The 277,564-nt window shown below is 31.4% G+C and overlaps 37 protein-coding genes, 2 long non-coding RNA genes and 3 other non-coding genes across 58 annotated transcripts; 20 read left to right on the forward strand and 22 right to left on the reverse strand.

The window, feature by feature from the left end:
* Positions 1-218: 218 nt before the first annotated feature.
* LOC126679354 (protein C2-DOMAIN ABA-RELATED 4-like) lies at positions 219-2,032 on the forward strand. Its single transcript, XM_050374368.2, has 3 exons — positions 219-509; positions 732-827; positions 1,532-2,032. Exons 1-3 carry the CDS (start codon positions 387-389, stop codon positions 1,820-1,822), a joined length of 510 nt encoding a protein of 169 aa, XP_050230325.1. The 5' UTR covers positions 219-386; the 3' UTR covers positions 1,823-2,032.
* A 7,256-nt stretch (positions 2,033-9,288) lies between these two features.
* LOC126676312 (probable calcium-binding protein CML23) lies at positions 9,289-10,056 on the reverse strand. Its single transcript, XM_050370490.2, has one exon. The coding sequence runs from the start codon at positions 9,987-9,989 to the stop codon at positions 9,513-9,515; it is 477 nt and encodes a 158-aa protein (XP_050226447.1). The 5' UTR covers positions 9,990-10,056; the 3' UTR covers positions 9,289-9,512.
* A 2,390-nt stretch (positions 10,057-12,446) lies between these two features.
* On the forward strand, positions 12,447-19,320 carry LOC126677779 (probable fructokinase-6, chloroplastic). The gene is made up of 7 exons (XM_050372559.2): positions 12,447-12,894; positions 15,493-15,701; positions 17,189-17,401; positions 17,808-18,005; positions 18,171-18,308; positions 18,563-18,679; positions 18,996-19,320. Exons 1-7 carry the CDS (start codon positions 12,759-12,761, stop codon positions 19,128-19,130), a joined length of 1,146 nt encoding a protein of 381 aa, XP_050228516.1. The 5' UTR covers positions 12,447-12,758; the 3' UTR covers positions 19,131-19,320.
* LOC126677781 (calcium-binding protein CML24-like) lies at positions 13,986-14,848 on the reverse strand. The gene has a single exon (XM_050372560.2). It carries the CDS (start codon positions 14,646-14,648, stop codon positions 14,214-14,216), a length of 435 nt encoding a protein of 144 aa, XP_050228517.1. The 5' UTR covers positions 14,649-14,848; the 3' UTR covers positions 13,986-14,213.
* A 1,275-nt stretch (positions 19,321-20,595) lies between the features above and the next one.
* On the forward strand, positions 20,596-21,117 carry LOC126678734 (polcalcin Che a 3-like). The gene has a single exon (XM_050373633.1). It carries the CDS (start codon positions 20,644-20,646, stop codon positions 20,896-20,898), a length of 255 nt encoding a protein of 84 aa, XP_050229590.1. The 5' UTR covers positions 20,596-20,643; the 3' UTR covers positions 20,899-21,117.
* Positions 21,118-21,432: 315 nt separating this feature from the next.
* On the reverse strand, positions 21,433-25,047 carry LOC126679280 (probable serine/threonine-protein kinase PBL7). Its single transcript, XM_050374275.2, has 6 exons — positions 24,079-25,047; positions 23,717-23,974; positions 23,396-23,568; positions 23,202-23,281; positions 22,972-23,119; positions 21,433-22,072 (listed from the first exon to the last, which is right to left on the reverse strand). The coding sequence occupies exons 1-6, from the start codon at positions 24,602-24,604 to the stop codon at positions 21,725-21,727; spliced, it is 1,533 nt and encodes a 510-aa protein (XP_050230232.1). The 5' UTR covers positions 24,605-25,047; the 3' UTR covers positions 21,433-21,724.
* Positions 25,048-29,989: 4,942 nt separating this feature from the next.
* TRNAS-AGA (transfer RNA serine (anticodon AGA)) lies at positions 29,990-30,071 on the forward strand. Its single transcript has one exon. It is a non-coding gene; the product is annotated as a tRNA-Ser (tRNA).
* Positions 30,072-30,132: 61 nt separating this feature from the next.
* On the reverse strand, positions 30,133-30,206 carry TRNAN-GUU (transfer RNA asparagine (anticodon GUU)). Its single transcript has one exon. It is a non-coding gene; the product is annotated as a tRNA-Asn (tRNA).
* Positions 30,207-31,964: 1,758 nt separating this feature from the next.
* Positions 31,965-34,875, reverse strand: LOC126679202 (pentatricopeptide repeat-containing protein At1g77360, mitochondrial-like). Of its 2 annotated transcripts, none has more exons than XM_050374183.2 (2): positions 33,178-34,875; positions 31,965-32,326 (listed from the first exon to the last, which is right to left on the reverse strand). In XM_050374183.2, the coding sequence occupies exon 1, from the start codon at positions 34,690-34,692 to the stop codon at positions 33,178-33,180; it is 1,515 nt and encodes a 504-aa protein (XP_050230140.1). In that variant the 5' UTR covers positions 34,693-34,875; the 3' UTR covers positions 31,965-32,326. The 2 variants fall into 2 exon arrangements, with proteins under 2 accessions (XP_050230140.1, XP_050230139.1); XM_050374182.2 differs by having other exon boundaries at positions 31,965-32,374.
* Positions 34,876-35,566: 691 nt separating this feature from the next.
* Positions 35,567-38,018, forward strand: LOC126679553 (double-stranded RNA-binding protein 4-like). Its single transcript, XM_050374604.2, has 4 exons — positions 35,567-35,791; positions 36,585-36,847; positions 37,074-37,284; positions 37,377-38,018. The coding sequence occupies exons 1-4, from the start codon at positions 35,740-35,742 to the stop codon at positions 37,835-37,837; spliced, it is 987 nt and encodes a 328-aa protein (XP_050230561.1). The 5' UTR covers positions 35,567-35,739; the 3' UTR covers positions 37,838-38,018.
* A 6,447-nt stretch (positions 38,019-44,465) lies between these two features.
* LOC126678165 (putative transcription factor bHLH086) lies at positions 44,466-46,764 on the forward strand. Its single transcript, XM_050373057.1, has 5 exons — positions 44,466-45,159; positions 45,698-45,805; positions 45,916-45,981; positions 46,060-46,125; positions 46,433-46,764. Exons 1-5 carry the CDS (start codon positions 44,542-44,544, stop codon positions 46,559-46,561), a joined length of 987 nt encoding a protein of 328 aa, XP_050229014.1. The 5' UTR covers positions 44,466-44,541; the 3' UTR covers positions 46,562-46,764.
* Positions 46,765-57,517: 10,753 nt separating this feature from the next.
* On the reverse strand, positions 57,518-59,692 carry LOC126676753 (uncharacterized). Of its 2 annotated transcripts, none has more exons than XR_007640402.2 (2): positions 59,105-59,692; positions 57,518-58,514 (listed from the first exon to the last, which is right to left on the reverse strand). XR_007640402.2 is itself a non-coding variant. In XM_050371029.2 (2 exons), exons 1-2 carry the CDS (start codon positions 59,600-59,602, stop codon positions 58,498-58,500), a joined length of 483 nt encoding a protein of 160 aa, XP_050226986.1. In that variant the 5' UTR covers positions 59,603-59,674; the 3' UTR covers positions 57,518-58,497. The 2 variants fall into 2 exon arrangements, 1 of the variants encoding a protein (XP_050226986.1); XM_050371029.2 differs by having other exon boundaries at positions 59,137-59,674.
* A 2,214-nt stretch (positions 59,693-61,906) lies between these two features.
* On the reverse strand, positions 61,907-62,328 carry LOC126678752 (uncharacterized). Its single transcript, XM_050373650.2, has one exon. It carries the CDS (start codon positions 62,216-62,218, stop codon positions 61,994-61,996), a length of 225 nt encoding a protein of 74 aa, XP_050229607.1. The 5' UTR covers positions 62,219-62,328; the 3' UTR covers positions 61,907-61,993.
* Positions 62,329-62,557: 229 nt separating this feature from the next.
* On the forward strand, positions 62,558-66,011 carry LOC126676472 (uncharacterized). Of its 2 annotated transcripts, none has more exons than XM_050370688.2 (7): positions 62,558-62,677; positions 63,073-63,167; positions 63,255-63,374; positions 63,470-63,548; positions 64,059-64,145; positions 65,251-65,313; positions 65,670-66,011. In XM_050370688.2, exons 2-7 carry the CDS (start codon positions 63,112-63,114, stop codon positions 65,745-65,747), a joined length of 483 nt encoding a protein of 160 aa, XP_050226645.1. In that variant the 5' UTR covers positions 62,558-62,677; positions 63,073-63,111; the 3' UTR covers positions 65,748-66,011. The 2 variants fall into 2 exon arrangements, with proteins under 2 accessions (XP_050226645.1, XP_050226646.1); XM_050370689.2 differs by having other exon boundaries at positions 62,560-62,682.
* A 3,602-nt stretch (positions 66,012-69,613) lies between these two features.
* On the forward strand, positions 69,614-70,606 carry LOC126679216 (lipid transfer protein EARLI 1-like). Its single transcript, XM_050374199.2, has one exon. The coding sequence runs from the start codon at positions 69,666-69,668 to the stop codon at positions 70,422-70,424; it is 759 nt and encodes a 252-aa protein (XP_050230156.1). The 5' UTR covers positions 69,614-69,665; the 3' UTR covers positions 70,425-70,606.
* A 4,203-nt stretch (positions 70,607-74,809) lies between these two features.
* Positions 74,810-75,877, forward strand: LOC126678663 (pEARLI1-like lipid transfer protein 3). Its single transcript, XM_050373559.2, has one exon. It carries the CDS (start codon positions 74,903-74,905, stop codon positions 75,692-75,694), a length of 792 nt encoding a protein of 263 aa, XP_050229516.1. The 5' UTR covers positions 74,810-74,902; the 3' UTR covers positions 75,695-75,877.
* A 5,539-nt stretch (positions 75,878-81,416) lies between these two features.
* On the reverse strand, positions 81,417-82,703 carry LOC126678664 (uncharacterized). Its single transcript, XM_050373560.2, has 2 exons — positions 82,062-82,703; positions 81,417-81,984 (listed from the first exon to the last, which is right to left on the reverse strand). The coding sequence occupies exons 1-2, from the start codon at positions 82,647-82,649 to the stop codon at positions 81,508-81,510; spliced, it is 1,065 nt and encodes a 354-aa protein (XP_050229517.2). The 5' UTR covers positions 82,650-82,703; the 3' UTR covers positions 81,417-81,507.
* A 3,121-nt stretch (positions 82,704-85,824) lies between these two features.
* LOC126679217 (14 kDa proline-rich protein DC2.15-like) lies at positions 85,825-86,762 on the forward strand. The gene has a single exon (XM_050374200.2). The coding sequence runs from the start codon at positions 85,889-85,891 to the stop codon at positions 86,495-86,497; it is 609 nt and encodes a 202-aa protein (XP_050230157.1). The 5' UTR covers positions 85,825-85,888; the 3' UTR covers positions 86,498-86,762.
* A 481-nt stretch (positions 86,763-87,243) lies between these two features.
* Positions 87,244-88,232, reverse strand: LOC126676933 (pEARLI1-like lipid transfer protein 2). Its single transcript, XM_050371305.1, has one exon. It carries the CDS (start codon positions 88,199-88,201, stop codon positions 87,404-87,406), a length of 798 nt encoding a protein of 265 aa, XP_050227262.1. The 5' UTR covers positions 88,202-88,232; the 3' UTR covers positions 87,244-87,403.
* Positions 88,233-91,196: 2,964 nt separating this feature from the next.
* LOC126676930 (extensin-like) lies at positions 91,197-92,300 on the reverse strand. Of its 2 annotated transcripts, XM_050371272.1 has the most exons (2): positions 91,716-92,300; positions 91,197-91,679 (listed from the first exon to the last, which is right to left on the reverse strand). In XM_050371272.1, exons 1-2 carry the CDS (start codon positions 92,254-92,256, stop codon positions 91,351-91,353), a joined length of 870 nt encoding a protein of 289 aa, XP_050227229.1. In that variant the 5' UTR covers positions 92,257-92,300; the 3' UTR covers positions 91,197-91,350. The 2 variants fall into 2 exon arrangements, with proteins under 2 accessions (XP_050227229.1, XP_050227228.1); XM_050371271.2 differs by having other exon boundaries at positions 91,197-92,299.
* Positions 92,301-94,269: 1,969 nt separating this feature from the next.
* Positions 94,270-96,085, reverse strand: LOC126678665 (uncharacterized). The gene is made up of 5 exons (XM_050373561.2): positions 95,815-96,085; positions 95,597-95,729; positions 95,213-95,512; positions 95,024-95,128; positions 94,270-94,709 (listed from the first exon to the last, which is right to left on the reverse strand). Exons 1-5 carry the CDS (start codon positions 96,021-96,023, stop codon positions 94,296-94,298), a joined length of 1,161 nt encoding a protein of 386 aa, XP_050229518.1. The 5' UTR covers positions 96,024-96,085; the 3' UTR covers positions 94,270-94,295.
* A 22-nt stretch (positions 96,086-96,107) lies between these two features.
* Positions 96,108-99,825, reverse strand: LOC126676929 (uncharacterized). Its single transcript, XM_056105550.1, has 7 exons — positions 99,472-99,825; positions 99,147-99,429; positions 98,596-98,903; positions 97,554-98,506; positions 97,152-97,469; positions 96,976-97,075; positions 96,108-96,902 (listed from the first exon to the last, which is right to left on the reverse strand). Exons 1-7 carry the CDS (start codon positions 99,823-99,825, stop codon positions 96,219-96,221), a joined length of 3,000 nt encoding a protein of 999 aa, XP_055961525.1. The 3' UTR covers positions 96,108-96,218.
* A 5,303-nt stretch (positions 99,826-105,128) lies between these two features.
* On the reverse strand, positions 105,129-106,166 carry LOC126676932 (pEARLI1-like lipid transfer protein 2). 2 transcript variants are annotated; one of them, XM_050371302.1, is made up of 2 exons: positions 105,864-106,166; positions 105,129-105,833 (listed from the first exon to the last, which is right to left on the reverse strand). In XM_050371302.1, exons 1-2 carry the CDS (start codon positions 106,126-106,128, stop codon positions 105,271-105,273), a joined length of 828 nt encoding a protein of 275 aa, XP_050227259.1. In that variant the 5' UTR covers positions 106,129-106,166; the 3' UTR covers positions 105,129-105,270. The 2 variants fall into 2 exon arrangements, with proteins under 2 accessions (XP_050227259.1, XP_050227258.1); XM_050371301.1 differs by having other exon boundaries at positions 105,129-106,166.
* Positions 106,167-115,280: 9,114 nt separating this feature from the next.
* Positions 115,281-115,926, forward strand: LOC126676937 (14 kDa proline-rich protein DC2.15-like). Its single transcript, XM_050371311.1, has one exon. It carries the CDS (start codon positions 115,351-115,353, stop codon positions 115,762-115,764), a length of 414 nt encoding a protein of 137 aa, XP_050227268.1. The 5' UTR covers positions 115,281-115,350; the 3' UTR covers positions 115,765-115,926.
* A 5,929-nt stretch (positions 115,927-121,855) lies between these two features.
* Positions 121,856-122,996, forward strand: LOC126676935 (36.4 kDa proline-rich protein). Its single transcript, XM_056105427.1, has one exon. It carries the CDS (start codon positions 121,962-121,964, stop codon positions 122,757-122,759), a length of 798 nt encoding a protein of 265 aa, XP_055961402.1. The 5' UTR covers positions 121,856-121,961; the 3' UTR covers positions 122,760-122,996.
* A 3,954-nt stretch (positions 122,997-126,950) lies between these two features.
* On the reverse strand, positions 126,951-127,728 carry LOC126676936 (lipid transfer protein EARLI 1-like). The gene has a single exon (XM_050371309.2). The coding sequence runs from the start codon at positions 127,683-127,685 to the stop codon at positions 127,152-127,154; it is 534 nt and encodes a 177-aa protein (XP_050227266.1). The 5' UTR covers positions 127,686-127,728; the 3' UTR covers positions 126,951-127,151.
* Positions 127,729-132,871: 5,143 nt separating this feature from the next.
* LOC126678666 (serine/threonine-protein phosphatase 7 long form homolog) lies at positions 132,872-136,597 on the reverse strand. Its single transcript, XM_050373562.2, has 6 exons — positions 136,499-136,597; positions 135,642-136,408; positions 135,466-135,553; positions 134,975-135,370; positions 134,025-134,880; positions 132,872-133,014 (listed from the first exon to the last, which is right to left on the reverse strand). The coding sequence occupies exons 1-6, from the start codon at positions 136,595-136,597 to the stop codon at positions 132,872-132,874; spliced, it is 2,349 nt and encodes a 782-aa protein (XP_050229519.1).
* Positions 136,598-174,996: 38,399 nt separating this feature from the next.
* Positions 174,997-179,146, forward strand: LOC126678636 (protein NRT1/ PTR FAMILY 6.3). Its single transcript, XM_050373530.2, has 5 exons — positions 174,997-175,208; positions 175,307-175,484; positions 175,664-175,703; positions 176,159-176,721; positions 178,083-179,146. Exons 1-5 carry the CDS (start codon positions 175,085-175,087, stop codon positions 178,930-178,932), a joined length of 1,755 nt encoding a protein of 584 aa, XP_050229487.1. The 5' UTR covers positions 174,997-175,084; the 3' UTR covers positions 178,933-179,146.
* A 6,097-nt stretch (positions 179,147-185,243) lies between these two features.
* LOC126677559 (oxysterol-binding protein-related protein 2A) lies at positions 185,244-191,998 on the reverse strand. 2 transcript variants are annotated; one of them, XM_050372239.2, is made up of 11 exons: positions 191,157-191,984; positions 189,771-190,130; positions 188,713-188,809; positions 187,960-188,357; positions 187,445-187,600; positions 187,073-187,240; positions 186,851-186,991; positions 186,425-186,655; positions 186,198-186,311; positions 185,852-186,042; positions 185,244-185,477 (listed from the first exon to the last, which is right to left on the reverse strand). In XM_050372239.2, the coding sequence occupies exons 1-10, from the start codon at positions 191,628-191,630 to the stop codon at positions 185,863-185,865; spliced, it is 2,319 nt and encodes a 772-aa protein (XP_050228196.1). In that variant the 5' UTR covers positions 191,631-191,984; the 3' UTR covers positions 185,244-185,477; positions 185,852-185,862. The 2 variants fall into 2 exon arrangements, with proteins under 2 accessions (XP_050228196.1, XP_050228197.1); XM_050372240.2 differs by lacking the exons at positions 185,244-185,477; positions 185,852-186,042 and having other exon boundaries at positions 186,198-186,347; positions 191,157-191,998.
* An 18,059-nt stretch (positions 191,999-210,057) lies between these two features.
* LOC126678822 (probable lipid phosphate phosphatase beta) lies at positions 210,058-214,943 on the reverse strand. 6 transcript variants are annotated; one of them, XR_007640737.2, is made up of 4 exons: positions 214,195-214,943; positions 213,673-213,974; positions 212,947-213,002; positions 210,058-211,389 (listed from the first exon to the last, which is right to left on the reverse strand). XR_007640737.2 is itself a non-coding variant. In XM_050373727.2 (2 exons), exons 1-2 carry the CDS (start codon positions 214,815-214,817, stop codon positions 213,932-213,934), a joined length of 666 nt encoding a protein of 221 aa, XP_050229684.1. In that variant the 5' UTR covers positions 214,818-214,943; the 3' UTR covers positions 213,558-213,931. The 6 variants fall into 6 exon arrangements, 1 of the variants encoding a protein (XP_050229684.1); XR_007640736.2 differs by having other exon boundaries at positions 210,058-212,633; XR_007640738.2 differs by having other exon boundaries at positions 210,058-212,633; positions 212,947-213,026.
* An 11,191-nt stretch (positions 214,944-226,134) lies between these two features.
* On the forward strand, positions 226,135-227,301 carry LOC126676307 (uncharacterized). The gene has a single exon (XM_050370483.2). The coding sequence runs from the start codon at positions 226,336-226,338 to the stop codon at positions 227,251-227,253; it is 918 nt and encodes a 305-aa protein (XP_050226440.1). The 5' UTR covers positions 226,135-226,335; the 3' UTR covers positions 227,254-227,301.
* A 2,683-nt stretch (positions 227,302-229,984) lies between these two features.
* Positions 229,985-234,747, reverse strand: LOC126678852 (adenine phosphoribosyltransferase 3). Of its 2 annotated transcripts, none has more exons than XM_050373762.2 (6): positions 234,383-234,740; positions 234,084-234,194; positions 231,839-231,931; positions 231,180-231,329; positions 230,826-230,884; positions 229,985-230,257 (listed from the first exon to the last, which is right to left on the reverse strand). In XM_050373762.2, the coding sequence occupies exons 1-6, from the start codon at positions 234,462-234,464 to the stop codon at positions 230,204-230,206; spliced, it is 549 nt and encodes a 182-aa protein (XP_050229719.1). In that variant the 5' UTR covers positions 234,465-234,740; the 3' UTR covers positions 229,985-230,203. The 2 variants fall into 2 exon arrangements, 1 of the variants encoding a protein (XP_050229719.1); XR_007640748.2 differs by having other exon boundaries at positions 230,238-230,257; positions 231,147-231,329; positions 234,383-234,747.
* A 6,127-nt stretch (positions 234,748-240,874) lies between these two features.
* On the reverse strand, positions 240,875-244,645 carry LOC126679145 (uncharacterized). 2 transcript variants are annotated; one of them, XM_050374085.2, is made up of 5 exons: positions 244,302-244,645; positions 243,611-243,846; positions 242,982-243,158; positions 242,273-242,765; positions 240,875-242,152 (listed from the first exon to the last, which is right to left on the reverse strand). In XM_050374085.2, the coding sequence occupies exons 2-5, from the start codon at positions 243,716-243,718 to the stop codon at positions 240,996-240,998; spliced, it is 1,935 nt and encodes a 644-aa protein (XP_050230042.1). In that variant the 5' UTR covers positions 243,719-243,846; positions 244,302-244,645; the 3' UTR covers positions 240,875-240,995. The 2 variants fall into 2 exon arrangements, with proteins under 2 accessions (XP_050230042.1, XP_050230041.1); XM_050374084.2 differs by having other exon boundaries at positions 243,611-243,849.
* Positions 244,646-247,007: 2,362 nt separating this feature from the next.
* On the forward strand, positions 247,008-249,957 carry LOC126676297 (flavin-containing monooxygenase FMO GS-OX-like 4). The gene is made up of 7 exons (XM_050370471.2): positions 247,008-247,706; positions 247,889-247,959; positions 248,542-248,694; positions 248,805-248,887; positions 249,000-249,135; positions 249,228-249,401; positions 249,571-249,957. The coding sequence occupies exons 1-7, from the start codon at positions 247,133-247,135 to the stop codon at positions 249,757-249,759; spliced, it is 1,380 nt and encodes a 459-aa protein (XP_050226428.1). The 5' UTR covers positions 247,008-247,132; the 3' UTR covers positions 249,760-249,957.
* Positions 249,958-250,133: 176 nt separating this feature from the next.
* On the forward strand, positions 250,134-252,754 carry LOC126676296 (flavin-containing monooxygenase FMO GS-OX-like 3). Of its 4 annotated transcripts, none has more exons than XR_007640263.2 (7): positions 250,134-250,887; positions 250,976-251,046; positions 251,265-251,417; positions 251,506-251,588; positions 251,666-251,807; positions 251,895-252,097; positions 252,189-252,326. XR_007640263.2 is itself a non-coding variant. In XM_050370469.2 (7 exons), exons 1-7 carry the CDS (start codon positions 250,323-250,325, stop codon positions 252,387-252,389), a joined length of 1,389 nt encoding a protein of 462 aa, XP_050226426.1. In that variant the 5' UTR covers positions 250,158-250,322; the 3' UTR covers positions 252,390-252,754. The 4 variants fall into 4 exon arrangements, 2 of the variants coding, with proteins under 2 accessions (XP_050226427.1, XP_050226426.1); XR_007640264.2 differs by having other exon boundaries at positions 250,139-250,887; positions 251,956-252,097; XM_050370469.2 differs by having other exon boundaries at positions 250,158-250,887; positions 251,924-252,097; positions 252,189-252,754.
* Positions 252,755-253,082: 328 nt separating this feature from the next.
* LOC126676295 (flavin-containing monooxygenase FMO GS-OX-like 4) lies at positions 253,083-255,666 on the forward strand. Its single transcript, XM_050370468.2, has 7 exons — positions 253,083-253,729; positions 253,928-253,998; positions 254,275-254,427; positions 254,543-254,625; positions 254,724-254,859; positions 254,951-255,124; positions 255,276-255,666. The coding sequence occupies exons 1-7, from the start codon at positions 253,189-253,191 to the stop codon at positions 255,510-255,512; spliced, it is 1,395 nt and encodes a 464-aa protein (XP_050226425.1). The 5' UTR covers positions 253,083-253,188; the 3' UTR covers positions 255,513-255,666.
* Positions 255,667-255,892: 226 nt separating this feature from the next.
* On the reverse strand, positions 255,893-255,963 carry TRNAG-GCC (transfer RNA glycine (anticodon GCC)). The gene has a single exon. It is a non-coding gene; the product is annotated as a tRNA-Gly (tRNA).
* Positions 255,964-256,863: 900 nt separating this feature from the next.
* On the forward strand, positions 256,864-261,376 carry LOC126677206 (beta-ketoacyl-[acyl-carrier-protein] synthase III A, chloroplastic). Its single transcript, XM_050371714.2, has 9 exons — positions 256,864-257,130; positions 257,287-257,540; positions 258,732-258,880; positions 259,263-259,399; positions 259,867-259,972; positions 260,059-260,177; positions 260,477-260,541; positions 260,637-260,859; positions 260,941-261,376. The coding sequence occupies exons 2-9, from the start codon at positions 257,359-257,361 to the stop codon at positions 261,160-261,162; spliced, it is 1,203 nt and encodes a 400-aa protein (XP_050227671.1). The 5' UTR covers positions 256,864-257,130; positions 257,287-257,358; the 3' UTR covers positions 261,163-261,376.
* A 78-nt stretch (positions 261,377-261,454) lies between these two features.
* On the reverse strand, positions 261,455-263,138 carry LOC126677205 (probable xyloglucan galactosyltransferase GT19). The gene has a single exon (XM_050371713.2). The coding sequence runs from the start codon at positions 262,963-262,965 to the stop codon at positions 261,604-261,606; it is 1,362 nt and encodes a 453-aa protein (XP_050227670.1). The 5' UTR covers positions 262,966-263,138; the 3' UTR covers positions 261,455-261,603.
* A 1,242-nt stretch (positions 263,139-264,380) lies between these two features.
* Positions 264,381-265,632, forward strand: LOC126677955 (protein INAPERTURATE POLLEN1). The gene has a single exon (XM_050372777.2). The coding sequence runs from the start codon at positions 264,580-264,582 to the stop codon at positions 265,423-265,425; it is 846 nt and encodes a 281-aa protein (XP_050228734.1). The 5' UTR covers positions 264,381-264,579; the 3' UTR covers positions 265,426-265,632.
* A 285-nt stretch (positions 265,633-265,917) lies between these two features.
* Positions 265,918-267,029, forward strand: LOC126678126 (uncharacterized). Its single transcript, XR_007640677.2, has 2 exons — positions 265,918-266,363; positions 266,685-267,029. It is a non-coding gene; the product is annotated as an uncharacterized LOC126678126 (long non-coding RNA).
* Positions 267,030-268,682: 1,653 nt separating this feature from the next.
* LOC126678124 (uncharacterized) lies at positions 268,683-269,823 on the reverse strand. Its single transcript, XR_007640676.2, has 2 exons — positions 269,497-269,823; positions 268,683-269,031 (listed from the first exon to the last, which is right to left on the reverse strand). It is a non-coding gene; the product is annotated as an uncharacterized LOC126678124 (long non-coding RNA).
* Positions 269,824-277,564: the final 7,741 nt, after the last annotated feature.

Raw genomic sequence — 277,564 nt, forward strand, 5'->3', positions numbered from 1 at the left:
TAATATTACTATTCAAATGTGTAAATAAATAATAAACGAATTTACAAAATTGTCATTATTTTAATGACATGTTATTATGTTATAGGCTTAGTATGCTACGGATGACGTGGTGGACTGAGTCTACCTAAGAATCTTCATAAAAGACATTTTAATGAGTTGGTGGCTATAAATACGCCAAAAATATTGATATCTTTCATTTTCATTACATTTTAATTACAACTACATCTTTTTATTATTACAATTTACAACAAAGCTCCTCTCTCTCTCTCTCAAAGTCTTTCACTTGCAAAACAGCAAGTCAATTCTGAACTTTTGTTCTTGATTTCTTTAGCTGAGTTTTGATTTAGAATTTGAAATCAGAAAAATATAAATTAAGGATTAGAATTATGACAACTAAGGTAGAAAACTTGATGGGTCTGCTGAGAATTCATGTTCACAAAGGAGTGAATCTTGCTGTTAGAGATGTTGTCTCCAGTGACCCTTATGTTGTTTTCAAGTCTGGCAAACAGGTCAGTTTCTTTATTATTTTAGCTTCTGAGTTTTCATGGCTTTTCAGTTTCTTGATTTTTTTTACTGTAACTGTCAAAGTGGTCTTAATGTAAAGTTATCAGTTTCTTTTTTCAGTCTGAAATCAGTTTGTCAATTAATTGATTCAGTTCACTTGTGGGAATTAAAGTTTTAATCTAAAGTAACAAAAAACTGAAGAAGAATTTTTTTTGGTGTTTTTGCAGAAACTGAAGACTCGTGTGGTGAAGAATAATGTGAATCCTGAGTGGAATGAAGACTTAACTCTGTCAGTCACTAATCCAAATATTCCAGTCAAGCTTGTGAGTTTCACTTACACTTTTTTTTACCTTTTTTTGGTGCTGTACTTTTTATCTTCTTGAAATTTATGGTAATCAGATTTTGTCTTCATGTTTAAAATGGAAAAAGAAGTTATCAATTAAAGAATTCAATTCTAGTCAATAATTGAAGGTTTCTTATTTAGCGTTCTGCCTGTTTGTTTTTTGCTTGAGGCTATTTTCATGGCTTGAATTCTTGATATTTTCTGGTGTAGATCCGTCCATGTAGCTCATAGTATTGAAAGAAGACTACAAAATAGTGTCGAAAAATCGTAGCTGAAGAGCGATTTAGGTCCTTAATCTTAACTTGTTAGGTTAGTACATGATGGAGGAATGTTGCACGAAAACTTCTCGAGTCCTGTTTTTCGGTGTTTAATTCTTTTTCAGAAATGCATCTGAAACTTCAAAACTATATATTTATAACTTATTCTTGTAATAATTATCATTTCTCCGCTTTTCATTTCTTTGTTTTTCATTTTGGCGTTTCTGTTTTTGTGCTACATACTTAAACCATTAGTCTACGACTAGCAGCTTTGCTCGTTGCATACATAGAACAAAATGCATTATGTTGTTGTTGGAGTACAGCGGAAGCATACTTTTGTTAATAAATTTTGTTCGAGTCTAGGTATAATTTCCTATTCTCCAAATTCACGGTATTAAACTGCTTCTTCTTTTCCGTGATAATATAGACAGTTTACGACAGAGACACATTCAGCCTTGATGACAAAATGGGAGATGCAGAGTTCGAAATCCGTCCATTCTTGGAAGCTCTGAGGATGCAGCTCGAAAGCCTACCTAACGGGACCATCATAACAAGGATTCAACCGAGCAGAGAGAATTGCCTAGCTGAAGAGAGCCACATTGTGTGGGTGAACGGCAAGGTTGTTCAGAACTTATTTCTGAGACTGCGAAACGTGGAGTGTGGCGAAATAGAACTGCAATTACAGTGGATTGATATTCCAGGTTCCAGAGGTCTGTAGATGGTTATTACATCAATTTCTGCCTCATTATTCTGGACAATGTACATATAGCATTCAAGAGTGTTGTAAGTTAGACCTATTTCTGTTAGGGGGGCGTTTGGTTGGTTGAAAAACAATTATGAACTGCTTATTATTTCTTATTTTTCTTCAAAGTGTGACATATTTGGATTTCATTAATTAATAGTAAAAATAGATATTTGATTTTTGAAACTGCCTATTTTGTTAGTTTAACTATCACAATTTCCAGGTGCTAACTTTTACCAATACGATACCCGGTATATACAGTGGGGGATCCATGTTCATTACTGTGGGTATTGTTTTTTTTCACATTACCACTGATTGATTGAATTTGAAATATATTAAAGAGCTTTCTGAGTTTGATAATTTCTAATTTATATTGTTATTTAATTAAAATATATTAAAGAGCTTTCTGAGTTTGAATTTTTATTATATAATTCATGTTAGACATGCTTTTAAAAATAAAAAATGATACAATTGTATATCAATTTATTAGGAAATACTCTAACTGTTTTTTTACATTATCTCTAATTTAGATAAATAATATTTTCAAAAATGAAATAAATTAATGATATGTGGTAGAAAACAAAATTGCTCGATCGGTTTGGGTTTTTGGGTTATTGGTTATTACTCAGTAACTTTGGGGAGTTTTGGATGGCTTAGAGATTGCTTGGAATAGAGGCTTCAAAAACATTATTCTGAAAATGGATAGTTTGCTCGCAGTAGAAGGTTTTATGCGCAATGACACTACGATTATTGCCAATATTAACCTGTTGCTTGCCATCAAAAACCTTATGCACAGGGATTGGCATGTTTGTATCCAGCATATTGATCGAGAAAGTAACCGTTGTACCGACAAGATGGCGAGTTATGGCCTCACTCATCCTTTGGGGCTGCAAATCTATGACAACATATTAGCTAAAATTAGTAAGTATATTATCTTATCTAAGCTGTTGTCAACTTCAATTTATTTTTACCTACTTACATACCTCGGTATTTCATAGATTAGTGGACATACATTGCTAAAGAGAAAGATGGACTACTCATTGAAAGATAATGTAAAGACTAATTTTCCAATCCATTTGATTTTAGAATCTGTTGGAATAGGCTACTTTTAGTTCAACTTGCCGGCCCGATTTGATTTTTTAATAACTAAATTTGGTTTAATTTGATTAAATTTTTAGTTTCATTCAATTTTGTTAGCTAAAATTGATTAAAATTAGTATTTAAAGGAGAAAGACATGATAAAATGAGGATCATCGTGTGCTCTTATTAAATCTATCAATTTAGTGTCTACATTATATTCACTCCGTCCCACTAAAAATAGATAAATTTTGATTTTGAATGTTCCAAAATATAGACCAAATTTCTATTTTAGTTTTGTTAGTTTAGTTGAAATATCAACTTTACTTTTCATTAATTTAAACTACTTATATCATATTCTCTTAATTATCATTTATTATCACTTAATTTGACGTAAAAATTAATAATAAATTTAATTTTTCAAAATTTATTTACAATCTCAAATAGCAATTGATGTTTTCAAAGCATGTTAGGAATATTAGAAACATCAAAAATGTATTGGAAAGTTGATTAAAAATAAAAAATTTATTTTTCATTTTTAAATTCTCGTGCAAATCTAATTTGGCATATCTTTGTGAGATAGAGTAGAGTATTTTTTTTGTCACATCAACCATTAAATAATTTTTTTACATAATAATTTAAATATAATCTTAACTTATTTTAATTAATAAATTTTAATTGGCTAGAATATAACAAATCTATTAGAACAATTAATATTAGGGTTAATTATATAAAAATCACGACTTTTACATACAGTTTCATTTTAATTACGACTTTTAAAAATTGGCATTTATATACACGGCCTTTCAATTTGTTTTAAATCTATCAGCAAAATAAAATTCGGTGTATTTTTTATAACTAAAAATTCGTAATCCTACATACTATAACCAAAAGATAATAAAATTTAATGTCGATTCATAATTTGAGTCTATAATTAATGGTTTATTGAAGAATTTAGTCAACAAAATTACATTGAAATGATGAATTTGAAAAAAAAAAGTGTTCCTTTATATGCCACCTTTTAAAAATTATGATTAAAATGAAAGTACATGTAAAGGTCATTATTTTTTATATAATTAACCCTTAATATTAGTCCATAATTGTTAAATTTAAAAAGAGCATATTGAATATAACTACAAGGCAAAAGGGTCATTTTGGCCCCCTAAAATTATACATAAATAATCAATAAGATCCTGAAATCGAAGTCTGTGCAATTATCATCTGTCCAAGTTAGCTCAATTATCACCCTAAAATTGTCCGAAATGCTTTACATACACCGAACGTTAACTCCGTTTATTTTTTCTATCTATGACACACATGAAAAAAGTTTAAAAACATCCTTAATGTTTTAAATACTTACAATTTTATATCTATAATTCTTTTAACCATTTTAATCATCTTGTTCATTTAAATATCAATGATTAAATAATATTTAAAATTAAAATATTTATTAAAACAATCCAAACTCAATTAAACACTTCGAAGCCTAATTAAACTCTTCAAAATCCAATTAAACAAATCAAAATTTAATTAAATCAATCAAAATTCAAATTAAATTTAATTAATTAATATTTCAAATTATAATATTTATTAAAACAATAAAAATTCGATTAAACACTCGAAATCTAATTAAACACTTCGAAATTTAAGTAAACCAATCAAAATTCAAATAAAATCTAATTAAATCAATAGAAATTCAAATTAGATCTAATTAAATAATATTTAAAATTAAAATATTTATTAAAACAATCGAAATTCGATTAAACACTTCAAAACCTAATTAAACTCTTTGAAATTCAAGTAAACCAATCGCAATTCAAACAAAATCAAATAAAATTAAAATCAAATATTTTTAAATTATCGCCGATTTTTTTTCCGAATCTAATTTCGGTTGTCCCGTTCGTCTTCTCCAATGCCAATTTTTTAAATAAATTTAGAAGTAGATTCGAGAAAAAATTGATAGTGATTTAAGAATATTTAATTTTTAATTTTAGTTGATTTAATTAGAACTAAATTTAATTTTGATTGGTTTAATTGAAATTCAATTTGTTTAATTGGATTTTGAAGTGTTTAATTAGATTTCGAAGTGTTTAATTGAGTTTCGATTGTTTTAATAGATATTTTAATTATTAATATATATATATATAAATGAATAAAATGGTTAAAATGGTTAAACAAAGTTATAAATATAAAAGTGGTAAGTATTTTAAAGGCAAAAAATATAAAAAAAATCTTGTAGTTTTTCAAAAAATACACATAAGCCCTTTTATTTATTTTTGTTCCATTTGAGCCTGCAAGTTTTTAAACCGGTACAAATAATCCCTTTAGTAGAAATTAACGGTTAATTTGCTGAACTGTCTTCACCACCGTTGGACATTTAGTCAACGTTAATAATTTTTGCTTACGTGTAAATGATTGAGAATTTAAAAAATTATAAATTTAATAAAAAAACTACTGACATGGCATATATTTTCTTCTTCTTCTTCAACCTCGTTCTTTCTATTTCTTTCTCTTTTCACCGTCTCTGTTCTTCCTTCAACATTTTTCTGGATTAAAAGAAGCATCTTTGGACTTTCTAATTATCAAAACACGGGCTGAAATCATATCAAACTGCAGTGCGTTTCTTCTTTCTCTTTATTCTGATACTCTTGATTATGGTAATTAATACCTAGAGGAGCGGCAGCGTCGACGGCAGCCGAGAAGAGTGTTGGCGACGACGATCTTATCATATGGTTTTTTTTTTGGCTAAATCCATTTAGAGGCCCTTGTACTATATCATTTTTGTTCAACGAGCCCCTGTACTATTTTTTTGTTCTTCAAGTCCCTCTACTTACATAATTTTTGATTTTCAGGTCCTTTTTTAGTTTTTTCCAGTCCCTCTACTTACAATTTTTTTGTTCCTTCAGTCCCTTAAAAGGACCTGAAAATCGAAATTTTGTCAAGTGCAGGGACCTGAAGAACAAAAAAATAGTACAAGGGCTTTTTGAATAAAAATGATATAATATAAGGGCCTCTATATAGGTTTAGCCTTTTTTTTTATTGTAAATGGGTTATTGTTGATTTTTATGGAAGTAAATCACAATAAATATAACGATGATTGAGGTTGTTGCTGCAAGACAAATTTTTGCATATGGGTTTGCTTTTGACTTTTGTTGGCAACTGAATTTTTGGGTCCTTTTTATTTGTTTTGGTAGGTACTGGAATTTTCTGGGTCTATCTCACGTATTCTAAATGTTCTGATCTTTGTTATATCTGGTGTGTAGTTAGATTTGTTTGTCCATTACTAGTGGTTTAGGAATTAGGATAGTGTTTTATAATGATGGTTTTATAATGATGGTGTTAATGTACGCTCATGGAGTTTGTTTGGAAGGTTTTGATAAGAACTGGTGCTTTATTATCCGGAACTCTTAAGGTTTCTCGTAAGGAGCGCACCCTCACAAGGGGCAAAGTTTTCAAAAGTCAGAGGTTGGAGGTTATAGAATCTAAAGCAAAATACCCAAATGGAAAGCAACAAAGGGATGAATCGGTTGAGTTAGGACTAGAGCAAAGGAAATGCCTTAAGTATAGGTTTCATGATTCTTGCATATTGCCATGGCTGGAATTTCATTCTTCTTGCCCAGTTTGTAGGTTTCAGTTATCGGTTGAGGCAATGGTGTGATGTGAGAGGAAGAAGAATTATGCCATGTTATTGATTTTTTTCTAATTCATTACACATAAGCAAGTTAACGGTGAAAATAAGTGTGAGAGATACAGATCGGCAACTTAACCACATCAGGTGAATAAAGGGTTTATTTGTTCCAATATAGAAACTTGCAGGGCTCAAATGGACAAAAAATAAGTAAAAAGACTTATGTGTATTTATTGAAAAATTGTAAGGATTTTTTTGTACCTTTTATCCATTTTAATCATTAAAGATGTTTATAAACTTTTTTTATATATACCACATTACTATTAGACAGAAAAACTAACAGAGTCAAATTTTCGGTGTGATGCGAACCATTTCTTTTGGTATGACTTCAAAGTTTTATTAATTTTTTTGGTCTAATTTTAAGAGTCAAATGAGCCTTTTGCCTAACTATAAATATAAGGCTTAATACATCATTTGACCCCTAAACTATACACTTTTATTCTCTGAAACTCTTAAACTAATTTGATATTCTATTGGACCCCTAAGTTTATTTTTTGTTCTATTTAACCCGTCAATTGCAACATTTTTGCCGATCTGACTTTTTTCCTCCAACGTGGCAAAAGCGCGTATTTTCAAATGTTTTGAAGCGCGTGAAGGATAATAATAATGCATAAATTTTTCTATTGAACCCCCGAACTACACTATTTTATTCTATTTGACCCCTGAACTTATTTTATTTTCCTATTGCACCTTCAAACTTTTAATTTTTACCCATTTAACCTTCTCAAAAATACAATTATTTAATTTTTATCCATTTAATCTTCGTGAAAAATAAAAAAAAATTGAAATTTAGTCAAATAATTACATAATATAACTTCTTGTACATGTAAATATTTGTTTACATTTCAATAATTATAAATGATGTTTGTCTGTTTTTAACGATATTATAAAATATATAAATTTACTATACTGTGATAATATTAAAAAAAGATTAAATTTTTAAAAAATTATAATTTTTAGTGAGTTCCACGAATTTCCTATTTTAAAAATTTTAATACACTAGCTTTTAATTTTTTGCAATTTCAAACTTTTCAAATCAATTCTGAATTTTTAAAATTTGTGTAAAAATTGAAAAACACGCTAAATTTCATGATTTTTAAAGTCTTAAATGATTTTTTCAAATAATATGTAAAGTGCATCACTTTTTATTTTAAATTAAAAAAAAATATTTAGGCTTAATATATATTTTGACCCCTAAATCTTACCCTTTTATTCCCTATGACCTCTAAACTATTTTAGTGTTCCATTGGACCTCTTAATTATTATTTTTATTCTATTTAACCCCTATGTCAGCAAAACCATGTCATCAGTTTTATCCACGTCATCGCGCGTGGTGTGCACATTCCGAATGAGGGGTTAAATAGAACAATAAAAAGAGTTAAGAGGTCCAAAAAAACACGAAATTAGTTTAGAGGTCGCAGAGAATAAAATGGTATAATTTAGGGGTCAAATGATATATTAAGCCATAAATATAATGTCCTTTTTAGACAACACAAAATATAAATATTTTCTCAGCTTAATACATAGTTTGACCCCTGAACTTGTACCCTTTTACCCATCTAACCTTTAAACTTAACGTCTCACCTATCGAACCTCTGAACTTGTTAAATAATCCGATTTGACCCCTGAACTTGATAAATATGTAAATATTGAACCCTTCGTGTCCACCTGTCACTTGAAACATTCTAGAAGAAATTGTGTACGGAGGGGTTCAATATTTATGTATTTATCAAGTTCGGGGGTCAAATCGGGTTATTTAACAAGTTCAGGGGTTCGATAGGTGAGACGTTAAGTTTGAGGGTTAGATGGGTAAAAGGGTACAAGTTCAGGGGTCAAACTATGTATTAAGCCATATTTTCTCTATAAATGGACCCGGTAACGGAAGAAGTATTATTGTTGTGCTTTTGGTGGTTTAATCTCACCATAGTAACTGCAGGTAGGTTTGAGAACATAAATATTATGACTCCCATGCCACCAACTGCATTATTACAGGTGGTTACATAATCCATCCAAAAAGCAAAAGTGCACAACCATAACTAATAAAGAGAGACCAAGAAACGCGTGTTGAACGAACTTCAAGTACAAATCTGAGTAACTTATGATCATAAAGGTATATGAGGTATTCTGGACGATTCCGACTATCTAACGATACTTCAAAAATTTTATATCCCGGTTAGTTTCTATTCAAGCTGTATAAATTTCATTCTGGACGGTTCCCAACTATCTAACGATACTTCAAAACTTTTATATCTCGGTTAGTTTTCATTTGAGCCGTATAATTATTTTTTTTCAAAAGCAAAACTTTAGCATTAAAATTCAAATCGCTACATATATAAGTGCAATTCCATTACTAACTTCTAGCACAATCTAAAAAAGTTCACTTAGAATAATTTAATTGAAAGCTAAGTATGGTCTTGCATAATTATTGCGTGAAAGTAAACTCCAAAAATATTCGCCACCTAAACAAGCCAAGTAACTTGGGCCGCATATGTCGTTGGTTTGGACCACATTTCAGTCTCTTTGTTTTCCGCCACATTTCATAATCATCTTCTTTAAAAAATTGTTTTATTCCTAATGATCATATTTAATAATACTAATCACATTTCCTAAGCTCCGGCCAAATATTTTAATGCTACTATGTATTATCATATCTTTAGCAATCGTCATCATCAATCAATCAAACCAGAAATAAAATCTTGAAGTTGATTAAACCCTAACGGCGTTACCGTACATTTGCATATAGTATCAATGGTTATGGATTTCATTTTCCTACTCCTAATAATGAGTTTGCACTAATCTTTCTGCTGCACTAAAGTTCAAATAAAACGGCAGAAACAATAATGCAAAACGACACTAGAGACCATTCGATCCAAATTATTTACAAAACGGATAAAAGCGGTTCTACACTAACCCGTTAGTCATCATCTTCTTGAACTCCTCGAAATTAACATTGCCGTCACCGTCTTGATCCACTTGCCGAATCATTTTAGCGCATTCACTCAGACTACTCTTCAAACCAACCATCTTCATAACCTGGTGCAGCTCACGCGCCGAAATCAATCCATTCTTATCAATATCGTACATATCAAACGCATCCTTCAGATCCTTATTCCCTCCTCCGCGTGGAGTATCGGCGGCGCCGCTGCATTGAATAAACTCGACGAACTCGTCGAAATCAATGTAACCGTTGCCGTCTTTGTCGAAATCTTTCATCATGTACTGAACGTCGTCGATTGATAATTTCGTCCCGAGTTTTGAGAGGCTTTGGATTAGTTCGTCGCTGGAGATCTTTCCGTCGCTGTTTTTGTCCAGTTCGGTGAATACTTTTCGAATTTCGTCCATGGAACCGACTAAGCTACTAGGGTTTGGTTTTGCCATTGCAGAGAAGAATAAATGAAGAAAACAAAAAGAGAAATTTTGTTTTTGACTTGAAGTTTCTGTCAACTGTCATGCTGTGTTTGGCTAGTATTTATATAGAGAGATATTTGGAGGTTTTTTCTTTTTTTAATGATCGTGTTAAATAAAACGCGGTTTTCACGCGCTTAACCTGCCATATGTTTCCTTTTTGGTGTGAAGATTGGGTGTGATAGGGAGTGGAGTGTTCCATTACGTGGAAGAATCGCAACTGTTAGATTGGGGAAAAATATAGAAAATTGATCGTTAGATTAATCAAAGGAGTTAATAATATTATAAAGCTTTGTTCACGTGAATGTAAATCCTCAAATGTAGACGCGTGGAGTGAATAAGAGATAATGATAGTGATAGTGAGCTTTGATTTAATAGTATTAATTAACAATATTTATTAAATTAGAAGATTCATAATTCAAATTCAATCAGAACATGTTCTTGTGTTGTGAGTATTATTTTTGTGGAGAATATTGGAGCTGTTGTGTAGAGGAAGATGGACAAGGCAGTATAGTTAATGTAAGTGAAGGCCTGTCTGTGATCTCCATCTCCATGGCACAACACAGAGAGTGATCTGGTAACGCGTAAAGTGGAGTAAAGGGAGTGGACAGGGCATGTTAGATGGGCTTAAAATAAGGCACCATCGTGTCGACAACTTGCGTGCTTTTCACAGGCAAGATGCAATCCTCAAATGAAAGCCTTGCATCACACTCTTTTTTTTTAAATTTTTATTACTATTTTTTTATTTTAAAATGTATATATAAAGAGAGAGATGATCGGTAACGGAATAAACTTTTAAGATATTTACTATTACACTTGATGTCTTACAAAGTGTGGAAAATGGGTTTAGGCCAGAAGAGTCCATCAAAATCCACCTGAAACAGATGAAAGAACCGTTAGAAAGAGGCCGAAAATGGATCCTGAAACGTCATTCTAGCGATAAAAGCAATTTAAGTATGACGAAGAAGTAAGAAGAGAAAGAGCGATAAAGAGTGTGAAAAAGGAGTCACCTCGATGACGTGGTAGAGTTTGTTAGGGGTATTGACTACGTGGCAGAATTTGTTAGAATTATGATCGTGTGACCGATTCAATTATGTTTTTTGTTGTGCGTGTGATATGTCGAAGTGTTTAGGGTGTCATGTGTTTTTTGTAATTCTATTGTCAAAGAATCTCTTATCAGAAGATCATAAGAGATTTTTTCTATCTCATATCAGAATGCTACTGTTTTGGACTGGTTTTTCTCCTGATTGGATGTTTTCTCTTACCGATGTAGAGTTATCTCGGCTGTTCAAGTTTTGTATACACTGAGACTGTCATTGGCCATTGATTCAGTAATTTGGCCAGGGCTCGAGCTGAGATTGTGGTCTCGGTTTTAGGCCTTAAACATGGGTTGGGCCTTGGATCTTTGCAGCCGATCCACCTATATTGTTATCAACCTCCATCATTTTATATCTGAACAACTTTCCATCAAATTCGAAAAATTACTAACTCTCTCTTAACATTTCAATTTAGAAAGGACAATGTAGATTTAAGACTCGTAATTTTTAAAAAGTGGATAAAACTATATTGAAAGTTTATAAGATGTATAAAATTGAAAAAATTATAAATCTTTAATGAGAATGCTATAAATTATGAGATAACAAATTATACTATTTAAATTTATATTAATTTTTTTAAAATCAAATTATAAAATGAATAATAACTCACTGTATGTCTTTTTTAGGTCCGCTTCTGAAATAAAGATTTAATATATTTATTATAAAAAATTGATAAATCAAATTATTACAAAGTATTTATGAGGATAGATTTATCATTTTAATTAAAAATATAAATATATAAAATTACTTTGTACAAAGGAGCCTAATATGAGATACATCCTTCGGACTGAAACACAACAACGCCTAACAACCAAGCAATCACCGGAAATACAAAAAACCGATATATATCCCAACAAACTATAGTATAGAGTAATATCAAGAACCGAGTCATAAATGACTTTAGACACATAGAAGTCAAAATACATACTTTGTCAATTAAAACAAGTGATACCGATAAAGTTTAGATGCTCTTAAGTTTCCATTTGCAAGATTTACTTATAAATTTAATTTTTACTTACTTCTGACGGTTGTTGTGGATCTAAGAGTTTTTTATTGTAACTTTTAGATATGTAGATTTTATGTCATTTATCTATATTTATTTTAAATCTAGATTTGTGATGTTTTCTATCTGACGGCTGACACATTAAATTGTTAAATAGTCTCATTTGTTATAATATTTTAGTCCGTTTTTATGGCTAGACCTGAGACTTATGTTTAAATTTTTAATTTTGGAGAAACTATCTTTCGATAGAAAAAACTTATACAGTTTGAGCTAATGTAACAATTTTTTTATTAAAAATGATGTAAGTTTTTATCTTCTCACGATAAAAGAAAAAACACACTCTATACTCTGTCTTTGCTTTCTCCGCTAAAACAAACAGTTTTATCCAACTCTCTATGCTTTCCTAATAAAAAAATTAAAAACAAAACAAATTTGGCATTTTATTCTCTGATTCCCTGTCTGTAGTAGAATCAAATGCTGTTGTTGCTCCCTCTTCAAATTACCAATCAATTTTAAAGCCAAGAAACTGTCTTAAAATAATTTTAAAATTTATTTGTCTGATCAAATATAAGACAGAAACAATCAGAAATTCATTTCTTGATGATTTATTTCTGATATAAATTTGATTATAAAATAGAACTCATGGCTGTTCACTCGCTCACCCCATTAATTTGCTTGAGTAGTACTAACAGTGTGACGAGTGCAGCTTCTGGTTTGAGACATGGGAGTGTCAGAGCCTTCTCTTCAGGTTTCTCGTCTCCTCGATTAAGTTTACAAGGTAATCCATTTCTTTAATCTGCTTTAAATTTAGTTTTATCTTATGGGTACTTTATAATCTTGAAGAAAATAGCTTGCTGCAGTACATTTAGAACTAGAATTAGTGTGTCTCTTCTAATCTTTGTTATGGAGGTTTTAGTGAGTAATTAAATGGCTTTTTTGTTAGTCAAAATAAGGGATGTTGTTTATATACTTTTAATTAGCTGGTACAGATGCATTTAGGAGCTGTAACCCTGAAAGAGCCTTATTTATTCATATAGGTTTGGCAGCATTTGATTGCAAATGCAATAATGGGTTGAAAATTCCAGTAGAGGAAATTCGGGCTGCTTCCTGAATGAGATAGTTTCTGCACGTTATATTCTATTACGCAGTCAATTTAATACGAAATGAAGTTGCACAAGAATAGAAACTATTTCAACAATATTATTTAGGCTTAACGACTTAAAAACATCAAATCTTTGCTATTGTGCTGAATTCTAACCAAACCTTTTAGCCTTATTTGCATATTTAGCTTTGAATTATAGGCATTTTTTAAATTCTATTGAAAAGAACAATAATTTCGCACCTAAAGAGGCTTTCGGGTGGCTGAAATTCAATTCAATTTAAAAAATGGCTAAGCTAAAAATGCAAAAGTAGCTAAAACTACTGTCTTTAAAAATGTTTGATACGAATTGGCTGCACCTGTTAAGGTATGTTTTTTTTTAATCATTAAACCTTATTATTTATAGGAATAGGTTATAGATAAGCTAAAACAGTGTTTTTCGACAAGTTTCCCTACTGCCGAAGTAAGATCACATAGAAAATCTTAGGTAGACCGAGTCTAACACGTCATCCGTAGACTAACCAAGTCAATCACATTATAACACATAATTAAAATGATGGATATACTGTAATAAATGTGTTCAGATTTTAATGATGATATTATAATATTGCCATCATTTGCCATCATTTTAATGACGTGTTATAATGTGATTGGCTTAGTTAGTCTACGGATGACGTGGTAGACTCGGTCTACCTAATAATTTCTCGCCAATTCAACTAGGTCTGCAATATTGACAGTATTGTAAACAATTTTTCATCAAAAATAACAAATTAAGGTTCCTCCTTGCAAATAGCTATACAATAGCTTCAATTTGTAAGATGAAAATCACAAAATTAATGTTATCCTTTATGCAGAATAACTTTTAGAAAGTAAAAATCAGAAAAAAAACATAGGATTTACGTAATAGCTTATTATAGTTCGTAGGATCAATGCACTAAGCTTTTTAATCAAACTAACATCTTTTACACTGTCAACTACCTAACATAATTCCTATAACTTCAAGATAAATTTGACATCATAATCTTAAACTCCTCAAAATTGACATGCCCATCACCATCTTTATCAACTTTACCAATCATACGAATACAATCACTTACACTGACTTTCTCTCCAATCTTATTTAAAATTGAATGAAGTTCTGTTGCAGAAATCAATCCATTCTTGTCAATATCATACACGTCAAAAGCATCCTTGAGATCTGATTCCTGCATTCCGCCATCTAACCCACAGTTCTTGTAGAGCTCGGCGAACTCCTTAATATCAACATAGCCATCATTGTCTTTATCGTATTGTTCCATCAGGGACTGGACTGATGATACCTTGACGCCCAAGTCATTAAGGCTCTCTTTAATCTCATCGACAGAAATCTTTCCATCGCCATTTCTGTCAAACTTGTTGAAAATCTTTGTCATCTCCTCATTAGGGTCAGCCATCGCAGAGAATTGAGAAAAAGAGTCCTGCTTTTGAATTTTTGTATTTTAGGTTAAGGTTAGGTTTTGGGGGTAGTGTTTTATGGTTAGGGTTAATAGGTTATATGTATATATACTGGTTGACTAGGATACGTGACTTTATAAAATTTTATTAATTTTCCTGAACAAAATTAGATTTGGAGTCAAAATATTAGATTTTCAAGGAAATATAAATTCTTTCCGTAGTACAAAATAGGAATTTTAAACAACATATGATACTAACAATGGAATAAAATTTCAAAGAATCCGAGGTTTTATGCTATTTTTTCTATTATTGCTATGTTTCCTGTCCGGAATGGATACCTATTGGTTCGACAATAGTGAGATCTTTTGGGGTTCAAGAGTTTCTTATGCCACAGAATTTGAGTATTAGTAAAACTCAAACCATAACCTTCATTTTAGGCATGAAACCAAATTAATTGTTGCAACAAAAGCATGAAGGTAAAATCTTATAATTTTGCATTTTGAAATCTAATTAACTTTCTTTGAGAGAAAATAGTTTTAGCCTACTTAATTCAGTGATCTAACTTTGGATTACTCTATTATTTTTGTATCAATTTTGCTGTTACTATATGGTAAAATTTTCTTGCGGCTGGCCTTAAGTGAGGAATAATGCCTTTGGATGTCTATATTGTTGGAATTCTGAATGCATATACGTAGATTTGACTTATGAGGATCTCATAAATCAATTTGTATCAAAATTCATTTTAGATTTTTCTATTTTCAACGATCTATGCACTTTCTATGAACAGCTTTCTACTTGTTGCACCTGTTAATTAACTAGTCCTACATTGTCTATTTATCTTAGGTAAAGCAGTTTCAGGTGATGATCAGTCTGAAACGCAAGATTCCTCCCTGGTGGTTTGTTTTGGGGAAATGCTGATTGATTTTGTCCCAACCATCAACGGGCTTTCATTGGTCGATGCACCTGCATTTAAGAAGGCTCCAGGAGGTGCACCTGCAAATGTTGCAGTTGGTATTGCTCGTCTTGGTGGCTCCTCGGCATTTATCGGGAAGGTATTATATTCATAATTAAATTCATGACCAAAAGGATGAAGGATAGGTTTTTCTATCAAGCATGCTGTGTGATTTGATCAAGAATCATATGACAGGCATTCTAGAATTTCAAAGTGTTTAGGACTACACAGAAATTTACTGTTAGATTCCAGAGGCAAAATGCAATAAGGAGAAACGGAGAAGTGGCAGTTCGGATTCTTACTATGAGTATGCTATATGATCCAATGTGGGTTGTGGGTTTAGGATTCCCACAAAGAACATAACCTTTGAATTGAAGTATAAAGAAATGAGTTTGGTAGTGTGTTATAAACCAGAAACTATCAGATGTTAATAAAATTTAGTAAAGCGAGTGTTTTGAATAGCATGCGAAAATGAAATGAAATGAAAAATGATGTCGCTTTAATTGGGTAACGATCGATGCTTTGCTTTGTCTTTGCCGTGAATATAGATAGACTCCTGCTAGTGAAATTGGTGAATAAATTATCATGCAGATGCATATTGACCAATAAAGAACTTGCTTCGTGCTATCTATTCTCTCATTGAAGGTTTGGGTGAAGGTGTACTTTATGATGTTAAAGTGTATTATTATGTTGGATTTTGCTTGTAGTTTTGATGCTTAGAACTTGAATGTTGATCCATATATCAGTTATTGGTTCTATGATACATAGTTTTTGGCAGTTTTTCTGATCCTTATCCGTATATCGGTTATTGGTTCTATGATACATAATTTTTGGCAGTTTTTCTGATCCTTATCCATATATCGGTTATCAGTGCTATGGTTCATAGTTTTTGGCAGTTTTTCTGATAGTTTTCTCCACCTTTACATCCTTTATTTCTATTTGAACTTAGGGGTTGAGTGCTTCTGTCATTGTTTTATTGCCTTGATATTCCTCTTCTTTTCATCTTAAATGCTTTCAAGAACTGAAGCTTTTTACCCACAATAACATTTATAGGTAGAAAATCATGTGATCGATTCCATTGAATGATATTCATCCATGTGACAAATCCATGATATTCCTAGATGAAGTTGCAACAGAAAGATTCTGATAGGACGAGTTTGAAGTTTGCTGACGGCATCCCAAATAGAGTTAACCCTGTTTTTTGACAATGCTATAGAGATATATAACTTAATCATTGACTTCCAATAGTCGCTAAGTTTGCATGCATCTCAACTTTATTAAAAGGACAACTTATAGATCACCTTTTTAACAGTGAATTTCATGGTTAAAAAAGTTAAAGGAAAAATTAGTTTTAACTTTTAACTTGAAGCCTAATTATATGGATGATTGACCAACCTAAATTCAAAAGCTGGAAATGGCAAGTTTCTTTTTACTTGATCAAAAAAACCTTTGCTCTGAAGTCAATAGTACATAAGCTCTGTTTCTTGTGCACTCTGATAAAATTGATCTATTTATCTTGGGTTATGTATCCAAAATGATTTTTTTTTTCCATCATTTGGAAAATATTTTCTGATTCATGGCGCACAGGTGGGTGAGGATGAATTTGGATACATGCTTGCTGATATTTTGAAGGAGAATAATGTGAACAATGAAGGAATGCGTTTTGATCCTGGTGCACGAACTGCTTTAGCATTTGTTACACTGAGGAAGGATGGAGAACGCGAGTTCATGTTTTACCGTAATCCTAGTGCTGATATGTTGCTTGAAGAAGCTGAACTTGATTTAAATTTGATTAGGAAGGTATGTTTTATTGTTACTTTGTGCAATCAATCGAAAGAAAAACTACTAATAGTAAAATGAAGAAAATAGTAACAAATAGTCATGTTCCATACAAATCAGTTCAATAACACATGATTCATGGCATGTAGCTAGGTGACTTCCGGCATATGTGCATGTCAGACTTCATTTTACTACCAGTGCCTGAACTCTAGCTTATTGTCTTCTAAGGTTACCTTTCTAGGAAATAATTTTCAGTTTGCAACAGGACTCCACACAGCCTTCTTGTTATATGTGTAACAGTGTAAGAAAAGAAATAAATACTAAAAGTGATATTTCCTGCATGGTTCATCTTATCAGTTTTGATCACTATTTGCTCTACAGTGAACAACATTCAAGCAATTTTCTGAAGTAGTTGCTTTCTTTACAGGCTAAAATCTTTCATTATGGCTCTATAAGTCTTATAACTGATCCATGCAAGTCGGCCCACATTGCAGCAGCAAAAGCTGCAAAGGAGGCTGGTAGCCTTCTGTCATATGATCCTAACCTCAGGCTTCCGCTCTGGTCTTCTGCTGAGAGTGCTCGAGACGGCATTCTTAGCATTTGGGAACTTGCTGATATTATCAAGGTAATATCCCTTTTCTCTCAAAAAAGAAGAAGGTAGTATCCCTTTTAAAGATAGATTAAGATGCTTTCTGTCGTCACCAACCACTTTTCGTTGCCTTTTCTAGAGGCGCAGCATATTGTGTACAGAGATACTATCGACACTTAAAACTGCTAAATTATTTTTCAGATAAGTGAAGAAGAGATATCTTTTTTAACTAAAGGAGAAGATCCTTATGATGATGCTGTTGTCCAAAAACTCTTTCATCCAAATCTTAAGTTGCTTCTTGTCACCGAGGGTTCAGATGGTTGCAGGTATTATACAAAGGTGAGCATCAAAGTATTTCTTGTTATGGTGACATTTAATGACTATTTTTCTTTACTCTATCAAACTTCATGTTGCTCATTGTATTTTTTTTTATCTGAGTGATCAAAAATGCTAAAATAAATTCAGACATAAACTCTCAAATTGTTAAAATAATGCCGAAAACATCATACTATATTTCAATTTGTTGTTTAGCATGGGATAATTCCAACTCTTGACAATTGTCTATTCAACACTGAACTTTTATACATCGGCAGGAGTTCAAGGGGAGAGTGAAGGGGATAAAGGTTGACGCCATAGACACTACAGGTGCCGGCGATGCTTTTGTAGCTGGAATATTATCGCAGCTCGCTGAAGATTTTTCTTTGCTTCAGGTATTGCCATTAAGACTAAAAAGGCTACATACTGTTTGTGTTTGCAAAAACTTGAACCATGCTTAGTTACACTTACACATATTTAATTATATATACTTGTCATCTGTAGTAGCACAATCCTTTCCTTTTAAACTCTTAATAGTTTAACTTTTATACGTATGGATAAAATACTAAAGTTCAATTTTTTTAGTATGCAATTTTCTCTCTATATATTTTAATTTCCGTGATACTGCTAACCACTGACCACACATAATTTGAAATTCTGGTGGCATTTACATTTACACAATTAATATCCTGTAATATATCAATTTTGTAGAATGAAGACGGACTTAGAGACGCGCTTAAGTTTGCTAATGCTTGCGGTGCATTGACTGTAACAGAGAGAGGTGCTATTCCGGCTTTACCGACTCGAGAAGCTGTTCTGAATGCCATACTGAAATTTGTAGCATAGTTTCATCTAATTAGCTTAAACAATCCTATCAAAATTGCTAGCTAGTTCATATTGTTGTAGATTATCATTTTACCATGATTTATCGAGTGTAATTTAATCGATTATATTAACGCCTTGCATTACGCTGTAATTACCATAACACTAGTTGAGATGAGAAATTATAATCCAATACCAGGATGATGAGTTTGTATTCTGTACTTGCAAGAGAGATAATTATAGAGGTATTAATTTATGGATGCTGATGCTATAAGAGCATGCAAATACACTATCATTGCAAATTTTCTTCTTCCCTTCAGCGTCACCCGATCTCTTTTCACCAACTTAACAATTTTTATCAAATTTTTCATTTGAAGATCTAATTAATAATGTAAAATTTAAGAGGAATTTAACTGAAATTTTAAAAGTAAATTCAGAGAATCAAATTAAATATAACTAGTCTTTAAAATATTTTATTAAACATGTCAGATGCATTAAAAAAATTAGTGTGATATAAAAAGTTAATCTAATGCAAAAAGGGTCAATTTAGAGAATTTTTGCCAAATAAAAAAAAGTCAATTTTATGCTTTAGGGTACAATTGAAATGAAAAAATATAAAATAGGGTAAAATTGACAGATTTGCAACGTCAGGGTATGATTGAAAAGGGGATGAAAGGTCAGGATTTTTTTAAGACATTACGCCTAAATATAAACCCCCATTCCCAAAAAAAAAAAGTCACTCTAATAACAACACAAAAAGATGTATTTTTCAACTTTGAATTGTTATTTTTTAGATTTGATAAAATGATTTTCTGTTTGGAGAATGTTAGGTGATTTGGAATTTGAAGAAGAAAAAGAAAAAGAAGGCAAAGTTTTTAATTACAGCAAGGTCGAGCTTAACAAATGAAGCATAAAAATAGAATTCTAAAGAATCATGTATGTGTTTGAAGTTGAGAACGAACGAAACATAATCATTTTACTAAAAGATAATTTTTGTAAAAGTCTCAAAATTAAATCTAATTTGTCATATAAGATTTGAATATATATATATCATTTGATATTATGGAATTAAATATCAACTTAAATTAGTCATTAATATAATATTTTTGAAAGTTTAATTTAATTAAATTCAACTTGAATTTTATTGGATATTTAATTTAATCTATCAAACGTCGTACATATAATGAGGATTTATAACCCTACATAGCGAACTGGTTCATTATGGCCAAGCATTAGATGTCATATCATGACAAAGTATATGAATAAATAATATAATTTGTACTACTATTTTTAGCAATACTTGTCACTTCCATTTTATTCTTCAGTTCTTATACTAAAATTTCTCACAAACTATTGGTAAAATCCAACAAATGGCATAATAGAGATCAAAAACTTGGAGCATTTTCAGGAAATTCATCAATTCCTACACTATAATTCCGAATTCAAAGGCCAACCTTAAACACAACACACACTCTTAACACTTTAAAAACCAAACTCTTTTCTTATTTTCTCTTGATCATTCAAATTCATATTAAACATGGGTGATGAAGCACAGGATCAGGCTGAGCGTAACCGCATTTTCAAGCGATTCGACTTGAATGGAGATGGCAAAATCTCTTCAGCAGAGCTTGGAGATTGCTTGAAAACTCTCGGCTCCGTCACGGCCGACGAGGTTAAACGTATGATGGCGGAGATTGATACGGATGGTGATGGTTTCATTTCATTTGATGAGTTCACTGAGTTTGCTAAAGCTAACCGTGGATTGATGAAAGATGTTGCTAAGGTTTTTTAAATTTTAAATTTTGTTTTTGTTTTCATGATTGTGAAAGAAGTACCAATTGGGATTTTTGATTGTGACAGGTTTGTTTTGGTAGTTAAAATGTAACTACTTGTCTCCTAGTTGTCTCTATATTTCTTTGTATCAATGTTAAATTAAATTTCTTGAGCAATTCAATTTGATTTTGTAACCAAAGAAAGTGATCATATAGAAATAAAATGATAGTCCATATTACATGCATTCTAGCCACAGTAGAGCTGTGCAAAAACTGAACTAAACGATAATTTTGTTTTGATTTTTCGGTTTTGAAAGTAAAACTTTTTTTGGTTCACTTTTAGTGCAAACCAAACTCAAAAACCAAATCAAGATTTAAAATCTTTATAAAATTGATTTGATTCGATTTTGGAAAATATCAAAATTTCAGTTCGGTTCATTTTGAACTGAATGCACCCTAGCCACAATGCGTAAAACGGAATAGTAATATTATAATATATGCTTTATTTCCTGAGTAACTCTTACATAAACTCTGTTTCTATGCAAACGGGTTAATTAAATAATTCGAATCCATGATCTATTGATCATCAAGCAGACCCTTAAAAACACATGATCTAGTCTGTGAAATGGGAAGATCTAAAACTTTCAAACAAAAATCTAGTGGCACCTTTCTCCCCAAAGAAGGGAAGGTATATCTATTTACACAAGTTTCTCACTCGATTCCTTCTATTTACAACTTTCTAACACTCTTTTCAAATCTCATTTCTAAGACTTCCTATGCAAGGAATCAACAAAACACCAAAAAAGAAAAAGAAAAATCAGATATAGTTAAATTAATGACCTTGCTTCAACGACAATAAAGGTGATCGTCGTCTTCGAGTTCCGAAACTCCTAGCATTGCCAAAGCTAAGTGACTATTCATCTCGCTTTTCGTCTGTTGTAGTTGAGGGTAGCAATCTATAATTCCAGAAAAATTGCTCTTCTTCTTGTTGGTACATATAATTGGCTCTTCTTCACCTTTAAGTATACCGATAATTTCATTAATGTCTGGCCGCCGTGATTCTTCGTTACTTACGCAGGCGGCGGCAGCTTGAATCATTTGGGTAATTTGTCCCGTCTCTCTGAAAGTATACTTAATCCGTGGATCAAGCAACTCTTCGATGGCTCCTTTTCCCTTCTGCAGTAGAGGTTTAGCCTGCAAAAGAATGGCAGGTTATGTTTAGAACAGATGACTTATAATGCCGGCAGTGTAAATACAAGAAAACTAGATATTTATGTTTTTGTAGTTTTGGCAGAAAACTCTTTAATGTTTTAGTAATATCCACTTATCCAGTACAAATATCTAAGTTACTTCTCGAAAGACAGAAATCCTTGGATTGGTGATACTCAATGATAAGCACGTTTTTGATGGGTGTTGGCATTCGAGAAGCTAGTTATCAATTTTTACCAATTTGCTACTTTCTCATGCTGATTTTATCTGTTTTTGTTTCGAAAGCAGTAGAAGAATGAAGATGTGAGACTTTTCATTCTCAGTGCAAATCGAAGGGAAAGTAGTATGCACACTGTTATGTTATGAAAGTAAAAAAAAAACAAAACAAACTCATTCTTCATGCGTCAAACCAGATTGATCTACTTCAGCATAATGTTACTTCAGCTTAACAAACGGCATCATAATATTAATATTGAATGTTCCAAATGAAAAACAGATTTGAAAGCAAACAGAAAACCATCAAAATGCATGAATTTCCCACAAGGTAGAAAAAGGTTGTATAGAACTCATGGCCTCATGGGCAAAGTTAAAGCTATAGAATCAGGTACAGTAACACGATGTGTATGTTACACCAAAACTCACCAAGTGCTACACTTCGGCGTTCTGTTTCCAAAAGTACTTCTAAAACTCTGAAACTTTATACTGTGAACTCTAATAAAAATAGCGTTTCCGATGCATCATAGCACGACATTGCATATATTTCCACAATTTCAATGCAATAGGAGGACCTAATTCTTGATGGAAACATCTAGAGAACAATTTACTCAAGCATACAAGTAAAAGGACCAAATGAAATGTGCAAAAAAATAAGTTCAATAGCCTACCCATAGAACCAAATTCTCTTCCCCTGAAGGCCTTTTTACTTCAATCGGTTTTCTCCCTGTTATTAGTTCCAAGAGAACCACCCCAAAAGCATAAACATCAGTCTTATCAGATATTTTCCCATGCTGGAAGTATTCAGGAGCCAGATAACTGTAGATTCAAATTTTATATCAATAAATGAACGAAAAAAAAAAAAAAAATTGTTCTGAACAATTAAAGACCGAGATCTTACCCGAAAGTTCCTTTGACAGTTTTACAAAGAAAAGGCACTGAGGGAGCAGAAGTCCAAGTAGCCAATCCAAAATCACACAGCTGTAAACACCGGCACATTATAAAATCAATCACAATGATATAAATGGACTAATTAACTCTAAATTGTTTGCATTTCAAGCAATTAAATGAACAAACCCAACCAAGAAATGTCACCTTGGGTATTTTCTTGGAGGAAAGGAGTATATTTGAAGGTTTAATATCCCTATGAACAACACATCGCTCAGTTCCATTATGCAAATATGCAATTGCCTGTGCAATTCCTAATGCCACCTTATACCTAACCGACCAAGGAAGTGCTGCACTACCCTTCACTCCTCTCTTCTTCTCTGCAAAAAGGCATTCCATAACGGTTAACCAACAAGTTAACTGGTCGATTACGACAAATTTGATTGAATCTTGCAGTTTATTCTTCTACAAATCAATAAAAAACTACTGAAAATTACTAATCAAAAGAAAAAAAACAAGTTAACATACCATGTAAATGGCGCTCTAAGCTACCACCAGAGACATACTTGTATACCAAGAACAAACCCTCTTCTGGATCAATACAAAAACCAACAAGAGGCACAATATTAGGGTTATGAAGAGAGCTAGCAATCATCAATTCTCTACAAAATGCCTTTGATGATTCTTTATCATCTTTGTCTAGTCTCTTAATAGCCACAGAAGTCCTCAAAAATCCAATTCTCCCTCTAAAAACAAAGCTCAAAGCTCCTCTTCCCAAAACTCTGCCTACCAAATACAACATTAATGATTCAAAAACACAAGCAAAATATGCATATTGAAATCAAAAACTCATAACATAAAATATAAAAAAGATAGCATCTTTATGATACCTTTAGAGAAACTACAAGTAGCAGCAAGAATTTCACTATAACTAAATCTGACTAAAGAATTAGCCAATGGAGAAATACTCCTCTCAAGAGACTGAATTCTCCTCCATTTAACTTCCTTAGTTCTTCTAGACTCATTCATCGACCCATTATCCAAATTCACCATTAAAACAGTTGCAGAATTAGCTGAAGAATTCATATTCATTGACTCAAGCTCAACCTGAGAACAAAAACTAAACCTAAAAGAAGAATGTACTGACTGTGGATCACCATTTATCAACTCTGCACCACCACCAGACTCAGCTAATAACCAAGCCTTGTTATGCTCCAAATTTGCATTCTTGATTTTATTTTTGTTGTCATTTGGTGAAAAACAAGAAAACCCAAGTTGCCAAACCATTTTTGCTACAAGGGTTTTTAACTTGAGTTCATTATTGTCACAATAATGATCAGAATGAGAAGAACAAGAGCAAAGATCAGTACTTTGAGTGTCCCTTGAGTTAGTAAAGCTTTCTTGAAAGAGACCCATTTTTTATCTTTTGTTTATAGATCTCAATGAGAGAGCACAAACTCCCAAAAAAACCAGAAAATGAGAGAGAATATTAAAAAGTTAACAAAAATAAAGCTGCTTGCTTTACTTCAAGGGTGAGAAACAAATTTTATTCTCTCTATGTCTAGAGTATTTATATTTATGTACATAATGTATGCAAATGGTGATTAATGTATGTGACTAGAAGGAGAAGATGACATGTGATTGAAAGAAGATGAACAAAAAAAATAAAAGAATTGGGTTTGGTAATTGATTGTTGGTATTAGTTATTTAATTAAAGAGAGAGTTTGATTTATTGTAGAGAAAAAAAAAGAGATTCTTGATGGGAAGGTTGAACTTGAAGTGGACATATAGCATTTAATTAGTTCAATAAGATTTCATCCAAAAACAAAATTTTGTTCAATAAGATGGAACCAAACAACAAACAAGAAAAAACAAGAGTGAGAGAGTACCAACTAGAGAGAAGGTTATGGATTTATTTAACTATTTCTTTTACATATATACATATTGGGTCATATGTTAAGAATCATTACAAGATAACTAGAGAGAGAAACAATGATATAATTATTATTAGGAAAAACATTATTTAGATAGAAAGATTTATTATAATCATGAACAAAGTATATAGTTAATCCTTTTCAATAATTTATTTATTGAAACACATTTATTGAAACACACTTATTATCATTTTCTACTTTAACTTTAAAAAATTCAATCTACTTTTACTTTTATTAAAATGGAAAAAGTGGTGGTTCGGCAGTGTCATATAGTGATCCGACGACGCGAACAATGGTCGATTGCTAGAACTGGGCAGAATCTGTCAGGCCGATGGTGGTCGCTGGTGGGCCGACAATCGTCTATTGACTGTTGACTGTTGATCAGTTACTAACGGTTACTAAATATATGTCGGTTTTACGTAAAAATTACACTTAAACAGTAAATTAAACATTATTGCATTTAATCTAGACATTAACATTTATCATAATACAATAAAAATGCACTAAAAATCAACTAAAATGAATAAAATTGTAGAGTTCACATAAGATCCACTTTTTTTTAATGATATCGATGTGATAATATAAAATGCACCTAAATCTATGTAAAGTTCATCTAAATATTTTAAATAAAATTCAATATTGATACAAAATTTTCTCAAACTCCACGTCAAATCTGTTTAAAACTTAAATTATTCAACCTGACATGAATACAACAATATAAAATTTATTTAGGTCCATATAAAATACTATACATAGATCCACTTAAAATTCGCGTCACATGAATACAATAATATAAAATTCACCAAATTGCATCAAATATTAAAATTAGATCCACCATCAAAATTTTACAATCGTCAAATTTATTTAAAATTTAAATCATAATCTTTACTCTGACATGATTATAATAATATAAAATTTATCACCGGTCTCTGACTATTGGCCGTCGGAACCTGACTGAAGTCCACTAGTCGATGGTGGTGGTCGGTGGCGTTATTGTTGGTGGATTTTTCTAAAATGCACTATTTTTATATAAAAAAAATAGGTTAGTTGTAAAACTGATTGATTTTCAGGTATAATATGTTAAAAATAGTTAGAATTACGAAAATTCCTTTAATCATTTAGAAAATAAACTAAGAATATTAAATTATTTTACTATAATAATTGTAATCTTTAATAAGATATAAATTATTTTAAAATTAAAGTAAACAAAATAAATGCAATATTTTTAAAATTAAATAGCATATTAGTTTTTCAAAATCAAACACGATATATATAATAATTTAAAAATTAATTCAATTATTTATTTTTTATGATAATCTATCAAAATAATCATAAATCACATAAACTAAAAATTATAAATTAATTTTATGAGAAAAGGTTATAAATTAACTTTAAAAAATATTGACAGAGATGCCGGGGTTGTTCTTGAAGATATTCTTAGTCTAATTTTTCATTTTTCGGAAATTAGATTTTCATATGTAAACCGGAAAAACAATTGGGTAGCCTACATGGTGGCTAGAAAAGCCGTTGTCGATAACTGCTTCTGCAGTACTCATCATTCTGTTATGAATTGGCTCACTCAAATGTGTTGAGGAGTCGTTCATTTATGTATCACATTATATTTAATGAAATTCAGCCTTTGACAAAAAAAAAACAAGCAACTACTTCAAATTATGAGCGGCTATCAAACTAGTTCAATATATATTGTTGGTTCAACTTCACCCTTAAGAACTGGCTATCAAACCGGTTTAAAGAAATTGGTGAGGAGAAAAAGAAAATGATTGAGAAGACAAGAATCACACAAAGATGAGTAATGTGGTTAGATGAGCAGCCAACCCAACCCAACCCAACCCAACATCTTCCAACTTTTAACAACCAATCCCGGCAACCCAGCCAGAGAGCCGCCCTATTTTGCCGACCCCTTCCCCACTTTACATGCATTGAATCGAATAACCTCATTCACGAATATTTTATGTGCTCAATTAATTCTATAAGTCTTACATTTATTTTTTTGGTAGCATGTACATATTCTTTTTAGGCTAAACTCTATTGTGAGAACTCTAAAATTACTTATCAGGTCTCTTATTTTTTATTTTGTTTTTTCAAACCTTTAAATTTTTATTTTTTTAATTTTATTAGATCCTTAAATGAATCTCATTTGGTTCATTGGAAATTTAATTTTTATTTTTTAATTAATTGAATTTTTAAATGGTCCTTAAATAAATTTTCGTTTAAAAATCTAATGAATTAAAAAGTGAAAATTTGAGAAATTGAAACAGTCAAATAGAAAATGAAAGACCTGTTATCTTTATTCTGAGTGTTTATCCCACACAACGGATGTGCCACGTTATTTTTACAACAAGCCAGTAAGCATTTGCGATAGAAAATCTTTATTCTTAACATTTCTTAATGTATTTTTAATCATTATTGGATTTAGTCTTCTCCATTAGTTCAACTTTAAATCTTTATAAAGGAGTATCAAATAATTATCTCACGGTTAATCAATTTTACTAATATCTAGTATCATATATAAATTTCATTAAGTTTAGAAATGAGTAATTCATCTTACACTAAATAAGTTATTATAGGCTAAATAACATTAACTTTTATTTATAAATCACTTAATTTATTGTGAGATATTTAGTATTTAACGTTGTTTATGTACAAATTTATGTGTCATCTAATCTTTTTCTTAAGAATTTATAGACCACATTTTTACAATTTGGAGTAGTTTTAATTATCTTTTTTGGCTAGGAGTACAAGAGTGATTTAATGGTTGAAATGTCAACACAAATACAAATGGACATGACCATAAATTATGATAATTTATTAACTTAAATGAACTCATTGGAAGAGAGGAATACCAGATAACCTCAATATTTGGGTAATTCATTATGGCAAACCATACAATGAAGAAGCTACATTAATATGGTTGATTGGCCATCTACTATGTTAGGTAAATTAATTAAGCAAATGCGATTTGAAATTAAGAACTTGAACAAAATGGTATGGCATAAAGGTGAAAGAAGTTGAAAAAAAAATTCCTATCAATTTTAATAATATCACATCACATGACTTAAATTGTACATTTGATAATTTATGCAATGCAAAACCCTTCATCCATAATTTAAATTTAAATTGATACAAGCATCTTGAATTTATTGTAGCCCTAACATGCTTGTCATGTGACTTTGGTGCATTTATATGCTCATGGACCATAATATATTTAATTATTTGGTATAGATTAATGTGAATCGGAAGATTTCTAGTTTTTCTTTCATTTTCTCCACATGAAGAAGGTATAATGTCATATGGTATTACAAAATCAATGCTTAAGTGTTTTGTGTCAATTGCTATAAAAATAAGGCTTAATGGCAAAAAAAACCCAAACCTTTACGACTTGTTGCAATTATATCCAAACCTTTTAATTTTTGCAATAATATCCAAATTGCATTATTTTGTTGCAATAATATCCAAATTGCACTTTTTATGTGAATTTTTTTGAGTTTTTTGCCATTTTTGGGGACTTTTACTATATTATTATACATCAAAACATAATAATATCCTAATATCTTAATTGAAAACAACAAATTTAGCCATCAATTTGACTATTATTGCTACAAAAAATGCAATTTGGATATTATTGCAACAAAAAAAATGCAATTTGGATATTATTGCAAAAATTAAAAGGTTTGGATATAATTGCAACAAGTCGTAAAGGTTTGGGTTTTTTTTGCCATTAGGCCTAAAAATAAATTACTTTGAGTTTTGATATTTCTTCCACTTTCCATTATACGTGTATTGTAGAATATTATTAAGGCTAATCATTCAAAACCCCCCATCTTTAATTTCTTTTACAAATATACCATCATATAGGAATTTCTCCAATTTTACCCTAATTTTCCTTTTTATATTTTAATTGTACCTCAAACCATTAAATTAACCTCTTTTCACTTATAAAAGAATTTAAAATAATCTTTTATTTTTTATATTATTAATAATATTAGGGTCTAATGAAAATATAGGTTAAAAATGGAGGATTATTTTAAACTATTTTTCAAGTGAAAAGAGGTCAATTTAATGTTTTAGGGTACAATTAAAACATAAAAGGACAAATTATGATAAAATTAAAAAAATTCCTACGCCGGGATATATTTGCAAAAGGGACTAAAGGCGACGGGGTTTTGAGTGATTAGGCCTATTATTTAATCATAGCTTGTATTGAGACTTTTTCCCAATTTTAGGTAAAAGTTCGTTTAACACACCATTATTAGTCTATTTTCATTATTAATTATTATATAATTTTATTGTTGCATTAACAATTGGAGATTTGAACATGAAATTGGGATTTCAGCCATTTACTTCATTAGGATTAGGTGTTAAAATATAATTAGATATCAAATCATATACCTAAATTTATCCTCGAACTTCAATTTTTAGTTAAAGATCCATCATCCTTGCCTCCCTGGTTTTGGCCAGTTATAAGTTATTAGACTTTCTGAAGGTAGCTTGAAGCCTTAAAGTCCAACTAGATCGACATCTATATCAAAAACTATAAGACATCCAAATTAGATATAATTCTTGCACAAGTCTAGTGTAATTTTGTATGTATTAGTATTGTTTGCATTTAATTATTTTTGAATATTGTTTTCATTTATCTACCCATGTTTTTTTACTTTTACCAATTTTTCCTCTCATCGTTTCAAGTTTTTAAACTTGGCTATCGACACTTAAATTAAACATTTTTTTTTTGAAAGGCAAATAAAATTTGAGCCTATAACTCTCCTAAATATAGGTAATTTAATTTCCATTTGTATTGAGCTAAGTTTCAAGGGGGAAGTGAAATTGATTATAATCGAACATATAGGTGGGCGTGCCGGAGTGGTTATCGGGCATGACTAGAAATCATGTGGGCTCTGCCCGCGCAGGTTCGAATCCTGCCGCTCACGTTATCATTTATTATTTTTGTACTAAAAAAACTCTCTGAATGCAACAAAAATAAAAATGAAACGCTAGAAGGAGGGGTTGAACCTCCGACCTTGTGGTTAACAGCCACACGCTCTAACCAACTGAGCTATTCCAGCAATGCTTTCTTATCGTATTTCATTAAATTAGTATGTACGAGACAATAAACATAGCAAATTTTGCTATGTTGAATAATGACAGCAAACAAATTAATCTCGTTTTTTTTTTAATCGAGTTCAAGTTTGAGTGTCAATTAACAAGTCTGTGAGATACGCAAGCGTAAATGATGTTAAACAAGTCTCTTACTTACATGTAATAACAATGATTTTATTCTCTAGTCAAATATACCAGTAAAATTCATATAATGCTATATATTTTTTAGTGCTATTTATGTTAGATAATCTACTATATGTGGGTAAAAGGTTCAAGTGTCAAAACTCAAGTAAGTTAACCTTGGTAAACCATACTTCTTTTATACTCTGGAAACTTTCTTAATTTTGGCTACTTGCATTTGGAATGACTTTTATCAGGCCTGTATATATATGTATATTTAGCTTTTCCAATTGTGTATATATATATGAATACTGAAAAATACTACTATTATACTTGGTAAAGTGTCGTGAGGGTTTTTAAATTGACCTTTCATATGAAAGTTTTTATACTTTATTTATTATGACTAATTATTTATGATGCACCTAATACTCTATTGACTTAATGTGTCTTTGCATTCCAAATAGTTCTATACATTTTTCATTTTAGACAAAAAATATCTTTTATAATAAAAATATATTGAATTTCAGTATTTTTATTTTGGGCATTCCAGGGGAAGTGAAAACTTAGACACCAATTTCTCATCTCAACTTGCCCACTTTGACCAGAAGTCTAGAAATTAACTTTATTGTAAGATTATATTTTATTATTAGAACAAAGAATCATTCTACCCTCTAATATTAGTACGAAGTATCAAAAACGTTAAAATTAGCAAAATTATATCAGTTTTACATTAAATTTGGCAAAATCTGTTTCATCCTTTTGATAAAAAAAGGGAGTGGGATTCCAAATTCCACATAATCAATTTTATTTACTCATCTTTTTTTTTCTTTTGCTTTCTCTGCTAGTTTTTTGAGCGCTCTCGCTCGGTCGGAATTCTACAACTATATCCCTGAGTGGCAGTCAAACGGAGGCGTGAATGCAAGATGTCAGCGGAATGATCAGCTGGACATACTTAACTCTAATTAACTATAAATAACCTAACCTAATTAAACACTTAACTCTAATTAACCTAACCCCTAAACCGATAAACCCATCGTTTTTTCCTTTTCCATCACCACCACCAGCAACCGCTGCCCAAAACCCACTAGACTTCTTAGACCGGCAACTACCCTTCGTCTCTGTAAGAGATGAGTTGGTCTCTGAAGAAGAAGAAGAAATCAGGTAGCTACCCATCTAAAGAAGTCCGACCAAATCTAAAAAAATATAAAAAGTCCTCTATGTTTTTAGTTAATGATAATGTAATATATAAAATTATAAAATTATAACGATTGAATTGTTATTTTAAAATTAGTATGTGTTAATTTAAAAAATAAAAAAATATTTAAGATCATTTTAAACTTTTTACCATTAAATATTAGAGAGTGTTTCAGTTTCTAGGGTGAGAGTGGAGGAGAGTGTTTTTAACACGAAATCACAGTTCATTATAAGAGCTGATTGAATCCCATTTATAGCATAAATAGATCTAATAACACCAAAGAATTAGAAGAATGTTCCAAAGCACAGTACACAAAAAGTTCAATTAAATTAAGCTACCCCTTTTCCAATTTACATCTCATTTACTCAAAACTAAGACAATCTCAAATGTTGGAATGTAAGAAAGTAAATGACCAATAAATTACAGTCTTAACCTCTGCACAAAAGTAAAGTACTACATCCGACATCGTACATGTACAAATTGGCGAGGAGACTTAAATCTTTAAATTAGGGATTAAGTATAAGCAAGGGAAAATGAAGCAAACAAGATAATGAGATATGATAAACAGAACTATACACAGTTGGAGAATCAATTTTGGTGCAAGGATTAGGAGAAATGACAAAACAGAGAAGTTTCACAGTAGATTGTCTTCAAAGAAAGCTGAACTTCTCCACGATAACACATCATCGTTTGTTTCTGGTGCGACTCATTTACATACGAGAATCCTTTTAGGAACAGGATGTAGCATTGAAGCATTTAGATCGATCCATCCTAAATGAAAGGTTAGCGCGCATGAAAAATAACAAATCTGCGTATCACCTAAGAGAGAATATTGCACTCATGAGTCATGATAATCACATATTTGATGCGCCACAGAAGGAAAAAGAAATAACAAGAACCAAGTTAGACTCATACAAGTAATCTTCCTTAAAATCACAGATGCAATCTTCCTAAGAGCTACTAAAGTCGATATGTCAAAAGTTCTATGTATTCCACCGAAGGAAGAAATTACATCCCAACTCAACTTAATAGAGGTTAATCTAAATTGAAGCTACAATTTTATGGTTTGTCTCATCCTTTTCTTGCTATCTATAAGGCATATACACTTCACTATGCCAGTGTAGACATCAATCTAAGTAGGATATGCGCAAGCTATTCATTAGATCCTAACTCAACTTTAATTACAAAGATAAACAAATAAATAAAACCAGTAAAAAGCAGATGAGAAGGCAAGAATAAAAAAAACCCTTTCTCTACATCCCTCTATGAGGGGAAGTTTTAGTATTTGCGATTATCATTGTGCTTAGGAAATGGACACAAGTGAAATGATTTTCATGTCTTCTGTAAGGAACATGGAAAGTAAATATTCAGAACATTATTCTTATCATATAAATAAAGATCTATAGATCTAATCAGCTAGATAGGCGTCTCATATTATTGTAGAAGATATATATTTATTCCAAAATATAAGAAAAAGCACGAACTAGTAAGCCAAGAGATTCATCAAGTATCAAGTAGTGTTCTTTTATTCTTTTATTTAGATAAAAAAGAACACAAAGATAATACACATGTATAAACATCCTTCTGCATATTATACAATGCTTAAGTTAGGCCTAACTTACCTAAGGAGTTTTCCACTTTCTAAAAAGTTCCTCATACGCAAATTCCTTTCTTGCATGCTTCAGGCAAATTTTCAATTTCGTCATGGAGGAAGAGCTCAGATTAATTCCTTTCTCAATCATACCATCAGCATATTTTAATGCTTCAGGATCCATGCAGAGGTCACAAAGCTCAACAATCAGCAAATTCGCAGTCTCCTCCAAGTCCGACCCATAATTCTCTATCATGCATTTCCAAACTTTAATAGCCATATAAGGGTCTTTCGAGTGCATAAACACCCTAACTGCAGCACTGCAATTTACTTGGTTAGGAATATATTCATTTTTAATCATCTCATTATACAATACCGATGCCTCCTTTAACTTCCTACTCTTAATTAAGAACTGGAACAAAACATTATATGTTTGTCTATCAGGAAACACCCCATTATAAACCATATCGTCAAAAAAACGTTCTGCCGCATCAATATTACTACTATAACAGTACAACGAAATCATCAAATTATACATGTCAACATCAGGTTTAAACCCATTCCTCCCCACCACTGCCTCCCAAATCTTCCGTGCCGCTCTAACGTCATTAACCTTCAAACACTCTTCCATTGCAAGCCTAAAAAATTTCACACCTGGATAACACCTCCTCTCTTGCATCATCTCCAAGAACTCAATTGCCTCCTTTAACCCATTATTATAACTCGTAATCAAAGTACACAAAAAAGTATCATAAGCAGGAACATTAACAGGATCCCAACCAATACTCCTAACCATTTCATTAAAAGTCTGTCTAGAACTAACAGCATTCATTTCTTTCTCCCACCCTTCCAACAAAATCGCATACGTATCAGCATCAGGCGGAATTGAATGCTTAGCCACAGCAAAAAAATCCATAGCATCAACAGTCTTCCCATCTCGACAAATAGCACTTAACAACGAATTCAAAGCCGCAACATTGCGGACAACACTGTATTGATTCATAACTTCAAAAGCCATGATAGCACTCTTAACTCGAGCAGCAATAACATAACTACCAAAAACAGAAGCAAATGTAGCTAAGGAAACTAACCCTTTTGTTCTCATAGACTTAATTGCATCCCACATTGCATCAAATAAACAATTCTTACCTAAAAGATCAACAACAAGGTTCCATGAATACGGGCTGTGATTATCGTTGAGCCGAAAACCGGACCAACGGAAGAACTTAACAGCCGGACCGGGGAACGAGTAGGAGAGTTTAAGGACCTGTTCAACTTCGGATTGAGAGACATAAATGCCCGTGTCGTCTAGGACGGATTCAACTGTGGATGAGGGGGTTCGGGCGATGATTTCGCAGAGGAGTTTGATTTTTGGGGAGAGATTAGGGGTTTCTAGATATGATGGGAAGGTGGGGGATTTTTTAGGGTCTGGATTGGAGATTGGTGGTGGTGATTTAGGGTTTGGAGTTGGTCTCGTTGGTGCGGTGAGATGTTTTTTGATGGGGTTTTGGTTATGGGGTTTTCTTTTTCTTTTGCCTCTGCCCATAAGGTGTTTGATGGAACGACTGAGTGAAGTTTTTGGATTTTGTAAAATTGAGATTTTGCTGGCTATGGCTCTCTCGTATCAAAAGACCAGGACGACGGAACGACGCTGCTTTCACTTTAGTATGGTGGCTGTTTAAACTTTAAACTTGCGTTGAAGAGAAAGAATCATCTTCCTTCTTTAATACTTATAAATCACTAAAATAACTCATAACTGTTTTTTTTTTAAAAAAACAAACTAAAAACCTTCTTTTATATAAACTAAATTAATTAATTTATTATTTAGGGCTATTTGATGGTTTTTTGGTAGGGTTAGTAGATTTTTTAGTCCAAAAAATAACTTTTTCATAATAAATAATTATATCAGTACGATATATAAATAAAATATTTGATAAAATTGACCATAACATATTGAAATGATTATATTACAATTTTAACGATATAATACATTCAAATAAAAATAACACTATACGACCAATTAATTTTTCTAATAAATTAATTAATTATAATGTAATAATAATTAATTTAACTTGCTTATCTATTGAAACAATAGACGTCTTAAATTTATGCATATATACGAGATATGAACTTATACAATTATTTATTACCTTTTATATTTTTTTAAAGTAAACAAGGATAAAATAGAGAAAATGGAAGTTAAAGTGCATTGGTAAATAAAACTATCTTATAGATTGAAAAAAAGCTATCTAAAATATCAATTAATTGAAAATGGAAGAAATTCAAAATGACTAAAGTATAAAAAACATTTATTATTATTATTATGAAATTTGAACACCATAATAAAAAATAAATAGTTTAATATTTGTCAAATTTGGAATAGAAAAAACAGTTTAATAATTGAATAAATTTTAGATATCATTTCTTTTGAGCATAGATGTCATATATGGATTAAGGTTGATTAAAATGATCCTTTAAACTTCCCGTGTTCGTTTTATAACTGAGAAGTGCGCAGCCTTGTACTAACCATTACGCCAACTTCAATATGGAAAAACAAAATCCGAGCTCACTCCACTTACACTAGACATTTGCAATGGATATCATCTCAGTTGTTGATCCGCCTCCGGCTGCTTCTACTTCTAACTGTCAGTATTATTTTGCATTTTGTAGCAAATTCTTTATCTGGGTCTTCTGGGGTTTTGTTTATTGTTACAATTATTAGGGTTTTCAAGTAAAGATTTGAACTTTATGCTGTTCTGCTTTGGATTCTGTCAGTTGCTCAAATTGGAGTATTTATTTACTTTTGTCTTCTCGTAAATTTGTTTTTTTTATTTGTGTTCAAAGTTATTACTATCATTTTTACAGTTTCTAGCTAGTGAAGTGAAATTGGTGTTTCTTGGATTCTTGTTTACTAGTGTCAAATGCTATAATAAAACTTTTTTAATTGCTCATAATCTAGCTTACTATATTTTTTAGCTGGTAGATATCATTTCTTGCGTGTTTTTATGCCTCTTAGAAGTTAAGAAATTTGATTAAAGGTGACTATGCTCTCATATTAGTTAGCTGCGTCCCTTACATTTTCAGATATTTATGATTGTTTTTGAAAAGTTTGTGCCCATAATTTTGTAGCTTAGGCCTCAAATTATGTTTACAGTAACTCGCAGCATTTCATTTTTTTGTTAATTCTGTTGTTTGCTTGTTGAAATGAAGTGCATTTGACAAGCATGACTGTTATATTAATGAATTACTTTCTTGCGAAAGATGGCCAAAAAGTTTCATGATCGAATGTGTCCAAATCTTTTAATATATTCCGACAAAGTATTTTGATTTTTGTACTGTACAGGACATGTGCTTATATGGTTAGTGTTGTTTCTATATTTGTGTTACCGGGTATAAAAAATGGATTTGATAATTCATATGAATTTATGTTCTTTTCAGCATTGCCTGAGAATGTAATGTATAAAAATCGATTGCAAGAGTACGCACAAAGAGCATGCCTGCCGCTACCGGTTTACAAAACGGTTAATGAAGGGCATCCACACCTCCCCAACTTTAGGTCCACGGTTTTAGTGGATGGAAAAGAATTCTCTTCCCAGAATGCATTTTTACATCGAAAGGAAGCTGAACAAGATGTAGCAAGACTTGCATTAGACTCCATAAAAGAGAAGATAGTCGATGAAGGATCTTCCTTTGTTAGTGAGGTATGTCACTTGGATACAAATTCTTCCTTTTGTGATGTAGGATAAATCTTCGTACTCTTATGATGTTATTTTCCTTATTAGATTATTTATGATAAATCTTTATAAGATTTTCAGTCTTTGACATCAATGCAAAAGAATGAATAATGCTAAAAATGTGATACGTAATTTATTATGTCTGTTGTGCTGATCTTTCTTTCTTTTTTTCCCTTTCTAATTAAAAATTCAGGACACAACATTTTGCAAGTCTATATTAAATGAGTATGCAGCCAAGATGCGACTTGAAAAGCCTACATATAAAACTGTTAAGCAGGAAGCGGTTCTTCCCTATTTTGTTTCTTCCTTGGTTTTCAATGGTGTAACATATACCGGTAACGCTGGTAGGAACAAGAAAGAGGCTGAACAGCTGACAGCCCGTACTGCTATTATGTCCCTTTTAGGTGTGTTGATCAAGTTCTTAATTGATTTTCATTTTTTGAATTATTTATATGAGTGTCATTGCTTTGTGTAGTTAACTCTTTGAATGTTGCAGGAAATGCGGAGTCAAGTAAAACTATTTCCAATTATGTCAAGTCAAAACGAAACTTATATGCTGCACTGCGTAAATTAAACCCGCAGGATGTTCAACATAGCAATGTGCCTATGACTGGTAACAATACAGTAACTGAAGCTATTTTGGCGAACGACGCAATGCCAATAGGTACAGTTCAGGAGGTATCTTCTGTGATGCATACTCCAACAGGTGCAGTTCATGAGGCAGCTTCTGTGATGCATACTCAAACAGGTGCAGTTCACGAGGCATCTTCTGTGATGCATACTCCCCGCCATATATTCACCAAACCAAATTCAGAAGTCTCTGATGCAGTTGAACTTCCAATGACATTTGTGCATCCATCAGTAGAACAATCTATGGCTGCTAATCCTATCTCTAAGAAAAGGAAGAGAAAGAATAAGAAGAAGGCAAACAAAAGAATGCAAATTGAATCCCAGTAAGTTTTAATTCCATGTGCATTTTATTAGTTTCCGGCGTCTAGTTTTCTTTCCTTTAGATAGTAATACTTGTAATCCTTTTTAATTTTTATGAATTAGTGTAATCTTTCTTTTGTGAATTTGGTTGCGTTCCTTGGTGAATTTATTTATGAACCTCTTTTCTTTGTGCTTGGTAGCATGTCAACTATAATGACTTAGAAAAAACGTAAATGTTTGCCGCCTTTTTAAATTTTAATTTTGTCAAGTATAGTTTGATTCAACTGAATTTATTTCAATTGTAGTGAAGTCTGTCCAGTTAAATCAACCGAGTCTGATTTTGCTCATATAGGAGCCTTTGAATGGTTTTCTTTCATAGACAAGTCTGCAAAAGTAACCATTCAATAGCTGTCATATAAGTAAAATCATGTTTAAATGATTCATTTTGGCGAATTTGATTACATTAAAACAAAATTCTTTAAACTATGCTATAATTGAATAAACTATTTTTTTTTTGTTAGATTTGATTATAAAGGTAGAAAATGTTCTACAGTAGGTTAGCTGATTACATGGTATTAATGATTACTGCAACTTCTTGTAATGGTATGAATGTATGCTAAAGTTGTAATGTCTTTGTGCCAATTGGGACCTTATTCAGTAGCTTCATAAACAACAAAAACTTACATAGCTTAACTAACAGAAGAAGAAAATAATGTATTTAATTTAACATCCGGAAAAAACAATAGACTTTTTAGAAATCGAGGTGGTAGTATTTTAAACCTAAAGAGAGACGTGAATAGTAATTATTTTTAGAGAAATTACTCTCAAGTCCTCCATATATAGGGGTGTGCAAAAACCGAATTGAACCGAAAAACCGAACCGAACCGAACCGAAGTTTCAAGATTGGTTCGGTTTTTTGGTTTAAACGGTTTAATTTGGTTTTTTTCAACCTAAAAATTTGATATTCGGTTTTCAATTTGGTTTTAGGTTTTTACAAACCGAACCGACCGAAAAACCGAATAACAATTTTTTTTTTTTGAAAAATTTAAAATTTATATGTTTATTTATACTTTTTTAGTATTTATTATTTAATAATATGTAATATATAAGTTAATAAATTTATTATAATAGATAAAATATACAAACAACATATATAAAATTATTATTAATCAATGTTTTTTTAGTTTTTTATATTAAAAAACTGGAAAAAAAATTAATTAAAAAAATCGGTTTTAAACCGAACCGAACCGAACCGAACCGAATTTTTCGGTCCGGTTCAATTTCGGTTTTTGGTCTATTTCGGAACCGATTCGGTTTTTGATTTTAGCCTATTTTCGGTTTCGGTTTTTCGGTTCGGTTCACCGAACCGACCGAAACCGACCGATGCACAGGCCTATCCATATATGGCATAATTTACATTTTCATCCTCCTTGTTTGAAGATCAAACGATATGGTACCCTACTTTTGTTTCCGTCAATATTTTAATCATTTTGTTTATTTTGGTGTTAGTCAACAAAGTCAAAATATTTAACTAAAAAAATTAGATTTTAATTTAGCCATTAAACTTATTTTTGATGCATATATAAATAAAAATAACTTTTTTTCAGACTTAATAGTTTTAAAAAATTGAATTTAATTTGTTTTATTTTTTTATACATTAAACTTCTAAAAAGTTAATTTTTTACTATTTTTTTAGTTATCTTACTTTATTTACTTTTTAAAAAAAATCAAAAAAAAAGTAAAAATATTAAAATATTAAATTTCATTTTATTTTAACTTTTATTTATACATATTAAAAGTATAAATTTAAGGAGTAAAATGAACTTAATTTTTTTTAGTTAAATGTTTTCACTTAATTGACTAACACCAAAACTGGATGTAAGGATTAAAACGTTAATGAAAATAAAAAATCATATCGTTTAATTCTCAAATAAAAGAGACAAAAATTTGAATTATAACATATGTGGGTGACTTAAGAGTAATTTGTTTTTATTTTTAAATAACTAAAGAGGAGAATGGCAAGCCATTCCTTCTAGTCGATCGTCACTAGACCTCTCATGGGTTTGGGTATTCGCCCAGACCTGTCCAAATCCGGTTCTTAGGACCGAAGTTGGGCAATGATTTTTCATCCCAAGCCTGACCTGATTCCAAACTCGAAAAGAGCCCGTTATTTTATGGTCGGACTCAATCTTTAACTTTTATAGATTTTGCATGTAAGTCCGCCCGAATCTGGCCCGAACCCACAAAAATATAGTGTTAGCGCTAGATTTGAGTAGGAAATACAAAATCCGAGCAGGGCTCGAGCCAGGCTTGGGCTTGTATAAAAAATTAAAAAATTCGGCGGGTTCAGTCTGAACCCGACCCATAAACAGATCTAATTGTCACTAGTCGTTTTTAGTCAATTCTTTCTCCTTTAGAATTATATTTATCCTCTTTAATCGTTTCATCCCGTTTCACTCATTATATTTCTCTCTCTCAACTTTTATTCTTTCTACCAGTACTTTCCTTTTCCGTTATAGAACATTTAAAAATGGCACATATATGAAGATTTCCAAATTGATAGCATATGAAGAAATTAAATAGAAAAGAACACATCTCCATGAAACAAGGAAAAGGAACAGCAATTTCCTTTTAATGTCAATGACAGCTTCGGTTTTCTCCTCTATGAAAACAAAATGACTGTATTTTGTACAAAACAGAAAAACTACTCTGTAATTAGGTGTTCATAGTCGTTCAACTTGCATAATTCTAAACTAATTTGTAAACAAATTACGACTTTAGAATCGACTTTAAATTCTATTAAAGTCCCTTTTTTTTTGTAAGACTGAATACATTCTCAATGACTATTGATGAAATATTAATGCCATACTTATATTATATGCTTCTCATGTTTTTAAGAATATATGATCAAGTGTGACCTTTAATTTGGCCTTTTATGCTATAGGTGAAACGATTTAATATTGTAATTTATTCGATTTTATTATTTATTTTTCCTCTTCTTTTGTATTTTCATTCTCTCCATTCTTGTAATAGTCTCTTCTAAAAGAAGAAATATGAGTGCACGAGTTGTTTTGTTCTTCTAAACAAACCACGAAAAAACCATTTTTATAAATCTATTTTAATTTAACTAATTTTCTGAAAATCTATCTAATTTTTCAAAATTGATTTAATTGTGATTACATGACAGTTGAATGAGTAATTTTTTAATTTTTTTAAAACAGTTGCCCATTGAAATACTGCATGGTTCAAATAACTCAATTTTGAAAATATTAAATTTTTTTGAAAAATTTGATATATTTACAATAACTTGACCAAATTAAAATAGATTTACAATTTTGAAAGTTTTGAAGAGATTTCCAGAAAGGCGAAAAAAAATTAGTGTTCGGCGCCAAATTAGACCTTTAAACAATTATACATTTGATAACTTGTTTACCGTAAATATTTAATCTTGAATACTTTTTTCAAAGTTGATTTATTTTTATTAATTTTTTTGGAAGAGACTAATCTTGTTAAAATATAATCAGTTTATAAAATATAATCTAATATGAAAAAAAAATATTTTGAATTTTTTTAGCAGTCAACAGCTTTTTTAACATTATTAATTATTAGACAAAATTGTTCATACTAAAATAAATAGTTTTTATAATGTATAAAGATCTTCAAAATATTCTTTAAATAATCTAATTATTTTATAAATATAAAATTATATAAAATTAATATTATAATATTATAACATTATAGTAATTATAATTATTAATGTTTTATTAGAGTTTTTACAAAAAAATAAATTTTCAATTAATTTTTATATTAAAAATAATTATAAAAACATATACGCTTTATGATTATTTAATATATTAACAACAACAATTAATCAAATCTCAACAAACACATACTCCAAACAAATTATAAATAACAAAGATTTTGAATACCTCAATATTAAGTTATCGAAAAAACAAAAAGAATTATATCATTCAACAATCAAGATTGCTATACATATGCTAAAAATTCTTGTAACCTTGTCCCTAAAACATGATGGACGGCTTTTCTTAAAAAATATAACAAAATCATACTCATCACATGTGACAGAATTTACTATACATTTTTAAAAACCAAGTATTGTCAATTTTTTAGTTGATCATCATCATCATCACGATGACTCAAAAAAACAATCAATGTATAGTTGGTTTCAAATAAAATTTTCCATTATTACTAGTGTACACATGAAGCATGGAATTAATGTACCATACAAATGCAAGTATAAAAATTAAAACAAATCTTGAATCCACGTGCTTAAGCTTCAAGGAAAGACTGTAGGAAACACCCTAAAAAATCATGTAACTAGTCTGGTGAGAAATTTTTAAATAGTTTGTCTACTGTATTATCTGTAGATAAAGTCAATCGAATTATAGCATGTAACTGAATAAGTTTTTTTAATGAAAATAATATGTTATCGTCATCATTTAAATAATATATTATAATATAACTCACTATATTGAGATAATATTTAATGGATATAGTCTATTTAAAAATTTATTTATGTTCTTAAAAATTAAAGACTATCAAGTGTAGAACTTTAAATATAAATAAACATATTGGAATCTTGAAAGACGTGGGCATGGCAAATAATCCGGCGATCCTTTCGCTGCTCTCTGCATGCCCTAATTAACATATTTTCTCTTCTTTCATTTTCTTCAATTTTATTCACTTCTGCATATATGCCAGCTAACAATCCCCATACAAAGAGATAAAATATTTATTCAATTGGCAAAAGTTTGATTAAATACTTGACTAATACCTCAATTTTACTACATGTATCATATTGGTTACCTAACTTCAAATATATATCTTTTTATAATTTTATTTTAATTTTTGTTTCGGATAAAAGCATATCAATATTACCAACGAGTTGTAACTCAAATGGTATATAGCGGTAAGCAACAAACTGCCAAAATCGTAAATACAATTCCTCCCAGCACTGTTCACCCTCCCCACTTACACTACTAAAATGTTTGCTTTTAGCGACGGATTTTTCCGTCGCTAAAAGCATGAAATCCGTCGGGAAAACATTTCCCGACGGATTTCCCGACGGATTCAATCCGTCGGCAAAATCCTCGTCGCTAAATTTTTGGCGACGGACCAAAAAATTTGGCGACGGATTTTTCAGAAATTGCCGACGGATTTTAGCGACGGATTTAAATCCGTCGCTAATTACCGACGGATTTTAGCGACGGATTTAAATCCGTCACTAATTACCAAAAAATAAAAAAAAATTAAATCGTAAAATAAATTATTATTATTTAATCGGTCACACACCCGTCACACTCCGTCAACCTCCGCCCCCCACCCGTCCCCCGTCGCCGTCGGTTACCCATCCGTTGCCTCCATCACCCACTCGCAATTTTTACAAACTTCCCAGTAGGTCACCCATCCTTCCCACTGCTCCCACTCATTGCTCTTTAACTTTGAAGTTCTCCCGCGCGTATCTCCACCTGAACCAGCTCAGCTTCTTGTTATATATATATGTATTTTTATATTTAAATGTAACTAAAAATGACAAATACTTCCTCCCTCATTTTAATATAATTATTTTTTATAATTAATAGTTATTTTAAATAATTATTAATGAATAAATAAATAACAATATTTTTAATATATATATTTATGTTATATTTAAATAATATTATATATAATTAAAAAAATAATAATTATTTTTTCTTTAATAATTATTTTTCTAAATAATTTTTTGATAAAAAATTTATTTAATTTAATAATTTTTTTACGATTTTTTTTATTTTTTGATAATTAGTGACGGATTTAAATCCGTCGCTAAAATCCGTCGGTAATTAGCGACGGATTTAACTCCGTCGCTAAAATCCGTCGCTAAAAACAGATTTTGCGACGGATTTGAAATCCGTCGCTAAATACATCAAAATAATTGGCGGGAGTGTTCCCGCCAACTTTAGCGACGGAAAATCCGTCGCTAAAGTTGGCGGGAACACTCCCGCCAATTTAAATGACAATTTAGCGACGGATTTCAAATCCGTCGCTAAATCCGTCGGTAAAAAAAAATTAGCGACGGATTTTGAATCCGTCGCTAAAATCCGTCGGTAAAACACAGTTTTTTAGTAGTGTTATATAAAAGAAAGCATCTCAATATTTGAAGTGACCAGATTAAATTGCCATGTCAAATCAATTGAAGTATAATCTTAGACGGGGACAAAAACTATACTAAAGGGGTAAATTTTATAGTTCCGTAAAAAATAAAAAATCGATAATATATTACCACATCAACTCTCATGCTAGTAATTCCTTCAAGAATATAGTTCGTTGGTGCAACAGTATATTTTAAGAATATACTTCAACTAGTTGACATGTCATCTTAATTTGATCAAAAAATAAAATTATTACTAAAACAACACAAATTGAATTTTAGGAATCAATTTAAAATATACGATAAAGTTTAGATCCCATTCATGTATTTAATCCCTAAAACTTCACTAAATTTTGCTGTATAAACAAAATTGTTAAAACCTTTTAATTACCAGCCTAGCTAGTTTGCTCACAATCATAAAATATGAAAATAATTATTATACTATTATTTGTTCAGTCTCTACAAATAGGCTTTTATTGTTGGTGTCATTCTTCATAACCCTACTTGTCCCTTGAACTAGACACAAGTAGTAGCAAACTCCATTTCTTCTTCGTTATTATTTTTTCTTTATCTTTCAAAAATGGCACTTACTAGAGATCGTTTGGGATCGGTTCAAACTTGTGCCTATAATGGAAATTTAATGGGTGATTTCTCCTCCTTAGATCCATACCCATTTGATGAAAAACACAAATTAGGGTTAGAAGAAGGAGAAGGCAATAATAATAATATCAAGAATTTAGGCATGAGTACTCATTCTTCTTCTTCTCTCGGTAGTCCTAGTAGTGCTAATTCTAATAATGAATTCTTGATTCGTTCTACGAGCCGGAATCAAGACGAAGTCGTTCATTCTTTAATCAATTTTCGAGGCGGGTTTAATAGTTTTTTGCATGGTAATGGATCGAATTTGCTTAGTTTTGAGCAAAATAATAAGGTTTCATCACAAACTAGTAGTGATGATTACCCAAATTTGAATTATGGTCATTTTTGGAATATTGAGATGAACCCTAATAAGTCTAGTGTTGATCCTCGTTTGGTTGATGATATTAATTGTTTTCAAACAGCTAGTAATTTTAATTCTATTGCCAATTGTGAGAAAGAAAATCATGGGGATTGGTTGTATTCTGAAGAGACTATTGCTAGTGAGAATATTCAAGACTCTGCAACACAAGATGCTAACTTTCATAAGCGTCCATTTGTGGTAATCTCTTTGTTTCTCTTTTTTTTTTAATTTTAATTTCCTTATCATAATTATAATTAGGGCAGACCGGATGTCGTCCCTCTAATCGCCTTTTACCGGTTTGTCTCCGGTTGTTTTTAATTATTTCATCTTGCTCGTCTTCTTCAGTCACCGGCCATTTTTCTCCTCTTTTGCATATATATTTTTTATTTTCTAATTACGCTACTGACTATAATCAATTATACACCTTCTAGATATTTTAGATCATAGTCTTCATTCAACTTTTTGTACTTTTAAAATATATCAAAAATTATCATTTGTAGAAATGAATTTTCGTTTGAAATGTAATTAAAAAGGTATAATCTTTTTCACACTCATTTCCAATTTACTAGTGGATTTAGTTTATATGCAATCTATAAAATAATGCAGAATTCATTTATAAATGAATATGATTGTTTTGTAGAACTAAAATTGTACTTAATTAGACAAATGAATTATAAATTTAATTCATTTGCAAATAAAATGGATTTTAATATAAATTTGCATGTTTTGATAATAGGGAGAGAGTATGCAAGGTGGAAAGAAGCAATGCATTAATAGTGGAAATAAGAAGCAAAACCCCAAGATTTGTTCTCCATCTAAAGATCCACAAAGCATTGCAGCAAAGGTTTGCTTTACAAATAAGTCAAACTGCTACTAGATTTTGTGTTTTCTTGGAATAAATTAAAATTGCTTCAAAATTAAGCAAAAATCAACACAAAATATTTGTTTTTATAGAATCGAAGAGAGCGGATTAGCGAACGGCTTAAAATGTTGCAGGAGCTTGTGCCTAATGGATCAAAGGTAGATTTGGTTACAATAATATTCCTTTCTTTTAATTCTATTTCAATAATATTCTTAATCTTGATTATTGTTGCACAGGTTGATTTGGTTACAATGTTGGAGAAAGCCATTAGTTATGTCAAGTTTCTTCAATTGCAAGTAAAGGTAATTAATGCCCTTAAATTAACCAATTAATCCATCCAAGATAGGATTAGGCCAATCTGCAATTTGATTAACAAATGCTGATGTGGAATCGGAGCAATGACATAGTAATGTATATTCTCTGACTGTATTCTTTATCAAAAAATTGCTCGGTGTTGCAAATTGGCGAAATTAATAGCTCCTGTTTTCAATTGTCGAAACTAAAAGTTCGTGTTAAACGCTAAAGTTCATGAATTATTTTAGAATTATCCTTTAATAAACAGGAATTAGGATATTTAATGCTTGACGATTCTTTTATATTTTTATTTAGGTTTTGGCCACCGACGAATTTTGGCCGGTTCAAGGCGGAAAAGCTCCTGATATTTCTCAGGTAAAGGAAGCCATTGATGCCATCCTTTCATCTCAGAAGGACGGGAATTCAAGTTCAAGTTCAAAATAATTTAGTTAGAAGAAGAAGATATATATAAATATCATAATATAATGTGAAAATAACTTTTTCAAGACAAGGAATGTTTTGTTTTGGAAGTTAGCAATGGTGGATTATAATTTTTTGTTTTATTTTCATATGAAGATCTTGTAAAACAAAATTATTAATTTATTATTTTATGGGGGTAATGCAAATGAAAAATTGAGGATATCAAATTTTTGAGGCTTACAAAAGTTTTAATTTATTTCAATTTAATTAGACACTGAATTTTTAAAATTTTAAAGTTACAAACAATAATAAGTTTCGTAAGTAATTTCAAGTTAAATAATCTATGCGGCATTGGGATCTTGCCACATCATATAACAATAAAAATCTATGTTTAAATTAAAATGAATTAAAATGAAGATTTAGTATATAACATCGGAAATTATATTTTATTATTGATATAAGAAGAAATATAATGTGGAAAGATCTAGCTAGTTGATATAGACTCAATTTAACATGAAATTACTAAAGAATCTCGTGTTGCTTATAATTTTGAAATTCGGTGTCTAAATTATAACAGATTAACGTTTTATAGCCAAAATGAAATACTAATACAGAAGTTTAATGACCCTAAAAAACTGAGACAGCAAAAAAACTGAGACAGCAAAAAAACTTGTACTGTCATTTTTTCTTTAATTAATAGAGAATCATCAATTTATTTTTGTTATCTTGTATTTAAGTCATTTAAGGTTTTTAATTAGCCGGTCTTTAGATCTGGAAAATATAAAGAATAGATTGAATTTATCACATTAACTGACACATATATCCGATTAATATTATGTTATCTTGCTTTAGTATTTTTATCATTGATTTTGAAGAATTTTGGCTATCAATTTTGATGATATTATTACAGAAAATCCAATAACAGAAGTGTAAATTTGGCTATAAATATCATTTTACTCAAATTTTAGTATAATTCATTATTGGACAGCAGAAAATTTGATTTTTTTAATATATATTTTAGTCTTCTTTGGGGACCAATCTGAACATTATTTTAACGTGTAAAACTATATTAAAATATATTTGAAAGAATTCAAGTCAACTCAGCCTATGTCCCATCTTGCATGCCAAAGTATATATAGTACTATTTAATAATTGAGAATGAAGATAATGTTAAACTATAGTCTCATGTCTGAAATTGATGTATCGAAAATATACAATTTGTAGCTGAAACACCATTTAAATTATTCGTTATAGACTTATAGCATGACATGCATTAACTTAAATGAAAGCACAAATAATCAAATTATTGGAGTTTATTTATATTTCAATATTAAATACTCCATTCCGTCCAAAATATTTATCGCATTTGAAATTTTTTTAGTTCATAATATTTATCATATTAGAGTTTAAAAAAAATATTAATTGCTATTTTCTGAATTTATCCCTATAATAAACAACTTAGTAAGACTGAAAGAACAAGTTAAAAATAATAAAACTAGTGATAATTAATATGGAAAATTTAATAAAAATATATACAAATAAAGATATATTTATTATTTTTTTAATCTATGTGAAATGGCCAAATGCGACAAATATTATAAATCAGGGGGAGTAAAATTGCTCTTACTAATTAGTTATAACTCAAATGGTATAAATACTAGGTAGCAAATTGTTAGGCTGTAAATTCAATTATGTCCACAAAAGCTCTCTAGAATTATCAGATATTAAACTCTGTAGCTTACCGGGTTTTTCTCAAATTACAGAAAAATCACTAAACAAATTTTTATTTCAAAATTATCATTGAACTATACGTTTTGTTACAAAAGGAGTTCACCCATATAAAACGTACCGTTTTCACGCTAAAACGCAATGTTTTTACTTATATGGAAACTGAAATTACAAGAAGAAACATAGTTCAATGGTTTTTTTTGTAATAAAAGATATAACTCATTAACTTTTTTGTAATTCCCGAAAATGTTAATGTTCTTTTTGTAACAACATAAATATTTTTATAAAAAAGGTATAATTCAATGATTATTTTATTAGAAAAATTTGTTTAGTGATCTTTTTAGTTTGAGAAAAATTTAGTAATTTATAGAGTTTAATATCTCAAATTATCAAAAGGAAAAAAGAATTGCTCTTCTCATAATTAAAATATACTGGCTCAATGGAATCTATAATTAAAGATAGCAAAATGATTTTTGTATCTGCAATTTTGATGGAAATCAAATGGATAAGTTTATTGTTGGAAGCTCAAGCAGAAGCTCGTATATTTATATTTTTTGATATGGATATCTTATTCCATTAATACAAATAGACCTATAAACATCATCTTAACAATATATACACCTTTAATAAGTAAGTGTATATAATTAATATAGGTATAGTAAGAATTTATCTGTAATTTATTTTAGATTTGAAGGGAAGGGGACCATTAGGCAGGTGTTATTTACTTATTTTTGATAACCATCACATGGATAATCACATGTTCCAACCCCTATAAACCGGTATGTAAATATTCCCAATTAAATGAACCACCAAAAATCAGATCATCAAATATAGATCTTATTACTTACTTGGTTTTTCTAATTTATAGATTTATATGGATTATTGGAATGGTTAATGAATTTCAGTAGTATAGAATAAACACATAATTGCTACATCATTATCAATAATTTTCGAACTAAGAAATAGGAAAAATTGCCATTCTGTTCGGATAAATTCTTAGATGGAGTTCATCACGTCATCCGTGAATTGTCCTTATCATATTATAACACATCATTAAAATAATGGCACTATTGTAATATTACTATTCAAATGTGTAAAAAAATAACAAACAAAATTATGATAGTACCCCTATTTTAGTGACATATTATAATATAATAGGTTAGTCCACATATGACGTGGTAAACTGAGTCTACCTAAAAATTTCTCCACTCCGACTACCAATCAATAGTTATTTTTTTAGTCTGTTTTATTATTAATATTTTCTTTTTAACTTTTCGAGCCATTAATCTTTTTCATTTTTTTATACTTTTTCATCTTTTTCTGGTACAGCATCTATAATCCACAATATCTCTCCGTCAATTGTAATTATTCTAAGTTAATGGACCTAGTTTTATTAGAATTATCATGTTATGTTACAACTATCAAAACCCATGCAAGATAATTAGTTAGTTTGGAAAGAAAAAAAGATAATTAGTTTCCCCTAATTGGCTAATCCTTATTTGTTTATCATTTCTCTTGCTGACTTAGATAAGATTTGGCGAGTACTATATTGTCCTTAAATAATTGAGTTAGAAAATTCAACCACAATGATTGATTCCATACTTAGAATTTCAAAATAAACACGTACCAATTTTTCAGCTTTATTACAGAGTTTAAACTAATTTAATATGACTAATTATGTGCTTAAACATTCATTACAGGTTGTTATGGATTGTATGTATCGCACAAATACATAATCAAAGTTTTCACTGAAACATGACAATCATCAACTCCAGTGTCTTGTCTACTTGGAGTAGAAGGAGAAGTTTATTTATCATTTATTTTGAAATAAGTTTGAAGGTTTCCTTCATCTTTTTCTTCGTGTCGTGGTTAAGGAATTTGGGCTAATAATCATCGACGGTCCTCGACCTTTATCCTTAGCTTTCGTAAACCCCCTATACTTTCAAAAGCTTCCCTAAACCCCCTATACTTTCAAAAGCTTCCCTAAACCTCCCAACTTTTGTGGCGGCGCCATTCACGGTCCTTATGGACGAAAACACCCTTAGAAAAAAAAAAATGGCGGCTGGCGGCGCCACGTCATCTGACATGTCATAATTTTTTTAAAAAAATGAAAGCCCAAAATACCCCTAAAATAAGCTAATCAAACCAAAATTCAATCATATTCGATCCAACCAAACCAAAAAAAATGAACCAAACTAACCAAACCACCATCCACCATCCACCCGCCGCCGGTACAGTCGCCGGTCGTCATCTCCGGCGACCATCTGTTCTAAGAACAGATCTGAAAACCCAGATCTGTTCTTAGAACAGATCAACAGATCTGTTCTTAGAACAGATCGGTCTTCTCAGGCGAACTGAGAAGACGCTTTCGTCTTCTCAGTTCGTCTGAGAAGACGGCGTTCGTCTTCTCAGACGAACTGAGAAGACGCTTTCGTCTTCTCAGACGAACTGAGAAGACGCTTTCGTCTTCTCAGTTCGTCTGAGAAGACGGCGTTCGTCTTCTCAGACGAACAGATCTGTTCTTAAAACATATCTGATTTCCAGATCTGTTCTAAGAACAGATCACATCTGTTCTTCAAGAACAGATGTGAAATCTGTTCTTGAAGAACAGATCAGAACAGACGGTGGCGACCGAGGTGGCGGCCGGAGGTGGTGGCCGGACCGGCGGCGGTTGTTGGCCATATGGTCTGATTAGGCTGTTTTGGGTTTGGTTAGATTAGACTAGGGTGTTTTGGTTTGATTTTGATTTGGTTAAATTGAGGGTGTTTTGGGGTTTTTGAATATTTTTGGACCTATGATGATGTGGCGCCGTCAAATTTTTTTTTTTTTTTGCGCCGCCAGCCGCCAAATTTTTTTGTAGGGATATTATCGTCCATAAGTACCGTGAATAAGCGCCGCCACAAAGGTTGGGGGGTTTAGGGAAGCTTTTGAAAGTATAGGGGGTTTACGGAAGCTAAGGGTAAAGGTCGAGGACCGTCGATGATTATTAGCCAGGAATTTGGGAAGTCTGGCGCATAAAATTATTATAAGAGTAAATTACTCGAGACTCTCAAGTTATATAATAATTAATAGGTTTAATGTCAAAAAAATTCACGAACTTTACATATGTTTTTATTTTAATCACGCAGTTTAAATTTTATCATTTTCATGCACGAACTACCATTTTTTCCCAAATTCATACACGACGCTGAGGTGTCACTCATTTATAGGTGTAAAATGACTTCCACCTCAGCGAATTACACCAATGGAGACGTGACACTTCAGCACCGTGTATGAATTTGAGAAAAAGTGGTAGTTTATGTATGAAAATGACAAAATTTAAATTGCGTGATTAAAATGAAAAAATATGTAAAGTTCATAATTTTTTAACATTATCCCTAATTAATACTTTGATATCTCTTATTTTAATTCTATTAACATTTTTAATTCTGTTAATTATTAGGCCCCTCCGTTAATTTCAACACTTACTTTCAAACAATTTGATAACCCACTTTCAATTTTGTTAACGATTTGGTACCTCACTTTTTAACAATTTACCTCACTTCCAATTCTGTAAACGATTTAATACCTAAATTAATAGAAAGGCATAAGAGATAACGAAATTGAAAGTCAAAAACCATTAAATAGAATTTTCAAACAAAAAATACCGAATTATTAATTATAATATAAATAGAGGCCTTATAATAATTTGCTTTTATGATAAATAGAGGAATATCATTCCATATATAAAGTTGATTTCTAGGTAAAATAATTCAAGCATTATTATTTTTGATTTTTTTTAGATTAAGGATTATGTTATGCAATTCAGAAAAATAGATTTTGCTAAATATAAAATGGACCTCCACCTTTTAACACTTTTTCAGTTGCATCCCGACATTGTAATTTTATCCAGTTCACCCAAATTCACACTTTTGGGTTTCAATTTCACCTTCAAGTACTAAATTGATCTTTTTTCTATTTGCAAAAGGTTGAAATGAGTCATTCGTTTTTAACTTTTTGTGTGAAAAAAAGTTCAAACAAGTACTTTATAAGAATTTTTATTGATTTCCCCGAATGAAAAAGAATCTAGTTTGATTTTGAGGGTGGAATTAAAAACTAAGGTTGTGAATTAGGGTGAATTCGACAAATTACAAAGTCGAGGTGCAACTGAAAAGGAGCTAAAAGATGGAGGATTTTTGGTGATTGAACCATATAAAATTGGAAAAGAAATTCAACTGAAAATTTAGATAATTAAATTGATTGAAAAAAATCAGATAAATATCCGACAAAATTATCAAATTAAAATATATTACAAACTTTAAAAAATTTAGATGTACTTATATAGGGCCAAATTTCGACTTTTTTTTATCCATGGGACCAATAATGTAATGCGATTTGAAAAGTAATTGATATTGGTTAAAGATATAATTTCACATTAACCGCTAATGTGAAATAAAATAAATATATATAATAAAATATTGATGGATAAATTAATTGTGATTCTTCTTTTAATTTTAACTCTTTCAATCAATCAAGCTTTTATTAATCATTTTTATAAATGTATAGGACATATGTGATACACATATCAAGTCTAAAGTAAACAATATATAGAAGTTAATTTTTCTAATTCATGAGAAACAAAAAGTTTTTACTGGGGAGTTTGTATCTTCAAGGCCGCTGGTGATCTTCGCGAAGCTGTTCGTAAGTGAGGGCAGAGCTTGAGCCTTGTAAACACGAACTATCATTACAGCTGCAAATCTTTGAATTTCATAGATAAGTGTTTACATCGATTTGTTCTAATTACTTGAGTTTTAATTTTCTTAAGCCATTTTTAATATCGGTTAATACCGTTCTTAATTGATAAAATGTGCCCCCATCTAACTTCGATAAATCATGGATTTGAATCATCACGAACATAGATGTAAAATTCTTTAATTATTGTTTAAGACATAAAAAAAATTATAAGGAGATTTATGAAAGTTATTCGACTCCTTCTAATTTTTATATTATTATTAAAACTCTAATGATAATTAATGTAGTCACCAATAACTTAAATACAATTGTAATTAGTAAAATCTATGTAAAATAAATAATTTACAAAAATAAAAAAAATATTTAATCCCAATCTAAAAGAAGATCAAATTAGAATTTGAGTGTTTATCCCACACGACCGTTGCGCCACGTCATTTTTACAACAAGCCAATGAGAGTTTGCGATAGGGAATCTTTTAATTATCACTTATTTTTTTTATTATTAATTTTTCCACATGGCTAGCGCATGATTGGTTTGTTGCACGAATGACATGGCGCAACAGTTATACCCAATAATTATTCATAGAATTTTTACAACTCAAACTTTTAAACTTTAAAATTAGAGTCAAATCAGTGGTGACATGCAGGCTATTATGTTAGCCAATTGCACGTGAGATGGAAGGAATGAGTGGTTGATAATTAGCCACCGATAATGACATATTAGCTAATGGTTGACATTATTAATTAGTGAAGAGATAAAGAGTCTGTTCCCTTTGTGTGAACTATGCAACGTGGGAAACAGACTAGCTACTACACTTTGTTTTAATAATTAATTAATTATTAATCAGTTTTAGATTTTCTAATTCATGTACAATTCGACAATGTTATGTAAGTACAAATAATTGTTTTATAGTTTATCATTCATGTTCTCAACAACCTAGCGAGCAAATACTTCATTTAAATTCATATATCTACATAAAATTTTAAAACAATAACATAGATTTTTTTAGTAAGTTTAATTTTGCTAACATTTAAAATTATTTAAACCAATTTTTTTAAGATAAAAAGAGTGAATGGAAATGAAGGGAACTCTCCGTTTTTGATATGTCATAAAATTTCATTTTAATTGTCTTTTAGATAAATTTGAACACTTGCTTGTTTGAGAATTTAAATAATTTTTAGTTAACCAATTCGGAAGGTTAACAAACAATTTTCATTTGTTTTAAATTTTTCTAATAAATTACTTAATTTTTTAATTTTTTTTATCACAATACTTTATAGTAAATAAATTTTAGTTGTATTGAAACACTTATTTATTTGAATATTTAGATTATATTCTCATTAATCAATATGTAAGAGTCTAAATATTTTTTATTGAGTGATTTATTTATATATACATTCTATTTAATTGATTTTAAACTATTATATATATCACAAAAATACTTAATAAAAAATTAATTAACATTACATTGTTTATTTTTATAATATATTAATAGTATTCATAATGCCAAATAAACTATACCTCAAATGATATAAACGTTTTGCAACAATTTATTAGGACTTGAGCTCAATTTTTTCCACAAGCACTCTTCCTCTCCAATTAAGGAGAATTAGTTAAAGAAGAAGAAAATACATTTTAAAACAGCCCACTGGCTGACAGAGGCGTGGATTAAATCCACGACCTTTGAGTGATGCACAATGAAACCTAGCCATCTAGGTTAGAGCTCACTGACGACTAGTTGAATTATGATTCAAAGTATCTGTATACTCTTTTGATCCAAAAATACAATTAAGGCCCGAATCAAATAAATCGGTGAAATAATGATATTTTTACTTTGATTTTCAACGGAATAAGTTTCTTGGAGAAAATATTTACACCATTTATTGATCAATTTCTTTGTGAACAAAAATAAAATATAATTCTGGACATCTTATAATAAGAATTTAATTTTAAACTCACTCAATCATAAAACGTCATGTAAACATAAAATACATGCATATCTTACCTAAAGAGAGAAATCGCAACCATTCCGTCAAGATCACTAATTTTGAACAAAATAATCTACTTACATAAGATTGTTTTTCGAATAATTGTATGTGTTATTTTCCCAAGTATATAAGTTACTGAAATAGAAAAGAAAATCACTATATATTATATAGATGTGACCCTCTTCCATAACCGATTACTTTGGATGAGTAGTGCTCTTCCATATCTTAAATATGTACTCTTACTATATTTCATATTACATGTGCTTCTAAACTTAGTATATCACAATGATCTGTCTTGCATGCATGAATCTTTCAGAAAATCAATGAAAATACTTATTGAATTCCTCTTATTTCTTGGAAAGTTTTTAAAGATAAGATGGGATTTCTTACTATATTTCTTTCCATTAAGTTATACATTCTTTGTACTTAAAAATTTATTAAATACTTTCCTCAAAATAAAATAAAAATTTAATATATCTATCTTATAATTGAAGAAAAAGAATTGGAAAAATGTGTACATAGTTTGTGATGGGAATGAATTCCAATTCCATCATTTGTCACTTGGCTTGGCATTCCCATCCATGCAATTTCTATAACGTATTAGTGTTACCCATTTATATCAAACAAATCACAAGTAAGATGGATTCGAACGCTACTATTTGTCATGCGGGGCTCAGCCCGTATTACAAGCATATTGTGGATTTTCACGGACAGTATAGCCTGAAGGCGCACAGTGAGGCGGATCTGTGAAGAGTGTACGGTGGGAAATTGTTTCTTTTATAATTTTAATTTTTTTAAATAAATTAAATATAAGATTGAATAATATAATTTATCATATTAGAATTTATAATATGCTCACTTTAAAATTATATTCCGTTAATTTTATTTATTTTATAATTTTTCAGTATAGTTTTGGTCACTTTATAAGACGTGAGACTGAAGCATGTCAAAGCCTTTAAATATTTATAGCAATACAGGACAAGACAAATCATTGTTAGTTTAACAACGATATATAAAGTCTCATTATAAGATTTCAAGGAAACACAAAGGCATGGGAAACTTGTTACATTATATAAGACGATATGTATGTTTTTAAAAAATTATTCATCTATTTTTTAAAATTGTCTTGTACTATTTAATTTCATAATTTTTATAATGTATTATGACTACATTATTGGTATTAGTTATATTAATAGACTGTACATTCTAAAATAAATTATGATATACTATAAATTAAATGTCACATCATTTCAGATATCTATTTAATTTGCAAACATTAACTAGTATTTATGTCTTCTTTTAATAACTAAGTTTGTTAGTTATTTAATCGAATTTATTATGCGAACGTGACTCATGAAATGGATTAATACGTGTTTAGAGTGAAATTTTTTACCACTATATAAATTTTTAATTAATACAATAGTTCAAATCCATAAAATTTCATTTTATACCTTAAACTTGACAAAAATGATGAAATAGTGTCATATTCATAGTTTTGGACAAAAACTCCTTGAAAGTTAGCATTTTGACTTATTTTTGTCCTATAACAAGATGATAGAAATTTTTTGGACCGTGATATATAAATTGGAGCTGGGAACTATTGGAATTTGACGTACAAATTGGAGCTAAGAGATAAAACAAAATAAAATATCAATTTTGATAATACTTTTATTTAAAACTACAAATTTAACTTTATTTGATCTTTATGATAAGTTTAATGGGCAAAATAAATTTTTATCGGTAGTTTTTTAGTAGTTTTCTGGTAAACAAAATTAGTAGCTATAAATAGCTTTTTAATAATTTTATAGTAGGTTTTTAGAACCATATAAATAGAATTTTCATAGCTTTTTGATAAAAAAAGATTATAAGATATTAGTAAATATAATTTCAAACAAAGTTAAATGAAAAACCATATAAAATGTAAATCTTCCAAACTTAAAAAAATTAGACCCATGGCTGGCCCATAATTTATTATGGAAGAATGTACAAAACATTAGGTTAACCCACTAAGCTTGATTACATAATAAATCAAGCCCATTGAGATACGTTACAATTTGACCTTCTAAAAAAAATTTAATTAAAATATGGAATAATTATATAACGCAACGATTGCGCCACGTCATTCATGCAACAAACTAATAAAACGTTAGCCATGTACAAATGTTTAATAATAAAAAAAAAATTAAAATTTTCTATCGTAAATGATTATTGTCTTGTTGTCAGTGGCGGAGCCACGCTGTGGATAAGAGGGGCATTTGCCCCTCTTATTTTTCTAAAATTACAAATTTCTCAAGTAATTTTTTTAAAATTTAACTCGTTATTTAGATTATTAATACATATTGACCCCCTTAATTATATATATATATCATATGAAATTCTTTTCTATTTTGCCCCTCTTAGTTTCAATTTCTGGCTACGCCGCTGCTTATTGTAAAAATGACGTGGCACATCCGTTGTGTGGGATAAACACTCTAAAATATGGGCAGCTTACAAAAAGTAAATCAATTAAAATATTCATTATTAAAAATAATAATTGAGAAATCAAAAGAATATACTACACAAGTCTAAACTTTTCAAAAGCGCTAAACTTGCAAGTTGTTTACACTCAATTTTATTTTTTGGAGAAAACCAAAAAAAAAGAGCTTCATTACTAGACAAGTAATAAAGATTACAACTAAGGCAAACTGCCTAAACAGCTACGAAACCTCAAGTCAAAACAGAGAAGCACGCAGGCAACCTAGGCTCACTAGCTCACAAAGAGAAACAAAGCAAGAACAACAAAGCTAATTAAAGCCTACGAATACTACAAATATCATGATAAATAGAGGAGTTATCATTACAAGAATCAAATTCGGCCAAGATAACCATCTTGATCCTTTTAATGACAGTGTTGATATCTGGGTCTTCATTAGAAAAGATCTTCAAATTGCGAGCTTTCCAGATATTGTACATAGTGGCTGTTAATAAATTCCTTCTCAGAGCAGCTTTAACATCTTTGCCTTTGGTCTTCCTGCAAAACCAGCTGATGGTTCTTTCTCCAGTTGCTAATAACAGGACAATTACAGATGCACAAAATTTTACTCCATACTGCTTTAGAAATAGGGCAATCATAGCAGATATGGTCACTAGTCTCCACATCACTCTGGCACAACACACAATTATCCTCATCAATGACTCCCCACTTCCCGAGCCTATCTTTGGTTCTGAGCCTGTTCTTCAAAATAATCCACAGGATGAAATTGTGTCTAGGGATAGAATTCTTTCCCCAAACTAACTTATGCCAAGCCACTTTCTCATAATGAGTTCTGTAGATATCTCTAGTATTGGAGATAGAGAATCTATTGTTGTTAACAACTTTCTAATTGATACTATCTCTGTCATTAGTCACCTTGAAATTACTTCTGATAAATTCCCAGGCTCTCTCTGTCTCTGAGTCAATGGGATCAGGAAGGATCCAATTGCCCCTCCAAAGTTCAGCAACTTTGGCATTCTTTCTCTTTACAATTATACTCTTCAAACAAAAAAATGACCTGTTTCGCACATCAGTTTTACAAACGCTTCAAAACATAGTCCTATATAAGTGTGTTAGCTTTGCATCAGCGAGTCATTATTTCAGCTTCTACAACAAGCCAGCACGTGAGTGCACAACGGCAATGCCTCGATGTGTTAGATACGTATTTAATACATCTGTGATCATATATCTTATAAACATCTCAGATATATTTTCTTTCAGCTATATATTGTTTTTTGAGATGTATACGAAATAATTTTAGATGTATATGAATTATTTTTTATATTTGATTTTACATAGAAAGTAACTAAACTGTAAATATACATATTTAGAATAATAAAATATTTTGAGTAGTTCGAATTTCAATTAATCAAATCGATTATGAATTACTTTTAAATGGTTCATGAATTGACTCAATTCAATATATTTAGTTATCAAATATTTAATACAATTTAAAAAATTAAATTAATTTGAGCTCGTATAAGAAATTGAGCTCATAAAGTTGGCTCGAATATTAATCTATTCGGAAATATACAAAAATAACAACAGATCAAACATAGTGATGAAAAACCTTAATCCTGGTAAAGAAGGTTAAAGTTTAAGACCCACATGTGATCAAATTTTCGAAGGATCAATTTTACCACTTTGAACAAGAACATGAACATGATCAAGACGATTCCCTTCACAATCATACTCAATCTTCCCTGAAAAATCCAACGGACGGCACCGTTCTCCCATCATGATTGATTTTCTCCAAACACCTTCTTCACTGTCATCATCATCGTCAACAACAGCAACAGCATCATACCCATCATGTTGATTATTTTTCTTCCAAGAAACCATCTTCACCATTAACACAGCTTTACTGCTAATTTTACTGTTCAGCTTAGAGAAAAGCTTTCTCTCACTAGAAAACTGTGAAGATGATGAATTAGAACAAGAAGAGTTTTGTTGATCGTTTGATTCTTGCGATTTCTTGGTCTTACGATGAGAAGTACAGAGGAATGAGAGGATAGAGAAGATGGTAATTGCTGTTAAAAAGATGCTAATTAATGGTAGAAATGGAAGGTTTTGTGGTTTGGACGTAAAAAATAATGGCCTTGCCATGGGAATCTGTAAGAAAGGGAAGGGAAGAAGAGGAGAAATTGAGGGTTTAGTTGGTTCAATAACTAATTAAGGTCACGTACATTATATACTAATTGGAGGGTTAAAATGAAAGTTGAACTTTTTTTAATAATATGAGAGAAAAGCACTTCTAGGAGAAATTGAATAATATCTCAATTTTTTTAAAAATATTAGTTTGTTGATTTTTTTTAAATATATCAAATAAGTGTATTTAGCTATTTTTAATAAAAACAATTATTATTATTATTATTTTACTAATATGACAGTAAAATCTAGGTAAACTAAAGATTTTTAAAAATTTAAAATTATTATTATCGAATGAGTGTATTTAGTCATTTTTTATTATGAAAGATTTGTTAGGGAATTTTTTTTTTTATTTCTTATACATGTAAATTTTTATTAGTTTTTTGTTTTATTTGAAATTGACTAACCGTGTAAGCTATATAAAGTCGCTCATTCTTATTCCTCTAAAAAAAAAGTAGCTCATTCTTACAAATTCACCACAAAGTAACAACTCTCGTTAAAATGATCGGTATGAAAAAAACAAACGCCTATTTAAATAGATTAATATGGTGTTATGGAGATTCAAACTTAAATTTTTTATAAATTAAAAACTATATATCAATCAATTTCTTTTTTATTTATGTTAATATTATTATTTTTTGTCGTAGTAGATCTTTATTCATGTGGCACTATAAGGATGCTGACATGTCATTTTCTGGGTGGATATAGTGGGCATTGAATACAAGGTAAGAGTAGACTTGACGGCTGACTTGTTGTGGGTCTTTGAAAGGTTATATTCCATGGTTGCAAAATGGCAGTCAGTCTCATCTTTATGGATCTAAGCAATTTACTAGTTATAGGAAAATGTTAGAGTCCTTTGTGTGTCACCTTTGCTGGTTTTGAATTTGAAGGAACAACTGAATAAGCGTCTAAGCAAAGACCAATACAGTACCTAAAGGCTAAAACCATTCGATTATAGGTAATTTCGTAAATTTATAACTATATTCTTTTACATTTATATATATGTTTTTTAAAATTTAAACCTTTTGATCAGCCAATTTAGTGAGTTGGAGTAATTGAAGGATATTTAAAATATTATACATTTTTTTGAATTTTCTTAAAATGACATGAAAAGACTTTCAAAAAAACATCGCTTAACTGGAGGAAGAGTAAGAAAGCTAATTGAGTGTTTCTGTCAATGAGTGAAAAAAGAGAGCTAAAATAAAGCTTGTATTTCTCAAAAAAAAAAAAAAAAGGCTTGTATTTTTAGCCCATACCTATTTTATATATGAATAGTGGCGGGAAAGGAAGTTTCACAAATCCCATATTTTAATATATATTTCAAAAGAAGTATAAAAAGTGTTTAAATTGATCCCTGTTCTTTTTTTAAAGAGAAAAAAAAGCAAGTATAAAGAAATTAGATTCTAAGATGAGACTAATTAGGCACTTATCGTTTTGACGCGCCTTTAATCTATCTTTAAATCTCAATTTAATTAAAATTTTAAATTTTTCTATATGCAGATCAATCGAGTTAATCCATATAAACAATTCACGCCGACCAAAACCTAATAATAGTAATCTTTATATTAATTTTAGCTAAACTAACCACATAATATTTAGATTAATTGTAAATAAATTCACCAATTTCGACTTCACTTGTAATTATAATACATACTTTCAAATTTAGCAATGTTATCAATGAATTTTGCAATTTTAGCACATCAACATATTGATATTTTTTCGTGATATTTTTGCTGAGTTGAAAGCCGAAATTTCCATATACGTTGACAATGAATTTCGATATTTGCCATATAATTTGACACGTTGCAAATTATATCACGGATTTTAGCTAATTTGCAATCACAAGACGAACTTTAAAATTTTAACAAAAACAAGCATCAACTTTTATTTTTGGTATAAAAATATAAATATAAATATTGGTCTTGTATAATTTTAAAAATTCCTAATGTACATCGTAGTTGATTTAGTGTTTGCACTCTGTTATAAGTTACATTATTAAATCATATAAATATAAATTAACAAATCATACGACGTCTATCTCAAATAATAATTTTAATCATATGCAATTGACAATAAATAAATAAATAATTTAATTAACAGACATATGTGATCGGAGAAGAAAAGAAACAGTCTGCACCTTCATAGCTTCTGTGGTTGACCTCATTTAGTGAAAAATGAAAATAAAATATTGCAAAAATAATGTAATCAATTATTAAATCATATATAGAAACTAGAAACAAATTAAAACACATAAACACAACATTAACAAAGGAAAAACATAGCATAATTAGTATTATTAGCAGTACAGTACATATAAGAAATCATTATTACAATAGACGACGACGATGATCAAATGGGTATAGTATTAGTGACCCTTGGATAAACAACGGTGGCCGGATGTGCCATGATTCTCCGACCTTTCCTATGCTTAAAAATGTAAACAAAAGCACCGATCGGCCACTCCACCGCCGCCGCTACGACGAATGCTACGAACCCAAGAGTTGGACCCACCACTTTGCACCGGCAAGGGTTGCTTCTGTTGCCGCATTGGATGCATATCGGAACCGCAGCCATACTGAACAAATTAAGTTTAAACGGAGTGAGACTTTTGAATGAAAATTGAAGAGTTGAATTTGTTTGATTGGATTGGATTGAACAGAAGATGAAGAGAAGGGGTTTTATAATAAAATTAACGAGTTGAAATTGACAGTTTAAATAATAAAGATAAACTTAAAAAAGGTTTTAGAGTTAACGTTTTTGCTTAGTCTGCTCTACAAGATTGTCGACACGTGTTCGCGCAGGAAATAAGAAGTTGTACACGTGTTGTCTTCATGTCTAAAATTATGACACGTCAATAAAGGTTCCCTTTTTTTTAATGTCTTGGGCAATTTTTTAATAAAAATGTTCATTTTGACTTAAAGAATTTACACATATACGATATTGTTCTCGTCTTCAGTATACTACGCCATTTTGGAGAGTAAAGGCAAAAATGGAGCGTATTTAATCTGCGGAAGAAATACAAGAACTTCCAGAGTACAGTAATTTTTTTTGTCTTGCTATTTACTTTTGCTGACGTTTATTATCCCTGTAATTGAAACTATTTGTTATGGGTTGTTATTTTTCCTTCTAGTAGATGCATTCTATGTGTTTGATAAAATGCTTCAATGAAAATGTGTGAAGATTATCGATTCAAATGTGTGATTATTTTGGATTTTTTCTATTTGGGCATTACCACTGATGATCATTCCCAAATTTAGCCTTCTTTTTTAAATTATTAGCTTACAATTTTATCCGGTACGCTGTCGGTAGTGCTTATGAGCTTGTGATAGACCTTGATTATGCATTCAAGAGTATAGTCTTATAGTGGTCCCTTATTGATGGAATATAAATTTTATTAACATGTAAAGGAATTAATAACTGTTTTGCAGGATAAAATTAGACTTGGATTGGTTGCATTGTTGTATTTAATGGAGGAGAAAGCTTTTTTTGATAAAATGATCAGCCATTTACGTGCCTCATGCAAGTAAGTGCATTTTTCTTGGGCATTATTAAGATTTTTAATGGTTGATTTTTCTCTGTCTGTTTTTGATATGAATTATGATTCATGAAGGTATTATACTGGGTATCCCAAAGATCTTGGCCCATCACGGGTTATTCATTTTAAATCAGAGCGTGATTTTGTCCAACTTCTTCACGAAGGTCGTCCTGTAGCTGTTGCTTTCACCATCAGGCAACATAAATTCAGTGACCTTAGCCTTCTTATATTACGTTTTATTAGTTATCAAAATTGTTTATTTATTTGACTACTCATTTTGGATAGTGCAGAGGAAATTACACCAAACATCTTGATCGGGTACTTGAGGAAGCTGCTGCTGAGTTCTATCCCCATGTAAAATTTGTCCGTGTAAGTTGTTCTACATTCATGAATTATTCTTTATTATGTACTACTACTCATGAGATATCAAAGCCTTTTCATTCTTGTCTTTGGCTCAGAAATAAGTGATAAACAGTGTTATGTAGGAAGCAAAGTCCACTATAAAAGTGTGATTCTTGAGGTTAGGCTCTCACCATAAAGACATTTTGTGAATATAATACGTTTAGGGGGAACCATCCTAGGAGCTTGCCAAGTATCTTTGCACCTTTTGGGACTGGAATTTACTAGGAAAATCATTTTTTTAATGCCCTAATGCTTCCTTTAGATACCGACTTCATGTTTAAAGGTATACATGTAATTCATGCATATTTTTCATAAATTTTAGCAAGATATAAACCCTATTTACAAACCTCGTCATAATTATCTTGTGATTCTTTATGAATTTATACTAAACAAATTCTTATTTTCCTGATCTTGAATGTTTGTTTGCATCTCTGATCTTCACTCTAATCAAGCTTTTTCACTTCTGTTCTTTTGAAGGTTGAATGTCCAAAATACCCTGGGTTCTGTTTAACACGACAGAGGAAGGAATATCCGTTCATTGAAATATTCCACAGCCCTGAACAAGTATGGCATTCTTTTCTGCTTTATTTGTGTCCTTGTCATGATATGATAATGTGCCTTCATTATTAAACAGTTCCATTAGATCAACTTTATTTTCAAGTGTTTGATAGTGGTGGGTGAATGTTGTTTTGAATGTCTAAATCAAGAACTTGGTAGAAATCAACCCTTTTTTTCATTTGTAGAATGGCATATTATGGTGACAGAGTTATTGTTGTAAAAGGGCTTCTAGCTCAGGTTTGATCATCAATTGCTGTAATGTGGCTTTGCATCATATGTGATTATGGCTGCTTGATAGCTTATTAATCATACACTTGATGCATAGAAGACGGGAAAAGAAAAAATGGCGGGAAATGTAAAAAAAGATATGTAACTGAAAATTTCCACTTTTATTTTTTATTATCTTTCTTCAGTGTGGACAATTAATTAGCATTGAATTAGCATCTAGAAACAATGAGATTGTTTTAACAATGGTTTAAGGATATTGGGTGAAGAAGAAATTAAATTAATGTTCAGGGGAGGTTGTACAGATTGTAAACAGAGTGGTCGAAATAGAGGCTGCGGCAATGGTGGTATTGCTGTGGGACAGCCATGGATGATTCAGGCGGCAGTACTAGTGCTATTGGTCCTTAAATTGATTCTCTGTAGTGGTGATGTTTTTTCAGGGGGAAAATATGCCATATATTTACCTCAGTGGTTTTTTCTTCTATTCTTTATATTTTCATTTTCCTATTTTGAGCAATTAGAACAAAGTGCAGAACTGTAAACTGATAGTAACAATTTTCCTTCTCCTCGTTATTGTGCACTAAAAGATTGTGTTAGGAAAACTTTCCATCAATATTCTCACAATCGTTACACTCAGGCACATGCATGCAGAAATTGGCACATAATTTATATCCTTCAGGCATTTTCTATTTACATTTTGTATGATGTCAATTATTCTGTCTTTATCAGATAGCCTTAGAAAAAAGACAGGAAACGATTTTAATTTTACAGCACTGTATTGTCTCTTGACTATACGAGTCGGAGCGCATTTTTCTAGCAGTTTGTTGATGACAGTTCCATGTGTTTTCTGAGATGAAAGTTAGTCTTACACGTCTCTCTGATGCAGGCGGACAGTCAAGGAAAGGTTGTTGATCCTGGCGTCACAAAGTACTCGGTCAAAGTTCTACCTGTGAGTCTTGAGTGTTGTCTAACCTTTATACTCTCATTAACTCAAGCAGTGCCTACTGTGTTCCTTAAAAGATCTTATCACTTTAATAATCTTTTCTGGTTAATTACTTAAAAACTATGATGTAATGCTGATTAAGGTGTTATATGGACGGTCTTAAAATTGTATTGGACTGGAGCTGTGTGCACTTAACAGATTGCATTTATATTTGGAAGGCTTTAGGTGCATAATTGTTGTTTCAAGAATTATTTAAGGAGTTCCAACTTAGTGAAGTTGTTAGAGTTAGTCTAGTCGGATATGAAATTTCTGTTGACGTGTCTCCTCTCCTGCCTGATTCTTTCTTATTTGTTATTATACAGTTCAACTATGACATCAGTGCCTATGGATTTAGAGAATATTTCAAGCGCCATAAGGTTCCAACTTCAGAGACAAAGTAATTGCTTCCTGAGGAAGTCCGATATGGATGCTTGTGGATTATGGATTTTACGTTGTTCAAAGTTGTATCAAGTGATTATTACCTCAAGCACGGGATTTGAAAAGGTCCTACTTGGAAATCATCCTCTTTACTATAAATTTGCAGCGTCCTCTTCTCTCACTAGCTTTTGTCAATAGTTTCGCTAGTGTCAGTTAAACGTGATTATGAATATGAATATACCTTCGAAACATGGATCAATTGTACTACCATATATACAATTTTACTATGGGTGATTTTATTGTCAGAACAACAATTGGTAGATATATATCAATATTTTTTGTTTTGACAAAATAACCCTCATATGTTAAGAAAAAAAGGGATTCAAAATAAAAGAGGGTAATTTTGTCAAAATAAAAATATTTCATTCTGTCCGTCTCGAAATGGTGCACCCTTCTACTATCTATGTTGTTTTGGTCTATAAAAATGGATCTTACTTTTTATGTTTTTATTGTCGCTCATTGTTGACTAGATGATGGAACTAAACTGAATAAGAGTGTTTATCCCACACAACAACGGATGTGCCACATCATTTTTACAATAAGGCAATAATCATTTGCGATAGAGAATCTTTATTTATTATTTATTTTTTTATTATTAAACATTTATATATGGCTAACACCTTATTGGTTTGTTGCATGAATGGCGTGGCGCAACCGTTGCGTTGTATAATTATTCACTGAATAAACATACGCTCATTTGAAATCTCCTTGACGATTTTTTGCAATCTAAACTTTTTTTCTCTCATAACCATCCGTGTGTTTAACTAGTCGTAATGAGATTTTTGTTGTGCTTTCCTTTAAACTCTTGCCAAATGGACAAAGTATATTTGGATAAAATTTTGATTTTGATTTTTTTATTAATTAATTAAAAATAAACTACATTCTTAAATTTCATTAATGCTAATATTTTATTTAAAGGAAAATATTAGTTCTACGATTTTTTTCTTGGATTCCAGTTCATCTCAATTGCATAATTATAATTACTTGCCCACATTATATTATGATAATTTCACTATCATATTTATCATAACCGAATGAACTCTTTAAAATAGGAGATTAATCCAAACTATCTTTATTTTTAGAAAATATTTTCAGAAATACCTAATATGATTTGTTAATTTTAATCGTTTCCAGTTTCATAGATATTTATAAAACTATTTTTTTCACCTCTTCTTCTCCGCTTCATCTCTTCTTCAAAATCAAAATTATTTTCTTTGTGAGAAATTTTAGTTATCATTTTTTTCTCCATCTACTTTCCTTTACCTTTTCAAATCATTCAACTACATCATTTATTTTCTCCATCTATTTCGATTTCTTTTTTCAAATCACCCAATTCCAACAAAAATAAAACTTCGTCGTTATCGTTTTTCTTCTGGTGGTGTTCTGTTCAAAATATGGCGGTAACTGATGATTTGCCACGAGCCTGGTGTTTTTAGCCTATTTTAGTCATTTGGCCATGCAATTATGGGCATGTACCGATTAACCGGTCCACTACCGCTATTTATAAACCGGTCCATGTTGGTAAAAATCCGAAAGCTTACAAATACCAGTTTGTAATATAGAATGCGAAGTACAGAATCGTATCCACGGGAAAAGCTACTACATATACCCAGCTATAACACTTAATTTGAACTGTAAAAAAGATAATTGAATGTCGTAATTAAACTAATACTTTTTTGTTTTGTCTTTTTTGGGACCTGGGATGAATTTAATTCTGTAGCATAGCCTTCGCTACCCTTTTATCCAATGATTTTTAGCAATCAAAAGATCGGTCAAACTAACTGATTTGTTACCTAGTCTCTGATCGATTTCATACCGTAATCGTACATGCAATTTTCTCTTTCTGCTGCTAACTGCGAAGGCACTCTAGAGAGTAGGATTGACCGCCTCATGTTTGGGGTTCCGTTGGTAATACACCTTTTTATTTGGAGTTGGAGGGTACACCTATGCATATGTTTAGCTCTTGGTTTTAGTTTCCTACTGTCGAATCTCCTATTTGATAGACCGAAAATTGAACAGAAGATCAATTCACCCCCTCAACTGGGCACAAAAAAATTAAAAACGTCATTCTCGAGTAAAGTGGATCATTTCAACCGAAAATTTGCCCTCTGACAAAAAAAAGTGTGATGTGTAATTTCACCTAACTAACTCTAATTAATCATACTTAACTCTAATTAATTTTAATTAAACTCATAATTGTCACCCTAATTAAAATAGGAGATTATGATTAATTTAATTAAACCTAAGATTGTCATTCATAATTTATCACAAGATTATTTCTAGATGGAAATGATAATGATTTTTTTTAATTTTTTGTGTCAAATTGAGGAAGTGAATTGATATTTTGTTCAACCGAAAAGAGTTGCTTAAAATCAACTAGAAGTAGTTGTTTACATGTTAGAACTAGGCCTAATCACTCAAAAGCCCTCCATCTTTAATTTTTTTTTTTCAATTGCACCCTGATGTTGGAAAACTCTCTTAAACCCCTCCCACCTTTAAATTTCATTTCAATTGCACACCGACGTAGGAAAATCCTCTCAAAATCCCCCCACCTTTAGATTTTTTTTCAATTATACCCTAAATTTAAAATTTTTATGGTTTTGATTTTAAAAAGTTAGCGGATATAATTTTAGGAAGAATGATTTTTTATATTATTAATAATATTAGTGTTTAATTAGAATATAGATTAAAAATGAAAAATTATTTTAATTTTTTTTAATGTGAAAAGAGGTCAATTTAATACTTTGTTGTATAATTGAAAAAAAAATAAAAAGTGGGAATTTTTCTATATCAGAATGCAATTGTAAAAAATTTAAAGCTGAGAGACTTTTGAGTGATTATGTCTTAGAACTAGAACGTAAGGAATGCCCACCACTACATGCATAAGCTTATAAGCTAGCTGCTGGAATATTTTTCATATTAAATCAGCTACCAAGATCTGAAGTTGTTTATTTAGTCTGGATTGGCAAAAGCTCAAGTAACGGTGGCCATGATGTATTGCACAGGTAACGGGGGCCATGATTTATTGCATAGGAATATCTGTCATATTTGGCAAAAGCTCAATTAAAAATACAATAACTTTTGTCATCCTTCAGGAAAATTACACCTACATTTCTGAAAGGCTAGGTAGCACGGAAATGAAAACGGAAAACGGAAACAATATAAAACGGACACGGGGAAACGAAATTTTTTCAAAATGAAGGACATGAAACGTGGGGGAAACGTGCAAATAACAAAAATATAGGGATATATTTATAAAAATATTATAAAAATATTTATGATAATTAACAAAATAATTCATTTTAATATACTAAATATTTAAAATTTTATAAATATATAATAAAATATAATATAATTCAACACAAATAAGTATATTTGATATATTGTGGGCAATGCGAATGTAAAATTTATGGGTAATTAGTTAAATTTTTTTATTTGTGAGTAATAATTTTAATTTTTTTTACAAATTTTTAATTTTTATTATTTACGGAAACGGCCCGAAACGTTTTATACGGGCGTCCAAGAGTTTCCGGTTTTCAAAACATTTCCGAAACAGGAAACGCAATTTTTTCGAAGTTTCCGTGCTTCTTAGCTGAAAGGAATTAAACAAAAATTAATGTACACAAATATACAATTAAGGCTTGCCAAGATTTGAGACGTGCCCCCACGAAAATATTGTTAGTCCTCGGCGACTAATTTTTCCACTTTGTATAATGTTATGTTGTGTAACCCACATGACTCACATTTTTGAAATTTTAAAATGCAATTTGATCTTATAGTCCATCTATAAAATCCCTAACCTAATTGTCATTTCTCATCAGCTCTCAAAATAAATAAAAAGCTTAATTAGGAAAAAAAAATCCCATCAAAGAATTTTTGATATGGATTCAAGGATTATTGCCTCTGGAGCACTTTTCTTCTCCCTCAATCTTCTCTTCTTCACCTTAGTTAACTCTACATATACACCTGACTACACTAGCCGCCTAACATCAACAAAACCAGAGTCAAAAGAATATGCACCCGAATACACTAGTAACCCATCATCAGCAACAACTGAGCAAAAAGACTACACATCTAACTACCCTAGCAAACCATCATCAACAACACACGAATCAGTAGACTATGCACCTGACTATTCTAGTCACTCATCATCAGGAACACCAGAGCCAATAGATTATACACCTGACTATACTAGTCATCCATCTTCAACAACTCCAAAATCAGTAAACTATGCATCTGATTACACTAGTAAAGCGTCATCAGCAACACCGGAGCCAATAAATTATGCACAGGATTACACCAGCAATCCATCATCAACAGTACCGTCAAAGCCAATGAACTACGCACCAGACTACTCTGGTCATTCATACACAGAATCTGCTAAATGTCCAAGGAATACTCTTGAATTAGGTGTATGTGCCAACTTATTGAAAAGTTTGTTGGGTGTTACAATTGGTACCCCACCGCATACTCCTTGTTGTAGCCTTATCGGTGATCTTGTTGACCTTGAAGCTGCTGTTTGCCTTTGCACTACCATTAAAGCTAGTCTCTTGGGCATTGACTTGACTCTTCCAATTGATCTTACCTTATTGCTTAACTACTGTGGCAAACAGGTGCCAGAAGGATTCCAATGCGCTTAAACTAAGGTCATTTTAAGTGATTTCTATGCTCTCTACAATGTATTTGCTGATTATATTTTAAGTATTTTTTTTGTTAATGCAATTTAAAATTGCAAGATTATTATTAATTGAATTGTATTTGTTTTGAATTACGAATTAATTCTATTTTTGATAAAATATTTCAATCTGATTATTTTTGTTTACTTTCTTTAAGAATTGTTTTTATTTACTTAATTACAAAGAAATGGACTATGAGAGTTCATTACATGGTAAAATACTTCATCCCATAATCCAAATTGGGGTATTAAACTCTTGAAATTACTAAACTATCTTAAATCTACAACAAACATGAGTACTATTTTCAGATTGTAAAATTTCATTTTGCCTTAATCTCCGCCTCTAAAATGTCATGCCCTCATCGTCATTTCTCACAAGCCTTTAAAACTAAAAAAAGTTCATAATAACCTCAAGGCGCATGTGAGTTGGTAAGGTGCTCTACTGACTTAAGTGAGGTCGCGGGTTCGAACCGTACTCATGTATGCAGCCGTTTAAAATTTGGGGTCAGAGCTTTTCCTCCCGCGAGGGACCTACCCGGCTCGAGTAGGAATTAGTCTGAGCGTGGAAGGCTTAAAGGTGTCGTTTCATAGTTGGAACCCGTTCAAGACACCTCATAGTCGTAAAAAAAATCATAATATCTTAAAAGGGGATCATACCCCGCCAAGTAATTTTTGATATACCTTCAAGAGTTATAGCTTCTAGCACATTTCTCCTCTTCCCAAACCTTCTAATTTTCACTTTGGTTAGTTATACGCATTATGTACTGTGAACCGGAGTCAATTGATTACCCCCTAATTCCTTTAGCCACCCATCATTACTAAAACGGGACTCAATAAACTATGCATTTGAGTACACTAGCAACCCATCATCAATACCAGCAGAGCAAACAAATTATGAGCATGACTACTCTAGCAACCTAACATTTGCAATGTCAGTGAACTATGCACTTGAATATATTAGCAATCCATCATCAATAACACTATAGCCATTTGACTCTGCTCCTGACTACTTAAGTCACCCATCATCATCAACACCATTGGAGCAAAATAACTGGGGCTGAAAATTCGTCGTCGTGTCATAAATGTATTGTGCATCCATTTAAAAATACACATATTTTCTCAACTCGAATACAACCTGTTTAATTAATCGTGTCAAAATGTTAAACTCAAACCCGACACGCTTAATAAACTAAGTCATAACTCGTTTAAACTCAAAATGTTAAACTCAAACTCGACACGTGTAAAACTGTCTAACCCGTTTAGTAAAATAGGTCATAACAGATCACATATTTAACATGTTTAACACATTTATTAATAATTCGTTTAACCCATTTAATATAATTTTTTAATTAAACGAGTATAATCAAACAACAAATCTCCAAAATAACCATAATTTTTAATAGAACAAATAACAATTAATAAATTATATGTATTATATGAATATATTTAGTCACATATAATAGTTTAATTAACTAATATTATTAAATTGATTTAAACGTGTCTTAACGAGTTTAAACTGTTTAACCCGCTATTTAACCATGTTATAAAAAGGTTAATCCATTTATGACCCAAACCTATAGAAGCTTAATCCGGACCTGATTAACTTCGTGTCGTGTCGTGTCGTGTTAACGGGTCATGTAAGAAATTGCCAGTCCTACAAATAACTATGCACCTGATTCTAGCTACTCATATGATACCCATGCTAACTGTCCAAAAGATAGATCAAATTACAGTCCTCGCTTATCCAATTGCGGAAGAAAGAGATAGAGCAAATGAGCCAGTCAGTCTCTTTTACAGGGGATAATCTTTTTTTCGTATCAGTCCTACACTTACTAAAAAGCCTAACTATATGACAGGACTATTCTTCTAAAATAAGTAAGACCTATTAATAATAAGCGTACAGGAATCTCCATTCAGTTCCCTTTACTGTAGATGTATGTAGACGCAGACGAGCGATTACTGCCTTCAAGTTGGGCTTATGTCTCATTTCTTGAAAATTTTATTGGAGGTTACAGTTGGTATCCACAATATGCTTTTTGATGCAGCCTAATCGGCGACCTTTTAGATTTTGAAGCCACTGTTGACCTTCGCACTATAATAAAAGCTAATCTCTTGGATATTAACTTTAATGTTCCAGTAAATTGGAGCTCGTCCATATCGGGGAAAATAGGATTCAAATGCACATAAAATAATTGTGTTCTTCTATTTGATTTGAAGTTGGCCTAATCACTCAAAAACCTCTCACCTTTAAACTTTTTTTCAATTCTACCTTGACGTTGAAAATTTGTCAATTTTACCCATTTTTAAATTTTTCGTTTTCAATTGTACTCCGATATTTTAATTTTTGTTAATTTTTTTACTTAAATGATGAAACTATTCAATTAATTAAGTCTAAACATGAAATTAAATTCTTTTTTATTCAAAAAAGTACAAATAAGTCCTTTATTTTTAAAAACTAACTAAAAACCATAATCAAATTAACACTAATTTAAATTCTTAATTAATTTAACTAAATTTTAATAAATTTTAAAAATATACAGTTAATATATGCGAGACATGGAGGATGTTTTAAATAAATTTCCAAACGCAAAAGACGTTAATTTAATTTTTCAGGGTACAATTGAAACACAAAAATGCAAAATAGGGTAAAATTGATAAATTTTCACGTCAGCGTATGATTGAAAAGGGGCTAAAAGATCGGGATTTTTTTAAGACATTAGGCCTTTGAAGTTTGTTCTCCTTGTCATTTTAGTTCATGTGTCTTTGGCTTGGAATATATGTTTGCTCAACATTTAATCAGTTAATTTCTTGATGTACCTTAAAATATCATGGGCAAAGTAAGGACTTCTTGTATACTTCCACACCGCACTTCGATTGTAAGGTTGTATTTTGAATTGTTATTATATCATTTTTATTATTATTTTGAGAAAACAATTACATTAGTAGTGTCTACATTTTTCTAAATATCCTATTTGGTGTCTAAAAGATAAAAAGAGCTCCCGTTCTTATTTAAATTTATGCGTCATATTTAGATAAAACATAATGTTTGTGTGTGCAGTGATACATTCAAATATCTAATTAAAATGACAAATATATATTGATAGTACTTGAGCAAATATTTGTTCGAATCACTACATCCAATGGAATTAGGATCACTCTTAAAATCGACAAGACATTATTAGTGTAATTCATAAGGAATGCCCATCACAACTTAAGGTGATAAGCTGGAATTTTTGTCATATTAAATTAGCTACCAAAATTTGAAATTGTTTTTTTTTTTGTAATAATTGAAAAGGGGAGTGTTTGTGGGAGCAATCGAACCCACGACCTAACAGTTTGCTGCCTAGCACTTATACCATTTGAGATACAGCTCATTGGTTGAAATTGTTGATTTACTCTGGATTGGCAAAATCTCAATATGGTGACAATGATTGCTGTTGAGTAAAGAGAAGGCCTTAACGGAATTTAAAGTAATATTTGGTTATGTTTATTTTATTTAAATTTATTTTTTAATAAATTTTTATATCACAAAGATTAAAAATGAAATTTGTTTCAAATAAAATAAAATAAAACACGATGAATTGAATGTTGTTTTCGTGTAATTTCAAAATAAATTAGATTTTCATATAATATTAGAAAATGATAAAATTTTAAATTATTCTCCCAATATTTATATTTATGATTTTTTTTAAATTTACCTCATTAAGATTCTCTATTTTTTTAATTTTTTTAAAATACGAAATTAGTATAATAATTTTACTGAAAATTCAACCATTTAAATATATCACAAATTTTATCAAAATGATTTTGCACTTTAAGTTATTAAAAAAATGGATTTTGAATTATGGACTATTTTGTTTTCTATCCAAATAGCTTAAGATGTACGGTTTACAGTGTATCTTATTTCTATCAATTAAATTTATCATCTTTTATTTATTATTTACTCAAAATATATAATTATTGTAGTAAATTAATTTTTTCAATCAATATATATTAATCAATTTAATCATGATTTTGAATATGTAATTTATTTTGTCTTTAAATTATATTATAACGATTAGTATCAAATTTTATAATACACCCGAAAAAGTAATTTCCCTCGACTCCATAATATGCCAACTAATCTGTCGAATATAACGAGATGTACATATATTCTGAATATCCACTTTAGAGATAATGTCAAAATTAAAGATGTGCTAGCATGTAAACTAAAAATGGACATGATATTATAATCCTCATCAGTCATCAGCAACTAATTTGTGCAAACTACTACCTATATATTTTGAACATAACTCACTACATTTCCAAATTTAAAAAATTGCATGTTGCACTTAATCTCCATCTATAAAATCCCTTACTCTCAGTGCCAATTCTCATCAACCCCTCGAAGCTAATAAAAAGTTTCATCTGAAAAACAAAAAACTCCATCAAATTATTTTAGATATGGCTTTAAGAGTTATATCTTATGGGGCACTCCTATTCTCCGTCAATTTCCTCTTTTTCACTTTGGTTAACTCTATCTATACGCCTGACTACACTAGACAGCCTACATCAGAATCAAAAGACTATATATCTGGCTACAATAGCAAACCATCATCAGCAATACCAGAGTCAAAAGAATATGCACCTGACTATACTAGCAACCCATCATCAACAATTTTTGAGCAGAAAAACTATACACCTAACTACACTAGCAAACCATCAACATCAAAGCCAATAGACTATGCATCTGACTATAGCCAACCCTCATCAAAAACACAAGAGCCCATAAGCTATACACCTAACTACACTAGGCATCCGTCATCAACAACACCTGAGCCAATAAAATATGCACCTGACTATACAAACAATCCATCATCGGCAACACCAAAGCCAATGGACTATGCGCCTGACTACTCAAGTCACTCATCATCAACGCCGTCAGAGCCGATGAACTATGCACCTGACTACTCTAGCCACTCATATGCCGAACCTGCTAAATGCCCAAGGGATACCCTTAAATTAGGTGTATGTGTCAACTTGTTGAAAAGTTTATTGGGTGTTACAGTTGGTACTCCGCCACATACTCCTTGTTGCAGTCTTATTGGTGACCTTGTTGATCTAGAAGCTGCCGTTTGTCTTTGCACAACTATTAAAGCTAGTCTTTTGGAAATTAATTTGACTCTTCCAGTTGACCTGAGCTTGTTGCTCAACTATTGTGGCAAACAGTTGCCAGAAGGATTTCAATGCGCGTAACTTTAATTGTTTTTTTTTAGTGTGTTTATTGGTTAATCATACCACAAGTTCATTCAGTTTTCATTTTGTTTCCGGTAATTGGTTAAAGCATTTTCTCTATCCATTTGGTCAATTGAATTGTATGCCTTTTAATTTATAAATGAATTTTATTTTTTAAATAAATGTTTTCATTTTTAAGTTCAATTTCATTCTTTTACATATTGATATATCCAAAATTATAATAAAATTGACAAGAAAAATTTGGATAATTTTTTTTATCAGTTTGATTCATTGATTTTGTGAATTGTACCAATTACATTCAAGTCGTAATTTTTTTTACTGTCAATAGTCTAGTCATTGGAAGAAAAGATTCTGAGAGCTTTGTCAATTAATTTGGTTCTTCGGTGTGTGAGATTTGTGAAAGGCATGAAATAAAAAAATTTTCAAGAATGAGATTAAATTGAGAACATTATTTATCAGTGCATTACAAGGCAGTGATGTATTACAAATCGTATCATCCGACTTTTCCTTTTCCTATTATAGTGTGAATTGCCTGAAATAACTATTTCACGGTTATGTTTGAATATTTGAACAATAATTAAAAAATATTAAAAATGAAATTCAAAAAAGTCTAATTTTGTTTTTAAATGAATAGGTGAGTAATTATTTTGAGGGTATCAATTTTTATATTTATTTTAGTGACTAAATTTTAGTTTTTTTTTATTTTGATTACTAAACTTTGTTTTTATTTTAGTTTGGCAAAAAAGCACTCAATTAGTAACCATAATTTATTTATTTTTACCCGAATACTTTCCACGTATGCATAATCTAGCCTAATAACTCCCCTTTAAAATGAAAAAAAATTAAAATTTAATAATTAAATTAAAAAAATAAAATTGAGTCATCAAAATGAAAAATAATAATAATTTAGATACCCTGAGAATCAATTATCCATGAGTAGTCATTAAATTAGATAAATGATTGAAAGCCGAAAAGGCAAAATTGGCAAAATTAGCATTTCATAAGGTTTGGTTAGAATTGATTACATCTGTTTGATTTTTTAGACACTGTTTGGATTGAAAGTTTTTAAAATTTATAGATTTTTCTAAATTCATAGATTTTAAATCCACGAAATGTGAAATTCATGGGTTTATTGATTCCACGGATTTAATATAAAATACAGGATATATGGGGATATTTTTGGAACACTAAAGTTTTAAACCAATCTATCACATATTATAGAAAAACGATAGATTTCAACTTTTCCACTTACGAGGTGGGAAATCAAATGGTGGATTTTGAAGTAAAATGAATTTTAAAAATTCATGGATTTTTACGGTTTTTATTTGACCAAACGGTGGATTTTTCTTAAATCCATAAATTGTGTAAAATCAATGGATTTTGGACCTTTAAAATCATGAATCCAAACGGTGCCTAATAAGACTTTTCAATATCCACATGACTTTAACCATTTTAACATACTAGTGTCGCTTTACGTGTTTCACACGTGGCTCGTAGTGTGACTCGTCAAATATTATATTTATATTTATTTAATAAATATTTCTACAATTATAAATAGTATTCAAATAATTATTAAAATATTAGTTAATTAGAAATAATTTATTTTATTTATAATGAATATAAATAAAAAATATCAAATTATAATTTAAATTAGTAATTTATTAGAGGTATTTTATCTTAATTAGAATTGTAGATGATTGAATAATAATTAAAAAAATATTACACGACACGAAATTTAAGTAAAAAATCATGCCAATAAGAAAGTCACACTCAATATTAACCGGAATTATATCATAATTGAATTTAGTTTATATTACTAATCTAGTCAAGAGTTTGTATTGTACTTCAATTTGTATACTTTAGAGTAATTTAGTTTAAGTTGATACTTCTATTAAGTATATACATGTAAAAGCATAACAATGTTCGTGGTCTAATTATGTACTTCTACTTTGTCAATTAATTGAAAACTTTTCGTTAATCAAATTATAAGAACTGTTGAAATATTAATGATTATTGATGGATACCGAATCCTACTGTAAGTATAATGGAGCCGAGTTGCAGGAGATCCACTCTCAGGCGACACCGGACTCCCCCTGAAGACGGAAAGATATGAAGGAGATACCGAATCTCTAAGATTCGGTAATACACTAATAAAGACCGAATCCCACATGATCCGCCAAGAGCGCGTCAGGTCCGGGATTCGGATAAACGACTAAATATGGAAACCTTGTCCTATTTGGACACAAACACTACATATGGAAGGATAAGCTCTACTTTAGGAAGATAAGACTATTTAGGAAGACGTTCCTAAATAGGACTCTTATCAGATTAAGGTAGATCTCGACAAATCAGGAGAATCCTTAAGATACGGCCGAATCCCTACAAAGTAGGATTCACCTACCTAATACAACTCTACTAGGTATATTCGACTACTATAAAAGGAGCACGAGGTATGCCTAGAATCACAATTACATTCATATACTCAAAACGCTGCTCAAAGCTCTAAACTGACTTTAGCATCGGAGAGTTAATCGGACAACCACCGTCCGGTTAGCTTCTACCCTGTTTTGCAGGTTCGCTCACCGGTTCAGAAGGCAGACTCCATCAATTGGCGCCGTCTGTGGGAAAAGCTTAACTAAACTTCAAAAGAAGGAGCTTTTCTGAACTCAAAAACAAATCTCATTGAAGAAGATGACTTCTGAAAGAGTAAACCTGAAAGACAAGCAACCAATGGACCCAAAAAGCACTCCGGAGATAATCAACGTGACGGAAGACGGGCTTCTCAACTCCGGGGAAAAAAGCAACACCGGAGGGCTCTCTTTCTCAACACCCCAGTACCAAACTAATCCAATAAGAGGAAGCATCCCAATTGCTTTCAACCTAAGCACTGAAGAACAAGCACCGAATGCAGCAGCACAAGATCCACACAGCGAAATGCTGAAAAAGATACTAGAATCTGTACAGGCAAATCTTGACAGATTGGCCAATGAGGCCAAAAGAACAAACGACAGGCACGAAGAAACTATGAAAATGCTAAGGGAAAACTTCAGCCCTACAGCTCCCAGAAGAAGAGAAAGAACAGAAAAAGCAAACCCAGGCCGACGAGAGACAAGGGCAGAAAACAACAAAAGCAAAGAACCTCGGACCAGAGGAAACGAAGAAAGGAACGAAGCAAGAAACCAGCGAGAAAAGGAAACCAGCGACGAGGAAAGTCCTGACAGAGAAAAATCTAACGAGGAATCACCGGAAACACCCAGAAATGAGCACAACCAGGAGGACGCCCGAAGCGGTCTGAATACGAAAAGAGACGAACGAAGGGAGAAGGAAAAAGAAGACGCCCCACCAAGGAGTAAGCGACAAGAAAGAGATGCAGGGAAAGAACAAAATAAGAAAAAACACCAAGAAGGAGAGGGCGAATCGTCAGAGACACCCCAAAAAAGCAAAGCCACATATGTGGTGGAAGAAGATTTAGAAGAGAAGATCGCCAAAGCGCTCAAGAAACTAAAATCTGAAGAATTAGACATAGAGGATCTCAGGTTGAAAGGATCACCCCTCTCGCCCGAGATCATGGAGGAAACCATCCCGTACAGCATGAAGCTGCCGACCTTGCCAATTTTCAATGGGGAAGGAGACCCCCGAGACCATACCTCTAGGTTCACAGCGACCATGGGGCTACTCAGCGTATCAGACGCCATCCTCTGCAGGGTTTTCCCTACCACGCTCACGGGCACAGCCCAGAGATGGTATAACAAATTAAAACCAGGCTCGATCAAAAGCTTCGCTTCGCTTTCAACAGAATTCCTCAACAGATATCTCACAGACATCCCAGCTAAAACCACTACCAGTATCCTAAGAGCCTGTATCCAAGAAGAAGGAGAAACCCTGCGAAGCTACATCGAACGATTCAACAAGCAAGCTATGAAGATAGACAACCTGAACGTCGACATGGCGACAGAAGCATTGCGAGACGGGACGCGATTCGGAAAGCTGGTGGACAAGCTGCTAGTCAATAAACCCACAACTTTCTCAAACTTAATGGGCATAGCTCAGAAATACTTCGAGTTAGACGAAGGGCGAAGGGCGATTCGCGGAAAGGAAGCAAAAGGAAAAGAATCAAAAGAGAGATCCAGAGAAAAAACCAAGTCCAAACCTGATGACAGGAGAGGAAGACCCGAAGAAAGCAGACGATTCGCCCCCCAGACAAGATATGAATCGAGATACGATCCCAGAGATGATGAGAATAACTTCACTCCATTAAACACCAGCCGAACTAATGTCCTCATGTGGATCAAAGAAAACATCAAAAACGTGGTATGGCCACCCAAAATGAAAGCAGAAGCAAGAGACACCAGAAAGTACTGCAAATTTCACGACGATTACGGACACGAAACGGATAGCTGCAGAGACTTAAAGGTCGAGATCGAAAGAATGATCGACACAGGCGAACTGAGGAAATTTGTGGCCCGAAAAGAGAAGAGCAATGACAAGGGAGAAAAAAGAAACAGAGAAGACAAGCCAAAAGAAAAGGAAGACGAGCGCCCATCCAAAATTCTGGGAACCATACACATGATTAATGGTGGAGGGCATAGTAGCTCCACGATCAGGAGGAAGCAGAGGAAGGAAGTAATGAACATACGAGAAACTCACATGCCGCCAGTGATCTTCGATGTAGAAGACTATGAACACGTCAAAGCACCTCACAACGATGCTTTGGTAGTGACTACTATCATTGAAAATTGGAACATGGAGCGAATCCTTATCGACGAAGGAAGTGCAGTAAACCTCATGACGAATGCAGCATACAAAATGTTGGGAGGAACAGCGTCAAGGTTACGCCGAGTCCCAATTCCGCTATCAGGACTCGGTGGACCCTCCATCACCCCGCTGGGAGCAGTCACCTTGGAAGTAATAATCGGCCCAGAAAGAGGAATGAACAAGAAAATCATGTCACTATTTAACATAGTAGACATGGAATTGACATATAATGCCATCCTAGGAAGACCTTTCCTCCATGACTCGGCAGCGGTAACCAGCATCAGAGCACTGGCAATGAAGGTACCGACTGAAAAGGGAGTAGTGATGCTGAGAGGAGACCAAGGAATAGCCAAGAAGTGCTATGATGAGTCAGTGGTGGATCTCCAAGAAAACAAGACCGAAAAGAAGGAAGAATAGGAATGAAAAACGACCCATCATCGGTAACGACTCTCCGTCTTACCAGATGGCGTCAAATCTATCTTTAATGCTTTGTATGCCATCTTTTTATCAATAAAAATTCAATTTCGCCACCATCTGATTAGCCAGACGAACCAATAAAGAAATAAAAATCAAGAACAGCCACGAATGATTAAATCAAAGACGAAAGAAGAAAAAATAAATTAAAGATCAAACTCAAGAAAAGCTAAAAGCCAAGAAAATGAGTTCAAATTAACTCAAAGCAAAATCGCCGAACCAGGCAAATCGCCACGAAAGGCTAAGAGCCAAGAAAATGAGTTTAAATTAACTCAAAGCAAAATAGCCGAACCAGGCAGATCGCCACGAAAGGCTAAAAATGAGTTTAGATTAACTCAGAAAAGGCGAATCGCCAAAAAAGAGTTTAGATTAACTCGAAACAAAAACAAAAATAAAAAGAGTTTAGATTAACTCTACAAAAAACAACGCCAAGAACAGGGTTTAGAATAACCCTCGAGGCAAGACAAGTACATAAAGATAAGGCAAAAGCACATTTCGAAGAAAAACGAAGAAAATATATTCATAAATTGCGAATTACAAAAAGCAAAATTAATACATCAGCAAATACAATCAAAAGAAAACTACTAAACACGGTCTTTAGAAATCTTGACGAGGAGATCACGGGCGATGGCCTGGGGATCCAACCCGTTGACCCCAGAAAGATCAATATTGGGATTCTGCTCCAGAAGCTTCTTCCCAATCGCAAGGCGATACTCGCTTATCAGGGCAGAGTAAAAAGCCTTCGTATCTAGCAGACGGATGTGAAGACCTTCAACCTCCGATCTAAGACTATCCCTCTCCCCACCAACAAGGGAATTGATCCGAATGAGCTCCTCGATCTCTTGAGTCAAGTCATCGGTCTTTTTCTCAATCACTTTCACTTGGCGATCATTAATCGCATCCTGCGCCTTGAGCTGCGCCAGAAGGGAATCATGCTCTTCCAAAGAGGCCTTCAATTTCGCCCTTTCAGACTCGGAAGTCGCCAAAAGAGCAGACAGACGCTCGACCTCCTCCTCGGCACACTGTCGGCGGTCGTTCAATACCAGAACAGATTGAAGGGCCTACACACCAGAAATAAACAAATAAGAAAGCAACTGAATACAAAAAACATATTATACTCAAGAAAGAAAGCACTTACAGAGAAACCATGAAAACAAGCCAGATCGGAAAGCTCCTGACCCGGCCTACCACAGAACCACGTGACATCATCAGGAATCGCCAAAGTCCGGATATATTCCGCTAGCACTCTCGGATTCAGCAAACTGGCAGGATCCTGACCTTCGACCCATTGAACCAAGTCTGGAGCAGAAGAAGAGCTTCCAGGAAAACTCTCCCTCGTAGGAGAATCATCGACAACTCGACGTCTTTTTCTAGACGGAGAATCCGGGTCTCGACCTAGAGAAATCTCCCCCGAATCAGCAACAACAGGCCCCTCTAAGGCCACACCCCCAACTCCCCCCGAAACGATAGATGATGCTAGAGGGGGAAGTAGTGACGGAATCGCCTCGTCGCCGACTGGAACAGCCAAGTCATCACCATCATCATCATTTATAACAATAACCTCAGGCAACGCTACCTCGGCGGAAGCTAGGGGGATATCAACAGGAGCTCCAGCCACGACAATGTCGCCAGGAATAACGTTGGCGACAGGAACGTCAGGACCACCCATCGGAACGTCCAAATCTACTTGAAATCCGGAAAGGAAATCGTCAGAAGAAGAAGACATCCTACAAAAGAAACATTAAAAAGAACTTAAGCAAATTAATATACCTTGAACAAAAGAGTAGCAAAGATCCGCCAAGCCTCGAGGAGGATCCTCCAAAGGAAACCACCGACTCCGAAGATGACTATTAACCAAGACATCTAAAATGGGACGAGACACAATACTACAAGAAGATATGTCAAAAGCAAGTTTTGACTCGGATAAACTTAAAGAAGAAGAACAGCTCCGAACTGGATGAGAAGAAAAACCATCCGAAAAATGAAGAAAAGCAAATTTATGATAGACAATAAAGAAACGCCTTCGCCAGCGACTGGTTAGGCAAGGAAGATAAATACGAGATCGCCCTTCTCTACCAAGGGCGAAAACGAAGCAGCCATCACACTTCCTAAAATCTACAAAATGATATAACACTTTGAGAGAAGGGGCACAGCCCCGGAGCCTACATGCCTCCGAAAAGGCGAGCACTACTCTAATCGTACCAGGGTAAAGTTGCCCTAGAGCAACCTTTAAATCCCTACACACTTCTACTAAAAATGGATCCAAAGGAAACCTAAGACCAGCAGCAAATTGCTCTTCAAAAAGAACCGCCCTACAAGAAGATCCGGGAGAATCAGACGCAGCCATATCGGCACCGGGTAATATTACCCTATAATCAAAAGGAAAACTATACTTAAAATAGATATCTAAGACTTCATCCCTACGAAGCTTCGATCGGGTAAAAGCCATAGCAGCGCAAGCATCTTCTACTCGACTAAGAGGCATCCTAGAACAGGGAATCACAAACATAAACACAAAATAAGGATCAAACAAAAAATATATTGAAGAACACGTTGAAGAACACATCAAAGAACAACAAGTACAGAAGAAATTTCCAGAATATAAAGCGTGGAGAATATACAAAGAAGAAAGCCATATTAACATCCAAACGACGAAAGAAAACATACCTGAAAAATCTGGAGAAAACAAGTCACGAAGAATCAAATAATCAAACGAAGAACGAAAAGGAAATAGCTACAAGAAATGAGAGTAAATTCGAAAAGCAAAGTAAGAGGGAAAAGAAGAAATGCGAAGAGATTAAATACAAAACGCTTTTGAATCATTAACCGTTTAAATCATTAAAAGCCGACACGTGGCAACACAGAATCTTACTAAAGAGGAAACGTCACACACAAACATATGAAACGACTCGCCCGGAATACAAAGCGACTCGCCCGTATAAGAGAACTCAGCTCCAAAAGAGCTAAAATCCACTAAGGCATAAATGCCAAACTACTTCAGCTCACTTGCGGGGGGGCTAATGATGGATACCGAATCCTACTGTAAGTATAATGGAGCCGAGTTGCAGGAGATCCACTCTCAGGCGACACCGGACTCCCCCTGAAGACGGAAAGATATGAAGGAGATACCGAATCTCTAAGATTCGGTAATACACTAATAAAGACCGAATCCCACATGATCCGCCAAGAGCGCGTCAGGTCCGGGATTCGGATAAACGACTAAATATGGAAACCTTGTCCTATTTGGACACAAACACTACATATGGAAGGATAAGCTCTACTTTAGGAAGATAAGACTATTTAGGAAGACGTTCCTAAATAGGACTCTTATCAGATTAAGGTAGATCTCGACAAATCAGGAGAATCCTTAAGATACGGCCGAATCCCTACAAAGTAGGATTCACCTACCTAATACAACTCTACTAGGTATATTCGACTACTATAAAAGGAGCACGAGGTATGCCTAGAATCACAATTACATTCATATACTCAAAACGCTGCTCAAAGCTCTAAACTGACTTTAGCATCGGAGAGTTAATCGGACAACCACCGTCCGGTTAGCTTCTACCCTGTTTTGCAGGTTCGCTCACCGGTTCAGAAGGCAGACTCCATCAATTATTATAGAAGAAGATAAAATAATAATGGTTAAATAATAAACTAATGATTCTAAAATTTTACTTTCTTTGTTCAAATCAAATTCATTAGATTCTTAATAAATTAGAAAGGAGTAACCGTAAAAATTTAATATAAAATAAAAATAGTCTTACTTTTTTTATTCAAATCAAATTCATTAAAATTTTAATAAGAAATAGTTTATTTTAATTAGTATTCTAACTCTAATAATTATTATAATAGTTTTTTAGTTATTTTTTGTTTAATTATTATGTTTAATAAAGTAAAAAGGATATTAACGTAAATTTGCCTGTCCCCCCCCCCCTCCATCCGTGCTTTTATATATAGTATAGATATATTTTTAAAATAAATTTGGATAGTCAGATTTGCTAATTTAATAAATAGAATTATTATATTCAAAAAATCTCTTTTCTAATTAGACTAAACAAATAAATTCACATCGGGTCAGATATATTATGGATATAACTGTTTTCAATTCGTAAATTTAAGTCAAAACATTTAAAAATCTGTTTACAGAAGAATTTAAGTCAAAACATTTACAGTTACAATTATACAAAAACATTTCTCTCAAATGAAAATATATTCCTTTCAGAAAATCCTGATAACTTGTTGAAATATTGTATGTAAAAAATTTACATCACAGTATCGTGCAGGCCATTTAACAGAAAGGCTTACCCCCTTAAAAACCCCTCACCTTTAACCCCCAATTCGTTTGCACCCTCACGTTGCAAAACCACCAAATATACCCAAATTACGACCTTTCACTTTCAATTGCACCCTCAATCATTAAATTGATCTCTTTTCACTTGAAAAAATAGGTTTATTTTTATTTTAAATAAAATATTAAGTCCTATTTTAAAATATATGGTAAAAATTAAAGTATTGCTTTGAACATTTTTTAAGTGAAAAGAGGTCAATTTAATGCTTGAGGGTGCAATTGAAAGTGAAAGGTCGTAATTTGGGTATATTTGGTGGTTTTACAACGTGAGGGTGCAAATGAATTGGGGGTAAAAGGTGGGGGGATTTTAAGAGGATAAGCCTAACAGAAAATGCAAAGATTTAAAATCTAATGGAAAGGATTTGAAAAGATTTGTATATAATCTTCACCCCTACTACCGATGTTTATGATTAAGAGAAATTAACTAATAAAAGCCTGACTCAAGATGTGTTGCCCACAACTGCATATTTTCTTCGGACAATAATCAAATTTTGTGATATTTTTTGAAAAGACGAGTTATGCTTAAGCTCTTCTCCTATAAAATCCTTATCAAAGTTCTATCATTTCCATCAACTCTTTGAAACTTAATATCAAAAACCCAATTGTTCTAATTAATGGCTTCAAAAATTGTAGCCTCCACTTCCCTTCTTCTCTCCCTTAATCTTCTATCTTTCGCTCTGGTTAGTTCTACCTATTACCCATCAGAGCCGATGAACTACGCACCCGACTATTCTAGTCATCCATCGTCAACAACACCAAAGGCAATTGACGATGCACCTGATCACTACTCTAGCCACCCAACAATAACAGAGCCAATGAAATACGCACCCGACTATTCTACCCGTCCATCATCAACAACACCAAAGGCAATCGACTATGCACCTGACTATTCCAGCCACCCGACAACAACAGAGCCAATGAACTATGCACCTGACTACTCAAGTAGCCCATACTCTGATTCAGCTAAATGTCCGAGAGATACTCTTAAGTTGGGTGTATGTGTCGGCTTATTGAAAGATTTGTTGAGTGCTACCGTTGGTACCCCACCACATTCGCCTTGCTGTAGCCTAATCGGTGATCTTGTGGATCTTGAAGCTGCCGTTTGCCTTTGCACTACCATCAAAGCTAGCCTCTTGGGCATTAATTTGAATCTTCCGATCAACTTGAGCCTGTTGCTCAACTACTGTGGCAAACAGGTACCCGAAGGATATTATTGTGCATAATAAAAATTGCACTTTACTTCTACTTCTGGAATTGCTAATTGCGTTTCAGGTTCCGAGATTATTTAGCTTGTGCCATTGACATGCTATCTAATTATTTATTTGTTGTCATCTTTTTTTTTAATTCATTTTTCTGTTAATTGACGGAATTAAGGATTCCTGTCTTCTTCAACATTCACTAGATCTGTATGATGTATTGCTGAATTGAGTTCATTTTCTGTTTGATTTCTATAATTAAACATTTCAATTGCAAATTAATTGTGGATAATTAAGACTCTGTGTAACTATACTATCTCTGCCCATCTAAGCCAACAAAAACAAAAACTAATGTTAATAAATTAGTTGTCCAATGATTTGACCAATTATAATTTTTTTTTATATTTAAGCATGTGAAATATTTTTAATATATCATTCATAATATTAAAAATATAAAATTAAATGAAAATTTTCTAAATTTATTTTTTATTGATGGATTCATTTAAAAAATTATATATAAACTTATTATTTTGTATACAATGCAACTCGTATTAGTACCGATCTATACATTTATGTGCAATTGTATCCTTTGTTCTCACAGTAATTAACCTGTAAGTTGAAAATAAATTAGAAGGAGGTAGGATGATAATGGAAGTACTACAGTACTATTAAATAAAATTTCTAATAATTAGAGGCAATATTAAAAAATTCTGCGGTTCATAATCTGAAAATTCGAGTCAAATATCAACTAATGAGTACCATCAATGGCAAGAAAGACATAAAATTATTATTGATTTTATTAATAAAAATGATGGTTACATCAATTGTAATATGCATCCCAAACATTACATGCAAGAATAAGAAAACATAACCAAAAAAAAACAAACATAAAAGAACATGTTGAGTAGACTATTTAGGGTAAATAGAGTGAACTTATGGGCATTGGAATCCTTGAGGAACATTCTTGCCACAGTGGTTAAGGACCAAGCTCAAGTTAATAGGAAGGTTTAAGTTGATGCCTAGGAGACTGGCTTTGATGGTAGTGCAAAGGCATACAGCTGCTTCAAGATCAACAAGATCGCCAATGAGGCTACAGCAAGGTGTTGTTGGTGGCTGACCAATTACAATACCCAACAAACCTTTCAACAAATCCACACATACACCAAGCTTTAGGGTATCCTTTGGGCATTTAGTTGGGCTCGATGATGGGGTTGTTGGTGGGCATGGTTTTGGTGATGGCGGTGGTGGAGATGAGTAGATAGGTGTTGGTGGGGGTGGTGACGGGTAGCTAGGTGTTGGTGGTGGTGGAGATGGGTAGCTAGGTGTTGGTGTTGGTGGAGATGGCGGCGGTGGAGATGGGTAGCTAGGGTGAGGTGTTGGTGGTGGGGGAGATGAATAGCTAGGTGTTGGTGGTGGTGGAGATGCTACATGAGGAGTTGGTGGTGGTGGAGATGAATAGCTAGGTGTTGGTGGTGGTGGCGATGCTACGTGAGGTGTTGGTGGTGGTGGAGGAGATGAGTAGCTAGGGTATGGTGGTGGTGGAACCTTTGGTGATGGCGGTGGTGAAGATGGATAGCCAGGGACATGTGGTGGTGGTGGTGATTGATCATTGCATGAACAGTGTTCAGGGTTTAGTGGTGGTGATGGGCAGCTAGTAGAGCTAACCAATGTAAAGAAGAGGAGATTGAATGAGAGGAGAAGAGCAGTGAAGGCTACAGAAGTTGAACCCATTTCTCAAGTAAAATGTCTAAAGTTGGGTGATGAAAAATGAAGGAGTTAGCTAGGGTTTTTATACAAGCAGATGAACAGCAAGTTGTCTTATAAAATCTCAACTATGCATGTGAATGATGAGGCATACTTCATTAATCATATGGAATCCAAAAGTGGAGAAGAACTTCAGCTTATATTATAATACATGTTCCAGTCCAACTCTTGCATTAGCTTCTGTTTTGTTGGACTTTAATTGTCCCATGATACCGCCATTCTTCTCCGTCCTCACCATATAAGCGACTTATCTCCACCGCTAGGGAGTTAGCAAATATTCCGTTAAACTAAATTAACCCATCTATTTTGATTAATTAAATAATGATTATATATTTTAATTAATTAAATCTATTCAGTTGATTTGATTAATAAAAATTAATCTTTTGTTCCGTCACTGTTTTAAATTTTTAAAAATTGATTAACAGAATTAATTGAATATTCTATATTTTAATTATGTATATATATGTATATATATATATATATATATATATATGTATATATGTGTATATATGTATATATAGAAATCTAGCTTTAATTTATTCTGTTAACAAGATTTTTTAATTTATTAAATTTAATTAAAATATTTTTCAAGACAATATTGCATACTGAAAATTTGCTGGCATATTGTAGTAATAGGCCAGTGTGGGCCTAATCTAATTGGTTAAGGCGTCTTCGAATACATCTGGGTTCAAATTCCGCCTTTATAATTAACATTTAATAAAATGAGATTTTAGTAGTCGGAACTCCATCTTTGTCGAAAAAGATATAATTCGATTTATTGTAATTCGATTTGTGAATTTTAAGTTTGATTTTGACTCTCCTCTGAGTGGATCACTTCAAGTTCAAAATTTCCTAAATTTTTCTCAAGTACACTTATATATTTGACACCTAATTAAAATGATAAAAATGAAAGGAATTAAATGTCATTTTGCTTAGGTGTTAAAAATCTAAGGGGCCGTTTGGTTCAAGGTTGGGAATGGGAATCGGAATGGGGATCGGAATGAGAAGGAATGAGAATGATTGTTTTCATTTTTCATTTGGTTCAAAACTAGTGTAGGAATGGGAATGGATAAAATTTAATAAAAAAATATTTATTATTTATTAAAAATATTTTTTTTATTTTTTTTAAATATTCTTTTATATAAAAAAATAAATTATTTTAAAAAATTATAAAAAAATTTAAATTTTTTTAAAAAAAGTTAAAAAAAATTTTCAAAAAAATTAAAAAAATTATTTAAATTATTTAAAAAAAATTAAAAAAATATTTTCGAAAAAATTAAAAAAATTATTTTTGAAAAAATTATAAAAAATTATTTTAAAAAAATTAAAAATTATTTTTTAAAAAAAATATTAAAAAAGTTTTTTTTTATTATTTTAGTATATTTTTTATAATATATATTTTAAAATAGTTTTTTAATAATTATATATGTATTATTAAAATATTTTGTAAAATTTTGATTCCCATTTTCAAAAGTTCATTCCCATAGGATAAAGGGGGAATGGGTGATTCCCATTGAAGGGGTAATCACATTTCCATTCTCTAGTACAATTTGACAAAACAAACAGAAATAATGGGAATCATTCCCATACCCATTCTCATTCCCTCTTTTTTATGACAAACCAAACGGCCCCTAAGTGTATTTGAAAGAAATGGAGGAAATTTAAACTTGAGGGGAGCCATTCCCACTTTTTCTTTTTCTTTCCTCATTCCAATTGAAAAATAACTCATATGAATTGTATAACAATATGATCAGTCTACAGAAATTGGAAAATTCGTAAACAATGCAGCGTAACTAATCCAAGTCTACTAATAAGATGAGAATATTTCCATGTTAAAAGGATCATCAAAAATATTTAATCGACCCCTCATAGGATTTGATTGGAATTTAACATAATATAGAATGCCAGCCCCAGATATTGACTTCAAAAATCATAAGGAAACGATATAACAGAGATATACCCCTTAACTTCAAGAAATTGACAGCTATAATTGTTTTAGCTGAACAAAATTAATAGCTATTCCATTCATAGGGAAAGTTTTACTTAAATCTGGTCTGTGATGGTAATTAATAGGCCTATCCAATTTTTTATTTTATTTTTAACAATGAGGCCTATCCAATTCAGTTAGAGGAATATAAAGAAACAGAAAATTATGAGAAAAAAGAGAAAATTTTGTTAATTATTTTAACATTTAATTGTATAGCTCTATAATTTTTTAAGAATCAGGTAACATTTTTCATGCATAGAATATGTTTGAAATCCAGCAAATTCGAAAATCTCAAAATAATTATGTTTCCTAAACTTTTATAGAACTATATTTTTTGAAAATTTTAAAATATAGGCAAAATTCATCTTAAAGTTCATATACTTTACGTTTATTTTATTTTATTTCTATTTGAACTTTTATTTATTTTATCCTTCTACCACCAAATATAACTTTAAAAGTTCCCCAATGGACGAGAAATTCTTAGGTAAACCAAGTCCACAACGTAGGATTATGAATCATCCATTTAATACGTGACATGTGGCGTGATTATTTATATGAGCCAATTAATAAAAGGCATAATTATTAATGAGTATTTAATGGGTTTTATTTAAAATTAATGTGTCTTTTATTAATTGGTTCATGTATGTGTCATGTATTAAATGAATGGTTTATAATCCTACGTGGTGGACTCGTTTCATCTGAGAATTTTTCTCAATGGACATAACCAAAAGAGTGAAATTATGGGCATTGAAATATATATAAAAACTTTGTTTATTTCGTATATTTACATTTTACAATTTTAAGAAAATGATAATAATTCATCCGATTCTAAAAAGTGGACAATGTAACCTTGAATCACGTAATCTTTAGCAATATATATTTAGTGCACGTGTAGTATGCATGCTTGATTTATATAATGTGAAAATACAACTATACAAGTCAAACACCAATAAATACTTATCATTGTAAAAAAGATAAAGAAATATTAATGATTTTATTATTAAAATGATGGTGACATGATTACATGAACATCAACATCCCAAACAACATTACATGCAAAAAGGAAAAACATTACAGAAAATTAAAAAAATAGCAGAGTAGAACTATTTTAAGGTAACTTGGGGTGAATTTATGAGCACTGGAATCCTTGGGGAAGCTTCTTGCCACAGTGGTTAAGCAACAAACTCAAGTTAATAGGAAGGTTTAAGTTAATGCCTAAGAGACTGGCTTTGATAGTAGTGCAAAGACAAACAGCAGCTTCAAGATCAACAAGATCGCCGATGAGGCTACAGCAAGGTTTCGTTGGTGGCTGACCAATTACTATACCCAACAAACCTTTCAGCAAATCCACGCATACACCAAGCTTTAGTGTATCTTTTGGACATTTAGTTGGGCTCGATGATGGGGGTGGTGGTGGGTATGGTTTTGGTGATGGCGGTGGTGGAGATGACTTGTAAGGTGTTGGTGGCGGTGGAGATTTGTAGCTAGGATGAGGTGTTGGTGGTGGTGGAGATGACTTGTAAGGTGTTGGTGGCGGTGGAGATTTGTAGCTAGGATGAGGAGTTGGTGGTGGTGGAGATGATTTGTAAGGTGTTGGTGGCGGTGGAGATTTGTAGCTAGGGTGAGGTGTTGGAGGTGGTGGAGATGATTTGTAAGGTGTTGGTGGCGGTGGAGATTTGTAGCTAGGGTGAGGTGTTGGTGGTGGTGGAGATGATTTGTAAGGTGTTGGTGGCGGTGGAGATTTGTAGCTAGGGTGAGGTGTTGGAGGTGGTGGAGATGATTTGTAAGGTGTTGGTGGCGGTGGAGATTTGTAGCTAGGGTGAGGTGTTGGTGGTGGTGGAGATGACTTGTGGTGAGGTGGTGGGACCTTGGGTGATGGTGGCGGTGGAGATTTGTGAGGTGGTTTGACTTTTGGGGGTGGTGGTGAATGATCATGACATGCACAGTCTTTAGAGGCAGTAGAGCTGACCAGTGTAAAGAAGAGGAGGTTGAGTGAGAGGAGAAGGGCAGCGGTGGCTACAGATTTTGAACCCATTTTTAAAGTAGTGTGATTTGGATGATGAAAATGGAAGAGTGAGCTAGGGTTTATATACAAGCATATGAATTACAACTTGTCTTATAAAATATCAACTATGCATGTGAGTTATTCATATTATAACAACCTGGAATGCCGAATTGGAGAAGAAATTCGACTTATATGATTATATTCCATGTTAATGTTAATAATATTATTGCTTATTTTAAGTCCAACGCTTTGCATGAGCTTCCATTTTGTTGGACTTTGATTTTCCACTGTATTACAATTCTCCTACGTCCTCAGCATGTTAGGGTGAGCAAATGTTCGGTTAGATTGAATGACCCAATTTATTTTACTTTTGTTACATGGGATTAAAAGTTTTTAATTAATTAAATTAGTTTGAATAATCGAATGTGTATATTTTTTAATTTTTTTAATTATATTTTTATCAATTTAACTGTCAATTGTTTTGCTTACTCTATCCACCGCCACCAAGACGTTTTACGGTGCAGTACTAGTATTGCATACAAAACCAATTGCATATAAAAATTAATAAACATTTGATCAGTCTAAAACAATTGAAAATTGGTAAACATCATCGCAGTGTAATTAATGCTCAATAAGTCTACTAATAAGATGAGGAAAAATTTCCATGCTAAAAGGACCAAAAAAATTTAACAGATTGCTCATAGGATTCGATTGGAATATAAAATACAATGCCAGCTCCAGACATTGACTTCAAAAATTATAAGAAAAATATACTGTATAACAGATTTATAACCCCTTAACTTCAGGAAATTGACAGCTAGCTAGTAATCTTTTTTAGATGAAAAATAAATGATAGCTAATTATGTTTGAAGTCCAACAAATTCGGAAATCTCCAAAAATTGTGTTTCTTTGGAAATTTTCATTTAATAGTTTGATACTCCCTCAAACCTGAATGAACGATTCAACTTATTCGATTGAATGAACAAAGGATCAATTCACCTTGAACTTGGTATAAAATATCAAAAATATCATTTCGAGTCTTTCGGTACAAACAAATCCTCAAATTTGGCAAAATAGATCACATCGCAACTCCTCCAGAGAGTGAAATACATTCTCCGATTTTGAATGGCAAAAAATTCAAAATAATATATAATATTTTTTCCATTTTTTGATTTAACATATAATAATTTTAAATTTTAATTTTGCCTCTTATATTTTAAACTTTAAAAATCAGTTTATCTTTCAAATAAAAATAGAGGGACTTTTTTCTTTTTCCCCTTTTTCTTTGATTTTCCTGCCGGCGATTCAAAACGAGGAACAGAACAGCTCCTCAAAAACGAGGTTCAACTGTAAAAAAAAAAATCTTAAACCGGTCCCCATACTGATTACCACCAATCCTAATTGTAAAATATTATAAAAATATGAATAACTGATAGATATAAGTAAACACTACTAAAAAACAGAGGTTTAGCGACGGACTATTCCGTCGCTAAACCCTTGAATTCCGTCGCTAATGGTGATTAGCGACGGAATGGCGACGGATTAAGTCCGTCGCCACAATGTTGGTCGCTAAACAAGTAGCGACCAATATTTTCAATCCGTGGCAAAGTTAGCGACGGAATTTCCGTCGCTAAATGTGCCAATCCGTCGCCAATTAGTCTCATTTGGAGACGAATTCTGAGACTAATTGGCGACGGATATAGATATAGTAGAGACGGATTATCCGTCGCTAAATTGTCAGGTTTAGCGACGGACATATCCGTCGCTAACCGGTCACAGTTCGTCTCACTGTGACCGGTTAGCGACGGAAATATCCGTCGCTAAACCTGACAATTCCGTCGCCAATTTTGTATTATTTTGGCAAATTTCTGCCGTTTTCTGTTGTTTTTGTGTTTCACTGATGTTTAAAACCTGCTAAATACAGTAATTAAATTTTATTTTAGATTACACCATTTTGAAACTGAATAAAAGTATATATATATAAAATAAAATATCAAAGTATACATAAAACGTTGTCTGAAAAAAAACATCGTACGAAATATATTTTAGAAAATAAAATAAACAGGAAACTACAAATCTGTAGTATCGCCACCGTCTGGCGGAGGAGGGGGAAATTGTGGCTGATACTCTGGTGGGAGATTCGGCATCATCCGTGCAATCTCATCACGTATCATCTGTGCCATGCTGGCCTGCTGCGCCGCCAACCGCTGCTCAACCTGCCGCAGGCCCTCCTGGATGCCGGCCTGCACACGGCGCTCGACCTCCTCATCCGTCTGCTGTGATGTCCGTGAAGAGCTGCCTCTCTGCGGTCTGATACTCGGCCCTACATATCTGCTGGTAGCCGAACCCAGGCCGTACACCCGATGCTTCTTGTTGACGCCCTCGATATCCATAAATATCTGCGTCTCATCCACAGGACTCGAGGTGCTCCCCTCTCCGGTCGGCGACTGTGTCGCAGCAGCAAGCCTCTCAGCGATGGCGTCCTACGTACAAAACAATTACAAAACATATCAGTTTAGTTTTATAACAAATAAAAAAACATAACACTTTATTAATAATTCTAATTATTCAGGAAATTTCGGCAGCATTTCCTCTGTAATATGAACATCACCCATTTTTCAGGGAAGTCCTGCAAGCAAATTACAGCAAATTACAATATATAACCCAACCAACCAAATATATTAAGTTCTAATTACACAAACGTTAAGCCTATACAGTTTAACACTTCATATATAATATATTCAACACTTAAGCCTATATACACAACTTATAGAATTTTAATGTGATAAGGACTTACAGTCATATCCTGAGCCCTCTTGTCGACTGGTTTCTTCTCAGCCTTCGTTTTATGAAGGCGACTGTACAGCTCTGTCGCACTCGGCTTCCGGCCGAGCTCCTTAGCCTATCAGAAAAATACAGATTTATTAAGTATTAAAATAAAACAAATACGTTATTTAAGTAATTTAATTACTGATTAGAAACAAACCATCACATCCATATGCTTGATAGCAGAGCGAGATCCTCCGGTATGGCGGACAGGACCAGAACCGGGGCCCGCAGGCTCACTCATCCGGTTTGCCCGAGCTGTCTCTGACTTCTTTTTCTCCTTCTCTGTGTCCCAAAATGCATTCCAGGCTTCCCAGATCTCCTGATTCACAGATGTATGCTTCTTTTGCATTTTCCTCATCTTGTGGATGTTGTCTTTGTACCGGGTGGCTGCATGGGTCATGAAGACCCGTCTGATTACCTCCTCGCTGTACGCAGAGTCATCCCACCAGAACTTCTTCTGCAAACAGTAATAACATGAGCTTTGAGTTAGAATTTTCACAAATACCAAAACTTAAATATATTAAATTTTAAATTTAATTACCTGAAATTCCTGAAAATAGAACTCCCTCTGGTCCGCTGTCAGAAAGCGCCATGCTGATCCAGTCTCGAACCAGCACTGCCTGAAAATATCCCGGATAGCCCGAGAAACAGGCCCAGAGTCCAGCAACATTGTCCTGTGATATAATAAGCATAATTTACTTTACATACATATTAATTCCATACTAAAAATCAAAAAAATTAAAAAAACTTTAATCATACCTGCTAGGGTCCGGACGAACCATCGCCCTACCCTGGTGGTCCAAAATGGCCGGGGGCTCGCCTGCCTCACGCTCCTGCAAAGGCTGAACAGGTCCTCCAGCCTCCTCACGATGCTGCTCCTCAACGGGCTCGGTAGGGTCCCCCCGTCCTCGGCCTGATCCTCGGCCTGATCCTCGGCCTGAGCCTCCGCCTGAGCCTCGACCCCTCATACCTGCACTAATTGTCAAGTTAATTGTTCCAAAACTAAACAACACATTATAAAACTACATACGTGAAACATATAACATACGTGAAACATATAACTAAGAAATATGAATTCAATTTAAAATAGTACACTTGAATAAATAATTATAAAACATAATTATAATTAAGAAACATGCTAATACATAAAATACTCTAAGCTACTAAAGTTCTTCAATTTCATCTTCATCTGATGAGGATGCGATAAAGTCAGATTCTGTTTCATCAGGAGGCACGAACAACGCATCTTCTTCAGCTTCTCCGTTGTCATCAGCTAAATATGTCGAATTGTCGTCCGTTGCAACAATGAGAGGATTTTCTTCTATCACGTCTTGAAAAGCCGGGATAATCCCCTCGGGCATGTCAAGTTCAGATCTTGCCTTTGTCCTGCAAACTGCCCACCAATTTAATTTATCCCTTCTTTTACTAGGATATGGCAGGTAATGAACCTGGTCGGCCTGTTCGGCTAAGATGAATGGTTCATACTTATTGTATCTCCTTCTGTTATTAATATCCACCATGTTGTATTTTTTGTTACTAATTGTGCCAGAATTTCGTGCTGGGTCGAACCACTCGCATTTAAATAAGACAGTCGTCTTCATTGGAAGAGCCGGATACTCCAGCTCAATTATGTCTGTCAGAACTCCATAAAAGTCATTTTCGCTGTCGACATATTGAGTTCCCTTCACGCAGACTCCACTATTCATAGTAAGCTGTTCCTCCCCATAAGCTTGAGTCTGAAACTTAAATCCGTTTACACGGTACCCCTTAAATGTTCTTACTGATCTAAGAGGTCCTTTAGCGAGACTAAGAATAAAGGGATTAGTACAAACAGTTGGATCTTGCACCTGTAGCGTAAAAGTGTATATAAATCAGAACTTTTTATTGAAAGAATCGAAAAGTATTTTGTAAAATACTTACGTATTGTTGAAACCAGTAGGCAAATTGACTCTCGAACTTCGCTTCAATTTGAGAGATGGTGATTTCAGGGTTTTCTCTGCGCAACTCGCCTTCGAAAACCCTTAGTTAAGAAGAAAACAATTATTACAAGCTGAATAATTATTGGATATGACATTGACAACTGTATTAAAGCTTACTCTCTGTAATTTTCAATTTCTGAACAATTCAACAGAACATATGTCCGAGCAGCAACAATCTCAGAATCTTCAAGATATCTCTTGCGGCAAGCACCCACTGATTGCCCGTGCGGCTTGAAAATAGATAGTCTGTCCACATCGTCATCGACTTCAATGTCATAAACTTCATTCCTTTGCGGCCGCTCAGGTATCATTGGGTCACCTTCTGAAAAGTAATAAGCTGCAAATTTTGCGGTTTCTTCATTCAAGTATCCGCTACTGATGCTTCCTTCCACCCTCCCTTTATTGCTGACTTTTTTTTTCAGCTTTCTCAAATATCTGATTCCACATTCCTCAGTTAGTGAACATGACATGTCAAAATATATACTGCTACACAGAATTGAGAAAATTCAATTACTTTACCTTTCAAATGGATACATCCAGCGATACTGAACCGGACCTGCCATCATAGCTTCGTACGGCAGATGTACGGGTAGATGTTCCATGGAGTCAAAAAAGCTGGGCGGAAAAATACGTTCCAGCTTGCACAGTATCTTTGGGATTTCCAGCCTCATACGATCTAGATCTATCTCTGTTAGAGACGTGGAGGTTAACTCACGAAAGAAGATACTCAGCTCTGTTAAAGGCTCCCAGACTTCCTTCGGTAATAGCTCACGGAGAGCGATTGGCAGAAGTCTTTGCATAAAAATGTGGCAGTCGTGACTTTTCATTCCATGCATTTTCAGACCGATTGTATCGACACATCTGGACAAGTTGGACGCGTAGCCATCTGGAAACCTTATTAACTTAATCCACTCAAGTAAAGCTTTTTTCCCGTCCCTGTCCAAAGCATACATCGCCTTAGGAAATCTCCCAGTAACCGGATCTTTAGCTAACTCAGGCCGATCACATATGTCATTCAACTCTTCTCTAGATTTTGCATGGTCTTTCGTTTTCCCGGGAACATTTAGTACCGTATTGAAAATGTTGTCGAATACGTTTTTCTCAATGTGCATGACATCGAGATTGTGACGAATGAGATTTGTTTTCCAATACGGCAAATCCCAGAAAATACTTTTTTTATTCCAACCATAATTTTCCGACTTCGCAGCATTATTTTTCTCAGCCCCAAATTCATATGCCTTCATAAACCCCAGACTGTCCACCTCTGCCAACAATTCTTCTCCGGTTTTCGGGTGTCCGAATTCTTTGTTTACGGTTTTCCCTTTACGGAATTGAGTTGTGTTACGACGGTACGGGTGACCACGAGGCAAGAACTTTCTGTGGCAGTCAAACCACGACTGTTTTCTACTCCCTTCAGCGTGAAAGCATCTGTATTTTCCATGCAGTGAGGGCAAGCCAGTCTCCCAGATGTGCTCCAGCCAGCCAACATTGAATAAGCGGGAAAATCATTAATTGTCCACATCAGTGCCGCTTTCATTTGAAAATTTTGTCGCCTATGAACGTCGAATGTCTGGACTCCAAATTCCCAAAGTTGGTTTAGCTCAGCTATCAACGGCTGCAGGAAAATATCCATTTGATGTTTAGGATTTCGAGGCCCAGGGACAATAACAGTTAAAAACATGAACTCATCTTTCATACACATTCCTGGAGGGAGATTGTAAGGTGTCAAAATTACTGGCCATGATGAATAATTCTGCCCGAAGGCCCCAAATGGTTGAAACCCATCAGTACACAGGCCTAGTCTGATATTTCGAATTTCTTCCGCAAACTCTGTATGCAATTCACTAAAATGTTTCCACGCCGGGGAATCTGACGGGTGACACATCTTTCCATCAACCATTTCGTGTTCAGCGTGCCACGTCATATGCTTGGCAGTGGCTTTAGAAGCGTACAACCTCTGCAATCTCGGAGTTATAGGAAAATAAAACATTTTCCTATATGGGACGTTAACTCGTCTTTTCGCAGAATTTCCGTTAGGGGCCGGTTTCCACCGTTCGTGATCGCAAATTTTGCATCGCGTTAAATCCGCGTCTGACCCCCAATAAATCATACAGTTGCGTAAACAGCAATCGATAACTTCAACCGGCAACCCAAGACCTCTAACCATCTTCTTTATTTCGGCAAAGTTCTTCGGCATCTTGTTGTCCTCTGGAAGCAGCTCTTGTATAAATTCGGTCACATCATCTACTAAAGCCACTGACCCACTATGTCGACATTTGATGTCCAACATTTTAACAGCCGCAGACAAAGGAGAGTGTTTGCTACTACCGGGGTATACAGGTTCTTCAGCTGCACGCATCATATTATAAAAGTGTTTAGCTTCATTATTCGGTTCCTCCTCCGTGAACACTACTTCTGGACCAGCAGCATCGATAACCATTCTCTGAACAGAGCTGAAATCGTCTTCCTCCTCATTTTCCATGTCAATGTCATCCTCCGGCATCTGTGCAACGGGACGAGGATCTAAAACATTTCCCTCCCCATGAAAAACCCAGACTTTATAATCTGCCACAAACCCTTTCTGCAGAATGTGCAGCTTCACTGTTTCGACGTCTCGATAACTCGTATTTTTACATCTTGCCCTAGGACATGGGCATTTAATATCGGGCCCACTCATACACGCGGGATGACGTAAAGCAAAATTAACAAATTCCTGCACGCGCTCGTCAAAACCTGGGTATAGCAACCCGCCCTGCAGCCGCTTATACATCCAACTTCGGTCTGTATCCATTACTGTAGCACGGATAATTAGGAGGAGTTCTCGCTCGGAAATAGCAAAGTCAATGTAATTGACTGCATTAAAGGTATGGACCTATCCCATTCGCAAAACTAGCGCCCCTTAACTCGGCCACGATATATGCCTAGCAACGGAGAAAATATTCGGCAGCCTTCCGGCGTCGTTCTCCTTCAGTGCGATATTTAGTATATGTGGTGTAACGCTAATTATATATTCCGCGAGGAATAAGCGTTACAAAACATATACTATACATCCACCCGGAGAACAAACGCTGGAAAACAACCGAATATTTTTCTACCGCTACTAGACATATATAATTTCGTGACCGAGCTACGGGAGGACCAGTTTTGCGAACTGTACAAACTGTACAATCCCGTGTCGTTCAATCGCTTGAACACACGGGACGGGAAATCTACGGCTAGGTTTACGATTTTATTCGGTGGGAATAAAATCGAGGTCATTTTGGGGTGTAACAGCTTATAAATTAACTAATTATATAAATTAAAATTAAAATTAAAATTAAAATAATAACGGTACTTACTTGTTGCAGAGCAGAACCGCAACAGATGAAAAAGATCGATGAAATGTGGGACCGCTGCAACCAACTAACGGCTATCAAACCTATCACACAATTAGTTTTAGAATTTTAATTTGTTATCATATAATTAATAAATAAAATAATTTTCTGAAAAAAAAAATTGGGCAGCACTTCCCCTAAAAAATGGTTATCGCCCATTTTTCAGGGAAGTCCTGCAAGTAAATTACAACAATACAACAATACACAATCCAACATATAATTAACTTAAACGAATAACCTAATTATCAATATAACAATTCAATTTATAATTTAAACAAATAATTAACTTACTAATTCTCCTGATAAATAAAGATCTACAAATTTAATCTAAAAATTAACCTATAATTATAATAACAATTAAATTAAAAACTCATTTAATTAATTTTTGAACAAATAAACTAACAATTACCCTAAATTTAAAAATTTAACATAATAATAAAAAAAAGTATATATTAGAGTAACATTTAACCTAAAATATAAACCTAAATTTGAACAATTACATAAATAACCTAATCAAGTAATTAGCAATGTTAATCTAACAATTAAACTAAAAATTAACCTAAGAATCAATTATTTTAATTTATTAACAAATTAACCTAAACTAACAAAATAGCCTACTTAACCTAAATAAATTTAATTAACATAATTAAATAATAAATCTTAACCTAACAATTACTAACCTTAATCAAACAAAATAATTAACAAATTTAAATTTAATTAACCTTAATTAAACTTAATTAACCTTAATACTAACAAAATAAATAACTAAGTGAATGAATCTTACCTCTCTGATGTCGGAACAGCGCCGGCGACCACAGCAAACGGACGGAGGCGGAAGGGCAGCGGATGGCGGTGGCAGGTGGTGGCAGTGGCAGGTGGTGGCAGTGGCAGGCGGCAGGCGGCAGTGGCGGGCGCCGGAAATAAGGGCTGAGCGGAGGGGAACGGCGCCGGGGAAGAGGAGAATCGCCGGGGAAGAGAAATCGCCGGGGAAGAGGAGAAATCGCCGGGGAAATCTATGGATAGAGTTTTTTGTTTTTGTTAACTGCGTTCTGATTCAGGAGAAGAAGGCTGCGTTTTGTTTAGGTTAAACATTAGCGACGGATTTGTATTTCCGTCGCTAATTTTTAACCTAAACAAAACGCACAGTTTCATTTAATGACTTTAGCGACGGAATAAAACATTCCGTCGCTAAAGTTATTAAATGAAACGGCGCGTTTCTATCAGCTCAAGTGTTGGCGACGGACTTGTGTGTCCGTCGCTAACTTTGGCACAAAAAAGGCCCGCCACATCTTCCCGCCAACCAATTAGCGACGGAACTTGTGTGTCCGTCGCTAAAATTGCCACCAAAAATCAGCGCCAAGCCTTCCCGCCAAGCTCCCGCCAAATTTGTGACGGAATAGCGACGGATAGTCTGTCGCTAAGTAGTTTCAGCGACGGATGGTAAGTCCGTCTCTATATCCGTCGCAAATGTTATCAAATAGCGACGGATTTTGGGTCCGTCGCCAATATCCGTCGCTATTTGCCTGTTTTTTAGTAGTGAAATAATCATTTGGTTCACAATTATATACAAACCAATAAATATTTGTTAAGTCATGAAGTTGCGGAAGTAGTAATTATGTTTGCTTGCTTGGTCTGTCTATTAAACTTAAAAAATATTATTTAGAGTTGAATGAATCCTAACAAACAGGTCATGGATTGATAATGCACTCTCCTAATTTAAATGAGGCTGTGGGGTCAAAACGTACATATACATACAGCTGTTTATAAATTGGTGTTAAGCTTCTCTCAAAGATATCTATATGACTAGAGCGCGGATCAATTTGTATATAAAAATTTGAAAATATCATTTTATAGTTGGAATTCATTTAGAAAATTTTATGACCATATATCAGAGAAAGGAAAAATTTCAAAATATTATCGAGTACATATTAAATTATGGAAGTAGTTGCTAAAAATATTTCTGTGGAAAATAATAGTAGTTGATATTTTGGGAAAGAAAACCGTCATCGGAAGGATATAAAGAAGTGGGACGGAAGGTATCGGTGATTGGCTTATATTATATATAATATAATTTTAAATTGAATTGAATTAAATAAGAGATACTCCTTTCATTTTTTTTAAGTTGTCCATTTAGAAAAAATTACACATACCAAGACAATGCTCATTTTGTCTTAAATTACAATTAATACTTCCATTAATAAAATTTTAGTTTTATTAAAAAAACTAATTTCATTCAAATTAAAAACACATAATTACAGATGCATGTTTTTATTTTTAATTATAATAATATTAATTAATTTGACGATATTTAAAAAATATAAAACGTAAATTAAGTTTATTATCATCCTATTTTATTCATTAATTTATTTATTTTAAAATAAAAAATATAGCTATAAAAGATTATAATCTTTTTTCAATAATTTTAGTTTAATAAAAAGAATGTACTATGATCCTATTTTAAAGAATTTAAAGTGCACTGATTCAATTTTTATAAATAAGTGTATGAAATTTTAAATAATATATATAGACATTGAAGATGGAACTAAAGTGATTGTTATGTTTTGAAAAAAAAAAATAGCCACTGGTATGTTTATATAACGATATAAGAAAAGAGAAGTATGACTTGACAGGAAAAAATTGAGACGAAAAAGAAAAAGACAAGTGAGGTAATGGAATACAAGTGAGGTAATGGAATGCTAAAATAAATAAGTGGATTAGTGGAGTATAAAAAATTTCACCAAATAAACAGTTACGAGGAAGTTTTATCATCTTCCAAGATATTAATGTAATATATCCTATAAGGGTAAGACAGTAAAGCCACATCACTCATTAATGCAGAAAATTATCTATTATACCCATTATATCCATTCTATCCGGATAGATTCTATCAATTTATCACTACTCTACTAATATAATCCTACTAGTTAATAAATGCTCTCTAAAGTGAAATATAGAGTCATTTATTAGGCATGGGTAAATTTGGAAAATAAAGATTAAAATCATCTTAAATCTTTAAATGGACATCTATTGATGGAAAAACACATTTGCATAAAGTGACAACTAAAAAAAATGGAGGGAGTAACAAATTTGGATGATGCCCCGTGACGTGCTCTACTGGTTAGTTTCCTTTTTCAGTAACAGTTTGTCATGAATTCATGTCTTTGGCTAATGCGTCCGTAAAGCTTTGTCCATACTGCAAATTATATTATACATAGCATTCGATCCTGTGAATTCAATGATAAGCAAGAGCTAGAATTAAGCTATTCTTTTTAAATTCAAAATTACATTTTATTAATTTCAAGCATTAATAAATGTAAATTTTATAAAAAAATATATAGAGATATCCATAACTTGATATCAAATAAGATACTTGAATAATTTTATACATTTCGCCAGATTCTTACAAAATAAAAACAAAATTATACATGTGCTTTAAGAGAATGAAAACTAAATGTTTGACATTATAATAAAAGAATGCAAATCCTTCATAAAACAATAACAAACAAACATTTTACAAGAAAATAACAGACAATAAAATAAATATTTAAAAATGAGTTAATATAACGATTAATTGCAAATTAATACACGAACTCTAAATTTGGAAAATTGGTACATCAACTTTAATTTTTGGTAAATTGGTACATCGAATTAGAAAAATACTAATGTGGACATTATAATATACAGCCACGTGTTGTTGTATGATTACTCGATATATCAATTTGCCAAAAAATTTAAAAGTTGATTTATCAATTTGTCAAATTTTAAAGTTCGTGTTGTAAATGCAAATCAAATAAAGTTCGTATGTTAATTTTCAATTAATTCTAAATGATTCAATGAAAGATATTGATTTCTAACTTGTCATGTTTCAATCAAGTTAAAAGAATTAATTCAATAAAAAAAAATTGATAAAAATAAAATATATTTCAAATATTAACTTTTTTTGATAAATATTTCATAAGTATTTCAGAAATTTTTTATCCAATTTATTTTATAAGATTATGTAGTTATTATAAGTTTTTTCATTTTTAAAAATAATTATACAATTATTGCCTAGCTAATTTGTCATAAAAATAATTCAAAACATGAAACTATATTTTGTTTTTATTAATTAAGTCTTTTATTGTTTTTATTTGTTTCTCAGATGTAATTGACTTAAAATGTAAAGTTGTTGAAGGTTAATTAATTCTAACCGTCATTATATTTTAGCCTTCACTAAAACAGCTATTTTTTCAAGTATTGTAATCCGTCTTTTTTTTATTCTATTTTTAAATTTTAAGGAGTCTGCATTGTATTATTGTGGGATGATTTTATATTTCCTTGCTCGAGTCGTAACTTTCATTAATTATGTGTAACTCTTGAATTTTGAATTTTTTTCTAGCCATTTTTTATGGTTTTAATATATTTTACATTCATGAAAAATAGAAAGATTTTTCGTACCAATAAATTATATTTCAAATGGTATATAGGTATATAAGGGTTGGATAGCAATATAGTAGGTTGTGGGTTCTACTATTTCTACAAGCTCTCTCCTTTTTCACTTATAAAACAAAAGATAAAAATTATCATAAAAAAATTAATTTGATTTTTGAATGATTATATGTGTATGTAAAATATATATATATATATATATATATATATGTTGCACGTGTTGTATGCACCCTTGATTTTTATGTAATCTGAAATGCAAGTCAAACACTGATAGATAAGTCTATAGCATCAATTGCAAGAAAGACATAAAAGTATTATTGATTTTATTATTACATATGATGGTTATATATCAACTGCCATCTCAGCATCCCAAATACATGCAAGAAGAAGTAAAAATGACAGAAAACAAATTAACGGTACTTATTGTAGTAAATTTATGGGCACTGGAATCCTTGAGGAAGCTTCTTGCCACAATGGTTTAGCAATAAACTAACATTGATAGGAAGGTTTAAGTTAATGATGCCTAAGAGACTGGCTTTAATGGTAGTGCAAAGGCAGACGGCAGCTTCAAGATCAACAAGATCGCCGATGAGACTGCAGCAAGGTGTCGTCGGTGGCTGACCAATTACTATACCCAACAAACCTTTCAGCAAATCCACACAAACACCGAGCTTTAGGGTATCCTTTGGGCATTTAGTTGGGCTTGGTGATTGGGGTGGTGGTGGGTATGGTTTTGGTGATGGCGGCGATGGAGATGGGTAGCTTGGGTGAGGTGTTGGTGGGGGTGGAGAGGGTGGTGGTGGAGATGGGTAGCTATGGGGAGGTGATGGTGGGGGTGGAGAAGGTGGCGGTGGAGATGGATAGCTAGGGTGAGGTGACGGTGGTGGTGGAGATGGTGGCGGTGGGGATGGAGATGGTGGCGGTGGAGATGGGTAGCTAGGGTGTGGCGTTGGCGGGGGAGGAGATGGCGGTGGTGGAGATGGGTAGCTAGGGTGAGGTGTCGGTGGTGGTGGTGATGCTACACGAGGTGGTGGTGGGGCTTTTGGTGATGGCGGTGGTGGAGATTTATGGCTAGGAGCTTTTGGTGGTGGTGGAGATTTGTGGGTAGGGGATTTTGGCGGTGGTGGAGATTTGTGGGTAGGGGATTTTGGTGGGGGTGGCGAATGATCATGACATGAACAGTCTTTAGGCTTGGGTGGTGGAGGTGGGCAGCTGGTAGAGCTGACCAGCGTAAAGAAGAGGAGATTGAATAAGAGAAGAAGAGCAGTGGTGGCTACAGATTTGGAACCCATATCTCAAGTAGTGATTAAGTTGGGTTATGAAAATGAAGGAGTGAGCTAGGGTTTTTATACATGCAGATACGAACTACAACTTGTTTTATAAAATTCCAACGATGCATGTGAGTTTATATTAATATTATCATTGCTTATTTTAAGTCCAACGCTTCCATGAGCTTCCATTTTGGTTGACTTTGATCTCCCATCACTCCAATTCTCCTCCGTCCTCCGCATATAAACCACCGCATAAATGATAGGTTAAACTGAATTAACAATTCATTTTATATTTTTATCTCGGTTTCGGTCTATTTGATTTATATTTCAAAATTTCAATTGACATAGTTTTGATTGAAATTATAAGTTCAATCGATTTAATTAATATATATATTCACCAGAAAAAATATAAAATAAGATAACAATTAAATTAACTTTTAATTGAACTAATAATTTGATCATCCATATTTGCTGCCGCCACCAATAAAACATTTCCTTTAAATTTTAATAAAAACATTTTCTCTTGTAGTAAAACATATTTAGAATGTAAAATAAATTCACCAATTTATAGCTGTACTCGTTTGTCAAATATATAATGAATTTATCAATTTGATCTATTATTATTTTCAAATTTTGTTAAATATATCCATAATTCGTCAAAATTTATAGTATCATAATATTCTGATCACATCTGTTTTAAACTAAGTATGGATATATTTGACGATGTTTAAAAAAAGTAATATTCAAACCATAATTCAGATTATGATATATAATTAATGATCTATAAAATTTATTTTATCTATCTAAAAGTATGGCATATAAAAATTAATAAACATTTTATCGGTCTGTAGAAATTGAAATTTAGTAAACGTAGCAGTGCAATTAATGCTCAATAAGTCTACTAATAAGATGAGAATATTTTCATGCTGAAAGAACCAAAAAAATATTTAACATATCACTAATAGGATTCAAGTTGAATATAATATAATGCCAGCGTCTTCTAAAATGTTTTACCTTCCATTTTTTATAGTAATTTAAGCACCTCTACTAAAATGTTGCATAAAAAACTCAACCTTTTATTTCCAGATATTTATAGTTTAAAAGTATTTTCCGTGTCGTTTCAGTCAATAAAAATTGCCAAGATCGGCATCATGGGGTGAATGAAAATTACTAGTATAAAGGTATACAATGCCAAACCTGACAAGTATATCATGATGTTGAGGTTCGACATTTTAAATTGTGTGCTTAAATAGTGAAAAATGCAAATTTCAAATGCAATTATCCATATTTTTAATATCTATAAATTTTAAATAGTCAAGTGAACAAAAAAGGCCAAATTCTTTATAAAAATTTTATAAAAATCCAAATTTTTCAATTTTATCAAATTTATCCTAAAACGCATGATTTCGTTTCAATTATGTTCAATTATGTAATTTTACTCGTGTGGCGCCTACGTGGGGCTGATGTGGCATGCCACATATCAGCGCCACATAAGTAAAATTGTGTAGTTGGATATAATTGCAATAAAATCATGCGTTTCAAGATAAATTGAATAAAATTAAAAGATTTGGACTTTTATGAAACTTTCATGAAAGGTTTGGCCTTTTTGACCATTTTAAATTACCTCCATGAAGTAAAAACATAATTATTTATTTTTATTTATTTTTTATTTCTATATTTTTTTATTTTTCTAAGAAAACTATTTTTCTAAATTTCTTTTTATTTTATATACCTCAGTAGATTTTTTTTTGATAATTATATACCTCAATAGTTATAATAGGCACTCAAGAAATGACGTCATAATTACTCATTATTCATTGTTAGCCAAACCAATTTGTCTATCAAATGCAAAATGAATAGATGGAAAATATATTATCAAGAGTGATGATTTAAGATGATAAATGGTTTTAATTATAAAAAATGGATTAATAAAATACTACAAAGATAAATAAATAAAAGTAATGATTTATTTGGTTGATAATTAATTTTATGCTTTTCAAAAAGTATATATATCAAGTCATAAAGTTATAATTTGAAAAGTACATAGGTAATTATAATTTTATTAAGTAATTAAATGGTATAAGCGTTGAGTAGCAAACTGTTAGGTCGTGTGTTCGATTTTTTTCCACAAACGCTCTCTCTTTTTCAATTATTAAAAAAATCAAATTATTTAATTTAAAAGTATTAAGTTATATAATTAATTAAGAAAGTAGGATTTAGTTAATGAAAGAACAGTAATTGACTATTTAAAATAAAGGACGATATCACAGTAGACTATATACTACATATTGCAATTTGATTCTCTTAATATAGTAATTCCGACTTCAAGAATGACCCTAATATTGGTTTGTTTCTTTTCCCATTAACAGTTTGTTATTAAATCAAAACTTTAACTGATAGAAAAACTATTTGCAATTACAAACTACTAATGTGTGCGTAAAGATTGGTTCATATTGCAAATTATATAACAATGCAATTGGCACTCGATCCCGTGAATTCGGTGATAAGCAATAGATAAAATTTACGCTATACTTAATCAGCAATTACACATGCTACTTATTTATATAAATGAAATTTACAAATGATTCAAATCCCGTAATTTATATTTTCATTTTAAAAAATGGATTTAAAATAATTATATCGCAACAATTAGAGATGTGTCTATTTACTTTTTTGCATCCCTCACCTAAAAATAAAGAGTTTTGCGGTCAGTTGCTCAAAAAAATATTAATTGAGTTAGATGACCCCGTGTAATAAATTTAGAGGGCGCGTTGACCTTTTGTTCATAAAATAATATTTGAGCCAGATAAATAGGCAACCTGAACGAATTGAGCAATTTACAGAACATTTCCACTAGAAAATGAATAATTTAGAATTGTAGACAACAAGCAACTGGGGAGAAATTCGTGGCACATAACAAGGCTACAACAAATAAAACCAACACATATATTATCTGATTTTATTAAAAGTTATCCGTTCTGTTCTTTTAAAAAGAAATGAATGTATTAATCGAAAACTGGTTGACTAGAAGAGAGATGTACTCTATCCATCATCTCAGACAATTATAAGGTGTAAAAATGCTTTCTTATCTAAGGCATGAGCTACACTATTAGAATTCCGAGTAATATGTCTAATACGTATGATTAACAAAATAATCTAATATCAAACTACTATCAATATAAACAGGACCGGCCTTAGAAGAGATGAAGCCCTAGGCGATTTTTCTATGTTTCTTATAAAAATTATCACTTTTATCGAACTGTTTATACAAATGCATTCGTTTTTTTCTCTCAAAAATGCGCTCTTTTTTCATTTTTTTCAGGTACGTTTTTGTTAAATTATTAATACATTTTAATATCGTTGGTAAATTTTTTGATAAATATTTGATATATTTTTTTCTCATTTTTTTAAAAATATATTTTTGCAAAAAAAAAAATATTAAACAGAATATATTTTTGTCAAAAGTTAAAAAATAATATTTTTTATTAATTGTTTTTAATAAAACCATATCCGATGCAATTTCCTTTTTTCATTAGATAGATCATCGAGCTCTAAGCGATTTAAAATATGTAATTATTTACTATTTTTGATGATATTTCTTATTATTAAGGACTGTAATTAATCTTTGAAATAGAAATTAGAGGCCTCATATAAATATGGACCATTTTAATTTTTTTATATATTTTTTTATAACATTTAATAATTTTCAAATAAATATTTAAAAAATTTAATATAATATCTATTTTTAATGAACCCCATAAAAATATGGGGTCTTTTAGAATTTGTGGCCCTAGGCATAGGCCAATGTCTAAGGCCGGGCATGATTATAAATCAATAAATTATTGTTGAAGGTTTTTACTGCTACTTTTGAATCGGCATTCATAGATTTTAAAATAAATTGATTGCTATATAGTAATTTTTTTTATGTCAATTAAATCTCTCAAATGATTTTACTAATTAATTGAACCTTTAATTTTCTGTTAAAAGAATCTTTCATGAGTTTTTTTGTGATGTCAAAACTCTTATGACTATTTGTGTAAAAAGTTGAAAGCACATCACGATTAAGTGACTTATCCCTACAAATTTTTATAAGCACTTCTCAAATTTAGATTAATTTAACATGTTGAATTATATTGTATTTTTATTTGTTAGACTCTTTCTTTTAATATAATTATTGGACACAAAAATAACTTAGTAGAATACTAAAAAAAATTAAAATATTCGATGTCATAATTATTTATAGATAAAATCATTTTGCAAATATGGATCACTAAGAACTGCTAGTCTTTAGTGAGATAATGAGGGATTATTTTAAATGTTGAACATACTAAATATGAAATGTTTTTATCATTATTTTCACTTTGTTGGAATGTTAGAACATTTTCAATGGTATTTTATATTTTAAAAATATTTTTAAATAAATAAAAAGAATTTGTTATAATAAAATATACTATAATTTTGATTTATATCCAATAGACTCTCTAAATTTAGAAAGTATAATATTTAAAATTTTAAAAATAAAAAAATAATGAAGAACAATAAAATATATGTGGCGTTTTTAAAAAATAAAAAGCTGGTTCGACCCATTTGGTGTGGAGAGCCAAACTGCTTTTTTATTTTTAAAAATAAAAAGATAATTATTTTATAAGTATATTTTTCATAATAAAGAGTTTCAGACTTATATATAAATGCTTTTATAGAGATTTTGAGTTGGAAATTTCATATTGCCACATGAATCCATGGTCAGTGACGAAATTAGGTATTTTTTTCAGTTTGAACTAAATTTCATCTGACTAGTTAGCTTATTTTTGTTCTTCTGACAGCCCGTGTTTAGTCTTCTTCTAAACCGTAACTTTGTTGTAAACTTTCTCTCTTTTTTTTTGAATTTTTCAGAAATTCAAAAAACATTAAAATTTTCTGATGGAAATACGAGCTAAAATCTATCTCAGACTTCATGTGGTTTTTTTTTTTAACCACTATTCATGATGAGCATAAAGAATGAGCTACTCACTATTAGGAGTGTGCAGTATTCGGTTAAAACCGAATTGACTGACCGAACCAAATCGAAAATTTAATTTGGTTCGGTTTTTGGTTAATTCGGTTTGGTTTCGGTTTTTATTTTTAAAACGTTTGGTTAATTCGGTTCGCTTTGGTTTTAGCTATAGAATTTCCGAATTAACCGAACCGACCGAAATAACCAAATTATATATATTAATTGTGTTATTTTTGTAATTTTTTTAAAAAAAGTTAAGGTAATTTTGTAATTTTTTTAGAATTTAGTTACTAAAACCTCTAAAATTGTACTTAAATTATAAATTAGTATTAAAATTATTGTTTTTTATTTTATTTTTTATTTTTTATTAATTAATTTTAATAAAATTTGGTTATTTCGGTTAATCGAAATAACCGACCGAACTAAAATATTATTTTGGTTCGGTTTCGATTCGGTTTTGATATAGTTCGGTTCGATTTCGGTTTTGGAAATTTATAATATTTTAGGTTCGGTTAATTCGGTTTTGGTCGGTTCGGTGACCGAACCGACCGATAGCACACCCCTACTCACTATTGTATAACTCGCACGGTTTATTGGCCTCCTTATTTCTAAGAAAAACATTATATGTACCAGAACACCTTAATTGTTTGAAATTAACCAAACTATTATAAATCCATGATCTAATTACTTTCTTAAATAAATAAATTCACCCCATTTAATTGCACATGCTGGTTTTACACCAAGTGAACAATATAATATCAATAAGTCCATGATGCAATAGCAGTAAAGCACAAGAAATTATATGTCAGTTTAACCAATTTCATATATATGTCACATGCATGTTTCTTGATTTGAGCTGTAATTAAGATACTGCAATTTATAATTAAGCTCTATCAAATAAAAGTCATACTATCTCACAAACAATATTCAAATTTAAACGCAAAATGGAATCTTTCCTGTTTCATATTTTCTATGATTAAACCAAAAAAATTGAGAGATAAATTTGTACAATTTTGACTTTTCTTCGCATAATAGCTTTAAAATAAATTCTTGTACTCCCTCCGTCCCACTTTGAAAGTCCCATTTGACTTTACACACAGATTAAGAAAATATTAATTATTCTTGTCTTTTCATGTTTTTTCATGTTTTGCCCCTATTAATGATAGTGGAATTTTCCATAAAACTCTTTTAAGATAACTAAAATAAGGATAAAATGGGGTATTCAATGAAAAAATATTCTAAAAATAGCAATGAGACTTTTTAAATGGGACATCCCAAAATAGAATATGGGACTTCTTAAACGGGACGGAGGGAGTATTTTTTAATTCCATCCCAAGATTTCGCGATCAATTAAAATTGACTGAAGTATGGCCCTTAACAGAATCGGAAAAATGGCAGAAAATAATTCCTGAACTTCGCAAAATACGGCAATTGTTTCTGTTAGACCTGCATTGAAACTTTACAATCCTAAAATTGACTTCAATTACTCATGTATGCACTAAATTTAAGGCTTAACCGACCAGAAAATTCAAACACCCACAATTTTGCAATTTTAATTCAGTTTCAAACATTCCCATCAATTTTAACAAATCCATCCCGATTGATCTAATATTTATGTGCTAAATTACATGTGACCTTCATACTAGATAATCCAATTTGGCAAAGCCTACTAAATAGAAAATCCAATTTTTTCACCTTTTAAAATTCTAACCGAAACGTTAAAGTGTTTGCAAGTTCAGTCTAATCTTTAATTGGTCCATGAATTCTATCATTGGCTAAATTGTATGCGAAATGATTAAAATCCTGCTAACAATTGAAATTAAATTAAATTAATGGTTAAAATTATAAAATGTCATAAATTTTTAATTTTTTTTTCTAATATGCCTAAATTTAAAAGGTAACATGACATACTATTATTCAAAACTATATCAAAATTGGAGTATATCAATTTGATTCGGTACTTTTTGATTTATTATTTGGATATAATTAACACAATTCATAAATTTATTGCTCTAATAGTATTAAAAAGCCAAATCTTTTTCAACTTTTTGTAACCATATCTAAATTTTTGATATTTTTTAAAATTAATTTATCCGAACTATATATCATTTCAATTGATATATAATTCATTTTTTTAATTTTTAAAAAAATTCACACATTCAATTGTTATTAGCAATAATTAAATCAATTTTGAAAAATGGATAGATTTACAATGAATTTATTAAATTTGGATTGATCTATAATTTTTTTTAAAATTGGATATATTTTTAAAAGGCTAAATCTATTTTAAGGTCCCTGAACTATACGTTTTTGGTTCATTAGGCCCTCAACTTTTATTTGGCTTCCTCAAGTCCCTAAACTTTCATTTTTTTGGTCATCAGGTCCCTCAACTTTTATTCGGCTTCCTCATACCCCTAAATTTTTATTTTTTTTGGTTCCTTAGGTCCTTAAACTTTTATTTTTTTTACTTTATTAAGTCTTTAAATGGATCTCCCTTTAAGGATCTAATGAACCAAAAAATAAAAGTTTAGAGATCTGAAAAAGCCAAATAGAAGTTGAGGGTCCTGATGAACTATAAATTAAAAGTTTAAAGACCTGAGAAAGCCTAATAGAAGTTAAGGGATCTGATGAACCAAAATTGTATAGTTTGGAAACTTCAAAATGGGTTTAGCCTTTTTAAAAAGCCTAGAAAATTTGGCTTTTTGACACCATTAAGCGAATATTATATGACTAAACTAATATAGTTTTATTTAAATTTTTTTTATTGTTTTTGTTATGTTACTTCATTTTCTCAAACAATAGTATTATTCACTAGTTTCTGGGAACAATAATATCTCAATGTCGACGCAGTTATTGTATAGTCTTTCTGAAGAATAGTCCGAAAAGAAATGCAAAAACTTCTCACCTCCTGCTTAAAGTTTCTATATCTATCTCAAGTCTTTTATCTTAATTTTAAAAATTTCTTGCACGTAACTTCAATCACTTTCGCAAAATGACAAATTAACAATTAAAGAGACTCGATTGTTAGAGTAATTTAAGTTGAAATTAAAAAATAACAATGCTATTTATAGACATAATGACATGCCCCCATTGAACTTGTACAATTTTAGCACTCTGCAACTTTTCTTTATCAAGTATGCTTAGGTAATTCTGATCTCTACACAATGTATGTAATAAATCATGTTTCATTAGTGATAATAACAATAATAATAAGGATTAATTATAATAATGCATCTTCTCTTCCACTCTGCAAATGATGCCAGCTTGTGCCCAATAATATAACTCACATGCATGAGTCATATTATGAGAATTTTAGAAGCAAAATGGATGTATGTATCCATAATTATCACAAAATTGACAGACGTACCTCTAAAAATAATTATAACAGTTTGGCCCATTAATTTTTAAGAGTCTTGACAATTATATTAAAAAGAAGCAAAAAGATCATAAATTTAATTAATAAAAATAAATACAAGTTAGTATTTTAAATAATTTGTATGATGAATTAATTATTCGATTCTCGGATAAATTATAAATTTTTCAATAATAACATATACTCCCTCCGTCCCGTTTAAGAAGGGACAAATGACTTTTTCACATATATTAAAAAAACATTAATTACTATAGTGTTTTCTTATTTTACCCCTATTTATGATAGTGTTGTATTTTGTGTATAGGCTAATAGTCATTAATTATGAAAAGAGAAAAGGGGGTAAAAAAGGAAAATTTATATAAATTGGCACAAAAAACACGATATGGCCATCTTAAGTGGGACAAATAAAAATGGGATATATCCCTTCTTAAATGGGACGGAGGGAGTATATTTTTATAAAATCAGATAAATAATTTCTTAGGATTTTATAATTTTTCTTCATTCATACACTAATATATGTTGACTTAATTGTTCCAACAATATATCATAAAAATAATTTAAAAGACCATAGAATATTTTATTTTTATCTTTCATTTTTATTGCTGCTTGAATATAATTATCGAAATTCATAAAATTATTTTACTAACTGATAATGCATCTATTCTTCCACTTTGTGATTGATTAGTGCTCAATAATAAAATTCACATGAGTCATATATGTTATGAGAATTTTAAAAAGACAGGTTGTGCTTCTCTCAAGATCTATATCTTATGTAGAACTCTATATAAACCCTATGCCCCCTCTACCATTTTTCATCAAACACTTGAAAGTGAAGTGCATACCTCAAAGAACTATCTTATTCATAATTCTTTGAGAAATGGCTTCAAGAGTTGCTGCATCCACTGCCCTTCTCCTCTCCCTCAATCTTCTCTTCTTCACTTTGGTGAGCTCGACCTATTGCCCACCGCCACCATCGAAACTCCCTAAACCGCACCCTACCAACCCAACACCGGTGCCATCAACAAACCCGGGTAAATGCCCCAAAGATACTTTGAAGCTTGGTGTATGTGTTAATCTGCTCAAGGATTTGCTGAGTGTTACAATTGGTAAACCACCAAAGACCCCTTGTTGCAGCCTTATCGCCGGTCTTGTTGATCTTGAAGCTGCGGTTTGCCTTTGCACTACCATTAAGGCTAGTCTCTTGGGCATCAACTTAAACCTTCCGGTTAACTTGAGCTTGTTGCTTAACTACTGTGGCAAGAACGTTCCTACAGGATTCGAGTGCCCATAAATAATTCAGTCCATTTTGCATCATGGCATAAAAATTGTTTTAGCTATTCTTTCCTAAAGTTTGCTTTGTTTTCTTTGTACTATCGTTTTGGATCCATGTTTATGGTCTATGCCATAGACATTAGACCAATTGATTATCCTAAATAAATTATTACTTGCATTATTCTTAATTGCAGTGTATTAATAAGTCAATAAAAGAAGTTTGCATGAATTTGATATGTCTTAATTATATATAATAGAAAGAAGGTTCAACGCGTTCTCTGAATTTGTAACACAATATTATTTTATTTATTTATTTTTAGCAACTAACTTCAAAAAAAATTATTTTTTTATCAGATTATCATATAATTGTATTTTTTAAATGCGTGAAATAAATCGGAGGTGAGGAATGCTAAAAAAAAATTAAAAAATTTCCTAATTGTTGAAATAAAATTATTTTAAATCTATTTTTTATAATAAAAATATAAATTATGAGATAATCTGATTTAAAAATAAAGAGTTTTAAGATTAATTGTTAAAAAAAATAAAAACTAAATTAAATGGTATATTACAAATTTTGAGACGTGTTGACTTTTTATATGGTGATTACCGTTTTTTGTATGAATAGGGAATTTTCACAAGAAGTAAGTGCCATTGACTAAAGATAGAACTGTAGTGATTTATCATTTATGACGGATTTTGTACGTCATAAATATATATGATGGATTGTGTGCAGGGGTGTGCACGGATCCTGGATATCCCCGAAACCGAACCGAAAACCGGACCGAAAATATCCAGGACCGAAAAATATCCGTTGACCATTGACTTTTCCCGAACCGAACCGTACCAAAATTTTAATTGGTACGGGTATGGATCTTTTATAAATAACCGTACCGAGAACCGAACCGAACCGTACCGAAGTACCAAACTTATACCCGAAGAACCAAAATTATATATTATATATATATATGTACATATGTATATTAATTCTATTTTTAATTTGATTATTATATTCGTATGAATTTTGAATTACTAAACATTAAATTTGTTTTATAAAATTATATAAACTTGTCAAATATTTAATAATTATTAAAAAAATTAAAAAATAATATAAATAATTTACATATTCATTATTTTCTATTATTGACGAAATTACATAGTTTATCAAAAATAATATAGTTTAGACTTGAGAATAGATAAAAATATCCTTATTAAATAATCAAAAATTTAATATTAAATCGAACGATAATATATATGTTGTGTCCTTTTATTTTATTGATGATTATTTATTTGTGATAGTTGAAAATATAAAAAAGAATGAATGAGTAGCTAATTAATTTTAAAATTTAAAATAATATATTATAATATAATACAGATCATATTTTAAATAAAACAATATCCATGGTTCTAGTGATATCCGTACCGAACCGCACCGAACCATTAGAACCGAATTCCGTACCGAACCGGACTGAATCGATTATTGGTACGGATCCGAAAATCCAATTTTCAATATCCCCGACTTTTGGTTTGGTTAATTTTCGGATTCTTCCGAACCGTGCTCACCCCTAATTGTGTGTCCTTGTAAATTTATTTATGCAACCGCAAATTTATGACGATTCGTGATGAAAATATTTGTACAAATGTTTTTGATAACATTGTCCGTTAAATTTTTATCACAATTCAAAAATCAATCACAAACCTTTCATAATTTCGTAACAAATTTATGATAGAAATGTTTCCATCACAATTTGATTTCTTTTATTAGTGGTATTAGTATCTTTTTTTTTTGAAAATAATAAAAATACCATTGATAGAGAAATAAAAATACAACTTGATCAAGTATTATATTAAGATGTATAATAATAGAACATCAGTAAAATAATAGAAAATTATATCTAATTTTTTCAATTGCGTTGATGGGACTCTTTGAATATGCAATTCGGCAATCCGTCCATTCCACTCGAAGATTATTTTAAACCACAAATCGACTCTTTGGTGTTTGAATGAGTTCGATTGAGAGAGTATTAGAAATAAAATTCTTACTAATAGCACTTCAAATCTACGCTCCGTAGATAATTTCATGAAGGAAATAGCAAAATCCATAAAGGATAAGAATCAAAACTCCACTAAGGAATACAAAACATCCATAAAAGGAAGAAATAAAAATACCAATAGATCTCAGATCTGTGATTATTGATGTAAAATAAATAAAAATACAAAATTTGAAAAGAAAACGAGAGGGTGGGGAGGTGATTTTGAAACAAAAAATTGGCCAAAATCACCTTCCTCTTGTTGCGACTAGGGTTTCTGAAAAAGAGAGAGAGTTTAGAGGTGTACTGTAAAATCCTATAGTTTCCGCCTATAACATAAAAAATGAATTATAATAAAAACATTAAAAATGTATTTTTTTTAAATAAAACTTATAAATTATTCTTTTAAAAAATTATAGCATCTATGATTAGTTTTAATAATATAAATTAATTTTGGAATTCAATATGCTAATCTCATAAAACAACTCATATCTTTATTTTAAACTATATCAAAATTAATCATGTTTCACCTATTTTGAAAATTTATTTATAAAAATACTTTAAATTTCAAAAAATTACTCTTTCTATTTTACCGTTTAAATTTTTTCAACTTATTTTATTTTTTATTAAAAAATTTACTGAAAATGAAAGAGTGGTGATTTGGGGCACCAGCCGTGGAATTTGACTATTAACTAGTCAAATGTTGACTATTTAACCAGCTAATTGCTGACTTTCTTTAACTTTATATTAAATTTTAACATCTATTATATTTGAGTGAATTTTAAGTCGATTTCGAATGAATTGTAAGTGTAAATTACTCATTTAAACACGCTAGTATAATGAAATTTTTTTAGGTAAATCGAGTCTACCACGTCATTTGTATACTAATCCACTCATAATACAGCACATCATTAAAATAATGACATTATCGTAATAATTGTACAATAAATATATTCAAAGTTACCATCATTTTAATTAGGTGTTGTATTGTGAGCGTCCCAGTCTATAAATGACGTGTTAAACTCGGTCTACCTAATAATTTCTCATAATATAAAACCCATCAAAATCAACGTTAATTCCACTACCGAAGTCCATTAAATTCCCATTAAATTTGAATTGGATTCGAATGCTAAAAAACAATCCACAAAAACTCTAGTAATTTTATAGATATTTTTTTGTGAGTGGTTTGGAAATCACTTTTCGCTGTCTGTATTTCTAAAATTATCTTTTTTTGAATAGTCGTGTAAAAATCCCAATAAAATAAACAATCAATTTTTTTTATTATAAAAACTGTTATATTCCTAATATTTAGAAGAAAGAAAAGGTTAGTTTCTTTTTCAAAATTGCCTCTATTTAATATGTGATTGTTGTCTCTTTCTAAAAAAAAAATTAGATAGATTTAGTCCACCACGTCATCCGCATATTAAACTTGTCACATTTTGATACGTCATTAAAATAACGACAATCTTGTAATATTACTATTTAAATTTGTAAATAAATAACAAACGAATTTATAAAATTATCATTATTTTAATAACGTGTCATAATGTGATAGATTTGGTGCACGGATGACGTAATGGACTGAGTTTACATAAAAATCTCTTTCTGATTATCCAGAGATCAAGTTATTATAAGTCTTTTATTTATAACCCTAACCTTTTTTAAGATATAAAATCAGATTCGTTTTCAAGGTGTAGTTTTTCTAAAATTAGGATATCATTGATGAGAAAACAACTAAAGAGTTTTAAATCCGGCCACAGTATCGAGTTAAATAATTACGGTAAAGCAGGGCATGATCAGCAACCTATGGTTCCACTAAAACATTCTACTATACACGTACAACTTGAAGAAACTAGAATTAGAAATAAATCTATTATCTAGCCAAATAAGAATAATTACATATCTAAAAAAATACAACAAATTACTCCAGAAACAAATTTTTTAGAAACAAATTTACGAATAAATCATTTTCTATAAAAAAAAATTTAAAAAAAGTAATGTCTATTAATCTGTGAGGAAGAACCTATGAAATTAAAATATTAGTAACATGGAAAGAAATTCTTAATGGATGAAAGATGACATTTAAATGGGAATTTTTGGGAACCAGGAAGAAGTTGTGGTGGTGACAGGATACGAGAAGATTGAAAGTCACATGGTAATCTATTTCTTCATGGCAGCAACACATGCTAGCTAATGGCACGTAGCTATTTATATATTTCATTGAACTTCTATTCAACATCTATTTTTAAGCACAAAACAAACAATAACTTCAATTTACTTAAGCATGTATGTGGCTAAAATTATGTTAAATTCTGTGATAGATATGAAAAATAAAATTTACTTCCTCTATTCTATTAGAGTTTTCAAACCAGTCAATATTACAACTAAAAAATGAACATTGCGATCATTTTAACTTTACTTTAGAAGTTAACAAGTCTTCTACTTTCAAAAAAAAATATTTTTTTAAAAAATAATTTTTAAATTTAACTTTCCTATAAAATTTTAAAATCTTTTAATGAGCTAGTATTTATTAATGTATGTAGACTTAATCTATCCTAAAAAAAATTGGATTTCCTATAATATCTTAAAATCTTTTAATGAGCTAGTATTTATTGATGTAAGTAGACTTAATCTATCCTAAAAAAATTATATTTTTCATTTTTACTTTACTTTGTTCTAAGCATTTTTTTTTCACTTGATCCTTGTACATTTAAAAAATAATTTTGGTTGATCCCTCACAATATTACACTTTTATTAAAAAATGTCTTTATAAAATTATTTTTAAAAGTATAAGGACCAAATAAACAGGGGCGGAACCAGCCTTATGGCTGAGGTAGTGACCGCCCCTGCAAAATAAAAACACCCTTGAACTTTTTTTTCTTTTGAAAAAATATAGTAATTTTTATGTATTTCGCCCCCTCAAAATAAAAATTGTATGATTTCGTCCCCCCATTTCACAAAAGCTAGTTCCACCCCTGCAAATAAACAAACAATGAATGAGTGACACGTCAGCACTGTGTATGAATTTGGAAAAAAATGAAAGTTGATGTATTTTTATGAGAAATTTTAAAGAACGTGATTAAATTGAGAACGTGTAAAGTTGCTGAATTGTTATGACATTAACCCTTAGTATTATCCTTGACGCCATTCCGTCTCTATTTTTATTAAAATTTTATTAATTGATTATTAATTAATAATCATACACAATTATACATTTTAATAATGATACAAAAAGGATTCCATGCAACCGGACGGCCACGACATCGTTAAATTTGTTAAAAATAAAAATGAATCAAAGTGATGTTGAGGACAGTGAGTTATAAAATAAAAATTTATGGATAATATAGTTATCAATTAAAATTTAGAAATTATAGTGGAAGAGAGAAGAAAGTTGAAGGACTCTGAATGAAAGTTATCCTGCAATCACTGCCTGCTGAGAAAAAAAAACCCTAAGCTGTATCAGATTAGAAAACCAGAATCTTACCGCCAACAGAATTATAGAGGATGGACCAACATGCATGTACGTATATAATTATAGCTCATTACTGTGCTAGATCGTTCTCAAAAGAGCAGAACAGATCATAAAGTGAACAAGAAACCAAAAATGCAAAGGTAATTACCCATTAAATGACAAACTATACAACAGAAAAGAAAACAATTAGCTTTCGATCAACTATATATCATTAAATTATTAAAAAAAAAAACTAATTATATCATTATGTCGAATCTGAAATTCAATTTTCAATTCTCAATTCAGAATCTAACAATTAATTATTAATGAAATTCTTTGTAAGTCGATGGTTGAATTGAGTTTAGAACTGATTAGTACGATTTATTAAGAAGTGAAAAATAAAATTATAAAGCAGAGAGTGCGTAGATTGAAATGAAACTATTAGATGAACTAGATGACTGTTTATGAGATCAGAAAAGTTCACGGATTAAGCTAAGGACCATGTCACGGACTGAGCATTGGAATTTGGTAAGGAATGGCACAAAACTCCAAAATTTCGAGTTCAAATACAGCTTAAAGCTGTTCAGAATTTCTATCTATAGTGTTTTTTTGCGTAATAGAGCATGGTGTGTGTCTTGATGTCCTAAAACGAACACACAATTAGTCACGGGTTGCTCATTAAATTCAGCTATATAATCCTAGGATCATCCTCTCAGAGAAGACCCAAGTCAATCAATCATGGCTGCTTCTAAATTATCAGCCACGTTCTTCATTTTCTTGATTTTCATGGCGATTTCACTGCCACCCATTTATGCATGCGCTCCTTGTACTCATCCTCATCCACCCTCACATGGAGGCGGCGGAGGAGGTGGAGGTGGAGGTGGAGGAGGAGGAGGAGGAGGAGGAGGAGGAGGAGGAGGCGGCGGAGGAGGTGGTAGCCACCCAGGCCATCCAACTATTCCTCACCCTCATCCACCATCCACCAAGCACCCACCGCATCACGGTGGAGGAGGAGGCGGTGGAGGTGGAGGCCACAAACCTAAACACCCACCAATGCCACCAGTAGTAATGCCACCTATAATCATTAATCCTCCACCGGTGGTAACACCTCCTACACCATACCCACCAGTGATCATAACACCACCGCCACCTTCAGGATACCCACCAAACCCGCCCTCTGATTGCCCACCAGGAGGCGGAGGAGGTGGTGGTGGAGGCGGCGGCGGTGGTACTGTCCCAGTTATTCCACCGCCTATTACTCCAACTCAGCCAACTTGTCCGATCAATGCACTTAAGCTGGGAGCTTGTGTCGACGTGTTAGGAGGGTTAATACACATAGGGTTAGGTAATCCAGTTGAAAATGTGTGTTGCCCTTTGCTGAAAGGATTACTTGAGCTTGAAGCAGCTGTTTGTCTCTGCCTTTCTATACATCTGAAGCTTCTGAATCTCGACATTTTCATTCCTCTTGCTCTTCAAGCTTTGATTACTTGTGGAAAAACTCCTCCTCCTGGTTTTGTATGTCCTCCTCTTAGTTAATTATTTAGATCGTACCTAGTTTAATCACTAATAAGGTGAATTGTGTGTGTGTGTTCTAATCTAGGGTTTCAATGTTTCATGTTTTAGTTTTAGGGTTTTGAAGTTATCACTTAATTAATCATTTAGGGTTTTGTACTAATGTATGGTGTTCGCCAAATGTTATTTAGCTTTCTGTGGAGGTATACGATTGGGTGTAATTGTAATTTGCAAATTCAAGTGTTGTTTGTTACAGTATCATGTTTAGTTTTTGTGGTGATTCGTGCTCTACAAGCTTCAATTGATTTTCTATGTGGGTGTTTTGGTTCAATTTTTCGGTGTAATTATTAATTTTTATTTTTCAAAAAGCTCTATTAAAGTAGATGCTGAAAATATTTTAAGAGTTTTTTAGAGTTTTTTAAACGTCTAACAGCTGCTTTTGAAAAAGTATAATTTTGGAATTTTTTGTCAATAATTATTTAAACAAAATTACCTCTACTAGAATATATTGTTTTTTTGATAAATAAAATTATTTAAATTATTTTTAAATACTAATCATTTATAAATTATTTTATTTATATTATAATAATTATAATTTAATTTTTTTAACTAAATCATAAATTTATCAAAAAAATATCTAAATAAATTTAAATTAAATATTGCTTTTTATAAAAATAATTTTTAATATTTTTATTGAATATTATATAATATATTTATAATTTAATATATAAAAATAAGAAGTATACCTTTACGGTTATTTTATATATAAACATCAACAGTTAATTAAATCTCACCAAACATATGTGGTCTATTAGCTAACAGCTACAAATAACAGTTGAACTAGTTAATAATTTTTTTGACATATGTAGTATCTTTATTATGTGCATTGTATACCAAATTAGTGATGAAATAGAATAAAAATTTTTTACAATAGTGGTCGCAGAGTTTCCTACAACAAAAGTGTAAACAATTTCCAAGTTACTATTTCTCCTTTAATCAAATGGTTAAATAACTATTTGATTCTATGATTGATTAACCATTTGATTCTAATTTATTAACCGGTTTAACTCAGATACTGAACTGATTAATTAATCAAATTTTCATACAATTCAAAATTATAAGCTATAGATCTCCTAATAATTTAACAATTTTGGTAATGCATTGTTTACAGCAATAATAATATAAATTCAATATACATATACATGATTAGAAATAAAAGTATTATATTTAAATTGTATAATAATTTTACACTTGAACATGCTTTAATAAAAAAATAAATGTTAAAGATGTTAAAAAGACAATAAAACAAGATTAAATTTGATTATTAAATTCATTCGATCCTAATTTTTTGAAATCTGTAATTGCATCCTGCAAAAACATATAATTACAATTATAAATATAAACTAAATAATATAATTTTGTAAAGGATCAATAATCTGAAAAGATTGAGTATATGAGAATTAATTTTTTTAAAATTTTCGAATATATGTGATTTTTATAGGTGATTTGTAAATTAATGTGTCCCCTGAACTTGTGACACAATGTCATTTCATCCAGTTTTTACTTGTTTGAGTAATTAACCCCAAAACTCTTCATTTTTCAATAACTAACCCTAAAACTCTTTATTTTTGAGGCACATCAATTACCTCATAATTTATAATTAAAGTTAAAAAAGTACAAAATAATCATCATATATTTGTGAATAATGAAATTCTACATGTAGAGTTTATTATTTAAAAATTCTAAAAAGATGAGTTTATTGAGTTAGATTAGAGTTGGTTAACATTAAATAGTGGGATCCGATTCATATTTATAGTTCGGTTGAAAATGCCCTAACTTCTATATATAAACAAAAATAATGCAAAATGTAGTATTATCTTTACACAGAAAGAAAAATAATGCAAAATGGAAAAGCATGTAACCAATTAATCTTTTCAATTCCAAGCAATGGTTCACGGGAGCAAACAGCATATCGTTTGTTGGCGGATTCTTTCTGATAACTATAACTGATTTTGGAAGTCCAGCCACATTACTTAATTGATAGTTTTATTTCTTAAATTAAAATGGATTAACCCATTCTAAAAAAAATTAACTTTACGTTCATTATACACTATATAATTAATCTATAAACTTTCATTTGATCATATCTTATCTTTTAATTTTTTGTTTTTTCCTTATTTGATCCCTTTAATATTTTACGAATATAATAAATTTAGATAATGAATAACACTATGCGAACTAATTAATTTTCTAATAAATTAATTAATTTATAATATGTATATAAATTTATGGCCTAATGGTAAAAAAATCCAAACCTTTACGACTTGTTGCAATTATATCCAACCTTTTAATTTTTGCAATAATATCCAAATTGCATTTTTTTGTTGCAATAATATCCAAATTGCATTTTTTTGTAGCAATAATAGTCAAATTGATGGCTAAACTTGTTGTTTTCAATTAAGATATTAGGCTATTATTATGTTTTGATGTATAATAATATAGTAAAAGTCCAAAGAAATGGCAAAAAACTCAAAAAGATTCACATAAAAAGTGCAATTTGGATATTATTGCAACAAAATAATGCAATTTGGATATTATTGCAAAAATTAAAAGATTTGGATATAATTGCAACAAGTCGTAAAGGTTTGGGTTTTTTTTGCCATTAAACCTAAATTTATTTAACTCGTCCATCTTTTTAAAACAAAATAAATTATAACATTATACTTTTTTTGTTCCTAATTAATTGACATTTTAAATTTATGCACATAATTAAAAAAAAATGCACCTATAATTTAAAATGTTATATGTGTGGCCATGTGGGACAACATTATTAAAATTATGGAATCAAATCACTTCTTTCCAAATGATAAAAAAAACTCGGCTACCGAAAAACAAATACTCAAAATACATATATGTAATTCTCTTTGTATAAATCCTTATTATAGCCTGCATGAAAGGCACATGTGCTATAGTGAATTTGACATTAAATGCAATGATACATTTTGATCAACAAAATGATGGATTGAGATTCCCTCAAGTTCATTTGAACTTGAGGGGGTTATGTTCATAATTTACACCGTTCATTATAAAATAAACGGTGTAGATTAATTTGATTAAAATTGTATCTTTTTGATCTATACCGTTCATTTTACAATGAACGGTGTAGATCGTGAACATGACCCCCTCAAGTTCAAATGAATTTAAGGGAATCATAATCCCAAAATGATACATTTATATAATTTGTATATTACATGTTAATTTATATAAGCTTTCGACTTTTTACTAAAAATAAATTTTCAACTAAAATCATATCATCAATTATATTCTAAAATAACTTATATAAGTTTGTTCCAATAATTTTATCATTTCTATCAGTTGTCTCTAACAATCGATTAAAAGAAATGGATACGATAAATTATTTTAAATTCTTTTCTAATAAGTTAGTTCATAATTTGCAATTCTTTCAAATAATTTTGAAATAATTTGACTCAACTTTATTAAAAGTTTTATTTAGTTCATAATCATATAAATTTGAAGTTTAAATTTTTTAAATCAAGAGTTTATTTAAATTTTATACTACTAGCTTAGTGAATGCTTATATATACGATGTATTAATTATATAATGGTTTATTTTAACATAAAAATATAATATTTTTTTTAAGCGATAGACTAATTTATCATAAAATTATTAAGTTAACAAACTAAATTATATAATATTTTATTAAATATGTCATTTTACCTTTTGAAATCATGCATAAATACGGAATAACTTAACTTTATTTTCTATATATGTAATTTAATATATGTGAATAAAATGCTTCAGCTTTATCAAATAAACTATGAATTTAACTCGATATCAAATTTAATGAAAAAAATACACAATTTTACTTATATTATCATCATATATATTGCGTGCATTAATATGTTAACTATATTAAAACTTATTTTCGGTTTTAGAACAAAACGTTAGAATAACAATTTCATGGATTTATAAATTAATCATGGAGATAGTTTGTTTAGTGGTAATTTGTTTGCCTATTCTGACTGGATTTAGTCAGAATAGTACATGAAAGCGATATTATGATACTTTGTGCTTCTGCATATCTATCTGAGAATACCCTGGCATTAAACTATAAGCTATAGTATAATGTTAAATTTGCATCAAATGGTTATATCCATATATACATATCGGAAGTGCAAATCAAACTTCCCACATGAAAAAAATCACTTTTTATTATTCATGAAACGATTAAAATAGGATACTTAAACACACGAACTAACTTATTTATAGTAAAGATCCTCCCGCTAAGACAAAAAAAAATACAATCTGCATAAATCATAAAGCATAGAAGGAAAATGAACTTTTGATACTTAAACGAAGACCCACCCAAGAAAAGATATGGATCTGCATGTTTTCTAGGGGCATTGGAATTGCGGTGGGGTATTAAAGCTGCAGACATTAAGAAGCAAGCTTAGTCTAATTGGAAGATTGAGTCTGAGACCCAAAACGCTCCCTCGAATAGCGGTGCAAAGGCAAATAGCAGCTTCGAGATCGACGAGACCTTCGAGGAGAGAGCAGCACGGTTGAACAGGAGGCTGCCCAATTGTCACATTAAGCAGTGCGCCAAGAACATTAACACAAACGCCTAGTTTTAGTGCATCTCTTGGGCATCTTCCCGGCGAAGGGTTCGGGTTGGGGTTAGGGTTAGGGTTTGGGTTAGGGTTGGGATTGGGGTTGGGGTTAGGATTGGGATTGGGGTTGGGATTGGGGTTGGGGTTGGGGTTTGGAAAGGGGTTGGGAAAGGGGTTGGGGTTAGGTCTGGGGTTGGGTCTGGGTCTAGGTCGGGGCCTAGGAGGCTGGCAGCCACCACCACATGCACTGGTAAGAGTAAAAAAGAGAAGGTTGAGCACAAGAAAGAGAGCAAATGATGAGGTTCTTTTGGATTCCATTGCTCAAAAGCTTAGCTAAATAAAGAGAGAATATTAGTGATGGGTGGTGAAGATGTGCATGGAAGTGTGGGTTTATATAGAGTCTTGAGAGGTAGTGTCGATATGAAAATAATTGAAAGATGCAAAAATTCATCATTGATGTTTGATTTTTTTTTTAATATTACTTTTCAGTGTGTAAATTTCTATATTATTGTCTAATTTTCTTAAAATATATCAAATACGTCTTTTTGTCTATTTTTTCTATTGCCGATGTGTTAAAAAGACAAAACCAATCTCATATTTATTTAAAACAATTATCATATAAGCAACACAAAATAATTTTATATTTTTTACCAAAATAATAAATATATTTAAAAATTATGACAATTTGTGATTTATGATATAATTGTATAGTTGACGGCCTAGTTTTTGATTCCATATAGACTCAATTGATTTTTTATTTTGTTTTCATATGAATGACTATTTGGGTTTGAAATAACGGATTAAGTATCAAAAAATATATTTAAATTTAGGATTAAATATATTTATCGTAAATTGTAAAGTTGACAAATCAGATTGTCATAAATTTTTAATTTAAATTTATCACTTTAGTTAAAGATGTGGATATTTATATAAAATTATAGTGTCAAAAGATCATGACATTATATATGTAGATGGTATATTTACCTATATGAAATCAAAATGACTAATAATAAATTTAAATTTATTTTTAATCTTTCAGTAATTTAGTTGTTAAAATAACTAAAAAATATTGTTTGATATATATATTTCTAAAAATTAAAACACTAAGTTAGAAAAAAAAATCATATATTAGTATGATATATTTATAAATTTATATATGAAACTAAAATATTTATGAACATTCATGAATTATATTAAGAAAAAAAGGAGATCTAATCTTGGACCCATATGTGCACTTTATTTTGGATGATGTGGTGGGGTAAGCAAACTACCGCTGTTCTGATTTGGTTATATTCTTCATTTATATTTTTTATTGTAAATTAAATGGTATAAATTAATTTAATTAAATTTATATTTTTTTTTTATTTATACTATTCATCCTATAATGAGCAGTGGAAATCGTAACATGATCCTTTCAAATTTAAAATGAATATGAGAAAATTCCAATTTCCTATTTTTTTTGTTATAGTATATTTATTTATGATGAATTAGTTACCATAAGAATTTTTGGATTACAATCAATATAAAGTTTGAGATTTTCTTATATCAATTAAACGTACCCGTTTTTAAGAATTGGAAGAAAAATAGTTGTTGATTGGATAATACCATAAAATTTGGATAAATTAATTTTTTAAAATATTAAAGCGATTTTAAATAGATTTTCAGCTAATTAGCCAAATTGGAAAACTTTTTAAAATTTGAAAAGATTTTAAAATATTTCGACAAATGCCTTTTAAATTCTATTAGGATTAGTTTTGTTTGTGTTGTACAAAAAGTAAATTAATCTTTATAAGCATTATATTATTTAACTAATTAAGAACTTAATTAACTTTTTCCAGATTTGTAGTATGGTAGAGCATATTGTTATACTAAATAATGACGAAGCTTGATCCTTATTTATTTAAGAGATGATGAACAAACTTCCAATCTTGGCCTATTCGGCATGGTGGCAAGTTGGTGCAGGAGGACAATGTCACGGGCAAAACTAAAGACCTACCATGGGCTCCACAAAAGGAATATAATATCAACTATAAATTTTTATATTTATAATTTTAATTATTTTATTTTGTTCGGTCAATTTTATAAATTAAAACAAGTATATCATTTAAACTATAATTATTTTTAAAATTTATTTTATAAATTTTCGATTCTCATGAATAGTTATTACGTATTTGATTCTTAATTTTAATTTAAAAAATATAATTTTGATTTAAATAAAAAGTGTGTCCAAAAATAAATTTAAATTGAGAATTTAAAATATTTATTTTAATTTGTAAAATCAATGGACCTAAATGTTCAAATTACAATTTAGATACATTTTATAAATGGTTATAATTATAGGTATAAAAATATATTTTAGGAATATCAAATTAACCCCCTCGTCATTATTTTTAAATTTCCTTCTTTTCACACTGCGTGGAGCCATTCATATTGCAACTTTCCCTCTCTTTTTATAATTTCCATTTCCTAATCAAGTCTAATCTAATCATTGCACCTTTTATTGAATTTGATTTGACCTCATTATCTTAAAATGAATAAAATCAAACAAAACTTTGTACGTAACATGTGGTTAATTATTAACTACTTTATTCTGCTTTTGTATGCAAGAAGTTGATGACTATTATCTTGCCAACTCAAGATTAAGTGGCCTCCATAAGAAAAATCTTGCTGTCAATTGATCGATATATAGACAAGGTTTGCAGATAAATTTATCAGATTGAAACACTGAAATTAGTAGTTTGTTAGTTAATTAATATTTGCTAATTACTGTGAATTATAGAGAAAAAAAAACATAATGTATAGTAGAAAGTGGTTCAATCAAAAACAAAAATATAAAAGGCAAATCTTAAAATATAAAATTATAATCCATGATTTTTTTATATGAAGTAAAGTGGAGCTCAAATCACGACTTTTTCTCTAAAAAACTTATATCTCCAACTGTAGCGATGGACGGCCCGTTTCTCTCCAACTATCGCGATGGACGGCCCGTTTCTCTCGTGCATAGCTCTGCTACTTTTTAGAGGGAGTGATCTAACTGTTATTTTTTTATTATAGAGATTGTAAGTTTTAAATTTTTATATGAACGCATTATCTATTTAGGTATGATTTTATTAATTTTATACCTCATTCTTTCTATGATTACTCTTTTTACTACTCTTTTTTGATAAAATAAGTTATTGAAACCAATGAGATATAACTCAAATAATATAAGCGCTACACAACAAACTGCTATGCCGTGAGTTCGATTTCACCTACAAGCACTTCTCCCTCTCCCAATCATAAAAAAAATAGGTTATTAAAATAATTTTATATAATTATTATAGTTAGGACTTTGGAATTTCATCTAAAATATATTTTCTAACCAATATGTTATAATTCAAATGGTATAAGAATTAAGTAACGACATTCTACTAGTTATGAGTTTAATTTCTACGACAAGCGTTTCTCCATCTCCAATGATAAAAAAATACACTTTTCTAGTATATAGTTTCAGATTCTTTTGTATATGAGAATTAAGCTTTGATAAGTGATCATTAATTGATACTATTAACATTATAATATGGAGACATTATTGAATCACTAATTGAGTATAATTTCATTAGTCGTCATTAATAGCCAAAAAAATAAATTAAGTACTCATTAATGAAAATGATAAGAATATAATATTGTTTAAGATGATACTATTTAAAAAATTGATATGGTTGAATTCATCTTCTAAACTGAAGTACTTTGGCTATTTTGGTCTACATTAAAAATGGTTATATTCCCAAACTGCAAAGGGAACAAATTAATGTAGTAGCAAAATTGGGACCTCAGGGGTGTTTTTGATAGCCATTAAAAAAGTGAGTACCCATATTAACTTTTAGCATTTGGTTGGTGGTACCTAATTTTATCTAACGTTAGGATGTAAACATTCTTCCAACCAAATTGGACCACTATGAATATTTTCGGTTTTATAGAAAATACAATTGAACTTTAGGAAATTAATTCTAGTGCAACAAAAAAAAAAAGAACTACTTGATTTATACAATTCGAGAAACTCCGGAGAATTTGTCTTTTAATTAAGAAAAATTAAGTGGTCAAATTGTAAATATCTATATTGTTTAGTGCATATTGTTTCATGTTAAAAGTTCAGGCATGAAATGTGATCAACTATTTCGGATGCTGGCCCATTTCATTGGTAGGATAAATAAGCCTTTTTAGTTTTAATATGGATTTTTTTAGTTTTAATATGGATTAGTTAGGACTGTAAATAGGCTAGGCTGAGCTGGGTTTAGAGTAAATTAAAGTTCGGCCCATAATGTTTTACTGACGTAAGCCCAAGCTCACTACAAGGTTCATATGAGGTTTGGACTGAGTTCGAGCTAGCCCAATTTCATCAATCGGAAAACAAAAAATTAATTATAAATTAATGCAACAGAGTCACATTCTAAGGCTCCAATCATTATTAAAAAAAATCAAATTAAATCAATTGCATGAATTATAGTAAAAGATATAAATTAGCTAATTAATACAGTGAAAAAAATCCAGACGAAGAATATAAAATTAAGAAAGTAACATTATCAAAAACAGTAATAGTAATTAAATTCGAGCTTTTCATTAAATTTGATTGTCCCCTTTCATTACCTATAATCTTTTAATATAATTGTAAACAAAACATAATTTAGTAATATAAAGGGATTCTCCTTTAAATTTTTGTAACAAGAACGTAACTCCAAAAAATAAATTACAAATAATTTTATTAACTTTTTCATTGGCTGTAAACGAGAAAACAATCAAATTAATGTTGTCACGGAAATTTTGATAAAAATGTTTGAGATCCAAAGATTAAAAAAGTTGTAACTAGGGTTAATTGATTATTAGAGTAAACTAAATCTTAACATTTGAAATCCAAAGATTAAAGGGTCATTGACAAAACAAATCTTAAAAAAATGGAAAGATTAGCATTTGTTTTGAAACGTTTTAAACGTTAGGCTTAAATCGTTAAAAGATGAAACGTTAGAATTTGTTTTGCTAATAATCCAAATTAAAATGATTATTAAATTATAAAAACAAAATTGAAAATTAGCAAGAATTAATTTAAGAGATAAATAAAATATTATAGGTCTTTTAAACCTTTGTTCATTTTATTACGGAGAGTGTGGTTCACTTGCTTAGTGAAAGTCGGGAAGGAATTTTTTGATACGAAAATATAAATTTTAAGTCTGTTTGTAATAAAAACAGCAAAAATAAATCTTGCTTTATTTGATATTTGATGACAAGTTGTTAATTGATCTTTTGTTCGAAAGATAAGTCATTTTACTTTCAATATGGGTGTGGTTTGGACCGTAAATGGGGCAGATTGGGCTGGGTTTGGAGTAATTTGAAGTTTGCCAAATCATTTTAAGAGAATCAAGTCCAAGTTTACTTCAAAGCTTATAAGAGGTTTGGACTGATTCGATCTAGCCCATTTTCATGAAACAAAAAAGACAACTTTATATTATTTAGAGATGAATACAATAAAATCACACCCGATACGAAGCTCTTCGTCTGAGTTCCGTCTCAGACATAGATCTGCGTTTGAGAGAAAGCTCAGACGATGAGCTTCGTCTCAAACGAAGTTTGGTGTCTCCGACGGCTATTCCGGACAGAGATGATGGCCGGTTTTCTTAAGAAAAAAAGGAAAAATATCAATTGAGTCCTTAATTCAAAGTTTTGTTCAATTAAAAATCTGAAAGAATTAATTTAAAAAATAGTGAAAACATGAAGGTTAGTTTTGGACTTTTTTCCAATAGATTTGACTATAAATGGAAAGATTTATTTGTCTGATTTTAAATATATATTTTTTATATAAATCTGATTTTAATATTTTAGAAGGTTTATTTGTTCGATTTAAAAACCACCATGATGCCTCTCAAAAAAAAAACACCATGATGTATTTGAACCCAAAAAAATTTAATGGTTGATATGTCCTTTTAGGGAAACTACGGATTATTATTTTTTTACCTTTTGCCTTTTTTAAAATTTTCTTTTATTTTTTCCAATGTTTTGATTTTATAATTCGGGTTAATGACCATTAAATTTGGTTTTTGTTAATTATTTCCGAAATTATCACCCAAAAACTCGTAATTCCCATTTTATGCCTTCCAGACCGCGGAATTGTTCCGCGGTTTGTGTAAACCGCGGAACAGTTCCGCGGTCTGTCCTACGTGGCTCCTCGCTGGAGGAGCCACATAGGAAAAGTAAATCGCGTAACAGTTACGCGGTTTGCTTTTCCAACGTGGCAAACCGCGTAACTGTTACGCCGTTTACTTTGTGCAGTCAGGGAATAAATTCCCTGACTGCACTGATTGGGAGAAAAATTCTCCCAATCATTTTAATCTAATCATTTTAAAAAAAATTAAATAAATAAAAAATTTATTTAAAAAATTTATTTAAAAATAAAAAAAATTACGTTTTAATTGTTGATTTTTTTTAAATTTAAAACGTTTGAATTAGTTAATTTTTATAACATTCTACAAAAATAAATTTATAAAATACTACAAAATAATTATATTAACAAATATTGAAATATAATTTATACTTCATAACAATAACATATTTAATAAACTAAAAATTACAAATTAAAAAAGATTACTACATCAGATAATAATGTACAAAGTACAAAAAAGAAATCACCTAGGAGTCCTATCGTCATATCTGCTAGTGACCGGGAGGTTCGAGCGCAAGTTGTTTCTGTTACGGTTCGCCCGACGGCCTGTACTGATGGTGAGGTAACGTCGACCTGGGCGACCATCACCATCTCCCTCTCCTGAATCGGCGTCCTCGTCGTCGGCTCCGTCGTCACCCTGCTGGTCCTGGGGAATGGCCGTACTCGTCGTTGCTGTGGCGGGGTAACAAATTCTCCTTGTTGGCGGAACATCATCGCCTCCATGCTGTCTAGACCTAACCAACTGCTACCATATGACAGAAAGTCTGTAGTCCCAGGTGTCTGTGGAAGTCCCTGTGAAGCTGGAAAGTTATGTGTACCCTGTGTAGGCTGATCCCACTGCACCTGAAAAGGAGGCACCGTAGGTGGTACATAAGCAGGCGGCGGTGGAACAAAAGGCGAAGAAGGTCCTGGTGGCACTGGATATGAACACGACCCCTGAAAATAGTGATGTGCCGAATCCCCGTAAAACTGGCCAGAAGAAGAAGGAGGACCCGATGAAAAGGGTGGCGGTGCAGAGCTGGACCCCGCGTAATAGTAATGCCCTCTGAAAGGATGAAAAACCACTGGGGGAGGCATAGGATCGGTCGGACGCTGAGGTGGTGCAGGGGGGTGACGCCGCTCTCGCCGTCGATGTCGCAGTGTAGTCGGATCTATCGGCGCGTCAGGTATGACTGGTAGTCGATGCGGCGGTATAGAAGGCTCGATAGGGGGCGACGTAACATCACGGCGGTCCTCTCTAGTGCCTCTCTGTGTGCTGGCTGCGAACCGCCGAAGCTCAGTGTCAACAGGAGCATCCCTACGTACACGCTCCACAAAATCGGCCTGTAAATAAAGATATAATACGTTAAAAAAAGTAGAAAATTAACCCACAATTTATTGATTAATTAATTGAAAAACATATAATTTAAAAAAATACCTGTGCTCCGAGCTCAGCGCCCTGTCGTGTGATCCAGCGACGCGTGACATACCGAAACCAATCCATATACTCGGAATGATAATGAGGTGGGTCCTGGAGGGGCTGTCCTGAAATTACAAACCGGAGCCGGTCGTCCCACACACGAATGTAGTGAGAGTGTGTCTGGATCCAAGATGAGCTGCTCTTCAGGGTAAGGGAGTGTAGTGAGTGGTCCTGAAGTGGGGCGTCTGGAATACCCTGTTGCAGTCCGAACTGCTGCAGAACTCTGTCTGCCTGGTGCCACTCCACAATATGAAAATAAATAAGTGGAACCGTGGCCCGCCAAAAAGCGCGCCCATCTAAACAATACGCTGGGATAGTGTCCAGCATATCATCAGTGTACGGCTGCCAGATAAACTGCATGTATAAAATATAAGACATTTAGTATTAAAACATTCCCACAATGAGCTATTTAACATACGAGATAATAAAACCGATACATAATTTCTTACATCTTCGTAGCGAGATGTGTCAAGCCGAACACGGATGTCAGGCAGCGAGTGTCGAGCCGCACGGCTGGCGTTTCTCCGGCCTCCCCATCTGTTATTCAAGAACAACAACACATTAATCCGTCAATATTTAAGAAATAGAATAAAATTAAAAAATATTAAATAGCAGTAAAACACACCTGTCGCCCAGTGGTAGATGTGGTGAAATAGTGGGATCGGCAAGAGCGGGAGCAATAACTCTAAGTCGGTCCAATGCCCACAACTGCAGTATCCACAACGGCCCGCCCATGTTGCGGCGATTCGCAGACCGCAACGAACATGAGCACAGCTCGTGATATAAGTAAGCCAGTGTCGCCGATCCCCAACTGTAGGTCCGAACTGCCGCTAAGTCCTCTAAAAGTGGAAGAATCCGTAACGAAGTCTTTCCACTACCGAGGTCAGTGAAGCACAATCCTGTGACAGCGAGCAAGAGATACGCCCGTGTGTACCGATGGACAAGCTCGTCAGTCGCCTGGTCTGGTAATGCACCGAAGTCGGGGAAACTCTCTAGGATCCAAGAAGTCCGGACTGTGGAATTTGCAGGCTTTTTAGGATATCTGCCCGCAGGAATCCCCAAAACCCTCTCTGCCACTGCAGCCCAATCATGTACAATACCTCCTGTAACAGCATGACCGTCTACTGGTAGTCCGGTCTGAATGGCCACGTCCTGTAGTGTAACCGTGCACTCTCTGCCGGGTAAGTGAAAAGTGTGGGTCTCCGGCCTCCACCTCTCCACAAGGGCTGTGATCAGCTGCATGTCGACGCTGTAGTGACGCATAGCAAAACAGCCTGCAAATCCAGTAGGCTCGATCATCGACCGAATACGGTGGTCCAACCTAGCGAACGGCAAAACAGCGCTCCTTCTAGTCGTACAGCTAGTGCGAGACAGAAATCCCTCGTCAGATCCCTGAAAAAAATAAACAGTAAGTTAGTTCAAAAATTTAATTAAGTTGCAAACGTAACTGTTGACAAAAAATAAGATGCAAACGTAAGTTACCGTGCCATCCCAGACATCCTGAGAGATATGGTCATGCTGTAAAAAAAGTAGCGCCGGTCTTTCAGGACCCGGCTGCATGTGATCGTGAGCAACTGCCATGGCAGCAATTTGTTCAATACAAATTATTAAACAATTAAATCATAAATAATATCAAACACTTGTTCACAAATAATATGAAACAATTAAATAAAAATAACTTCATCAATTAAACGGTCAAGTAAAAGTGTTACAAGAGTTTGTTATTTAAACTAAATAACTAAACAAACACAAAATAGAATGAGCTGCCAGATTTTCAATTTTAATAGAACACAAATGGAATTACAACATCCTTAGTACATGATAAATGGAAACAGAAATTCTCACATCACGGAACTCTAAAAGGACATGAACTAAGGTTATGACCATATGTAAGACATCTTCTACAGTAGTTGTTATTCCGCCTGTCCTTAAATGTCTGGTCCATTTCATTGCTACGCCTACTCTCAACCGGCCTACCCTTCTTCCTCATCAACTGTCTGTTAGGAACAAATGGAATTTCAGTGGACTTGATCCAACGATTTCGATTCCATAAGGGTTCAAATGAAACAAAGCTCCACGCTAAGATTCCATACTCGCATTTGTAATACCATGAAATGTAGTCAAGGTAGTTCTCTCCGTATTGGTTGCAGGCAGCTATCGCATGGGAGCACGAAATTTTCCACTGTTGATACGCATATTTTATATAGGGTTTTTCCAAGTATTTGATATAGTATTATTGCATATTTTTTAGGATATTATGCTTGGAAAGGTGTTTATTTTGTAGATTTATGCGTATGGAGTGAAGCGTAGCAATTTGGAGCAAATTGGAAAAAAGCTGGAAAAAGTGCCTAGTTCCTCAAAAGTGTCTAGTTCCTAGGAACCAGGCACTATTGAGGAACTGGCCCGGATTACTTTCTGCGAATCCTTTGTGGCTAATTCCTCAAAAGTGCCGAGTTCCTAGGAACCAGGCACTATTGAGGAACTGGCCCGGATTACCTACGAACCTAAAAACGTGAAAATCCTTTTTCAACGCGGATTTGGATCCGATTTCAACTACAACTCTTGCAACACATCAAGGACTCTTCCACTATATAAAGACATCTCAAGATCATGTATTCTATCTAGTTTTTCATTATTTTCTATTCTACAAACAATTTGTCTTAGGTTAATTTTCTTTCAGTCCTTAGTTTATTTTCAAGTCTTAATTCTTCGAAGCTTTGATTCGAAGACTTGTGTTCCGAATAATTCCAGGTTTTTAATTCAAGTATTTTCTTTCATATTATTTAATTATGTTCATTACTTTTGATTTATTGATTTCTTCAATTATGTCTAGCTAAATCTTTTAAATCTAGGATATTGTGAGTAGTATGGGTTTAATTCAAATCTGAAATTTAATATTCTATCTTTCTTTATTCTTGCAATTCTTATTATTGGGATTAATGCTTGTAATTATTTGATCACCAATTACATGATTGAAAATCGATTTGTGAGTAAACGTCATTAAAGCAAGTTGGTTGGAAAAGATAATAAGAACGTAATTATAAAACATGAGTCCGTCCACTATGTTTGCGTTGCGTGGCATGTGTGGATAACTTTTCTTAATGCTTTGTTTATGATTGTCGGATTATTTTCTATTGTCCTCTAAGCCGTGACAGTAAGGACGATTCGGGGTAATCGGGTTATAAACGATAGGTTAACATCGTCTACGAAATAGGGGGTTAACGAGGTTAGATCTATCCGCCATTGCAAAGAATAATTAAAGTTAGGATTGATAGAGATTAGATAAAGATTTGAAGGATTTCCCATATGAAAACAATATTCTAGGTTTGCTTTTTATCATCGTATTTCCTTATTTTATTTTCAGTTTTAGTTTAATTAATTAAAAATCAAATCAATTAAATTCGTTAGTTCAAATAATAATTAGTTAACTATTTTGGTACTAGATTCAATTCCTCGTGGGTTCGACTTTTACTTATCATTATATTACTTGATTTATCGATATCGTACACTTGCGATTTTGTGTATCAAGTTTTTGGCGCCGTTGCCGGGGAGTTGTGATTTATATCAATACAACTTAATTAATTATTGCTTTGAACACTTTTTATTTTCTGGTTTTTATTTATTTATGTTGTTTATAAGTTTTCATCATGAATTTTGGTGAATCAACTTATCCATATGAGAGCTTTAATGCACAATACTTTAATATGATGGATTATGATATGCAATATAATCAATTTCAAGTTTGTGAATGGTGTCAAGGAAATCATGATTGGACATATTGTCCATATTATTCACCAACACTACCTTCACCCGATTATTCTTATTGTGTTAATGATTCTTTTAACTCGTTTTCTAGTTTTGGTGATTCTAATATTCAGGTTGTGGTTGATGATCAAAAGGATAAATCAATATATGGGCAAGCTTTAGAGTGGGCTCGTAACAACAATCTTGAACATCTTAGTCATCCGTGCTTAGAAGAAGACGATCCGGCTACTTGGAATTCAAGAATCAATGAGCACATAACTTTAATCAGAAAACATGTGTTTGCACAACTTTCAAAAGATGATGATTGCTTATCGATTGATTATGAGATCGAGTCTAACCCATCATCTCTTTCTTGTGATTCTAACTCATGTTTTATAGGTGAAATTGAAATTGAAGGGAAAACACAACCACTCCATAGTGAACATATTGAACAATTTAAAAAATATATGGAGGAATCGTGTTATTTGGAAGTTCATCCTATATCTTCAAGTGAGAGTAGGAAAGATTTAGAGGATGAACAACCAACTATAAATGTTGCATATGAAGATGATTTGTCTTATAAAGAGAATGTGAAAGATAGCATATTTTCCGAGAATCCACAAGAAGAACCTTATATTCTTAAATTTATTATTGATCCAAAGGTGATTCAAGTGGAATATGCTCTCTACTACCAAGTTAAAAGGGGACCGACAAGAGAAAAGAGGGAAAAAATGTTGCCAAGAACACTCCCTCACGTTCGAATGTATTCTTAATGAATATATGCGAAGAGTCTAGCTATGGACTCTAACTAAAGCGCTACTTGGGAGGCACCCCAAGACATATCCTTTATTTAGTTTTTTTTTTCTTTTTAGATTTTCCCTTCACATTATTATCATGAAATTTTTTATGTCTATTTTGTAGGTCATTAAAGATGGAAAGCAATGACGACTAATGTAACAAAGAAGATCAAAATTATCAAATTTAGAAGTTACATCAACTAGGGTGCACACTAGGTAAGTAATACTTGTTTTCTCGTATTTGATTTCTTATATTTATACATTGAGGACAATGTGATATTTAAGTGTGGGGGTATTATTTATTAGACATTAGGATTTTGTTTTTCAATTTTATTTTCTGTTTTAGTAGAATATTTAATTTTGAGAGAACTTCAAATTTTTTAAACTTAGTTTTAGATTATCCAAAAGTAAGATAGTTCATTAATTGATCAAATAAAACTTGAGAAGCATGTTTAGATATCCCCGTGTCAAGTTGAAATTATGATATCTTTAAGTTTGTTGAAAGTATTTGATTGAAATCATGAGCTTGGTTTTGTTTTAATAATTTTTATTAACTTTTGAGCATAACATTTAAGCACAAAAATTCTCTATTACTTGTGATTTAAAGATAGCCAAAATTTCAACTCTTATCAAAATTAATTTTGCTTAGGTTTCATTTGAGTTTTGTGAGAATTTTTGAAGGACTAACCACATGATGCTTTTTACAAACTACACTTAAGAATGTGAGATTTTTGAGCCTAAAGTATCAATATTTTTTCTTGAGTGTGCTACTTGGTATTTATTTGCTAGAACTTGCAATTATAAATCAATTTGAGGCCATATGAGATAGGTGATGACATGAGTGTGATTTGGGCATTTAGAAAGCCCTTTCTTTTCCGACTTAAAAAGACTACCAATTTCCCATTAGGATTAACCAAATTTGAGCCTAGCCTTTTCTTGTTATTATACACATGTTTACACCTTTTATCCTTCTTTTATTTCCCTCTTTTGATAACCCAATGAGTTAAACTTTTGAGCAAGAGAATTGAAAGAAAAAGACATATGTTTGACTAAGCATAGTTGACAAGAAATTCAAAGATGAGCGAAAAGAGAAAAGAACCAAAAAGAAATTGAAAAAAAAAACTTCTAAAAAGAAAAAAAAAATATAGAAAAAGAAAGAAATTTTAGTTTGAAAAAAATATAACAATTGAATTCTTGTTTTTAGCTTCATGAGAAAAATTAGTGATTGTTATTGTCTTGAGATTGATAAAGAAATATTGTTTAAATTTTTAACTCATTTAACCTCATTTAAGCCTTAAATCCTACCTTGAATCTTAGCCCCATTACAACCAAAATTAAAGACCCATTGATTCATGTTGTCATTTATTTTCAAGTGGTAGAATTTTGTTTGAACTGCAAGCCTATGGTTCAATTTATATCATGATAGCGAGGAGTGAATTCATACCCCAAATACATGAGCGTATTGAGAGAAATCTTGTGAGGAAAAAGGTTTGTTTTAAAGTTTGAGTGTGGTTGGAAATTTAAAATTCTTATGATGTTTTTTAACTCTTAGGTACTAATTGGTAATGATAGAGTTGAGTTTTATGTTTGATATTAAATTATGGGTAATATTAATTTTTGTGAATAAATGTTTAACTTGAGTTAATACGTTTTATTAATTAAAGTCAAGGTCATTCGATTTCATGATATATTTCAATTTGTTATTGATCGCTTAATGTCAATCTTGTTCGGGGAAGTTTATTATGCTAGGATTTTGAAGTTTGATTTAATTAATGTGCTACTTTACTTGAGGACAAGTAAAGAACTAAGTGTGGGGGAGTTTGATACGCATATTTTATATAGGGTTTTTCCAAGTATTTGATATAGTATTATTGCATATTTTTTAGGATATTATGCTTGGAAAGGTGTTTATTTTGTAGATTTATGCGTATGGAGTGAAGCGTAGCAATTTGGAGCAAATTGGAAAAAAGCTGGAAAAAGTGCCTAGTTCCTCAAAAGTGTCTAGTTCCTAGGAACCAGGCACTATTGAGGAACTGGCCCGGATTACTTTCTGCGAATCCTTTGTGGCCAATTCCTCAAAAGTGCCGAGTTCCTAGGAACCAGGCACTATTGAGGAACTGGCCCGGATTACCTACGAACCTAAAAACGTGAAAATCCTTTTTCAACGCGGATTTGGATCCGATTTCAACTACAACTCTTGCAACACATCAAGGACTCTTCCACTATATAAAGACATCTCAAGATCATGTATTCTATCTAGTTTTTCATTATTTTCTATTCTACAAACAATTTGTCTTAGGTTAATTTTCTTTCAGTCCTTAGTTTATTTTCAAGTCTTAATTCTTCGAAGCTTTGATTCGAAGACTTGTGTTCCGAATAATTCCAGGTTTTTAATTCAAGTATTTTCTTTCATATTATTTAATTATGTTCATTACTTTTGATTTATTGATTTCTTCAATTATGTCTAGCTAAATCTTTTAAATCTAGGATATTGTGAGTAGTATGGGTTTAATTCAAATCTGAAATTTAATATTCTATCTTTCTTTATTCTTGCAATTCTTATTATTGGGATTAATGCTTGTAATTATTTGATCACCAATTACATGATTGAAAATCGATTTGTGAGTAAACGTCATTAAAGCAAGTTGGTTGGAAAAGATAATAAGAACGTAATTATAAAACATGAGTCCGTCCACTATGTTTGCGTTGCGTGGCATGTGTGGATAACTTTTCTTAATGCTTTGTTTATGATTGTCGGATTATTTTCTATTGTCCTCTAAGCCGTGACAGTAAGGACGATTCGGGGTAATCGGGTTATAAACGATAGGTTAACATCGTCTACGAAATAGGGGGTTAACGAGGTTAGATCTATCCGCCATTGCAAAGAATAATTAAAGTTAGGATTGATAGAGATTAGATAAAGATTTGAAGGATTTCCCATATGAAAACAATATTCTAGGTTTGCTTTTTATCATCGTATTTCCTTATTTTATTTTCAGTTTTAGTTTAATTAATTAAAAATCAAATCAATTAAATTCGTTAGTTCAAATAATAATTAGTTAACTATTTTGGTACTAGATTCAATTCCTCGTGGGTTCGACTTTTACTTATCATTATATTACTTGATTTATCGATATCGTACACTTGCGATTTTGTGTATCAACTGTTGAAATTTTCCACAGGTGCATGTCCCGTCCAGTAGACGAACTTGCTGTGTATTGCCACCCTTTTGTCTTACATTGTCGCACTGGGTCAAGACATTGAATACCTTCTGTGCCACGTTGAACTGTGAAGCCGTATGCGTCTTTGACTTATTTTCCCAAGTCTCAATTCTGTGTGCACAGACTGGAGTCCACACGAAACCGGATGCCAACCACATTTTGTAGTCGTTCACATGCTTAATGAAAACGGAGTTGACCTTGTTAAATATTGCTTCCAACATGGCTGTGATAGGGAGCCCCCGTTATTAGTTCTGAATTGTGGATTGTTTTCAATTGGTGTACCTGTGCATACACCGTTATTAGTAATTATTAAATCGAACATATTTTTAATACTCGAAATTTTTAAAAAAATTACCGGTAGCATGCCAGACTGTCCTGGGATTAGCAACGGTGACATTCGTCATAAAATGGCAAATCTCCTTGAAAGAGTCGTCCCATTGTCCGAACCTGTTTGCAATGGCCTTTTCCTTGGCATACCATGTTTTTTTGTATCCGGGCCTAACTCGCAATTTTTGAAAAATGCCCTCTTGAAGCGTTTTAATCCTAATGTCACGTTGCAGATGCAATTGCGTGTCGATGTGTTCAGCTATCTGTCGCGCTCTTAAATTGTCACGACCCAATTTCATGAACCGTGACCGGCGCTAGGGTATGGGTATGGTTGTACCAAAACCCGTAGCAAGCCTTGCGGAAATTAAATAAACATTAAACCTGCAGAAAACTGCTCGGGGGCAACCGAGACTCCAACCTAAGTCTAGCAATTTATAATACAGTTCTAATGTAAATAACTTAAGTAGCTGAAAATATTCCACAGCATGCCTTAAATATAATAATAAAATATTCCAGTGTAAATATTCCAATAATAAATAGTCGATCAAATTCGACAATCCCGAAGTGCAATAATAAGTAATGTATAAACTAGTTCTACTGCGGTCTAAGAGTTCCAAAACAGAAACTAGTTTAATAACATAAAAACCTCCGAGGAATCAAAAGACTCGGAGTGGACCAGCTTTCAAATCATAAACCTGGAAAATTTGGGAAAACAACGGGGTCAGATATACTGAGATGAGTTCGCAATACTATTTACATTTATTAAGTTTAAAACCCTTAAATCAAAACATTTTTATACTAATATAATATGATTATGGAAAAACAGTATTGAAATGATCCCAGCGTAAGTATGACATAGCATACTGATAAACCCAGAGTGGACGGGAACAAATCCTCGTCATAAATATATACCAGCGTAAGCAAGACTTTAGTCTGCCGTTTCCCAGAGTACTCACCGGTGCACACAGTCTCGATACAAGCCTATCGAGTAGCTCGTTTCAATCCAGATCCATAATCCGTAAAAACAGTTCACAAACATTTATAATATTAAAATATGATGCGGTACTTAATAAAGCGGTAAATAGCACTACAAACTCACTGCTTGCTTATCCACGTGATCTTGGCAAACAGCTAACCCTGCGTAAAGTCCAAAGCACGAGCAGTCGACGGGTCTAAAATAATAAATAGGTTAATATCCGTACGACCCCTAACTCTAAGATCACTAGACACCACGTAGGACTAGCACAATTAAATAACCAGATAAATCACAGAGAAACACAATTCTCAAATAAATATTAATGCCGTAATTAATTCAAGACTATTGAGTTCGCACTTAAATCCAATCCAAAAATATTATTAAATAATATTTAATTTAGTTGATAAATAAAAATCAATTCCTCAAATAGTGGGTTAGCCGAGTTTTTTCAAAACTACCAAGCTAAACCCACATGTCGGTGACCCAAGTCCTAACCGACCCAACTGATATACCAGAGTTTATAAACAACAATTTATAATTAATATTAAATAAAATATTAATTAATATCAAAATAGAACTCAATAGCTTGAAACTCAAGTAATTAAATATTACCGGCAATTATCTCAATCAATTAAATAACAATTAAAGCTAAAATATAAATTTAATTCCAAAGGCATTCTAAGCTAAAAATATCAATTTAACAATTAAATAATAATTATTAATTTAATTTTTAAATTACCCGAATATTTTTTTTTGACCTTATAACAAATTTTGACAAATTTTTAAATTAAATGAAATCCTCAAATTCCCATTTAATATAGTCAAAAAATATAAAATTACATATAATCCACAATAAGTTTAATATTAATTTAAATTTAAAAATATTAAATTCCAAAGTAATTTCAAATTATAAATAATAATATTATTTAGAGCATTAATTGATAAGTCGAAACTAATTCCGTAGATTAAAATAAATAAAAAAAACAATTAAAATTTAATTAATAAATGTCAAATATAATTAGTTTAACAAATTAACCTAAGTAGCTAATTTATTTCACTCATAACAATTTAGTGATCAAAAGATTCTTTTAGCCCAAAGTAATTCCAACCAAGCCAATCACTTGATGACACCTTGTCATCTTCTTCATTATGGAAAGCAAAGCTACAACTTCAAAACTTCAAATCCCAGAAGCTACACCCCGCCATTTTTTTTAAATCAAACATAACCTTTAAAACTACAATCATTTGCCTACAATATATTCTAAGCCTTAAGCCCTTAACATACACAGTTAAACGAGGAATCAGTTTCCAAATAACCAACCAAAAATATCAAGAACAATTCAAATAACGTCACTGCTCCTAATCATTCCGAGAAGACGAACAAATATTGAAACGATCTAACAACACTTGCTAAAAGCTTTAAACAGTAACATCCTATAGATTATAACCCAGAATTACAATAAAGAATAAAAATCATGTTGGCAGTAACAAATCTCTAAGTTCACAGTTTATAAACAACTAAAACGGTGAAACGGCGGCGAATAATACGGGTTCGTTTACGTACCGTTTAACGAACGAAAAGTGTAGAATCGAAGAGGCGTGAGTCTACTTTCACGGGAAACAAACGGAATTAATTTCGACCTCCGAACGGCTGCCAAACGAATTGAAATTCGGAGAGGTCGATTTAAATTCAAAAACAGAAAATTATATAAACGCGCTATAACGGCGGCGGCTATAACTGAAAATAGAACGTACCGTTATCTGCAAACTAAGCAAGGACTTGTAGAGGACTGAGTCTATAATCTCTTGAATCGAACGGAACGTAATTTGGCTCAGAAACGGATGAGATATCGATCACCAATGGAGGTGCCGTTTTCAGTTTGAAAAACAGAGTTATGGTTTAGAAACGTGATGGTTAGCAAAAGAGTTTCACAGCAATTAGGAGTAGGAATGACGGCTGGAGATTGAAGAATATATAGAGGATAGTATTAGGGTTCAGAAACGTTTGAAATGGGAGAAACTTTAGCTGAAAATTCGGAGGAAAAATCGTGAGAAGTTAAACATAAGTTGCGTGGGGTTGAGGGAGGGCGCTGGTCTCAAACGAGACCAGCTTAAATAAGTAAGGTCTCGTTCGAGACCTTGGTTCTCGAACGAGACCTTCAACCTTTTTTTTTTTAATTTAATTTTTTTTTTCGAACCAATAATCAAACCGAACCACGAAATATACCCCAATACAAATTTCAAATACGCAAAATTATTAACGAAACCCACACTTCAATTAACTCCTTTTGAAACCCGGACTTAAATTAACCCATTTTCGAATCCAATCACAAAACGAGACGTAAACTACTAAAATGTTATCGGAACTCGCAATTTAAATTTTTAAAATTTTACGGGATATTACATTCTCCCCAACTTATTAAAAATTCGTCCTCGAATTTAAATAAAACCATCGACATACCACATAACATAAAGTTACACGTCCAGTTAAACAAAATATACAAAGCCGATAAGAAAACACATTCACAACATGCCTATCGTAAATTAGGACAACAAAATATAACGAAACTGCACACGACCTCTGTCATTAAATAACAGATCAAAACCAAGAAACCAACCCACTGTCGTTGATGGTATTCCATGCCCAGCGGCATACGCACGCGCGTAAGCAAAATTTAACAGGTTGTCCCTCAAAACAATTCAAAACCTTCAGTTGCAAAAACTGAACACACTCAAAGGTCACCAAAGTACTAACACAACTTCCACTAGGCATAACGATAACATAACTCTAGGGCAGTTCAACTAAGATACAATAAGCTCTACTACCTAACACTCGGCTAATATACTTAAGATAAACTTAAGATCCAATCTCGAATCGCATAACCGACACTGGCTCGCAATATAAGCGATCACAACACACAGTAGGTGCTCCAACTCATAGTAACACAATTTATTCAACTGAGAGTCACCATTTTTCTATACCGGAGTGGTTTCGAAAGCCAGCTCGAAACTCATCTATTACAAAATCCTCAATATCAATACATGGTTAAGCATTAAGCTCAACTATAGCTCTACAACTCCAAACTCTTTTGCCTCAAACAAAACAATAACATTGCAATATAGTTGATTAAATCTATCATTCCTAAACCCTTACTTCCTTTTACTTATTGCATCTCTACATCAAAATGACCGATAACAAAACCCAATAACTTCAGAAAATATTTCGGTTCCAAAACAAACATGATAATAATCATCTAATCCTAACGATTGGTACCAGCTCGATAATACTATTAACTTGTGAATCAACAACACAAAAACTCATAACGCAATTCCAAGAAAAGCGAACATCTCTCATGAATACAAAATAAATTTCTATATCAATTAAAAAAACAATATCCATCATAATGATTCTTCCAATCACCCAGAAACATAACGTCAAGACTACTCTGAACATTGACTGCATCTGACAACCTAAAATTTTGTCGCTCTCACCAAGGGTTCAACAACTGACCAAAAGATGTCAATTATTACGATAATGCCATCTATAACAAAATCGAACAACCAATCATGGTTGTCGAAACTTATTAAATCAACTATCTCATATAACCAAATCGAACTCAAATCCTCAAAATTATTCAATCAATTGACTATAACCTCGTATACAACGAATGATCACTACGACCAGTTGACTACATCCGGATTGTCAGTCATGCTCAAAATCAACCCCTGTGGGTATGAAATTTTTTAATGCAAGAATATTTATACATAAAAATTTCTCACTCTGTTTAAAAGACTCAACGTCTTACACTTTCTTTTTGCATAAAAAAAAAACGAAATACCTTTATCGTTGAAAAACCATCGGTTTTATAAACCCTTGAAATTTTTCAAAATCTCCACATTTAAAATCTGAAATTTTTCCTTACTTCTAATATATTTGCAGATTTATAAAAAGTTCAACTGTCAAAATTTTATGTTCTCTTAGATCAAACTCGTTAAAACACTTTTTTTAAATAATTTATACTTTAAAAGCCAACTGTGGCAGAATTTTCCGTATTCAAAATACACATTGATGTTTCAAACATAACAAAATCTTAAATCGCTTCTAAATTTTCTCAAACAAAAACACCATTTATAGACATCGCTTAAGTGGAAAATTTATTATCCCTTCTTGAATCAATTTTGACAAAATTTCTCCCTTTCCTCAGAAAAGTAAAATCAGCAATATAAATTTCTTGTTTATAAACATTCCTTATATCAATATACCAAAATATTTTGTACAATTTCAAATCTGGAAAGATAAAGTTTCGTTTAAAACAAAATATAGTGTATATATATACACATGGAGCATAACCAACATTTTTAATCCATAAATCCTTAATTATCATGAAGCTTTCTATTCTAATATACACTATACCGCACATAGCACAATTATATCTCGAATCTCAAAATCATTCTTACTCATAACCACAAGATTCTAATTCTACAGACCAATATCTCACAACATAATCGTCCAATACCCATCACCATCATCACAGAGTATTTGTCTAGCTACCTTTCGGTAACAGTTTAAAATCATTTGAAATCCAACAACTTTATAAATAAATATATCACAATGTGACTCGCGAGTTTGTTTCAAAACATATTCCTCAAAACAATTTATCGATAAAATCCATTTTACATAATTGTGCGCCAGGGTGATGACATCTCTCATCCCCAAAGAGTTGTATCCAACCCTAATAATTTCTATGCACGTGATGCATGTACTATTATGCATTTATCAATTATTAATTTATCTTATATTTAGTGAACAAACTCTGTGTTTAATGCAAACCTATTCGTGACATTCAAAATGCATGTTCATGATATGTCTGGGCACAATTACGTGTTGAAAATATTTCAAATATTTCAGCAAATCAATCTTTGAAATCCATTCCTCAATAAAACATTTGCTAGACGTTACACTCTGTGAGACGTGCACTCGATAACCTCAAAATATATCTCAAAATTCCTTACTTGTAACCTAGCAACATTCGATGCTATAAAACAATTCAACCTAAAATTCTGTTACAACTCTTCCGCATAAATATCAAACTATCCTAACCCCTAATTGAAACTCATTCCCAAAGAAATAACACATCAAAACTTTCCTACCAAATTTACCGCCAGCTACCGCATCGCATCACCAGACTTGATGGAAACATCAGTGCATTAATACACCGATCTATCTTCTCGGTTCAGAGTTTTCAATATCCGATCTAGGATAATCAGATATCATCAGCCAATCCGAGGGAATACTTCCTTCGTATTCCTCGATGTTAAAACCCAATGGTTTCGATCCACAAAACAGAAACATTAAAAATCCGCGCAAATCTAAACCGAACAAGGAAACAAGATCTAAAGGAAGGTCTTACTCAAAGGTCAAACTATAAATCGAGGTAAACCAATCATAACCACGTAATTGAGTCATCTCACGTGCTACTCCGCACGAAGAGACAAACAAAAACTATTAACTTAGCCAAACAGACAAGTGAGTCAAACAACGTAAATTTTTCACATGAAACAAATCTGAAAATCGTAAACTACGTAAACGTACCATTGAACACAATTAACTCAAACATATTTAAAACAAATCGGGATATGTCACAACATATCCTTGAAATCTCATTACAAAATCACCCTGTAATTATATCGTCTCTTAATAGTATGCTTCAAAATTCGTTTTAAAATTTAAGGTCAATACGAAAACTTCCAAATTTTGTTGAGCCCCTCGGTTAAAATAAAATCACAATTTGTAAATAAAATAAAATCTCTTCTTATTAATCGGTTGCTTTAAAACGGATACCCAAGTATCTCAAATCATAAAATCATCGAGCTAGCCGAGTCATTACAACTACCAAGCTCAACTTCTTACTTTAGGTGACCCAAGTCAAACCCAAAACAACTTTTTATAAAACGTATTCAAAATATTTGTAAAATCGAAAAAAATATTTTTAATAAAATTTCCACCATTTCAGAGTTTGAGAGCTCAAATTAACCTAACCGCTAAACGGTAATTTAAAATCTCAAATAAGAAATCTTTGATCTCACACCTACATTTCGTAAATTCCCAAAATCTAAAATGTTGATATACCACGACATGGTAAAATAAATTCAACGCTAAAATTCTGAAAACAATGAATCATCACATAAAATATCATTTTGAAATCATCGCTTGTTAAAACCAAGCTTAACATAATATTTCAAAATAACAGAATTTCTATTTACTGGTAACTTAACCAAAAATCAACTTTTTAAATTTTTTAAAACCAAACTTCTCTTATGATTATGTGTCTACACACAAATCAGATAAACAATTATTCCCAATGAAAATTTTAAAATGATATGTGGTCAAAGTAATATATGACCACCAAAACACGTTTTAAAATTTAACCCCCATTTTTTTTTTGAAAACAAGGCAAACGCTCAGCATACGATCACATTTGAAATCAACAATCGAGGCCAAAACCAAAATGTACTTTATTAATACGGCAAAATCAATTCAACGCATCATGTAAAATAAATGTAACAATACCATATATTCTAAATCGTTCCAGGCATAGTCGCCAAATATATCACACAACATCATACCCAAGTATGAGTTTAAAAAAAAATTCCAACCTATGATTTCCCGAGAAATCGAAAGCAATTATAATCATCCAAGTGAAATAATCTCAACATCAATACCAAATAAGGACTGACAGACATCACCTATAGGATGTAGGCTGAAGGTTTGAAAACAAATGATGACGTTTTAAAAGACAAGACACGAATCCTAATTCCGCAGTAGTTCCTAAGACACGACATCAACTTATCATGCCAAAAACACATAACAATTAACATGCATAAGGCCTTGGTTTGAAACCAAAGCTCTGATACCAACTTTGTCACGACCCAATTTCATGAACCGTGACCGGCGCTAGGGTATGGGTATGGTTGTACCAAAACCCGTAGCAAGCCTTGCGGAAATTAAATAAACATTAAACCTGCAGAAAACTGCTCGGGGGCAACCGAGACTCCAACCTAAGTCTAGCAATTTATAATACAGTTCTAATGTAAATAACTTAAGTAGCTGAAAATATTCCACAGCATGCCTTAAATATAATAATAAAATATTCCAGTGTAAATATTCCAATAATAAATAGTCGATCAAATTCGACAATCCCGAAGTGCAATAATAAGTAATGTATAAACTAGTTCTACTGCGGTCTAAGAGTTCCAAAACAGAAACTAGTTTAATAACATAAAAACCTCCGAGGAATCAAAAGACTCGGAGTGGACCAGCTTTCAAATCATAAACCTGGAAAATTTGGGAAAACAACGGGGTCAGATATACTGAGATGAGTTCGCAATACTATTTACATTTATTAAGTTTAAAACCCTTAAATCAAAACATTTTTATACTAATATAATATGATTATGGAAAAACAGTATTGAAATGATCCCAGCGTAAGTATGACATAGCATACTGATAAACCCAGAGTGGACGGGAACAAATCCTCGTCATAAATATATACCAGCGTAAGCAAGACTTTAGTCTGCCGTTTCCCAGAGTACTCACCGGTGCACACAGTCTCGATACAAGCCTATCGAGTAGCTCGTTTCAATCCAGATCCATAATCCGTAAAAACAGTTCACAAACATTTATAATATTAAAATATGATGCGGTACTTAATAAAGCGGTAAATAGCACTACAAACTCACTGCTTGCTTATCCACGTGATCTTGGCAAACAGCTAACCCTGCGTAAAGTCCAAAGCACGAGCAGTCGACGGGTCTAAAATAATAAATAGGTTAATATCCGTACGACCCCTAACTCTAAGATCACTAGACACCACGTAGGACTAGCACAATTAAATAACCAGATAAATCACAGAGAAACACAATTCTCAAATAAATATTAATGCCGTAATTAATTCAAGACTATTGAGTTCGCACTTAAATCCAATCCAAAAATATTATTAAATAATATTTAATTTAGTTGATAAATAAAAATCAATTCCTCAAATAGTGGGTTAGCCGAGTTTTTTCAAAACTACCAAGCTAAACCCACATGTCGGTGACCCAAGTCCTAACCGACCCAACTGATATACCAGAGTTTATAAACAACAATTTATAATTAATATTAAATAAAATATTAATTAATATCAAAATAGAACTCAATAGCTTGAAACTCAAGTAATTAAATATTACCGGCAATTATCTCAATCAATTAAATAACAATTAAAGCTAAAATATAAATTTAATTCCAAAGGCATTCTAAGCTAAAAATATCAATTTAACAATTAAATAATAATTATTAATTTAATTTTTAAATTACCCGAATATTTTTTTTTGACCTTATAACAAATTTTGACAAATTTTTAAATTAAATGAAATCCTCAAATTCCCATTTAATATAGTCAAAAAATATAAAATTACATATAATCCACAATAAGTTTAATATTAATTTAAATTTAAAAATATTAAATTCCAAAGTAATTTCAAATTATAAATAATAATATTATTTAGAGCATTAATTGATAAGTCGAAACTAATTCCGTAGATTAAAATAAATAAAAAAAACAATTAAAATTTAATTAATAAATGTCAAATATAATTAGTTTAACAAATTAACCTAAGTAGCTAATTTATTTCACTCATAACAATTTAGTGATCAAAAGATTCTTTTAGCCCAAAGTAATTCCAACCAAGCCAATCACTTGATGACACCTTGTCATCTTCTTCATTATGGAAAGCAAAGCTACAACTTCAAAACTTCAAATCCCAGAAGCTACACCCCGCCATTTTTTTTAAATCAAACATAACCTTTAAAACTACAATCATTTGCCTACAATATATTCTAAGCCTTAAGCCCTTAACATACACAGTTAAACGAGGAATCAGTTTCCAAATAACCAACCAAAAATATCAAGAACAATTCAAATAACGTCACTGCTCCTAATCATTCCGAGAAGACGAACAAATATTGAAACGATCTAACAACACTTGCTAAAAGCTTTAAACAGTAACATCCTATAGATTATAACCCAGAATTACAATAAAGAATAAAAATCATGTTGGCAGTAACAAATCTCTAAGTTCACAGTTTATAAACAACTAAAACGGTGAAACGGCGGCGAATAATACGGGTTCGTTTACGTACCGTTTAACGAACGAAAAGTGTAGAATCGAAGAGGCGTGAGTCTACTTTCACGGGAAACAAACGGAATTAATTTCGACCTCCGAACGGCTGCCAAACGAATTGAAATTCGGAGAGGTCGATTTAAATTCAAAAACAGAAAATTATATAAACGCGCTATAACGGCGGCGGCTATAACTGAAAATAGAACGTACCGTTATCTGCAAACTAAGCAAGGACTTGTAGAGGACTGAGTCTATAATCTCTTGAATCGAACGGAACGTAATTTGGCTCAGAAACGGATGAGATATCGATCACCAATGGAGGTGCCGTTTTCAGTTTGAAAAACAGAGTTATGGTTTAGAAACGTGATGGTTAGCAAAAGAGTTTCACAGCAATTAGGAGTAGGAATGACGGCTGGAGATTGAAGAATATATAGAGGATAGTATTAGGGTTCAGAAACGTTTGAAATGGGAGAAACTTTAGCTGAAAATTCGGAGGAAAAATCGTGAGAAGTTAAACATAAGTTGCGTGGGGTTGAGGGAGGGCGCTGGTCTCAAACGAGACCAGCTTAAATAAGTAAGGTCTCGTTCGAGACCTTGGTTCTCGAACGAGACCTTCAACCTTTTTTTTTTTAATTTAATTTTTTTTTTCGAACCAATAATCAAACCGAACCACGAAATATACCCCAATACAAATTTCAAATACGCAAAATTATTAACGAAACCCACACTTCAATTAACTCCTTTTGAAACCCGGACTTAAATTAACCCATTTTCGAATCCAATCACAAAACGAGACGTAAACTACTAAAATGTTATCGGAACTCGCAATTTAAATTTTTAAAATTTTACGGGATATTACATAAATTGCGATGGTCTTGGTTCATTGATTAGCCGCTGCAATGGTGGGGGCCGTTATATCTTGTCATTATCCAGTCCGACTCGCCTTTTAAAAGCGACGCACGCAACCTCCAATTGCAAGTGTCATTATTCACACACACAAGAACTATTGTTTTACCAGTTGTTACACTGCTCTTGTATTCTTTATTAGCTGCAATGTGATAACTCGCCGCGCATGTCTGGACAGCATACCTCGAACTAAAAACCATCCCCAATTCAAACTCTTTGCCTGCTTCCCATATTGCATTTTCTTTAGGCCACATATTCATATTGACACACATGTCGTCAACATTCTGATGTGTGTACTCATGAGGAAGGCGCGACTCAAAATGATCTGTATTTTGTTCCGACCCACCACCGACATTCTCACCATGGGTGCCATCTCCATTGTCACCACCGATGTCATCATCATCATCATCATCCTCGTTGTCATCAGCAACGGCCCCGTAGAAGTGTTCTTCTTCCTCATCTTCATCACTAAAATCATCACCATCGTCTACATCCGCACAGTCGTCTACATCCGCACAGTCGTCTACATCCGCACGTACTTGAGATAACGGATTGTACACAATATAAAACTCAAGTACCCTCATTTGTGGCGTCCGCGAAATATTACGCCACATTGTTTCCATGTGAACATCTGTCTCCATAGGAAAACCATCATATTTTTGAAATCTTCCATGTTCATCGAACCGAGGCACTCTTAGATAAATCTTCACTATCTCGTCAGCATCGTTCAGCCCAATTACCCTTCTAATTGCGACTTGTAGTTGTGCAACATTCACTACACTCGTCAGCTCAACCAGTTCTGATTTACCGGAAACATAATCAACTCCACCCGGAGTCGATAATATTGTACCATCCCAATAAATTTTTAGGGCTGGCAGCTCATTTGTCGTCATTACTACATTAAAAAAATATAATTTTAACTACATTTTAATATTTTCACTAATTCCTACATTAAATGTAAATTCAAATTTTTTACATTAAATGTAAATTCTGAATCTATATATATAATATAAAACATAAATTTTCATATTTTCACTAATTTCAACCTAATTTAAAAATATTTTAAAAATTTCATATATTCGATTTTCTAATTTTAATATACTCTATTCGTTTCTATAAATTTTATACACATTATTCTAATTTTATTTACACATAAATCTAATTTATTTTATAATACATATTTTTTAAATTTTTTAACTAAATCTAACTATAATATTAACTAACCATATTTCAAACATTATTTTAATCTAATTACATTTACACATTAATCTAATTAAATTTACACATTAATCTAATTTATTTTATAATACATATTTTTTAGAATTTTTAACTAAATCTAACTATAATATTAACTAACTACATTTGAAATATTATTTTAATCTAAGTAAACATCATTTAAATCTAACTATATTCAATTATTAAAAATTAATATATCTATAAATTTTAAAGACTCACCCGATAATTCCGCGCCAAAAAATAATATTCCGCGCCGAAAAATAATATCCGCGCCGAAAAATAATATCCGCCACGCAAAATAATATCCGCCACGAATAATAATATCACTTTCCGGAAATAGGCTCCGTAAAATTTTCTCCAAAAAAATATCCCCTCTAACTCTCTAACTCTCTCTCTCTCTCTAACTATTCTCTCTCTCTCTAACCTATTTTTTTCTTTCAAAATGTGTTGTGTTAAGGGGGAATGATTTCCCCCTTATATAGTGGTGTAGACCGCGGAAATGTTCCGCGGTCTACAACCACTCTGGTCAAGGGAATTTATTCCCTGTCAGGGGGAATAAATTCCCTCTGTAAACCGCGGAAAGCTTCCGCGGTTTACAGTACAGCTACGTGGTTCCACCTGCATCCAGGTGGAGCCACGTGTGCAGACCGCGGAACACTTCCGCGGTTTACAACAAACCGCGGAAGTGTTCCGCGGTCTGTATGGCACAAATAAGGAAAAATAGTTAATCTCGGGCTAATTTTAGAAATGTTTTTAATTTTGTAAATAAAAATGTCATTAACCCTTATAATTCGTCACATGTTAATTAGTATTAGGGCTTAATATAATTACTCCAACATTACCCGTCAATTCACTCTATAAATTCCCACGCATATTTGTTCACTAAAAGTAAAAACAACCAATACTAGTACTTGATATATAGTAAAACTTTGAAGGAGATGAATACCAAGATTTATTAATCAAGTGCTTTGTTTCTCTTTACTAACCTTCTATGCTTAGCCCTAGTAAATGGGTGCAACATTTGTGTTCAAACTAAGCCAATTCCAAACCCATTTCCAAAACCTAAAATCTCATTAGATAGCTGCCCAAGAGACTCTCTAAAGCTAAACGTATGTACACATTTGATGAATGGTTCGATTGGTGCAGTCATCGGAAACCCGCCGGACATGCCGTGTTGCTCTATAATTTATGGGCTAATTGATGTTGAAGTGGCGGTTTGTCTTTGTACTGTAATTAAAGCTAATATTCTTGGCATTAACATCAATATTCCTATCTCGTTCAGCTTGCTTATTAATACTTGTGGAAAAGAGCTTCCTTCAGATTTTATTTGTGCCTGATTAAGCCAGGCTCTCTTTGCGTTTTTTTTTCATCATAATAATGTTTAAAATTATGTAATGTGTTAAATCTTAGATGTTTCAACCGGACTAAGCTAATTAGCTAGATTAATTTCCGTATTATTGAGGCTGTATGCAGAATTCTAATCTCTCGACTAAGAATTTAAGTCGTTCAATTTGAGATTAATTATAACATGTTAAAGAAATTGTCACTATTCTTTGATGTATTTATTGCATGTTTTCTTTGATACAAAATTCTTTACCGGTTATCATCATTTTAGTTGTTATATTTTAGTAGCTAAACTATATTAAGAAGGTTACCATAGGAATTCAAGTTAAAAGCGGCTTATATGGCAACAAAAATTTAATATGGTTATCCAATGTGTTCATCATTGTGTAAGTAATTTTTGACCTGAATTATTATATTAAATGTAAAATGAAAGTTCAATCATCAAAATATAACAAATGAAATGGTTAAAATTCTTTTATAAGAGATTTATAGTTTAATAACCGTATAAAATTATAATATTTTTTTGTCAAATATAAAATTGTAACTCATTTATGGACGCTTTTAAATAATAAATCTCTACCATTAGATCTACCCATAAACCTATGAAGAGAAACTTACTATTACGCTATGCTTGCAATTTCAGCATATTGAATTTGGTTCATGATCCGGTTGGAAAAATAATTTGAAAGATAAAAGAATGTGGACAGCTGAATAACAAAGGATACGAACTTAGTGCAAGTTGCAGTTTGAAACATAGTTCAACTAAAACGACAAAATCTTAAAGAAGCTACAATGACCTCAACATGTGAACCAACAGTAAGTTAGAGGCGGTTTTGCCTATGTAGGGGCGGTTAAAACGGCCCCTACCATTAAAACTTTTCATATTTTGAGTATATTACAGCCGTTTGATTTTTTTTTTCGATAGCCAAATGTAAAAATACCGACCCTCCTAAATTGGAGTCCTGGTTCCGCCACTGTTGATAACAATTATGGTCGCACTTGAGTACTTAGCCTAAATGACAAAGTCACCATGAGGTCGTGGCACCGACTCTCCACAGTCCGTTCGACTGGTTTAAAAAATGATTTAAAAGCTAAAAAATAAATACCAATAATAATAATAACAACTAATTCTTGCTAACTTCCGACTAATCCATCTCCGTAAAAAAAATTAGTTTTACTAGCTAGATATGCTTATACCTAGGGTACTAGTGTCAATTCTGTTTGAACCGAACTTAATTTTTTTTAATTAAACAGAATAAAATTTATATAAATTTAAAATATTAAACAAACGGAATTGTACAGTTTCATCAAAGTTTCCGATTTGGTTTTATAACAAAATAACAATTATCGATGTTTATGTGCTTCGTGGGTCCTTATAGTTGACTATAATCCATTTTGACTTGATCTGCATGATTATGATTCTTTTAGACTGGATCTGGATATGAACCACTCAGAACATATCTACATGTTTCAGGGACCCACTAAACATTACTTTCTAGTTCAAAATTAAGGAAGCCCATCCTTTAAGGCCCATATACTGATATGCACCGTTCAAAGTTGAATGCAAAATCATCATCAACGCCTACCACAAAAAATTGAATATCATTCCTATTACTTTGGAAAAGTGCAATTCAACGGTAACAATATCAAACTTTAAAAACAAAAGCACTTTTAATATTTTAAAAAATACTAATAAATAAACAAAAATGTCCAAATTTATTGGATCCCCCACTACTTCCAAGAATAATGGAAAAAGCTACAATTCTAAAAGATTTTTATTCACTTTTCCTAAGTGGTCTCACCATAAACATGTAGAGACAATTTTAGTTTTTGTCACACATGCAAAATTCATTTTTGCAATTCATTTATATATATATATATATATATATATATATATATATATATATATATATATATATATATATATATATATATAATATATACGTTGGCCCTTTGTATTTGTGAAGTGAAGACTCGAGATTGAGAAGTGATAATGATCATCAATATATAATTAGGGTTTTGGCCATTTTCATATATGCAAGGTCACTTTTGTGAAGTTAAGACTCGAAAATGAACATGTGTAATGGAATTTAAATTTTGTTTCCATAGAACGATGTTAGTATTAATTAACCCACACTTGGTTTACAATATCATTTAAATTTGAAATTGATCAATATTATGAAGAAAATGTGATTTCATAGTAGTCTAATGAAGACTAGTGGTTAATTAATTACATTTTTATTTCCATGAAGATCTATAAATAGAAGAAAAAATTGACATATAATGATAGTTTTAATATTTTCTTAAACATAGTATATTTAACTTAATTATTCAATTCACTCTTGATTTTCAGTATCATTAAAGGTCATTTTTGTGAAGTTCAAACTCGACATTGTTAAACACTAATGAAATGTGCTTATATTTTTAGTTGAAGTGAAGACATGAGCTACGTTGATCATATTACTTGCTTTAAAAAAAATATCACAAATTGACAATAAAATTCTAATATTTTAGGGTTTTGAGGAATTTTCAATCCATGCATAATTAACTAGTTTTCAGTATATTATAAGCTAATCTATGTGAAGCTAAAACTCGACAGAGATCAAATAGCTAGACAGAATTATGATATTATAGTTTTTATTGTGAAGAAAAAACTCGATATTGATTATTAGTAAAATGTGATCACATAATTTAATCATCTACAAATGTTAGAGAATAGATTAGCTTATACTAATACTTAATATTCACATACTCTTTCCAAAGTAATTGGAAGAAAAGATATGATAAAGATATTTAATTAGAATTTTTTAATTTTAGCAAGAGTAATTCTATTTGAGCAAACATTATTACTACTTTATTACCAATATACATAATTAATGTACTTTAAGAAAAATAAAATCATATATTTTTGAAGGTATTAAATTTGGAAAGTCACTAAATTTTGGTCACAAATTATTTAATTTATTTTAATTTTGACATTAAACTTTAAATTACAAGTAACAAATTAATCTAATATTTTTATATCATGAAGTAATAAATATTTTTCTTGCATCAAAATAAAATAAAATGAAAATTTAATGACCGTAAAAATTTAATATCATTATCGATGTAAAAGGAAATATAAAGTGATAAAATGTAGTTGCCATATAAACTCAATTTGGCATAAAATTACTAAATTATTTTTCATTGTTTGTAATTTTAAAGTTTATTTTTTAAATTGAAATAAATTTAAATTGTGTGATCAAAATAAAAATTCGTTTATAAAATACTAATATCAAATAAATGATGCGCCACTTTTTTTTTAAAAAAAAAAATTGATGCGCCATTTGGGATAGAAGTTTTAGTAATAAAATGTTAGGTTGTTAAATATTAGTATTTTCAGCAATAATTAACCGCCACGTATCTTAGTGCCGAATTTTATTTTCTCTGCTTTATATCAAAAAGTTACTTTCAATTGTTGGTATCTTTTTGAATTTCATAGTCTCCATTTCCATCCTGACAATATCTTCTCTTTTAGATACTTCATAATTTATGTGTTAATATCAAAGTAAAAACAGTGATTTTCTATATAAAATATTATCTTTAAAGTGTAAAATATTTAAATACATTTTTATTTTATTAGGGAGGGAGGAGCGCTTGTGAGAGGAATCGAACACGACCTAGCAGTTTGCTACCTAGCGCTTATACTATTTGAGCTACCACTTGGTAAATAAATATATTTAAAATAGGCAAAAAAAAGTCATTAGCTACTAATTGCAAGAGTGAGAAAAACTTTTAATTAATTAAATATAATTATAAAATTAGAAATCCAACTATTGTTCCCTCATTGCTTACCCAATAATTTGAGTTTCTTAAACTTTTACTAATATTTTAATCTTAAATGATTAAAAAACGTTTTAAAAGGTTGACTAACATAATCCGACAAGATGCATTTTTCTCTCCAATAATTAACTGAATCTCCCCCACATAAAACTTCCCTTGGAGAAGAGAATTTGACAAAATCATCGTGCTAATGGTATCTAAAATTCTTGAATCCTCCTTTAATCACTACCACATAAGTCACTTTCAGCAACACTAACATTGCAACACTATTGATACTGTTGCAATAGTACATATAAGGCAACAAAAAGGTTACGGTTAAAAACCGTTGCACAGAAATTAGCAAAATTTAGAAATTTACAACATAAGGCAGCATATATGAAAAACGGTTGCATTAGCTTTAGAATATGCAATAGTTTTACCGAATCTAGCAACACTTTTAAACTGTTATCTTATTTTATATATAAAATATTTGAAAATTTTTAGTTATAATTTTTAATTAAAATGGGAACTTTTTACTACATTTTCATTTTAAAAAGATCCAAATCATTTTTTTAATTGTTGAATCAAAATCTCAATTTTTTTAATTTTTAATGTTTTTTGATAATTTAATTTTTCTTATTCTATTACATTGCAATTATCATTCTCTGGTATTTTTTTTGTCCATTTTTTCTGGAGAGTAGCTTTTTGCTAAAGTTCTGATTTCTTTGCATTGGAATTAGAACGCAATTGTTTTCATAAATATGATGATAAATTATTATACTAACTAGCACCTGCACAATTTGCATTGGAACTAGCACTTAAAACAAAAATATTAAAAATTAATCTGTGGCTTCTTCACTTCACAGTCTAAATTTGGAATCAATTTTCTCTCTCAATTCAAAATAAAACTCGTTCAAGAACCTTTTAATTGACCTAGGGTTTCCATTTCAAATTGCAAAAAAACTTCGCAGTTCAGGTCTCGTTCTCGTATCTATACAAGAGATTAATTAAAATCACTAATATATTATGAGATGAAGTTGAAGATCAACAAAGTCTGCGATCTGAGTTCTATATGCGTACTTCCTCAGTCAAGGTTTTAGTTTCTCTTCCTCTATGATCTTTGTTTGTTTCCCCAGAAAATATACCAGATCGCGATTGTTTTCATTTTATTGAGATTTGTGTATGTTCGTTTTGTTAAACCTAAACAAGCTTACAATCTTTTTTGATTTTATGTTATTCTTTGCAATCAATAAGTAATCTCCGTCTCCATTTTCAATTTCATTTGCGATTTCAATTTCATTTGCAATTTCAATTTCTTCGATTGAAAAGTAAGCTCTCATTTTCGTTGCTCTCATTTTCAATTTCAATTGATTTACAGTGCATAACTTCCATCGATTGAAGTTAATCTCATTTTTAATTCATTTTCAATTTGATTTACATGCTTAATGTTTTAGAACCGGTTTCTGTGCGTGAATTTGTTTTCCATATTCTTATTCAGGTTCTTGGATTAGCTGTTAACAGGGATCCAAAGTTCACCAATCTTGTTGAGGTTTGTTACTGGTAAGTTTATTCTATTTTATTACTTGTGCAAATGTTTTAGTCACTACAAGAAAACAGAGTTGTTAAGTCTGAGATTATATAGAGTTGTGTAGAAAAGAAAATAGCAGGCAGAGCTGTTTGAATAAGTATATTAGAGGACTTGTTTAATGAAGATATTTATATCGTAGCTGCTGATGTGAAAACTCATGGTGATCGTTACTTATTGATTGCTACAAGTGGAGGCCTAAAACATTCTAGGGGTGAGTTTCTTTATCAAAGAATTCTATGTTCTAGTTTTATTTAATATGGTGTTAAATGAGATTTTGAATACTAGCTGTCTGATTTCTTTCATGGATGCAGATAACAAATGTTGTCACTGAACCGTATATTATGAATGCTACTCTTGCTGTTCCAAAACTGAATCAAAAATCATTCTGAAAAGATTCTAGGTATTTTGTTCCATTACATGGCTATGTGATGATTCTATAATTCATTTTCTATTCGGTGTGTTTATGTGATATTCCGTTCAAGTGAATGCTATTGCTGTTGTGCCCGTTTTCCTGATGAAGATATTGCCGATGTTGATGATTATCGACAAGGGATGGTAATGGAGATTTTTTTGACATTTCTTGGCTGCAGGGAATATATGTGTTAGCAGGATTAGAAGCAGTTATCAGTCATCTAGTGGTTAAGGAATTCCAAATTCCTTGTGCACATGCTCCTGCAATGCTACCACAACCTTTGACCAGAGCTCTTTGTTCCAAATCAGCTGCTGAGGAGGTTTGTGAACTTAATCGAAATTGGCAATGATTTTGGCTATGGCAAATAATTGTAAAATGATAACTTTAAAAACCATAGATTATTTAGTTGTTTAGATGATAACTTTTAAAACCATAGGCATGAAGTTCATATTCCATTATTTTGTAATTGATGAAAACAGCTCAAGCTGAAAAATAAAGAAAGTACCTAGAATCGGATATAAAATATCTAGAAGTGAATATTTGAAGGTTAGTATAGCTGAAACAAAATTACATGCTCTTCTTAGCTGAAATTTGAAGTAGATATAAGAGGATGGTGTGATTAATGGGTAAAAATAGCTTTAAAGGTGGTTTTTTTGGTGGTTTTTCAGTGTTTTAAACCAAAAATAGAAGTTGATTAAGACGATGAAGATGAGCTATTGTTAGTTTAGGTATTATTTAAAAGATCTTGAGTGTTATTGTTAGTTGTTGAGTTGGTCTTTATTCATGTTTGTATGTGATAATGCCTAATTACTTTATAGTCATGATATTATTATGCAGGTATGGTCTTTGACAGAATGCCTAATTGCTTTATAGTCATGATATTATAGTCATGATATTATTATGCAGGTAAATATATCTTACATGTGATTATAGTTGGCAAGTTGAAGATAATTTGATGATGGATTGTATAGAATGTTGAATATTTGCTTAGTTGGATTGTGCTAGTTGCAGTGTCATAAAATTGCAGGTTTGCAGATATATACAACTCTAAGGTATTGAATTTCCTAAACTATACACCATTCATGTACTTCAACTCGCAGGAAGAGGTACGACACCTTCAGTTTAGTTAAAGTGCTAATGCAGTCTATTAAGCATTAAGCTGAAATTGAATAATATTGTCTTCATTTGCAGATGTTGGCTCAATTTTGAGCGACAAATCATCTAGTTAAGTACTCGTTCTTATGCACATTTATCTTATTATGTATTATGTTTGCATATTTGGAATGTTATTGTTTATGGTTTTGCAGGATTTCAGGAAGATATTTGTGGAAAATGATTCTGTAGCAGAAAAGGCGCTCAATTTTTAGAAGTATAATCATTATTTTTGATAAATATTTTGGTGAACATTTTCTGTTTGTAATGTAATGGATGGATGATATATTTTCCGATTTTGAATTTTATGAATATTTTCCGTTTCTAATTTTGGTGAATATTCTCTGTTATTGCAATTTAGTGAATATTTTCCGTTTCTCAATTTAGCGTATAATTTTAGTTTCCGTTTTTAATTCTTGTTCTTTAAATATAAACTGTTGCGTATTCTATATAAACCGTTATTTAAAATTTTAGCCAAACCATTACATCAGTATATTAAGTGTTGCCTAAAGTACTATCCAAATTGTTGCCTTATAAAAATAAATGTTGCCTAAAATGCATTATAAATCTGTTATAATAAATGTTTGAAACTGTTGCTTTTGTTATAAATTGCAACACTTTTATTTGTATTACAATAGTATAAAAAAACTGTTGCAATAGCTATCAAAACCTATTGCAGCGGCCGCAAATGTAGCCGATTGAAAAGCGTTGCAATAGACCTAAGACAACAGTTTTTGTACATATAGCAACACTTGTCCGGTGTTGCTGAAAGTGACTTATGTGGTAGTGAATTCATCTCACTTTATAGAATATTCAACCTTCCAATTTTTGACTTGGTTTCAAGTATATTCAGAATATTACTCCTGCACCCAAATTATGTACTCAAATTACTTTTTTGAAATCGACCTTTACTTTTATTTGAATTAACTACTTGGACCCCATGCAGAAATTAAGTTATAATTTTTATCATGAAAAGTGAATTTCGAATATCAATTAAATAGCAAATCAACTCAAATAATTCTAAGAGGTTATGTAAGTATTAGTTAAAAAGTAATATGTTAATTATTTTTTTACTTTGATTATTCTATTGTGTTACATGAGACTAGGGGTGAGTAAAAATTCGGTTAAACTGATAAAATTTCAGGTAAACAAATTTAATTAATTCAATTAGTTTGGTCATTTTGATTCAATTAATAAAAAAATAGTTCAATTACGGAGAAGAGTTTAAAATTTAGTTAACCGAATAAACTAAATATTTTTATTTTTATTATTTATTTATAGTTAATTATTATTTTATATTTTAAAATAGTTTAGCTGAATTAACCGAGTAATTTGGTGAGGTCGATTTTGCATTTTTAAAGTTCTAATTGATCAATTTTGGTTAACTCTTTACTTCTATCGATTCAGTTAAATAGTTTTGATTTTGATTAAATTAGCCGGTTTCAATCAAACCGAGTCGACCTATTGCTAACCTAAACATGAGACATTGCATATGAAACTCAAATCATTCCATGGCAACCATTAAACGGAACTCAAAAAATTATCTAATTTTGTGGTCCATTATTTTGTGACGTTTTGGTGGTGATAATTAAAGTCTTGCCTTGCAATATACTTATCTAGAGATCCTTAAAAAACACAAAGGGAGAAATAATTAATGAAATGATAATATAGATAAATGGCTTTCGAATCTATACATTGCATACGTCTTCTGTTTTATCTAACTTACATTATTTTATAAATGTTAAACTATAGTTAATCATAGCTGATTATTAAAAACAAAGCTTTGTAAATTGGGTACAAAATTTTAGTTAGGTATATTGAGTAGAAAAGTCTGTCTCTGCCGATTAATCTCGATTCAAACTTGAAATATATACTGACCGTAAAAATAAAATAAAAATACTACTCGAAATTAAATATTATTGAATAGACTAAGACCGAACTTTTATTTCTATAATCATATACAAGAAATGTCATTAGAAAAGACATTAAATTGTAGCATGCATGACTGCAAATCCAAAAAGCCAAGTTGAATTAGCAATCAAGATTAATTTGGCCATTCTTAACTACTTGATCTTTGGAATTTCCAATGGTTAAAGCATTTGTTTATGAATCTATAACTAACTATATAGACTATAGTAGTAACAATTAATAAAACACATTTGATGAGATATGACATATTGTTTTCCTCTAAATTCAAATAAAATAAATAAAGTAATAAAACACATTTGATAAGAATATAATTGTGGTGAGCATACGTGCATACGTTTAGCATATAAGTTAATAGTTAGGGTTATCATTAGAACAGCAAAAATGTATCAGACTATCATCAATGGATAAAAGCTTGTGATTGGAAGAGACGACTTAAAAATTAATAAAATAAAATTATTTGTGTGTTTAAAAACTAATTTACACGTATAAATGATGAGATTCAACTCTTATTCTTTTTCTCTCTCTTCTATTATAGGATCTCATTAAGTAAGAAATCAACGTTTAATTAATAATTAGTTCATTTTTTATTCCATTTTAAAGAGCTATCATTTGGCCACTTGTCCTGCTAGGTCTTATCTAGAGGAGATGTTTATGGCTCTTGGATATCCTCAAGAAATACTTGGGAAAAAAATATTCTTGAATCTTAGTCAAATTCTGATACTACCATCTTTCCATAAACTAGACTTTTCATAATAAAAATACTTTGGCCTTTTAAATTTTTAAAAAATTACTATCATTTATTTAATTGTGAAAAGCGCATTATTCATCTATATAGATATCAACATACGTGTTCCAACTGTTCAAAAAAAAAAACATACGTGTTCCTTTTATCACACAAAACTACATCAATTTTATTTTATAGAATAATTAAATTGGTTATTAGTTATCTAATTATTTAAATATTTTCAACATCATTAATTGTATACTTTAAAACACCAAATTATTTTCACCTTCACGTAAAACTTAATCTCTATAACATAATTGCTTCTTGAAATTAAAATAAATTTACTATTAATATTTTTTATTAAATGGAGTGATTTAATAATAATTGATGGAGTCTGCCCTCTGAACCGGTGAATGAGACCTGCAAAACAGGGTAGAAGCTAACCGGACGGTGGTTGTCCAATTAACTCTCTGATGCTAAAGTCAGTTTAGAACTTTGAGCGGCGTTTTGAGTATATGAATGTAATTGTGTTTATAGGCATACCTCATGCTCCTTTTATAGTGGATGAATGCATATCTTGTAAAATTGTAGTAGGTAAGTGAATCCTAATTTGTAGGGATTGACTCTGATTTAGCGTGATCTACCTTATTCAGACATGAGTCCTATTTAGGAACATCTTCCTAAATAGTCTCGTCTTACTAAGATAGAGCTTATCTTCCTAAGTCGGAAATTGTGTCCAAATAGGAAGATACTTCGAAATATCATAGTAGATCTGGCGATCTGTCCGGATCCAGGATTAACGCGCTTCGGGCGGATCCTAAATGATTCAGTCTTCGTCTTGTTGAATGATACATCGGCGGATCCTATGGATTCGCATGTCTTCCTCATATATTCAGGTTTCTTGTTAGGAGTCCGGTATCACCTGAGAATATGGATCCCATGTGACTCGGCTCCATTATAATTAGTGTAGGATTCGGTATCATCAATAATGGTGCATTTGCAGTATATTTATAGTGTATTTTAGATGTTTTTCTAGTGTATCTATATATTTTTTTGGTGTATTTTTGTCGTTTTTTTTAGTCTATCTATATTGCATTGTGTTTATGGAGTATTTGTAGATTTATGATGTATTTGCAATGTTTTTATAATATATATACATCATAAAAACACTATAAATACACTATAAATACACTATATATACACAATGGATACACTATATTACACCATATTTATAAAATAAAAACATTATAATTACACTATAAATACACTATAGTTACACTAAAAAATACAAAAAAAAACACCATAAATTAATTTATAAAAAATAAATAAATCATCAAAAAGTGAAAAAAGGCATTTTTAAAATTAAAAAAAGAAGAAGGTATTTTTGGTAAAAAAAAAAGATACAAACTTAATATGTTTAAAAACAATATAAAGTCGTAAATAAAATATAAAATAGTGTACATTAGCAAATTTCCTCTACAATATAAGTTAATTTTTTTTATCTAATTAGTGTTTGATTAAAGTAAGTAATCTACTAGTAATATTTAACATTATTTTCTTTTTATATTTTTGGATAATATTTAATAAAGAATAATAAAAATGTCAAAAGCCATCCAGGTAAACAATGGACTCACACGGGCGACCAATGAATCAATGATATTGCACTTTTTTTCTTCTCAAACTAATACTTAATTAATTTGTCAAGACTTAATCCTCATCAATCAATGGCGAGTGTTAATTAATCATAAAAAGGAAAGAATCACAGAACAAAATTTAAAAAAAAAATTAATGGTAGCCTCAATTTTATTTTTATTCTTGATCTATTTTATTTTTATGAATATTCTTGATATTTTAATCATTTTTTATAGGAAAAAATAGATTTCTATCATTTTCAATGCCCGTCATGGTTGAAGGATTCTAATTTTGAAAATATTTTCATACATTTCAACAATAAAAATAAGTTATTTGGTTAGAGGTGCATTTAAATTTTTATAGTTGTTTTACTTTGTTAACTAATATTTTGATTAAATATCATAATTTTTTTATTATGTCTTTGTTTGTTAAAGTTTGCTTGTTTTTCTAGTTTCCTTCATACAGTTTAAAAGAGTTGGATTTTAATTTATAAAAAATCAGATTCATTTAAAAATATTTCAAAATGATCAATATGTGGCTCAGTATAACTATAGGGTGAAATGTTGTTTTTATAGATGTGCCACCCGCAAAATGATGTATATAATAGTGTTTTCTCAACATCTTTTATGAAGGTTAAAATATAAATTTATTTTCATAATATTAATATATATGTATTTTTTTTAAATAGATAAATTTTACTCATTAATTTTTATTAAAAGAAGAAGAAGAAGGTGTCACATGTAAGAGTGGTGGGTGAGCTTCTACTTCATAGAATGGCTAACAGCCTAACACCATTCATAAATTCTATTAAATTTGACTAAATTTCGTTGTCAATTTACTAAATGAATGGTTCTCTTTTCTCTACCATTCCAATTCCTAACGTTTATGATAAGCAAAATTGATTATAAAATTCGGAATAAGCTACACTACAAAATCGTGACGATAAAATAAGATGAATATAACGAATAAGTAGTTTTACTTTTTAAATACAGGTACAGTTATTTATATATCAATACCTATTTGAATATTAGTATATATAGAGATCAATATTTTAAACTTAAATGGATGGCTAAACCTATTCACAGTTCAACAGGTTACAGGATCCACCGGTTTAGCCAATAATTAAAACACTTGAATCAAAAATACAGATACATAGCCGATAATCGAAGATTTATTTGGCAGGGGACTATAAAAAATTTTACTAAGTAACTTCTCGTATAGAATCAACAACATTTTATTTTAAACATAATGATTTGATAATTTTTTTTTTAAGAAGACTTGATAATTTGTTTGTGTTAATAGACAGGTATTAAATTTTCTTGGTAACATTATATTCATACTTTGGTTATAAGTTTTTTAATTTATTTTAATTTAAACACCATATTTGAAATTTTACAAACACCACCATTTCAAACTCAAGTAAATTTGTAATTGTCTCTCTCCCTTCTCTCTGCATCTTCTACTCTTCTAAAACCCTAACCACCATCTTTAAAGAGAGGTCCTTTGTAGAATTTTGGTTTATACCCTTTATAGTCTTGTTATTTCCTTGATGGAAATATCTACGGAGAGCAGATTTAAGGTGTTTTCAGTAGAAATTTTATTTCTAATTTTCTCTCAAGCGGACTCATTCAATGGAAGATATTAATAAAATTTATTAAACCCTATAATACTATACATATTTTTTTTTTTTATAAATGATACATCTATTAGCTCAAATACAAAAAAGTGGATAGGAAAAAAAATATATCAAAAGCAATACAAGAACTAAGAAGTGATGTAAAAACAACTTAATTTCGAAAGACATCGTTTTCCGAGTACGGAAATCCCTGATAATGTGATTTATAGAAAATAACCGTTTTGCATATGCAATTATAGATCAAACAATCCACCTTCATTAATTCATTTATGAAAACCCTTTTGTTCTAGTTTTCCACAATCACAAATACTAAAAAACCAAAAAAATATTATAAAGCTGTCGATAATTTTTAACTGACAAGCTGATCCACTGAATTGAAATTGAATTATAGAAAAAGACGATACCCAACTGAAATTGCATTTTAAAAAAAAGTAGATCAAAACTGTCTAAGCAAAGAGGCTATGAAGAATTATGTGCGAGTTTGATTTGATTTTTGAGCATAAAGAACAAAATACCTCTGCTGTTCTAATAACTCCCCGATCCACCAAAGCTTCATTCGAAGAAATATGATCTCAAGCAAGCAGACATGAAAATAATTGTAAGCTTGCATGAATATTTAAATTCTAGATTTTTTAAGAAATAATGGTCATATTTGTCCCTAACATTTGGGTTAAAGGATCACGTTTACTCTCATGGTTTAAAAAGGTGCAAAAAGACTACTAATATTTTTAAATGGATCCTCTAAACCACTAACGTATCTTAAAAAAGTGTTATAAACGCCTCTAACAGTGTTCAGTGTGAGGGTCTAAATGAACTCATTTAAAAAATTGAATGACATGTTTGCACATATATGAACCATAAAAGCATATATAATTGATCTTTTGCCTAAATATTAGGGCCAGTATATAACTTTAGGAACACATTTATGAACACATGATGAACCACACCCGACCAAAATCAATCTTAACCTTTAAATCAAACTAATGATTAATTATATTATGTTATTATAAAATTTATATATATTTAAAAAATTAACATTTTTTAACCAATCCTAATTTAAAGTTATAATTAATTAACTAAACCAAATTTTTTTTAACCAATCCTAATTTTTTTTTTTATATATAAAATCCGTGTATCGGCTATCAATTTAAACGATGGGGTATAAAGCTAACTAGTTATATAAGCCACACAGACTTCAGTGGAGCTTATAGCATAAAGATTCTCAACCATTGGACCCAAAAAAACTTTAATGAAATTTGAGGCACGTGATTATTACTTTGATTAAATGAATATACAAACAACTTTAGTGCGCAAGTAATTAGAGTTGGATGAAGATTGTAAAGTGCCGTAGCTCAAATAAAAAGAAGTTCAGATCCTACAGATATTGAATATGCTTATCTTTGGAGCCAAAATCCATCATCAAAGTCCTTGTACGTTTCGGCTTTTATTTAGTTCTTTTACACTCTATTTTCATTCTTTATTTAATTCCTATCCTATACTAATAAATTATAATCATAAAAAGTCTCTTGTTAGATGTAAGTTGGAAAGTGAATGTCACTCGCTGTTAAACGAGAGTGGTAACAGAAGATACATAATTACATATTGTCAAAATTTATTTACTTTATCCTTTTTTTATTATTTTTCTAGTCTTTTTATAAAAAAAAGAATCGCACTTTTTAGAGCCTTTCAACTCTAAATGGCATCATTTTATATTCATTAAGTTCGTAACATATTCTATCTATAAAGGACAACTAACTCATACTCAATAAAATAACTAGGGGTGGGCAAAAAAACCGGTCAAACCGATTAACCGAACCGAAACCGGAAACCCGAACCGAAAAATGTGGTTAACCGGTACAACGGTTTAGGTTTAGGTTTTGATTTTTAGTTTTCATGGTTAATGGTTTAGGTTTAGGTTTTGAATTTCTAAAAACCGTGGTTAATCGGTTAACCGGTTTATATATATATTCATATATTTTTAATAATTAATAAGATATATTTTATGATCTGTGAAATAATATGGATTTTATAATATACACAATAAAATCTAATTATAAAAATATATTGAAATATATTTTATTTAGGAATATTTATATATTTTAGGAGAATTTATATATGAAAATATTTTAAAAGAAATTTGTTTTCCTTATTAAAATATTTACTTAACAAAAATAGGAATATTTAAGTATATAAATAGTAGAAAGTGGACGTGAACAACACCACAAACAATTCAAAAAATACAAACCTAGCTTTAATATTACTCATAAATTATTTATAAATAATAATAGTTTTAAATATTTGCATTGACTTAACTATTCATAAGATAGTTTAGATTTATATTTTTAATATAATTTGAATTTTTATAGTTTTTTTTGCTTGCTAAAAAATCAAATAGTATTAAAATTTTATCTTTTTTGTCTTTAATTTTTCTAATGGTTATATGGTTAAAAACCGTAAAACCAAAAAACCGAACCGTTTTTTATGGTTAACCGATTTACCGGTTAACCGTTTAAAATTTTAAGTTTAGGTTTTTAATTTTAAAAACCGTATTACAATGGACCGGTTTACAAATTGCCCTCATGGATCGGTTAACCAGTCCATGCCCACCCCTAAAAATAACAATAGTAATGATGCTAAATATTTGACTGAAGGCGTAAAATTAATATCATTATATATATATATATATATATATAAGGAGTAATGTCATAAAAATTCATTAATTTTACACATTTTCTCATTTTAATCACGCCGTTTAAAAATCGCCATTTTCATACACCAACTACCAATTTTTTTTCAAATCCATATACCGTTCAAAAATCCGGCGAAAATTGCTAACATGTCACTATTTGGTTCGTTATGGTATGTCACTATCCGTTGCTAACTCAACAATTTTCACCAGATTTTAAAAAGGTATATGAATTTCGGAAAAATTGATAGTTTGTGCATGAAAATGTCGATTTTTAATTTAAACGGCGTGATTAAAATGAAAAAACGTGTAAACTTGGTAAATTTTTAATACATTAACCCGATATATAATAGTATAATTTTTTTAAAAAGACGTGGTATTTAGACATTTACTCTATATAAGTAAATAAAAATCAGACAAAATTTTATTTGAACTAGGCAACACCTTAAACGAATAGAAGAAGTCCATTGAAGAACCAAAAAATGTCATCGTTATATGAATTGAATTTTGGTAAAAAAAAAACAAGGACTCAATGAATAATTAATTAATTTAATAAACATAATAAAAAAAGTATTATAAATTTTTATTATTCAACTAAAAAAATAATAATTTAAATGATCGATCAATAACATAATATCAAGGCTTAATTACTTAAAAACCACCCACACCTTATAACTTTTTTTCATTTATACTATGATCTAAGAAAATTTTCAATTGTACCCTATTTTTTATTTTTATGTTTCATCTCTACCCTAATTAGTTGAATTGACCTATTTTCTTTTAAAAAAAAGTTTAAATTAGTCCTTCATTTTTAACCTATATTCTAATAAAACGTTAATGTTAATTATTTATGTATCTTATTTTTAATATTTTCATTTTTAAATTAATTAAATTATCAAAAAAAATTACTCTTGGGGTACAAACGAAACATAAAAATCGAAAATAGGGTACAATTGAAAAAATTTCTAGGTCGTGGTATAAATGAAAAAAAGTTACAAGGTGAGTGGTTTTTTAGTAATTAGGCCTAATATCAAAGCAAAAACACATAATACAAAAAGTTATAATATAGTACACATTAGGATTAAAATAGTCGAGTATGAGTAGCTTTTCTCTTTTATATCAATAGACGAAATAAACGAAGCAGGCAAAGTAGGAGATGAAGTAAACAAAACACACAAAATAGAGAGACAATAAAATGAATTTTGCCAATATTTTAAATTAGCAGCAGTGCAGCACCATTAACTAATGGGGAATGAGCCTTACTTTTTAAGTTCCGCCAATTTGGAGGCCTTCTTTTTATATATTTTTTGTAGTAGAAAGTAAAAAGAAAACTAAAACGAAGTAATTTATACAAATTGAATGGTTGATCAATTTGTATTTTCTTGTTCAACTTTGGCACATTATAGGAATAAGTACGAAAATGGATTCTGATCCATATATAGACCACCTCGAGGTCGAGTTGCTACATAAATTTTCACTTTGCTTTGTTATTAACGTTCTGATCTTATAGAACAATATTATAAAAGGAAAAATATACTTATTATCCCTTATGATTCTTGCTTTTGGTAACGACAGTTTAATTTTATAGAGACAATATCAAGAATATGAATTCAACTGTGATACTTGTATTTAAATTAGAATAAATATTAAAATCACTTAAAAGAAAATTCAAGAGATATTTTCCACTTGATAATCAATATTATTTTTTCTAAGTATTTAGAGTTTAATCTCTCAAAGTTTCTACAAAATTAGTTTTCTACATATGCGTGTAGAAAATAATACTATTAAAAGTATTTTGAACAAAAACTTAATACTAGTTCAATTAATGTTTGAAAAAATAACTGTAGTTTTACACTATAACTTTAATTCACAAATATTTGTATTGTTCAAATAATTAAAAACAGATTTACTATATGATATATACCAGCCGACCATTAAATTTAAAAAGAAAAAAATATGAGAAAGTATGTGGTTGGACTGCGACAACCCATGGGCAATACCGCCCGTTTAACCTGCCTTGTCTAACTGGGGTGCCTGCCCCATTGGTGGGGTACATACACACCCATGAAAGGTTAAGTAGGGAAAATCCCTTTTAAAAAGATAATCTAGATTTCCACATATATAACCTAATTAATGATAAAACTGTTACATTTTTTGTTCTAAATTTAAATTAATAAGTTTATTTGATTTACATATAAACAAAGAATTTTGAGTTTTTATTAAAAAATTAGTAAATATTTGTTATACCTTATTAAATAGGAGATTCAATATTTTGTTGCACTTTAATTAATTAGGTGGTTTAACATATAACTATTAAAATGCATAAACTTATTATCTATTATTATCAATATTATGATCAATTTAATTTAATTTACTACTACTAATTTAATAAAAAATATTTAAAATATTTATTTAGTAGTTGATTTAAAAATCATTTTATAATTTGAAACACTAATTAAGACAAATAATTTATCAATTTCAGATAATAGGGGTATAATTTTATTTCATGTTCCATTCTTCATCATCTATTGTAATTAAAAAAATAGATGTCTTAATTAGGTTAAGGCTAGCTAGCTAACCATGGTTCCAACTGTTGAGGTAATGTTATAAAAAAATAATTTGATAAATGTCACAGGTGTTAATTCATCAAACATTATTTAAATAAAATTAGGTCCCATTGTTCCCACTATATAAACCTTAGCATCTCCTTGCACATTCATTCATTCAATCGTGCCACACTTTTCTCCTTTCACTTATTCCTCCTCTCTTTGTTCTAGCTGTCAATCCAAGATAGCATGGCTAGTGATCATGAACTCCCTCAAACTCAGGGCAAAACCATCCTTGATGCTTGGGACTACAAGGGCCGTCCTGCCGACAAGTCCAAAACCGGCGGCTGGGGCAGCTCCGCCATGATTCTAGGTTCGAAATATTAATATTGATTTTTAAATTTTATCGAAATGGCGATATAAATGTATATGCGTTTTGATAGAATATATTTTATTTTGATGATCGAGCAGGTGTTGAGTTAATCGAGCGGCTTACGACGCTCGGTATAGCTGTGAATTTGGTGACTTATTTGACGGGTACTATGCATCTCTCCAATGCAAGCTCTGCAAATACGGTCACCAACTTTCTTGGAACTTCTTTTATGCTTACTTTACTCGGTGGATTTGTCGCTGACACTTTTCTTGGAAGGTGTGATGAGCTCTTTTCTTGATTTTAATTCTTGGCCTCTCGTCAGCATGGATTGCTGATGTCCATTTATTCTTGATTTTCATTAATTCTTGGCCTCTCGTCCCAATGGATTGCTGATGTCCATTTGTTCTAAATGTTCATAGCAATTAACTTTTTTATTTCTTTTTTTGGTCTCACAGGTATCTTACCATTGCCATCTTTGCCACTGTCCAGGCTATGGTAATTACCGCCACCTATACTTTTTTTTCGTAATTGTCAATGAGAAAAAATAAAATAAAACAAGAATCATAACTGCATATTCTTTTTTTTTTTTATTTTAGATGAACATATATATTTAATAATCTTGGAAGTAAAACAAGGAAATGAAAATTACTAACGTTAAATTCTAGAGTTTATACCTTTTTTTTGGACCTTACTTAGCTCATATGTTAATGGTTTCATAATCGAAAATAATTAAAGACACTTGTTTGATACACTTTAAAAAAGAAAGTTATTAATTTAAAATAAATAAAAAATTGACAAATATTTAGACACCATTAGCATAATTTTCATTTTACTGATAACTTGCACCGTTCCTTTTTTAAGTCATAAAGATACCAACACTTTGAGTTAATGTTTGCTTTTGACTCCTAATATTAATTAATTTGTCACTTTTTGGTTAATGATTTTATTAGGGCATCACAATCTTGACTATCTCAACAATAATCCCAAGTCTCCGGCCACCAAAATGCCACAACGAAACCGGTTGCATCCAAGCAAGTTCCACCCAACTAAATGTTCTCTACTTAGCACTCTACCTCACCGCTCTCGGCACCGGCGGCCTAAAATCAAGCGTCTCCGGTTTCGGTTCCGACCAATTCGACGATAAAGATGATAAAGAACGTAAACAAATGTCGAACTTCTTCGGCTGGTTCTTTTTCTCGATAAACCTGGGAGCACTTGCTGCAGTTACAATTCTTGTTTATATTCAAGACAATGTTGGAAGAGAATGGGGTTACGGAATTTGCGCCTGTGCTATCGTATTAGGGCTTATCGTGTTTCTGTCCGGTACGAGACGGTACCGTTTCAAGAAATTAGTGGGTAGTCCGTTGACGCAATTTGCTACGGTTCTTGTTGGTGCATGGAGTAAAAGAAATTTGGAAGTTCCTTCAGATCCATCGTTTCTTCATGAAATTGATGATGTTGAAGATGGAGGCAAGAAGAAGAAACAAAGGCTTCCACACAGCAACCAGTTCAGGTTTGTCATTTTCTTTAACTTTTCATAGCTTTTTAATTTTTGCATTTTTCTTCTGATTTGTCTATAATTTTAGTTTATGAAAAAGAAATAATTTTATTGTTATTATTAGACGAGATATGGGAAAACTTAAACATCATGGTTTTAGCTAAAAGATAGCAAAAGTTTACTTTAAATAAAAAAACTTTCATCAAGCCATATTATAATTAAAATATATTTATGTGCGACATAGAATTGAGATGCTTGAGTAAAAATATACCTAATATTTGAAAATAAAATTATATAACTACTTACTATTTAGAATATATAATTGAAACAATTGATATGCACTGAACTTTGGATATTTTAGAGATTCTATATTGATGATCAAGAAAGTAAAATAGGACCACTTTTAATTGACAATTGAAGGAATGAAATTACAATACCAATTTTGGTAGAGAGTGATGCACACAATATGGACCAATAATTAGAGTAGGTATTATCTGGATGAGCTTCACTTGTCTTTCATGTGGGTCACGATCTGATGGATTAGATGTCCATAGTAACGATTGGACATGTGTGTATGCTAGCCAATCAGTGGGCACAATTGTTTCTTCAAGATTCTTTGATTTTATTTTTTGTTCAGCATAGCTGTTTGAAATTGAACCGCCATGATTTTCTTGATTGGTATCTTTTTGTGTCATAACTTACCCAAAACCAGACTTGAAAATAAATTTTATATTATGTGCACATGTACAGTTTTATTTTTTTTTAAATCTTGTTTCTAGTTTAGCTATCAGAAGACAAAATAACATTTGCAGAAACATCAAATCTGTTTCCCAATATAAGAAATTATCAAATGTCAAGTTGATTTTGATTATACTAATAATTCTTGGAATCTGACAAATAAATATCTAATGTTCTTGATATGTCAAATTATTTAGTTAATTTCACGTCCATTGAACTGAAATAGGATTGCTTTCGATTAACTGTTAAGTATAATATTAAACTTAAGCTTTAAGCAAGGTTTAATATCTAAGAATCTTCAGGGAATCAAGAAGAGATCACGAGTCACTTAATTGCTAGTCTGTCTCCAAATTCATTGAGATTCCACTTCACAATTCACATTATATATATATTCACCATCTCATGTCTTGCATTTTTGATAAATTTGTCAGAACTTCTGTCTAATTATAGAAAGTCCAACTATTTATTAATATTACACTCGATATTTATTTATTTTGGCTGTGCATGTGACCTAAAATGACACAAAAATACAAACCCTAAAAAGTATATGATAGTTACCATAGGACCCACACCAACAACTTGCTTTGAGAATAAGAATTTAACTTGATTTTTAATTTTTTTAATTTTGAATGATGCAGATTCTTGGATAGAGCAGCCATCAAGGACCCAAAAGCTACTGCAGTAAATAAGTGGAATTTATCAACCCTAACAGACGTTGAAGAAGTAAAAATGGTGGTTAGAATGTTGCCAATTTGGGCTACTACAATCATGTTTTGGACAGTTTATGCACAAATGACAACATTTTCTGTGTCACAAGCAACCACATTGGACTGTCATATCGGAAGCTTCCGAATCCCACCGGCCTCATTAACGGTCTTTTTCGTCGGTAGCATTCTATTAACAGTCCCAATTTACGACAGAATTGTAGTTCCTATCTTAAAAAACGTTTTCAAGAAACCAAACGGTTTAACTCCGTTACAACGTATCGGAGTCGGTCTTGTTTTCGCCATAATTGCTATGATCGCAGCAGCATTAACCGAAATAAGAAGGATACGAACTGCAGAGTCGCACGGTTTGACTCATAAGCCGGAGGCGGAGATTCCGATGACCGTCTTTTGGTTAATTCCTCAGTTTGTCTTGGTGGGCGCCGGTGAAGCGGTTACTTACGTGGGGCAGCTTGATTTTTTCTTGAAAGAATGCCCTAAAGGAATGAAGACGATGAGTACAGGGCTGTTCTTGAGTACACTTGCGTTAGGGTTTTTCTTCAGCTCAATGTTGGTTACTATAGTGCACAAGGTCACCGGAAACCACCCGTGGCTGGCTGATAATATTAACGAAGGGAAGCTTTATGATTTCTACTGGCTATTGGCGATTTTGTGTGGTTTGAATTTAATTATTTACTTGGTTTGTGCTAAATGGTACGTTTACAAGGACAAGAGGCTTGCAGAAGTTGGTATTGAGATGGAGGATGAACCAACTTTCCACTGATTTTTTTTTTCATTTTTGGTTTTTTTTTTTTTTATATATAGTTTTTGAGTTTTTTACTTTTTTAAATGATTTGTGTTGTATACTACAAAGCCCAAAAGGTGCTGCTGTGAAATACTAAGTTTGTATGAAATGAAGCAATAAGTTAAACGAGATAAATGTTTAACTTTTTTTTACTGCTAAACAGAAATAAGAGAAAATTGTATATTTATTATTATCATCAATGAAAGTTTTAGCTTTTGATAAAAAAAAAGAATATTGTATATTTAAAGTTCCCAATTCTATTGTATATTTAAAGTCAATTAGTTGTCTTCAGCTAAATAAAGGAATACGATTGTCATATGATTCTCAAAAATAATTGTTTTAAATTAAACGCATCAGACCTATATATGTGGGAAATTGCATTTTCTGAGAAGGATTCAATTATGGACAAATTTTTTTTGGAAATACTCCTTAAGTAAAGCTCTTCCCCGAAGACTTAAATAGTTTTTTACGAGAGAATTTTAGGTAGACTCAGTTTACCACTATCACGTCATCCGTGAACTAACCTATCACATTATGACATATTATTAAAATAGTAGCACTATCGTAATTTTGTTTATTATTTTTTTACATCTTGAATAGTACTATTACGATAGTGTCATTATTTTAATGACGTGTTATAATGTGGTAGGTTTATTCTATAAATAACTTGGTGAACTGAATCTACCTAAAAAAAATTCGTTTTTTATATAATTTTATACCGCTAAAATAAAGCTTTTTCCCCAAGACTTAAGTAGTTTTTTTAATCAATAAACTCCTAACTTAATTGGTTTGGAGAGCCAAGATCCTAGAAGTTTTTAGTCCAAAGTCACATAGGAGACAATTTGTTGAAGAATTATGAAGAAAGACTTGAAGAATTATTGAGAAGGCTACGAACATGAAAAGTGTCGACTACGGCATTATATCGTCATGATAACGGAACTGTTCGAAATGCATTCAACATAAGCGACATGAAAAAACTAGATTACGTATAAAATCCGCAAATAGTTGTATATTTAGATATACGTCACATATTACGTACAAATATAATACTTCAATATTGTATACCGGTATATCCATTAGTTAGTCAGATTGCGCATAATTAGTTAGGCTCAGACTAGTTAAAGTGGTATTTTTGTTTTGATGTCCTGAAATTAAACAAAAATCATAAGGGAAGATTAATAATTGTAAAAAAAAAATCTATTGCAACTCATAATTATTTAATTATGTCTCTGAAAAATCGAATTGAAAATTGAAAATTGAAAATCCACTAAAAGACTTTAAACATGTAAAACTTAAGTATAATTGACTAGCCAACACCAACATGTCATATATTCCAGATTAGCCACAAAATTGTACTACTTGTATTCATCAAAAAAAAAAATGTACTACTTGTCTTAAGAACAGATGAAGAAAACAAGAAGAGGGACAAATAAAGAAATACTTTTACAAACATTATTGCAAAATTGTTGAAATTTTCAAATCTGACCTAATGCACAATCTGTCTCATTTGATTATTGCCATTGTAAGGACCCATTTGAGCAATAAATTCAATCAATTGGGGAACTAATTAAAGACGTTGTAATGTAATGCCAAGTAATTAATTACTAATATAGTTTCAAAAACACTTGCTGATCTCCATCAGCTATGCATTGGATTAGAAATTGATGCCTCCATTCACGCATGTGACATCACATAGTTAGGAATCATTAGGTGTTTCTAACATTATCTGGATAATCCTATGAATTCGGATTATCTCGAAAATCCTTATGATCGTATTAATAATTTTTTCCCAATTAATGATTCAAAAAAATTAATCTTTTTCCCTTCTCATAAATCTAACTAAAGATTTTGATTTAATCAATTTTAACCCAATAGTATTAAAGATTAATATTCTTATTTTAGTCAAATTTTACTAATTGTCCAGTTTTACATGTATTTTTAATTTTTAGAATAATAAATTAAAAATATACATGCATCTTTTTTGAAATTTTATTGTTTAAGTTTTACACATAAATTTTTTTAAAATTAATTTGTGAATGCATCACAAGTATTAATTAGCAGGTTTTAAAACTGAATCAGAATTATTATTGACTTCAAAAATTTAAATGAAATTATCAGAATTAAATTTTTTAGTTAGATTTATAAAAAAATCTTCAATATTAGAATTTTTGTGGTGTTAACACACAAAAATCCAAAAATAAAATAAAATACTAATCTATTACTCACACTCTCCTCATTTATTCTTTAAAGAAGATGGTTAGTAATAAATTTAACCTTTAATGGTAGAAATATGGAGATACAATTTTTTTTAAATATAATCTTTATATCTTTAAAAATTAATCTTTAATTTGTGCGCACTATAAGTATAATTGGACGGTGCTTGTTTTATGGTTAAAAATATTTTATGGATAAATGATTGCATTTGTAGTCATTGGTACTATTTATTTTGCAACGGCGCTCGTCCATTGTTGTTGAAAAATCATTTATATATATTGTTCACTTTTTATTCCATCACTAATAATGAATCTTTTTACTCCTTAATTGATGGAAATGGAATGATGGAATTTATGCTCCAAACCAGACACTCAACCGACGAACTATTCGTCCATTGACATTTTTGTTATTTATTCCTCGAAAATTAGTTACATACAAATTTAAAAAAATGAAAGCAATTTATGAAAAGCTACAAAATCACATGCATTGCTTAAATAAGATTAGTAGTCTTGTCCTAAAATTGGGAAACAATGTTGTCTAGTGAATGGGGTATTAGTATTCCTTTATTAACCATACAATTCAAAATAGTATGAAACAATTTGCATGCCGCGCGACTTTCGTCTCCGTCTGACATAATTTGCAGATCAATTATTTGTGAATGCCCAATAATTAATTAAAAAAGAGCATCATTAAGTATGGCTTTAATATTCCTTTATTAACCATACAATTCAAAGTTTTTAATGCCTGAAAGCAATCAAGATTCGACCCTCGTTAATTTTTTGAGACAACTGAGTCCAATTTTTTTAATTTCTAGCTAGCTAGCTAGTCTAGTTTTGCAAATTTCTAACGACGTGACATGGTTTTGAACCTCTTGGTAGGATGTCAATTCTAAATAATTCAAAAACAAAAGCAATTCATTGTCTATAAGTTTCATCTACTACTTGATCCATTTCATGTATAACATACTCCCAATTTGGTATTAATTATTGATAGAATATGAAGTAAGAACATCTATGTCCAAATTTCCAAAACCAATTAATGTCGTATTATGCATGCTTTTCCAAATATCAATTTAGGGTTTTCTACGATTGCACATATAGCTTCAAATAAATAAATTATATTCAAATTATCGCTAATAAAATGGAGTTATATTCATTTTTTTCGAATATACTAAAAATTTGAACTCAAAATTGAATGTAAGATGCCACATCATCCTCCATAATATAACGGATATTATAATTAATTGATGTTTAATGCCCTTTCAAATTAAAATTATGCATAATCACCAAATATATATATATATATATATATATATATATATTCAATTTGAATGAATTTCTTTTATGATCCTATCTTACAAAATATGAATTTTGACCAAATTTCGATAAGTAATTTACAATTTGCTATCTATGTAAAATAAAAGTTCAGTATTTGGTCTTACCATATTTCCTAGCCCAGTGACTTCAACATAGGATAAAGCTCAACTGATATTTAATTGATATTGATTTATATTTAATTGAAACTTACTAAAAATCAAATAATTTTTAATTGAGATTTACTGAAAACTAACTGATTTTTGATTAAAAATTGCACAAATCTAACATATAACTATTTTTTGATAATCTATACTATATATAAAAGCACGGATGGGGGGGGGGACAGACAAATTTACCGAATAATCCTTTTCAGTTTAGTATTAAATAAAGGTTTTATAGTCATTATCTAATTAGTTATTTAATTAATCACTATTGTAATTAAAGTCCTAATTAGAATAGGTAGCTAACTTATCTCCAATTTAGTTTTAATATATAAAAAATAACTAAATTGTCTCCAAATTAGTAGGAATACCTATCTTTTAGTTTGATTGAACTACAAAATTAAAATACTGTATTTGATCAATATATTATTATTTAAATTTCTATCTTATTATTATTTTTAAAGATATTATTAATAAAATTAAATTAATTATTTAATTATGGTTATTATAAAATCAAAAGAAGAATAAATTCAGTATGGAACAAATTTAATAGCCGAATATATTATATTTATTTTTACAAAAATTCTTAACTAATTTAATATTAATTGTAAATAAAAAAATTGATATAATTATAATATATTTACTAATACGTTTATTGACGTGTTACGTTACGAGCCACGTGCATAGCACGTAATGCGAAACTAGTTGTATAAAAAGCGCTTGTGGAAGACCTTACTAGTTTGTCCCAGTTCCTATACTATTTGAACTCCAATTTGTTAGTAATTTAACATACATATTTGATTGAAACTATTTTGAACTTAATTGATATTTAATATAGAAACTTCACTCATACTTAACTGCTGCTTGATTGAAATTACCAAAACTGTATTACTGAAGTTTATTGACTTCCACCGACACTCAAACGTACTAAAATATCAAAAATACTGTAAAATTATTAATGCATATTGAAAACATATTAAAATCACATCCAGACCTACTAAAATTAATATCCAGATTTACTGAAACTCAGCTAAGTAAACCGTTGAAATCAAATAATACCCCACCAAAATTATATCGAATCATCATTAAAGTTAGTGTAAAACCATATTATTGATAATTTTATTCTTAAAAGAAGTTTGTAGACAATGAGAGTTTACATAATAAACCTAACAAGGTAAGTTTTTTTAGGTATTGTGCAATCTCCTAAAAGAAAGATCAAGAAACAAACAAAAGGCCCATAGTTTCATTGGTTGAGCTTTGTTAGATCTCTTCTGATAATAAAGCAGGTGGGCTCCAACTAGAATTGTTTCAAGAGAAATTTAAGTATTTATTTTAAAAATAAAAATATTTATACTTTTTATCTCAACATGAAAAAATTACAGAAAATATCTCACGTTTTTTCCATTTATATTTTTACTTTGAGTATTAAAATATTTATAATTTTACTCCGTTATCATATGATTATCATAAATACTTATGTAATTTATTTTTTACGTAGATTATCATACAATTATCATAACTTTACCATACTTTATTATCATCTAGTTATTATATGTTATGATAACGACATGATAATAAGTGATACTGGCATAATAATCAGACACTGTTTTATAATAATATTATCATAGATGTTATCACAACATTATCATCTAGTATCATAAATATTATCATCTAGGTATCCTATGATAATGTTGTGATTATAACAACATGATAATATTATGACAACGATATGATAATCAAACATTATTTTCTGCAAAAATCTTTTTTGCTGCAGTGTTATGATTACTACATGATAATACGGTGATATTCATATGATAATTGTACACTGTTTTTTTATATAAAAAAACATTTTTCTCTGCGTGTTATGATAATGATATAATAATGCAGCGATACTCATATGATAATCAGGATGCTGTTTTTTTTTTGCAGAAAATTGGTTTTTCATCATAAAATAGTTTTTATGCTGATTTTTAGATCTAAAATTGAAAAAATTTAAGAGTAATTTATTCAGATCTGAAAGTTAAAATAAATCGTATTTATCACCACGAATTTAAAAAAAATCGTTAAAATCAAATACCATAGGACGGCGGAGTGATAGCGAAACGATAGCAAAGCGACGGCGGAGCGATGAAGGAACGATAAAGAATAAAAGAACAAACATGGAGAAGAAAAGAAAAAAAAGAAAAATGGCAAAAAGAAAAAAAAAAGAGAGAGGAAAGAAAAGAAAAAAATAACAGGTGGTATAATAAAATATAATTAGAGTAAAATAAATATAATTAGAATAAAATAATAATTAGAAGTAGATATAATTATAATATAAACATATTTTAGAGTAAAAAGAAATAACTATATTAAAAAAGTGAGATATTTTTTTTATCTTTTTCTTATTGAGATAGAAAATTATATTATTTTTTAAAAGATAGTATTTTTCATAATTTTCTCTTGTTTCAATAATAAACTTAACAGAGAGAAAATCAAATTGAAGGAAATTAAAAATTCTAACAGTTTACCATGCCAAGAAAGCTAATTCTGGGATGATGATGATGATACATTTCCTTTTCTTTTTCATTTATTCTTCTTACAAAAAAATAAAAATAAATAGCAGAATAAAATTATAATTATAGGCCAATGGCTGGTACAAATTCAAAGAACTTACACACAAACAAAGATCTGTAGCAGCGAATTAGTAATGTTACAAGAAAAAATATTAGGTTCTATCCTATCCATAACTGCTCAAGCATTTCTGTAGCCAAAATTTGCTACCTTTGACAAGGATCCTGCAGATGGCTAGAATCAGGAAAATCTACAAGTGCTTGCTCTTTCACTGCCTTTTCTGCATTATCAGAATGATGGCGGAAAATGGGATATCAATCATAACTATATTATACCGGAACGGATAACACCAAAACGACAATGCAACGATATGTTATAAATATAAAATTTTAAAAGCATTTCTGGAAACGGAAAGCGGCAAAACCATAGTTTCTATAGGAATATGTTATAAATATAAAGTCTTGGAATTGCATAAGCGTTTTCGGAAACAAAAATGAAATGTTGAAACATAGAACTCGATAAGTTTCGGTACAACATAGATGATAATCATGTCAGTTCTTTCCCAACAAAAGAAAAGTTGCCAAAACAAATCAGCTATTATAGAAGTGTGCTTCTAAGAAAGTGGAGCTGCAATTTTTCAGGAATACTAGTTACCTGAATCCGAGTCAAGACCCGTATGAGGATTCTGCAAGATCACCACTAAATTCACCAAAAATATCTGCACATTCCTCCCATTTTCCTTGTTCCCGTGCTTCCCAATAACCGCCCGAATAGCAAAAAGCTCCGTCTTCTTCTTCTCTATGGAACCACCTCGGCTTCCATCCATGTTCTTGTAGTTTTCTTGACTGCACAAAATGACGATGAGCACTAATAATAATAAAACATACACGAACCTTATGATCACTTCTAAAGATAATTCGAAAAATTTATTGCAAATCTAATTCGGCATATTGCTGACACTATGATTCAACTAAGAAGAGATAAGAAGCTTTTAACATACCAATCTCTGCCGCTTCTCCAACCGTTGTTTCTCCTCATTTGCCTTCTCATATTCCCCATTCTCCAGATGCCTCTGGTCTGGTCTAAGCCTAGAATCCGTAGGTGGAAGTTTCTCCTTAATCCGTGATCAAATACCCGGGATCAGACATGGCTATAAGAAACGATTAGATATGCATAAGAGAAAAATGAAAATGCACATCGGAAAACTGTACATTACATCATCTCTACCTGCAGTCCTGGTGTTAATTCATTTAGAGTGATCGCAAACGACGTTAAGTTGTACCGAGTGAGATTAGGAGGTGGCTTAGTGCTTTGCCAAAGCAAGGTTGCATTAGATGAGGAACTGCAATCCTTTATCTTACTAGCCCCATCATCTTTCGTAAAATAAATACTGTCGTCCCACTTCCCAAATAATGTAGCAACTTTCTTCCCGGAAACATCTTCGACAAACCCATTGACCTATACTATTCAGTTTCGGTATGAGTTTCTGAAATAAAGGTGAATGGTATGTTTGACAAATTTCACAAGTTTAGACCAACCATGTTGGAGCTTAGTGAGTGAAATTAGACCGATCATTCAACCGATGCATTTAGCTAGAAAAGACACTAATAATTTTATACATTATATTTGCGAAAAGCAGGAATATCATGGTACCTGGTGAGGATTTCTGTCAAGAAGTGATTGTTCTTTGAACTTGAGTTTGCATGAGTATTGTCTATTTCCTTGTATATGCATTAGTCCATGGTGATCACAATACAATTTACCAAGGATAAGATTGTAAATAGTGGTTGTCACCTGATGAATGAACCTATGTTAATATTAAAGCACCAATAGAATAGAAAATCAAGACAGAAGATTTTGCAACAAGATATATACCTTGCTCCATCGGAATATTTCTCCATCATCAAACTCTAAAGTCAGCACTCCAACAGGATCAAGCTGAATTGACCGCCCCCAGAATTTTGAACGGAGGTTGCTGTCACCCCAAAACTTCCACCCTCTACCTTCACAATGGCAGGCTATGATAGTAGGGTGATGACTAACCTGTATCAATTTGAAGTATCATTAAGATAAACAATCGGCGGACAAGCATTCATGAGCAGCTTGCAATGCAGAAAATATTATTTTGGATTCAAAATGTCATTGAACACTTTCAAATTGAAATGGGTTTGGCCCTTGGATACTTCAATGAAAAAGGCAGCAGGAAATATTCTTCTCAAATCTAAGTTATGTGATGTATCTACTGACCTTCTCTGAGAAGAAACGAAGTCCTTTATCAGGATAGTCAGCTTCATAAGTTTCTCCCAGCAAAGGGTTGAAGGGTTTGCAGTGTCGACCTTCAGAGGAAGCATATCCAGAAGCAGCAAATGCAGCAACATTTAATATCCTCATGAGACTATTCCCCTGTGCAGAAATCCAGACAATTAACCAATAAGAAGCAATAACCAATAACAAGTAAATTTAATAACGTGCAGATGATCCGCAATTAGGAATAATCAATTCGTGCATCTTATTGCACACTAAACAATTTATGTTTCCGTGTTTCCAGGCTTAAACACCTTCCAGGCTTAAAGATCTAAAGATTTGGTTTGTTACCAAAAACATAAGCAACTCAATACAGTTTAACTGAAACAAAATGGATTCACCAATCTCCATGAATATACACCCCATACATGCCCCTTGAGTTAATCTATTATTAGCATACATTATGTGATATTTAAGGGACAAAATGTTTCGGATGCATTAAGACACAGATGTCCTACCTCTTTTCCATACTCATAGGCTCGGTCCAAAAGATAAGAATATTCCAAGTCCTCGAAGCACTTCTGAAGAGACGATAATGGTTCATTAAAGTAAACTGGGAGACAAACTCGTGTGAGATCCTTTCCCACATTGTCCTTGATCATAGACCAAAGACTGACTCCTTTTTCCTTCTCAACGGGATCAGGAAGCTTATTTCTCCTTTCGACATGTGGAAATCCAGATTTACGAAGTTCCTTACCGATATACATTTTCTCTTCATTTTCTCTTACTGACCCATTAATAATCGTAGGTTCAGTAAAATAATCTTTTGTATCATAAAAAGAGGATTCATCTTCCTCTGATATTTCCTCAAGTTCTTGTTTCTCAATATCATCAGATGATTCTGTTGTGCTACATTCTGGAACCCAAAACAAGATAATGAGAATAAGACTGCACTGCAGCCCAAGCAATAGAAAATATGGTTATTGATGCATCTTGAAGGAGCAGAAACTTAAAAGAACGAAAATAAATAAATAATGAAAAGATCATTAACAAACCACACATACGAATATTTATGAATGGCCAAACACCAGAATAAAGAATACAAAGAATTTGCTGATTTTCTGGTATTTGAGAAGGCTAAAATCACAATAAATCAACAAAGTACCATTTCAAATGTTCCACGGTAAAAAAGAAGTGCTTACGAAAACTGATATATACGTATAAGCAACAAAAAAATGAGAAGAAAACATTGAAGCAAGCTGTGCTCATACCACTAAATTGTTTACGCGCTAAACTTGAAAATCCATGCTTTGTCAATTGAAATTCTCCATCTGGGATTCCCGATATTTCAGCTTCTATATTAGCTGCCTGCATGAGCAAAAGAGAGATTCTTAAAAAGTTAACTATGGACCTGATGCAAGTTTATTTCATCAGAAGTAAATATAATCTACGAAATGAGATTTTATTATGCAACAGAACTCCATAACTGAAACCATTTAAGGGCAAGAGACTGAGCTATAAAAACAACCTGTATCTGGAAAATCCTACAAAAATCACTTTAATCAGTGACTAGATTTCCATATGTTTCACATGAATAGCAGGATGAAACTCTCATTCATGTCATACATGAATTGCCTTGTTTGAAGAACACACTGGGAAGCTCTTCATATGAATAAATAAATAGTTGCTATGGTGCTTCTCTTCATTTATTAGCATTATAATTTTCCTTATAATTTATTATAAGGTCAAAAAAAATATGATTTTTCATACCATCAAAAATAGCATCAGCAACTTGAAAATCTGTTTGCATATCAAGTAACGAGAAAACTGAATAACATTTTTCTTTTGATATGAAATATCCATAAGTACTTTTAGTTATTTTAGAAACCTCAATAGTTCATCATCAAAGCTAGAAGCAGGTGCGAAACCACCCTTAGGCTTGGATAGGCTCCAACATGGGCTGCACTCGGAAATTTTCAAGAGAAGGAGGTAGGGTTGTAGTGAAACCAGGGCTAGATGGAGGTTAAGTCTGGGCTGCAGGAAGGTTATAGGTGGATTAAATCATTCGCGTGACATTTAACCCGGGCTGAAATGAAATTTTGGTTCCGCCACTAGCTAAAAGTGTAAGTGCATCTCCATATGAACAAGCAAAACTTGAACATAGTGTGAAGCAAATAATCAAGTGATATTTTAAACCTAAAGTCCTCAAATGTCTTAAACGTAAAGGTTTTGAATTAACCACTATCTTAAACGTAAAGCCTTTTAATTGAGTACTATCACATAATACAATGAAGATTTCTACACAAAATGAACAATACAACAAAGTTACCTCTAATTGCCTCAATGTATCGAGCAAACTAGACCTTTGCTCGAAAAGAATTTGAACTTGTCCTTGTATTTCAGAGAATTCAGACAGCATGATCTGCTCACACTCCTTCACAAGAATTTCACTGACACCCTCTTCAAGTAAACGCTTTTTAAGCCTTTCAGTTGAAAGAGACAGGTCTTTAGGTCTATAAGAAACAATATCATTCACCGATCTTAGTGGAAACAAGGTCCTAGTAGAGACCAAAGCTTGAATCCAATCTGCTCTATCTCTTTTCGAATCAGTTCTAAGATGAAGTGTCTTAGTTGCTGTAAATATGTAAAATCTCCTATCGTCTGACTTGCTCTCACGAAACGATGATATCTGGTTCAAGAATTAACGTAATCATCATCATCATCACATATATTGTCAAGAATTGCATTCTATCAAACAGTTTAAATACAAACAAGAAAATTACTGAAACAAGAAATAAAGTGCAAATCTTTATACACAATTCACAAACATTAGACTAGGATCAACAGTAATAAAAGAATATGCTTAAGAATGGTTCAAGAATTATACTAATCAAAGTAGGTGGCATAATAAATGGAGCCTTAAAAGAAAAGTCCCCACATTTTTTAATAGTACTATTGTTTAAAATCTTGATAAAGATCACATAAGATAAGAAGTAAAAAAAAAACTCAAAGTCATACTTAGACTTCAAACAAACTAAAGATAAAACAAATTCTAACACTAACCCATTTTTTGATTTCAGCTCAAGTCTTGAAATTCAACAAAACACAAAAAAATCCAGATTGAGTAATGTTAATTTTTTTAAAAGATTATAGTATTTGACCAAAGGGTATCTAAAAAAGGGTAAAAAAAACACAAATGGTATAAAAAATTTGATTTTAGAAAAGCTGAAATCTAACCATCCATTCATGTACATTCACATCCACTGGCTTAAAATAAAAGTGATGTGACTGCGAATGCAGAGACCTACAATGTACACATCATATCTTAACTCACAAACACCACCCAAACCCACCTGTTGATGTGACCCACTCAACATTAACACCCAGTTAAAACTGTTAAAAAAATAACTAAAAAAAAAAGATAAAATTTAAAAGCCTCTTTTAGCTGCTTAAAAACTGAACATAGCAACAAACCTGCGGTTCATAAGTCATAACATAACCCCCCCTTCAAAAAAATTGCCTTTTTCTAGCTCAGATTTCAAAAACATAACAGTTATTACAATCACTCATCAGAAATCAGATAATTTGACCAAATTTGTAGAAACTGTAAGAGAAAATTTTGAATCAAAATGTTTCTTGTAATAGCAAAAATATATACCGCCAAATAAAAATAACACAGATCACACAGTAAATGCTATAATCTTGTAAAATGTACCTTTAAATGAACAATGCCGACACCTTTTGGCTGTTTCCGGCGAGAACTTGAATTACCACTGACACTATTGATTCTCGAGAGCCGACTGGTGGATGTTTCTCCGATCAATCTGACGTCATCATTAGAAGATAATAAATGAATATTTTCCGGCCGGCGAGTCTTTGAGTAAGATAGGACGCCATTCTTTAACAAGAACCACCGTGATCTCCACCCTTTGCTGTAATTAGTCCACTTATAGAGAACTCCGGCAACCGTGGTTTCTGATGATGATCCTATTAAACAACGTCCATTTGCATTAATGTTATTGTTAATGGCCGCATTGCCGTCAGATCCGCCTGAAAACCCTGCCGGTAAAGATCTTGCTCGTGTTAGTAATGACGATGATGGCTCCGGTGATTGGTCTCCGATTCCCGGACTTTCTAGTGAGATGCAACACAATGGGTGCAATTCTTTAACTTTCATTTTCATTACCATTAATACAAATCAAGAAAACAAGAAAATCAAGATTCAAGAACCAAGAACCAAGAAAATCAAATTAAAGATTTTCTTGATTCATAACCATTAATCAAGAAAATAAAGATTCAGAAGAGAAAAGAATCAAGATTGGAGAAATCTGAAGCGAACCCAGAGAAATATTTAATAAAAGATTAAAACTTGGATACTAAAACGTCAAGAAGAGAGCTTTTTTTATTTTTGCATTTTAGTAAAATTGGATAAAATTTGTTTAAGGAAAAAACAAAGTGGAGATATTAAAAAGGGTGTTGAGTAGTATTAGTATTGCTTTGTGTTTGTGTTATTATATATGGAAATGGATTGGAGAAGAGAGGAGAGGAGAGTTTTTTTTGCCTCACACCAAAGTAATAAAGAAGAAAGGACATAGATGGCAGAATGGTAAATAAAATAAATGTTGGTTTTTTCTTGAGAAATTAATGTGGAGTTTGAATCTGAGTTGTATTTTATTGGTTGGTATAATAATAATAATCTGAATTTGTTTTGATGAAAGAAAATTTTATCTGATTTTAGAGAAATGATAAGATTCTAGAAATTACTAATAAAAGCTATAAATTCCAGACTATATATGATGTGGATAATAGTGTCAAAAGATTAGTTGTATTGTTTTTAATATTGAATTGTACATTAAATTTTATAAATTTTATCTTTATTAATTAATATTTTAAAGTTTTTATCAATAATTAAACAATGAATGAACCAAGAGCAAATTACTCAAAGACCTAAATCAAACCATATGCTATTTCAGTTTTGATTTTATAAACTATAACACCTTTTTGCTAAATATAGGTACCAATAACAGGATAAAACGTGAGGTACCACATCATTTGCAAATCGTTTAAAAATGAGGTACCAAATCGTTATAATAATTAAAAGTGAGATACCAAATCGTTTACATAGTTGAAACTAAGGTGTCAAATTGTTTGAAAGTAAATATCAAATTGTTAATGGAACTAACCGAAGAGCCTATAGTTTAATAAAATCAAAACTGAAGTACTAAATCGTTTAATTTTCAAACAAGGGGTGCCAAACTGTGAATAGTTAAACATATGATCTTTTAAATTGTAGAACAAATACTAAAAAACAACCAAAAGACAAGCAAAAAAATTAACCGGAAAGAAGAAAAATCAAAAACATGAATCTCGCTAAAAGTGTTGGACTCTCAACGATGAACATAATTCTGTTGGCGGGAGTATTTTGATTTAACACCGTTAGATTATACCGATGATCCGCTCGATCCGTTGAGTCCTAACATTTCCGATCATCATCTTATGATATTCAAAAGAGATAGATCATAACACATCAAAAAATTTGATCTTCAAAAACTTATATATGAAAACCGAACAGTCATAAAATTGTTTATATAATCCAAGAAAATCAACGTGCTAACCGATAATATATTCACAAAAAATTTATTCAATACGTGATGGAACTCCATTCTGGAAGGATTATGTACCAAAAAAAATCTTAAAAATAAAAATCAATTTGGGCAGAGTGAAGGAGATCAAGATCGAAAATCACCCTCTCCCACCTCCAAAAGAAGAAGAAAAGAGACATTTTAAAGAGAATGAAAAGAAGAAAAAATAAAAAAAAGGTGAATCAATTCAAATATTTATATAAAGCTATGATTTATAACTAAATAAAACGAGTGATTGGTTAAAATTGAAATACACTTATCGAAAATTAGATAAATTATGCATTTTTAATAGGTTTGATATAATTGACTATCTATATGTTTAAATCATTAAGTCTTTTTTTACAAGCTAAAATGTCAGATTTTAAACAATTTTAACTAGCACGTCACTTCTTTTATTAAAAAAATAATCCTTTTACGTGCAATTTATTACTTCGTTTTGGTGTATGTCTTTTACATTTGTATTCAAATATAATTTTATAATATATAATGAATTAAATTTTATTAATTAAAATATATTATAATTATATATAAACATATAATCGTAACTAGATGCTGTATAAAATATGTTTAATTTTTCATTAATTTTTATATATGCTTGATATAGATAAGAATTTCATAGATAATGGAAATTTCGATTATGGTTTTAAAAGTCGTTCTGTTCCATCTAAAGTTAGTTAAGATATTAAGTAATGTGTTCGGCAAGAGAACTTCAATGACATTTCGAGCATAGTCTTTAATGTATTTTTTAACTCCTTAATTTGTACTCATTAACTCATTTGACCCTTCATCTTTTATTTTAATCTATTCGGTGTCTCAACTTATAAACTTTGCTTATTCAACTTTTTAGAACGGGCACAAATGTGCTAACGTGGTAAAACAATGCCCCTCTATACCTAACTCGACACATCATAAAAAAGAGGTCAAATGAGTTAAAATGAAAAGTCGAGGATTTAGATGGGTGAAAAAGTATAAGTTCGAGAGTCAAATAGGTGAAAAAGTACAAATTTAAAAGTCAAAAATATGTCTTAATTGTATGATACGTCAATTAAGAAATACGTTCACGCACATATTTTGATTTGTAACAAATTGTTTGATCTAACTAGACAAAAAAGGGTCAAACTATTATTCTCTCTGTCCCAATAAAATTTCCACTTTCACTTTTTTACATAGTTTAAAAAAACGTAACAAATGTTATTGATGTTTAAAAATTTAGACCAACTTTCCTTAACATTTAATGATTGATAATAATAAATACTTATAACAAATAGTTGATGAGTGGGTTTGAAATAGAAATAATATAAAAAAATCCGTTCTAAAAAATGTTATTTATTAGGAGTGATTACAGTTTTGATACAAAAAAATTTTTGGAAGTAGACAACTCTATTTGGACGGAAGGAGTATAAAAATAATAATTTTAAAGGTCAAATATGCAAAATTTACAAATTTAAATATTAGATTGATTAAGATGAAATATAAAAGGTCAAATTGAATAATAGGTACAAATTTTAGGAGTTGGAAAATGCATTATGCCCTTGAGAATATGTCTACTTTGAAAAGAAAAAACACAATGTAAAGATGAAAAAAATAGAGCATTAACTATTTCTGAGTCGCTTCCATGAAAATTCTTAGGTTATCTTTGGTACATTACATTACAATGTAAAAAGAGAGAAAATAATTGTTTCATACTAAAAGATTGATTCTGATTTTGAATGACTTTAAATTTCATAATAAAATAAATAGAAAATTACTAAATAATATTCAGTCTTTCATAATAAATAAATTAGACTTCACCATAAATTTTATTTCAAAATAAATTCTCACTTTTATGAAATTGTATCTTAAATTTACGATCATATATGGACTAACTATTCAATTTTTTTTATAATTTAGTCCAATATAAAATATGAAAATTTTATTAATCTATAATATAATTAAAACAATAAGTAAACTTTTATTATTTTCAGCTAATAATTTTATTAAAAAATAAAACGCAGTCTTATTAATGGTTCACTTTATAATGGCCAAAAAATCAAAAAAGGCTAAACCTTTTATGAAAATTTCATAAAAGTGCAAACCTTTTAATTTTTTCCAATTTGTCCTGAAACGCATGATTTCATTTCAGTTATGTCCATTTATGTAATTTTACTCATATGACGCCTATATGGCGTTAATGTAGCATGCCACACATTGCACCATATAAGTAAAATTGTGTAGTTGGACAAAATTGAAACGAAATCATGCGTTTTATGACAAATTGGATAAAATTGAAAGGTTTGGATTTTCATAAAATTTTTATAAAAGATTTGGTCTTTTTTTAGTTATTTGGCCATTTATAATTTTTAAAAAAGTGCCCTAATTTTTTTCCTTTTTTTTTCACGCTTGACTAGTTTTCATCAAAACTCATTATATATTATTGTTTTTTTTATTTAATTTGTCTTTTTACATATCTAAATCATTGTTAAATCGGATCACACTGATCAGCCTCGACCTTTCATATTTTTAGTATGACCGAGAATTCATTGAGAACACAAAAAAATGAAAGGTTATACTAGTACATAATAATTAAGTAAGAGAAAAATATTAGTACTTTCTTGTAATTTTGCATCCAAAACTGTTTTTAATAAAATTCAAAATTTAATATATTTTAAAATAAAAATATGGACTAACTTATAACAATGAAAAAAATTGACTATTTAGTCCACGGTTATAAGTTTATAGTGCAAATTGAATTTCTTTTTCTTATTTTGAATTAAAGAAATGACAGAACCTGTTTTATACAAAATTTATTATAAAATTTAATTTGTTATTTATCTAAAACATTGGGTGTTTTTCTCCAAAAATAAAATATATTCTAAACTATAATAAAATTACATGCATATGCTTGGCTTCTGGCTCCTTGCTGACAATTTCCATATTTTGTAAGCAATTCTGTTTTGACCCAAAACATAACGGAATATACAATAGAATTTAATTCATAGGAGTCCTTGTTTTTTCTTTTCGTTTTAGTGGTTTCTTTGACCAAATATTTAATTTTCCTTCTTAAAATATCTATACGTTTTGTGTTATGAAAGTGACAAATCAATGACTACATTCAATTTGAAGCTTAGAGATCCAAATTCAATGGCAGAACTTAAGCAATCATTTTGCTTAATTATTTTTCTTCATGTTGTTCATATTTTTTAATATTTTATGTGATATAAAAATGATGCAGAAAAAGAAATAATAATAAACCTGAAAGCGAAATAACAATGGCAAGGATCTTACTAGCTGGGACTGTTACTATACAAACAAAAAGTGTTAAGTTTTAGGAAAGTACGGTTCATCGGAGAGGCTGGTCCGCCGGGACATGTAGGGGCCGGAACTGTTTCTCCATTTTCTTACATATATGTCAGCCTTTAATTTTCAACCTAAACTATTTATGTCATTAATTAAAGTAAACATATCTCTCAAATAAAATAAAATTAAAGTAAACATATTACATTGGAGATATTTATAATTGATGGATCCGGAAGTGGGTGGAAGTCCGTTAGTCGTTGCTTAAGACTGACTAACGGTTGTGCCATATTATTTTTATAATAAATTAATGAGCGTTTGTGATATGAAAATATTTAATTATTAATTATGTTTTAGGATATTTGCAAAACAAATCCCAACGTCAATGTTTAAAACGTTACGAACAAATTTCAACCTTTTTTATTTTTGTAATTTGTATCCCCAATCAGTTTTCCGGAAGTTTTATCTCCTTTTTAGGTTACAAAGCGAGGAAAAAAACGAAACGTTAGGATTTTATTTGATTTTTTTTAATGTTGGGATTTAATATGCCAATACATGTATATAATATGACTGCCACGTATGCACAAAGTTGACGGAAAACAATTAGGGCTATAAATTATAAAATAAGAAAAATTGAGATTGGTTTCATAACGTTTTAAACGTTGGGATTAAATCGCTATAAAAGTGAAACGTTGGGATGTCATTTGCAAGTACCCCTATTTTTTATTATTTGTTGTAATATTGATACCGATTGTTGAATTTATGGTGACAATTGTCGTGACCGGTTCATGACCGGATTGATATACGCATCGGAATCGAAACCATTTGGTGGATATTTAATTATGAATTTGATCAACAAATAATAATATAGCAAAAATAAATAAATAACACAAGAGATTTACGTGGTTCGGTATTAAAACATATATCCACGGGTGAAAGAATCGATCCATCCACTAATTATCCTTTACTTATCAAAAAGAGTACAAAATTAGTGGAAAACCACCAAATAAAGAACATCTATAATATATATGTCATTGGAAGAAAAATTCATAAAGTGTTCAACTCTATACAAGAAGTAATCCAAAAGGATTAAGATTAACTTATATTCCTCACATCACATATGTCCCCCTTTTCCCCTTATTCACGTCAATATCTACGCTGTATGTTCAGTTTTAGTGTACTCTAAAAGGGGAATAAGATAGTGTATTATAGCCCGTTGAGGTTGGGCTACTGACCATTATAGCCCGAAATTACTAGGTATGTGGTCTTGGGGGTAGTCCACATTCCAAAATTTGTGATATTAAACTTCGGCTCAGTAGAGTGAGTCCTCGTCAAAAAAAAAAAAGATAGTGTATTATAGATAGTAAATAATATATTTAGCATTTGGAGTATTAATTTTAATTAAATTATACTTCTTAATTAGTTAATAATAATAAAATTATCTTTCTGTCGAATACTTCACTAATTAGAATATTAATACAAATTAAAATTAAAATTTTAGACATATTCTAAAATTATTAAAGATTATAATATTTTAGATATTTTATTAATTTATTGTGCAAATAATACAGCACAATCGTTATTAGATTTAAAATTGAATGATTAATAATCTTATGTGACGAATTAAATTCGTGGAAGCATTTCTCAAGCAAGAGACATGGATACGGTTACTTACACAAATCCATGGTTAGTGATGTGATTGCAGCGTAAGCAGTCACTAAATCGAAACTTGCTCTTCGTTAAAGCCAATAATTTTGGTATAATCTAAATATGCCTTTCTCTCCAACTTCTTCTTGTAATTCTCTTTGAAGTCATAGATCTTGCCAACCAACTTAATTATTCCACAAGCCAAATCTTTCTAATTTTGTTCTTTTCAAACACCATAAGTCATCTTCATTTCTATAAAGGCCAAATGTTGTAAAAAGGCCAAACCTTTTATAAAAGTTTCACAAAAGTCCTGACCTTTTAATTTTGTCGATTTTGGCCAAAAACAAATTATTTGGTTTCAATTGTGGCCAACTCTCAATTTGATTTCAATTTGCCTATGTGACGCCTATGTGGCATGCCAAATATTGAAAGATCGGGACTTTTGTGAAACAAAATAATCCATTTTTGGCCAAAATCGACAAAATTGAAAGGTCAGGACTTTTGTGAAACCAAATAATCAGTTTTTGGCTAAAATCGACAAAATTGAAAAGTCAGGACTTTTGTGAAACTTTTGTGAAAGGTTTGGCCTTTTTACAACATTTGGCCTTCTATAAATTATTACTATTATTTTGTTGAATCAAATTCAATTTATTCCATCGATGGGCATTGTGACTATTATTTCCATTAGGTCTAATGGTAAAAAAAAATCCAAACCTTTACGACTTATTGCAATTATATCTAAACTTTTTAATTTTTACAATAATATTCAAATTGCATTTTTTTTGTTGCAATAATATCCAAATTGTATTTTTTGTAGTAATAATAGTCGAATTGATGGCTAAATTTGTTGTTTTCAATTAAGATATTAGGCTATTATTATGTTTTGATATATAATAATATAGTAAAAGTCCCAAAAAATGGCAAAAACTCAAAAAAATTCACATAAAAGTGCAATTTGGATATTATTGCAACAAAATAATGCAATATGGATATTATTGTAAAAATTAAAATATTTGAATATAATTACAACAAATCGTAAAGGTTTGGGGTTTTTTTGCCATTAAGCCTTTCAATTAACATTAGAAAGATTTTAAGAAAAGAAAATTTCATAAGAAAGACGTACCATTATTTTGATGTAAAATTAGTTGAACATAAATTAATGCTTAATTGATTACAAAAAAAAGGCTCGTCTCTTGGAAAAAATAATAATTTATTGATCTTTATCCATTCAAATTAATTTTATTAATTTTATTAATTTTTAGGTCAAATGACCAAAAAAATGCTAAACTTTTGACAAAAATTCACAAAAGTCCAAACTTTTCAATTTCATACACATAATTTCGTTTCCATAATGTCCAACTATGTAATTTTGCTCATGTGGCACCTACGTGGCGCTGATGTGCACATCGGCGCCACATAAACCTATTCATGGGCCGAGTTTGGGCGGGCTTGACTTTTTTAAAGGCAAGCCCAATCCTGCCCAAGTCCGGTTCGGATTTTAAATATACTACTCAAACCCGGCATCAATGCACTATTTTTACGGGATCGGGCCGAGTTTGGGCGGACTTACCTTATTTTTTTACAATATTAGAGGCCCGAGCATTTGGCCAAATGACCAAAAAAGGCCAACTCTTTCATGACTGTTTCACAAAAGGTCAAATCTTTCAATTTTATCCAATTTGTCCTAAAACACATGATTTCATTTCAATTTTGTCCAACTACACAATTTTACTTATTGGCGCTGATGTGTGGCATGCCACATCAGCGCCCCGTAGGCGTCACATGAGCAAAATTACATATTGGACATAATTAAAACGAAACCATGCGTTTCAGGACAAATTGGATAAAATTGACATAAATTTTTTTTGAGAAATAATAAAAAAAATTCGAGCAGCTCTTTTCACTGCCCATTCAAAATAGAGATATTGAGATTGAGCCTGTTCTCTAGTTTTTCGGTGGTTGAAGTAAAAAACGACTTTAAAATTAAAAATGATGAGAAACGTCAAATAAGCTAACATGTGTTGTATGTAGGTGAAAAACTGATAAAAAAAAAACAATGGTTAAAATTGCAACAAATGTAAATTTGAAATTAATAAAAATTAAAAAATTTGATTAAAATTGCAACAATTTATAAAAATTAAAAATTATTTTGCTGTTAGGCTTTGTTTAAAATATTTATAAATTTTATTTTCACTTTAGATATATGTTTCATTAATCGAATTTTTATTATGTATGAGAAATATTGTTTTTTTTTTAAACTGAATTATAAATAAATATTTGAGAAATATAATGTAGGTAGCCCATAATGCAGGGAATGGATGGTGTGGAATTAAAAAAATGGAAATGCAATGGGCAAGCAAATCAAATCAAAAACAGCAACTTCAAAAAATAATGGTGTCATCTCTTTGTGAGACCAAAACGATGTGTTATCTCCTAAGCATGTGTCTGTATTAAGGCGACTTAATTCTGCATTACATATCACCCAGCTACTCCTAAAACGCCTTAACCTTGTCCAAATCACAAGTCTGTTCTTGTTTTAAATATGTTAGGTTTAGTCTTTAAGTGTCTTCCAAGTTACAGCTAAAAACTGCCCATTTTTTTTTTATCAAAGATGAAAATCGACTCTTTCGAGTCTCATTTGTTAGTTGTTAGTTACCGAGGCGTGATTCAAATCCACAACTTTTTAATGCACTTAAAGGTGCTTTAGCCATTTAAACTAGCCCCACATTAGCGCCCATTTATTTGAATAATTGATTTTTGGAGTTATTAGATTTTTTTATTTTATACTTATTTTGGTAAATTAAATTTTAATTTAATTATTTTTATTATTAGAGATAATATTATGTTGCAATTGATTTTTGTTTGTTTTTGTCAAATGACAATCGATTTTTACTCAATTTTGTCTATTTTTTTACATATGTATAATTTTTATGATGAAAATTAGCAAAAATTGTTTGTCATGCGGGAAATATAAATTATTATTTTTTTATCATTTGAGAAAGAATTTTTTTTGCAATTGTGAGAGATTTAATCCTACGATCTTAATAGAAAGTTGCGGAACGCGAATTTTTTAAACTGTAATATTGACACAGTATATTATTTACTAATGAAAACTTAAAAAAATTGACGAGCAAAGAAAGAAAACGAGACAAACCGATAAAAATTAATTAAAAATAGAATAATTAAAAATTAAAAAGCGACCGTCTATTCCGCCTCTCGTAACTCCGGGCCGGACTACCCTACACAGAGAAAAAATAAGATGCAAAATCTCGAATTAGCTTTAAGTTTTTTGTATTTTATTTTGTTAATATTATTGTATTGAAAGGAGGCAGATTGCACTGATTGACATGGGCATATTGTTTATTTTAGAATATCTACAACTTTTAAATTAAATGCTTGAAAATGGTGAAGCTTTTGTTCCTGTGGGGATCCACACATGCCCATGTGTTCAAAGAGTGAAGGACGCCTTGACGATAGGGGTTTAAAATATATATATATATATATATATATATATATATATATATATATATATATATATATATATATATATATATATATATATATATATATATATATCAATTAAACCATTAATATTTAATAGTATAATATAGTTTCAAAAACCAAATGATTATAAAATATTTTTATCTCAAAGATATTAAAGTTAATTTTGAAGCTGTAAAATTACCCTTTTAAATTTAAGGCTTGTTTGATCATAAATAAACAGATTAGAAAATAAAATATACAAAATAAATAATTTTTTTATTTGATTTATTTATATATTTATATATTTTAGTTTTTGGCAAATTAAAATTTCAACTTTCATTTGTCTTAAAAAATAACTTTCTAGCCCTCTTCATATAATTTCACTTTAAATAAACATCCATCTCTCTAAAAATTAGTGCTCTCCCTTTTCTCTAAAACAATTTTTTTTCCCATCTTTTTAAGGTTGGGAGAAGATTATTTTTCCGGTTACCCATAAAATCATCTTTTCTCCGCCAATAGTATTATTAATTGCAGATCTGCTTTTCTTATTTCAATAAGTTTTTTTATAAAATATTTATTTGAATTTATTTTGATTGAATAAATTTTTAAATGTTGTTGTAGATTTAAGACTTAGGAGATAACTTATGGATCTATGTTGAAGATGAGACTTGAAAAATTTGAAGTTTTAAGAATCAAGCAGTTTCAAGATCGTATTTTCAATTTGAATCAATTATGTTTTGGGTAATTTTTTGATTGTTGAAAAAACCCTAACCGATGACAGTATTAACAGCTCTCATCATTATTTTAGTTCTTTCAATTTGTTAAATAACTATTCATCTTTATAATTTTCATTTTCATTAATGAAAGTTTTCGCCTTTGATAAAAAAAAATAACTTTCTAAAGACCAAATTAGGTAAATTAGTACTTCTTAATTAATTAATATTTAAAGACAATAACAAATTTAAGTATTTTAATTAATATATATATATATATATATATATATAATATTAATATTAATATTTAATGAATTAAAAATAAAATTTAACTTTCTGAGAAATTAAAAAGTAAACCAAATAAAGTACACTTTTCAAAGAGTACACGATTTAATAATGAGTAAGCCCTAAGTTCAAACAAATAATTAGTAAAAGAATATGAAATGTGAGCAAGGATGGACCTATATGTGGGGCAGGTAATTGTGCACGTTTAATTTTTCTTTTTATCCATTTTAAACATTTTTATTTTATCCATCTAATCCACTGTCCACATAAATTTTGCTATAACTTTTATTTATCTTCATAATTAAACACAATTTCAGATCCCACTAAATGTGAGGATTGAGATTACAAAACTGTGTGTATGATACACATTTTTGAAAATGTGATGTGGCCTCTTGTTGAATCATGATCATCACATAGCTGTTCTTTGGCATGTTTGTCCCACAATTCTCTATCAAGAATTAATCAAATAAAAAAATTATGATATATTTGAAAAGAAAAATATTTTGTGATTTAGCATTTGATGCCTAAACCTAAAATAGCCTTTATAAAAGTAGCTAGTTTATGTTTATTTTTTGTTTTTGTGTCTTTGGTGTAGAACACAGTTGCTCTTTTAACTCTTTACTAATTGTTTAGGTATCAAACTATGCCATTTATAGTGTTTTGTTTGCATATTTGGAGGCAAAAATGGAGTGAAAAACGGGCATAGTTTCTAATTGAATAAATGTGCAATTCGGAATTTTATAAAATTATACAATGTAAACAAATTTTAAAATTAAAATGAGCTAATTTTAATTTTAATTGATTTAAAGATCTAAAATTAAAAGAAAATGTGATTTTTATTTGATCCCGGGTTACAGTTTCAGAGACTTGGGAATAATTAATTTTATATAGGTGAGAATGTGACAATCCACATGCTTAAAGGAGGTGGTTGACCTTTTACACTTATAAACTCATTTATAATTGTTCTCCTAAACAATGTGGGATTATCTTTAACACTCTCCCTCAGGTGCAACCGAGACTGGATATCCGGTTGTCACTTGAAATTGACTCCCCCTGAAACTGAAATTTTTGATTTAACAAGCAGCGGCAACACCGGACCAGGCCGCTGGGAATGAACATCTATACGGACAACCAGCAAATTAAAAATTCGGGCCAGACCCACTGAAATTTTGATTTAATATGCAGCGGCAACATCGGGACGGGCCGCTGGGACTGGACATCCAGACGGACAACCGACAAATTAAGAATTCGGGCCAGATCCGCTCTGATACCATATTAAAAATATTGGTGGAAGTAATTGATTTTATATAGATGAAAATGTGACAAATCTACATGCTTAAAGGAGGTGTTTAGGTTCAACCATGACCTAATAATTAGAACTAGTTAATAGGTGGTTGATCCTTTACACTTATAATTATTTATAATTATTTTTCTAAATAATGTGGGTTTATCTTTAACGGACTGATACGACACTTTTTTTTATCAAAGATAAATCTATTCTAGGGTTAATTGTTAGCGGAGATTAGCGGGAGTTAGTATGTAACTTTTTTAAAATTAAAACAGGCAAACCACGGCATGAGTGAAAGTCAGAGTTCGAACCCCCGATCTTGCAGTGCACTTATAAGGACCTGGCCATTAGGCCAAGTCCTTATGTGCGATACGACACTTAATTTACTCGTTTATAATTTATAGTCTCCACATCCATGCATTATTGTTTATTATAAGGTTTGTGGGTAACATGTTAGAGTGTCTTAAAGCTGCAAGCGACTGACTAAAATCACATATAACTGGCGACACATTAGCATGAGTTGGAAATTGTTTAATATGTTCATATTTTATATTCTTTTCGTTTTATATATACTACTTTCGCATTACGTGCTATGCACGTGGCTCGTAACGTAACTTCTCAATGAATATATTTACTAATTTATTATAATTATATCAATTTTTTATTTATAATTAAATTAAATTAGTTAAAAAATTTTGTAAAAGTAAATATAATATATTCGGTTATTATATTTTTTTTTAATTTTATAATAACCATAGTTAAATAATTAACTTAATTTTGTTAATAATATCTTTAAAAATAGATAAGATAGAAATTTAAATAATAATATATTGACCAAATACAGTAATTTGGAGACAATTTAGCTAAAAGATAGGCATTCCTACTAATTTGGAGACAATTTAGCTATTTTTTACATATTAAAAATTAAATTGGAGATGATTTAGCTACCTATTCTAATTAGAACTTTAATTATAATAGTGATTAATTAAATAACTAATTAGTTAATGACTATAAAACCTTTATTTAATAGTAAACTGAAAAGGATTATTCAGTAAATTTGCTTATCCCCCCTCCGTGCTTTTATATAGTATAGATATAGATAGATATAGATGTCAAAATAAGTTACAAGCTTTAGTGGCAAAATGCAAAATTTAGGAATCAAATATCTATTTCTTAAGCTATTATTTCTCTTATATTGAAGTACAAAAAATTTAAAATAAAAATTCATCTTAATTAAAAATTATAGAAGCACAAAACCAAAATTCGTGGTATATTTTAATACTCTATTTGAATGCATGTCTGATGTCCTTATCAAATCAGTCTTAAATAAAAGATAACATAGTTGATAATACATGTTTTAGAAAGTTGATTGATTATGTGACTCCAACTTGCGAGGGACATTTCAAAAAGATAAAATAAAATTTGTAAACATTAAGTATTATATAAATTCAAGATAATAATTTTTTAAATATATATTTTTTTGATCGAATGTCACTATCAATGCTATCTTAATAAAAGATAATATTGTTGATAATAGATGGTTTAGAAAGTTTATTGATTATGTGCCTCCAACGTTGGAGGGACATTTTTATAGCACACAACATAGAAGTATAAACTAAAAGTCTAATGTTAAAGATCTGTTTTTTTGTTTGTTTGTTTTCCAAATCAAACTAAAATTTTAAAATTTATTAAATTTAGTGCGATTTAAAGAGTTAACTTTAATTTTAGTCAATTTTAATAATTGTTTAATTTAAAATGTATTTTTAATATTTTATATGATGAATTAAAAAGTCTTATATATTTTTTAAAAATATTTTATTTTATATATTTTCATATGTGACTTCTAAAAATCAATTTTTAATGCATAATGCATATTATTTAAATGGAAATGCTTTATAACTCACCTATTTAACCCACCTTTTATAATTCTCCTTACATTCTAATATTTTATTCGTCCAATTACCTTTTAAAAGTGTATATCTCAAAAAACAGATTTTAATACATCCACTCGTTAATTGTCACGTCAGATAGTACCAAAAGGTGGGTTAAAATAGGTAAGTTATATAGTATTATTCTATTTAAATGTCGATTTTATACTAAAAATTCATATGGACTATTACTTTTCCTAATTAAACAACATTTTGATATATATGCAAATATTTTTTCAAAGATGTGATTATTTTAATCAAAAAATAAAGCCAAATTTAGATTTTTGTTGTTCAATGTGAGAGTGGGGAGCTGCTTCTTCTTATGAGTCCAAAGTATTGATTGGAAATTTGAAATAACAAGCACAAATTAAAGAAGATGGTGATCATATATGTACAAATATATTAATTATAGATGAAAATTGTAGCTTTTTGTGGAGATATAAGGTAAAGATGTGGGTTAGGGTATCAAAGAAAGCAACAAATTACAATCAAATCCATGTTTCTCAAGTACTAAACATTCAACAACAAAATTCAATAGAGATAACCAAAACTTGCTGTTGGGAAACAACTCATTCAACCACTATTTAAAAAAAATGGTCCCCATCTTAATTATTATTTTATTATGGGTTAATTTTGTTAGGTTGTGGCAAATATTTCTCTTATGTATCAATTTGATATCTTATTTTTCAATTTTATTTGTATCGTTTATTTTATTTTTATATCAACGATGACACTTTATTAATTTAGGTTCAGACGTGACAATCAGAGTGAGAATTTTGTCGTATGTTCATCCACTTAAGTTGCTATACATCAAATTCATAAAGTGAAAAATAAGGTATCAGATTGATATATAAGAAAACAACTAGTATCAATAAGGATATAACGAGCTAAGTCGAGCCGGAGTATGCCAATTTTGAACTCAAACTCATATATTTTATAGAAACTTGAGTTTGACCCCAAATGAGCTTACAGTTTCAAATTTATGCTTGATCACGAACGACATCAAAACCATTCAACTGTGACTAGAGTAAATTCCAATTCAGTAAAAAAATCAAAAAAATTATTAAAAAAAAATTATTACATGTAATGATTTTTTTTTAAAAGACTATAACATATGTAATTCAATCAATTAAAATGTTATATACTTAATTTTAGAGTTATAAAAATATCAATATATAAAAATATAAATTAATGTTTTATGTGTGTAAGAAATTCATTTAGACTCATTTAGCTATGCGAGCCTTACAATATTTTTTGATACTTGAGTTCGTCTCGAGAATAAACTTGAATAGCTCAAGCATAAGATCAACCCAAATTTTTAGAATTGATTTTAAAAAAATTGAGTCGATTTCAGATAATTCGCCAGTAACTCAACTCGTTTACATTATTAGACATCAAATTTATATATAATAAAAGATTTGATAGCATCCAGACTTTTATGAATTTGACATGGCAATTGAGGTGAAATATATAGAAGAATTTTCTCACTTCGGTTGCCGCTTCAAAAGCAATTAATCTGAATTTTAAATCTTATTCTCGATTCAAAAAATATAATTTTTTTTATAAATTAAAATAAAATACCAAATTGATATAACATAAAAGATTTGATACCATCCATTATATTTTTTCATATAACTCTAATCGAATGTCTTCTATGCATGGAGCATATATACAGGTGTATGTTCCATTTCTATCATTTCACAAAAATAATGAAAATGTATAATTAACATTATCAAATTTGTTTCTCGCCAGCACAACAACATGTGCCTGCCCAATGCCCATACATTTTATTTCTGTAATATCTGAGTATCATAGGGTAAAAGATATTAAAAAAAAATGTATTTGATTTGGTTGGTCGATCCATCGTTTTATAATCAAGATTTTGGATAATTTATTTGGTCATATTTTGTCATTGGTATATTTTCAGTTAACCTTAATTTTTTTTGAAATGTTTTATAAGACAAGCATTTCCCTAGCCTGTAGAAAGGAATATAGCTGAAATTGGAAGCAGGATTCTGTTTAAGATTTGAAATATAATTAAGGGTTGATTTGATTTGGTTCAAGATTGTAAATGAGGACTAGAATGAGAATAGAATTAAGAATAGTTAATTTTATAAATTCTTTGATTGATCGAGAGAAAAAGAGAATAAAATATAATTTTTATGAGAAAATACAAACAACATAAAATATTTTATTTTTACACACATATTTCCTTCAAAATTATTTAGGGAATAAAAACAAACTAATTTCTTGGTTAAAAAAATACTCTCCCTCTCTCCCAGTTTTATAGGCATCATTTGAAAAAAAAAATCAAATTATAATTGTCCAATAATTATTTGATTAAACAACATATATACTCTCATTGATTATAATAAAACATATAAAACAATCACTTTTAATGAATTAAGAATAATAATTATATATTTATTTTATATAAATAAATTATATTTTTATTTTAAACTGTTTATCAATTCATATAAATAAAACAGGATGCTAATTCAGAAAGGACATATATTTTTCTTCTTTTAGGAAAAGAAATGACGTACATGGAATTTATATTTTTCAAGAGAATGGTATTATGATCGTGTGACCCACAATTCATTTTTTTATTTTATGATAGTAGTCAATGATATATTCATGACAGATGATACAGATCCCTAAATTAATTATTGAGTGGAATTTTCTTAGACGTGAATGGAAAATAATTATTCGCTTTATTTTTAGTGAATTGCTTATTTAGTTATTTTGCGACTTAAACCACATACTCTCTAATCACATGTTGTAATTTAAAAATTATAGTGTGTGTAGAATCAGGATGGACCCAGAAATTCAAGAGAGAAATGATAACATTTTATATTTGATAGGTAAAATTGAATAAGATTATTTATAAATAGGATAATATTTTTTATTGAGGAAAAATGGTTTAATGAGAAAAATTCCGTGATAGCTTAAGTTACTGATAGAACATTAGAAAGAGCTCTTATTTATGGCGCATCTAATCAAATTTTAATTTTTTCGGAGATATATAAGATAGAATCTATTATATGACGTATATATAATATTTATAGATATTTATAAATTTTAATATGTCATTTTACGTCTTCCACGCCACTTACGTTGAATACATCACGTACAGTCCTGTTATCGTGATAGTACGATGTCGTAGTTATATAAAACTCAAAACCTTCTAATTATATAAATTATAATGTTATTTTAAAAAATTAATTCATTCATCCAAACATCCAACTGAGATTTTTAACAAATAAGAAACATAAAATTGAAATGATTACAAAATTTGGATATTTTCTTTTTGGTATCGAGTTATATCAGAGGTGAGCATTCGGTCAATTTGGTCAAAATCAAACCCAACAGATATTCAAAATCAAACCAGCCTAATCATGACCAAAACTGACCTGACCAAATTAAAAAAGAAAAAAAATCCAAAAATGAACCAAATAGGTAAGTAATTTGGCCAATACGGTTGAAATTGATAAAAATACAAGAAAAACCAAAAAGAATTAAAAAGTTAGAAAACAAATCAAAATTTGTGTGCATTCGGTAAAGTTAAATAATCCAATTCGCAAACTGATCCTATAAACAAAAACCGACATTTTTTTATTAAAACCAAATTAACGGAAAATATATAACCAAAACGACTGAAAATCATGTCAATATTTTTGTTCACCCCTAGTTACATGTAAAGCATGTGAGTGAACTGTTACAAGGTACAAATTAATTATATCACAAAGCTAAAAAGGAAAAGGCAAGTAAGTATGTTCAAAAAAAAAAGGCAAGTAAGGAATCCAATATCAAGGATGCACTACAATCATAACATATTCTTTACTATCCCCCACCCCTCCATTTCCTTTTTATGTTCCAACTTAAAGTTAGGGTTTAATATAAATTAAATCATCTAACGTGTTTTACAATTATAATATTTTAATTATATCAAACACAAACTATTACATTTTATATAATTTGAAATACAAAAATATTCCTGATTCAAAAATATTGTGAATATTATCATATATATTGTTATGACATCCACGTCATTATTTTATCAAAATATTTCCCGTTACATCGAACTGCAAAGAACAAATAGTCCATATTTGACATTGCCAAGTTTAAAATTCATTTTATAATTGCAAAACACATTAAAATTCATGATTTACAATAAAATAAGAGGCCCCTAACTAACTTAACTTAAAAGATGAACTTGCTTAGACCGAGCATTGAAAATACGATCATCCATCGAGGTAGCATGGACAAATCTTTCAAATTCATTCACTTCAAGGCTAGTTATGAACGCCGCGACTATTTTCGAAACCCTTTAAATTTATCAACCAATATCATTAAATCAATACACCAATTAAATTAAATTTTACCTAAATGATAAGAAATTAATTACATTCTATCCTTGATGAGAGGAGTTAGTTGAATTACTCTTCAGAGTATTTAAGTTCTCACATTCTTCAAAATGAAGAACTAAAATGTCTTATTCCCAGCTTAGCTAAGCATACACACATAAAAATATAGTGTAGATTTTTTTTATCAAAGGTGGAAAGAGTCTCATGTTAGTTGTTAGTTACCGAAGCGTGGTTCGAACCCACAACCTTTCGATGCACTTAGAGACGCCTTAACCATTCAGGCTAGGCCCACATTGACAATATAGTGTAGATGAGTGATCCAGTTTCAGTATTTATCTTCCATCTTGTGTCAGTGTCTCTCTTCTGAACATTTTCTGCCCCAGGTTCTCTGCCTTTCTGCCACTGATGATCATTGATAATCATCAAGTGGCTGAGACTCAAAACCAAACCAAACCCAAAAAGAAAAATTTAAAAGAAACAAAAAATAAAACATTCAATCCAAAACCATGTATATAATAAATTCCAAGTGGTCCTCAAAACTCCTTTTTATGGGAAAATGGAAAGACCAGTTCTGACCAAAGAAAATCAGTTTCAAGTATTGCCAATGACCAATTCCAATCCACAAGACAAAAATCCCAAAATTAAAATTTGTATGTTTTTGTAGAAAGAGCAGAAGACCCAGTTATCCTCACATCACATGTCATTTTTTTGATTTAGCAGAATGATCAATGACAATGTTGACAGTAACAGTACGAACTCACCAAGCTTTTATCAATACATATACCAGCTGCTACCCTAACCCTTTTTCATTTCTCTCTCAGCTCATCATTTTTTTTTTATCTTAGTTTGGTCCTAAAACTTAAATGAAATACTTTGACTGGTCTTTTTGGTCCAACATTTCTGCCACTTAATACATATAGCTTCACCATGTCGGTCCAAATTTTGAATTTCACTTCTCTTTTCTATCACTGTTATCTTGGGTCCCCTGCATATAGCTCTGGCCAAGGTTAATGACCCGGCATTTACGGTACAGAACCGCCAGTTCACGGTTCTAAGAAAAATAGAACCGTTCCGGAACGGTTCTCCCGCGGTTTCTGTGCGGTTCGGGCCCAGTTACGGGTTTGGCCGATTCCAGACTCAAACCGGACCGTGGCTAGAGCTATCTGCATAGACATATCAATGTAGAAGTTGAACTAGCGACAGTTCTACTAAACAACATCATTAACCATTCCTGCTATTTGAAGCTCCATGTGAAGGTGAAGAAGATGTTGACGAAATCTTAGGCATAAGTCGTGTCGTTTTTGTACTAAATCCTTTGCTTCCTTCCAGTATAAATAGAATGCACACTATTTAGTTGGTGGGTAAACTAATGAAGATAAGATGAATTCATATACAGAAATCTATGGTCCCCCGCAATTATTAACTGTATGTAAATTAGTTCAAAATTTTGATTTTTTGGCAAAGGGTAATGCATTTCTGTACTAAGTGCTATAATCATAGAGATTCTCATGATCTCAACCCCAATTTTCTAAGAATGCAGATGAAAAAGTTACCCAATGATGTGTTACGGAAAATGACAGCTTCTTGTTATTGTTGACTTGGTTGGAAGGAACTATTTCTAAAGCGAAAGCTAGATAATTGCCACAAAGCATGAAACGTTTGTTTTCTGAAAGAAATTTCAATGCCAAGATAGCAAATACACATGATCAATCCTCTACTAAAGCCTGAATAGTGGATGGGTCAGTTTTGTGATCCAAAAGAGTGTGGAGCTAGTTCTAAAACAAAATTGAAAAGCAAAAAGGCACAGAAGTAGCCTTCAGCAAATACACAAGCTTGAACAGCATTTCAATCAATCCTAAACAAACCTCATTTGCATGTTGGCAACTAAAAGGAAAAATGGACGTTTCTGAAAGAAAAAAAATGAAAAGAAAGGGAAGAAACTAAACTGGTGGCATGTTAGCTTTACCGCAGTCTAGGGGCATGAATTCGTCTGAACCAAATCAAACCAAATCAAGATTTTAATTTTCTTCAGAATCAAACCAAACCGATTATATAAGAATTTTAAATATTTCAAACCAAACTGAGCTGAATCCAAAACTGAATTTTTAATTATTTCAAACCAAACCAAACCAAATTTGTTTTGGTTGGGGTTCAGTTTTTGCATACCCTAGACTAATTCATCCCTCTATAAGTACGAAAAGACACACCATACACCAAGGGTATGCAGTACATCTAGGAGAATTTAAACCGAGAGAATATGAGCAAAACCCACCAGCCAATTAGACTAACCCCTTGTAGATGGCATAAGTTTTAGGGGCCCATTGGTGGTAGGATTGATAAAGACGATCCCTAGTTTCTACAGGAGCACACATATGCGATTACCAACAAAATGTAGCATGCAAGTGCAAATTGTTTTCAGCAACAGCAATTAGAAATAGACACAAAAACAATAATCACACATGAAGTCTAAAGTTTAATTTTCAACAACATATGAACATGTAGATACAGTAAGAATGATCCTTTGATTCCATTTGATGCCAATAGATGTCAGGGTCCCTTTAGTTCACTAAATCAAAAAGAAATGTTGAAAAATCCTTTTAGTCTGGATGTATACCACATTTCTACCATGATAATATCGCAATGATGCAACTAAAATATTTCAAATTGTGGGAGCTAATCTAGTAAAGTTTAGAATGTCTTTTTCCAAATTGCATAGAAAGCTAAAGAAAACACATCAATCAATCAACATTATCTTATCAGATAAAGCTTATCAAGTTATCATATATCTTAAAAAAAAAAAAAAAAACTTTGCAAAAGAACACGCTGAGTTAATTATTGAGCTAACTGCTTTTAGATTAGAAATCGATAAGAATAGTTACCTTCTCACAACACAATTAAATCCTTGCCGCAGCAACCCAAGTTATCCATGAGTTCCCTACATGACAACCAACAGAGTGGACTCCACATCACAGAGGGTCCAAAACAACAGTTACACAAACAGTTAAGCAAGCAACTATAGTTCATAATAACACAAACTTTATGCTCTTTTTCTTTACTTCCCAACTAGGTAGCAGTGGCATGGACACTTCATTTAATCAACCTTTCCCGTGTCGAAAACTTGACGTTTTGGACACGAAACTACATTTTTAACATATGAAACATTAAAATAATATTGTTTCTCTGTGTTCGTGTCAGAGTGTCTTATACTCATTTCCCTGTATCCATGTCCGTGCTACATAGCTTCCACCTTCTCACAACCAATTGTAAATTGACAAGGTACAAAAACCCTTTCTTTATTAGGGATGTCACATCTATATGAAAGTAATAAAACAAAAGTTACACCACATGCTTCAGAACCCAAATGGCTATCAAGAGCCGAGAATGCTGTATAGTAATCAATAACATAATCACAGGCACTTCTTTTTTAATTGCAACATATTAGAATAACAAAGTGGAGACTGCATGACAATTGCATAACTAGACTTGCATATAGACACTGTAAAGTTGCTCGTATATATCATTAAGCATTTAGCACCTGACAGACATGTTATGTTCAATACTATTCTTCTAATTTCATGTCCAATTCAAATAAATATCAAGCTTACAAGATCAATAAGAGAATTAATTTTCAACTCTCCAAAGCTGTTTCGGAAGCAAAGAATAGAATAGCCGAGTGATATGCGTTAGCTAATCCTTAAACCAATCCAGCAAAGCATTCTGGGGCTAGCATAGCGCGAATAGGATGTTATGTTCTCAACATGTATCTGCCATCTGGAAAATGTTAGAAATAACTGCATATCCCAATGTGTCGCAATTAGGGACCATGTAAGCATCTCCTACAGCTACGACTTCAATCAAATCACTTTAGTTTAATTTTTGGCCACTCCATTGATAGTTAAGCAAGTTGCTGCACGTAGAAAAACCAGAGCATGTTCAAACGTTCAATTCTTTTCATATCTCGCAATTTAAACAATTTTGCTATATAAAAATGTCATGAAAAATAGATTTAAATAAATTGATCAGTGTCTCGGTCACAAGCTTATAGCACAGGATATCCAATTAAACAAATACAATTACACAATTAGCGATAATCTTAGTTAAAATGCAGTGTAATTAGATCAATTTACCTCAAGAAATCCTCAAATCGGAGAAACCGAAAGGCGATAATTCCTTCAAAAACCCCCAAACAAGCACCAAATAAAACATCAAGTAAAAAATGCCGACCTAGCAAAACCCTAGATACAGCAGTAATTAACGCCCAAACACACACAACAAACACAGCGATTTCCAACACTTTATTCTCATCATATCCATCAAGCCAGCCACGTGTTTTATTCAATTCTAGAAGAGCAGTTAAAATCTGAGGTTTCGAAAGCGAAACTAGAGAGGCGATAAAGAAAACGCGAGACGCGTGGCCGCTAGGGAAGGAATAATTGTCGGCAGAAACTGCGGGGGACATTTTGGGATTGTAGGGAGGGCGAGAGCGGCGGAAGGTGACTTTAATTAGGCCGACGAGAGCTAGGTCGAGGAGGAGACCGAAAAGGAGAGGGGAAAGGAATGACAGGAGAGTCGGCGAGAAGGAAAGTGCGAGGGATATTGGGAAGGAGAAGCGGAAATCGGCGGAGAGTTCGAGGAAGAGGAGGAGAGATGATGGGAGGTAAGAGTGGAAGAGAGTGTGGAGTAAGAGAGATATTTTTTGGTCGGATTTTATTATGTGGCGGAGAAGGAATGGTGGTTGTGTGGTGGCCATCGCCGTGTACGGTGGTGTTGAGGTTAACGACTTTTTGGTTGTGTTCTGTGTTTCTGGCAGTTTCAGTTAGGGTCAACCGCATGACGGTTAGGGAATGGGAACTTTAGGAAACGGGGAAACGGTGTCGTTTGAAGGAGAATATATTGATAGGCCCAATGTTAAGCTTTTGTGGCCCATTTGTTTTCTGTAATAAATATCAGCCTATTTGTATTCTATTCTATTTTAAATTTTTTTGCTCTAGTGAAACTATACTTTTCATTCTCAAGAAATGATTCAAATGTTTATTGCATGTTATTGATGTAGAAGAGAATGAACGTTAATATATCACATACTCTTTTTAGGACGATATCTTCTTCTGCATTTCACAATACAAATTCAGATTCCTGGAAGTGAAGTCATTAGCCTAGAGGGGATCATAGGCTGCGCCAAACGAAAAAATGACTGAGTTGGCCCAATCAAATTTTGAATCGGGCCTAAATCAGTCCGGAATAGGCATTGATTTCAAACCAGTTTAACATTTTCCAAAACAAGAACCAGCGTTACGATTTCAAACTACCGGATTCAGTTCCGACTGATTTTCAAAGGAATACATTTTAAATTTTCCAACATATACGTATATATATAATTAATTATTAACATATCCTACCATATTTAAGATATTAGTATATAATTACATCCTACCATATATGCAATATCAATTATTAAATAATAACCATTAATCTTATTTTTTTAATAATAATAAATAATTATATTTACTATGTATATATAACTAAAGTTAATGTCACCAGCTTTATATATTTTTTTTAACATAATTATTGTCTTTTAAAAAGTGTCATACTTGGACATTAACATTCATTTTTTCTAAATTGATGTACGAAAATGTAGTTTGTTCAGGTGACAGTCATTTTCCAATATTATTTGTTAAGGTGTAAGATCTTTTTTGACAGCCTCCTCATCAAATTACACTTATTATGAAACCGGTTTATACACCGTTGCCACCTAGCCCACTTCTTCTTATGCTCCAATCTAATTGATATATTTTTTATACCTTTTGTGAACAGTAAAAATAAACAATTGGCACAAAGTTACCCAGCCTGAGTGATAATAGGCCTAAGTCAGAGAGGGTCCATGTCGGCAGACACAGTTAAAGGCCTTTGTCTGCATCTCTAGACAAATACCCAAAAGCCCAGAAAGATCCAAGATTTTTGCAGATTACGTCTAGAAGTGAAGATGAAGGAAATTGCTGAATTACACAAAACAAAAATTGGACCACACAAGTTGACATACACAGCCTAAATCTCATGTCATCATCACAGTCATTTCCTTGTCAAATCCTGCTTCCTATTTCCGATTTTTTAAATGCTTTTTCATCCCTAATTAATATCTAAACATGTTATTTATATCCCTCAACAAACCCAACTACAATCCCAACGTGCCACAGTGTTCAATTAAATTGCAACTTAGATTACAGTTTTATTCAATTTTCATTCGCTTCTTCAATTAATTTCGTTTTGAACCTTTCATACTCGTCAATCCTCCTATTCCATAAACATTAAAAGAGTGGTGTTTTTAAACTAATGTTACGATACAAATTCACAATGCTCTATAGTCTATATTTAAGTGAATTCCCCTAAATTCTTTTGTAAAGCATACACATTTCAAATAGATTGACAAACCGTATTCGTATTGTATTGATCTATACTATGGACATGATTAAAATAAACATGAATATGATCTATTCGTATCGACAATAAAATAATATAAAAATTAAATATATTCTATGTGTAAACTTGTATAATCCCTTCAATATAGTGTAAGTCGATCATCCCTTCAGTATAGTGGGTCGATCATGGAACATGTAATCACAGTCCATTAATATTTATTATAAATAAATCGAATATGAATTATATCAATGCGGCATATTTAATTTATTTATTTAAATTGATCGAATATGATTAATACGTTATAAATTATATCATAGATGAATTTAGAACAATATTTTAGTGATATACGTTGTAATTTGTATTATAAATAAATTGATGTGTTTATAGTACACACATTAAAATGGAATTCTAGTATTTTTTTTTCATGTTAGGCCAATCTTATCTAAGACTTGCGCCATATTTGACACCCCTAGCCCTAGTAAAGTGGTTTAATGGAAAGAAAAAATTTCAAAAGTTTCCATTAAAGAGAGGGGCTTGAATGACGGTATAGGTGCATGCAAAATGACAAATTTACAGTATAAAATGAAGGGGGGCAATAGTGCATTTAAGTCACTCGTATTTCTTGTCAAGCATTAATGATCTCATGCCTCAAAGCTGGTCAACACATGCCTTCAACCCACTCGGATTGGGGTTAATTAATTTCATTACTAGTGAGGCGTAGGAGTATTATTTTATTTGTATAATTTATATGTATATATTGAAGGATACCAAGAATTCATATTCAAATTCTAGTTTAAAATACTCCTATCTAAAATGCAACTACAATAAATTATTAATCAGATTATAAAAATAATCTCTACGTATGTATTGGGAGTATGTATCGGTTGGTTCGATCATCAAACCAAACTATATTCTAACAAATTTTTTAGGGGTATTGGAAAAATAAATCCTAACGTTTTATTGTTTTTGTAATTTAATTCTAACGTTTATAATTTTACGAAACTAATTGTAACCTAAACCGTTTTCCGGCCACTATTTGCTCATGTGTCAGCCATATTATTGATATATTAAAATCCCAACATTTTAAAATTTTGCAAATAAAATCCCAACGTTTCACATTTTTGCAACTTGTAGCCTAAAAAAGATGATAAAATGACTGCAATTAAAACTTGGGCTGCAATTTGCAAAAATTGAAAAGGTTAGAATTTGTTTCGTAAAATTTCAAACGTTAGGCTTAAATCGCTAAAGGTGAAACCTTGGATTTTGTTTCGCCAATACCCCAATTTTTTATAACTTCATAACCGTAAGTCCCTGATCGAATTATATATAATAGGCTTATAATGGAATCTAAAATAAATTAAGTGTTATTTTTATTTATCACATCTAAATTATAACAATAAGTTTTTCTCTAAATCCTATAAAAGTATTTTGAATTTTTTAAAGTTTAAACATCATGTATGTAATATATATAATATAGTTAATTTGAAAAAATTCATGGCGAAAATCGAATTGAGCTAAATTAATAAAAAAATCAAATTATTAATCATCATCAAACAAATGAGAACCAAACAAAGCCGAATAATCTAAACAAAATTATAATTTTGAACTATAATCTAGCCATATTATCCAAACATAGAACGAAATGAATAGAAGAAGACTTGGAATATTTATTTAACTTATAAAAAACTGCATTTTCATATGTAACTAAATTTGAATCATCGACGCGAATGACTATAAAATTTTAATGGGTTATGCGTTGGTAGCTACACTTTAATTTTCTTACACATGATGGATAATTGGATATGCTTTCTTTATTTACATCTGCATCCACAAAAATTAGAAAAGGAGTATTGAAAATGATGTTTAATGTCAGCATTGATAGTACTTTCCAAGCGAATATTCAAATCTATCAACCTCTGCATTCAAATATTTATTTTAAATATATTTAAAATCTGAAATTACTCTAAGTTATCATGAATTCAAAATCGAATTAAAATGTAAAAAGAAAACTTAAATTCTCTTTTAGTGTTAAAATTGATGTTATAGTATGCTAGATTAGATTTGATAAATTTATTTAATTGTAATGTAATATTTATTTTAAAATAAAATTTAGAGTTGGAAATGAGCCAATGCAGTTTATAGAGGTTGCATTGCATATTTGAGAGAGGTAATAAGAGGTGCAGTGGGCAGTAAAAGAGCGTTGAAGTGAAGGTTTTGAAATAAAATTTGGCATTTGAAAAGTGAAAAAGCTCAAGCTAAATTTTTGGGGTTCGTTAGGAGAAAGCACGCCAAGTGGAAAACGCTGTTCCCGGAGACTAAATTAGATTGTTGCAGGCGTGACTCCAAAGCCTGCCAAACGCTCATTTTAGCCCCCACCACAACTTCAACCAAAATGACCCACCCAGCCATGATTTTTGGTCGGTCTGATTCGGTCAAAGCTGAGATCGATTCACTTTTGGTTATTAAAATTTACTCATTATTTGGTTTGATTTTTGTTTAGATTTTAGAAAGTCAAAATTAACCGAATTGACTGAATAATTGAATATTTTTTAAATCAGCATTTTTTGTAATTGTTTTTATGTTTTTATCGGTTTTAAATGAACTAATTGATATTTCAAAATATCAGTTTTTAGTTTAGTTCGATTTGATTTTTTTTCATTCAATTTTGAACATTTTATCTATCCGTTTATTCGAGTTTGGATATTTTAATTCAATCTTAATCCACCTGTCGATTTGTCATCCTGCTTCACTATTATTTTTAGGGGTGAGGATGGTTAGGTTAGGTTCGGTTTAATAAACTTTAAAATCAAACCATGTTTCAAGGAAAAAAATAAAAACCAACCACACTAAATATTTGTACAAAATTTTGGTTCGGTGAACTGAACTTTATCATCAATTTTGGTTTGGTTTGGTTTGTTTCGATTTGATTTGATTAATATAGATTTAAATAAAAATCATATACGAAATTTAAATAATATATATTAATTTATACTTATATATTTGTATTAGTTTATATATATTATTTTATATATGTATATATACACACTTATGATATTTAAATGTAAATAATTAATTAAATTAATATTACATTTTTTATACACATATATATATATATCTTAATAAAAATGATACTCCATTTTAAAGTTTGGTTTTTTGGTCGGTTCAGTTAACCAAGGATAAAAACTAAATCAAAACCATAAATCATAATTTCCATAATTTAAAACAAACCATTCCAATTTAACCATTTTAACCAAATCAAACTAAATTGTGGACTGATTTAGATCGGATTAATGATATGATTCGGTTTTGACTCACCCCAACCGTTTCTACTGATCGCTTCTTTTAATTAACCTAAATCACCATATATTACAATCTTATAATCATGATCAACAACATTCGTATATAATTAAACCGGTTCAGACGCAAATCATTGGTCGATTTGATTTGGTTCTCCACTGAAAATAAAAAATACAATTCGATATATCTAAATGAAAAATGCAAAATCAGAAATTATAAAACCGACTAAACTATAAAATTCTGATTTTCTATTTACCAGTGAGAGTATAATCCATTATTAAATTTTGAATATATTTACTAATTAAAACTGATGCATGCACCAATTTGGTCACTAATTCAAATTTTTAAAACAATTCTCATAATCATCAATTGGGTTGTCCATTTCCATTTTCCATCACCAATTCTCAAGATTTGGTATTTGGTAAAGGAAAAATTGTGTATTAGTTTAATTTTTGGGGTCTTGCCATAATGTAGCTACTGCTCTTAACCTTTATCTCCCAAAAATGAAAAAAGAGCACCAAACTTTGTTAAATGTTAATAGTGACTTACTAACTATAATAAAAATTACATCAAAAATAAAATAAAACAAACTTTTGGTGGAGAAACTTTGTCGTTTTAGTAGTTTAAATTTCAGTGCTTTTTTATTTGCATTCTCTCTGCCAGTTTCCATTCTCTTTCTATTCTTCTAATTCCCACTTTCAAACTCCCATAAAAGATTCCACCTCTTTAGTCTTAGATATTGATATTGTAACTTTTAATTATTTATTTATTATAACCTAAAAATATTCAACCACTACTTCATTTAATGACAGAAATAACCTTAATAATAATGTGTACCAAATGGACCAACTAGAGATCGATGCTCGTTTAACGTAAACTTTTAATTAATTAATTACTATAGTGTATATTTTCTTATAATTTTATAAAAATAAATAAAATTTAAATTCAAAATGGCTAATACTTTTTTAAAAAATTCATTTTAGTAATACGCTTTAAATCGCGCTAACATCATTTTTTTTAAGAGAATGAGATAAAATCAGTAGTGAAATCAAAACTAAAGAGATGTTAAAAATATGGACTAAATAATCATATAAAATTTAGCCGGAACTCAAAAATATTTTTGGTTATGCTCAATTAATTTTTAAGCACAGCTTAGATTTTGCATTTAAAGGATCTTTGTCAACATCTACCTAAGGCAGCTCCATTAATTAAAAATGAAAATTTGGTTGTCTGTTTCTCTTTATTCATAAACACTCTTTTAGAGCATGAGTAGTGTTCAATCTTTCATTTTATTATGTATGGATGATGACAAACTAATTATTTTACTCGTTGAGTTGGTTAGTATTCATTATTGTTATAATTAAATTCAGGTTACTTTAATTAAAAGGTCAAATGACAAAGCTATAAGGTGGACGTGAAATAAGGATAAATAAATTTTCTTATTTACCAATTAGGTTTGGACTATCAATAATAATAAGACTTGTCTTGTAGTATGAATAGGTAAATTTTACTCAAAAAATTCTCATATTTGGATCTATTTTTTTATAATAATTATTGGACTTATTGCTAAGTAAGAAACAAGGAGTTTTAATTTCTAGAGTCTTTTTTGTGTTGAACAAATTTTCAGCAATTATGGGAGGGCAAGTGGCCAAATCATCAACTTATCAAAATCTTCAATCTGCTTCAGCAAGAACACTACTCCTAATCAGTGTAACCAAGTGATGGCAGAGCTAAATATAGAATCCATGACACAGTATGATAAATACCTAGGATTACCTGCTCAAATGCACAGATCAAAAAACATCACCTTTGGCGGCCTACTCCAAACACTACAAAACAAACTGAGTGGATGGAAGGAGAAATTTCTGTCACAAGGAGGGAAAGAAATTTTGATCAAAGCAGTCCTGATGGCCATACCCGTCTATGCCATGATGTGCTTCTCCATGCCGAAGTCATTGTGTAATAGGATCAACAAATTAATTGCCCATTTCTGGTGGGGACAACACAGTGAAGAAAGGAAGATCTCCTGGATAGCATGGTCCAAAATGTGCAAAAGTAAGTGGGATGGGGGATTAGGTATTAGAGATTTGGAGGCTTTCAACAGGGCTCTATTAGCCAAACAATGTTGGCGCATCATGAATAGCCAAGACAGCACCCTTTACAAGATTTGGCAAGGGAGATACTTCCATGAGCGCAATTTTTTGGAGGCAACTAGAGGGAACAACCCTTCCTGGGGTTGGCAGAGCATGTTAAAAGGAATGGCGGTCTTGAAGCAAGGCCTGCGATGGCAATGTAACAACGGAAGCAGCATCAGGACCCTTCAAGACCCTTGGATACCCATTGACAGTAACTTCATACCTCGCGTGAGACAAGATGCCATGGCAAACCATATTCCTACTTCGGTCAGTGGTCTCATTGACAATGTCAATAATGAGTGGAAAGCAACGCTAGTAAGACAACTGTTTGACCACGAGGATACTGCGGCAATTTTGTCCATTCCCATTCCTCGAAGCTTTGTAGCAGACAGACAAATTTGGCACTACACCAAGGATGGAAAGTACTCAGTCCGATCAGGATATTACACATGGCTTAACCATAGTGAAGACAGGATTGGGCACACGGAAAGGCCTATTCATTTAAGCAAATTAGACTGGAAAAAATTCTGGAACCTAAAGTTGCCAAACAAGTTGAGAATCTTTATCTGGAAAATCTTCCACAAAGGAATTCCAACAGCAGAAGCACTCAACTTCAGGGTGAAAAGCAACCTCTCCTGCCCACACTGCCAGGAGAAAGAAACGATACACCACCTGTTTTTTAAATGTGATTTTGCTCAGAGAGTGTGGTTTGTGTCTGACCTTCATCTCAACTCCTCTGCTTTCCCGGACGAGCCAATGGATGAAATCTGGAAAAACATGCTTAACAGCGGTTTGGAGCAGGAGGGAATAATGAGGTTTCTGACTCTGTTTTCTTTTGTTATTTGGTCGATTTGGAAAGCGAGAAACTCAAAAATCTACAATGCGATACCTTGGTCCATCGAAGAAACAAGTCAGCATGCCAGCTCCTCCTTGCAGGAATTTGTTAATGCCCAGGAGGCGGGGAAGTCTGATACAGGCCTGAGGAAAGAGGGTCAAAAGACATCGGTAAAGGCAAATAATGCCCAGCGAACCTCTCTAGCAAACCATATCATCGTCTCCTATGATGGAGGTGTCAACTCCTTATTGAAGGCGGGGTCAGTTGCCGGAATAGCAAAGAATGAGAAGGGAGACGTGTTGGGATCTTTTGCTCGCTCTTTTAGGGGTATTTGGGATCCAGGAACAGTTGAATTCCTTGCTCTGCGTGAAGCAACTATGTGGGCAAAACAACAGCAATGGCGCAAGGTGGTGTTCGAAGGGGATGCCATTCAGGTCTCAAACTCCATCAACTCGGGTGTTTGCCAGTTGGCGGCTGGTTGGGGACTCTGTCAAGACATATGGCTGACTTTAAACTCCTTCGACCACTTTTGCGTCCGATGGATTAAGCGAGACAGGAACTTTGAAGCTCACAAATTAGTCCAAAGAGAGAAGGCGAATTTCAGGCAACTTAACGGTCTAAATGTAATGATTACGTAGCTTTGGTTCTGTAATCTAACACCGCAAAAAAAAAAAAAAAAAAAAAAGAGTTAGTCAATGGTGGAGTATTCGTCCAAATAATAACTCCTCTCTACAATTATTAAAATCTAAGTTTGGAACCATTTATATAAAAAAAAATGAATAAAAATTTCCTGCAAACCGAGACTGTAGGAATTCCTGCGACTCTTAGACGTGGCTGTTATTGATAGGCTGGGTATGTGACAGCATGTATTCAAAATTTAAGGCAAAATTGCAACTTTAACCCCATAATTTAATGCAATACTACTATATTACTCCCTCCGTCCCACTTTAGAAGTCCCATTTGACTTTACACACAGATTAAGAAAATATTAATTATTCTTGTCTTTTCATGTTTTTTCATGTTTTGCCCCTATTAATGATAGTGGAATTTTCCATAAAACTCTTTTAAGATGACTAAAATAAGGGTAAAATAGGGTATTCAATGGAAAAGTACTCTAAAAATAGTAATGGGACTTTTTAAATGGGACATCCCAAAATAGAATATGGGACTTCTTAAACGGGACGGAGGGAGTACTATTTATGTGATAAACTTGAATTATATCAAATTAATATATTAAATTTGACTAAAAAAATTCTTTACTTTTTTCATTATGCTATAAATTACATTTTAATTCTTAATTTGTTTTAGATTTAGGAAATTATTTTTTGCTCAAAAAGAAATTTATTTGCAAATGTATTATCATTTCCTATTAAGATAGTACTGTTTTCTATAATAAATATTGTTATTTTTTAATACCTCGCATTTTTTTTTCTAATTGTTAAATTTACTTAGCTATATACTAAAGAACTAAATTAAAGAAAGTTAATACATAAAGAATGAAAATATCAATTAAATAAAATTAAAATACTTAGTTTACTTTGAAAATATCTTTAAGTTATGTTCATCGAATTTTCATAAAGATACATTAAGAATTTGTTATGAAAACTAACTTTTAAATTATTAAAATATAACATAGTTAAATTCGTATTATTAATCTTGAAGTCAGTCCCACAAGCTAACTTGCTAAAAGTAGTTAGTAAGGATAGTATACTCTCCTTTAAGTAAATTAAATTGTTAAATAATTCATTTGTGGTATAGTGTTATACCATTTAAAAATAAAAAGATATAGTTTAAATGGTTTAGATAAAATATACAAAAAATGTGAGGATTAAAGTTGAAACTTTTTACTAAATTGTATATATTCAAGTAGTACATCATAACCTATCAATATCTGACACGTAAGAATAGTAGGACTTCCTACAACCTTAGTTTGTAGGAAAATTTTGTTCTAAAAAAATTACCGCAGTTGTTTTCTTTGACAAGAACTTACTTTCTAACCGAAACTCAAAATCATTGTCAGAGTTCAGATATAGACTACCCGCAAGTCTACATACTTGATAATTTTCGGACTATAATTGCTAGTAATCCAGTTTTAACTATTTCTATTATTAGAAAGAGCATAGTCTGAATTTGAACCCGTGACCTTATCATCAGATCAAACCTGTGCGGGGAGTAATTGCTTTTTATTATACAGTTGATCCACGTTTAGACATTTGCCTTATGTTCTTGTAGTAAAAAACTGGATCACCCATTGATCAACAACAAACAACAATATTAAATATTTGGGTAAGTAAAAAATTAAGTTGATTTGAAGGAGAAAGCAAGCAAAAGCCTCCTGATTAATATAGAAATTGGAAATTTCAGATTGGCAGAGCTTAGTCATTAATGGAAAATGACTTGACTAGATTGAGTCCTGAACCAACTTTTGTTTCAATGCAAAATATTAGTAAGTTTTTGTTGTTGTTGTCAACCTACAGATTGTACACTGACACCTAATTCAAACAATTGCTAAAATCAACTATTCCAACAACAAGGGTAACAAATTACAATGTTTTTTTTTTGCCAAAGATAGACCTATTTTACTTGTTTGCGAGGGTTAGCGGGAGTTAATTATGATTATATACATTACTTTTTAAATCAGCCCACTAGCTGCTGAGGCCTGGGTCGAACCCAGGACCTCAGAAGGATGTCTTAGGAGTTTTGCCAACCAGGCCAAAGCTCCCAGACACAATGATATTGCTAATGTCAATAATTTATATATGAAAATCAAAATTTTGAAGAAAAATGGCAAAAAGACAACTTTCGAATGATAATTTCTCAGTGTATAAAAATTAGTGTTTGATTTTTAAAAAAAATATTATGTCAGTATTTAATATTTATTTTTTCTAAATTAATGGCTCAAATTTTCTAAATGATATTAAATAAATAATTTTAGTTATTTTCAGATTATGATGATCATATGTATAAATGATATACCCATCTAGTATCATTGAAATAACAAATTATGAAAGCAAATTTGATTTTTTTGCTAGTATAGTAATCTAATGTCATTAAAAAAATTACTCCTAAAAAGACTTATTTCATACCAACGGACTGCAGTTTAAGCGTTGAGAACAAACTGTTAAAGTCGTGGATTATATAAAATTAAAACTTTATAATAATATTATCAGCAGCATAAATATAAATTCCAGCAACCTTTTACTAATTAATAAAGTTATATTTATTTATTTGAAAATATTATTTTACCTCTTTGAAGAAGATGGAAGAGACAGACACAATCTATGTTGGCAGATAGATGGATCCACCTTATGATTATGTATGATATCAGTGGCAAAATGGTCAGTCCATTAAAATTTCTCCACAATACACCAAAACCCTCATTTAATATCGCGCCATGTCCCTTCTATTCCATTCCAAATTTCCACACATTACATAAAACCCCAGAAACTTAAATATATACCAAAGTTCAAACCTTATATTAATTCTAGAGAGAGAAAAATAAAACCCAAGAATTGAAGCCATTTATTCATTCATGCAATGTAAAAGAAAATCAAAATCAAGAATAAAGTTTTAAAAAGATCAGAAGAATGGCCAGCGGATGGATGAAATCACTGCAATGTAAATCCAGAGCTTTTGAAGATGTCATAAACCCAAATCCAAAGCTTCTGATTCCCAGCTCTAGCTGTCGGAAAAGCGCTCAGAGCATCAAAGACGTCATCGAAACTGCCACCACCGCCGCCACAGAAACCGCCGCAGCCATTAGAAAGCAAAAGTCACTCCATCGTAAAAACAACCACCACCACCACCGTTTAAATCAACAAAAACCTATTCCAAACCAGACTAATAAACCCAAACCGAATAAAACCGAGCCGCTTTCTGCTCCTCCTACTCGTTCTCATTCTCTTTCCCGGACGACGGCCCGTAACCCGGACCCGCTTTTCCCAGCTCTGACTGAGGTGTCTGAAGGACACCCTTCACGTAATGTGATTGAAATAATCTTTCAAACTAGCTGGAGCAATAAGTCTTTTCCGGGTCGGATCGAGATGATATTCAAAGTCCATAACGGGTCAAGAACCGCAACTCGTTTTGAAGAGTATCGTGAAATGGTTAAAACCCGGGCCGGATTAACGGTGGGTGCTACGTGGGAGGAGAATGCGCGCTGCGTTGCGGATGGTAATGAAATGATGCGGTTTTATTGTTTGGGTCCTACAGGCTGCGTCAATGATGCCCGCGGCGGCGCGTGGGTTTTTCCTGGTGGTAAAGGGACGGCTATTTGTACATTTTCCGGCAGTGGCGGTGCTCATGAAAGCGCTGGTGGCGGTAGTGGAAGACGGGCTATGCTGGTTTGTCGGGTTATAGCGGGTAGGGTTTCGAAACAAATAAAGTTCGACTCGTTGATGGATGGCCGAATCGGGTTTGACTCGGTGAGCGGGGAAAATGGCGAGTTGCTGGTGTTTGATCCACGTGCGGTTTTACCATGTTTTCTTATCATCTATAAATTGTAAAAATACGTGGAAATTCCTTTTTTCTACTATTAATTTTCCACTTTTTAATTTCTCTCGAATTATTTTTATTTTTCTTAGTTTTTTTTGGTTCATTTACATTTATCAACTCAATTTTTTTTCCTTTTTTGATTTGAGAATTTTGTGTGGGTTTTAAGATGAAAAATTGGGTTGATAAATGCTAATTAATCATATCTGATTTTACTAATTTTGTAATACCCGACTTTTTCATTTGTTTTTGAATCGTTTTTAGTTACGTTTTATTAGTCATAATGTATGGTCGTTAGTCACTTTAATGATGATTATGATATTGATTTCGAAACGTTACATCTAAGGTAGGAAAATCATCCACTTACTTACCATCACATTCAAAATATGATTAGTTGTAATTATAGCCTGGGTTACAATTTTTTTTATTTGAATAATTCTAATTCTAATGCGAAATAAAATAAAAAATAGAGTAATTTTGGACCTATATGTAATTTTGTAGAAATTAAATGATGATAAAAGGTATTGACAAAATAAAATCTTTCGGCTTTGTAATGAAGAAATTTGATTGTTTAGTAATGATTCAACTGGAAACAACATTGACAATTGGTGCCATTTTTTCAATTTCAAAAAGTTGAGAGACCCATATTGAATCAACAACATACCTTTAGAGTTAGATTTTAATAATTTTGGTAATGTATAAAGTATAAGGGATATTAACATTTTTAAGTGGTGGGATCCTCAATTAAATATATTTAACAAACAAAGTTCATACTTAATTAGTTTTCTCATCTTTCGTCAATTTTGCAATGGAATGTGCACATGATATGATGCCTAGCAATTATTTTGTTTTCAACATTATATATTATATTTTGATCTTCGTAAATATTCATTTTCTGTTTTCCTCAGGGGTCGGGAAGTGGGTTGATCATGAAGATCTTCAGACAACAAATGCGGGTAATTGATTCTAGGGGTCACTGTACTTTTTAAGAATTGCAAAATGGTGACCGAACTTCAAAACGTAACAAAATGGTTACTAAACTTTCAAATATGAGATTTTGGAAGGTTTTTAAGTGTTTTACGGTCAAATTATACATATGTAGTAATCAAATTTTGATTATTTATAACAAATAATATCTTATATCTCATATATACACACAATCAACAAAAAATCGATTCGAAATAATTTTCTTCGGTGACCAAAAATCCTTCTATCTTAACATAACCAAATGGTATAGTAACTAAAATGTTACGTTTTGAAGTTCGGTCACCATTTTGCAATTTTTGAAAAGTACAGTGACCTCCAAAATCAATTACCCCAACAAATGCAAAGACAATAATTATTAATCTGAAAAAAAGAAGCTGATAATAATCTACAAATACAATATTTTTGGCTTATTTTAGCGGTTTTATGTGTATCTAAATTTATTTTAAAGTTTCAGCAAAATCCAATTTTTACTATCGTGTGTTTTCTTAAACTATATATTATTGATTGAGTTTCTTAAACTGTGTGCTAATGAGAAAGTGGTATTTTTTTTTGGTACAGTGTCCATGAGGTTTCCTGAACGGGTCTCAACTATGAGACGGCACCTTTAAGCCTTCCACATTCAGATTAATCCCCACTCGAGCCGTGTAGGTCCCTTGCGGAAGGCAAACTCTGGCCCAAGTTTTAAACGGCTGCATACATGAGTACGGTTCGAACCCGCGACCTCACTTAAACTAGAAGAGCGTCTTACCAACTCATCTACGCCTTCGCAACAAATAGATAACTTAGCAATGTTTATCAACACAACTTCAATAATAAATATATTGTGTTTTTATTTGAATTCCAGGCTCGATTTTCTCCTTTTTTTTCGTTTATCGTTAAAAGTATATATTTTAAATATATTTTTTGTATAACTTGGGCCCATAAATAATCCAACCAATCAAATATTAAAAAAGTATATATAACTTTTTATTTTTTTTAATATTTGATTGATGGCCGAGTCCATACATCATTCATGAATCCAGGTAAGTTTCCTAAGAAAAATGAAAATTTCATTTTCTTGTTCCCCTTATATTTTGCAACTTTAAGTAGCTATTGTACAGAGAAACTATGTATTGAAAATGAAGTTAAATTTACTTCCCTTAGGAGACAATGAAAGGCAGATGTAGATGGGTATATGGTCACCTTCTTTGATAGCCACTTCAAACCTATAATTCCATTCTATTCTTATCCTACCAAATTAAACATAAATACTGCAGGCTTCCTTTGATAGATCAAGTATTTTCATAATCGAACCTTGGCCGAATCGGATTGACTGTGTTTCATGAATCGGTTCAATCAACTGATCAGCCTGTTTAAAAAGTCTTTCATTTTAAACATCTAAAAAAAATGCTATAATTTAACATGTCCGAGTTTCAACCAGATCGAACACCAGTTAAAGTAATCTATCGAGTCAGATTTTTAAAATAGTGAGTTAGAATAATGGTATTAATTAATTTTACATCTTTTTATACTTTCTATCAACAGAAGACCTTTTTTCAAAAGTAATGTTGGATTAGGTATGAGCTTTAGCGTCTATAATTCTTACTCCATGTTAATAAGGTATATTTTGCATTATAAAGAAAAGTTCATGCAGAGCCTAGAAGACCCTTCTTTTAATTAATCAGCTAAAGTTACAGCTTTGAATGTTTAGAATCTCCAGGTAAATAATAGATAGAATTTGATCAAGAAAGTATTGTTTAAGCGAATAAAACGCACAAGTAAATAAAAGTTCATTGAAAAAGGGACTTAAAAATGAAAGATTCCTACAAGCATTTTACTTCTTTATCTGTCCAAATCAAGAATTTGGCATGAAATCAATGTTTCTAGACTAATAGGTGAATTAAAGAGAATAATAAAGCTCGTTCCGAATGAGATCAAACCAGCAATATCCCTCTAATGTACATATCCTCATGCTCAAGTGAATCATTTATGCCATCATTAGTGATATTCAACCAGTATATACAATGGCTTTCCGTTCAGTCTCTCACGACCCTGCATACAACAGTTACAGTCGGCAAATCAAGAATAACAATAAAATACAATGGTAGAAAGTTTCATAAGAATCAATCAAATTTTATTTGATACCATCTATTTTCCCAGGATACAAATGTTGACCAATAAAAAGATAGCAATAGTAAAAGGCTTTGCAACCTCCCTTGCCACATCATAATCAACAATAGGCGATCGAGATGCCATGCCGTAATTCTTAAGTGAATAGAGTGCATGCCACATCCCAATCCGACATTGTGTAGGAGTAGTGTGTTTGATTGGTTTATAGGTCTGTAAATCAAATGCTGTGCGGAACTAAGTGCTACACCGTGAGAGTCGGCATGAGCCACCTCTAGAATTCGTGATACTCATCCAAGCATTATATGAGAAATGTGTTTGGTTTCCTTAGTTATAAAGGGCATTTGATAGGTTAAACAGGTCTTAAGGAAATAAGGAATACTAAAAGTAAGAATAAATGCAACAATGTGAAAACAAAAAAGCCTCAAAATCCTGAACAAAGCGATGTTTTCCAATCACTTTTTTGTTCTGTTAATGCAAAGGAGCAACTGACCTTCAAATCAGGCAATTCAATTACGCACGCACATTCGACCACTTCTGCTCCAGCACGTTCTGATATACAATAAATTAGGAAAATCATTAGATATAGAATCAGGATATAGATTTATAGTAGTATCTGAAGCACTATAGCAGGACAGAAATGAACCTTAAATTCTGTGATTCATACAAGGCCATGACAATGTCATTAAAACAACAATATTATTTTTAAGTAACGTCAGTTGTTAAGTGATGAATTGTTATACAAGCAAATTTCTATTAAGCAACTAATTTAATGTCTATGTGTGCATCAAATTCAACATAGAAGAATCATTACAGCTTGATTTTAAGGATTGAACAATGTAGCTACCCAGTAAATTCATAGCAGCACACAGAGTGCCACCAGTGGCAATCAAATCATCAACCACCAAAGCTCGTTCTCCTGATTTGACAGCACCGACATGCATCTCGAGACAGTCTGTGCCGTATTCCAGAACATATTCTTCTGAAATAACTTCACCTGCAAGATATTGATATACAAAACATAAAAAGTGTAAATCAAGCTATTACACATCTTTGAAATTGAGGTAACAAAGCATTGATCAGTTGTTAAAAAAAAGCAGAGAGATCAAAATAAGCGTATCATGGTCTTGCTAAAAGAAAAAAGTACTTCATGCTGCTCCTAAACCATGGCATGCGACTCATATCGCAGTCGCATAAAACGAGAACCAAGACAAAGATGTCAAAATTCTCACACTGCTTTACTAGATGGGCCATGACAGAGACTTCTTAGGTCAGACTAGCTCAGTACCAAGTACAACAGCAATTAGGTCAGAATTAAGTGTAGCCTGCTGTTCCATGTCAGGATACAAGAGCACATAGATTGAAATGTACATCATCAGTATTACAGCTTACAAGTGAATTTTGAAGATGAACAATAAGTCAATAACTATAACTAATCACAGCATTACAAAAGAAAAAGTACATTTAAGTGTTGCATGCGGACAATATAAAGAGATTAAGAACTACCCGGCAACTTTCGGGGTTTTCGCATTGGGACAAACTTTGCTCCAATAGCCAAGGCAATAGGAGGTCCAAATATAAATCCTCGCGCCTCTATTCCTGGAAAATAAAATCCCTCGGATATTTTAGACGTAATGTACATATAGAAAAACAATTAACATGGCAAAAACAAAATCTGATTTCCTGAACTTGAAAATTTACATGTTTTCATATAAATGATGTTTTCTGTCTTTTATGGGAAAGAGATACCCTGAAAATTTACAGTATAGAGAGAATCTTTGAACATATCAATTGAAACAACACATTTGAAACTGTGACTGACTTCGACAAGAAAACTGTTAGCACTGATGATTTGACAAATTACAGCCTCATATATTGAATCTGAAATTTCACGGTTGCCCAATACACCAGGTGCCAGGTGGTCTTATGAATTACTACTAATGCACAGCTAAAGGCGGCAAGCAAAATTAGAATGAGTTCATTTTTTCCGTTCCATCGCAATTAAGCACAGAACATGAAAATGAAATACAGGAGCATGCAGCTTCAAATAAGCTATTGTTTGTAGTTAAATTCCATGGAACTATACGGATGCCATGGCTCTTTGTAGGCAGATTAATAAAAATATAATACACTTAGTTTAACCGAATTGTTTTGAACCAAAGAACATTTTATAATCTAAATTTTGTCAAGACAACAAAGTTGTAACAGCAACAAACAGAAGCTCCAGAATGATGTCAGTATAGAAGAGATGAGATTCTGATATTCTCTAATATTCAAAATAATAATAAAATGGACTTCGTAAAAGACAAATACATAATTTGTGATGTGATTATAGTTAGACATTATGGTAAGGAATAAAAGATATAGTTTCCATGACCGTGACATAATGTCATACACCTATAATAATGCACTCTCCGAACTTAATTCTATCACTGAGCATTATTGTAAGCACATGCTCAGAGCTGAACCTAATAATCTACTGGATAACATGGACAAGCAAAACAGAGGATAAGAGCATAAATAAATCATAAACTAAGAGGAAAAGGTCACAACTTTTCCATGTGAGTATATTTTAAGAGAAGATTCCACAGATATATAAAGTTTCTAATGAACACAAGAAGACAATAGACGTCCAGATGAGCACATAAAGAGACAGATTCTAATGCCATACATTAGGACAAAGCACATATACACTAATGTTGACCAAATCCTTAAAAAATCAAATTATATAATTTTAATGAAGACTAAGGCCACACACACTATAATAATGAGATCATGAAAACTTTTCATCTTGACAAGGCTTTGTGGTAGCAAAAGCACTATATTTGGAGCTATGCAAAACAGTTAATACATATTTTTTGAAATTACAAGCAATTACACTACTTAGCAGCATTCAAAATACTCCAACACCTAAATAAACATAAGAGCATAACCAACCACCATAAATCCAATACGGGAAACGGAAACGTTGAAATCGGAAACTGACATGGGAAACAAATGATAAACTATGTTATAAATCTACAATTATTGAGTTTTAGAAGCATTTTCAGTAACGAAAATGAAACACTGAAAGACAGAACTCGACAAGTTTTCGTGCAACATATATCTACACAGTTGGATGTCATTCAATTTCGAATAGAAATCGGTTTGAAACTAGGGAGGAAACATAGAAGGCCTGAGGCATGAAAAGTTGCAGAGTAGAATAGAGCCAAAAGAAACTGGGGCCATGAGTTGCATGAATAGGGTCCACTCCTTTAGGACAAGGTGGGCATCCATCACCAACCACCATGAATCCACCAAAATCAGATCACAGCACATGCCAACACCACCAACAAACAGGAACAAGTGAAAGAGAGAGCAAATACTAGCCGCTCAAAGAGAAAATATGAACAGAAATGGCAATCAATGGTACCTCCCACTAGCCAAGGCCATTAGTCAAACAAGAAATCACTCTTGCATCCCTATCCTTCCAATAAAATATCAAATTACATTCATTAAAATAGCCACCTACATAGAGACACATCACACATGCACAGTCACTTCCAATCAGCATCAACTTATGCAACATAAAAAACAAATAAAATGGTGCATTTTGCTCTATAAGCAAATGGAACCCACCAGTCCACCTTCTTCAACCCCAAACCAAAGAGATAAAAAGTTGCTAAAAAGCCTTAAAGATCAAATCTTAAACACCTCAAAAATGAAAACATGAACAAGAAAAGCTCTAAATTTACTTATTTATATTGTCTACCTGCAACAACAGAAATATTTTTTCCTTTGTATCTCTCAACAAACAAATCAATAGTGTCCTTGAAGGCTTTAGGATCCAGCAACAGAGTTGTGACATCTTGAAACATAATACCTGCAAATTTCCATTATAATCAATAATCCATAACCAAGCTTCATTACAGAACAAAAAAATCAATTCTTTATCTGCCACAAGACACTGTAGGCATAATAAAATAATGAAAAGTTGCCATCTTTCTTGCATATTTTTATTTTTTTGAAGTGATCAAACGTTAAAAAACCAAAGGGTGCAGAGAAAAGAACCTGGTTTGGGAAAATTGGGGACAACACGAATCTTGGTTTGGATGCCATGGATACGAGGATCTTCATCTCTGTAAGCCGACATTGTAGAATTATGATTTAATGTATCTCCTTCTCACCGAATATGTGTTGTTATATATATAATGGTGCCTATAATTTTCACCGTTTAGTTTTTGTATATGCATACACTAACACCAAAAAATAAAGAAGAGAACAACAAAAAGACTGTATATATAACTCCCCCCTACACCTGACTACTGTGTGTTTGTTTGTTTGTAAGAAAAGAAAAGCTATAAAAATGAGAGAGACGTAATTATAACAGAGAGATTGTGAGAGAGATGCAAGAAAAAAAGGAGAGGAGAGGGCTCTCTGCACAAGAAATATAAAAGGCAGCTAATCAAAGAAATTGATGAAAAACGTAAGTTTTTTTCTCTTTCTTTTTTTACTTTTACTTCCTAACTACAATTGTAATTTACTACTACTAATTTTTACTTTTAATTATTATTTTGTTATTATTAAATATTTCAATAAGGTAAACTCTTTATTGATTTGTTGTGAAATGACATGACGCAACCGTAGTATTGTATACTTATTTATTGATTAGGCTCTCCAATTATATTTTCACCTTTTTAAAATAAAACTATTTTGTATAAAAAAAACAAAGAAATTGTTTCTTTGGTTAATATTTTTCTATAAATATTCAAAATAACAAATTTCCTTGTTCATTTTTATTTAAATTAAAAAATGTCTTTGAGTTAAAAGTAAAAATAAATTTTCTCTAGAGATAAGTAAAATTTAATTTTAAAATTAAAATATTATTACTTTGATATAAAATATAAACCGAAATTTACTTTTCAAATGTGATAATCAAATATCTTAAATTTATATTATAAAGAGTTGTTTATTGATAATTTTTTTAAAAATAAAAGTGTTTGACTCATTTATTAAATTTATTGGAAATATTATGATACTATGAAGTGTCTCTCTTATTCATAAAAATAATAAGATGAACACATGAACACTGCAATTTTATATTTTAGATTTAATAAACTAATAATTACAGTTTGAGGACCTAACTCCAATTTATAAGAATTAGTAAATTCTAATTAAAATTGTTTGTTAAATATAAATATCACGCATGATACATATATACTACATATGATTAATTACAAATTTGCTGATCCTTTTTCCTCTAATGCATATGCTAGATTTGCCCTACTAAATATAGGCAAAAACAGTAAGCAAAAAGATTTCTAGATCCGGACCAAAATTAACTGAGATAAAAACTTTTTTAGATTAAAAATAAAAAAAATAGATCAAAGAAAATGAAGAGATGATTTTTCAAAAATTTATAATGAAATTTATAGATGTCTCTTAATTTATTTTTATAATAAATCAATTTCTAATTAGGAAAAAACTCTAAAAAGTTTAAAATCGAAAGGGAAAAAACAGACTTTAAAAAGAATTAAAAACTAATTAAAAACTAATACATAAGTAGATTAGAGAAGTAATGTTCGACTCTCCATTCCGAACAACTCATTTATTACGGACTTCTTAATTTTTGCAAACACTAAAAAATCAAATCAATTGTCAAAGAGAGCGACAAGCTGCCTTTACTAAATAAAACTTCTAAAAAGTCTCAAAAAAAATTAGAAAAAATCAAATGCATTTTAGCCAATCGGAATAGTGAGTATCCGAATTGCCATATTCATATCTTTTATTTATTATTAAGATGTATAATTTGATTCAAAATATCAACTACCCCACCAAACTATTGTTATTTTATATTCAATTTTATTCATTTGTTTTATTATAGTCGCAGGTATATAAAAACTAGTGTCATTGTATAACACTGAGTTGTGTGACCTAAATATTAGTAATAGAAGCAATGACAATCTAAGGTAACAATCTGCCTGTGGGCAACTCTTTCATTTCCATGCAATGCAACATACCACCTGCCGTCCCCGTTTCATACAAATTTCCATCCATAAAGTCATTTCTTGTTGGGCTTAAATTATCCTACTTTTTTTGGCGATTTTTTTTTAAAAGTATACGTGAACTCTTAACTTTTTTTTAGATACAATAAACCTCTCGTTGCTTTAAAACTGAACAATTAAACTCTTCCGTCCATCAATATTATAAACTGACGTTAATTGTCAACATGTCACTCATAATTTTAATTTTTTTCAAAACTTAGAGAAGGCTTAATTAGTCTTCTCAACCTTATAATTATTTTATAAATATATAAAATTATTTATCCCCCGTAATATGTAGTACCAAATAAAATATTTTTTTAATATTTAGTTTCACACGTTCTTTTATTTGTATGGAATTACTTGTCATATTATTGTAGAAGTAGGGCGTATAATAAAATTCAATAATCGCTCTCCACTAATTTATCTACTCATTTACTTGATCTTTAACGCTCCTAATTAATTTGAACAACCTTTGTCAAGTTAATTTGGCAAAAGAATGAAAAAAATTGTAAAAACAATGTGAAGTGATGAATATAATAAATAAAATGGTACTTATAAAGTTTCTTGAAAATGATTGGTTTTAACTTGTACAGAATTCATGTATGATTTTGGAGTCATAGTAGTAGCTAGAATCAGAAGATAAGATTGCACGATTGCTATGCTTTTAACCTTTCTTTCTGACACAAAGTAAAAACATTTCCCTTGCTTAGCTTGTTTTTACCCCAATAATCTTCAACTCTCAACTCTTCTTTCCAAACCCTTGCGGCATATCTCCTTGTGGGACGATCGCTATGCTTTTTTCAATCATTTTTGCTAAAAATCACCTCCTATTAGTAGTAAGCAAAAACAAAAGTAGAGAAAATGAAGTTGTTTGATTTAATCATTCGATTAAAACGATTTGATTTGATTTGATTTGTTGGTTTGTTTGAAAACTATTAGAATTTGATTAACGGTTCGGTAATAGGATTTGTACAATCAAAATAACCGAAATAAATAAACCAAATCTTTTGTTTGATTTTGTATCTAAATTAAGGCTTTTTTTAATTTGTTTAAAATTTTAAGGCTATTTTTTAAAAAATTTTGGATCAAAACTTATGGGCATGTCAATGAGTTTAGATCGAATAAAAAAATTAAAACCAAACTGGTCTAAAAATTCGGTCAAAAGAAATTAACTATTCGGTCAATTATTTATAAAACTTCGGCACTGTCGGTTTTGGTTAATTAAAAATTGAGTCGAATCAAACTAAACTCGAGTCCTACCTCATATCTTTAATTGTTTTTCATTTTTCGGCAAATAAGTGAACTTTTCTCTTAATTACTTGCTATTGTTGTTTTCTATGTATTTTCTTTTGCTTTATCTTCTCTTTATGAGTTTTATCTACTTTTTGTGGGTTTAAACTCCTTGTATAAGTTTATGTCTTCTTCAAAACCGCCGCCACTCGTCCTCTATGGAAGACAAATAGAACCACGAGCAACTCATCCATGGAGGACGAGCTCTTCAACCCGTCTTCCTTATGCAAGACGAGTTTATCCAGGGCCAAAAGCAGGACTCCAACTTATGAGGTTCGAACTTTTAGCACTCGGCTTTTAAAAAAATCAAACGTGTGAAACTGGCCTTACAAGAAAAAAAATACCCTCGACAATAGTAACGGCGGTTATACACGAAAAATGTCCATACACTTGTATTTAAAAAAAAAGTTCGACAAGGGTCGGCCAAACATCCTTGTCCTCCTGGATCCGCCCCTGAGTTCAGTAGCTCGTTTTCCATGGGAAAGATGAGCTACAGCAGCTCGTCTTCCATAGGAAAGATGGGTAGATGGAGGACGAGCTCAGCGACGCGCCCGAGGGAGGTGGCGACCAGTCAAAGAGAAGCAGTGGCAGAATAGAAAACATTTTTAAGTAATTTATATTAAATAATTTTTTAAATTCGTGGAGAAGATGGTTTATTTGTGGTATTTATAACATTAAATGCTATTTAGAATATATGCTAATATGTAGGATTTATTTTGAATATTATCCAAATAAAAAAATTCAATTTAATGCTTTAGGATGGAAATAAAAATAAAAAATACAAAAAAGAGTAAAATTGTCAGTTTTACAACGTTAGGTTGCTATTAAGAAAAATAGATAAAGATCGGTAATTTTGAAGTCTATTAGCTTATATTTTGCACCTTTTAGCATTTGAACATAAAAAAAATAATTTCAAAAGTAATATTTATTAAAATATTATTATTATTATTATTATTATATATGTCATGGTTTTTAGTCTTTCTAAATTTAAATTCAAAATTGGACCAAAAAATAATTAAAACTTACAATATTAAACCGAACCGACTACTCTTTCTTATAGTTAGTTAAGTTCGGTGCACATATGTAACTTAATCATTCTCTCTATAAAACCTTTTGCTCTCTCCTCTCTCTCTAAAAAACCTCTTTCTCGTCTTATCTTTTGAAGGGTGAAGTGATTATCCGGTATTAGTCGGAACTCATCTCCTCTCTGCCCATAAATACTAAATAATTTATAGTGTTAATCTTTATTTCAATAAGATCTCTCTGCAATGGTGTTTATCTATCCGATGTGGATTTTATGTTTTTCTTAGAATAAAATTTTTATGGTTTTATGTTTATTTTGTGGTTTGTTTTGTTAGATCTTTCAAGAATATCTAGTGATTGTTTGGATTATACCGTCAATTTTTTGTAGATCTAAGATTTTGAAAGGCTGGCAGTCTAACTTTTTAAAATTTCATTGATAAAAATAATCAAAAAGTTTTAACGGATCAAGCAGGTCGTGTATGTGGCTCGCATATAATCGGTAAAAGGGAAAATCTAAATACCCGTTCCAACCCCTAAAAAGACAAACCCTAAAACTACTCTTTTTATTCTATTTTTCATACTATTTTCTCCTCTTTTTTCCCCTATTTAAACCCAACTTGAGCATCAGAGTGAACTGTCAGAGACCATCTCCTATGTTCTTACTGACCTTGTTCTTATGTCCAGATTCTCGTCCAGTTATAGACCCATTTTTAAGCTTTAGTGATTTATTAATATTTTTTAAAAAATGTGTATAAAAAACTATATTTTTAAATGAATCAGACAATATAAATAATTTCTGCTTTCATACAAACAAAAAAAAACTAATGAAGCGATGATGACATAATTAATTATTTAGTTATTTAATGTCGTTTAATTGGTAAGTGCCGTGATTTCAGCAATCAAATAGTAATATCCAATTAGTAGATTATTGAACCATATTAACTTTGTTGTATTATTAAGTTGGTGGCTGTTGCTATTGTCCTAAGTTAGTTTCAGCTTGTTATACAAGTGCTTGATAAGAAAACAAAACACTTTGGTTTAACATATTAATTAAATATGGTATGAAAGTTACTTTAACAATTTCTAAAACAAAAATGATTGGGAGACAGAGACATAGGTATTCTATTAATATTAATATTAATATTATTTAAGAAAAGTTTACTGGTAAAATGATGAATCATTGAACATTATGGCTGAGATTACGGATCATAATTTCTTATATATGTCAATCAAGTTATCATTCTTCAGGGAGAACTCAAATTAAAAGTTCCATTAACAAACTAATTTATCAATTACCTCATTATCCTTTTTTTTATATACAAGCATTGTTGTTGTACTAGATTCTTAGAGCCTCAAAAGAAAATTAATTGAATTGATCTTTCAAGCAACTACATTTTTAAATTTTGGCTCTCCCTTTTTTCCTAAAACTCTCTTTTTATTTTGATCTTTTGGAAAGCGGGAGGAGATTTTTCAATTTTATTCGAAAACCACTTTCTTTCCGCCCATTTAATACTTATTTGATAATTTCTATCCTTTAACAATAAAAATTATTCGATATGGAATTTATTACGTGTTTGAGTAGATAGTCTGTGATTTTAATTTCAGTTTGCATGTCAGTTTTCTTTGACTATTCAATGCTCTTTAGTGGTTCTCCGGATTCAACTTCTCGATAATCCAAGATTCTTTTCGGAGGTAATATGATCTATCTCTTTGAAATTTCATTGAAAATGATGATAAACAATATATTAAATTTCAACGGATCGAGCGGATTATCGTGTCGGAGATGAGTTAAAATCAAGTCACTTGCCCTAATAAAATTTTGTTTATACACATATTCTTTCACACATGCAATCAATATGGGATAAAATAACTTCCACCTCCATGTGTAGCGTGACCGACCGAACAACCAATTTTCCAGAGCCAAATTCAAACAATCCAAGTTTATTTTTTACGGTCACATTGACAATTTCTCTTTTGGGCCGCCTAATCAAAATCAAACCATTGAGGCAGAGGAATGTCCATGAAATTGGTGGTGTTAGGTGATTTTTGCAACTCAATCCTCTTTATAGTTTTATGTTAGAAAACATTCAATATCACTGGACCATAATTGGACCCAATTTTTGAAGCTAATAGTTTCAAATTAGATTCAAACTTCATTGGAAAAAATTGAGTGAAGAGAAAAATGAAGATTTATCAGAAATACAAGTAAAGAAAAAGTAGAGTTTAAAAAATAAACATATTTATAATACAAACCAAAGGCCAAACAATTAATATTCAATGGATTTTAATTCTAATTAAATTGCTATAGTCAGCTTCTAACTAAATTCTCATGCAATTTTTTTTCTTGCAGCTCGTGATCTTCTACTTCTTAGTGGTGGTGAGCAGTTATTTGCAGTCTTGGCTCTCATTTTTCGATACTCTCTTGATCTTAAGACTCCCTGCATAATGTTTATATCTTCTTGAATTTCATGTCTAGATAGAGATGCCATATTTGGCATTATCTCCTTCTGGAAATCTTTCAGTCTTCTTCCTCGTCTCAGCTTCATTCCAAACTCCTTTGCCTCCATTTCGGTTATTTCAAACTGCTTCGACGAAACAGCATTGTCATCCATATTGGTTTCTGTTAGATTTATAGCATTCAACTCGAACGAATCAAAAGAACACAGCGGTTTCACCTCTCTCTCGTTTCTAATCTCTTTCGCGGAAGAATCTTGATCGCGAGCTGAATGCTTCGAGTATATATGAATGAGCAATTCAGCTGCTTCTTCTTCTATGTTGCAGCAGTCATTTTTCGAGTTACTGCTGTCAGAATTTCTTTGCTCATGCTCCCCTGTTGGAATATTAGCATCCTGAGATCCTAACCGGGTGTTTGAATCCTTATTCAAGGTGGCGGATGCAATGCCACAATTCGTTGTCCTTGCAGTGCTCAAATCATTATCAGAAATTCTGTATGACCTGCATGAAGCAGGAGATTTCGGGTTTGCAGCTTCATGTGTATCTCGACTTACTTCGATATACGAAAGTTTAGACTTCACCGCAACACTGCCATTCCTGTCATCACCACTGCAGCAACCAAGGTCTTCAGAGACGACTGTTAAGGGACTGATCGTGGACTCTGGAATTTCAAGGTTTGCTTTCCTACAAATAAAATCGTAATCGCCGGTCCAAATGTCTGTGCTTGTGAATTTTTCGTTTAAATCCACAAGAGCAAGATTATCTTGTTTGACGATTTCAGATGCTTCATTTAGGCATTTACTATCTTCTTTTCGCTTAAACATGTCTGGGAAATTTCCATCCTGCACGCCACCGGTAAATCCATCAGAACTACCTTCTGAGCTTGGTCTTGAAGGTTCGGTAAGCATATTATCATCTGAGCAACAAGAAGAGTTGTCGAAGAGAACTTTGTTGAGGTCTAATAGCCCTCGATGTTGCATTTTAGAAGATAGGTCATCAGATGGAGAATCATCAGGGGAAACTCTAAATCCTGCACAAGAGACCAATATAAGAAAAGGGCTAAATCATCAACTGTACTTATTCCTAAAATTCTCAAGATTAAAATCTAGAAAAACAAATTCAAGCGTGAACAAAAGATATGTAATGGCACCTTCACTGATAGAGATCTGCTCTTGACAGCATTCACTATGTTCTTGAGAAGAGTTGCTCTCTACAATTTCATGAGATAGATCTTTCTTTACACTTGCTAAGATGATTAAATCGCAGGAGGCAGGATCTTGCATCTCATGCTTCAATTTAAAAGAAGTGCTGCATTTTGGATAACCATCTGACACACTCTCGTCTGCTTCTTCCAAATCAATCACATTTTGAGAGCAATAATAATTTTTTTTAGCAAAACAAGTCCTTATTGCACCTCTCATTCTTTTATTATCCCCTCCAAGTGTAAGTGAAAGCTTCAAGTTCTCTGCATCTGAACAGTTACCTTCAGAAAAAGGAATAGTTAAGTCTATAGGGCTACTAAAAGAATTCCGAGCATTCCTTTTCCTTCGAAAATCTTCCTCAATGCGGTTAATGAATTCATCAGCAGATAATTGAAGTTCAAGTGGCCTGCAATCTTGGTCTACAAATGGCAATGAGCTCACCTGAAACACAAGCAGAGCCCGTTAGAACCATAAAGAGGCACATATTATTATGATTATTACACTGATTAGCTAAGTCACCGATGAATTAAGTTCATGCCACAAATTTACTAAAAGAGAATGAAAAACAGTACCTAAATATGAAGAATAACACTCAAAAACACGCTCCCTTAAGCAAAATATAACTAATAACTCTCTCAAGCCTGGTGATTTACTTACCTTGCAATTTAAGGAGAGTCTAGGTAGCTTTGCCGGCGATTCATGTACTGTAGGATTTGTAAGAGGAAGAAGAGATGACTGAAGTTTTGTTTTCCATAAGTTGTAATCGCACTCTTCCCAATCAACACCCGTCATCAGTGATTCTTGAACTCGGTACAGCCGGTGGAGTTCATGGACCTAAGCAATATCAATTACAATAAAATAAGTATTTACAACAAAGACCCTTCATTGGTGACATTTGTATCATCCAAATACTGATGGAGTTCATGGACCTCAGGACATTAACAAACACAGTTGGTTAACAAGATATAAGCACTAAACCGTAAACACATGCCACTTTTAAAAAAACAAAGACAAAATTATCTTGGAAAATTATAGAGTTTGGGATCTCCACCAGGAGTTCTCAGGTCTGATCTTATAGCGTCAGCTGCGACATTAAGAGGGAAAACCCGGTGGCTAGCCCTATGGTGCAGTTCATTCAGCATTCCATGTACCAATATGAAATAAGATTTGCACAAGCCACATTTATCATAGAGTAGGCCTTAAGATCGTGGCACTCCTAAAGGAATTATATGATATAAAATTTAGTTAACAACAAGAATACTGCCAATATGAAACAATTACAATACCTGATTCTTAAACATAACGTCCTGATTAACCATTGTCTGCTTTAGAACATGTTTGATCGAATCTGTAGGTCTTCGTAATGGAAACAGATCGAAATCCCCTTGCATCATTTTTCTCCTTAACTCAATTGTAGAAGTACATCAAGTTGAATCCCAAAGTGCAACCTCAAAGACCTCTAGTTTCATATGGAACTTGCCCTTAGGTTGATACTCCATCTCGGGACAGCCTCCAAATATTGCTGCTGTAAAATACACAATGTAGAGTCATAATGCATTACTTCTAATCCACCAATTCCATCCATAGAAAAATAAGGACTACTGATTTGAAAACAGCACAAGAGTAGCTAGAAAATGAATGATGTAGCATGTACAAATAGATTTTTAAGAAATGAACCTCTTAGCTAATTCACAACATTTAAAATGCTATTCTTAATTTATTCTATGCTCATGAATTAACATCCATCTCACTCATGTATATAAAATAAGGAAAATCTTGCGAGAATATCTTCATAGCTGGTAAGCCACATGATGAACAGAAGGCATATAAATAACACAAAATGACAGTGTATCAGATGAAATGAATTCCCAGTTGATACAACAAACGAAAATAAAGGAAAATAGATAAAACAGAGCAGAAATAAGAGAACCATCAAATCCAAAAAGAAGATAACAAAGAAAAAAGATAAAGAAATACCCAAAAAGGAAGCCCAGAAAAGAGAAGAATGAAGAACAGAGAGAAAAAAGATTAAATCTTTTTCATTTTTTAGGCTGAAATGAAATGTGGGATCATGATTTGTTTGTATGGGATTCTGTCATTAAATATAATAATGAATTATGGAGATGGATGAGATTTTTAGGCTTCCAAAGATTGATGACAGTTTTCAACTGCAAAGCACGATGATATTGGTGGTTAATGGTTATAATATAGTAGTCACCCTCTCTATTGATTCTCTTTTCCTTTTTTTCTTTTCTTTTCTTTTCTTTTTCTCCAAACACTATGGTCCCATCCCTCTGTTCCTGCCCTACATCTCATATCATAAGAATCTGTTTTAGCTCTATTTTCTGAATGCCAAAGCATTTTATATCACTAAATAATTACACTTCTTTTTGTATCAAAAAAATATTGTTGATGGGATGAAAATGAAATGTTGGTTTAGGTGAAAAAATTCAACATAATTATTATCCATTTATTATGAGGTTCATGTAGATAAAAATATATTAAATTTTTTAAAATCAGTCCAACTAGTTCTAAATCCAATTAATTGTTACTAAAACAATTTGAACCAAACATAAGCTAGGTTACCCAAATTTTATTATCAAATTGAATATAAAAAATGACTTCTCTCTCTCCACTCTCCAAACCCTATAAAATAAATGATTTTTTAAATAATATATTGCTAGTTTTAGTGTTACTTTTTTTTATTTTTTTTATTTATCTTATATGAGTTTTTTCTTCTTCGAAATTTAAAGTTTCTATTTGTAGATCTAAAAATCGTCTCAATTGATAGATCGACAAATCTGAAATATCTCGTGTTTCATTTGAAATATCAGTCACGGGTTTAGAAATTATACAACATGGTTTATGTTTGTTTATAACTTTTTTATTGTATTCTTTTAGATTTGTAATTTATTTCATCAATTAAGATAAATCTATTTATGATTTAGTTTTTTCGGATTCGATATAATTGGGTGATATTTTAAGTAGTTGAAATGCTCTATTTCTTTGTATTTATCTAGCTCAACATCGTGGTCGGATTTAAAACTCTTGTTTTCGATTTATCATTAATAAAATTTTATCTTTCACAAAAAAAATACATCTAATGGAATTTGGAACCAAATTTTAGTTATTTATTTTTAAGAGTATAGAAATACAATAACTGAAGCACAACAACTTTATTCCATTTTAAGATTAAAGTAGAAGTTAGGTTTAGTGATAGAAATACTAATTTCACCAATAAACTTTAAAAAAATGCATTAACTTCTTTTCAGTTATAACAATAATTACTTAAAATTGTGTTGGCCTTTGAAACCTACCAATCCTCTTAATCAAACCCAAAATGAGAAAGATCCTCTCCTTAACTGGCCCTCTGGTAGTAGTGACTGTTTATGATGCTCTTTTATTTTTTCTTTGTTGCATATTTTATTATGTTTATGATGATTTTTAGTTAAAGAAAAACATTTTAAGGATATCATTGTTTCATTTTTATTTGTATTTTTTTCCAGATAATTTAAAAAGGTTATTCTTTCAGTCATAAAAAAGAAAATGACAAAAATTAGGACAGCTTTTAGCGGTGGAGTTTTGATGTATGCATGTATATGTATGTACCTTCTATTTTTTTAAGATATTTAATTATTAATTACTGTAATTTTATGTTATGCACGTGAATATTATTTAATTATTTTATAATATATTGATTTTATTAATTTTGTCTATAATAATTATGTAGCATAGTTTTTTGTTTTTTGAAATGAAAAAATTGAATATTTATTGTAGAGAGCAAATGGGCCATGGATTTAGTAGAGTTGCAGGGAAAATGTCTGAAAAAGAAAAGTATAAAAAGCTGATAGCTTTTGGGGATATTTAAGGGTAGCTTTTGCTTTGCTGCAATCAGAAAGACATACTCACACAACATTCAACCAAAATTGCACATAATTTAATGACATGCACATTTTACCACAATCCTCTTTAACAAATTTTACCCAATCCAGAATTTAATTTTAAGTAGGACAGAAGGTATATTTTTTTAATCATAAATAAATGTGAATTATAACTTACATTTTAATTAATTATCTAATAGCATACATAATTTGATGTTAAGAATTCTTGTTTCCTCTCAAAAAAATAAAAGAATTCTTGTTTTAATTTGATATTATAAAGACATATAAATAGGAACCAAAACTTCATGAAATCAAGGGGTATAATTTTAAACAAAAAAAAGGTATAACTAATTGTACTATTCACGATCATAAACGAACATATTACATACACAAAATAATCATTATCGGAGTTACTCACAAACGGGATGATACGCCTGTTCTAGTCAGAGTTGGTTGGAGACACAAGTTTTTTATTAAAAAAATCAATTATAAACTTCGTCCTAGTTAATAGGAAAATATTATTAGTTATCATTTTTTTTCTTATAATTCGTCTCTGATTAAATATTCCGTCTCCGCCATTGAAAATGGCAATCTTTTTATATTGAATTGAATTTTATATTTTATATTTTATAATAAAAAAAAAATTTAAATTAATACTTTTAGTTTTTAGTAAACTCTAGTCGAAGTGAAGTTATAGAACTAAACAAAGCCTAAACTTTTTCAATTCAAGCTCAGTTTGCATAACTCACTCCAGATCGAACTAGAGCTTGGTGTAACTCTGGTCGGCCCGTTAACACAAACTCGTCAGTGACACAGCTTAAAGTCACCTAGCCGTCAGTCTATCCATATCAACCAAAAAGTAGCCATCATGCAAACGATGCAAATTTACTGTCCAGAAAACAAAGTACAACTGATTCCCTCTGTCGAATGATTACCTCATTAATCAACACTTTATCAATGCCGACTCCCTTACTCTCGCGCCACGTGGCAGTCATCGGCGCCGGTGCAGCAGGCCTAGTCGCCGCACGTGAGCTCCGGCGAGAGGGACACCAAGTCGTAGTCTTTGAGCGAGAAAACCAAATTGGCGGCACATGGGTTTACGATTCCCGGGTCGAACCAGACCCATTAGGTCTCGACCCAACCCGACCGATAATCCACTCCAGCTTATACAGCTCTCTACGAACAAATCTCCCAAGAGAAGTAATGGGTTTTGTAGATTATCCGTTTACAGCCAGGAATGGTGAAAATAGAGACCCGAGAATGTATCCGGGTCACAGAGAGGTGTTGCTTTACTTGCAAGATTTTGCAAAGGAGTTTGAGATTGAGGAATTGGTCAGATTTGAGACAGAAGTGGTTTATGTGGGATTAGTTGAAGAGAGTAAGAAGTGGAAGGTTAGGTTTAAAAAGAAAAGATTTGGTGTTGATTTAAATGATGAGGTTTATGATGCTGTTGTTGTTTGTAATGGGCATTACACTCAACCTTTTCCTGCTGAAATTCCAGGTAATTAGTCTAATTAATGTGAACTTTCTTGATTTACCTGGATATTTTATTGAATAGGGGTGTGGTTGATTTTGAGAAAGATTCAAAATTTGATTTGTTGGATTCAAATCAAATTAGTTAAATTGATAATTCATGTTCTTGGTTATGGAAAAACTAATGATTTAGATGGTTTTTATTTTCAGGGATTAGTTGTTGGCCAGGGAAGCAAATACATAGTCATAACTACCGTGTTCCCGAGCCTTTCCAAGATAAAGTATGAGCACAAGTTCTAATTCTTATGAAGTATGAGCACAAGTTCTAATTCTTCGCGTTTTCTTATATATGTGCATTTGCATGCAGGTTCTTTAGATTTGCTGCATTTATGGATTTATTTTCTTGCCCTCTGTGTATATGTGCCTAGTTTAGAGTTGCTTGCTAACAATGCAACTAACCCTTCTCATTTTGACAAAAAAAAACTAGTTCTTCTCATGATCATATTGTTTCCTCAGGATGTAAGAAAAAAGTAAAAGCATTAGTCTTTAAGATTTCTAGGTGTAGGACTGATGCATTGCATAACATAGTAAGATTTGAATCAAAGATTTTTTTATCAACAAAATCCCTTTTTCCGGATGATATGTATTAATATTCAGCCTTTTTCCGATAGTTTTACTGTGAAAAGTCCTAGTCCTTATCTTGTTTTCTATTGCCAGTTCTTTTTTTCATTCACTTTTCCTGCTTACAACATTTTCGAACATGTTTGTGCATATGTGGATAGTTGACCGTGTTGCTTGTCATAACTTCTGTACTTGAGACTTAAATTAAATTTATGGCATATGCATGGGATTTTTGTGAATAGGTGGTAGTTTTGATTGGGAATTCATCAAGTGGTCTTGATATATCCAGAGAAATTGCTGGTGTTGCCAAAGAGGTCCATGTGACGGCAAGATCAGTTGCGAGGGAAACATATGCAAAACAGCCCGGATATGATAATTTGTGGCTTCATTCTATGGTAAGTCATCCAGTTCAAGAGTGATCGGCTTACCAAAGAATCTGTTGAATTATGTGACCCTGACGTTGAGAGACTTCATCTAAATTAAATGATATTATTAAATAACGCAGATAGAAAGTGCCCGCGAAGATTGTTCTGTAGTTTTTCAAAATGGGAGAATTGTCCCTGCCGACATCATTCTACATTGCACAGGGTACTTCTGGTTTAGTTCCATTCAAAAACAACTTGGACACTTACATTCACATTCAGAGCAGTCTGTGAACAAAAATGGAACTAAACTTTTTGTTTTTATGATTGTCCTAAAGGTACAAATATCACTTTCCTTTCTTGGAAACCAACGGCATCGTGACAGTGGATGATAACCGTGTGGGGCCATTATACAAGCACGTTTTCCCCCCATCTTTAGCCCCATGGCTTTCATTCGTCGGGTTACCATGGAAGGTTTAACTCCGCTCAATGTAACTATGCTTTCTTAATATACAAAATTCAACTTTAGCAATACGAAATGATACTTTGTGTTTGATTAATGCTAGGTCATCCCTTTCCCATTGTGTGAATTTCAAAGCAAGTGGATTTCTGGCATTTTATCAGGTAGGCTTGTGCTTCCGCCGCAAGAAGAAATGACAAAAGATGTGGAATCCTTCTATCTTTCACTTGGAGCTTCAAAAATTCCAAAGCGATATACGCATAACATCGGCGATCACCAGGTATGCTATGAATATCTGAAGAAAGACGGAAGATTACTTTTAAAGCAACTTCTATTTATTGTGTGCTATCTATATGTATTATGATTTAATAGGGTTCAATTTGCTGACACGGATGCTTTACGATATAATTCTGCTATCATCATCTCTTACCGCTTGTTCTTTTTGGTAGTTCGACTATGACAACTGGCTTGCTGCTCAATGCGGGTGTGAATGTGTTGAAGAATGGAGAAAGCAAATGTATATTTCAAGTAGCAAACGCAAGCGCCTTGTACCTGATACATACCGTGATGAATGGGACGATGAACATATTCTCTTGGAAGCCTATGAGGACTTCAGCAAGTACACTTCAAAAGGATAGGGTCATAATTCCGTTTCTTAATAAAAGCAGATGATACAAATAGTAACCTTACAAGCTCAAAGGAACCACCCATTGAATTTTTACAGTTGATCTCCTAAATACCATCTGCTATATTACTGTCACATTTGTCTATATCCCATTGTTCTGATAAATTCTAAAGAATAAAGAGTTCTAAAAAGAGATTTTCAAATGCATTAATTATTGTACTTGAAGTGTAGCCTGTTTTCTACTTTTATCAAAGCTTCATTTGTGATGTATTTGAAAAATGAACCAACTTCTGGATGTAAAAAAATAAAAGCTTATGTGTTTTGAACCTCTATTCCTCATAGCACAGGTAGAAGAAAAGCTTTCAATTATAATATTTTTTCTTTTTAGGTACAGATGTCGCCGGATAAATTTCTTAAAGAAGGTTTTTAAAGCCTCCATCCAACGGCTGCTGGTTGGGGTGACGTGTTTTCCACGGAGCCACTAGCTTACTATTTAACCACCTCTGGCTGAAGATTTTCTTAGGTGAACCAAACATTTAAAAAGTTCGTTTCTTTGTCATTTAGTCATTTCTACCAATGGCAACCAAGACTCTTAAATCCTGCCAAGTTGCTGTAATCGGCGCCGGACCCGCCGGCCTTGTGACTGCACGTGAACTCCGGCGAGAGGGCCATAAAGTCACCGTCTTTGAACGACAAAACAAAGTTGGCGGGACTTGGGTCTACAGTTCCGAGGCTGAATCTGACCCGATGAGCATCGACCCCAACCGAAACGTAATTCACTCGAGCGTGTATGAGTCCCTGCGCATGAACTTTTGTAGAGAAGTAATGGGCTATGGAGATTACCCGTTTATAGCAAAAAAAGATGATATAACGGTAGACCCAAACAAGTACCCTTGTCATAGAGAGGTGTTTCAATATCTGCAAGATTTTGCGAAAGAGTTTAACATTGAAGAGTTGGTGAGACTTGAAACAGAGGTAGTTTATGTTGGGTTAGTTGATGATACAAATATTACTAAGTGGAAAGTCAGGTCTAGAAACAAGATTGGTAATGATGGTCAGTTTAAAATTGATGAAGAGATTTATGATGCTGTTGTTGTTTGTAATGGGCACTACTTTGAACCTCGTATTGCTGATATTCCAGGTAATTAAGTTATCTGCTTGTGTTGGATTCTTATTCAATTAAGGTTTGATCAATTTTTTGTAAAAACATATCTTCTTTTTACTTTCAGGTATGAATTCTTGGCCAGGGAAGCAAATGCATAGCCACAATTACAGGGTTCCTGAGCCCTTCCAAGACCAAGTATGTCTCTGATTTCTATTTCTCCTTGTATAACTATTGGATTGGTAAAGAACAGGGAGAGCAATATGAAAACAAAACGCAAGTCCCTTTTGAAAAAGGAGTCGTTTTTGCCTGTTTTTTTCGTTTCTGTGCTACATATGTTGGCGTCTGTTTACCATGTTTGTATTCTTATTAATAGACTAAACTCAGTTCTTTATGAATTGTTTCTATGTGAATAGGTGGTAATTTTTATTGGGCATTCAATAAGTAGTAAAGAAATATCAAAAGAAGTCGCTGGAGTTGCTAAAGAAGTTCATATTGCTTCAAGATCAGTGGCAGATGAAACATATGAAAAACAGCCTGGATATGATAATATGTGGCTTCATTCTATGGTAAATCCTAATGACTTATCATATGGTGGATATCTTGCTGACACGGAATTTATTTTGATCTACATTTACTTTCTATAATTTGATGCAGATAGAAAGCATTCACGAAGATGGTTCTGTAGTCTTTCGGAATGGGAGAGTTGTCCGCGCTCATTTCATTCTACATTGCACCGGGTAATCATACTTGCAAAATTATGTTCATTTTAGAAATGAAACTGAAACGTTGGTTTTTTATTATCTTCGTATCAAAGGTACAAGTATCACTTCCCTTTTCTCGACATCCACGACACCGTGACTGTGGATCGGGATGGTAATCGTGTAGGACCATTATACAAGCATGTTTTCCCACCAGCTCTGGCCCCGGGGCTTTCGTTTGTAGGCATACCGATTAAGGTGGTTGTTTTGTTTGATGTTATTTGACTGTGATATTCGACTCGATTGAACTGTAATTGTAATACTTTGCCAGTAATTTGCTGCTAGGCTATGCCTTTCTTTTTTTTGATGAATAGGCTATGCCTTTCTTATTGTCTGAATATCAAAGCAAGTGGATCGCTGCTGTTTTATCTGGTCGGGTCGAGCTCCCATCAAAAGAGGAAATGATGGAAGATGTTGAAGCTTTCTACCGTTCACTCGAAGCTTCAGATCCTCCGAAAAAACACACTCATGAGATATTTCATTCTCAGGTAAGCCGCAGAACTTTCTTTGTTAAATGCTTTGGTAAATATTCTGTTCTTGTAAAATACTAATCTTCTCTTGCACGTCGGCTTTCGCCAGTTTGAGTACTACGACTGGATTGCTGATAAATGCAAATGTGAAGTGTACGAAGAATGGAGAAAAGAAATGTTTTTAGGGAATACGAAGAACATAAGCCTGCAACCAGACACATTCCGCAATGAAAGGGAAGATGAAGACCTGATCTTGGAAGCTAATGAACACCTGACCAAATCCACTTCAGAAAAGACCAACAGCAATTGACATGACCAAGCTCAGTAAGAGCCACCATTACCCTTTTAGTGCTCATTTTTATTAATCGACCGTGTTCTATGTGGTCGTTAGAAGGGGTTAATTTGAGCTATAACGGGGTTGACAGTAAAGCGTTGGATTTGGATTAGCCATAATCAACTAGTAATTTATCGATCTTCTTGTCGATATTCTTGCTCCTGGTTTGGTTCATGTATACTGATTTGTGCATGAAGCTGTATCACTTGTAAACTAAGCTTAGTATATACATGTTTGTTTATAGTTGATTATAACAAGTAAGCTTGCTTGCTGGTTAATGCAGGTCAGGTGTAAGGAATTTGAAGAATATATAATAAAACTCGTACTGTTATGCTGTGTAATTATGCAGCAAAAAACATTTTGTAAGCCTATTACAAATGCTTTCTCAGCAATTACACTTCAAAAGATATATTAAACAATTAATTAAATCTCTAATAAAAACATTTCGTATATAATCAATTGCATAACTAGCTATATAAAATATGGTTTTACAATAATTCTAATTGAGTAAAATAAGCTTTTATTTTTTCTAATTTATGAGTAGAAATACATTTTTTTATAAGATTTTTCAACCATTCAAAATTTTCCATTTTGATAAAGCTTTTTATATGCATTATTACTTTAGCCTTTAGTGGCAATCATTGAACGTGGGACCATGGGACTTTTTTGTTTCTCCGATGCAACATATTACCAAGGACTTGGACAAACATGCTTTATTTCAGTCTTAAATTAGTTAGATTGCTGTCCAAACTCCCAAAAAACCGTTAACTTTCCAATGCCAACCAACACACTCACTTCCCGCCAAGTGGCTGTGATCGGCGCCGGAGCCGCCGGCCTTGTCACTGCCCGTGAGCTTCGGCGAGAGGGTCACAAAGTTGTAGTCTTTGAACGAGAATCTCAAATTGGTGGCACCTGGGTGTACAATCCCATGGTTGAACAAGACCCCTTGAGCCTTGATCCTAACCGATCCATAATTCATTCCAGCCTTTACAAATCCTTACGCACCAATCTCGCTAGAGAATTGATGGGTTTCAAGGATTACCCGTTTCTACCAAAAATTGATGGAATTAGAGAACCCAGAAGGTTTCCGGGTCATAAGGAAGTGTTGTTGTATTTGCAAGACTTTGTGAGGGAGTTTGAGATTGAGGAGATGGTCAGATTTGATACTGAAGTGGTTTATGCTGGCTTAATTGAGGATAGTAATAAGTGGAGAGTGAGATTTAGACAGAAAAATTCTGATTTTGATGAGGAGATTTTTGATGCTGTTGTTGTTTGTAATGGCCATTTCACTGAACCTCAAGTTGCTGATATTCCAGGTTCCAGTTCTGAATTTTTCTTTTGTTTTGTTTTTGTAAACTGAGGTTTATTTTCTGGGAATATTCATGTTTGGTTGATGCTTTTTACTATTCATGATGATTGGCACAGTTGTTGTTTTTGGATTATTTGTTCAACTTAGTTTGATATAATGTCACTTGTTTGCAAATCAACAAATAACATGTCTTTTTCACTTTCAGACATCAGTTCTTGGCCGGGGAAGCAAATTCACTGTCACAATTATCGTGTTCCTGAGCAATTCAAAGATAAAGTATGTCGTAGAGTTCTTGTTTAGTTCGTATCTATGTTGCGCGGAAATGCTAAAATGGAAAATGATGCAATAGAAATTGGAGAAACGATATTTCTTATAAGAACATGTTACAAATATAAAGCATAGGAAGTGTCTTTAAAAGCGGAAACAAAACATCAAAATATAGTACTCGACGAGTTTCTGTGCAACATAGTTACTGTAGTCAAGCTACTAAAACTGTTTCTAGTTACGAGACAATTTTGTTTATTCCTTATTATTAGTTGTATCTATACGAAGGTCGTAATTTTGATTGGGCGTTCGGCAAGTTCTATTGATCTATCTAGGGAAGTTGCCGGGGTTGCAAAAGAGGTTCATGTTGTCTCAAGAGGGATTGCTGATGAAACATATGAAAGACAAGCTGGATATGATAATATGTGGCTTCATTCTATGGTAAATAACACATTTTAAGACCGTATGGCTTACTGTTAGAACTTTGAGGATGTAGCTTCAGCTTTCTGTGAGAACTGGTTGATCTAATATTATTGATTTTGCTAAACTAATGCAGATAAAAAGCTGTCACAAAGACGGGTCGGTGGCTTTTCAAAATGGGAGAGTTGTCCATGCCGATATCATTCTTCATTGCACGGGGTAATTTTGATTTTAGTTGCACACACGAACGCGCTATAATTAGTGAAACAAAACTAATATTTTGGCTTTAATTGTCTTTAATTATCGTGGTCGTAAAGATACAAATATCACTTCCCTTTCCTGGAAACCAAAGGCATTGTGACTGTGGATGATAATCGTGTCGGACCGCTATACAAGCATATTTTCCCACCCGTGTTGGCTCCCTGGCTTTCTTTTGTGGGGATGCCATTTAAGGTTGTTTTCTATTTGATCTTATAGTACTTCATTTAGCTTTGTTAGTTATATTGAATTTTGAAAGTTGAACTTTTGCACTGATTGCTGTTAGGTTATGCCTTTTCCATTGTTTGAATATCAAAGCAAGTGGATTGCTGGTGTTTTGTCGGGTCGAATTGAGCTTCCGTCACTACACAAGATGATGGAAGATGTTGAAGCTTTCTACTTGTTACTTGAAGCTTCAAAAACTCCTAAAAGAAAAACTCATGAGATGATGCATTCTCAGGTAACCATTAGTCAGAAATCTATGTTGCACGAAAATTAATTGAGTTCTACGTTTCTGTATTTCGTTTATGTTTCTGAAACTCCGGAACTTTATATTTATCACATATTCCTGTAAGATGGCGTTTCCGTTCATTGTAATATGTTGTGTGCAGTTTGAGTATTGCAACTGGCTTGCTGCTGAATGTGGATGTGAAGCAGTGGAAGAATGGAAAAAGCAGATGTTCTTAGCAAATATGGAAAATGTACTTCAACGACCCGACACGTATCGTGATCAATGGGTAGATGAGCAGTTGATCTTGCAAGCTATTGATCACTTTGCCAATAATACTTCAGAAGAGAATGGTGATCTAGCTACTGTTTACGGTTTAAACACAAATTCGACACGATGAATCCGAGCTATAACTGGCCGATTTCATCGCATTTGATTAGAGAAATGGAATAATATCCCTCATTACAAGTATAATTGTGCTTTTTTCTGTTGCTTTACTTCTGTGTCTTGATAATGAAGCAGAACATAAGAAATAAAAGAAACTGATTGTTTAATTGTTTTTTTTTTTTATCAAAGGTGGAAATCGACTCTTTAGAATCTCATGTTAGTTGTTAGTTACCGAGGCGTGGTTCGAACCCACATCCTCTCAATGCATTTAGAAACGCCTTAACCATTCAGGTTAGGCCCACATTGGCACCGATTGTTTAATTCATTGAGTAAAAATTGAGGAAAAGAAATCGATCAAGAAAATATATAAAAAGGTGAAATTATCAAAAGAATTGCACCAGCCGGGAATCGAACCCGGGTCTGTACCGTGGCAGGGTACTATTCTACCACTAGACCACTGGTGCTCTTGAAACTTTTATCATTTAAATATATATAACTCCAGTTAATATTAAGCCAGTGAATTTAAGTGCTGTCACAACATGTCGAATAATTAATACAAGCACCGAATTGGTTGTTGTTTGTCAAATTGTAATCAATTTTTGCATACTTTTATACAATTATCTAAGATTAGAGTCCTGGCCATATTATCAATCATCTAAGTTTTTTTTTTTTGATAATTTGGGGAGGGGGAGCGCTTGTGGGAGGAATCGAACCCACGACCTAGCAGTTTGCTGCTTAGCGTTTATACCATTTGAGCTATAGCTCGTTGGTATCATCTAAGTTTAATACAATTCAAAACATATTTTCATACCAATAAGGCATCAACAACTTAATAAAATAAATTAGTGTACCTAATATAGTGATCAGATATTGAATGATTAATTAAAAATAAAAACACATTCTTTCACTTTGATTTATCACATTAACAAAATCGTTTTTTTCGGAAGTTCTTTCAACAAATCCTTGGTTTTTGAACTATTTGCGCAATAACCCCATTAACATGACTAGTAGTTTTGTTTGGTAATAAGATTATTTATAAAACTTGCATACATTACAAACTTGTCATCCTTTTAATCTGCTTAATAATAGTACTATAACTGTCACAAACAAGGGTCACAATAATCCTACTATTTCTTAAAAATCAAATATAATTTATTAATTATTACAAACAAATAGAGAGACCAATGAACTATAGTGCAAATGGTATAAGTGTTAGGTAACATTCTGTTAGGTCGTATTTAGCCGGAGTCCATTCTGGTCACTGAGATCACATTGATCTCATACTTAAAGATCTTTTAGTTCCTTCTAATTTCTTTGTGCCAATATTTTGATCGCTCCCTCCTCCGCAATTATAATTAAATAAAAAAAGAAGACCTCACACTACAAATTCTGTATGTTCAAAACCTACAAAAAGTCTAACCAATTTTACCAATAAAACTCCCCTGTTTTTAATTTTTGGCAAGCAGATAATATTATGAAGGTAAAAACGTAATAAAGGATGTGCCCAACTATTTGTGACGTGTGAAGTAGTTGTACTGTTCTTGTATCCGAAAACGCACTTAGATTGTATCAACCCAAATTAAATCTTGGAACTTGGCAACACGCATTTGCCTAACTGAGCTTACACACAGGTAGTTTGATAAACAAGACCAAAGCATTGTTTTCTCCTCCAAAATTTCATTGCCATAATCGCCCATTTCTTTCTTCTTTCCTTACAAATCAACCCAATTTCTGCTACTAATCTTTGTCTGTTTCTTTGTTAATTTGATGGCCTCTGGGTCTTTCAGTTCTTGTTCTCTCATAAGCTAGAAGATCCCTTCTTTTTCAATTTCTACAGCTACTACATTTTCAGTTTCTTGATGGCAAATGCATCTGGGTTCTTGAGTCCTTCAGTTCCAACTTTAAGTAGAAAGATTAAGCCTTCAATTGGGATTATTGGATCTGGGTTTTACTCCTTTGAAGGATTATCAAAGAGGGTGTTTTGCTGTAGCTCCATTGATGGTGCTGAAAAGCTTTCCACCTCTCAATCTCCAATACCCAGGTCAGTCTTTCTATGATTCAATGATTTTCTTGATGATTCTTGAATTTGGTAACTGGTCTTTTAGTGGGTTTTGATCTTTTTTGCTGTTTCAAATGATGAACTTGTCTGAGTTTCTTGGATTCTGGGTCTTTACTGTTTGGTTTTCTTTGCCTGTCAAATGATGTTGAAAGCTATACTCAGTTCATTAAAAAAACTGCTGTTGCATGGCCCTATCAATCAAAACAATAAAAGGGATTTTGCGCCCAAATAATCTAATAGAGTTAATCAAAGGAGTTAACTTTATGGTATTGTTTGGTTCTGATTAAATGAAGTAAGTTATGTTCTATAGATTATAGCACTGATTTTGGTGAGTAAATCTCCAAGGTTATCTTTTGAAAGTTCATATTAGAGGTGTTTGGGTCAAGCATGTTTTGAGAACATAGAACTGAACGAACTATGCATTGGACTCAAGAATGAACTATGTAATGGAACCAAGACTTCATTCAATTTTTATTATGGTGACTTTGTTTTTAAAGAGTTTGATACCGAACATTGTTCCTGTAGAAAAGATTCATCTGTGATCACTGATCAATGCTGCTTGCCCGCTTGTGTTTGCAACATTCTAATATCGCATTTTATACTACAGAGTTGTTCTATAGTCTCTATATTGTATAAGTTGAGATAGGATGGGTTGAGAAAGTATGAAAACTCTTTAAGCGGACAATGTCATTATTGGAAGAATTTGGATTTATAGTAGGTATAGCAAGTTGTGAAGGTTGAGATTCTGATAATGGTACCTTGACAACTAAACTTAATTTTTAGATGTTATTATGATTCCTGCATAATTTGGGTCTGAAGCCGAGGCAAGTATGTCAACATGGTCAACATGGCCTTCTTTTACTTAACATAACTTTTAATCCCAAGGATAAATGTGAAATCTAAGATTCTCAAAAGTTAATTAGCATAAAAACAGTAGATGCTCAAGTTTCGTTGAGAGTTGTCTTGTTGGGTCTATCATTATTTGTATGCTACATATTGAACTGTGCTTGTTTGTATCTGTGGTAGTATGTAACTTATGTTCTAAGTTCTTGTAACTTAGGATTAGACATCTCACATAACGTGAACAATGGTTGAGAATTGTCACTGGAAGAAGATAATCTTTATAATTTGATTTTCTTTTGCCCCTGTAATTTGATTGCCATTTGTTATCAGGATTGTTAGTAAAGGTTGCAAGTTGGTTGGAAGTGGCTCAGCTGTACCAACTTTACAGATCTCAAATGACGATCTTGCAAAAGTAGTTGACACCAATGATGAGTGGATATCTGTCCGAACTGGTATTCGAAATCGACGAGTTCTTACAGGTTAGTCATCACGTCATTGCATCATGATTTTGAATACGTAGAAGGGTTTTCATCTCACATTCAAAACTGGTAATTTTAAAGTATAATTTTATCGCAGTATTTCCCTTGAAGATACTTCTAAAACAGTTCATTTGTATATTTTATCTGCTAAGTAAGGTTAAAGTGTCTCCAGTCCACATAAATGAGGGATTCATTTTTCTTTCTGCAAAACATAAATGGTGTATTATTTTAGTGCTTAATGAGTGATCTTTGTCTTGTGAGCATTATTTTTCTTCATTTTGGTATTTGTTAATTTCATAAATCTGAAGCTCAATCATTTTCATTTAAGGGATCCATTTCTCTGCAAGCAGCTATTAATTTGACTACAGTTGCCACTTTACAGGCAAAGATAGTTTGACTTCTCTAGCTGTAGAGGCAGCAAGGAAAGCTCTTCAGATGGCAGAAGTCGATCCTAATGATGTGGACCTAGTATTGATGTGTACATCTACACCAGAGGATCTTTTTGGTGGTGCCCCTCAGGTATGGACTTATGAGATGTACATGTCCTTAAGTTTGATGAATAAGACAGATATATGTATAATATGTTAGAGCCCGAGTATTGCTGTATCATGCATTCCTTCTTGATGACATTTCTGTTAAGAATTACCATATCACAGTAACATTCTACTGGTACTTCTTGCATGTAGTGTTGCCATAAATGGTAAATGTCTAAAAGACTAAAAGTAAGACCAACAATGCATTCTTCCACTATAATATAGTAACATGCTGTTCAACCCTTTCCTCTTCCACCCTCTTTTGCTACCCTTCTACCATTAAGTAGAGTGATGAGAGTAAATGATCTTTCTTACTATTTCCAGTCTCAATTCGTAAAACTCGTAATTAACTTATGGATGATTTTAAGCTTATGATTGTTGGCACGAAGTGAAAGTTATTCGTATGGTGCTACAGTAGATCTACCTAATTTTATTATTTTCTTAAAACTTCAGATCCCAAAGGCACTGGGCTGCAAAAACAATCCTCTAGCTTATGATATCACAGCTGCATGTAGTGGATTTATGCTGGGTTTAGTCTCAGCTGCTTGTCACATTAGGGGTAAGGAATTTGTTTGCTTTGTAGCGATGAGCCTTGAAATTTGAAATGCCTTCCATGTTAAATAGATTAATTCTTTCTTATTACAGGAGGTGGGTTTCAAAATGTATTGGTAATTGGTGCTGATGCTCTTTCACGATATGTTGACTGGACGGATAGGGGGACTTGCATTCTCTTTGGAGATGCTGCAGGTGCTGTGCTTGTACAGGTATGAAATTTTTATTTGCTCAAGAAATTTTAGTAGATCTGTAATAGTGATAACATTTAGCTTTCATATGCTTTGTGGTATTTTGGATCTAATGGCTGTCCCCTTTGTAGTAATTTTCACTCTCTTTCTGAACAAAAACGGCTGATATGGCACTCCTTATACTGCTTTCTCATGAGAGACTTTTGTGATAAAAATGTTTTATTTATATATAATGTCCAGGTTGTTAAATGTTCTTCCAGATAATTCAACGCTCTTTCGTAATTTAGTTGCTCACCTCCGAGATTTTTGTGATTTTGCAGGCATGCAACAGTGAGGATGATGGTTTAATTAGTTTTGACTTGCACAGTGATGGTGATGGCCAAAGGTACATGCTCCTCGTGTTTCCTATCAAAATGAATTTGTATCTTTCTTATAGGAATATAGTTTGGCCAATGGATGATCTATCCGTCCTTCTCGCAGACATTTGAATGCCGGTATCAAAGCAAATGAAGCGGATCATGCAGTGGGTTCTAATGGTTCAGTCTCGGACTTCCCTCCCAGACGCGCATCATATTCATGTATTCAAATGAATGGAAAGGAAGTGTTCCGCTTTGCTGTCCGATGTGTGCCTCAGTCTATAGAGTCTGCTCTTAGCAAGGCCGGTCTCACTGGATCTAATATCGATTGGTTACTACTGCACCAGGTATGAAGTGTACACTCATATATTCTAGATATAGGGCTAAACTATTTTTGAGGGTATTCTCGAGCATTCCACAATTTGCAGGCGAACCAGAGAATCCTCGATGCAGTTGCCACACGTTTAGACGTACCCCAAGAAAGGGTTATATCAAATTTAGCAAATTATGGCAACACGAGTGCTGCTTCTATTCCACTGGCATTGGATGAAGCTGTTCGAAGCGGGAAGGTGAAGCCGGGCCACACAATTGCTGCCGCAGGCTTTGGTGCTGGTCTAACTTGGGGTTCTGCAATACTTAGATGGGGTTGAAAATTTTCATTTCATTACAACCAGCGATACTAGAGAAACGATAATCCTTTGTTACATGCGGCTATAAGCTTCAGCTTAACTTTTCTATATGTACTGCACGTAAGCAGAGATGCTGCAAATTCAAAATCTCCAGAAGCTCTGTTTTGTTTTGTTACCTCTTGTTATCATCTTAAATTTTTGCATCACTAATAAACTTTCATTCTTTTCTACTCAAGTTTATGTATCTTGATCCATCTCATCTGCTGGTCTGATTATTCTAGATTTAATGAAAGCTCGTAATACGAAGACGATATAGATAAAAATATCAAAATTTCATTTTCATCTAGAGCTGATACAAATAGAATATGATCTATCTATTTTCTCTGCATTTTTGCAGGAACAAATAAACATAAATAAACAACAATAATTACAACAGGCAGAAGAATTAAAATCAATTAGTAGTCACTGATAAAAATGTCCTCTAAGTCTAGAGTTGATCCTCTGCAAAGCACCTTCAACTGCAATATCAAAAGCATCCTTCTTTGCTCTCAAACCATAAGAACTTCCATGTTTCCTATACACAATTCTTGGCATCAACTCTATCACTTTCTCCCTCATTCTCTTCACTTGTCCTCTCGGAATTCCCATGAGCACATCCAAAATCTTCAACCCTTTAAAAACAACCTCCTCTTTAGGTATAAACACAGCAAATTCTTCATACATCTCCTCCGGCAAGTGCCATCGGTACTGCGATTTCGCAGTCTGTTCTTCGAAGAAAACCGGTATACACCCTGCAATAATTGCGTCAAAAGCCGACCTTCGAGTCGGAGTATCACCCGGAGGCTGCAAACAAAATGTAGCTTGCAACATAGGCCTCATGTATCTAATCGGATCATGCTCACAAATCCCATTAGAACAATCTACTAAATCACAAACTCTATTATACCCACCGCCATTACCTAAAAAGCTCTCACTGGCATTACTATTATCACATTCATTTCTAATACTCCGCCGGATATTCGGGGTGGCGCTAACACCTCCACCGCCGGCAAACAGCATCAATGTGGTTCTCCTCGAACTCTTTGCTCTGCTGATCCAAGATTCAAGAAAAGCCAAAGTTGGCGGATGAAAAGAAGTTAAATAAGGAATGGCAAACTCCTGCCATGGCCAAGCTCTACCTTCAACAACTAAAGCAGTAACATTAAAAAACTCGGGCAATTCAAGAAATGAAGTACCCCAAACAGGAGGATTAACATCCAACGGCTGTGAGAAATCCCAAGCAGGCCTAGCCATAACAAGAAAATGATCAATCCCGTAACTTTTTTCCCATATAGGCAAATTATTTTCTTGAAGAAAATCAAATAAGTCTAACCCGTGTTCTGTACTAACATTCACATCAGGACCGTAGAGATACCTTAAAGAATCTATAGCAGCATAATAAGGCAAGTAAATAGCGTTAGCAAGATTAGGATCAGAAGTTAAACATGGATATTCAAGCATTCTTCTGTGGAAAGTTAATTCTAACAACAAAGGATCTGACCGGAACCATGATTGTGAACGGTTATGTGTTTTGGGTCCTAAACCATGGTTTGATAAAAAGGGGCAGAAATTTTCGTAGAAGGGATGGTAAACTGAACAATTTGAAAGAAGATCAAGATTGAACCGTGGTGGGAGTTTTCTTATGTGGATCCAACGGTCGGTGCAATCTTGGTCTGTTTGTGTTATTGAATTTGGGTTTGGGTTTGATTCTAAACATAAAGTTTGATTGAGAATTGCGAGAAGGGAGATGAGAAATGGAAGAAAGATTGAAACTTTAGAAGCCATGGATATGGAATTAGATAGAAAGTGAGAGACAGAGGAAGAAGAAGAAGATTACATAATTTTTTGTTTGGGTTAAGAAGAAAGAGAGTGACGGTAATAATTGTAGTAACTGGTTTTGTTTTTTTTTTCAAAGACTTTGAAACAAGTTGAGTTTCTTTTGACAATTCTTTGCCTTCTTTTTAAAGCTCAGTTTTTTTTTAAACCCAGAAGTAATTTCTTTATTGAAAAAATAAAATTATTGTAATTCACTGATTTTTGATATTTTGGTTAACTTCAAAGCACGTTGATATTAATTTAAACTACGAAAAAGAAATTGGTGGATTTTTTTGGATTTTTTTTTTTGATATTATGACAGAGATGCCATAGTTGAAAAAGTTAAAAAGAAAAGGAATGGGAGGTGATGATGGGGTTTGACCCAAAATTGTCGGTGGAAGTAATTTAGTGACCCATTTTCCACCCAATGCGGCGGCGTTTTCTCCATTTCTAACTTTTATATTTTTTGGCGCCATTAGTCGGTCTTTAAAGCATAATTAAACAGTTAATCAACTCACTAATTGTTTTTGTTCAATAAATGTATTTCCATTATTTTTGTTATTTTTACTACTCTGAGAAATGATTCAATCAAAGACTTATCTTCATTTTTCAGGAAAAATCCTTCCATTTTATTTTCCTTCAACATCAATGGTTCCATTAGTTTTTATTATTACAATTATCAGATTTTAAAATTTATCATTGAATTGTGCATGCGGGGACATTATTTATTAGCAAAATCCTTTTTTAGAAATAATCTCCTTGTTAGGTGAAATAATGTTGCCATTTATGCTATTTATCATCATTGCTAAATGCTCACCAATTATGGCACCCCATTCTAATAGGATTTTACTTTATTGTTTTAACCAAACTTGAACTCAAAAAAGTTCTGGGTTTTAAGCCAATAGATTTACAATCTAATCAAAATCTTTTAATTCGACTGTATACTATTGAATAAAAGCCAAATGAACCAAAAAAATCAAATGTTTGAAGAATTTTAACAATTCCAATATAGTCTTTTATATTTATTAATTATGGTTAAATTTTAAAAAAAAATCATCATAGTCAAATTTGTTCAATGAGTCTGATTTTGTTTATATAGTAGCTATTTATTTTTTTCTCATGCCTGCCTTTGTTATTCAATACCGGATCATCACTCAATGACGTTCACGTGAATAGAATTATATTTAATAAGTAAATTATTATTATTGAAATTAAATTTTAAAAATCAGACTATAGTCAATAAAATTAATTAGTTTTAATAAAAAGGACAATTTTTTATTTTTTAAATAATTAAGTATTAAATAAATGAACTAAATTATTAAAACTAAAAAACAAACACAATATGTATGTTTTGGGCTGGAATTACTATGATAATCCAACTTCCAACTAAATTAGGCCTATCTAAGCATTATTTCACAAGCCCATTACTTTCCACTCCAGCCCATAACAAACTCCTCAACCTAAACCCCCGATTCTTAAATCCTACCATCTCCCTCCCAAATCAAATCCCTTCCTCTCTTCAACAAAATCAAACCTCTCTGTATTTCTTGTTTCTCAAGAATCACCAAGAAAATTATCAAGAAAATGCCAAACCCATTAAAGATTTTCTCCATCAGCAAGAAACAATCAACAATCCCATTCAAAGAATACTACACCAACTGGTTCCACACTCTCAAGAACCCTCTCCTCCCACTCCTCCATCAAACCCTATCGTCTCCTTCGTCTCAAGCCCTTCTCTCGTCCCATCTCAATCTCCTCCTCCACCATTTTCTCTCGTATTACGACTCTCTTGATCTCGCTGTAACCACAGACCCCAACAATCTTCCGTACCTTCTCTTCCCTTCTTGGAGAAACTCCCTCGAAAAACCCTTTCTTTTCCTCGGCGATCTTCATCCCTACACTTTCACTAACCTAATCCGCTCGTTTCTTGATCAAGAAAATCACTCCGACGATGAAAACGATCTCGTTCTTGATAATTATAACGAAAAGAAAAGTTTGGTCGTTCTTGATCGTCCTTGGCAAGTCATGATGGCCTGGAAAAACACTTCCAAGAAACTGATTAACAAGATTGAGCAAATTGAATGCGGGTTGAGGTTGATTGTGCCTTCTCTTATGGACAGATATAAACGGGCTCAGGCCGGTTTTGTGGCTCGAGTTGCCGATGACTGGGTTGGTTTTGGTGGGAAGAAGGAGAAATTTGATGTTGGTGAGGCGATGAAAATGGAAACTGAGGAGTTAGTGAGTGTTTTTGTGGATGCTAATAGGTTAAGGAGGAGTGTGATATCTGAAATTGTGGGGGCTTTGAATGTTTATCAAGGGGCTTTGTTTCTTGAAGGTTTAGCCCAATTTCTTGTTGGGTTTAAAGAACCTGGTTTGATTCGTGAATTTGAGAAGTGCAAGATTCCTATCAATGATCGAGCCGGGAATTAATAGTGGGGTTTGATTGTAACTAATCATTTTCTGTACTTTAGTAGTTGCTTACTGTTTTTTTGTTGTCATTTCTTGATTTTGCCCTATCTTTGTATTGGGTTTATTGTTTGCAGTTTGCTAATAGCTTCAGATGTTCTTGATTAAGTTCTTGAAGGGAAAATAAGTAACTAGTCTGATTTGTATTAACGGACGTTTTGAATTTGTGCACATTTTAGTTCTGTAATTTGTGAATTCAGCAACACGACCAAGAAAGAAATTATGACTTGAAACAAATACGCCTAAATGTATGCAGTTATGGATTTTAATGGTAAAACATTTCCATGATAGGATCAATCTGCTGGTACAAAATGGATGAAACATCACTATTTAGTTTTAGATTTTAGTTATAAAAATGAAAAAGCACTATGCAAAATCAGAAATTCAGAACTAATCCCAATCCCGGTTCACATAAAGCCCAACAACCCATAATATCCAACCCAACTTTCTAGAGGAAATTACACTCCATGTCTCACTTTTTCTAAAGTTATACATTAGTGACTCAAAAATAAAAAATATGCATAAATCTCTCAATTGATTTAAAATCTTTTCATTTATACCTCATTATAATTTCGATACCATTTTACCCCTAACTTCCCATTAACACTGTTGATTTTTTTTCGTACCTTAATACCCACTCACTCCTTCTTCTCCATCTAAATCTCAGTGAGCTTCACTTTCTTCAACCTCCATCACCGTCGCCACCCACGGCCCACGCTCCGACGACCACCTACGATTTCCGTTTATGCTCTAACAACCGCCAACGCCTGCCGCAATCCTCAACATCGACCAACAACCTTCTGTTATAATCTCAGTAACCTTTTCTTTCTCGATTAGGGCAAATTGAATAGATCGAACAGATGTACGAGATTTATTGAAATTGTAATGCTGTTATTTACAAAGTAAGTTCATTTGGTAATTAATTATGGTATTAATTAATTTTTCCTTTAGATTCAGTTTGTTTTTGTTTGTTTAGTTATGAAGTTTTGATGTTGAAAGTTCTTTTCATAATTGAATTGTTTCTTGTTTATGATGAAGTATTAGTATCAGATTGTTAGTATTTTTTAGGAAAAAAATATATCCTTTATTAGTTTGTATTAGTACTCCTATGGGTGTTTGATTGAAAAGAATGAAAAGTAGATACAAATGACATCATTTAAACATCATTATGTAGAGCAACTAGGTTCATATATGGTTACAAACTTGTTGTGATCTTCCTCTAGACTTTACTTTGTAGGCATGAAGAAGAGACAGTAGGAAGTGCAAAAGGGATGCAATAAAGAGAACTACAATTACCATCAAATCAAATATAGAGGCAGATTAATTGCAACAAAGCCAAAGTGTGCAGTTTTAGAGAAGCATCTTTAATTTTAAAGATGATGGTGCTTCCTCTGTTATTCTTTTGTTTGCTTGCATTGCCTGTACTTCTTTTTATTGAATGTTTGCTGTGAAAATTCATATAGTAGTTGCGACAATGCAATTAAAATTCAAATTGATGTGTTGAACTTCTCTTGTGCTGATATTCTTGCATATATGCTTTAAAGAAAATAAGATTCTCATGTAAGCTCTTTTTATGGCTGATTTGCCTGCTCAAATTATATTAGGCTTAATGCTAATAGATACATCATCCTTACAATTTCTTTTTAAAATTGGAATATGTATAGTATGAAAATGAATTTTAAATATGTCTTTATTATGATATGTAGGATTGATGTATATATGATCTTGGTCTTAATTTTATCATGAGTAGAATTCTGTGTTTCATTTGATTTAATTTAAAATCAATCAAATGTCCAAATATTAACCGAATATCAGCCAATTAAATTTTTATTTTTTTTCAGTAACACATTGCAAAATTGTTGTTGTCATTTTTCAATTTTAATGAACTCCCTTTATTTAAGGATTATAAAGAAGAAGAAAATGAATTGCAAACTTTTATAATTTATAAAATTTATATTTAGGAAATTCAAAAATAAGCTATAAGGTCGACGAGTGTCAATTTCAACCTTTTTGACGAGTTCTTTTTGATCTGTTGAACTTTTTCTTCTATAATTTGGCTAAATTTAAAAAAACAATCAAATGTCAACTGAAAATCAACATTATACCAACTACAAATCAACCATATGTCAACGAAAAATCAACTAACTGTCAACCAAAAATCAACCAAAAGTCCACCAAATATCAACTACTTGACTATTTTTTTACGCAAAATAGTTCAAAATTATTATTACCAATTTCCTCCTCCTTATGGTTGCCAAGTGTTAGTTTCGACTGTTTTGACGAGTTCTCTTTAATTTGTTGAAACTCTTTTTTTATAATTTGAAAAAAATTCAAAGATCAACTAAATGTCAACCAAAATCAACCAAATATCAACTAGTTGACTATTTTTTACGTGAAACAATTAAATTATTATTACCAATTTTTCCCTCCTTAAGGTTGCCATGTGTTAATTTCGATTGTTTTGACGAGTTTTCTTTAATTTGTTGAAACTCTTCTTTTGTAATTTGGAAAAAATTTAAAAATCAACTAAATGTCGATCAATTGCTGAAAGTCAACCAAAAATCAACTAGATGTCAACTGAATATTAATTGAATGTTAATTGTTTTCATTGATACATAAGTGAGGTCACGAATCAGTTTCAATTTGAATTGTGCAATTTTAATATTTTGAGAGAAAATTAATATTGCATAATTGATAAATTTTAAGATCAATTAAAGATCAACCTAAAATCAACCAAATATCTAATACACACAACAAATGTTAGAAAATATCAAAGCAACTTATGTTAATTTTAAATTTTAAAACAAATTCAGTTTACACCAAGTTGATTTCAGTTTATAATCAGTTATACTCCAATTTTATTTTTGTTGTTTAAACATATTAAAAAAAGATTCTTATTATAATTTGTCAAATGTATAGTCAAATAATAAAAGAATGTCACAAGTTGATTTCAAATTGATACAAATAAGTAAAATTAGATTATGAGTATGTAATCCAGGTTAAACTAGATTACAGCTTAGTGCTAGTAATTGCAACAATCCAAAATATTCTTTAGAATATACAAAATCTGAACCAAACCAATGAAAAATAATTACAATTAGTAAACAAAACTAAACTAAGCCATTCTTTTCCATCTATCTACGACTTGACCTCTAATATTATTATGTTCATAGTATCTTAGCTTAATTATTTAATATTTGATGTCAACTCAAAATCAACTATATATAAACTTAATATCCATCTTATATAACATCAATTAACTTTCAACAAAGAGACACCCTTAATTTTAGCCATGTACATGTGTCACACAAAACAAACCTTTTGCTCTATTTCTAATCACATTCCTTCTAAATATTATACAAATTTCCGACTAAACAGTTGTGTAGATTCATGTAACTATTCTAAAAAATTTATAGAGATACACAACCCCACTCTACAGTCACATGCTAATACTCGACATCAACATTGTAGTCGTCGTCTCCACTGAACACCAAAAGCCAATTCCTTGAAAAAATCATCAAGATTTGATATCCATCGGATGACCATCTTCTACTCTAATTTTGCTGGAAACTAAAACATAACAATGGTAATGGCCCAAATTTTAGTGCAAATAAATTTCAGATCAGTAAGCAGATATATTAGCATAATTTGAAAATGTTATGCAGACAAGTAAAAGCTGTATAAAGTAATTAAATTTTGGCCGACAGTCCTCAGATCAACTCATTCTACAGATTTCAAAATTCTCAAACAAATTTTTACAAAATGATTTTGAAATTGTAATAAATGAATTTATATCTAGTATATAAATTAAAACTGACACAAAATCAAGAAATATTTATATCAACAATCGAGTTTATAATTTTAATTTTAATTTTTCAATTCTGATTTTATAAAATTGTTAGTTTTTATTATTTTTGCACTTAAATCTGTTAATCATAAGGATTCGCGATCTACAGAAAGTTAGCTATTGAATAATTTCATGAATCTCTACGAATTTTAAACTGTAAGAACCTAAAATTTTGGTTTCTTGTTTACCTTGTTGTTCTTGATGATTTGTTGCTTCATATTTTTGAAATTGAAGGTTATCATCTGTTGATTAATGGCTGATGCGTTGATTGTGAAAAAATTTCGTGCTCTTAGGGCTGCAATGGCGTGATTTTGGGTTGAGATTAAGGTTGAAGATGGGTTTTGGAAGATTAGAAGGGAATAATCTCTTTGCTTTCCGTTAGGGCACAATTGTCCTATTAAAAATCTAAATCGACTTATTTGGAATTTGAGGCATTTTTGTGAATTTTTTTTTTCTTTGAGAGATTTCTGCAGATTTTTAATCTCTGAGGCATAAATGAAAAACAATTGTCTTTTTTAGATATTTGTGAACTTAACCCAACTTTCTAATTAGCATAAATATAATCCGGCCCATCTTGATTTGATTATTATGGCGAGATTTTATTTACAAATTTGCATACAACACTCGTGGCATTCTTCATTCAATTGTTACATACACACTACATGAAGTTTTTTGTGCACTGGCGCAGCTATGACCGTAAATGAACCTGAGTCGGGCTAACTTTTAAAATGTCCATGCTCCACTTGTTATATGAATAAGGTATTCATTGTTTGATTTTTAAACGATATGTTCATGTTCGGTTCATTTAAACTTATAGCGTTTTTGTTTAGTCCGCATTTAACTCGTGTTCGTTCTTAACTGTTAAATAAAGCGAATAAGCTTGTGAACAATTTCGGTTAGCACCTGAACGGACTTGTTCGCGAGCTTGTATATGAGTTCGTTCGTTTAACAGCTAAACGAACAAACACAAACCCAACTTGTTTATCTGTTATAACGAATGAACATAAACACGGGTTGAATAAATTATAAAAATTATATCTAATTATTATTTGAAATTTTTATATTTAATTTTAATATGAGCTAGTTCGCAAACTTATAATCAAACTTGTATACGAACCTGTTCGTGGACTCCTTATCGAGCTTATATACAAGCTTATTCAAGAACATTTAACAAGCTCATATATATAAGTTGTTCGTAAACGTAAACAAGTCAAACGCTATTATTTAGCTCGTTAAACACATGAATATAAATAAAGTTCGAATTCGGTTCGTTTAAAGTAAAAATAAAAATGAAGAGCAGTTCAATTTGTTTAAAGCCCTATACACAGCATTTTCAAAACCCTCTCAGTATCCCCAAGAGTCTTATGTTAATTTGAATCCATGTGCTTTCTTTAAAATACATATAATTACTTAATGTCCAATAAGATAAAAACCTGACATAAATCACCTGAATATGTTTATAAGTCGCTACTAATAATACCTTTGATCTCGAAAATGGAGTTGTGATCTTATCCACAACATTTATAATTTGCTAAGTACAAATCCAGAAAAGTATTTTACTAATGTATGCAAATCAGTTGTATAATTAACTGACATACAGAAACAATATGCATTTGAAGATGTAAAAATTAACATTAATAAATTAACAACATAATCTTTTTGGAGATCATCAACCTTAAATTATCATTTTCATAAAAAATGTCATTATCTTCTCACCTTCCCCAGCAAATCCATAGAAAGGAATCAAGTAAAATCAGCTAGTTAATATCTTTCTATCACTTTATTTTACCAATTAATCATTTAAATACATAATTGATAATACTATATATCATGAGTCCATTTTCATGTAACATCAAATCATTGGTTCTTTATCCCTTTCGAGTTTCGACATTATTTTAATTTTTTAATCAGTCTCCGCCTTCAATTTTTCAATCGACTACAATTTCTGTTTCTTTTCGTAATCCTTTATTTTCTGATTCCGATATTGTATCAAAATTAAGGTCTAATCGCAATGTCACGGAGAAAAAGGGATTCACAATTTCTAATAATTAATTGGTGATAGTTTGAAATTTCTGCATGCATGCATGTTCTTCTTCTTTTTGTTGAGGGAAGGTGACTCTCATGACTAATCTATAACAAGTTGATTACACTTTTTGGACTGAACACAGAAGAACATGTGACAAACTTTAATTTAGTCTCCTAAAAATGTCTCTTTAATTGCAACTTGCACAAAATAAATTTCAATAACTGTAACCTTATTCATGTACTAGGTGTGTGTCTCCATGTAAAGCCAACTAAATAATGTGTTAAGGATTTCAAGAAATTAATGAACATCAAGTTGATCATATGTTATGGATTAACATATGTTATCCTTAAGCCAAATAATTGTCTTAATAAACTCTGATACTAAAACACTGGTAGGAGCAGTTCAGTTCAGCTGTACGTTCAGGAGCTTCATTAATTAATGGATGCTCTCATGTGTGTCTGTGTTTCTTATCAGAACATGCCTTCAATTATGCATTTCTACAGATAAATCTGCACTAGATAAGCTCAATTCAAATTCAAGATTAACTATAAGAATTTAGAAAGGCCAACATAAGTTTTTGTTGATAATCTAGTTAGCTATAAGAATTGACAAAGGACAGCATATAATTATAATGTCCACTTGAAGCAAAATTTAATGTATTTTCTGTCCTAGAATACAAATATTTTTCTATTATCTTAAATCTAATATTTTGGCTGAATTGCAAAAAAATCTGAACTTTAACATATTTTATAATTACAGCGCAAACTTTAAAATTTGACAAAATCAACCACCGACTTTTATTTTTTAACAACTAGGAATGCATACCTATTTTCCATTGAAATAACGCTGATGTGTTATCGGGATAGTTTAACAACAGTCTTTTCAATAGAAAACAGCTCGATGTTTTGATTTTCCAAAACATTAAAATTCATGATTAATTTTGCCAAGTTCTAAAGTTCATATTTATTATAAATCACGTTACAATTTGTATTTAATTTACATTTAATTTTAATATTTTTTAATATTTCTGTGTCCGCTACATTAAATTTTTGAGTGCTAGTGAAACAATTTGATTAATCTTATAAATTGAATATTTTTGGTTCTTTAACAATTGTATTTTTTTTTATATATTATTATTACAGTTTTGAAACAGCTATAAAACTAGTGCTAGAGATTGCCATATTTTATATAGTAGTGTGTACCAATTGAGAAAATTAATATACACATATGATTAAGTACATAATGTACCGCTAAATGTGGCAGTTTATGGACTCCATAAGGTATATTTAATTAAACAGCTAACTCCATAATAACTAATTCAATGCATGTTATTCTTAATCAATTAATTAGAAGCTTAACCTTCTTATTCTTCTCCTTTTTCATACAAAGAAGGAAAGTTGAAAGCATGTTTCACGAGATCCTTAATTTAATTAGTTAATGGAAATCTTCAAGTAGTAATTAACAACTAATTAATCATAAAGTAACATTTGCTGCAACATGACTTAAAACTACTACATGAGCGACAACGAGATGTTCATCAATAATTGATTCAATTTTGTCACTTATAAAGCTAGCTACCTAAAACCAACCTGTCAATCCCCTATGCATCTTATCTTTTTATTCAACTTTCATTAATCTTTTGAAAGGCCATCTCTATATATATGGCTCAAATTATATATAATTATCTTTTTTTTTATATAAATATTAGAGATTTTGATGTATTATAATATGTATGTATAACTAGTTAGCTAAAACCATATATTTTCTAAAAATTATAATACAAATACTATCTTTCTTGCTAACGATTATCTTGTATAAGCAATTGAGGGATTCATTACTTGCAAAATTTGCATATGTTTGAAGTTTGAACATATTGTTAGATCGCAATCTCATGATCCCTTTGCTTTGATAACTAATGGTTAACTTTTCTAGGATTATCATTAAAAAATACTCTCATCTTTTTGATTTTTTTATCTATAGGTCAAAATTTTAAAATCGTTAATTTTACCTTGTTTCTCAATTTTTAATTTCAATTTTATTCATTTGTTTAAATTAGAGAGAAAAATAATAATTCAAATATACACTTTATATTTGAAATTTTTGATAATAAAAGACATTTAAATAATGTGAAACAATATAAAAGGTATATTTGAATGGTTTAATCTATTTGAATTTGAACAAATGGTTTAATCTTATTTGGCGCTGATGTGTGGCATATGCCACATCAGCGCCATGTAGACCCCACATGAACAAAATTACATAATTTGACATAATTGAAACAAAATCATGCGTTTCGGGACAAATTGGATAAAATTAAAAGGTTTGGACTTTTACGAAACTTTCATAAAAAGTTTGGACTTTTTTAATCATTTGACCTCTTTAAAATTCATAAATTTTTATTATATTCTTTTATTAAACGGTGAATTATGATTAAAATAACATATGTTATAATTTACGAAGTTTGTTCGTGTAGAACCTCTATACCCAAACGATGTCTAGGGATAATTGATGATATGGCTTTATAATTATACCAATATTGCTATATTTTTTTCTTGTTGAAAAACTACTTTATGATATTTAAGTATGAGGTAATTGAAATTTTAAAATTTTATTATGTAAAATTAAAATATAAAGAAATAGTAAATTTCTTTCTTTTATACATCGTAAGTTTAATGAGACTTTGAACTACAAAATAAAATGTACTCCCTCCGTCCCGTTTAAGAAGTCCCATATTCTATTTTGGGATGTCCCATTTAAAAAGTCCCATTACTATTTTTAGAATATTTTTTCATTGCCCTTATTTTAGTTATCTTAAAAGAGTTATATGGAAAATTCCACTATCATTAATAGGGGTAAAACATGAAAAAATATGAAAAGACAAGAATAATTAATGTTTTCTTAATCTGTGTGTAAAGTCAAATGGGACTTCTAAAGTGGGACGGAGGGAGTAGTATAGTTTAGGCCTAATGGTAAAAAAAAATCAAACTTTTACAATTTGTTTCAATTTAAACCAAATTTTTTAATTTTTACAATAATAACCAAATTGTATTTTGTTGTTGCAATAATAGCCAAGTTTATGGTCAAACTTGTTGTTTTCAATTAAGATATTAGGCTATTATCATTTTTTGATGTATAATAATATATTAAAAGTCACAACAAGTGGTAAAAAATTCAAAAAAATTTATATAAAAAGTGCAATTTGGCTATTATTGCAACAAAAAATATGTAATTTGGCTATTTTAAAAATTAAAAAATTTGATTTAAATTCAAGTTGTAAAGGTTTGATTTTTTTTTTTGCCACTAAACCTATAGTTTATTTTCTAAAGTGTGATAAATTCCAAACTTGATCGTGGATCAATAATAAAACTTTAAACCTCTATAATTTTTCATAAAATTAGAATACTAAATCAGAAAACTTTTTAATTGACCAGCCTATGTCACAATTTATTTAGTGATTAAATTTATTTTAGATATACTAGACTAAGTACACGACTTACTTGCATGGAAATTGAACAGCTTGAAATGACTGCTAGCATGGTGCCATTTTTTGGCAATTGATATTAATGCCGGTCGTACTAATCATACATGCATATATTGATTATCTTATATGTACGACAAGGACAATTCTGTAGTCATGTCTCATTACTTCTACTAAAATCCTCATTACTACTACTAAAATCAAAGGGAAAAAAAGCTTAGGAGTATTTGAGAATTTTTTTGATAAAAAATATTTAAGATTTGCTATAAGAATCTAAAAGAGATTTGTATGTATTGTTTATTTATTTGAGAAAAATGTACAATAAAGTATGAATCGTTAATTTTTTATATTTAATTTAAAAGAATAATGTTTTTAAAAAAATAAATCATCGGGTTTAGTTAATTGAAATATGAAATTCGAAGAAACTTAATAAATTTTAAGAACTCTTACTTTCTGTTAACAACCTAATTTTAAATATTAATTAAAATTCACTAAATTTTACAAAAAAAAAAATCGATTTTCAATCCAAATACGTCGTAAGAGTTGATTGAGAATCCAGTCATACATAAATAAAATAAAAAGAAGATTCTAAGAGTTGAATAGGAATGGAGTCATGTACAAAATGAAACTAGAAAAAATAATGTATCTAGTCTTGTTTTAAGTAGACATGGTCCATGGAGAAGAATCCAAAGCTTAAAAACATTAAAAAGGAACCTTTATATAAAAATAAGATGAAACATCAATGAATCTCTTTTTTTATTTTTCACTTCTTCATCTCTTGGCTGCCTTTCATTATCATTTATTTTTCCTTTATTTAATTTCAGATTGACCTTTCCTTCTAAGCTAAAGACATTTTCTTTCTAAGTTTGCTTTTCAAACTGTATACATATTGCATACCTAAGGTTTACAATAAAGAATTGAGCTATTCATTTGTAAATTTATGAGACGAGTAGAGGTGAGCATCGGTTGGTTCGGTTCGGTTGGAATTTTTTTCGGTTTTTTCGGTTTTCGGTTTGGAAAATTCCCAAATCGAACCGAACCGAACCTTTAGTTTGGAGGTGAAAAATTCGAACCGAACCAAACCGAACCAAACCAAAAATTCCGGTTCGGTTCGGTGAAAACCGAATTTCACTATTTTTAATTTTTTTTTTAATTTTTTATATTAAAATTAATTGAAATATTAAATAATTAGAGTCTAATAAACTTTCATATATGTTTAAATAACAATTATTAACTCATATATCAACAATAATTAAGATATAAAGACAAAAAACATATAAATATAGATATATATGTATATTATTTTTAAAAAATATATATTTTTTATATTAAAGTTCGGTTAATTCGGTTTTTCGGTCGGTTCGGTTTTCAAAACACCCAAACCGAACCGAACACCGAACACCAAACTTTACCTAAAGTAGAAACCGAATAAAACCGTTTTCACCGAAAAACCGAACCAAACAACGAAGTTCGGTTCGATTCGGTTTTTCGGTTTGGTTCGGTTCTTGCTCACCCCTAGAGACGAGTTCATATAAGTCAAATTCAAATGTAATTGTCTAAAATAAAATTAATTGTATTCACTATTTTATCTTTAGAATACTTAAAAATAACTGTAGAAATATTTATATCTAATCTTTCATAATAATTTTAATATTTTGTGTTTAGTATATTAAGATTTCTTTTTTACGTGCTTCAAAAGTAAAAACTGTATGTGATTGAATTTACTTTAAAAATTATGAATTAAATTATTAATGTACGCTTAAATTTAACTAATATGAACATGATCCATGAGTATGAGTACTAAAACAATCCTTTATCTATAATGAATTAATGGAGGCAGAATTCATCTACAAATCCATATATTTTCTCTCTTTTATTCATGAGATCCTTACCAATTACTTTCAATCTTTTTAGTCCCTTTACAACCACTATTTTAATTTTTGAGGTCCTTATTTGGACAGAATTTGGCAATTGAATCTCACTTGCCGTTAACGAGAGTTTAAAAAAAATATTTTGATATAATTGATGTCATTAAAGACCTTTTAAACAAAAATGATATAGTATACAAATTTTTTAAACAAAAATGGCATAAAATAAGGACTCCTAAATGAATTTTATTTATAATTTTTTCATGCACAAATTTATACCGTTTACCATTTAACAGCAAGTGAACACATTTGCCAAATTTCATTCAAGTAAGCACGTTGAAATCGAAATAATAGCTATCATAAAGACTGAAAGTTAAAGATAAGGACCTCTCTAATAAAAATGATATAATATAGGGACTCTGAGATGAGTTTAGCCATTAAAGTTTACAATAATAAACGTCCAAGTCATCGCCTAGTCATGGGTTTTAGTCAGTACATAAGCGCCACATCATCGTAAGTTGTGCAAGTGGTGGGACCTTACTTAAAATAAAGGGGCCCCCAAAATGGGAAAACTGTTGTTGTTGGTCGAAATCAATGATTGAACCAAATTAAAGAGTAGCAAGTAAATTTAATGGGCTCCAAACATATGTTTGTCTTTTACATTGGAGACAACATTTTACCTCGTGTATCCTACGTGGCTCTGGCATGAATATACTTATGCTAATTTTTCGGCCACAAATTTTTTTTCTTCAAAAAAATTATATTACTACTATTTCATAACAACATCCATGAAAAATTAATTAAAAAATAGTATGATCTATTTTACCATAATAAATGATGAATGATTTATATTTTATATACAAATTATTGAAAGAATATATGAA

This window comes from Mercurialis annua, linkage group LG4, assembly GCF_937616625.2.
Source record: "Mercurialis annua linkage group LG4, ddMerAnnu1.2, whole genome shotgun sequence".
Classification (NCBI taxonomy): Eukaryota; Viridiplantae; Streptophyta; class Magnoliopsida; order Malpighiales; family Euphorbiaceae; genus Mercurialis; species Mercurialis annua.

Coding starts and splice junctions, on each gene's coding strand:
- LOC126679217 (XM_050374200.2), top strand. CDS start 85,889: ATGGCTTCAAAAATTGTAGCCTCCACTTCCCTTCTTCTCTCCCTTAAT.
- LOC126677205 (XM_050371713.2), bottom strand. CDS start 262,965: ATGGCTTCTAAAGTTTCAATCTTTCTTCCATTTCTCATCTCCCTTCTC.
- LOC126678665 (XM_050373561.2), bottom strand. CDS start 96,023: ATGAGGGGTCGAGGCTCAGGCGGAGGCTCAGGCCGAGGATCAGGCCGA. Junction 95,730..95,814: donor GTTCGTCCGGACCCTAGCAG/GTATGATTAAAG, acceptor ATTATATCACAG/GACAATGTTGCTGGACTCTG. Junction 95,129..95,212: donor TCAAGCATATGGATGTGATG/GTTTGTTTCTAA, acceptor TTTTTCTGATAG/GCTAAGGAGCTCGGCCGGAA.
- LOC126676297 (XM_050370471.2), top strand. CDS start 247,133: ATGATTACCTCATTAATCAACACTTTATCAATGCCGACTCCCTTACTC. Junction 247,707..247,888: donor TTTTCCTGCTGAAATTCCAG/GTAATTAGTCTA, acceptor TTTTATTTTCAG/GGATTAGTTGTTGGCCAGGG. Junction 247,960..248,541: donor CCGAGCCTTTCCAAGATAAA/GTATGAGCACAA, acceptor TTTTGTGAATAG/GTGGTAGTTTTGATTGGGAA.
- LOC126679145 (XM_050374085.2), bottom strand. CDS start 243,718: ATGATGCAAGGGGATTTCGATCTGTTTCCATTACGAAGACCTACAGAT. Junction 242,766..242,981: donor GACTCTCCTTAAATTGCAAG/GTAAGTAAATCA, acceptor CTTGTGTTTCAG/GTGAGCTCATTGCCATTTGT. Junction 242,153..242,272: donor GCAGATCTCTATCAGTGAAG/GTGCCATTACAT, acceptor TCTCTTGTGCAG/GATTTAGAGTTTCCCCTGAT.
- LOC126678664 (XM_050373560.2), bottom strand. CDS start 82,649: ATGTCTTCTTCTTCTGACGATTTCCTTTCCGGATTTCAAGTAGATTTG. Junction 81,985..82,061: donor CTTGTTTTCATGGTTTCTCT/GTAAGTGCTTTC, acceptor TCTGGTGTGTAG/GCCCTTCAATCTGTTCTGGT.
- LOC126678663 (XM_050373559.2), top strand. CDS start 74,903: ATGGCTTTAAGAGTTATATCTTATGGGGCACTCCTATTCTCCGTCAAT.
- LOC126678666 (XM_050373562.2), bottom strand. CDS start 136,597: ATGGCAGTTGCTCACGATCACATGCAGCCGGGTCCTGAAAGACCGGCG. Junction 135,554..135,641: donor CATCTACCACTGGGCGACAG/GTGTGTTTTACT, acceptor CTTGAATAACAG/ATGGGGAGGCCGGAGAAACG. Junction 134,881..134,974: donor GCGCTGAGCTCGGAGCACAG/GTATTTTTTTAA, acceptor CTTTATTTACAG/GCCGATTTTGTGGAGCGTGT.
- LOC126676295 (XM_050370468.2), top strand. CDS start 253,189: ATGCCAACCAACACACTCACTTCCCGCCAAGTGGCTGTGATCGGCGCC. Junction 254,428..254,542: donor ATATGTGGCTTCATTCTATG/GTAAATAACACA, acceptor AAACTAATGCAG/ATAAAAAGCTGTCACAAAGA. Junction 255,125..255,275: donor ATGAGATGATGCATTCTCAG/GTAACCATTAGT, acceptor TGTTGTGTGCAG/TTTGAGTATTGCAACTGGCT.
- LOC126676307 (XM_050370483.2), top strand. CDS start 226,336: ATGGCCAGCGGATGGATGAAATCACTGCAATGTAAATCCAGAGCTTTT.
- LOC126678734 (XM_050373633.1), top strand. CDS start 20,644: ATGGGTGATGAAGCACAGGATCAGGCTGAGCGTAACCGCATTTTCAAG.
- LOC126677206 (XM_050371714.2), top strand. CDS start 257,359: ATGGCAAATGCATCTGGGTTCTTGAGTCCTTCAGTTCCAACTTTAAGT. Junction 259,400..259,866: donor TTTTTGGTGGTGCCCCTCAG/GTATGGACTTAT, acceptor TTAAAACTTCAG/ATCCCAAAGGCACTGGGCTG. Junction 259,973..260,058: donor AGCTGCTTGTCACATTAGGG/GTAAGGAATTTG, acceptor TTCTTATTACAG/GAGGTGGGTTTCAAAATGTA.
- LOC126678165 (XM_050373057.1), top strand. CDS start 44,542: ATGGCACTTACTAGAGATCGTTTGGGATCGGTTCAAACTTGTGCCTAT. Junction 45,160..45,697: donor TTCATAAGCGTCCATTTGTG/GTAATCTCTTTG, acceptor TTTTGATAATAG/GGAGAGAGTATGCAAGGTGG. Junction 45,806..45,915: donor CACAAAGCATTGCAGCAAAG/GTTTGCTTTACA, acceptor TTGTTTTTATAG/AATCGAAGAGAGCGGATTAG.
- LOC126678852 (XM_050373762.2), bottom strand. CDS start 234,464: ATGTCGGCTTACAGAGATGAAGATCCTCGTATCCATGGCATCCAAACC. Junction 234,195..234,382: donor CCCCAATTTTCCCAAACCAG/GTTCTTTTCTCT, acceptor GGAAATTTGCAG/GTATTATGTTTCAAGATGTC. Junction 230,258..230,825: donor TTGAATTGCCTGATTTGAAG/GTCAGTTGCTCC, acceptor TGTTGTATGCAG/GGTCGTGAGAGACTGAACGG.
- LOC126676936 (XM_050371309.2), bottom strand. CDS start 127,685: ATGGAATCCAAAAGAACCTCATCATTTGCTCTCTTTCTTGTGCTCAAC.
- LOC126677781 (XM_050372560.2), bottom strand. CDS start 14,648: ATGGCTGACCCTAATGAGGAGATGACAAAGATTTTCAACAAGTTTGAC.
- LOC126676753 (XM_050371029.2), bottom strand. CDS start 59,602: ATGGCAAGGCCATTATTTTTTACGTCCAAACCACAAAACCTTCCATTT.
- LOC126679354 (XM_050374368.2), top strand. CDS start 387: ATGACAACTAAGGTAGAAAACTTGATGGGTCTGCTGAGAATTCATGTT. Junction 510..731: donor TTTTCAAGTCTGGCAAACAG/GTCAGTTTCTTT, acceptor GTGTTTTTGCAG/AAACTGAAGACTCGTGTGGT. Junction 828..1,531: donor CAAATATTCCAGTCAAGCTT/GTGAGTTTCACT, acceptor GTGATAATATAG/ACAGTTTACGACAGAGACAC.
- LOC126679553 (XM_050374604.2), top strand. CDS start 35,740: ATGGATATCATCTCAGTTGTTGATCCGCCTCCGGCTGCTTCTACTTCT. Junction 35,792..36,584: donor GGCTGCTTCTACTTCTAACT/GTCAGTATTATT, acceptor TGTTCTTTTCAG/CATTGCCTGAGAATGTAATG. Junction 37,285..37,376: donor TGCTATTATGTCCCTTTTAG/GTGTGTTGATCA, acceptor TGAATGTTGCAG/GAAATGCGGAGTCAAGTAAA.
- LOC126679202 (XM_050374183.2), bottom strand. CDS start 34,692: ATGGGCAGAGGCAAAAGAAAAAGAAAACCCCATAACCAAAACCCCATC.
- LOC126676929 (XM_056105550.1), bottom strand. CDS start 99,825: ATGGATACAGACCGAAGTTGGATGTATAAGCGGCTGCAGGGCGGGTTG. Junction 98,507..98,595: donor TTGGAGTCCAGACATTCGAC/GTTCATAGGCGA, acceptor GGCTGGCTGGAG/CACATCTGGGAGACTGGCTT. Junction 96,903..96,975: donor CCTACTGGTTTCAACAATAC/GTAAGTATTTTA, acceptor TTTACGCTACAG/GTGCAAGATCCAACTGTTTG.
- LOC126678752 (XM_050373650.2), bottom strand. CDS start 62,218: ATGGCTGCGGTTCCGATATGCATCCAATGCGGCAACAGAAGCAACCCT.
- LOC126676933 (XM_050371305.1), bottom strand. CDS start 88,201: ATGGGTTCAACTTCTGTAGCCTTCACTGCTCTTCTCCTCTCATTCAAT.
- LOC126676935 (XM_056105427.1), top strand. CDS start 121,962: ATGGCTGCTTCTAAATTATCAGCCACGTTCTTCATTTTCTTGATTTTC.
- LOC126679216 (XM_050374199.2), top strand. CDS start 69,666: ATGGATTCAAGGATTATTGCCTCTGGAGCACTTTTCTTCTCCCTCAAT.
- LOC126679280 (XM_050374275.2), bottom strand. CDS start 24,604: ATGGGTCTCTTTCAAGAAAGCTTTACTAACTCAAGGGACACTCAAAGT. Junction 23,569..23,716: donor CTTAGAGCGCCATTTACATG/GTATGTTAACTT, acceptor GCCTTTTTGCAG/AGAAGAAGAGAGGAGTGAAG. Junction 23,120..23,201: donor ACTGTCAAAGGAACTTTCGG/GTAAGATCTCGG, acceptor TTGAATCTACAG/TTATCTGGCTCCTGAATACT.
- LOC126678636 (XM_050373530.2), top strand. CDS start 175,085: ATGGCTAGTGATCATGAACTCCCTCAAACTCAGGGCAAAACCATCCTT. Junction 175,485..175,663: donor GCTGACACTTTTCTTGGAAG/GTGTGATGAGCT, acceptor TTGGTCTCACAG/GTATCTTACCATTGCCATCT. Junction 176,722..178,082: donor CCACACAGCAACCAGTTCAG/GTTTGTCATTTT, acceptor TGAATGATGCAG/ATTCTTGGATAGAGCAGCCA.
- LOC126677779 (XM_050372559.2), top strand. CDS start 12,759: ATGGCTGTTCACTCGCTCACCCCATTAATTTGCTTGAGTAGTACTAAC. Junction 18,006..18,170: donor AACTTGCTGATATTATCAAG/GTAATATCCCTT, acceptor ATTATTTTTCAG/ATAAGTGAAGAAGAGATATC. Junction 18,680..18,995: donor AAGATTTTTCTTTGCTTCAG/GTATTGCCATTA, acceptor TCAATTTTGTAG/AATGAAGACGGACTTAGAGA.
- LOC126676472 (XM_050370688.2), top strand. CDS start 63,112: ATGGAGGAGAAAGCTTTTTTTGATAAAATGATCAGCCATTTACGTGCC. Junction 63,168..63,254: donor CATTTACGTGCCTCATGCAA/GTAAGTGCATTT, acceptor TGATTCATGAAG/GTATTATACTGGGTATCCCA. Junction 64,146..65,250: donor TATTCCACAGCCCTGAACAA/GTATGGCATTCT, acceptor TCTCTGATGCAG/GCGGACAGTCAAGGAAAGGT.
- LOC126676937 (XM_050371311.1), top strand. CDS start 115,351: ATGGCTTCAAGAGTTGCTGCATCCACTGCCCTTCTCCTCTCCCTCAAT.
- LOC126677559 (XM_050372239.2), bottom strand. CDS start 191,630: ATGGTAATGAAAATGAAAGTTAAAGAATTGCACCCATTGTGTTGCATC. Junction 186,992..187,072: donor AAATATTCCGATGGAGCAAG/GTATATATCTTG, acceptor TTCATTCATCAG/GTGACAACCACTATTTACAA. Junction 186,043..186,197: donor TGGAGAAGCGGCAGAGATTG/GTATGTTAAAAG, acceptor CATTTTGTGCAG/TCAAGAAAACTACAAGAACA.
- LOC126676930 (XM_050371271.2), bottom strand. CDS start 92,256: ATGGGTTCAAAATCTGTAGCCACCGCTGCCCTTCTCCTCTCACTCAAC.
- LOC126676312 (XM_050370490.2), bottom strand. CDS start 9,989: ATGGCAAAACCAAACCCTAGTAGCTTAGTCGGTTCCATGGACGAAATT.
- LOC126678822 (XM_050373727.2), bottom strand. CDS start 214,817: ATGGCCACCACACAACCACCATTCCTTCTCCGCCACATAATAAAATCC. Junction 213,975..214,194: donor CGATTTGAGGATTTCTTGAG/GTAAATTGATCT, acceptor TTCTACGTGCAG/CAACTTGCTTAACTATCAAT.
- LOC126677955 (XM_050372777.2), top strand. CDS start 264,580: ATGCCAAACCCATTAAAGATTTTCTCCATCAGCAAGAAACAATCAACA.
- LOC126676932 (XM_050371301.1), bottom strand. CDS start 106,128: ATGGGTTCCAAATCTGTAGCCACCACTGCTCTTCTTCTCTTATTCAAT.
- LOC126676296 (XM_050370469.2), top strand. CDS start 250,323: ATGGCAACCAAGACTCTTAAATCCTGCCAAGTTGCTGTAATCGGCGCC. Junction 251,418..251,505: donor ATATGTGGCTTCATTCTATG/GTAAATCCTAAT, acceptor AATTTGATGCAG/ATAGAAAGCATTCACGAAGA. Junction 251,589..251,665: donor TTCATTCTACATTGCACCGG/GTAATCATACTT, acceptor TTCGTATCAAAG/GTACAAGTATCACTTCCCTT.